Source organism: Ctenopharyngodon idella, chromosome 11, assembly GCF_019924925.1.
Source record: "Ctenopharyngodon idella isolate HZGC_01 chromosome 11, HZGC01, whole genome shotgun sequence".
Classification (NCBI taxonomy): Eukaryota; Metazoa; Chordata; class Actinopteri; order Cypriniformes; family Xenocyprididae; genus Ctenopharyngodon; species Ctenopharyngodon idella.
The window spans coordinates 3,892,270-4,109,682 of NC_067230.1; the positions used below are offsets into that span (position 1 = coordinate 3,892,270).

The 217,413-nt window shown below is 35.5% G+C and overlaps 10 protein-coding genes, 2 long non-coding RNA genes and 2 pseudogenes across 14 annotated transcripts; 8 read left to right on the plus strand and 6 right to left on the minus strand.

The window, feature by feature from the left end:
• The first annotated feature begins 3,858 nt into the window (after nt 1-3,858).
• abhd6a (abhydrolase domain containing 6, acylglycerol lipase a) lies at nt 3,859-14,261 on the plus strand. Its single transcript, XM_051912617.1, has 9 exons — nt 3,859-4,640; nt 5,326-5,445; nt 7,967-8,123; nt 8,390-8,503; nt 10,268-10,400; nt 11,688-11,845; nt 11,923-11,977; nt 12,071-12,171; nt 13,307-14,261. The coding sequence occupies exons 2-9, from the start codon at nt 5,327-5,329 to the stop codon at nt 13,481-13,483; spliced, it is 1,014 nt and encodes a 337-aa protein (XP_051768577.1). The 5' UTR covers nt 3,859-4,640; nt 5,326; the 3' UTR covers nt 13,484-14,261.
• Nucleotides 14,262-18,519: 4,258 nt separating this feature from the next.
• Nucleotides 18,520-28,348, plus strand: LOC127522534 (transcription factor HES-5-like; annotated as a pseudogene).
• A 2,166-nt stretch (nt 28,349-30,514) lies between these two features.
• On the minus strand, nt 30,515-39,074 carry LOC127522530 (outer dynein arm-docking complex subunit 1-like). The gene is given in 16 exon segments (XM_051912615.1): nt 30,515-30,992; nt 31,087-31,180; nt 31,316-31,419; nt 32,735-32,898; nt 33,066-33,234; nt 33,689-33,771; nt 33,850-33,978; nt 34,455-34,642; nt 35,427-35,494; nt 35,589-35,702; nt 36,885-37,010; nt 37,096-37,238; nt 37,241-37,275; nt 37,550-37,649; nt 37,736-37,837; nt 38,837-39,074. Coding segments are annotated over 15 exon segments (1,689 nt in total). The 5' UTR covers nt 37,803-37,837; nt 38,837-39,074; the 3' UTR covers nt 30,515-30,887.
• Nucleotides 39,075-51,508: 12,434 nt separating this feature from the next.
• Nucleotides 51,509-52,630, minus strand: LOC127522535 (uncharacterized). Its single transcript, XR_007932623.1, has 2 exons — nt 52,502-52,630; nt 51,509-52,395 (listed from the first exon to the last, which is right to left on the minus strand). It is a non-coding gene; the product is annotated as an uncharacterized LOC127522535 (long non-coding RNA).
• Nucleotides 52,345-55,355, plus strand: LOC127522536 (uncharacterized). Its single transcript, XR_007932624.1, has 4 exons — nt 52,345-52,477; nt 52,571-52,792; nt 53,031-53,283; nt 55,228-55,355. It is a non-coding gene; the product is annotated as an uncharacterized LOC127522536 (long non-coding RNA).
• Nucleotides 55,356-57,710: 2,355 nt separating this feature from the next.
• Nucleotides 57,711-59,110, plus strand: LOC127522533 (transcription factor HES-5-like; annotated as a pseudogene).
• A 668-nt stretch (nt 59,111-59,778) lies between these two features.
• On the plus strand, nt 59,779-62,679 carry LOC127522532 (transcription factor HES-5-like). The gene is made up of 2 exons (XM_051912618.1): nt 59,779-60,944; nt 61,051-62,679. The coding sequence occupies exons 1-2, from the start codon at nt 60,888-60,890 to the stop codon at nt 61,453-61,455; spliced, it is 462 nt and encodes a 153-aa protein (XP_051768578.1). The 5' UTR covers nt 59,779-60,887; the 3' UTR covers nt 61,456-62,679.
• A 2,584-nt stretch (nt 62,680-65,263) lies between these two features.
• LOC127522755 (transcription factor HES-5-like) lies at nt 65,264-73,196 on the minus strand. Its single transcript, XM_051913024.1, has 3 exons — nt 73,060-73,196; nt 66,203-66,610; nt 65,264-66,096 (listed from the first exon to the last, which is right to left on the minus strand). The coding sequence occupies exons 2-3, from the start codon at nt 66,257-66,259 to the stop codon at nt 65,692-65,694; spliced, it is 462 nt and encodes a 153-aa protein (XP_051768984.1). The 5' UTR covers nt 66,260-66,610; nt 73,060-73,196; the 3' UTR covers nt 65,264-65,691.
• On the plus strand, nt 72,460-75,634 carry her2 (hairy-related 2). The gene is made up of 2 exons (XM_051913023.1): nt 72,460-72,989; nt 73,098-75,634. The coding sequence occupies exons 1-2, from the start codon at nt 72,939-72,941 to the stop codon at nt 73,512-73,514; spliced, it is 468 nt and encodes a 155-aa protein (XP_051768983.1). The 5' UTR covers nt 72,460-72,938; the 3' UTR covers nt 73,515-75,634.
• On the minus strand, nt 75,070-85,570 carry aldh4a1 (aldehyde dehydrogenase 4 family, member A1). Its single transcript, XM_051913022.1, has 15 exons — nt 85,380-85,570; nt 83,746-83,839; nt 83,559-83,651; nt 82,041-82,088; nt 81,727-81,882; nt 81,435-81,584; nt 81,271-81,345; nt 80,716-80,903; nt 79,402-79,475; nt 79,099-79,295; nt 78,924-78,971; nt 78,667-78,819; nt 76,865-76,986; nt 76,567-76,685; nt 75,070-75,865 (listed from the first exon to the last, which is right to left on the minus strand). Exons 1-15 carry the CDS (start codon nt 85,418-85,420, stop codon nt 75,753-75,755), a joined length of 1,671 nt encoding a protein of 556 aa, XP_051768982.1. The 5' UTR covers nt 85,421-85,570; the 3' UTR covers nt 75,070-75,752.
• A 7,828-nt stretch (nt 85,571-93,398) lies between these two features.
• iffo2b (intermediate filament family orphan 2b) lies at nt 93,399-129,032 on the minus strand. 2 transcript variants are annotated; one of them, XM_051913073.1, is made up of 10 exons: nt 128,019-129,032; nt 108,205-108,265; nt 106,296-106,391; nt 104,624-104,683; nt 101,595-101,759; nt 101,334-101,473; nt 98,953-99,112; nt 98,624-98,713; nt 98,308-98,432; nt 93,399-96,627 (listed from the first exon to the last, which is right to left on the minus strand). In XM_051913073.1, the coding sequence occupies exons 1-10, from the start codon at nt 128,492-128,494 to the stop codon at nt 96,522-96,524; spliced, it is 1,479 nt and encodes a 492-aa protein (XP_051769033.1). In that variant the 5' UTR covers nt 128,495-129,032; the 3' UTR covers nt 93,399-96,521. The 2 variants fall into 2 exon arrangements, with proteins under 2 accessions (XP_051769033.1, XP_051769034.1); XM_051913074.1 differs by lacking the exon at nt 104,624-104,683 and having other exon boundaries at nt 128,019-129,028.
• A 2,108-nt stretch (nt 129,033-131,140) lies between these two features.
• Nucleotides 131,141-135,060, plus strand: mrto4 (MRT4 homolog, ribosome maturation factor). The gene is made up of 8 exons (XM_051912835.1): nt 131,141-131,248; nt 131,544-131,602; nt 131,901-132,004; nt 132,347-132,428; nt 132,558-132,625; nt 133,685-133,836; nt 134,100-134,176; nt 134,434-135,060. The coding sequence occupies exons 1-8, from the start codon at nt 131,221-131,223 to the stop codon at nt 134,590-134,592; spliced, it is 729 nt and encodes a 242-aa protein (XP_051768795.1). The 5' UTR covers nt 131,141-131,220; the 3' UTR covers nt 134,593-135,060.
• On the minus strand, nt 134,864-139,083 carry akr7a3 (aldo-keto reductase family 7, member A3 (aflatoxin aldehyde reductase)). The gene is made up of 7 exons (XM_051912834.1): nt 138,682-139,083; nt 137,651-137,838; nt 137,305-137,409; nt 137,057-137,153; nt 135,631-135,730; nt 135,358-135,487; nt 134,864-135,268 (listed from the first exon to the last, which is right to left on the minus strand). The coding sequence occupies exons 1-7, from the start codon at nt 138,965-138,967 to the stop codon at nt 135,107-135,109; spliced, it is 1,068 nt and encodes a 355-aa protein (XP_051768794.1). The 5' UTR covers nt 138,968-139,083; the 3' UTR covers nt 134,864-135,106.
• Nucleotides 139,084-141,243: 2,160 nt separating this feature from the next.
• megf6b (multiple EGF-like-domains 6b) lies at nt 141,244-215,834 on the plus strand. 2 transcript variants are annotated; one of them, XM_051912808.1, is made up of 38 exons: nt 141,244-141,498; nt 142,704-142,838; nt 144,955-145,064; nt 154,240-154,344; nt 180,772-180,894; nt 190,023-190,145; nt 191,807-191,932; nt 195,171-195,293; nt 195,438-195,560; nt 195,683-195,820; nt 195,911-196,033; nt 196,164-196,286; nt 198,721-198,885; nt 199,006-199,137; nt 199,239-199,367; nt 199,452-199,580; nt 199,764-199,898; nt 200,553-200,687; nt 200,830-200,955; nt 201,359-201,490; nt 201,573-201,701; nt 201,803-201,934; nt 202,689-202,817; nt 202,910-203,038; nt 203,296-203,424; nt 205,299-205,427; nt 206,307-206,435; nt 207,272-207,400; nt 208,502-208,630; nt 208,905-209,036; nt 210,376-210,504; nt 210,582-210,692; nt 210,761-210,889; nt 212,803-212,931; nt 213,012-213,140; nt 213,380-213,508; nt 213,583-213,711; nt 214,989-215,834. In XM_051912808.1, exons 1-38 carry the CDS (start codon nt 141,362-141,364, stop codon nt 215,039-215,041), a joined length of 4,806 nt encoding a protein of 1,601 aa, XP_051768768.1. In that variant the 5' UTR covers nt 141,244-141,361; the 3' UTR covers nt 215,042-215,834. The 2 variants fall into 2 exon arrangements, with proteins under 2 accessions (XP_051768768.1, XP_051768770.1); XM_051912810.1 differs by lacking the exons at nt 141,244-141,498; nt 142,704-142,838; nt 144,955-145,064; nt 154,240-154,344; nt 180,772-180,894 and adding an exon at nt 184,172-184,346.
• The last annotated feature ends 1,579 nt before the right edge of the window (nt 215,835-217,413 follow it).

Genomic DNA, 217,413 nt, shown 5'->3' on the forward strand with positions numbered 1-217,413 from the left:
TAGTTATCTCTTTCTCTCTTACACACACACAGTAAGCATAGCAAAGATACAAAGAAATAGAAGTTATATATATTAAATACAAATATAAAATAAATAAAATACAAAAAATTAATAAAAGTAGAAGATTCTGGTCAACTGGTAAAAAACGTACAAAAAACAAATCAACACACCTTGCAAGGCTCACACAAAAAACAGTAATATACAGTGTGTTATTTCTGTTATGTTAATTTTTTTTTAAATGCCAGACCTGTTATATGGGATGAATATTGATCAGTTACATCAACGAACTAATAGAACATGACTGAAGTATTTACACTATCTACACAGTATCAGACAAAGACAAACCAATCTATTTCTTATCTGCCCTCTTCCTCTGCATCTCCTCCATCCACTGGTCAAGTGGAATACTAGCATTTTGGGGACAGTATATGTACCCATAATACTGGCTGTGGCCACTTTCTTTGTTGCGGGGCTGTTGGCACAGACATTTATTTTTGTCCACTGTCCGATTCTAAGGCCTCCGGGCAGGTGGTGGGGAGGAAAGGGGGCCAGCAGGAGCAATCAATTTGGATGCATTGACTTGTGGGGTCACAAACACATACACAAGTGGTTCACTGGCAGGGCTGGGGCCGGAGACAGTAGGCAAAGGGGCAGGAGTAGGTGGAGATGTCTACTGAGAGAACAATTGCCTCTGAGCTGGCAACCGAGGGCAGACAGACTGCAGAGAATGTGTGTGTTGGGCTGGAGCTGCAGGCTTCCTCTTGACCACTGCTTGTCCCGCTGTACTTTGAGGCAAGTGGTACTGATGTTGAGGGCCAGGCTGTGGTGGTGTAGCAGTGGGGCATATGTGGGAGAGGTACAGGAGCAACAGGAATGGAGGCAGGCAAGTTGCCACCTTCCTATATTTCTTGGAAAAACCTTGAGTTATCAGTGTCATTTCCGTTGTTGTGTAATATTCGGTTCCTGTGAAAAACTGTTCCAGTGGGTGGGGTATACGTGAATATTCATGATATTTCCCCTGTTGTGGGCGTGGCCTTGAGACAATGCGCAGACGAATGGAACTGAAAATATTAGTGCTCAAATCGAACTCGTTTAATGGATTATTTCGAAACGTTAATGAAGATTCAATGTTAATGTCACGGAGTCAGTCACCGGTTCTCCACGCTCCGCCCACTCGTTCACAATCACCAGAGTACTGATCAGCGGCACCTGCACCTCATCACACCAGCACTATAAGAACACTCACTTCCCACACTTCAGTGTCTGGTCTTATTTATACATACCTGGACTCCTTACCGCTCCTCTGATGTCTCTGTGCTCCCACTCCTTCGTCAAGTCTTGTCTTCCCTCGTTGGTACTTCTGCAAAAGAGAAAGGACTCTGTTATTGCTCAGCTAAGTGACTATACTCAACGTGCTCATATCTGCAAACTACTCACCTGTGTTGTTCCTGTGTTCGTGCCTCTGTTTCTGAATAAACCACCTGTTGAATACTTACCCTCTTGTTCCCGTCTGTGTCTGACAGTTAAGCATTAACTGCAACAGTTAAAACAGTGAATATATTGTGTAATATGATAAATCGTCTGTGCTGTTTTGCCTGATTACAGACATTCCGATTTAGGTAAGGACACAGCAGAGCAAACAATGAGCGAATAATCTATTCTAAGGATAGTACAGTTTATTACTTGTGCCCTATTAAAATATTTATAAGCTAGCCTGTTGTGAGTCACTCTTAATTTCTTGTTTATTTCGCATATAGTCAGTATTTCTGTTAACTACATAATACCTGAGGAGAATGTTTTATTAATCTTGTAGTCATCATGAACATTGCATTTTGTGCTTCATTATATAATACAGTGCATAAACCTTTAAAGCATTGTTCTGATGGCCCAGTCTTTCTTATATAGGCCAGCAGTTACCTCAAGAATATTATTCTATTATTTTTCAGAAGCTTCATTTTGCTTTTGTGATGCTCATCATCATCATCATCATCATCATCATCATGTAAAGTTACTGTCTGTTTCAGACTGGATGTGAGTGCTGAAGTCACTGGTAGCGTGATCTGGACATACATGGAAGCTGTTCTCATTGAGTGCCAAGGCCCTTTTTTAATCATCTCAGACACCAGACATTCACTTAATATTGCTTTGTTAGAGTTGATGAAAAGCATACAACTGTAAAAATAATCCAAATAAAACACTAAAAAAGATGACATATTTAATTTATTTATATGCACGTCACCATTAACCAACATCAGAGAACAGTGAACATTAAAGTGTGTTGTTGAATTATTGAAATATTAACTTTATTAATCTCAGGGGGACTTCAAGTAAATATTTTAGGTCAACAGAGTCTGGCTGACAAAAATGTTTGGGAATCCCTGCCCTACAATGTTGAAGATCAGAAATGGTATAATTGTACGTATACTTGTAAAATAAGAAGAAATACTTTTGAATATTATTTTCAAATCTTAAACACGATTAACACAACGTTATGGATTATTAAATTTTGGATGATTTCACTTACCATTGTAAAACACATGACATGAAAGTAGGTTGTTTTTCAATGCAATGTATGGTCAAAGAACAGACACAATGTATGCTTTATATAAATATAAGTATGTGTGTGTAAGAAATACTTAGTAATGTAATATTTATTAGTAGTTATACCTCTAAAGGTATTTTACTCTTAGCTAAATACAACCTGTTTTTGTTAATGAAAACAGGATGTACTCTTTTGAGGGTCCATGTTAAAGGGATAGTTCATTAAAAATGAAAATTCTTATGCCTTCATCTTATTTCAAAGTTGTATGACTGATTTTTTTCGTGGGACATATTTTGAAAAACGTATCAGTGTATTTTTCAGACAGTGAAGTCAATGGGCACCAAAATTAGTTCTACTGGTTCCCAATGTTCTTCAGAATATCTTCTTCACAGAAGAAAAGAAAACATACTGGTTTCGAACGGGTGAGTAAATGATGACAAAATTTTCATTTTTGGATGGACTACACCTTTAATCTATTATAATCGATTAGTAGGCTACTAGGGATTCCCAAATAGGTGTGGAAAGATTTTGATGTTGCTTTGTTAAAGCCTTTAAAAAAAAAAAAAAAAAAAAAAAAAAAAAAAAAAAAGTGACAGATCCATAATACAAGTAAATGTACAATTGTGTTACTTTAATTACAATTTTACATTTCCAGTATAATATGAGAAAACAGGAAAAATGTGTAGTTTGGTGTTGATAAAGGAAATTTGAGCCTTACTGATGTGGCTGTGGAGGCTGGGAAACACTGGCTATAAAATAAATTAAGAATTACACAAATACTCACACCAGGCTATATTTTATTAGGGCACAGATACATAGAAGTTTATTTCAGGCATTGTTGTTAACACTCTGCTGTACTGTTGTCACCGAATGGCAAAAAGGTATAGTACAGGCTACTAACCAAAATATTCAAATAAATCGAAAACCTCACAAATGAAAAAAAAAAAAAAAAAAAAAAAGAGATAAAGACATCAAATAGTAATAAACTGTACACAAGCATGGGTTATTCGCTGATTGTTTGCTCTGTTGTGTCTGTAATCAATCAGGCAAAACAGCACAGACAGTTTATCATATTACACAATTCATAGTTTTGAAATGTCAGCTGTTGCAGTTAATGCTTAACATTGAAACTTCATTACCGTTTCGAAATAACCCATTAAACGAGTTGCGATTTGAGAACTAATATTTTCAGTCTTCGCGTTGTCTCAAGGCCACACCCACAACCGGGAAAATATCACGAATATTCACGTATACTCCACCCACTGGAACAGTTTTTCACAGGAACCGAATATTACGCAACACCGTTCTGAGACCCAGGATGTGCAGCTGAAGTTAACGGTTTATTTTACCGCTGTATATTCCCCTTTAAATGAGCGCGTTTTCAGTGAAACAGGATGAGCGGATAGAAGCGGATTAAAAAAAAAGATGTTGATATTTTTGATATTTTAACTTTTCAATGTGTATTATTAAAATCAATAATGATTACATTTAATCAGTATACTTATTCAGGAGTCCGCTTTTGAAAGTGATACGGTGTCAGTTGATATCTGTTACATTTCTCAACGCTGGTCATGATCTACCAACTACAGTCGTTTGTGGTTACGTGATAAGGGATTTTATTTTATCATTTCGTAGATATGACTGTTAGTCGATTTTCTTTAATATAATAGGCATACATCTGTGAATTACATTAATTTAATTAATTATACTTTTAATTGGACAAATGTATCCAGGTGACCAGACGTAATCCTAAAATCTGAACGCGCTTCAATGTGGGATTTGTATATATGAGCCTCCACGCGCCCCCTGACGGACATTTTCTCAGGAAACTCTTATTATTCAGCAACACTGACCACGAAATGGATTCGTTCTGATGTCAGATGTGCACCTGACAGATGTTCGCTGACAATTTTTATCGACTGAACATTATTTCCCGCCTCTATTCCCCTTTAATTCGAGCGAACTTCCCTGTTGACAGCGCAGTGAGCGCGCAGCAGTGAACGCGCTTCGCGTCTGCGTCTCCGTAGATAAAAGGGTGATATGACTGTCCTTTGATCGGCCTTTACTGGACACTATCACATTCTACGGACATTTAAAGGTATGCTTACTATACATAACGAGCATTTGCATATAATCTTGCGCTCAAATGCGTTTTAGTGTCATGGAAGTGTATTTAAGCTCAGATCTTTGATCACATATCTGATGTAGCAATAAGTTGCCAATGTAACAATATTTAATTGCGACAATGTCAATGTAACAAGTGTATCAGAGATCTGAGTGTCATTAATTCATGCTTCATTGTAGTAAAAATGAAAGTGTATCATGCTAGAATTCACGTGCTCTAAATGACGAATATTGTTTTGTTTTAGTTCCCTTCTCAGTTTTTATGTTCAAGATAGATATTTATTGATTGATCCATTGATGTATAATATTCAGGTCTATGAAAATAAATAAAGGCTAGCATTTCAGCATATGTATATGTATGTATGTGTATATATATATATATATATATATATATATATATATATATTATAATTTTGCTTCTCTTAATAAATCAGCACAATAATTCACTTTACATCGCTAATGGATTCTGTTGGTCTCAGCTGTATATTTCCACACTTCGCACTGTTGATTTATCATCTGTTTTTTCTCTTTCCTTGCTTAAAAATATCTTACAGTTATGGTTTGATAATATAGTTCGTTATACTTATTAGAAGCTATCTGACATGAGGTCAGGTCAAAGGCTGTCTTTTGTGACTCGTCAGTGTTGTGTTATTTAACAGGATGGATTTGGACGTGCTGAACATGTTCATCATTGCCGGAGGGACGCTGGCGATCCCCATACTGGCTTTTGTGGCCTCCTTCCTGCTCTGGCCTGCAGCTCTTATTAAAGTTTATCACTGGTAAGTGCTGGAGAGAATTGCACTTAAATTTAATTTCACGAGTCTATTAAAGCTCATTTGTACAGAGCTTCTGAAGAGGAGCATGTGCAAATGACCTGAATTTTCAGTATAGACATTCTAACACTTGTTATTTCTTACAGTGCTGCCGTTAAACGAGAAAAATGTACACTCTGTTTATTTTAAAAGCCTTATCACCACAATCAGTTACAGTTGGACAAACCACAGCGTCAAATTCACAAGATAACATTAAAACGTGTAATTTCTGTTTCATTAGCAGCACCAAACACAAAAAAGATTATAAAACTGAAGAAAATGATGCTTGCCAATGCAAACGTTGTCAGTAAAACACAACAGATGTTTCTAGGGCATTGCACTTACTTTATATTTTTTGTCTTATTTTGTTTTTGTCTTTTTCAGTACAAATATCTAAACATTCTTAAATCAAGATACATTTACTTGAGAAGCAAAATGACTTTAAGTCATTATTATATGGGTCAATGACTTGACGGATCTTTTTTTTTTTTTTGTCCAAAGGCCTTAATAATAATAATAATAAAAAACAAAGATATGACATCCAAAGTATATAAATAGTACAACTAGATCTCTTTTATTGATTCCAAAAGGTTTTAATTATATTTTGCTACATATAAAGGTATTTTAAAGATTTTGACGTGTCAAAAAGTCATTCGGTTTAACCGTCCAAAGGCCAAAACAGCCATTTCATTTGTGATTAAAATGTAATAAATGTTTATATTTTTTATTCTGGCATGATTTTATAACATCATATATCAACATAGTGCAAAATGGTGTTAAAATTATGTGTAGAAGTCGTTGCTTTAGTGTCCGGAAAAATTAATTTCATTGATGTCATTTGGAGTAACCAATATAAAGGGACCATTTTGGATCAAGTCATGCGGTCAATATCATGTGACAGGATGTGACATTATTCAGACACCTGCAAAGGACCACATGGTCGTGAAGCAAAGTAACTAACTCTCTCTTAACCATTTGAAAACTTCATTTTTTCACTTCCTCATACGCATGTCCCGAAACATCAGGTCATTTGGTGCAACCGCTATAAAACATGGAAAATGTTGTAATATTTTAAAAACTTTTGCTAAAAATAAATTGATTGTTCTTTTGCTAGCTAGCTAGATATCAGCCTGTTAGCATTGTTTGAAAATATCGTCATTCGGTATAACCAAAAAGTGTCATTCGATAAAACTAAAATTTTACATTTCTTGTAAAAAATGACAGAAGCAGTGTTAATTGATTATAAAAACCACATAATCTCATTGTTAACACTTAATAAAACTTCAAAAATAATTATATCTCCATTATGTTCTTTTAAAAACCTTATTTGTCAATGACCCATATATAAAAATATTAAGTCTTGTTTTCGATAAAATGAAAAAAATTATGCTTAAAACAAGAAAAAATATCTTTCCCTGGGGCAAGAAAAATAAACTTGTTTTCCCTTTGAATTAAGTTTATTTTTCTTACCCCATGGACTGATTTGTTTTTCTTGTTTTAAGCATTTTGATAATCTTAATCTTAATAAAGTCATTTTGCTCCTCAAGTAAATGTATCCTGATTTAAGCTGATAATGTTTGTATATTTCTATACTAGAAAACAACATAAGACAAAAATATTAAGTAAGAAAAGGATTTTTTGCACAGTGTGGGTGTTTTCTGGCATGATCTAAAGGCTGATTTTTCAGGCTTCGTGACTGTTTTTCAGGTTTGTATTATTTAACACTTCTCTTATCTAGAGACAGTGCTAAAGGTGGTTCGTTTAACCGGCCTCTTCTTTTTCTCATTCCACTAAACTGGGTGAAGGTTTATTCGTCATGATCCGTGCATATCTACAAGGTGCCAATGATTCAAATAGCTTTAGCTTTGAATAATGCATGATTTTTCTGTGGAAGCATCCAGGAAGCTAAATATGTGTGTATGCATTAGCCGTGCACATGCAGCGCTGCATTTGTTGCTGATGTCAGTCGAATCTTACGCAAGCTGCCCAGTAGACTTTGGTTCCCATAATATCTGGGAGGCAAACTTTGCTCTAAATGACACAGTCATCAAAACCGCTGTTTGCCTCTAGCTGGACAGACTGACTGCTTCCTTCAGTGTCACTTCTGGAGTGTTTATGTACAGTGTCCTCTGACTGTGAAAGCATCACTATTACTATTGCTGAAATATAGGCGTTTTGTGCTCCAGACATGATTGATTCCCCATGCAAGTCTTGTTACTTTACGGTAGATGTGTGATCGGTAGATGATAGCTGTACATTGGGTGGGATATTGTGACTTGGGCCGATAAGCAACAACCTCACATTTGCTTCAGAAGATGGTATGTAAGCATATTAGTACCATTGTATATATCAAATTACCACAAAAATACCATCTATTTTACATGCAGAACATGGGATTTGCATAATAGCATCAGCATTATTTTACAGGACTTTTATTTTCATGCTATTTTTATTTTAAATCAAGTCTTTTTGGTGATTTGTTCAACAGGTATTGGCGCAGAAGGCTGGGAATGCAGGTGAATTATGCAGAATATGAAGGATATCGCTTCTGTTACTCTCACAGAGGGAATCCAGGCACACGTCCGTCCGTCCTCATGTTACACGGATTCTCTGCACACAAGGACATGTGGCTCGGCGTGGTCAAGGCAAGAAACTGCAGCGAAAACTCAAACATGTTATTTTTGGTGTTTTAAAATGCAAACATTCATATAAAATGCTCAAAAGTAATGAACCCTTCCATATAATAATCAACAAATCACATGATCTAAAGAACAGTTTTGATATGATTTTGAAATCTGTCAAAAGTAAATTCTGATTATGATTGACATCAACACAGTCATTACTTTGTTCTTAATATATGGATCTGATCGTAAAGTATAAAGAGAAATGTTTGATTTCTTTGCTTTTGTAGTTTCTTCCTAAAAATATGCACTTGGTGTGTGTTGACATGCCGGGACATGAAGGAACGACACGCACCAGTGCTGTGGATTATTCCATAGAGGGACAAGTCAAACGGATACATCAGGTGGGAATTTTCAGGAAAAGAAAAGAAAAGAATATATATATATATATATATATGATAGTAATAATATACAATCACTTAATTAAATGTAATATTTAAAAAAAATTACATTTTTTAGATTTTGATTAATATGAATTAATATTTCATGCACACACACACACACACACACACACACATATATATATATATATATAAATCAATTAAATGTAATATTATAATAGTAAATTTATTAAATTTTAATTTAACAATTAAATTATATATTTAATGTCACACATGCATATATATAATCATTTATGGTAGTAATAATAATAACAATAACAATATATAATCACTTAATTAAATTTATATATAAATGTAAATTTATTACCTATTAATTTAGCAATTTTATATATATATATATATATATATATATATATAAAACACTAAAAAATAACTGTAAAAAAAACTCAACACATTTACAGTAATATACCATAAAAACAATGCATTCTGGGTAATATTTTTCATTTTAAGAAAAGATGCCTATAGGCTACTTTCTCGAAAACAACAAATAATATTACCCAGAATGCATTGTAATATACAGAAATAATATACTGTAAAAAAAAAAAAATAATAATGCATTCTGGGTAATATTTGTTGTTTTTGAGAAAGTATCCTATAGGTTACTGTCTCAAAAACGACAAATAATATTACCCAGAATCCATTGTTTTTACGGTATATATTACTGTTTGGGAATATTATTGTAATGGAAAACGGTATTTTACTGTGTAAATTTGTTGTTGTTTTTTTACAGTTATTTTTTTAGAGTGTATATTGTTTATATTTAATTTCACACACACACACATATACATATATATATATATATATATATATATATTAGTATTATTATATCCAAGAAGTATTTAAGAAGTATCAACAGTTATAATATTAATAATAATTTTATATTAACTTATTTCTTTCCTAATTCATAAAAAGATGATAAAGTCCCTTTTCTTAAAATCTGCTACTTGATAAATTCCCAGCCACTGACCCAGTTTTTCTGTTTGGCTGAACATCACACAGTATGTAGACTAATACGTTTCTCTTGATGACACAGTAGATTTATTAGGCTTACACATTGAGATTTCACTGAAGTATCTTGAGATCAGTGAAAAGCCCTTGTGTTTTCATTTTCTCTATTCTTGTCCCAGAGCTAATCAGCTTTCCTTCAACAACAGGGGCTTGTGCCTAAAATAGATGCCCTTCTTCAAACCTGGGGCACTTCACTGTGTTTCCCAGCCTGAAATACACAGCCTGTACCTGATTGATTTTGGCTCATTTAAGGTTGTCTATCATTAAAAGCAACTTCTGGTAATTACTGATGTGCACGGATGAGCAGACTTGAGCTGATTAAGCTGAAAGAGGCATTTTCTGGATGCTGAGAGAGTGCTCTGTTTCTAGATGAAGGGTGAAACTACTTGTTTTGATGGATTCAGATTAAAAATAACTCACTTTTTTCTCTGGAGCACATTTAATGAGGTCTCTGAATACAGCTTCATCACTCTTATGCAGCTAAGAAAAATCCCAGCAAACAGGGAATGTTCTCAGAACTTGCTAACGTTCTGAGAATGTTCAGAGAACATTCAAAAGTAACATTCCAATAATGTTTGCAAGATAATAAAATGGAATGTTTCGAATAACCAAGAAAAAACATTTCTAAAGCATTTAAAAAACTGGATGTTCCATTAATAACAACTGGCTGTATTTTCTCATGTTTTCCTATTTCTGTAGTTTGTGAAGAGCATCGGCTTGAACAGAAAGCCTTTCCATTTGATCGGCACATCTATGGGTGGAAACGTAGCAGGAGTTTATGCTTCCCGTCACCCGTCTGATCTCTGCGGCGTCACTCTCATCTGTCCAGCAGGTCTGTCCTATGTGTCTCTCTCTGTCTGGTTTGACTACATTATAAGGACCCAAAGTTTCAAGTTTTAGGCCCCCTGCTTTATAAGGACATGCCGTGTGTGTGTGTGTGTGTATGTGTGTGTGTGTGTGTGTGGTGTTATTGTTGTTGTTTCTGACCCAGAGTCAGTAATAGTTCATCAAGGGACATTTCAACATGGTCCATTCTTATCCAATCTTATTTTGCAACATCTGGCCCAAGTATCATAATAATATCGTATGACATGTACTTTGTCCCAAAACAAATTGTTGAAGAGGCCAATATACAGCAAGTGTAAACAATAAAATACTGAGAAACACTGTAAGAAAGGGGTTACTTCAGTTTGACATTTTTTACGATGTGTCCCCCTCAAATATGATGGCTAATAGATCAAACTGTTATTTTTAAAAACGTTTTTAGAAAAACATAAGTCAGTGTGAACAGAATGTGAGACAAATTCTGCATTTTTAAACATTTTAGAAAAATATGGATGACATGGTTTACATGACATTACAAAACTATATGACATTTAAACATCAATAAATTATGCTTTAAAATTAAATTGTTTTTATTCTATATAAGTTCAAGTTTCAAGTTTATCACATTTAAAACAGCAAACGTGGCTGACCAAAGTGCTGAACAAAACCGAAGGCGAAGAAACACAAAGCAAATCACACATTCATGACGGAAGCTCACAATATAACACGTTAACCCCCGGTTTCACAGATGAAGTTTAAGTGTTGTCCCAGACTAAAAACTGTTTTATATGAAAGCAACTTGCTCTGGCATATCTTAAAATATGTCAATGCTATTATTTTGTGTCAAGATAAGCACAATAAGTAATGTTTTTTTCCTAAGGCACATTTATAAAACCTACTTAAATGTCCTAATTGAGCTAACACCTACTAATCCTGGCTTAATCTAAGTCCTGTCTGTGAAACCTAAATGTGATGGTTCTGATTGAAGACATGCAGAATAACTAAAAAATAGCTATAAAAATAAATTATGTAATTTAAATTTGTCAAGTCAAATTTATTTATATAGCGCTTTTCACAATACTCATTGTTTCAAAACTGCTTTAAAAAGCAGAAATCATGACGTTAATGTTTATAATATCTTAACATCTTCATGCATTATTGTCACATTTATCAGATTATAACTGGCCGATAATATTGTTTACATTTTGCAACGATACATGCAATCAAGCATTTGAGATTTGCCATATAGTATCTGATTCCCTAAATGAAACTCAAGCATTTCTTGGTTTCGCAGGTCTTCAGTATCCCACTGAAAGTAAGTTTGTTGAGCGTTTGAGGGAACTGGAGAAAACTCAGGACAGTGACGGGATCCCGCTGATTCCCTCTACTCCAGAGGAGATGGAGGAGATGCTCAGACTGTGTTCCTTTGTGCGCTTTAAGATTCCTAAACAGGTTTGTTTATGATCTTGTGGATTAGAGTTTGAACACTGAATCAGTTGCTAATGTTTTTTCTTCCTCTGGTCTCCTAGATTCTTCAAGGTCTGGTTGACGTTCGCATTCCAAACAATGACTTCTACCGAGAGTGTGAGTATCGCTAGTGTCGTTTTAACTTGCTCTCTGTATTCAGACCCCAAAAAAGAACCATCTTATCAGGAACTCTCTCAATATTTTCTGCAGGTTTTATGGAGCTTGTTGGAGAAAAATCCAGACACTCTTTACATGAGAACATGCATCTCATCTCAACTCCTCTGCAAGTTATTTGGGGGAAAAATGACCAGGTAAGGACATACTTTATCTGGTCAGTAGAGCACAAAACTCAATTCTCCATAGGGAAAATGACTTTTAACATAACTTATAAATCTTTTTAAGACAGACATACTGTGAGCTACGAGGTTATTAATCGATGGTATAAGCTTTTGTTAAAGCCATCAGCCCACATAATTTCAACTTACTTAAATAATTGTTTAACAGCAGAATTCCTGGTGAAAAACTACATTACCCATGATTCTACAGAGAAATTTCCACCAATCAGAGAATCAAAACAAGCAAATCATGCCAATATAACTCCCTACGCTCTCAAACTACTTGTTTGTGTGTGTGTGTGTGTGTGTGTGTGTGTATATATATATATGCATATTTGGAATAAATGCAAAGTATATTGATACTATATACATAACCAACATCTTTAAATCAATAGTTTTATATTTATACATCATTTTTATTTTGATTATATCATTTGCAATGCTTCATGGGATTGTAGTTCTCTCAGCTCGTATTCAGCTGTTTGGTTTGGTTGGTTTGTGGCTTATAATGCTTAAATGAAGACTTTTTAAAAAAAAAAAAAAAATCCCTATGGGAAAAAATGAATGGGAAAAATACTTCTGGAACCAAAGCCACTGAAAATGTGGACGGATACTGTTGCACTCGATACTAGTACGTGCATTACTCAGAAAATCTCCAAAACAGTTAAAAAATTACAACAATATCTAATGGTGTAGTGCAATGAAATTTGCTATAGGTATAAGGCCAAAGTTATTAGATGTTTTGCTCTGACCTTCAACTCCATGACATTTTAAGGAAAGTGGGCAGAAAACATGTTGTGAAAAAGAAATGTTATGGGTTGTAATTTGCGTTATGTGTGATGCATTTACAAGCATACAGAAACGGATCTGATACTGCCAGAATTTACTCATTTGCCTATGTAAATTCCAAACTTACTGTGACGAAGTTAAAATAATGTGGTGTTTTTACGGTTAGTAATGTTAAATCACTATTGTTACTTTTCTTCTTTGCAATGTTTGTAGTCACATATGTAGGATTATAGGTGTTAGTTTAAAAATGCATTTCATTATCAATAATGATCATTAGAATTGTGACCTCATTAAAGATCAAGCTCTATACTGTATCCCACAGGTGTTAGACGTGTCCGGGGCTTCAGTTCTGGCCGAAGCCGTTCCAGGATCCCAGGTTCATTTGCTAGACAACTGTGGTCATTCTGTAGTGATGGAGCGGCCGAGGAAATCCGCCCAGCTCATCATGGACTTTATCATTGCACAACAGAACGCAGGAGTCAACAAGAAACTTTCCTAAATCTGAACTCTATATCTTTAATATGTGGCGTTGTGGTTGTGCTAAAGGTTAAGGATCTCAGCTACAAACATAAAGGTTGTTGAAGCAGAAACTGGAAAGTTTCAGACATCACAGTCCTGCTACTCAAAGTATAATTCATACAGTTTGTGCTCCTGAAAGATGCTTTGGATGAAAGGCTCTTTTAAAAGTAACAATATTTGATTTTACAGTGTGTAAATATCCAGTAAATGTTATTTTTGTAGTGAACGCTCAGGGTCGCACACTAACCGCTGAGTTGAAAAGCACTTCAGAAGCTATGCAGATATAGATCAGTGTCCTGCAGACAGTATCGATTTCTATTAAACTTAGATTAGACCAAAAACGGTTGTTTACTATTTTATATATATATATTTATATAATTATAATTTTCCTCTGACACCATTCCATATTTGAAGAGACCTACCTAAACAGCTTTTCTGTGCATCATAGGCACTTTCCTGAACTAACTGAATGCCCAGAAATGCTGTCTGTATACTTAAATTGAGACGCAGTGTATATGTCTATCCCTTTAGTTGTTTACCATGTTTTTTGCCATTTTAACATGATTTAATGTTGACTTTGAAACTTCTGTGACATTTACGTCACTTTCTTTCTACTATATAGAGTTCTTACAAATCAGTTCTTGCTGTTTTAACCTTGTACAAATCTTTTGAAAATGTAGTTTGGGAATTATGCAAACTATTTCATGACTTTAGCATAGTGTTAAAATCTGGTTAATAAAACTGTCTTAAACCATTCATATTTTGCGAATGCTTGTAGTATACTGTATTATTATTGGTGTTTTTGTCAGTGTAGGTTCAGTTTACATGGTCTTAAAACACAAGAAACATAGTGAAGCTTTTGTTTTATTTTCAGTGACTGATATCTGCATTCATTTAGTGATAATGTATCACAACATTTGATTTGAAGAATTCTCCAAATCACACAGGAACTTAGAACAGAACATGGTTCAGGTATGACTGCATTTCTTTATAAAAGAATGTTAAGTACATTTGCATCATATTGCAACTTGTGGCTTCATGGAAGACAAAGATGAAGATGTATCTAATGTAAGTCAATGTTGTCTAATATAGATGTCAGTATATATTCCCATCAAAAAAAAGAGATAAAATATAAATCATAAAGTCTCTATGAAGATCATCCCAATTTGAGCCACTTCATATAAACCGAACATAATTAAAATGGAGCTAAATTCTTGTCATCACATTAATATCAAGAAATTATAACATTTCATATAACATGTACTGTGTAAGTTGACTCTTTATCAGCTTATAGAACGAAGCTTGAGTATGCTATCAGATTATAAATGTCCTTTAAAATAATAAAGGGAAGGTTTCCTTCACATCTCATCAAGATGCATTTAATGTAAAAGTCAATGTTGTCTAATATAGACGTCAGTATAAGTATGAAGTCTTCATAGAAGATTGAATCATCAGAGCACTTTGCAGTACAAATATCTCTTTCAAACTGGAACTCTGGAACACTTTTTCTCAAAAAGAGAAACTTAAACGAGTCCACTGAGTCTAGTGTAGATGTTCAGTATGTGCTGCTGGTTGCTGTAAGGCCTCCAGATGGCGCTCTTGTTGACCTTCATCTCTTCGCTGAAGGTGTTCTGGTCTGGGCGGCTCAGCCAAGGCAGGACATTTTCCCTCCTGTTCTGATCACATGATGTCTGCAGCTTCTGGAAGAGCTTCAGCAGTCTCATCTCATCTTTGGACAGAAAGTGCATGGACACACTTGGAGAAGCCTTGATTGACAGCATGTCAACTAGAAGTTGAGCGTCATCATCTCCAGGATATCTGCTTTCTCCAGCTTGGAATCAGGCTGCTGCTGCTTGAGGAACTCTGGAGCCAGAAGACACTTGAGCTGCTCAATGCTGCTGTTGAGATCCTCCATGTTGTTGAGAGGGAGATGCTCCTTTGAGATGATTAGAGGTGTCATGTCTGGATCTCTGTGCTGTAGATCTCTCTGTGCAGAGCGAGTCTGATTTGCACTGGCTGCAGCTCCTCTATTTATACTCCCAAATCTCCATATGAATGCGTGAGGCTTGAGCTTGTTGCAGTTTCTCACAGTTTGGAGCCAATGGAAGAGCTCAAACAGACAATGAGGGATGTGGGCCGCCACATGCTCGACGCTCAATGAACACGCAGCTGCTTTCTAACAGATCTTTATTCTGGCTGCTGGAGTCACAGAGACACACGGATTCACACACTTCTGTATTCATCACATTAAATCACTCACACAATAGAAGTGTGTCGTTCCCACAGGAGGAACTTGGTTCCCAAAGACTGAATCGTCTGTGCTGTTTTTATAGCTAAACTGCTGTAATTGGGGGAAAAATACAATAAATAATAATATATAAAAGTTAAAAAGAAAAAAATCCTCCAAAATTTGAAAGAGAGACTGAATTTTCTTTTTTTTTCTTTTTTTTTTTTTTTTGCTAAAGTCCAAGATGTAAGGGTGCAAAAGTTTGTATAACTAACTACATTTTTCTTTAAATTGACACAGATTAAAGATGTTGATAAACTTTTTTGCACAGAAGTCATTTTGAAGTGAAGAGGAATGATGTGGGAAACACTTGCACATTAGAGTTTAAATCCCTGTGGTTTTATTAGTATTTGTCCGCCTCATTATCATATGAATAGACACACTTCTATTGTTGTGTTTGTGTCTCAGTGTGGGAAACTCTGGAGAACAGAGTCACAGTTCTAGTGTCATCAGCATCCTAAACCCCGACAAACCTCAATATTTGAAACACACAAGGGAGTCGACACACTTATGGATATTTACAAGCTTTATCCCGCAGTTTCACATGGAAATAGACTTTCTTAAAGCATGCGAGATGTTCAACAGTCCAACTCTCTTGTATTTTAAATTGACTCACTATAGAACTAAATTAAGCCTATGCCTAAATAAAATTGTAGCTTAACTTTTTTGCAGCTTTTTTTTTTGTAGCTTAACATTTATTTCCAATAGCTGTAACTGCAGAACTCTTGAGTTGAACATCTTGTGGGAACCTGAAATGTCCTGCATCCCCACATTCATAAAGATGAATATAAGTGACCTTACTGGCAGATGGCAGTGAGGAGAACATCCCACCGATTCACTCTTCAACACAGTATTGTTCAGAATCCTGAGGCTTCTGATTGGCTGAGGGGAGTAAGGTGTGAGTATAAATGAAAGATCAAGAGACAACATTTCACAGTGAAGACACTTCAGTCCAAACTGAGCTTGAACTTCAACACAGTCATGGCGACCTACATGGACGTGTCTTTCCAGAGCAGCATCAAGACTCAACATGTTCAACACGCAAGGTGAGAACTTCAGATACTCATGGATGCGATAAAAACTAAAGCCTTATCTAGTATTTTATTGAGTTTTACTTGAAATGCACATGAACTAAAGTGACTGTGTTGTTGTTTTCAGATGCGTTCTTACATGTTTGGAAAGAAAGTGTGGCAACAGTTTGGAGAAGCTCAAATCTGCTCTTGGAGAATATCTTCAGAACGGCATCCACACCTCAGATCTTCTGGAGAGGGCCGTGTCTTTCATCACCCTGAAACGAGTTTTACTTTCACATGACGGCTACTCCAAATATTCCCGTGACATCCTGCGTCTTTTCCCGGATCACACAGAGGATGTAGCAGCGTTGTGCTCTGAAGGATGAACATCACCTGAAAAACTCTTCACACAAACGATTCTTAGAAGAAAGACTGAACATAAAACCTAAAAAACCTTATAGATGTTTCAAAATTGAAAATCTCTCACAATAATGCCTTTAACTTTGTATATATAACTTTGTCTCTAAATGATTTTTACATTTGGATTTATATTTCTTGCTCAAAAGAATATTATATTTTTGTTTTACAAATGCTGTTTTATGCATTATATGCATTATTTCTGGCAGTTACACTGCAATCTTAATCTTTGTGTTTGTAAATGAATGACACTTTATGCTGTTTTCCTTTAAAACTCCATGAAGAGATTTTAACCCAAAACTCCATTAATGGAGTAAATGTTGTTCTATATAAGTATTGTGATTCAACAATGACCTCAAGCCGTGCAAATGGACAACTGCGTCCAAAAGACAGAAAATAAAAGTAGCTTTCTTTTTTTACAATTTACATTTCAGTCTCTTATTTGATGTGTATTATGAAGGTTTCCTGCTCCATAACAGGTCCGACTTCTATATATAAAATATGCTACATGTTTCTGCTGTCAGTACACAGAAATGCATCTGATCATTTTACTCATGCATTAAATGCATTAACTATCATAAGTGCATTTTAAGTCAGTGATTCATCAATCTGGAGTTTATGTATCCCAGGATTACTTAAACCTGTTCCAGAAGGCTACTTGGAATTTTTTTTTATGTTGCTTTGTAAAACCTATAAAACAGATATTGCGACTTAAAATATTAGGGCTGCCAATACATTCAAGTTCCCTATCAATCTATTAATAGGATAATCATGATTAATGTCCAGATTTTTTCAATTCTTTTTTAAGAAAAGAAAAATAAATAATGTTCAACTTTTATGCATTAGTACGGAGCCTCTTAAGTGACATGGAGATGGAAAAAATGTGAGATGGGTGAAAAAAATATATTTCGATGCTTTTGCATACCTCCGAGAAACACATCAGAGCCCCTAAAGGATGATGGTCAAAAAGTAAAATGGGAGGAAAATTATATTTCATAAATAATGAGTCAATACATCATCAATCCTACTTCCAAAACGTGTTTTTGTCTTACCCTGATTCACTAAGCATATTAAAAGCGTTTATATTTTAGACCTGTCGGGATGGTTTTCGCGGGAAATTGCGTACATACCTCACTCGCCCGTGCGTGTCTCGTCATATCTGTAAGGGAAAAGTTGCTCCAGCTACTTTGACGTGTGTCTGGTGTGTTGGTGGCAGAGGTTAGTTGTCACAATGAGCGAGAAAGGTTGACATGGAGCAGCTAAATCTCCAGCCTCCGGGAAATTACCCGTTTTAAACAAAGAGGAGAGTCTGCTGGTAAAAAGTTAACATAACAGAGCTCATAATAAAACAAGAATTAGTTTGGCTTTTCAGAGACAGCAGAACTGAGGGATTTCAAATGTTGTAAAAGCTAGGTGGAAATGGCGTCTTTACTCGGGTGAGTACGGTATTTTATTGAACGGATGAATTGAAGATGGCTGATACAGGTTACTGAGCCTTTAAAATCCTGATTTCTCAGACTGACTGTGATTGTTTACTGAGTTTGTCTATTAAGAGAGTATTTTGGGACGAGATTTTGTGGGTTAAGAAAAATGTGGAAAACATTTACTGGTTAGATATGTTTGAAGCATGGAAGCGGGTTTATGCTGGTCAAGTGCTGGTCCTAAGCAACTAGCTCCAGCTCAGGACCAGCACTTGACCAGCATAAACCAGCTCAAACCAGCTTCAATGCTTCAAAACATACCTAACCAGCATATGCTGTTTTTTCAACAAGGTTTGAGGAGGATGTTTGATATTTTGGCTTTTTTTTTTGGGATATTTTTCATTCAAGACAAAGAAGAGGCCTCCATTTAAGATATAATGACATTAATAATCACAGAAGATGTCAGGTGTTCAGTTGATTGTTTTATTTCACAGCAGAAATACATTCAGTGAGCTGCTTTAGTGTTTTAAATCTTCAGTTGCCTTTACAGAAAGACACAAATGATCACGTGATCAATTAAAATGACAAATGCCAATATGACAAAGTTTGTCATGAGAATATAAACCTTCACAGAAGGAACAATGACATCTGTATACAGTACAGGAGAAGATTCAGAGAACATTCAGAACCAATAAACGCTTACAAATCCTTAAAACAGGGTGAATTTGAATATGATCTGTTATAGACCAAAGAGGAAAAGATCAAATATGATTCATAAAGTATCTGTAAAATGGTCATCTCAGAGGGAGGCAAATATGAGCCCAATTTGAGCCACTTCATATAAACAGCACAGAATTTATAATGCATCACATTAATATCAAGAAATTATAACATTTCATATATCATGTTCTGTGTAAATTGATCAGCCTTTAGGATAAAAACTGATTATAAAAAATAATAAAGAAATGGTTTTCTTCACATCTCTTGAAAATGTATCTAATGTAAGTCAATGTCTAATATAGACGTCAGTATATATTCTCATCAGAGAAAGAGATAAAATATAAATCATAAAGTCTTTCTATGAAGATCATCCCAATTTGAGCCACTTCATATAAACCGCACATAATGGAGCAAGATTCTTGTCATCACATTAATATCAAGAAATTATAACATTTCATATAACATGTACTGTGTAAAATGACTCTTTATCAGCTTGTAGAACGAAGCTTGAGTATGCTATCAGATTATAAATGTCCTTTAAAATAATAAAGGGAAGGTTTCCTTCACATCTCATCAAGATGCATTTAATGTAAAAGTCAATGTTGTCTAATATAGATATCAGTATATGATCCCATCAGGAACTCTTGACATGAAGTCTTCATAGAAGATTGAATCATCAGAGCACTTTGCAGTACTAATATCTCTTCCAAACTGGAACTCATGAAACACTTTTTCTCAAAAAGAGAAGCTTAAACGAGTCCACTGAGTCTAGTGTAGACGTTCAGTATGTGCTGCTGGTTGCTGTAAGGCTCAAGGCCTCCAGATGGCGCTCTTGTTGACCTTCATCTTTTTGCTGAAGGTGTTCTGGTCTGGGCGGCTCAGCCGAGGCAGGACACTTTCCCTCCTGTTCTGATCACATGATGTCTGCAGCTTCTGGAAGTGCTTCAGCAGTCTCATCTCATCTTTGGACAGGAAGTGCACCATCTCACAGACACACCTGGAGAAGCCTTGATTGACAGCATGTCAACTAGAAGTTGAGCATCATCATCTCCAGAATATCTGCTTTCTCCAGTTTGGAATCAGGCTGCTGCTGCTTGACGAACTCTGGAGCCGGAAGACACTTGAGCTGTTGAGACCATCTCTGCGCATCTTCTCCACTATTGGCTTTCTCAGCTGCAAATTAAGACAGAAAAGCATGAGGAAAGTGGCCTTCAAATTGAGAAGAGGCGTGAAAGCTGCTGCAGTAATGTTGCTTTAAGTAGGATCATGTGAATGTACCTTGTTGATGAGAGGGAGATGCTCTTTTGAGATGATTGGAGGTGTCATGTCTGGATCTCTGTGCTGTAGATCTCTCTGTGCAGAGCGAGTCTGATTTGCACTGGCTGCAGCTCCTCTATTTATACTCCCAAATCTCCATATGAATGCGTGAGGCTTGAGCTTGTTGCAGTTTCTCACAGTTTGGAGCCAATGGAAGAGCTCAAACAGACAATGAGGGATGTGGGCCGCCACATGCTCGATGATCCTCTATCAGGAGCTCAAAGCCCGTGTCTCAGGGGAGAATGTGGGAAAGTGCTGACCTGTAGAGAGTTCATGTTCACATCAGTGTCACTGAAGCACACGCTCATCATTAGAAACACGTGGCGTCAGTGACACCTGCATCATCTCAGTACACATATGGTGATTTCAACATCACATCATTCCTGCACATCTCATCTGAATTACTGTGGTACATTGCATTCCGGAGTTTAATATCAAACTAGAGTATTATTATAATATATTCTGTGTATTAAACAGCATAATCAATTAGATCTAGTCAAATCATTTTAATGGAGCGCATTTAAAAACAGCAGAAGATGCAAAAGAAGAAAAATATTGAATACTGAAACACAATATTACATCAATAAAAACCAAACTGTTCAAATGCTTTCTTGTTGTTACAGCATTGTTAGACAAATGGATTTATATATGTGTATAAAGTTCAACATTTCAAGTCTTTCCACAGAAAAGTAAGTGCAGATATTTAATGTCCTAATTTATGATCTTCATCATTCTCATTGCTGCAGTGACGTCACACTCAAGTTGGACTCCAGATGAAGCAGATGTGTGTGTGTTTGTGCTGGTCAGTGTGAGTAGATCTCATGTGAGGTTCCCACACTGACTCTCTTCTTCACATCAATGGAGCACAAAAGCATCCAGAGTCCTGAATGGAGCATTAGTGACGCTGAAGACTCTGTGTTCTTCCTGACGTCACCAACCATCTGGAGGGAAACGCCGCACTGGATGGAGGAGTCAGTAAGTTATCAGACACTCTCTGTTTTTTATTCTCATGCAAATATGCAATTTTTCTGCACATTAAATTTATTATGGAATATGCAAACCAGCACCTTTTTGAGCATCAAATAAGATTTTAGTTGCATTTGTGAGACACGTTTGTGTTTAGATGATAAAAGTCTCTTAAGTTCCTGATGCAAAAGTTTAGTCATTGTAAAAGTTCATGATGCGTAAAGGAAAATAAATAGTGATAGTGCTGGATTCTGGTCACACTGCTGATGACATCATCAATGACATCATCAAACCATCTTGTCAAGCTCGAGCATGTTTAAATATCCATGTGTCGACTCCCTTGTGTGTGTCAAATATTGAGGTTTGTTGGGGTTTAGGATGCTGATGACACTAGAACTGTGACTCTGTTCTCCAGGGATTCCCACACTGAGACACAAACACAACAATAGAAGTGTGTCTATTCACATGATAATGAGTCTTAATGCAGGACAGATTCCCTACAAGCTTTCTCACACCTCTGATGATCAATACTTGTAACAATAATAAATATGCTTTTTATATGAATCTGAAGGCTAATTTCTCAAAATGAAGCATTTGATTTAGTTTGTTTCATTTTGGAACTTATATTATCAGTATCTGAAGTTGAAATAGTATAAAGTTATAGTCCAATCTATTCATGTTGACCTCTGACCTCTGGTCTCTTAGTTGAGTTCTATTGTCTCTGAGGGTCTTTGAGTGAGTTCTGTTTCTCACGCTCTCTTCATTCACTCAAAGTTATGACAAACATTCTTCCAGTAACGTTAAAAGAACGTTTTTTCAAAGTTATCTGGTCTTTAATGTTCTCGAAATATTAGCAAAAAAAGTTTATATATATATATATATATATATATATATATATATATATATATTATACAGTTTTCTGAAAATGTTTTTCAGAGAACATTCAAAACTAATGTTCCAAAAATGTTTGCAAAATTATCACATGGAATATTCCCATAAACCTTTGCATAATCAAGAAAAAATGTTTTTACTGACTGGATACTTGTAACATTCAGAGGACATTCAGAAATAACGTCGTCATAATTTTATGGGAAAGTTAGCACAATGTCATTAGAACATTTTTTTTTTTTTTTTTAGCTATGCAGGACAGGTATAGCCTACTGTATGCAATGGGGGATGTGGGCCGCCACATGCTCGACGCTCGACACGCAGCTGCTTTCTAACAGATCTTTATTCTGGCTGCTGGAGTCACAGAGACACACGGATTCACACACTTCTGTATTCATCACATTAAATCACTCACACAATAGAAGTGTGTCGTTCCCACAGGAGGAACTGGACTTGACAGGTTTCATGAGTTCAGAGACCATCAGAATGTAATACTGAGATTGTTTCATTTTGATATTTTAGACAACATATTCTATGGCAACCATAACAATTATTTATAACAGTAATTATATATAATTAGTGTTATGGTTGCCATATTTTGTATTTTTACATAAGTCTAATCCATTAATTTTGTCCTCTGACCCCCACAAAATTATGTATTTATATATATATTATAATAATTTTTATTTTATTTAATTTATTCAGTGTGTGTGTGTGTGTGTATTCTCTGTGCATTTATTTCCAGTAGCTGGAACTGAAGAACGCTTGTCATTCAGTAATCTAACAGTCGTCTCTGACTTTAATATTTTGAGTTGAACATCTTGTGGGAACCTGAAATGTCCTGCATCCCCACATTCACAAAGATGAATATAAGTGACCTTACTGGCAGATGGCAGTGAGGAGAACATCCCACCGATTCACTCTTCAACACAGTATTGTTCAAAGTTCTGAGGCTTCTGATTGGCTGCGAGGTGTGAGGTGTGAGTATAAATGAAAGATCAAGAGACGACATTTCACAGTGAAGACACTTCAGTCCAAACTGAGCTTGAACTTCAACACAGTCATGGCGACCTACATGGACGTGTCTTTCCAGAGCAGCATCAAGACTCAACATGTTCAACACGCAAGGTGAGAACTTCAGAAACTCATAGATGCGATAAAAACTAAAGCCTTATCTAGTATTTTATTGAGTTTTAATACTTGAAATGCACATGAACTAAAGTGACTGTGTTGTTGTTTTCAGATGCGTTCTTACATGTTTGGAAAGAAAGTGTGGCAACAGTTTGGAGAAGCTCAAATCTGCTCTTGGAGAATATCTTCAGAACGGCATCCACACCTCAGATCTTCTGGAGAGGGCCGTGTCTTTCATCACCCTGAAACGAGTTTTACTTTCACATGACGGCTACTCCAAATATTCCCGTGACATCCTGCGTCTTTTCCCGGATCACACAGAGGATGTAGCAGCGTTGTGCTCTGAAGGAATGAACATCACCTGAAAAACTCTTCACACAAACGACTCTTAGAAGAAAGACTGAACATAAACCTAGAGTTGAAAAACTCTCACTGTAATGCCTTAATGCAACTTTTATATCTTTATTTTTTATATTTCTTGCTCAAAAGAATATTTTTTTTATATTTTTGTTTTGCAAATGTTCAGTTTTATGCATTATATGCATTATTATTGGCAGTTACACTGCAATGTATTTTAATGTTTATCATTGTGAATGAATGTACTTTATGCTGCTTTTCATTTAAACTGCATGAAGAGATTTTAACCCAAAACTCCTTTAACGGAGTAAATGTTGTTCTATGTAAGTATTGTGATTCAGCAAAGATCTGATTATTCTGATGAGAACAGTAAAATGATGATGATATCAAGCCATATAAATTGGACAATTCTGTCCAAAATAAAAAAGAGATTTACTACACTTTACATTTCAGTCTCTTATTTGATTCATTCATTCTCTAATTACACATTTTAACACAACAACACACTTCAATGCAGTCTGTTTCTACAGAGTTCACAGTAGAGGTCAAGATAATCTTGACTCAAGATTGAGCTTTCAGTTACACCAAATATGTTCACCCCTTTTGCTCTGATTGAACTCATGAAATGTCACAGAAGATGTCACATGTTCATTTCATGTTTTGCTCTAGAGATCGAGTCTGAGAGCTAATGGAGTTCAAATGTTACAGATGAATCATGCAAATAAAGAAAAGGTAGATTCATGAAGAAAGACTCACAGTGGGTACATATTCTAATGTCTTCACAATACAAGTTTTAGTGTTTGATTACAGATTTGTATGATTTCAAAACCAAATGATTAATTTTTTTGAACTTGAATCGCTCGAAACATGCATAAAACACACCTCTTACAAACCAATTGCAAATGTTTTTATCTAATAAATGCAAACTACAAATCATAAATACCATTAAACGAGATTTATGTATGTGTTTTTTATTAATATGTAGGGCCATTTTATGTTTTATGGAGGGCTTAGCTGATCAGGTCAATAACTACTTCTCTTTATTTTATTATATAAATGTGACATTAAAAATATCTGTATTATAAAACTGATTGGAGCTCTGGTACTATAAAGAAATACACACCGGTTCATGGATTCACTGAGAACGGCTTTTAGTTTTTGTCATATAACAGCCTAATGATATAAAACAGAGATTTTGCAGTTTATATGAAAGGTCTGATTTCATAAAATGTTTATTTCTAGGTGTACATATAGATGAATGCATTTGAATCTAAAGCTTTAGAGTTGTTCACTGGAATTCAGATGTCTTTGTCTCCATTGTGTCAGACTCCAGGCCTCCAGATGTGTGTGTGTTTGTGCTGGTCAGTGTGAGTAGATCTCATGTGAGGTTCCCACACTGACTCTCTTCTGCACATCAATGGAGCACAAAAGCTTCCAGAGTCCTGAATGGAGCATTAGTGACGCTGAAGACTCTGTGTTCTTCCTGACGTCACCAACCATCTGGAGGGAAACGCCGCACTGGATGCAGGAGTTATCAGACACTTTCTGATCACAATTATTCTCATGCAAATATTGAATTTTTCTGCATTTTAAATTAATTATGGAATATGCAAACCAGCACCTTTTTTTTGCATCAAATAAGATTTTAGTTGCATTTGTGAGACAAGTTTGTGTTTAGATGACAAATGTCTCTTAAGTTCCTGATGCAAAAGTTTAGTCATTGTAAAAGTTCATGATGCATAAAGAAAATAAGTAGTGATAGTGCTGGATTCTGGTCACACTGCTGATGACATCATCAATGACATCATCAAACCATCTTGTCAAGCTCGAGCATGTGTGTAAATATCCATAAGTGTGTCGACTCCCTTGTGTGTGTCAAATATTGAGGTTTGTCGGGGTTTAGGATGCTGATGACACTAGAACTGTGACTCTGTTCTCCAGAGTTTCCCACACTGAGACACAAACACAACAATAGAAGTGTGTCTATTCACATGATAATGAGGCGGACAAATAGTAATAAAACCACAGGGATTTAAACTCAAAGTTTCAAACATCATTCCCGTTCACTTCAAGATTACTTCTGTGCAAAATGTTTTTCAAGTTTATCAACATTTTTAATGTGTAAATTTAAAGAAAAATAGACTGTTATACAAACTTTTGCACCCTTTAATCTTGGACTTCATAGAAAAAAAAAATTCAGTGTCTCTTTCAAATTTTGCACGATTTTTTATTTTAACTTTTATATATTCTTATATTATTATTTATTGTATGTTTTTCCCCCAATTACAGAAGTCTAGCTATAAAAACAGCACAGACGATTCAGTCTTTGGGAATCAAGTTCCTCCTGTGGGAACGACACACTTCTGTTGTGTGAGTGATTTAATGTGATGAATACAGAAGTGTGTGAATCCGTGTGTCTCTGTGACTCCAGCAGCCAGAATAAAGATCTGTTAGAAAGCAGCTGCGTGTTCATTGAGCGTCGAGCATGTGGCGGCCCACATCCCTCATTGTCTGTTTGAGCTCTTCCATTGGCTCCAAACTGTGAGAAACTCCAACAAGCTCAAGCCTCACGCATTCATATGGAGATTTGGGAGTATAAATAGAGGAGCTGCAGCCAGTGCAAATCAGACTCGATCTGCACAGAGAGATCTACAGCACAGAGATCCAGACATGACACCTCCAATCATCTCAAAGGAGCATCTCCCTCTCAACAACAAGGTACATTCACATGATCCTACTTACAGCAACATTACTGCAGCAGCTTTAACGCCTCTTGTCAATTTGAAGGCCACTTTCCTCATGCTTTTCTGTCTTGATTTGCAGCTAAGAAAGCCAATAGTGGAGAAGATGCGCAGAGATGGTCTCAACAGCTCAAGTGTCTTCTGGCTCCAGAGTTCCTCAAGCAGCAGCAGCCTGATTCCAAGCTGGAGAAAGCAAATATCCTGGAGATGATGATGCTCAACTTCCAGTTCACATGCTGTCAATCCTGTCCAAAGATGAGATGAAACTGCTGAAGCACTTCCAGAAGCTGCAGACATCATGTGATCAGAACAGGAGGGAAAGTGTCCTGCCTCGGCTGAGCCGCCCAGACCAGAAAGAGATGAAGGTCAACAAGAGCGCCATCTGGAGGCCTTGAGCCTTACAGCAACCAGCAACACATACTGAACGTCTACACTAGATTCAGTGGACTCGTTTAAGCTTCTCTTTTTGAGAAAAAGTGTTTCATGAGTTCCAGTTTGGAAGAGATATTTGTACTGCAAAGTGCTCTGATGATTCAATCTTCTATGAAGACTTCATGTCAAGAGTTCCTGATGGGATCATATACTGACGTCTATGTTAGACCACATTGATCTTTACATCTGATGAGATGTGAAGAAAAACTTCCCTTTATTATTTTAAAGGACATTTATAATCTGATAGCATACTCCAGCTTCGTTCTACAAGCTGATAAAGAGTCAACTTACACAGTACATGTTTTATGAAATTTTATAATTTCTTGATATTAATGTGATGACAAGAATCTTGCTCCATTATTAATTATGTGCTGTTTATATGAAGTGGCTCAAATTGGGATGATCTTCATAAAGAGACTTTATGATTTATATTTTATCTCTTTCTCTGATGGGATCATATACTGACATCTATATTAGACAACATTGACTTTTACATTCTTCATGTGATGTGACACTTTCTTTACTTTTATTATTGTCCTCTTTCAGGACTGAGGAACTAAATCAAATTTATCTAGCATTCTCTGAATGTCTTGGATTTTTATATATTAACTTTGAGATTTGACCACATCCAGTATATTTGAAATGGTGTTTTTCCTGTTTTGGGGAAACTCTTTAATGTATTGTTAAATACTCATTTTTGTCTTCAGTGAAGATTTTCTGTGAATGAATCTGTGATAAATCTCTTAATATTTTAAATCTGAATTTGCTTTTATAAAAGCATATTTTACTATTTTTATTTGACCTCTCAGAAATCTTTTTAATTATTTGAAAGATTCTGTGATTGTTAAAGTTCTGTCATGTTTGATATTGTACTTTTGATATTTTACAGTCACTGTGTGACTATTCAGAAAACAGTGATCTCTAATGATCTTTCTTCTCAAACTGAGAAATGTTTGGTTAATCATAAACGCTGCTTCAGTTCTGTGCTGTTGTGTCTTTTGAAAAGACTGTTTTATGATGTATAAACTCTGCTCTATTAAGAGCATAAATGTATCTTGGAGATTCTCCAAGCACAAGTTGTGATATATTATCACTCAGATGTCATTTCCTCAAGGACAAACCTAATATTCATGACAATAAAATCAGTTAACCTTATTTCTGTCTCTGCATTTTTTTTCTTATGTATATATGCAGACAAAACAGACATAAAAAGAACATAAAATATGAAACAAACACAAAACAATGATTATTATAAAAAGTTAATTCTTTTAACACATTTAACAAGTCTTGTTTGTAATTCTTACAATAATTACTGGAATACTTGATTCTGTTTGGTCAATAGCGCCATCCAGCGGTCTGATATTTCCTAAACCTGCATTCATTCAAATGCTCCCTACACAGTGTTCACTGCTCCCTACTAATCAAGAGTTATATAAAGTTCACTTCACTTGAAACTTTTTATGACACAATACAACCTCATCAAATGCAGACCAAACTTGAGTTTGGAGTATTAATACTCCATAATATGCTTGTCTAAATAAACTTTAATTTATATTAATGTGATGTGTATATAATTTAATACATCTATGTGTATTTCTATAAAATATTTATCATAAATATTAATTCATATATTTTGTCATATTTGGACGCCATAAATTGTGATTTAAATGTCTGTTGCGATGTTTAATATAAAAATGAATGTGATTTGGTTATTTTGGATGTGTCTTCTTACCGTATGTAACCAATAATCAGGATATTTTCATTGTAACTGTTGGAAATGACCTCAGGGATTTCACTAATATTATTGGAATATTGTTTTGAATCAACATTTCCTGTACATGTGTTTATATATCTGGTGTGTTCGCTCTGTGTTAGGGTTTATTTTGCCCACAAATGATATAAATGTATGTTCAAATTTACTGGTGTTGTTAATATTAATGCTTGATTCAGGGACGTGCACAGACATTTTGAGGGGCAGGGGCTCAAGTGGAAAAAGGGGCACTTCTCATAATTATGTATTTTAAAAAATAATAAACAAAATGTTAAATATATTAACACAACTCTTGACTTCCTTACCAATTTATTTTAATTCCCTCATTTGTTTCACACTCCACAGATTTCTACAAAATAATCAGTTCACACAGAGACCATGTTCTTTAGTATTCACTAGGTTTATCACAACAGCAAAGGAAATTATGCCACAATGTGCATGTTTTCTACACTACTGTTTTCAAGAAATGACTGCACCAAGAAGAGGGACATAGTTTCATTAATAATTTGTTTATTTTGCACAAATCAATAAATCGTTTTAATTCTTTTGGTGTTATTAGAATACTTCTTTCATGTAGTGGACATCAAGAGTTTTTTCCCCCTGAAATGTTATAAGAACATAATAAAAATTATAACAAATGCCTGCAGAGGGCGCCAAAAGCCAGGTGATTATTGTTTTTACACAGCACGATCAAATCCTTGTTTTTGGCCAACCAGCATAATTAAAAATATAATATTAGTTAAATTATAATAATAATATTCGGCCACTTCTTTATGACATAAATGCTACAGCCACTTTAATGTCTTGAACAAGAATATGTGGACATCAAAACATGCACACTCAGAGCGAGGGTTTAAACTTTTATTGACGTATTCTCCTGTGTAAGCGTAGATTTAAGAAAAATAGCATTATGCAATGCTGTATTATGATTTTTAAATGGTTTTAATACATCGTGCATCTTTAGAAAACTGTCTAAGAATGTGGTTCATGGATTCGCGTCCATGGAATGCTCCTCTTCCGGTATTGACAGCCCTACAGGTATCTTTCAAAATGCAATGCATATCACATTGAAATAATTGAAATTATAATATGACATAAATTGCATTATTATCAAATCAGGCAGATGCGTTGCTGGTAGTCAAATTATTAATGCGGCGTTAAACATATAAATAATCTCACCATAGGCGTAATTTGCGGGTGGGACGGTTGGGACATGTCCCCACCACTTTTTGCCAGGGTCGATATTGTCCCCACCACTTTTTGAAATATCTCGCGTCATGGATGCATCTAATACAAAAGAAACATCTCTAGTTGATTAGCAATTCGTTTGTTTCTGTTAAATAATAGGTGATCTGGCGCTGGGATGTGTTGTTTTTGAACGCTGAGTGCTCGTTGCCGCTGTTATCAGTGGCGCAAGTGTTCTCTTGGCGCTCGTGCTGCGTGCACAGTGAGCAGTCTTCACACGGACGAGCGCAGAGAGACTCTCTAATCGTTCTGGTGAAATCACAAAACAAAATGCACATAAACGTGTCCTTGCTCTTGATATACAATCACTGATGAACATTTTTGGTTTTAATGAGAAATAAATAAATAAATAAATGACACGAGGTTGGATTAGAACCCAGAGCCTCTAGTACGCTGAACAAAAATTCTACCACTAGTCCGTCTGGACAATAGCTGTAATTCTATGTATTTACTTAGTATTGTAAATACTCTCGAGACTGCTAATATATTGAATTATAGTAGGTGTAAGGATGAAACTATCATATTAAACATTTGCTCCTTAGAACAGCATATGGGGTGATGAGAAAATAATGACAGAATTTTAATCTTGTTATAAATTGTCTAGGTAGATAACTATTCAGCAAGAATTAGAGCCTACATTTCATATTCAACTTTTTTATTAGAACACCAGAGTGTGTCTTAAGCCTCCAGTGAACGCTGTCCGCTGCTAGACATGGTGCTGCTCTTTGGGGTTTTCACATCTTTGCCTCTTCCTGTACGCAGAGACTCGTCTTTACGCAGGACCTGTGACAGATAACCAACAAACACCTTGTAACTGCATAGCAACCGTAGTTAATGAATAAATCAGAATGGGAAAGAGCTATTCTGTGTGCCTTACACTGCTCATCATAACGTGCTGATGGAGTTCTTTGTGGGTCAAAGGTCGATCCTCCTCATCTGTGAGAGAAGAGTCCTCGGCCTCATAATCGTGCCTGAATCGTGCACAATAAGACCAAGAGGACATATTAACAAAATAAAGTCATTTTTTTCCCTCATATTATGTGTAAATTTGTTTTATCTCCATAGACTGTGCCTATACGGCTCAACATATGAGAAGCTGCTCTCACCTGGTAATGGGGGGCTGAACGATCGCTGTGTGTTTCTGCACGTCTGGCTTCTGACCCAGCAGGAACTGAGCGACCTCTTTCAGGTCGTCACTCTCCTCCACGTCCTATTTATTTACATTACAGTTACACTAATGGTCAACAGTTCGGAATAAGTCAGGTTTTTTTTTAATGTTTTTGAAGGAAGTCTCTTATACTAATCAAGGATGCATTTATTTGATCAAAAATACAGTAAAACTGATCTGATCTGGTCACATGATCTGATTTCTGATTATTATCAATGTTGAAAACGGTTTTTGTTGCTTAACATTTTTGGAAACTGTGATACTACCATTCAAGTTAATGCTTTTATTTAGCAAGGATGTTTTAAATTGATCAAAAGTGACAGTAAAGGCACAATTATAATGTTACAAAAGATTTCTATTTCAAATGAATGCTGTTCATTGATCCTTCCATTCATCAAAGAACCCTGAAAACAATGTATCATGGTTTCTACAAAAATACTAATCAGCAAAAACTAATTATTGATAATAATAAGAACCATTAATAATAATTAAGCACCAATAATAACTGATAATAATAATTGAGCATCAATGCTCTGGGGGTAAATACAAGTACAACGAATGCCCTTTAGACTATTTTAAGTGTATTCTACACTACTTTTACAAACTGAGGAATGAGTCAACATTTTTCTGGTGGTAATCGAATTGCATTTTACCTAAAATACTTCTTCGTTTTTTTACCGTAGTAAAACTGCTCTAACGCATGTCTTTGTATTACTTGTTTAATGTTGTTAAAGCAACAAAAACTATGGCTGTGTCTGAAATCACCCCTTCATTCACTATTCCCTACATTAGTCCACTAATATAGTTCACTTGAAGGAGTGAATAAAAATTAGTGAGTGAATTCTGACACTGAGTATGTCTTTTGCATAGTTTGTGCTTGTTGTTTAATAATTATTTGAAACTTAGCAAAACTGGCAGCTCCAGTAATAAGATGAAAAGATTTATCTTGAACTCTGTCATGTATAAACCTTAATTAAACAATTTAATAATCAATTAAATAGGAATTTATACCTGTATGATATTATGCTGTAGCCACATTGAACGAGCGGTTTGGAAAGCGGATGCTGCAGGCGCCATCTTCTGGTCAGACGTGGGAATTCCCTTGGCATGACCCTCACAGTGTATTATGGGTATTCTCTAGCTATGAGCGTACGTTGGTTGTACACTCGTGTCGGGTGCATTGTGGGATTGAATGAGTGCACTCGATAACATTCACTATGGTTTCGGGCACAACTACTACAAATGGCTGTCCCCTCAAATAGTGCCCCATTTAAGGGTATAGGGGGTGATTTCGGACACAGCTTATGAAATAACGTGTTGGTACCTTCTGGTACATGTGTGCCGCAGTTTTCTGTACCTTAGATTTAATGAAGGCTTGAATGGTGAGCAGTTCACTGGTCCTCTGCTCCAACAGGCTGAGGTACGCCATGATGTTACTGCCACTAATCCCAGAGGAAGAGCCCAGCATGTCTTCCACCAATGTTGGGTCGCAGTCAATCTTATTGAACACACTGTCTATCCCTAGAATGACATCAACATGTGCAACTGCTACTTTTGTGTATAAAAACACAAGTTTCATATAAGTGTAATTCTTCTTCTAAGACAATAATGTGGCAAGTTATCTTGATTCTTCTAGGGTTTCTCCATGTGGTTATGGTAAAGCATGTTGGGGTGATTTTTACTAGTACCTGTTTTGATCTGATCAAGGATCTTGTTGATGTCATTGGCCTGGGCTTCATACTGTTGGGCCTGTGTCTCACACTCTTGCTGTAGATCCTTCACCTGTTTTAATTCCACCTGATTTTCCTGTTCCTGTTGGACACCTTTCATGTGCAACTGCTCCATCTCTTCTCCAATCTGGAACAGCATCAACACAAAAAATGTTTTTCTACTGTTGTGTCTGTATTAAAATGTGAATGTGAATAACATTGTGCATGTTGCACGTTCCTTGGCAACTAACTCAAATAAAAAAGTACTAAAATTACTATAACTAAAACTGAAATAAAAATAAATTAAAGCTAAACAGAATAAATATAATAAAAATGACAAAATTACATAAAATATAGTAAATACTACACTATATAAATACTATAATAGTAAATAAATAATACTAAAATAAAGTAATTTTTTGCCTTTGCACCACTGCTAAGTGAAATAAACCTCATTAAACTTTGAAGCATTATCTCACAAAAAGGGGAGGGGGCTAAACTGTCCTTCCTCATCATGTTATGTATATTAAATGATAATGCCAACTTGTGAACAATATGTATGTTTTGGGTCTTATTCTACTAGCTCTGTGAATCGCACTGACCTGATGGATTTGCTCTCTCAGTTTCTCAGCTTCTATGTTCTGTTTATTCACATAGTTGAAAAGAGCAAAGTTCCTGTCCTCAACTGTTAAAAAACATAGAGAGTTGTAGCATAAAACATTGCAATCATTTGCTAGCACAAAACAGAAAACATAAAGCTCACCCTCAATGAATTTTATAACTAACATCTCCAAATTATCTTCCCCGGTCAATCTCTTAATCCGCTGGAAAACCTCCTCGAGAGTTTCAAATGTCTCCTCTCCAGCGTCTGCCCTCCTCTGCTGCTTCATCTCTGCCATCAGCACACATTGTTAACTTTTCAGCCAAAAAATAGTACTTTAAAAAGTAATTAATACTTATATTTAGAAAAGATGCATTAAATTAAATTCTGTCATGACAACTCTCGGAGAGTTTGGCATGGTAATGGATATGACAATGTTGATATGTTTGGTCTTGCTGGAATAGATCTGCTATGCTGCTGCTGCTGCTGCTGTTGGTTATTGATGGAGGGTTTCTGAAAGCGCGCTGCAACTGCTACAGCAAATGCTGACCAAGCATTTGAAGGCTGAGCAGCAAGCTTATTGGCTACTGATTCAGCAGGAACTAATCAGCGGTCCCCTATTTAGAATCAGCTATCAGCTGACCTATTAGCTTGCGCCATCTAGAGTTTCATGACAGAACTTTGATCTTACTGATCCCAAACTTCTGAACGGTAGTGTATATAATTTAACCAACAACAATTTTTGGTTACAATTATTGCTCTCTGACCTTGTCTGCGTCTCATTTCCTGTCCATCATCCATGGCGGTTCTCTCGTTACTCTTGGTGGCCATGAACTCTTTGAGTCGGTGTTCATGAACGATGACTCTCTCCTGCTCATTCCTCTCAGCTGAGTACTGCGCAAGATCCTTCATCGCCTTCTCCTTGATCATGGTCATTTCGGTCTGAGCCTCCTCTCTTAAATACACACATATAATTAGAACCGGCTACAAATGTCCACTTATTGAGGGTGGAGCAATTTGTAATACCATACAAAATGATAACTCTCTATTAAAAGTGATGTGTGCAATTTTTCTGCGTTGAAAGCGGTTGGGAAACCTTTTGCGCATTTCAGATTGGTGATGCTAGATGTGCAGCAATCAGTTTAATTAAAATGACATGCATTTGATTTAATCAAGACTGCGTGGAAGGAGGAGAATAATATATTAACCAATAATATTTCATTGAGGACTTTATGTTTACATTGATTCAAAACTAAAACTAAAACTATTAAAAAATAATAATAATTCTCCACTGAAATAAAGCTGAAATAACTAGCTAACTGAAATAAATTTAAACCGAAGCACTAAAATTACTAACTGGAAATAAACAAAAAACTAAAACTAAATAAAAAAAAAAATAAACAAAACAAAAACTAATAAAAATAACAAAAGCACATAAGCGAAAATTAAAATGAAAACTTCTAATAAAAACTAATTCAAGTATTAATTCAAAGCATTAACAAAAACTATAATAGCATATAAATAATAGTAAAATAACACTGCATGGAAGTTAAATGTCATGTTGTCCAAAATATCATTACCAATCAAAAATCAGCTAATGATATATATTAGCATTGAGCTAAAAAATATTATATGCATTATAGAAATTTCCTTGACTTTATTGGATTGTATTTCTTTTCAGGTTTTTCCTGATTTTGAGAACTCTGTATATTAGCGAAGCAAAAAAGTATCTCTCTCACCTTGCATCAGAAGCTGTGGTTGACATGTCGATAACTTCACCAATATCCTTACGAACATCTTGCTTTACCTGAAAGAAAGACAACAGCACTTGTTTTAACTGTGTTCAATAACTGCATCCCTCAAACTCATTATACACCCCAGAGCTGCCCAGAATGCCCAACCTTCTCCAGTCTGCGATGCAGCTGCTGGAATCGGACGCGCTCCATGCGGAGTGTCTCGAGCTCTTCTCTGAGCTGGCTGTTCTTCGTCAGCTGTTTGTTAAAGCGAATAAGAGCCTGCAGGGACAACAAGGGGAACAAATCACACACTAGGTATGTTTACATGCACTGATTTTCATTCATCCGAATGAATCCAATCAGCTTTCATATTCTGAAAGTTCTGTTTATATGAACCCTAAGCTTTGCAATCCAATTAACATATTCGCTTATGTGCATTACATATATTATAAACAAAAATGTATTCCGCGGCATTCAGAACCAGAGATAATAGACCTAAGTAAGGATTGCGTCATATTTATTTTTGACAGGAATGAAAACAAGGCTGTGAGGGATAGAAGTACAGTGTGTTCAATGGATTATATTGTTGTTTAACAACATACTGGTTGTACAGCCAACGAAACATCTATGCGAAAAAAAATTCAGTAGACCAAAACTCCATAAATGAATTTTGAAAGTTGTGAGTTATTAAAAAATTACATCATCTAGGACCTTTATTCAGTGCGCGCCATTGTAAAGTCCCTCACAGACTTATTTTCATCTGTGTTAAATTCAATATGGCGACTAAGGTTTATGGCTATGTTTATATGTGTACCAATAATGTGATTATTTCCAATAATCAGAGTAAGGACTTAATCACATTAAGATGATTGCATGACACAAGCAAACCTCTTCACTCCCGTTTACATGCAATTTTCATTATGATTATTTGCTAAGAACTGTGGTTATTTTTACTTATTTTTTTTACTTACGTCAAATGCAAAACATATTTCTATGGATGTTTTTTTTTTTTTTGGTGACACGCCTAAAAATGTCTTCATTTCAATGTTTTCAGCATCAATATTCTGCATTATATTCATGTTGCACAACATGTTTCTTCAACACTCCAAAAATTTGATCGGATTATTCCAGGTCTTCGCCACTCCTTCCAATCAAATCGAAATTTTATATGGATCTATTATATTGTGATTAAATGAAGGCTTTTCAGTCCGATTGAGTCATCAATTTGGTTACTAACAGATTATTTGGTTTCATATAAACGTAGCTACTCAAAACCAGTTCAGCATCATCTATGGAACAAAATAACATCTAGTTTTGTATGGCCAATTGTTTTGCTGGAGTCTGGTCCAGTCTGCAGTTTATTCTGGCCAAAGAACTACATAAATCGACTTGCATGTAAAGTGCCCACAATTGTGTGGTCAGTAAAACTGCATGCTGTGAAATGTTTGATTCTCTGTTTACCCGGTCTAGTTTGTTCTCCAGGGTGCGTGTGGCCTTCTGAGCGTGGCGGGCCTGAGACGTGTGACTCTGGGAAGCCGTGATCTCTCCTCTTCTCATTTCCACCAGCCTTTTCTCCATATTCGTGATCTGCAAACAGAATGCATGCAAATAAACATCTGTAGCACCAACAGTGTGAGATGTGTCATGTGGCAAAGTTTAATAATAGGCACACCTCCTGTTCCAGCTGTGTTTGGGTCTGTCTCTCATTCTCCAGTTGATCATCCAGTGTGTTTCGTTGCTCCAGCAGAGTTTTGATACACTCAATGTCCTGATTGTCGCTCTTTTTATTTGACTGGCACTCAAACACACACAACAACTCTCCTGTTCCTCACGCAGCTTAGAAATCTCCTGCCTGTGGACAAATTCACACACATCAAACTAAATATGCTCAAACACACATTGCACACAACACACAATGCAATACATGTACATAACGAGGACATTCGATAGGCTTCTACTGACAAATCCTAACCCTACTCCTAAGAGAAAAACAATGCATTTTTAGAATAAATATAATATTTACTTTATATATGATCAGGTTTGTCATTGTCAGTTAAAATAATTGACTTAATAAACAAAACAAAAAACTCCTGAAAGCGTTTAATGGCATTGACGGTGGTACTGACCGCTGTTTGCGAATTTTTTCCTGTGACTGGATGCTGTAAGCCTGTCGATCCCTCTCCATTATACGGAACTGTCTCTGCAGTTTTTCCAGCTCTGTCTCAACTGGACACAAACAGCTGGTTGCATAAGAATATTCATCTGCATGATAATAATTCTTAATTATCATTAACAATGTGTCATTTGCATACCAATTCCATCAAAGTCCAAGTCACTGCTGCCAGAGAGGACACTGGCTGCTGATCTTCCACGAGGCATGATGATGATGATGACTATAGTCACAAAACACTGGGCTAACAACAGGTGCAGATCAAAACAAAGCTTTGAATCATAAAGACAAAACATAAGTAACAAAAAACCCCAAGGTCACCAATTTCTTGATTTGTAAAAAAAAAAAAAAAAAAAAAAAACATTAAACATTTGATTCGTTGAGACTGAAAAATGATTTAATTTTCCCAGAAACGCGATAGCAACGGGTCATATACGGACATATGCGCACTGCCCATGTGGCGGGAGTAATTGATTCGTCAAATACAAAAATCCAGAGGCCTTTCAAGTAAATAAATATGAAATATGTTAAAAAAGAAAAAAAAAGGTGAAGAGTTTTGGATGAATATCTGAACAAAGATGAAGCAGAGGACAACGAAAAAGACGCTATATTCGACGGTGAACGCGGTGGTGACGTCTGATTTTCCCTCAAGACTTAATGTTATGTGAGTGACTAAAATGCATCGTTTCTAATTTTAACCATTATTTATACAGCTGTGTTCTGTTGACTAACTAAAATTACCATGGTATCACCATGCTTTTGGGTTTGTACTTTGGTAATACCACGGTCTTTTTGGAGTAACGTTAAGTTACCTTGGAGTAGCAGGTAAATACCATAGTACATGAATATTTAGGTAATTATTCAGTTCCAGGATGTATATATTCGAGTACCATGTTCTCACAATAATTTACGTTACCTATACCACGGTAGTACCACAGTAGTATTTGTTTACTATATATTTTTCTACACAGACAACCATAACATTTTTCGCGTCCATAACAAAAAAATGTTTTAACATTTATATTTATGAATTAATTAAAATATTAATTTGAAAGAATGGTGATGCTATATAATCGAGAACTTACGACTAGTCAAGCTATGCTCAAAAATATCAATTTTTTTTAAATAATGCTACTTAGTTTTTAGCTTCATTTTTTCAGCGACCGCTGCCTTTGATAACAGTAAAATATGGTGAGGTAAATAAAGGTAAATAATAAAGATAATAAATAAAGATAAATCTTACCTTACTGTTATCACTCTTCAGGTGGTTTTATCAGAGATCGCATTGGTTTTATTTGACACGTCTTCCTCCCTTTTAGACAAAGTTGTTAGCAACGGTCTCTAAGGAAAATAGTAGTAAACGATCTACAGGAAGAGACTTTCAATTCAGCTTTATTATTATTATTATTATTTAAATTAAAATTAAACATGTAAAATAGTAGTCATACAAGAGACTGGGGGTTCAATCTTCAACTGGCTGGCGGGAGCAGCCACTGACAGGTCACATGACCTGGTGGCAGCTGCCAGTCTGATTCTGGCAGGTCTGTCAGTGGTGGGCTGGTGGCTGGCAGAGTGTAACGCGTTCCCTATCGCTCTTGCTGCACGGAAATACACAATTTTATTATTATGAATATAATATTATGACTCTATTCTTTTGTATGATTGACGTTTTAGATGGGTTAATCTCAATTAAAGCAGTCAAATGACCGTGATCTCAACTGGTTGAAACTGACGCTCAGCCCAGCCAGCCACGCGTTCCCTATCACTCTCGCTGCATGGAAATACATAATTTTATTGTCATAAATATGATCTTAAGACTCTATTCTCTTGTATGATTGACGTTTTAGATGGGTTTATCTCAATTAAAGCAGTCAAATGACCGTGATCTCAATTGGTTGCAACTGACGCTTCGCTGGACCTAAAAGAGCCAGCCACTGTCTGAATAAATTTTGGTTTGACTGTATATAAAGCATAGCCTATATAATCATAAAATTATTCTAATTATCATTAAAGCTAGACAATTTCATCAAAAGAATAGAGTCATAAGAATATATTTTTAATAATAAAATAATGTATTTCCATGCAGCAATAGTGATAGAGAACGCGTTATACTCGCAGCTTCACCGCGGCTGGCTGGACTGACCGTCAGTAAGCAACCAGTATTTGACTGCTTTAATTGGAATAACTCACCTAAAACGTCAATTATACAAAAGAATAGAGTCATAACAATATATTTATAACAATAAAATAATGTATTTCCATGCAGCCAGAGTGATAGAGAACGCGTTATACTAGCAGCTTGACCGCGGCTGGCTAGGCTGAGCGTCAGTTTCAACCAGTTGAGATCACGGTCATTTGACTGCTTTAATTGAGATAAACTCACCTAAAACGTCAATCATACAAAAGAATAGAGTCTTAATATTATATTCATAATAATAAAATTATGTATTTCCATGCTGCGAGAGTGATAGAGAACGCGTTATACTCGCATCTCAGCAGTGGCTGGCTGGGCTGAGCGTCAGTTTCAACCAGTTGAGATCACGGTCATTTGACTGCTTTAATTGAGATAAACTCACCTAAAACGTCAATCATACAAAAGAATAGAGTCTTAAGATTATATTCATAATAATACAATTGTTTATTTCCGTGCAGCAAGAGTGATAGAGAACGCGTTACACTCTGCCAGCCACCAGCCCACCACTGACAGACCTGCCAGAATCAGACTGGTAGCTGCCACCAGCGCCACTGACAGGTCACGTGACCTGCCAGAATCAGACTGGCAGCTGCCACCAGGTCACGTGACCTGTCAGCGGCTGCTCCTGCCAGCCAGCTGAAGATTGAACCCCTACTGATACAATAAAGCACAAATAATTTGAACTATTTGACAATAATTATTTCCTATTTACTTTATTAAAAGTCACAGAATTGCAATATTGTATGAATGTCCAATATACAGTCAAACCAAAATTTATTCAGACACTTTAAACAATTAAATAATTAGAATTAGAATAATTAAAATGTGGTATTATTATTTTTTTTAAATTAAAGATAGGGATGCACCGATATTAGGGACAGAGCGACACGAGTCATAATCTGAAAACCACGCCCACCTGGGGGGGGGGGACAATCCAACCGTCTCCATTGACTTTGTTTTGCGTGAGGCTGCCTCCTTGTCATTTCTGACTTATAACAAAAAACAGAACAATGTCTAAAAGCTGCTATATGACAAGGTATACAGAAAACAAGCTAAAAAAAACCAGAACCAAAAACCCAGAAGTTTTTATAAGCTGTCGACCCAAAAAATGAGCATTTAAGGACTAAAAAGTGGAGACAGGCGATTGAGACAGAGCGCGATGTGTCATATTACTATGAGAACTACGCCCACTGGATGGTAATGTAATCAGCGACAGGAAATATAATATATAAAACTGACATTTGGATATTTGACTTAACAGTGACTAAATGTTTACTGCACACGTAGGCTTACTGAGGCATACTGAGTGTCAGGATCCCAAAATTTACCCATTCTTCCTGCTGATGCTTCACGTCTTATTGCCTTTATCCACTTTTGTCTCCTTAAAGGCTGGCTTTTACAGTTCGGTAGCTTATAAAAAGTTAGTTCTGGGTTTTTTAGCTTGTTTGCTGTACACCTTGTCACACAGCAGCTTTAAGGCATTGTTCTGTTTTTTGTTATAAGTCAGAAATGACAAGGAGGCAGCCTCACGCAATACAAAGTCAATGGAGATGGTTGGATTGTGATCAGAAAGTGTCTGATAACTTACTGATCCCTCCAGATGGTTGGTGACGTCAGGAAGAACACAGAGTCTTCAGCGTCACTAATGCTCCATTCAGGACTCTGGATGCTTTTGTGCTCCATTGATGTGAAGAAGAGAGTCAGTGTGGGAACCTCACATGAGATCTACTCACACTGACCAGCACAAACACACACACATCTGCTTCATCTGGAGTCCAACATGAGGCTGTGATGTTACTGCAGCAACGAGAATGATGAAAATCATAAATTAGGACTCTAAATATCTGCACTTACTTCTTTGGAAAGACTTTATGCACATATATAAGTCCATATGTGTCTAACAATGCTGTAACAACTTGAAGCAAGACAGCACAGTTTTTATTGATGTAATATTGCATTTCATTATTCAATATTCTTCGGCTGTTTTTAAATGCGCTCCATAAATAAAGTATGATTTTACTTGATCTAATTGGTTATGCTGTTTAATACACAGAATATATTATAATAATATTCTAGTTTGATATTAAACTTTGGACTGCAATGTACCACAGTAATTCAGATGAGATGTGCAGGAATGATGTGATGTTGAAATCACCATATGTGTACTGAGATGATGCAGGTGTCACTGACGCCACGTGTTTCTAATGATGAGCGTGTGCTTCAGTGACACTGATGTGAACATGAGCTCTCTACAGGTCAGCACTTTCCCAGATTCTCCCCTGAGACATGGGCTTTGAGCTCCTGATAGAGGATCATCGAGCATGTGGCAGCCCACATCCCTCATTGTCTGTTTGAGCTCTTCCATTGGCTCCAAACTGTGAGAAACTCCAACAAGCTCAATCCTCACACATTCATATGGAGATTTGGGAGTATAAATAGAGGAGCTGCAGCCAGTGCAAATCAGACTCGCTCTGCACAGAGAGATCTACAGCACAGAGATCCAGACATGACACCTCCAATCATCTCAAAGGAGCATCTCCCTCTCAACAACATGGAGGGTCTCAACAGCAGCATCGAGCAGCTCAAGTGTCTTCTGGCTCCAGAGTTCCTCAAGCAGCAGCAGCCTGATTCCAAGCTGGAGAAAGCAGATATCCTGGAGATGATGACGCTCAACTTCCAGTTCACATGCTGTCAATCAAGGCTTCTCCAGGTGTGTCCGTGAGATGGTCCACTTCCTGTCCAAAGATGAGATGAGACTGCTGAAGCACTTCCAGAAGCTGCAGACATCATGTGATCAGAACAGGAGGGAAAGTGTCCTGCCTCGGCTGAGCCGCCCAGACCAGAACACCTTCAGCAAAGAGATGAAGGTCAACAAGAGCACCATCTGGAGGCCTTGAGCCTTACAGCAACCAGTAGCACATACTGAACGTCTACACTAGACTCAGTGGACTCGTTTAAGCTTCTCTTTTTGAGAAAAAGTGTTTCATGAGTTCCAGTTTGGAAGAAAGTGCTCTGATGATTCAATCTTCTATGAAGACGTCTCTTTTCTCTTCTTGAGAACATTGACTATTTTAAATAACTATTTTAGTTTGAAAAAATAACTTGTATTGCAAAATACCATGATGCCACTATACTAATTAGTATAAAAGCATTTATACTAGATTATTAATGCATTAATCTGCATTTTTCATATCCTTCGGATATAATTTTCACCTTTGAGGTGATGCATTATGTGACTATAAAGTCAAATCAGCTTTATTTTGGTTTCATGTTGAAACTTTCTGTGAAACAGTTTTCATTTTTGCTCATATTTGATCATATTTGTTGTTTTGAACTGTATCAGTATGTTACTTTCCTCTATGAGGAGTTTTAATAAATGAAATTTCATTTTTGTAATTCTAAAAAGAATGTGCAATCCCTCCATGAGGGTTAATGTAAAACTCTCTAATGCATTGTTTAAGTATAGATCTTCATCTATACATGCACACTCTATATACTGATGTATATGTTAACTGTATTTACATTATTGTAAATCTTTACTATGACATTTGTGTTGTCCTCTAGAGAGCATCTCTCTGCTCAGAGCTTCAGTTTAATGAAACAGCTTGTATTGAAACAAATGCTTTCAACGGTGAAAGTCATGTGTATGAGAAATATTTTCCATATGGAAAGAAAAATAAACTCAACTCAACTCAGATATGTGGTTTCATTTCTTTTCTAAGATGTCTCAAAGTGTGTAAACACTGAAGTCACACTTAATGACATTGCAAAATATTGACGCCTGTATCTAACATTCATACTGTAAGTGTGACTTAAGTGTTCAAATACTTGTAGGAGCTACTAATACTTGATAAATACTGAAACAAACTTTAGTTAAAGTGCATATGAATGTGATGTCCAGTAGACTAACATCTATTGTTGTTTAATTCAATTGAGAGAATGAGTGGGTGAGAAACAAACCCCTAGAGAGACAATAGATCTCAACTAAGAGACCAGGGGTCAGAGGTCAAGGGAGGGACCAACCTTCATTCCATCATTGTGCTCTATTCCTCCAACTTTCACTCACATGCACCGAATACTGGCATTATTTTGGCATTATTAAAAAGATTGAAAAAAGAGCTTTGTTATTTATCAACACAAATACTGGTTTAAAACATATGAAACATAGAAATGATTTATATGGTTTGTTTGCAGTCTAATTTATTGTTTGATTAACATTTCATACAAGCAAAGTAAAACATTAAAATGTACTGGTGCCAGTTGTGCCTGAAAATGTAAAGTTTCCCCCTCCAAAAAGGTTTAATTTGAAAGGTTTGTAAGAAATTCCTACAAATTCCTGTAGCTTTGTAATTCGAAAGCAAAAGCAACAATCCCATAATGTTTGCAAAAATCCCTTAACATTCACATAACCAAGAAAAAACAATAAAAAAACATTCAGAGAACATTCAGAAATAATGCTTTAACTTAATCATAATGTTAGTAAAACATTCTTAATACATATTTTAATCTATAATTATATATTTTTTCTAACATAAAAATATATTTAAAATATTACATAATGTTATAGGTTGGCAGTCAGTGCAAAAAGTTAAAGCTTGATATTGTCATTTCAGTTATAAAGCACAATTGAGGTAAAAGAAAATCCATTAAAAAAAGTTCACCGTAATGAATTTATAAACTGATATTTCTAATGAAAATCTAATTTATATTGGTACAAGTTTTTTTTTAGCATTGCACACTAAACAGAGTTAAATTTACCGCAAAATGTGACAAAGTTCAGCTAACAGGGAATGTTCTCAGAACTTCTGAATGTTCTGGTAAGGTTCTCTCAAAGTTATGAACAGTAACATTAATAGAATGTTCATTCAAAGTTATCTGATCTTTAATAGTTTTCTCAAAATGTTAGCACAAAAACATTATTGACACATCGTATTTCTTTCTAAAAATGTTTTTAAATGTTACTACTTGTTTCGGAATGTTCAGAGAACATTCAAAAGTCACAATCCCATGATGTTTGCAAAATGGAATGTTCCCTTAATGTTCACATAACCAAGAAAAAAAACGTTTTTAAAACATTTAACAAATTTTGAAAATTCTGAAATAACGTTTTTACTCAATTAGAATGTTGGTAAAACGTTCTTAGACAATATTTTTGTTAGCTGGGATTTTTGTTAGCTGTTGTTTATATCAGTGGTAAATCATTCAAACACACAAGTTCCATTAATGTCAGCTGAAGATCCACAGCAGTGTTTAATGTCTCTGTACATGCACACACACACACAAACACATACACATCACATACACACGTCAACCTGCAGTCAATGGGGGTTTATCTGGTCATTAGATGACAAGCATTCAACAGTCTCCCGGGGGGATTTTTATTATAGGATCAAGCGGTCATTAGCATCTGAATAGGCACATGTCTATTGTTCAGTGTGGGAAAGCTCTGGTACCCAGAATCACAGCTCAGTGTCATTAGCATCCCAAAACCCTCAATAAAACTCAATATTTTGGGGACTCTGAAACAAGAAAAAACAGACTTGTTGTTGACCATATCAAAGGACCAGTCATTCTGAAACTAAAGTCCCCTTTGCATTAATAGAACAATATATTTAAAATGTCTATCAGTTTAAGAATAATTTAATTTTCTAGGACAGCACATCTGGAAATATCTTTTTGTCCAGTCAAAAAATGTATAGACAGAAAAATATACAAATACACTGCAAAAAAATTCTTTTCTTACTTAGATTTTTTGTCTTTTTCTTTCTAGTCCAAATATCTAAAAAATCTTAAATCAAGAAGCATTTTCTAGACAAGTAAAAATTATTATCTTGTATTAAGAATATTAAAAATAAGTCAAATTTAAGTGAGTTTTTGCTTAAAACAAGCAAAATAATCTGCCAATGGGAGCTCCATTTTGCAAAACAAACTTATATAAACATATAAGAAAACATAAGACATTTGCACAGGAATTTCACAATCAAATCACTAAATGCCATTTACATCACATTCCCTCCCAAAACTGAACATCCGAAGGGCTTTTAAAACCTTTCTACAGGTTCCAGTAATTGAGAGTAATAATAATTAAAGGCATTTTCACTAGTTTATGATGCTGGGATCTTTATAACCCACAGCATATCACTTTTCAACATGGCAACAGGCAATCAGTAATGTGAAAGATTGCTTATTTTATCTCTTCATCTCATTAAAAACAACTCAGGAATGCCATCATGAGCAGCCTGATAGATAATTAATGCTTTTGATCACTGAATCATTCATACATACTGAAAATACTTTGATAATTTAAATGAATAGACAAAAGTACAGATTTTTTTTTGATTGTTTTATTTCGCCACAGACTGATTGAAATACATTCAATGGCCTTTTCAATTTACAATATAAAAGGAATTCCTTCACAGAAGGAAACTTCATTTCACTTACACAGTGAAAAGGTTTTCACAATGGTTAAAGACAGAAAATGCCCTTATAAAAGGCAGTTCAGCAACACAGTACATGGTACAGATAGAAAGATGAGGTATAACCTCTTGAATCACAATTCAGATCTGATACAATCTGCATATTATTTCCTTAGAAACACAAGTATAAGCCCAGTTGGATTTCAAATAAATCTCAATACGATTGAAAACAATCATCAACGTTATATCCAAATATTGGATGCTGGCCAAATCTTGGCCACACTTAGAAAAACAAAACATGAGCAACATGTTCAGATTATAGAAGAATCTTTCACATTTGAAAGACATTTAAAAACTTATTATAAGCTGAAATTAAGATACATAAAATATGTTGTAAGAAAAATTAAAAATAAGCACAAGAGCTTTACAGGTATATGCATATTTATGACCAATGTGGTCCTTGAGTTGAGCTCCAGATCTACCAAGGCCTCCAGATGGCGCTCTTGTTGACCTTCATCTCTTTGCTGAAGGCGTTCTGGTCTGGGCGGCTCAGCCGAGGCAGGACATTTTCCCTCCTGTTCTGATCACATGATGTCTGCAGCTTCTTATCTTTGGACAGGAAGTGCACCATCTAACAGACACACCTGGAGAAGCCTTGATTGACAGCATGTGAACTGGAAGTTGAGCGTCATCATCTCCAGGATATCTGCTTTCTCCAGCTTGGAATCAGGCTGCTGCTGCTTGACGAACTCTGGAGCCAGAAGACACTTGAGCTGCTCGATGCTGCTATTGAGACCTTCATCTTCTCCACTATTGGCTTTCTCAGCTGCAAATCAAGACAGAAAAGCATGAGGAAAGTGGCCTTCAAATTGAGAAGAGGCGTGAAAGCTGCTTCAGTAATGTTGCTGTAAGTAGGATCATGTGAATGTACCTTGTTGTTGAGAGGGAGATGCTCCTTTGAGATGATTCGAGGTGTCATGTCTGGATCTCTGTGCTGTAGATCTCTCTGTGCAGAGCGAGTCTGATTTGCACTGGCTGCAGCTCCTCTATTTATGCTCCCAAATCTCCATATGAATGCGTGAGGCTTGAGCTTGTTGGAGTTTCTCACAGTTTGGAGCCAATGGAAGAGCTCAAACAGACAATGAGGGATGTGGGCCGCCACATGCTTGATGATCCTCTATCAGGAGCTCAAAGCCCGTGTCTCAGGGGAGAATCTGGGAAAGTGCTGACCTGTAGAGAGCTCATGTTTACATCAGTGTCACTAAAGCACACGCTCATCAAAACTGTACACATGTGCGAAGGAGTTTTTGCAGAGCATCCATAATAATAATAATAATAATGCATTTTTAACTGCGCCTTTCATAACACCCAAGGTCACCTTACAAGCAATCTGCAATCAGTAATATAAAAAGGAATTTTAAAAAATTAAAGACTCTTAACCTGCGTGGAAGGACAAATTGCATTATGATCAATATTCACAGAAAAACAATCAGATTTAGTTAGAGTAGATTTTGTGCCTACAAGCAGCCGAGGACAAATTTTGTCACTATTGAGTTTTAAAAAGTTAGCTTTTTTTAAAAGAGCCAGAGGGTTTGGAAGACAGTTAAAGCAGGGTGTCACCAGCGTAGCAGTGAAAATGAATACCATATTTCCTGAAAATGTGGCAAAGAGGGAGTAAGTAGATAATTAATAGAAGTGGGCCCAAAACAGAACCCTGAGGAACATCAATGGTAACTGTAGATGGAAATTTTTAAGTTGGACGAACCGAGAGCGACCAGAAGGATATGATATAAACCAGGACATATATATATATATATATGTACAGTTGTGGTCAGAATTATTGGCACCCTTGGTAAATATGATCAAAGATGACTATAAAAATAAATCTGCATTGTTTATCCTTTTGATCTTTAATTCATAAAATTAGCAAAAATCTAACCTTGCATTGAAGGAAAAGAATTGAAAGTGGGGGGAAAATCACATTATGAAATAAATGTTTTTCTCAAAAACACGTTGGCCACAATTATTGGCACCCTTTTATTCAATACTTTTTGCAACCTCCTTTTGCCAAGTTAACAGCTCTGAGTCTTCTCCTATAATGCCTGATGAGTTTGGAGAACACCTGACAAGAGATCAGAGACCATTCCTTCATGCAGAATCTCTACAGATCCTTCAGATTCCCAGCTCCATGTTGGTGCTTCTTCTCCTCAGTTCACTCTACTTATTTTCTTTAGGGTTCAGGTCAGGGGACTGGGATGGCCATGGCAGAAGCTTAATTTTGTGCTTAGTGACACATTTTTGTGTTGGTTTTGATGTTTGTTTTGGATCATTGTCCTGATGGAAGATCCAAGTACGGCCCATTATTGGATTTCTAGTAGAAGCGGTCAGGTTTTGATTTTTTATCTGTTGGTATTTGATAGAATCCATGATACCAAGTATCTGAACAAGATGTCCAGGACCTCCAGCAGAAAAATAGGCCCACAACATTAAAGATCCAGCAGTATATTTAACCGTGGGCATGGGGTACTTTTTATCCATGTGTGCACCAAACCCATCTGGTGGGTTTGCTGCCAAAAAGTTATTTTTTTAGTTTCATCTGACCATAGAAGCCGGTCCTGTTTGAAGTTCCAGTCTTGTCTGAATATGCTGGAAATTGTTTCTAGATGAGAGCAGAGGGTTTTTCTTGTAACCCTCCCAAACAACTTGTGGGGATGTAGGTGCTGTTTGATAATTTTCTTTAGGCTTTCTGAGACTCAAGACTGAACTAATCTATGCAATTCTCCAGCTGTGATCCTTGGAGAGTCTTTGGTCATTCAAACTTTCCTCCTTACCACTCATTAGGACGATTTAGACACACGTCCTCTTCCAGGCAGATTTGTAACATCTTTAGTTGATTGGAACTTCTTAATTATTGCCCTGATAGTGGAAATGGGGATTTCCAATGCTTTAACTATTTTCTTACAGCCATTTTCTATTTTGTGAAGCTCAACAATCTTTTGCTGCACATCAGAACTATATTCTTTGGTTTTTCTCATTGTGATGAATGATTAAGGGAATCTGGCCTTTGTGTTTCCTCATGTTTATACTCCTGTGGAGCAGGAAGTCATGGCTGGACAATTTCATGTTCGTGATCACTCTGGTGTGCTAAAAAAAAATTTAAATATGAATGGGAATATACTTCAGAGATATTTTACTCATAAAAAATTCTAGGGGTGCCAATAATTGTGGCCAACGTGTTTTGGAGAAAAACATTTATTTCATAATGTGATTTTCCCCCCACTTTCAATTCTTTTCCTTCAATGAAAGGTTAGATTTTTGCTAATTTTATGAATTAAAGATTAAAAGGATAAACAATGTAGATTTATTTTTATAGTCATCTTTGATCATATTTACCAAGGGTGCCAATAATTCTGACCACCACTGTATATATATATATATATATATATATATATATATATAAAATGTGTGTGTGTATTTATTTATTTATGGTCACCTTGTTTTAGTTGGCCATATGTGTTTTGTACTTACACTGACAATAAACAGTGGTCTAAATACTTAAATACAGCAGTTTAACAAAATGTGTTTTAAGTTGAATGCATTTCTAAAGCTTTAGAGTTGTGCACTGGAATTCAGACTTCATTGTCTCCATTGTCTCAGAATCCAGGCCTCCAGATGTGTGTGTGTTTGTGCTGGTCAGTGTGAGTAGATCTCATGTGAGGTTCCCACACTGACTCTCTGTCTTCACATCAATGGAGCACAAAAGCATCCAGAGTCCTGAATGGAGCATTAGTGACGCTGAAGACTCTGTGTTCTTCCTGACGTCACCAACCATCTGGAGGGAAACACCGCACTGAATGCAGGAGTCAGTAAGTTATCAGACACTTTCTGATCACAATGATTCACAATGTATTCTTATGTTCTGCATATTAAATTTATTATGGAATATGCAAAACATCACTTTTTAGTTCCTTCAAATAAGATTTTAGTTGTGAGACGTGTTTGTGTTTAGATGATAAAAGTCTCTTAAGTTCCTGATGCAAAAGTTTAGTCATTGTAAAAGTTCATGATGCATAAAGAAAATAAGTAGTGATAGTGCTGGATTCTGGTCACACTGCTGATGACATCATCAATGACATCATCAAACCATCTTGTCAAGCTCGAGCATGTGTGTAAATATCCATAAGTGTGTCGATTCCCTTGTGTGTGTCAAATATTGAGGTTTGTTGGGGTTTAGGATGCTGATGACACTAGAACTGTGACTCTGTTCTCCAGGGATTCCCACACTGAGACACAAACACAACAATAGAAGTGTGTCTATTCACATGATAATGAGTCTTAATGCAGGACAGATTCCCTACAAGCTTTCTCACGCCTCTGCTGCTCAGTACTTGTTATAATAAGCATATTTTTATATGAATCTGAAGACTAATTTCTCAAAATAAAGCATTTGATTTAGTTTGTTTCATTTTGAAACTTACATTATCAGTATCTGAAGTTGAAATAAGATAAATTTATAGTCCAATCTATTCATGCTGACCTCTGACCTCTGGTCTCTTAGTTGAGTTCTATTGTCTCTGAGGGTCTTTGAGTGAGTTCTGTTTCTCACGCTCTCTTCATTCACTCAATTCAATTACACTACAATAGACGTGTGTCCTACTGAAACCCACAGCAGACACACGTCTCCAAATGTTCACTGTCTTAAACTGATCAAACTGGCTGTTAGTTGGTTCCCTAACACAGGCAATATGAATCAATTACAGGTAGGAATCTGATACACTTGCAACGTGACTTAAATAGCCTACATTTCTATTATATTTTGAAGTTAAAAAAAAAAAAATCTGTATTTACTAATAATGAATATAAGTGAAATTAAAACATCAGGTTGTTTACAGTTTCCTTTCATAAAATGATTTATTATTATTAAAATTTGAGCACTAAGAAAAACACATTTGTCACTTCAAGTAGAATTAAATTTTCAAATGTTCAGAACTTAACTGGCCTAATCTCCCAGAGGGATCCTGATGAAAATTTTGTAAATTTTAAGCTATTTTGATGAGAATATTTACAAAAAGTCTGTGCAAGAGAGCATAATCTGAAAATGTAATTAAAACTAAAGGTTCAATATTTTAAGTTCTCGCTGTACATATACAATTCTATATATATATATATATATATATATATATATATATATATATACTCCTTTCTAATCAGGATCATTTTTAAATTTTATATTATTCTTCATTATAATTCCACTCTAAAGAAGACAACTGAATTCCATGACAGAACAGAATTCCACAGCAGAAAGCACATTTGACTTTTTTTATTTTTATTATTTAGTGATGTCATCATGAATGCAAATAAATAGGTGATAACATATCACAGCATTTGCATGAAGAGATCTCCAAAACACATTAAAAGCATATTGGAACTCACATCAAATATCAACAAACTTTACAAAAGTCATGTGACAAATGATTTACCACAAATCATTATTAACATTCCTCCACATGAGGGGTCATATTAAAGCATGACAGAAACTGTTAGTGCTTAAATGTGAAGATACTTAACAGTTAAGACATTCCACTAAAGGAAAATATATCATCCACAGGTGTCACACTCAACAGAAGTGAGTTTATATGGCAGAAAAACACACTGAACCACTTTTATATGTGATTCTATGATGTCCTATGAGGACAACAGATTGTTTATCATACTGATAAAATGTTCAAAAACAGTTCCCAATATGGGATATTTGTACTTCACATAAAGCAAAGATTTACCATTTCATGGTGAAAATGTAATTTGCCTTCATAGAAGGTGTATATGAATGTATTCAACAATACACAAAACATTTCCAGTGATGGAAACAAAATAAAATCAAATCCAGTAATATTGTTAATGACATCTAACATAGATGTGTATGATAAAATCTGACTCAGATTAACAGTCTTTGCATATCAGAAAGAACCAAAATGTGGTCCACATCCTTGGTGTCTAATATAGACTTGGCTTCCTCCAGAGGGCGCTACAGGATAAATCAATGCCTTTGCTGATGCAGCTGATGGATGGAGGAACCCCAGGATATCTGCTTTCTCCAGCTTGGAATCAGGCTGCTGCTGCTTGACGAACTCTGGAGCCAGAAGACACTTGAGCTGTTGAGACCTTCATCTTCTCCACTATTGGCTTTCTCAGCTGCAAATCAAGACAGAAAAGCATGAGGAAAGTGGCCTTCAAATTGAGAAGAGGCCGTGAAAGCTGCTGCAGTAATGTTGCTGTAAGTAGGATCATGTGAAAGTACCTTGTTGATGAGAGGGAGATGCTCCTTTGAGATGATTGGAGGTGTCATGTCTGGATCTCTGTGCTGTAGATCTCTCTGTGCAGAGCGAGTCTGATTTGCACTGGCTGCAGCTCCTCTATTTATACTCCCAAATCTCCATATGAATGTGTGAGGCTTGAGCTTGTTGGAGTTTCTCACAGTTTGGAGCCAATGGAAGAGCTCAAACAGACAATGAGGGATGTAGGCCGCCACATGCTCGATTATCCTCTATCAGGAGCTTAAAGCCCGTGTCTCAGGGGAGCAGGTGGAAGGGTGTGTATTGTTAGAATTATTAAAGCAGTTTTCTTGTTTTAATTGAGCAAGCTACTACAGCATTATTACTACAACTGGATTTACTGATGCAGTTGTGTGCAAAATTAAGTTCTTTAAAGAAAACTGCATGTCTTCTCACTGAAGTTGGTGCAAACATCTCTAGATATAGGACTTAACATTTTCTAATTCATAAATCATATTATAATTTATATGATCTTCATCATTCTCATTGCTGCAGTGACGTCACACTCATGTTGGACTCCAGATGAAGCAGATGTGTGTGTGTTTGTGCTGGTCAGTGTGAGTAGATCTCATGTGAGGTTCCCACACTGACTCTCTTCTTCACATCAATGGAGCACAAAAGCATCCAGAGTCCTGAATGGAGCATTAGTGACGCTGAAGACTCTGTGTTCTTCCTGACGTCACCAACCATCTGGAGGGAAACGGCCGGACTGGATGATGATGATGCAAAAAATGTCTATCATATAAAGGTAATGCCACTGCATAAACAGGTAAAATATTGGCAATACAGGAGAACTTAAATTGGAAAAAATGTTTTGATACAGTATTGAAAATATTATGAACAATTTTCATAAAATTGCAATAACTGATCATGTGATTGCATTGCATTTATGTGGCTTAATGACTTGACTGCCTTGACCAAATGTAAATCAGAAATAAAAAGGTATTATTCAGCTATAGCTGTTTCCAACCTTATATTTGAGAAGCTATTTTGCAAATAAAACCTGAAAGGCTTCTGCATGTGTACATCAAATCATTCAGCAGCTCATTACGTTTATAGAAATGCATTGAGAGCAGCAGCTACTGGGGTTTTCCCACACTCTGAACAATAGAAGTGTGTCCTCTTTATCAGCGTTTCATCCATTCACACACCTGTCCATCATGTCCTCAGGGCGTTTCACTCTGCTGATCATTAGTTAGCTGACCTTTTCAACCATGAAACAGTTTGACTTGCCACAAACTCACCTAAAACGTTTATGTCAGCTATATGTGAGTGTATTGTGTGTGTGTTGGATGGATGAATAATATGAAACATTACATTTTATAATGTCTAGGTATAAACTAGAAACCGGATTAACAATTAAAATAATTATATAGTTATTTAGTATTTGCATATATTGAATTCTGTGAGTTTTTCCATCTTTTTCCTTCATCCCATGGCATTTTGGAGTTTGGGCAGAAACATTTTGACAGAAACATTCCCAAAGTAAATGCTATAGCGATTAGAGAATATAAGGGAAGAAACTGTGGAGACATCACGTGAGTGGGGATTTAGGAGGAGAAATGTACAAAATCAGAAATGGCGGCGAATTTTAAAATGCAGTAGGCCTTTTTCTGAAAATGTGAATATTAATTCAGTGTAGCCTAATATAATTTAGACAAATGTATGCCTCAAATACTTTTAAAAGCTAATTTGTCTCACTGCAGGACATAAGCATGTTATCTGTCACCTACCTACCCACATTCTAAAAAATAACTGTAAAAATACGAAACAAATTTACACAGTAAAATACCGTTTTCCACTGAAACAGTAATATACGTTCTAGGTAATATTTGTAATTTTAAGAAAAAAGGGCTATAGGCTACTTTCTCAAAAACGACAAATATTATTACCTAGAATGCATTGTTTTTACGGTATATTATTGTTTCAGTGGAAAACTGTATTTTAATGTCACATTTTCGTATTTTTTTAGTGATTTTTTTTTAGAGTAATTTACCTATTGATTACATATACCCTACATGTAATCAATAGGTAAATTAGTGGTTTGGTCAACCTTTGACATTTATCATTACAGGTAACACAGACACACGAATACCGTAAAATTTGCAGACACCTGGACATTTGGATTCTGCAAAGAAAAAAAATAGCTGTTTATGGAGTTTGTTTTAGAAGCTTGTTAATGACAAGATTTTTTTTAACTGCCCCCATTCAAATAAACATTTGTCAGGTTCAGTACTGGATAACATTGATGCAATCAAAAACATTTATTTTATAGAAACATATTATGAGAGCTTTAAACAATTGATTAAAAAAATCATCACAAAAGTAATCAAATGATACACTGTATCTTTAAAAATGAAATAAAGTTCTTTTTTGCATGCATGTCCTCCAAAAGAGAGCATGGTCAAATGGTTCTAAAAAACATTCAGCACATTCCTCTTCAAGAGAAAAATACATTATATCTAAATGCACAAAATGCATGGTTCCCACAAGCTGACGTGTATCACAATCAATGCACAACTTGAGATGATATTCTCGCCTTTACAAAGTCTGCAATGACTTTATCAAAGTCCTTTAGGCGGGAAAAAGTCCAGAAAGAACAAGCAAACAAGTGCTATTTTCCTCCGAGGTAGATGTGCTAACACATAAGATCAGATCAAGTGCTTGACTTTTTGACCCTTTTCATTTGCAGGTCAGTCTGTGATGGACGTTCACTTCAGAACAATGGCGTCACGTCCTTTTCTGGAGAGGGAGAAAGACGCAGAAGTTCGCGAGAACACCTGGAGTAGCCGCTGGGGAAGATTAAGGCCTTTTTCGAGCTGAAGAAGGACACGGTCTTCTCCAAAATGTCGGATGCAGGAATACCATGATGGAGGTGGTCTTCGAAGGAAGATTTCAGTTTCTCTACTTTGCTGAAACATTTTCTCTCCAAGCTGTACAGTTTGCATCTGCAATCCGAAAGGGAGCATCTTTAGTGTCATTGTGAATGAGATCAAATGAAGAGCAGTAAAATTACACTGTTTCAAGTATTTCTATTCCTTTCTTACCTGGCATAGTGAGCGTTGTCTTGAGGGGTGATGTCCATGTAGGCAGGCATATTTGATGCTGATGTTGAGTTGCTTAGTGCTCAAGAGATTAAGTATCTGAAGCTTTCCTCTGAGATCGCTTCTTCAGTTGCAAAACCAAATGCCACACAAGAGCCTCAATCTAGCCTACTTTTATACCAAAGAATATCCGCAGCCAGCCAATCAGAGAGCAGAGGAAAATGGAACAATAGGCTTGTCATAATTTGCATTGGCCCGTGGGCTTTTAATTGAGCTCTTTAGTTGACAGGTGGGATTTTTCTTCTCTAGTGCCATCTGGAGGGTCAGCCGTGGGAGAATAATTGAGGGCATGAAGACTTGGGATTTTGATGTTCTCACACTCAGATAAAGCAATGGGGATTTGTGGAAAATATTTACTGTATGTGTATGATTCATTCACAGACTAAATTTATAGTTGCATGGGTGTAAAATGTTTTGACAAAAATAAGCCTTTTCATTTTTAATCCATGTTGATATAATAATAATAATAATAATTATAACTTCTTTTTTTTTAAAGTTATAGCTTCTGAAGGCATTTCACAAAAAAAGGGGAAAATAATTTAAAAATATATGTGAAATACATCACTAAAACACATTCATAGACAAATATGTAGCAAATGATGTATGCTGTATAAATCACAGACATGCAATGGATTTAAATAAATGTTATGCATAAAATATTTTTCTATAAATCAATATTCACTTGCACTTAAGAAAAATACATAAAAAATGACTGCTAGATTATTAGATTAAACTATTTAGAAATAGCGCTTTTGAAGGTAGCATCTCCAGATATTTTACGCAAAAAACATTAAAAAATCCAGCGTTAGCATCAGTTCTGGCAGGTCACGTCAGTCAAGCTCGCATCAGCTGACTCCCAGGTGACTTATGTCTACCTATAGGAATACGACGCCTATCACGGCATTCACATATAAGCTCCTCAGTATTATCAGCAGCTATTGCATTTCTCAGGAGCTAATTACCCTACTCCATCCCCAGCTCCACCTTTTTTCAGTCAGGATTGGCCTTATGATTCCCCTGAATCAGACTAATTCTTGAAATATGTGTACGTGTTAAATTATTGACATTAATTATATCTGCATATGTTGGTTCTGTTCTGTTTACCCTAGGGGAGTTATTGCTGCTCTCCCTGCTCTTGTCCATGCTAGTCTGCATGGATGCGCAGGGAGTTCTTGCCCAGAACAGAACCATACCACCAATACAAACTCTATGCATTATCAATTATATTTGACGATAGTGGTCCTGACAGAAATGCTTGTTTCTGCCACAGAATAATAAAAAAATATATAATTGCGACTTTTTATCTCACAGTTCTGACTTTTTTACCTTATTTGCTTGATATAAACTTACAATTGCGAGAAAAAAAGTCCGAATTGTGAGATAAAAAGTCGCAATTACCTTTTTTATTTTTTATTCAGTGGCGGAAACAAGCTTCAATAGAAATGCTCACATAACATTTAGTAAGTAAATATGCAATCAAAACAAAAATTTAATAGCGTCCATTAGGCTTCCCTCCAGAAGCCCAGTTAGTCGAGCCCTGTGGGAACAGACACACTTCTATTGTGTGAGTGATTTAATGTGATGAATATAGAAGTGTGGGAAGCCGTGTGTCTCTGTGGCTCCCACCAGCTCCAGGAGCGTTGGGGCGTGTGATCGGGGTCCATATTATGCCGTGAGCCAGCTGTGTGTGTGTGTGTGTGTGTGTGTGTGTGTGTGTGTGTGTGTGTGTGTGTGTGTGTGAAACACAAGCCTGAGAGCAGGTACAACCGCAGAATTCACAGAACACCTGCTTCACTAGAATATCCTGTTACATTGACCTAAAATACTGTATCATTGCAGCATTTCGACTGATTCTAAACTGCAGCAGCATGTGCTGATTTTATTTACTGATTACAAATAAATTATTTTTTAAAAATTCAGTGTGCATTGCACATTTTTATGGTTGATAACACTGTGTTATTGTTGTTCTAACATTAGAGAAAATGAAATCTTGGCACGTGTTTGGTTATGATGGGTGTGTGTTCATAAAGTGACATTAATGTGAACACAAGGTCAGGACTTTCCCAGATTCTCCCCTGAGACACGGGCTTTGAGCTCCTGATAGAGGATCATCGAGCATGTGGCTGCCCACATCCCTCATTGTCTGTTTGAGCTCTTCCATTGGCTCCAAACTGTGAGAAACTCCAACAAGCTCAATCCTCACACATTCATATGGAGATTTGGGAGTATAAATAGAGGAGCTGCAGCCAGTGCAAATCAGACTCGCTCTGCACAGAGAGATCTACAGCACAGAGATCCAGACATGACACCTCCAATCATCTCAAAGGAGCATCTCCCTCTCAACAACAAGGTACATTCACATGATCCTACTTACAGCAGCATTACTGCAGCAGCTCTTCTCAATTTCAAGGCCACTTTCCTCATGGTTTTCTGTCTTCATCTGCAGCTGAGAAAGCCAATAGTGGAGAAGATGAAGGTCTAAACAGCAGCATCGAGCAGCTCAAGTGTCTTCTGGCTCCAGAGTTCGTCAAGCAGCAGCAGCCTGATTCCAAGCTGGAGAAAGCAGATATCCTGGAGATGATGATGCTCAACTTCCAGTTGGCATGCTGTCAATCAAGGCTTCTCCAGGTGTGTCCGTGAGATGGTCCACTTCCTGTCCAAAGATGAGATGAGACTGCTGAAGCACTTCCAGAAGCTGCAGACATCATGTGATCAGAACAGGAGGGAAAGTGTCCTGCCTCGGCTGAGCCGCCCAGACCAGAACACCTTCAGCAAAGAGATGAAGGTCAACAAGAGCGCCATCTGGAGGCCTTGAGCCTTACAGCAACCAGCAGCACATACTGAACATCTACACTAGATGACTGTCATTTAAGCTTCTCTTTTTGAAAAAAAAAAAAAAAAAAATGTGTGTATAAAATTCCTTTTTGGATAAAATTGTATTTATAAAGTACGTTATGATACAGTGAAGACTTTGCTTCACTTTACTTTGCATTAGATGTAATGCTCCTGGATGTATAATATGCAAGACACTTATTCAGCTTTTTGAATGCTTCTAACTTTGTGTGTTTTAACATGAATAAGTTTAAAATCATTTCTGTTTATAGAAAGAATTAAATTTCCCTTCTATTTTCATGGGTTCTATTAGGCTACTTATTTCAAGTAATCTCAATTTGTGCTTCACATTGAAGCTAGATTTAATTTTAACCTCATAATGAGTCATTTGAGTAAATTGTTATTTCTCATTTTTTGAGCATGTTTGGACAAATCTTGTCAATTTATGTTGTAAACAGTTCCTTTTTGGAACAAGTTTGCTTAATGAACACATTCCTTTCATAAAGGCATGTATTGTTGTGATGAAAGCTTTGTGAAGTTTTCAACTACTGACTTGTATTGTATCAATATACGTGTGTATTTGAGTGTGTGCAAAACATCTGCTTTCTCATTGATCTAATAAATCAAATTGCTCTTCAATCATTTTTTGCTTTTCACTGGTATATAAGCACAAACATTTTAAATGCAAGGAATGTTTAATAAGTGATCAGTTACAACATGATTTGATTAAATAACAAAAACACACCTTTACAAAAGGCACTGATTGAGACTAAAACTCAAATTACAGGATTTTCTCATTACGTTATGCTTGTCGTACACTGTAGACAATTCTCAAACTAGATTAAATCCAAAAGAGCATGCAAATGTTGCATTAAAAAGCAACAAATCTTACAAATAAGTGAATACGCCAAAACAAACGTTTTGTCAAAGCAGACATTCACTGATAAAGCTCTAAATTATTTGTTCTTCCACGGTCTCCATAATGGCACTCTTGACGATGATCGTTTTGCTGATCTGTGCACCAATCCACGCTGCGTGGAGGCCATTAAGTGCATCTGATTGGTCCTTTGCAGCACGTAGAATCGTTTGATCGATTCTCTGTCGTCGTGCGTCAGGTCTGCGTGGAGTGACACGTGACGCAGCGTCTCCTGCAAGCACTGCGAGAATCCGCGAGCGTAGCTGGAATTGGCGCGTTGTTTTAAAAAACCAACGGTCATCTCCAGAATATCGGCGTTGTCGAGTCTAACAAACTGCTGCTTGGGCATCTGTGTAGTTTCGTGAAATAACTCTCTCAGATGTACGAGGGGGGGGATCTGTTATAAACAGAAGATTTGTCATATACACACGTAGTGCAGCAGTTCGCTGTATTTATATCTGAGGTAACGGGTATTTCACGCACTTCCCTTGCTTTCCCACACCATCAGCCAATCAGAGAGGAGCAGGAGCTACGAGCTTTAAAATCCGAAGGTGAGATGGTTGTTTATAGCACGCGAGTTTCCTTCCTCTCCCGCTGTGGGAAAACACTGTCACGAGCCACTAAAAGTGTGCCTGACACCTGCTTAGAAGTCCAGTGGTGTTGACACGACCAATAAGTCGGTGTGAGGCAATAAAACGAGTCCGACACGCTTCAGACATCGAGACTTTGATCTTTGCAGAGGTGTTATTGCTCCAATGAAAACGGACTTTCCCAGCCTCAGGTCCCAGTTTATTGCATTGATGTACGTTACAGAGGGTCTCCAAAGAAATGAAAAGAAATTGCTAACGTGTGATTTTAACAAATGTAATCTGCACGTGCGTGAGTTAAATTAAATGTTTACCATTCATTTTATCAGAGGTGAAAAAGTTTGAACCTTTTAATTCACAAGCCCCACTTTAATTTGACTTAAAGAGAGTGTGGTATTCCAGATAGAAATCAGTAAAATAATCAACATTAATACAGATATTATCAACAAACATTATTATTATTTTTTAGAAACATCTTAGTTTCAATAAAAATTAAATTTTATGACTATATACAACATATTAAAACTCCCAGCACTGGATTTTGTTAGTCAAAATAATGTTTGCATCAAGTTTAGATTATATATATAAAAAAAAAAAAAAAAAGTAAAGATGCAGTTTAATCACATATTTAGTGCATGAAACGCTAAATTTAATTATTGAAAGAGTGATTGACCTATTGATTAATTGGAACCAGATAAGGTAAATGTAAGTCCTGTGGGATTTGTACAGCCAATGTTTGATTTGATTTGTTGAGGACGCCTCACCCACTGGCCTCAGAGTGTGGGAAAGCTAATCCTGACTGGGACTCATGGCTTTGTAATGCTAATGAGCTCCTATAAATAGAGGAGCACGACCCTCATTCCCAACACAACCAACTTGCTCTCCTCAGAGAAACATCTCTCCATCTGAAAGAATGGCTCCAACTTACATGACTGACTACTCCAAACTTTCCAACAAGGAGAAACATAAAGTGAGTATTTTTTTACTCTTAAAAATCAGTTGTTTCTCTTTTATTCTGCTACAGATTTCAATCAAAATGAAGCAAAGAACTAACCAAATGTCTCTTTCCTCAACAGTTAAGAAAACCTGTGGTGGAAAAGATGCGCAGAGATCGCATCAACAACTGCATCGAGCAGCTCAAATCCATGCTGGAGAAGGAATTCCACCAGCAGGACCCAAACGCCAAGCTGGAGAAAGCCGACATCCTGGAGATGACGGTGGTCTTCCTGAAACAGCAGCTGCAGCCCAAGACTTCAGCTCCACAGAAAGCCCACTTGGATGGCTATTCCCAGTGCTGGAGGGAGACCATGAACTTCCTATCTGTCAACTCCAAGGTGGACGCTGTACGTCAGCATCTGAACCACTGCCAAGAATCCCAGAGATCAGCTAAAGTCCTCACTCACATGTCTCCGGCTTCCCATCAGCCCACGAAGGTGAAGGAGGAACCATGTGCTCACAGTCCGCTCTGGAGACCCTGGTAGAGACCCCAAGATGACAGACTTTCACATTCAAACTAGATGGTGGTTTTACCATCTCTTATGTTGTAGGAGATAATTCCTTTTCTATGTTAATTTCTTTTGAAAGAATGTCTTCACGTTGTGAAGTTTGTGGATGGAAATGGGTTTCACAATGTGAAAGTCTGATCTTCCACAGATGATTGTATTATGATCAGAGGTTTATTGCCTCTATAGTTTTCCTCATGGATGGACAGTAATATACGTATAAATAATCTTCATGATGAAGAGTCGAGGTTTAACTCCTGTGGAGTTGATAATTATTTGCAATGCAAATGTTATTGTTTCTTCTTATGAAGGATGTGATTTTTCACTTATGTCTAATATATGGTGACATATGTTACTTGTGCAAACATACTGTCACAAAAATAAACACATTTGAATATAAACAATCCTGCTTTCCTCTATGTATGATTAATAGACTTTTGAAATTTAAACAGTGTTTTTTTTTTTTTTTTTAACAAACCATCTCACGTCAGTTGTCAAGTGGTCTTATTTTCAGATAATGGGGGTCCATTTACACTTTTACCTTAATGTAAACTCCTTCAGAGTTGGGGTATGGATCAATCTATCTGGGTTTATTTTGCAATAATGACCCTTACAATAATAATCCCTTACATTCTGAATATTAAATGAGTTTAAAACCATGTATAGACCCCCAACCCCAATGATGAATGTGATTTCACCATGTTCCTACATCAACATTTTTGATGTTCCTGGAACAACATTCCAATCAACCAATCAAATTTGAGGGACAAGTTTACTGTTTATGTCAAGTTTTGGCTTACAACCAGGGTTAGGTGCTTCTACATCAGTGTTATTCACCTGTCTTTCCCCTCTCATTTTAGGGATAAGTTATGGGTAGGATTAGGTTTAGGGGTAGGAATAGGGTTAAGGACAGGAATGTTGTTCCAGGATCAACAAAATTTGTTGGTCCAGTAACATTTATTACTTGGCAAAATCATGGTGACCATATTTTAAAATCTGTCCTATGCCCTTTAAGCATTTTTTTTTTTTTTTAAATAATGTAATCATTGGCATGTATTAGTTGAGTGTGTACCAGGAGCATGACTACAGAGTTCAGTGTGTGAGAAAGAACGCAGGGGCTTAATGTTCGTGTTTGTACTTTGAAACCCTTGATAATAGGCACTGTGTGCTGTCAGCTCTGGTTTCATCAGACAGCTGGTGTGGCTGATGGAGGAGGAGGAGGAGGAGGAGGAGGAGGGGGGGGGGGGGGGGGGCACGTCTCCCATCATGTGTGGGGCCGGCTTCTCCCAGGATTTCCCACACCCGCGACTCTGGCTCCCGTTTCAGATCCGACATTAAGGAAGTGTGCCGTACTAAATCATCCATTAGGTATGGTGGTGTGAATCCTGACCCTTCCCTTCTATTGCCCCTAATTCAAATCTGAGCCCCCTGGGAAACAGCCAGTCACTTGTTGTTTGAATCTACTTGTTGCAAACTTGAAGTGATGTATTGTTACAGGTCATGCAAGTTTTAAAGATCTTTATACTTCAGAAACTTTATTTTCTACAAATGTGGATTCAGAACAATTAACATTCTGAACACAAAGACAAACATTAAAAAGAATATATAACTAAACAAACAGGAATTAAAAAAATACAACGAAATATATAACCATGACAGGTTAGCTATGCATTTTATATTCCAGCTGAAGTATTTGATTTAAATAAAATCTTTTGGATGTAAATTAAATGCAAGTATAACACACAAATATATATACTGTATATATTTAAATAAAATGTTATACAACTAATTTGGATGCAATTAAATTGTATAAAATACTGTTGTTATGAACTGTTGGTGTGATTTACTTGTACATCATTTGATCATTTTTACACTTGCATGCAGGTGTATGGTTTAATGATCTTGACAAAAATATTATTTGACCAAATAATTTCAGAACAGTATTGTGACCCTGGACCACAAAACCAGTCATAAGGGTCACTTTTTTGAAAATTGAGATTTATATATCTTCTGAAAGCTGAATAAATAAGCTTTCTTACAAAGGCCGAGATACAACTATTAATGAAAATCTGGAATCTGAGGGTGCAAAAAAATCAAAATATTGAGAATCGCCTTTAAAGTTGTCCAAATGAAGTCCTTAGCAATGCATATCTACTCACAAAAATACATTTTCGATGTATTTACGGTAGGAACATGATCTTTACTTAATATCCTAATGATTTTTGGCATAAAAGAAAAATCGATAATTTGACCCATACAATGTATTGTTGGCTATTACTACAAATATACACGTGCGATTTATGACTGGTTTTGTGGTCCAGGGTCACATTTACTGAGATTTGAGAATGGGTAGAAGTATTTAAAGTGCTGACACACTTTTCTCACCGCATACACTGAAGGTGAGACGCATTTTATGGGACTGTAAGGCAAATACAGTAGATGTCAGGATGGCCATGTGCCACTGTTGAATTTACAGGATCAGGAAGCCTTTGGTTTCTGAGGGTGTCAGGCAGTGTAATCAGGTGACGGCACACCTCAAGTGAACACACACACGTACAGACACAAATAATGGCTGTTAGATCCCCTTTCAGGATCGCCCTCCTCCTCCTCCTGTCCTCTTCAGGTCCAAGCTGCTGATGTTATCAAGTGTTACAGACAGCCTTGTGATTGGCTTGTGAGTGTGGGAAAGCGTCAGACGCTTCAGACCCATGCAGACAAAGGATTGTAAATGGAACATGCCTGTGTGTCATCAGTCCGAACTCCAACATAGTGTTGTTTATAGGTGATAAAATCATGTTAGGAGAAAAGAATCCTGTGGTGGCTACCCTAGAATATTTTAACACAAAAATGTTATAATAAAACAATATGTTGAATAAAGAAACGCATCAGTCTTGCATAATTAAAAAAGTTTCACTTTGTTAAACTTAACATATACTGAAATTGTGTTTCTAAGGTTGGAGGTCAGCAACTCAAAATAGTGTTAACAATAGCACTCAATTATTTAGTATTTAATCCTCAATGCAACTGTGTAAGTTAATGTCAGTGTTATTTTATTAATTTTTGTATTTTTCATTTTAACTGTAGTTAAATTGTAGTTTTATTCATTTTAATTTGTTTTAGTTTTACTTATTTTAGTACATGAAGTTAAGCTAAATGAAAATGAGAAATGTGTTAGTTTTTATATCGTTTTAGTTAACATTTTTTCCTTATTTCAAGTAACAAATATGTTTTTTATGGTTTTAGTTAACTATAATAACCCTGATTAATGATATGCAATGATTTTCATATTAAATATTTTTGCTACAACATGTCACTTCACACTAAGAAATGATTTTCATGATTTGTTATCACAACATTTTTGCTTTTGTCAAATCAACTTAGATAATTAATGTGGTTCAGATAACATAATATTTTGAGTTTCTGTTGATTGAATAAATCGCCTTCATTGGATTAACTCAAATTTTTAATTTCAGTGAACTCAGAATTTTAAGGCAACCAGGTAACTTAATTTTTTAAGTAAAACCAACAATTCTTTTTTACAGTGTAGTTTTGTAAACTTACCTGAACATATTGAAGTGATTAAATCATTCAGATGTGAGACTGATTATTATTCTGCATAATTATTTAGCTGTGTGCAATAAATATATCTAATGCATCCAAATATTTCTATTCTTACCATTTGGTCAGTGCTGAACAGAACTGTACACTGTTTTTAGCATAATGTCTTGTTTATGGTGACTTAAAGACAATATATATGCACATGTCATGAATGAATCAATTCAAAGGATTTTTAGTAATAAGTTGCTTTTATTAAATGCAATGTTAGACACACAGTGTCCACAATGTTTCAATGCACTGGAGTGCCATCACAAGAACAAATATTGTTTTTCCGTAGCCTTCACAAAAGGCTGTATCAAATGAATGTCCATCAGGACCTTACAAAGAGCTCAGATTCTGAGCTATATCACTGTTTGCAAGACAAACAACATTAGAACTGGAGCCTTTAGACACAATCAAGGCAAATGTCATACTAATAATAGCAACAATTTGCAAAGGAAATCTTATTAAGAATAAAACAATCAAAACTTCAATATGAAGCAGCTGAATGTATGTTTGAAATGAACATAGAAATATGGAAATGTTTATCTCCTACAACATAAGAGATGGTAAAACCACCATCTAGTTTGAATGTGAAAGTCTTTCATCTTGGGGTCTCTACCAGGGTCTCCAGAGCGGACTGTGAGCACACGGTTCCTCCTTCACCTTCGTGGGCTGATGGGAAGCCGGAGACATGTGAGTGAGGTCTTTAGCTGATCTCTGGGATGCTTGGCAGTGGTTCAGATGCTGACGTACAGCGTCCACCTTGGAGTTGACAGATAGGAAGTTCATGGTCTCCCTCCAGCACTGGGAATAGCCGTCCAAGTGGGCTTTCTGTGGAGCTGAAGTCTTGGGCTGCAGCTGCTGTTTCAGGAAGACCACTGTCATCTCCAGGATGTCGGCTTTCTCCAGCTTGGTGTTTGGGTCCTGCTGGTGGAATTCCTTCTCCAGCATGGATTTGAGCTGCTCGATGCAGTTGTTTATGCGATCTCTGCGCATCTTTTCCACCACAGGTTTTCTTAACTGTTGAGGAAAGAGACGTTTGGTTAGTTCTTTGCTTCATTTTGATTGAAATTTGTAGCAGAATAAAAGAGAAACAACTGATTTTTAAGAGTAAAAAAATACTCACTTTATGTTTCTCCTTGTTGGAAAGTTTGGAGTAGTCAGTCATGTAAGTTGGAGCCATTCTTTCAGATGGAGAGATGTTTCTCTGAGGAGAGCAAGTTGGTTGTGTTGGGAATGAGGGTCATGCTCCTCTATTTATAGGAGCTCATTAGCATTACAAAGCCATGAGTCCCAGTCAGGATTAGCTTTCCCACACTCTGAGGCCAGTGGGTGAGGCGTCCTCAACAATAGAAGAGGCATCAATTATTTCATGGTTAACTGGCCTCAGGGCTCCCACGGAGGGAATAGTCTTCCACACACCGAACACAACACAGGCAGGTTGCTGTACTTTTATTACCTGGGAACATCGCCACTCACTGATAAGGCTTCTGCAGATGGGGACTGTAGACATATGATAATTTCCCAAGGGATGCTAAGGACATATAGATAAGACGTCACACACCTTATCGGGCAAAGACAGATCCTGTACAGCTGGCTGGATGATAAATCATTATTTGCACAAATGCTGTAAATTAGATTAAAAAATTCTAAAAGAAAATACTATTTCAGTTTTTCTAATTCAAAAATATAAGTAAAATGCAATTAAGAGAAAATGTTGATGTGATGTTCTTAAAGTGTTTCTTCAGTCTTCACACACGCTGACCGGAATGCATTCACTGTGAATGTCAATTAAGCGCAATTATCCCGTGCTCTCAAGGATGGCACACTTCTATTGTTCTGGGCCCCCCTCCCGCCCTGAGAGAATTTTGGGTAATAAATGGACAGATAGTGTGGGAAACCCAGGCTGGCTCCTGCTCACACGTTCTCGAGTCAATAGATTGAGCCCCTCCTCTGTCCCTCCACAAACACCCTTTGAACCTGCTGCTCAGATCAGAGGCACCACTGGGCTGCGGGACGCGTGTGTGTTCTCACCGGCCTCGGCTCACATCACCTGCTCCTCATACTCGCCCTCATTACGCCGCCCCTCCCGCACGCTTATACATCATCGCTAGAGCATGTGCTGCAACATCTGCGGCAGAGGTGCAACCCTGACAGTGAAGGTTCAAATGTGGAATTTCCTAAAAAAATATATAGTGTATAGTCTCTGTGTGTGTGTGTGTGTGTGTGTATATATATATATATATATATATATATATATGATATAATGAAAATATGAAATAAAAGAATAACTCCTATTTGGAAAAAAAAATCTTTATTTTTTATAATTATTATGAAGCAAAAGGAATGATAAATAATTTGTAATTTAATTAAATGAAATAATGATAATAAAAAGCATAAAAATCCTTGCTTTATACATATATATATATATATATATATATATATATATATATACACACAAAGCAAAAAAAATATGCTTTTTATTAAATATAGTGTATGTATGTGTATATAATATATATAAACACCCAATATATTATATAATAAAAATATGAATATTAATAATAATTAATAATTATTAATAATCTTATTATTGTGAAGCAAAAGGAATAATAAATCATTTTTATTATAATTATTGTAATTTATTTAAATGAAAAAGTAATAATAAAAAGCATAAAATTCCTCGCTTTTTATATATATATATATATATATATATCAATGATTTTTATGCTTTTTATGAAATATAGTTTATGTGTGTGTTATTTATATGTGTGTTATATAAAATCTAATAAAAATATGAAATAAAAGAATAACTACTATTTGGGGGAAAAAAATCTTATTATTGTAAAGCAAAAGGAATAATAAATATAATTTTTATAATAATTGTAATTTAATTAAATGTATAAAAAGCATAAAAATCCTTGCTTTATAAATATATACTGTATGTATGTATATATGTGTGTGTATGTGTGTGTGTATATATATATATATATATATATATATATATATAATATGAAATAAAAGAATAACTCCTATTTGGAAAAAAAAAACTTTATTTAGCAAAAGGAATAAAAATAATTTTATAATAATTATTGTGATTTAATTAAATGAAAAAAAGAACAATGATAAATGTAATAAAAAATAAAATTTAATTAAAAATCATTGTAAATAATACTAAAATAAAGGTACTGCTGGTACTACTGCTTACAGTCTCTTCAATTTCGTATTTTGCGTAATGTTGTAATTGAATTTCTCATATTTTGGACCAATATATAAATATTTTCTCTATACTCAAATCATCAACAATATCAATGAGCACCATATGCCAGATGTTTTTTGGAGGGAAACTTGCTGTTTTCTTCAGCCTCTTGACTCACATTTCTCAACAGTGACTCATCCTGACAGATGACACTGATAGTTTAGAGAATGACTGGCCTTCATTCCACCACAGACCCTCTCATCATTCAGAGGAATAAAGGCTCTGGTGCCATAATAAGACTCCTCTCTCTCTCTCTGTGAGTGTCACACACAAACAGTCGTTGTGTCCAGCTGCAGGGCCGATGCAGGTCTCTCCAGTGTGGAATGTGTGAGAGCTGTGGTCTGTGTCTGCTTCCCACACTTCAGTCCCATTCAGCGAGCCGCCCCACCCTGCTGCCACTGATCCAGCGCGCCTCATTATTCCCCTCTCTCAATAGACCATCTGGTCCTCTGCTTGTGCACACAAAGCCTCCCGCTCTCCCACACACACCTCAAAGCTGCAGGTACGCGCTCCTGAGTAGAGATTGATCTGCGCACAATCCCACGACCACAAACAAACATGGAGGCGTGTGTGCAAAACACGTTTCTGCATGTCGCAGTATATTTATACTTGCAGACATTCACTGTAAACCTCTCATACACAACAGGTTGCAATTCATATGCAGAAAAACTACAGATGTTTTCAGTTTATATGAATAGATAGATAGATAGATAGATAGATAGATAGATAGATAGATAGATACATAGATACATACACACATACATAAAAATAATTATATATAAATGCAAATGCAAAGCATCTTTTTTTCATGTCCAGTATGCATTCATGCAACAGGTTTCAATGCATAAAAACAACAATTTAGATTCAATGCAGATTAATATAAATTATATATTCAATTTATTATAAGCTGGTCAAATTATTTATTTTTAATATATAAAATAATTATATATTATTTTCATTTTATATATGCATTACATATGCATTACATTTTTATTATATTTATTATAATAATAAAAAATATTCAATTAATTAAAACACTTCAAATTAGTTCTTTTAATGCATAAAAATAATTGTGTGTGTGTAATTAAATAATAATATAATTAAAAATCATTAAATTCATTAAAAGCTGGTCAAGTTATGTATTTTTAATACATAAAATAATTATATATTATTTTAATTTTATATATGCATTACATATGCATTACATGCATATACAAATATTCAATTAATTAAAAATGCTTCAAATTAGTTCTTTTAATGCATAAAAATAATTTTATATATATATATAAATTCAATTTAATTTAACTTTTTATATATTTATAATAATTTGAATAGTGTCTTACTGTGCAAAAGGAGAATTCACAATTCAACAATTGTTTTCCGGTAGAAAAAAAAAGGACTTCTTTCCTTTTTTCACCTCTTTTTTGTTTTGTTTTAATGACCACAAACACCCTGGCAAGACTTTCAGGGGGTTTCAGTGGGGCAGAAGGTATCGGACAATGTCACAGTTTCCCGCTCTAACTGCATCTTTTCATGCGTCTGTGCTGTGAATGCCAGAGCATGTGATGCTGGAATGTCATTGAGCTTCTCTCACATCACGACCCGAATTCCTCTCTGGCGAGGGGAGGTCAGGGGCTTCCCAGGTCCCCGTTTTTATGAAGAGAGGGACACTTCACACTGGGCACACAGCGCTGAGCATCTGCTTCCCTCGCTCTGTGTGTGTGTGTGAGAATGAGAAGAGTGTTGGACAAGGGGGCGCCCACATTCAAAGAGCCTTTTGCAGAGTGGGATGGAATGTATTGTGGCTTTACCAGTCAATTTTGGCGGGAGATGGGAATTGGTGTGGGAACGGAATTTGGGGTTAACTAAACCACAGCACCTCCTGATAGACACAGAGAACAAGAGATGCACTTGTTCACAGATCAGAATAAAGAATAATATCTTTCTCCGCATAACAACTCAAGTGGCATTTTGCAATTTAATTTTTTTTTTCTTTAATTTTGCAGGTAATCCGAGTAAAACAGCTGATTCACAACACGCCTGTTCATTAATGAATTTACTGCAGTATGTCAACAGATTGCATCCCCAACTAATTGGTTTAAAATAACATTATAGTTACCCCAAGCAATTTACAACTGCATAAGTGAGCCAAGTGAACTGAGCATGAACCTCGCATGTGAAAAGCTCGACAAAACGCCTGTCAGCGCTGGGCTTTGCTGACCACACTTTCCCGCGCACAGGAGCCAGCTGCGCTTTTGAGCTCTTCAAAGTCTAATCCTGGAGCCCGTGTTGTCCCAACTTTCCCACAGCAGCTCTTCAATGGGGCCAATAGAAGTGTGCCGCACTCCCCACTGCATTAGTAATGGTCTCTCAATGAGGCAACCAGCCCCCCTGCAGATATATTGAGCAATGATTAACAGAATAATTAATCCTAAAGGGGCACACTTAACTGTCCTAAAACACTTCTTGATCTGAAATAAGGGGACTACAGAACAGGTGTGGTGTAAAATATATAATATAAATATATAGTTGACATTAATTCACTCATGTAAACTGTCAATACAGCATAAAACAAAAGATATACTACAAACTGAAACAAATGCATACTTTGAATGACTAAACATTTGGTCAGTGTCAACCTAAAATGAGTTAATATATGTTATAAATAAATAATATATATTTAGCCAGCTTTAATATACATAAATATAAAATGACATTCCAACACATAAATTAAAAAAATTATAAAATGTATGCAACACAAAGCATGTGGTAAATAAGTATAGCAAGCCTTCTATTTAAGATATGCAAACTAACAAAACATATATATATATATATATATATATATATATATATATATATATAAACACAAAACTATATATAAACTACATTTTGTTATTTTGCATATCATATAAGTGTATGTATGCTATATTTATATTTATAATGCTTGTAATTTACCACGTTTTGTTAAATACAATTTTTAATTTTTGCATATTATCTTTTATTTTATGTGTTGCAATGTCATTTTACATATAAGTATATACATATATGTGTGTGTATATGTATGTAATATATATATATATATATATATATATATATATATATATATATGTATATGTATATATGTATGTATATATGTAAACACAAAACTATATATAAACTGTTTTGTTATTTTGCATATCATATAAGTAAAACGCTTGCTATATTTATTTACCACATGCTTTGTGTTACATACAATTTTTAATTTCTGTATTTTATTTTTTATTTTATGTTGGAATGTCATTTTACATATAAGTATATATATATATAGTGTGTGTGTGTGTGTGTATAATACAGTATATATATATATATAGATATATATATATATATATATATATATACACTGTATTATACACACACACGTTCATACATACACACAAACATACACTGCCCCCCAAAAGTTTGGAAACACCCCTGGCAAAGTGTGGTTTTGGACGATATCAGCATAAATCCTTATCATTTTTTGGTGCAAATACATTAAAGTAACTTGACATTATCATTGAAGACCAGCAATAATAATTTTCATTTTGATTACATAATAATGGCAATATATAAATGTCAAAGTCAGACATGCCCCTTTGCCAGCTGTGATGCCTGGTTACTGGTTTAAACTTGGCCCAAGTTTGTAAAAGATTTTTGGGTCAGCACACCTTAATAGCTTCAACAATTGATTGCCAATTAAGTTTAGAATACAATGAACCAATTGGAACCCAGTTTAGGTCAGATAGCTGCTAATGATGGATATTTTGATGAATCAAAAATGTAAGTTTTTTTCTATGTATAAACTGTTTATGTAATAAAATATGTTTTCGTAGTTTGTGTTGTCCCTTATCAGTGCAAAATTATCACAAATTAAAAAGGATTCATGCCAATATTGTCCAAAACCCCACTTTTCTAGGGCGTTTCCAAACTTTTGGAGGGCAATGTATATATATATATATATATATATATATATATATATATATATATATATATATATATATATATGTAAACACAAAACTATATATAAACTGTTTTGTTATTTTGCATATACAAGTATAATGCTTGCTATATTTATTTACCACATGCTATATATATATATGTGTGTGTGTGTGTGTGTGTGTTAATTAAGGGCTAAAAATCTACTCATTGTTAGGTTTTCAAATAATTGTTCAGAATCTTTTCTGAAGGAGATTTTGAGCGGGAAGCGTTTGAAAGTTCTCATAATCTCTATTCACTGCATTGATCATCTACTTTCCCGCCGGAACAGCCAAGCTTGCTGTCAAAGGCTCGTGCACGCCTGCAATTTCACGCTTCCCTTTTACCGCATGCACTCACACACACACAACACACACACACGCACGCACGCACGCACGCTCCAGCTGTTTGAGCGCGCACCTCTATTGTTTTCCAGCAAAGGAGGATCAGGCTAATTGAAACTTTTCCTATTGAACCTTCAGCCGCGTTCTGATTGGCTCAAAAGTGTGGAAAGCAGGAGAGCCGCGCCATCAGGGCGTATATAACGGGACTGTTGTTTACCAGAAGAAACACACACGACCAAGTGACAGACAGCACTCAAACTGAAGAAAGAATGGCTCCAACTGTTTGCAAAGTGACACAGACGGGAAAGGATAAAACTAAAGTAAGTATTTACTCTTTTAGGAATTACTTTCCATTCCAAATTAACGCTTTTCACAAGAGTGTTTACTTACAATCAGTGGTCTGACCAAACTTTTAACTTCTTTTCCAGTTGAGGAAACCAGTGGTGGAGAAGATGCGCAGAGATCGCATCAACAGATGCATCGAACAGCTGAAAGTTCTTCTAAAAGCCGAGATAAAAGCCAGCCAGCCTTGTTCTAAACTAGAGAAGGCTGATGTCCTGGAAATGGCTGTCATTTACCTGAAGAACAACACATGGCCACTAACAGCGTCGCCGAATGCAGACGCGCACGCGCAGAGCTACGCGGACGGCTTCTCCATGTGCGTAGAGGAGACTGCGCGATTCCTGTCGCAACAACAGACCACCAAACCAGTTTTAATGGGACGCTTTGACAGAACCCAGCAACCCAAATTGAGCGCTAAATCTGTCTGTGCGCCTGCGCACAAAGACAGCTGTCAGATCACGTCTAAGAACGCCGGAGAGCACGCGCTCTGGAGACCCTGGTGATCTGCATTCATAAAGACATGTCTAATATAGAGAATGGGCTGTTTTCTCTAAGTAAAACTTTGTTTTTATAAAATGTTGATGTAGGCAGCAGCTGTCATGACGCATAGAATGTACAAGTCTACCCCATGCCTGAATCTGAGAGCACAAATCTATTGCTTTACTTAACCTCTGTGGAGATTAACTTAATTTACATATTGTAAAAAAGAGGCCTCTGTCACCTCTGTACGTTTCTGTTGAAATAATCTTTTTAATGAGATTTGTAACCTTTATAGGTGTTAAATCTGTCATATTGATGGAATGTGTAAAATTGTCTCATGTTGAGTTCGATTGAAAAAATAAACTAAATTACACGTATTTCGGTTTGTGGTTTATTATTATTATTGGGTTTTATTTTTTTTCAAAAATGTTCATAACTTGATGGTGTTTTTTTTTTTTTTTTTTTTTTTTTATGCCAGATATTTCATAATATAGAAAACAAATTAATATTAAGTGCACTTAATTTCTTCTGACACATACTTACAGCTATAAGTCACTCTAACATGAAATTAGCATCCTAAATAGGTTTATTAAATATATCTGTGATATCTACAATGTAATGTCAGTGTCCTGAGGAGCAAATTGCATATATAAAAAGACAATCATTCAGTTAAGTTAAAATAATAAAACATTCCAATGCAAATTAATGCCTGTAATGAGGAATCCAGCAATTCAGATTCTGGAAACGGCACACTTCATTCTCCAGTGTGGCTTTTTCACACTTAGGTTTTCTCATCATAAAGTGTGGAAACAGGAACTGGCTGCATGAGAGAGGAAAGAGACTGCGTTCTCAGGCCCTCACATCGTCCTCTTGATTTTACTGTGTAAAGAAGTGTGCCTCCACAGCCATATCTCCATAAAGCGTCTGTCTGAAGTGTGCCACACTGCTTTGAAGACCCTAGAATGTGTTACTGTGGGAGCCAGGAACCAGAGGTGACCGAACACAGATAAAACACTTTGTTTGCTTGGTAGTTGATTCTATAACACAAATAAGTAGAAGCAGAGGCACTACTACTTTTATATAAGTGTAACTTGATGACATGGAATGATTTCATCCCCCGCAATGTTTTCAGCTTCTTGTGCATATGACACTTCAGGTTATAAAGCACTGAGGTGTGTAGAAGTGTGTCTGAGAACCATGCAAGGAAGACCTACAATACGCAAAATATTAATAAGCATTATAATATTAGAGAGCTATTTTGTTTGTAAACAGCATTGACAGCTTATATCTCACAATTCTTAGAAGGAAAACTTAGAAGGTAACTGTGACGTCTGCTCCAAATTGGTCTATAATATTACTAAAATAACACCTTTAAATCAAATTTTTGACTGGTTTTGTAGTCTGTTTGGAAGTCTAAACATGATGACTTCTTTGTGATTTGTTAGAGGTAAATATCTTCACTCAAGCCTTATTCTGTAAGGTGTGAATGTGTCATAAATCTGAGGTCTATGTGAAGAGCAGATCTGTAAAACAATATAGTGATATAACACTTCGTTAATATGCAAAATCACACATAAATCCATCATCCACACCATGTGTTTATTGAGGCAAAGTGAGTTCTCAGATTGGACTGCCAGTGAAGGATATTTTGACCAGGCAAGTTTAGAATACCTTGCTGGCTTGGTCATTTTCACAAAACTGAAAACACTCCCTCATGTTTGCCTTCACACTCACATGTAAATGATATTAGAATGCTACAGATTTAAATTAGAACAGCACATATAATTTGCATCAGTTAAATGTAAAAGAACAAATGACATGGAAACTTTCAGCTGCAGTGTTTCCTTCCACTTATTCGACAATTATAAAACCATAGTTTACTCTCTGGATATAGTGAATTTTGAAAGAAAATCACAGTGAAATAACACATTAAAGTGAAAACATTTCAGTGCATTTACCCAGGTTTGTTTGAATCCAGTATCTCTTCATATTAATAATGCAGTGATGTTTGAAGTGGACACCAGAGATAGCAGAAATCTGCAATGACGTGCAGTTCCTTGAGTACATTCACACCAGCTGGTGTCCCGGAGGTTTTCATGTTAAAGGCTGCACCAGCAGAGGGCGTTTTTTTTTTTTTTTTTTTGTTCTAACAGTCTAACGGCCCTCTCAATGGCATTTTCAGCACAATGGGATGATTAAGAAGGGGTTTGTTTGCTTTATGAGTCATGATGGAGGGACTCAGGGTGGTCGGTCATGATCTCTTATCCCATGTAGGGATATTTCCATTCTGTAAGCGGCACGTGGGTCTGCTTGACAACCTGTGGGGACGTCCATCGGAGGACGTAGTGCTGGCCACCGGGCTTGTCGTTGGTGCCTGAAAACATTATCCAAAAGCATTATATTTTAGTTAAAACACTTTAATCATTCAGCAAAACCTGTTTATTATTTGAGTTAGAACTACTTTTTAAGCTGAATTAACTTCTAGTTAAGCAATTGATGTATTTCCTTTCTGGTATCATTGTATGTCTTGTGCAAAAGTTACAGGGTTTACTTGGAATAAGTGGTTATGTATAGAAGCTTGTCTCCACCACAGAATAAAAAATAAAGTAATTTGGACTTTTTAAATCTCACAATTCTGACTTTTTTTTCTTGCAACTGTGAGTTTACATCTTTCAAAAGTCAGAATTGCAAGTTTATATCTCACAATTCTATGAAAAAAAGTCAGAATTGCGAAATGTAAACTTGCAATTGAGAGGAAAAAAAGGTCATACTTTTGAGATTAAAAAGTTGCGATTACCTTTTTTTTATTTTATGGCGAATACAAGCTGAGATTGAAGTTGAAAAACTGCATATAAATTTGCACAGATAAGGGCAATAAGGGATTTTAATCACACTAGTCTTTTGGCCATACTTTTTAAAGAGTGAGTTTTTGATGCTTATTGCCTGGTCTTATGGACTTTAGGTTTTTGAAATTAATTATTTTGACTTTAAATTATACCACTGAGTCTGTCTATAGAGCTTAACTTGATTGAATCTGGATCATTCCTTCACTCTGTCAATGATATCTGATTTTACCTGATGCTCTGGCGCCACCAAATGGCTGCTGGGCCACAATGGATCCTGTAGATTTATCATTGATATAATAGTTTCCAGCAGCGTTTCTCAAGACCTTTCCTGCCTCATCAATAACAGCCCTGAAACAACAAGCAATTAGATTATAAATGTATGTTAAAGATATACAAGTCTAGTACAGATATATGAGTGTCTGGACATCCTCTAAAACGTTTTTTTAACTGGGAATGTGCTGATCTGGGTTGGTTAATGGATATAATTTGCATACTAACTCAATCTAATGACATGGTGCAGCACTCACTTGTCTTGGGCAAAGACGGCTCCTGTCAGGGCATACGGAGAAGTGTTGTCTATTAAGTGCAGGACCTTCTTGTAGTCAGATTCAGGGTAAACGTAAACTGTCAGGACGGGCCCGAAGATCTCCTGAAAAAGCAAAGAATAAATATTATGAGATGTTTTATATTCACTGTTTTTGACTTGCACTTATATTTCTTTTCTTTTCTTTTCTTTCAGGTCTTGATGTTATTTATAGGCTCTACTAGAATATATTTTCACGTTAGAATGTTCAAAAACACATTATTTTCCTCATATTCTCCATTGTTGCAACTCCTCGCTTCCCAGTCTGTCAGCAACGGTCTGTTTAGTTCCTGTTTCTATGAAGCCCCTCCTTCTGAAAAGCACAATGTTCTCTGATTGGTCGGCTGGACCAGTGTGTTGTGATTGGTTAAGCGCTTTGAGCGTGTTTGGGAAATGTCCCGCCCCTTACCATAACCACCAGTTTCAACACACTACTAACTAACTCAACCAGGCCCCACCCCTTTATTTTGCATATATGCCTTGGGCGGGAATTATTTAAATGAGGAATATTGTGATGTGTTTGTTCCCGGAAGAAAACTCAAGACTACAATGGAGGCATTTCAGGGAGTTCAGAAACTGTGCGCACTGATATAGAGAATAACTATATTATATATAGAATAAATTCTGTTTGCACATCTTGACAACAAGGACAACATGCTAAAACATCCTAGCTACATGCTAATTCATGCTAGCATAATGCTAAAACATGCTAGCAACATCTTAAAAATGGTAACAGGTTAAATCATGCTAGCGACATGCTAATTCAAGCTAGCAACATGCTAGCAATGTGTTAAAACATGCTAACAACATGCTAATTCATGCCAGCAACGTTCTAAAAACATGTTAGAAACATGATAATTCATGCTAGCAGCATGTTAAAACATGTTAGCAGCATCCCAAATAATGCTAGCAACATAATTAATGCTATCAACATGCTAAAACATGCTAGCAACATCTTAAAAAAATGCTAGTAACATGATAAATCATGTTAACAACATGTTAATTCATGATAACAACATGTTAAATTAAAACATTCTAACAACATGTTAATTTGTAGTAGCAACATGCTAAAACATGCTAGCAATGTGATAAAACATGCCAATTCATGCTAGCAAAGTTCTAAATCATGTTAACAACATGGTAAAACATGCTAGCAACATGCTAATTCATGCTAGCAACGAGCTAAAACATGTTAATAACATACTATTCATGTTAGCAATGCGTTAAAACATGTTAATTCATGTTAGCAAAGTGTTAAATCATAGTTAGTAACATGTTAAAACATGCTAGCAACGTGTTAATCCATGCTAGCAATGGGATAAAACACGTAAATTCATGTTAGCAATGTGTTAAAACATGTTAATTCATGCTAGCAATGTCTGTCTGAAAACTTTCAAACTTTCTTACGGATTTGTCAAGCCAACATCAAAGTTTGTCTACAAACTTTTCAATCTAGTTTAACCTGTAATATTCCTTAAGATCAACTTGATTATAATGTTAAGTAGTCAATTAAAGCAATAGGTGACATAAATGTTCTTAATATATAGATCTGGTTGGCTGTTGGTGGCAACTGGAACAGCTGAGACCATCCGTTTGTGAAGATAAGCGTTAAATGAGGTTAAATGGAAGAGATCGCTTTATCTAAACAAACCAAAGTCCACCCATTCACCGCTCTGAGCCTGTGTGTGTGAGTGCAATCCAGGTCTGAGCCCTTGAGCCTTCACTGAAACACAACAATTTTTGTACCTCATTCATGATTTTCTCCTGTGGGTCGGTGGTTTCAATGATGGTGGGTTCAACGAAATATCCTTTTTTGTCATCACAATTTCCTCCAGCAATGACTTTCAGATGTGGAGAGGATTTGGCATGTTCCAGCCATCCCTTGATCCTGGAGAAGGACTTAGGAATAAAAGACATTGTGTTTAATACTTTGACAAGAAGCAAATCAAAACGTCATGTATTAACTTTCTTTGTTATTGGATAAATAGGTAGCTGGTTTGTACCTTGTCATCGATAACTGCTGAGAAGAAAGTGCCGAAATCTTCGACTGGCTGTGAAGTGAAACAACAGAAAAATGTCACATGAACACTTTTGGATTATAGTGAGCAGCCATAAAAACACTCAACCTTGATCTGCTGAAACTTCAGTGGTCACCAGTACTCAAACTCTTCTACTTACGTCTCCTAATTTGATCTGTTTGTGCACATCCAGGAGTCCCTGTTTGATCTGAGGCCACAGGGAGTCTGGAACGTACATCCTGGAACAGGCCGAACACTTCTGTCCTCCATACTCAAACGCCGAGCGGATGGTGCCAGTCACCACACTGTTAACATCTGCGGACTTGTGCACGAAGTGGAAGTTCTTGCCACCGCATTCTGAAACATACATGAGAAACAGGAAATTAAAAAATATTCAAATTTTTTGTTTTAAAGATTTTTTTAAGTCTTAAACATCATTAGAATTAGAACGGAAAACACAAACCTCCAGCGACACGAGGGAAATTCCTGTAGATATCCAGATTCTGGGCGACCTGCTTCCACAACCGTTTAAAGGTTCTGGAGATGATACAGGAAAGTCAGATTGGAGCGATATAAAAGTCACCACTGTCAGGACATTTTTAACTAGGCTTGGTCTACATCTGGAAAAATCATTTACATCTTAAATGGTTTTCTACATCAAGTCTTATTTGTGTCGTCAAGTTATCAATCACCCTTCATTACACAACTGTTAAAAAGCTTTTAAAAAAAATAATAGAGTAATTTAGAGTAATTTTATTCAACAAGGACGCATTAAATAAATTCTGTTCTTTTGAACTTTCAATTCATCAATGAGTCCTAAAAAAAAATATATATATATATATATATCATGGTTTCCACAAAAATACAACTGTTTTCAACATTGATAATAATCAGAAATGTTTCTTGAGCAGCAAATCAGCATATTAGAATGATTTCTGAAGGATCATGTGACACTGAAAATTCAGCTTTGATCACAGGAATAAATAAGATTTGAAAATATATATTTAAATAGAAAACAGTTCTTTTAAATTGTAAAAATATTTCACAATATTACTGTTCTTACAGTATTTTGATCAAATAGATGCATCCTTGATGAGCAGAAGACGCCACGGTGCACTCATATTATTATGAATGGGAGAAAGTGCAACGCGTAATATGGCGGAATAAGCCCCGCCTTCTAAATAAGAGCCGATCGCCGATTGGCAAAGTCATCGCGTCACTGCAGCAGCCGTTAGAAGCTCCGGTTCCAGTCAGACGCGAACTTACGACTTACGACTGTGCACGCGCATGAGCTTGATACAGCCTGAAAAATGCAGTTTTTTGTCATGATTCGAGCGTTTAGAAACAAAATTTATGAGACCGTTGTTTTCAGATTTCACTGGTGATTTCAAATATAAAATTTAATCGAACAGCTTTGGAGAATTTGATGTTTCCCCATTCAAAGAGATAGAAACTGCACTTGCATGCCAGAGAGGCATTTCTAAGATGGCCGCCGAGTGAAATGACTTGTCTTTAAGGGACGTTGAAGACGCTTCTTTCAAAAACAATAAAAATCTTACAGAACACAAACTTTTGAACCATTGTGCCAGTTAAAATCCTTCAGATTTTAGGTTTCAACCATGCAAAACATCCAAGGGGTTTAAACATTCCCTCTGCACTGCAAGACCACAAAATCTGACAAACTTTAACCCAGACAGAAGGTTATACTAAAGATAAGAGTAACGCAATCACATTGCATACTGTATGACCAAGTCAACAAGCATTCAAAGAGACGTACGGGACGCTGCCAGTGAAGTTAATGCCAGCCAGGTGCTCAGAGGACGTGATGGCATCTCCAAACACTGGACCGTCAGCTGGGACAAACTGGATGATATTGGGTGGCAATCCAGACTCTCTCATGATCTTATAGACAGTGTAGCTGGCCGACATGGCCGTGTCACTGGGTTTCCACAACACCACGTTACCCTGAACGCATATTTGTGACAAAGTCAGTGTTAGAAATGAACCAAAACACTCAAATGTCAGTGAACGTCACTGCAAATTCATTTTAACACAGGTAATTTTAAAACACAAGTTAAAAAGATGATTCATATTTAGTAATATTATCGATTTGACTGTCTTTATTCTGTTATTAAACTGAACTGAATCAACATTGAGCTGAATAATGACACTATTATCTTTTTAGAGCTGCTTTACAGCTGAAATTGAGTTTCATATTGGAAGAATTTTGCAACATTAACACTATTATTTTCCTGTTTATTACTGTGAAGCTGCTTTAAAACAATCTGTATTGTTTAAACCACTATATAAATGAATAAACTTGACATCGAACCATGATTGCAGGGGTGCCGGAAAGGTTTCCACCAATCGCTGTGAAGTTGAATGGCGCAACAGCAGCTACAAATCCCTAAAACAAGCACAATTCAACTCAATACCCAATCATGGCTTGCGCAAATAAATGTATTATGTCATTATCTGATTATTTAGAAAACTCACCTCCAGTCCACGGTACAGCATGGTGTTGGTACTTCCATCGCTGTCCAATGGCTGCTGGTGTTCCAGCTCCACCGCATGTTTGGCATTGAACCTGAAGAAGTCAATGAGTTCTGCAGCAGCATCAATCTCAGCCTGGACCACAGTCTTACCCTGAGCATCAAGAATGGATTCTCAAAGGTTAATGGAAAGCCAGCAAACATAACCTTATGTCTAACAGACTAGTTGACATCAGACAACTCATGATCAAGTATTAACAGGCTCCAAATGTGCAAAGGTCTTTGTGAATACGCACCTGTCCGATCATAGTCTTGGCCAGAACTTCTGCTCTCTTGGGTCCGCTGATGATGTCAGCAGCTTTGAAGAAGATCTGGGCTCGGTCCGCCACCGGTTTAAGATCCCATTCCCTCCGAGCGGCTACCGAGGCCTCAATGGCTTTATTTATCAGCTCCTAAAGACCAGACCAAATAATGATCATTTCATGCTAAATAAAACCTTTGAAATGGTTTCATTATACTGACGAGTTCAAGTGAGGTGACTCTCTCATATACATTTGCAGTATTTCCTCATTTTGATGTTATAATTTACACTAAACAACACATACTGTACCTTATCAGCATAGCAGAACTTGGACACTTTATGAGAGTGGTTGAAGGGCTATGAAGAAAAAAGAACTAATTAATATAATATCACTGACTAAACCAATATCACTGAACATGATTTAACAGAACAATAACTTTACGAAATATCTATATATGTTTATCAATGTAACATAATATAAACTGTAAGGAAAACCATTGCAAAAAACTGTCCTGTGATTGTTTAGAGGCATGTTTATTTAAAGTACAACACTGAAAAAAAATATTATAATGACAACAACAACAACAATAAAAGAGATGTTAAATATTGATTTAAGTTGAAATTATTTTATTTCAAGTGCAACATAGAAAACATATAATAATAATAATAATAATAATAAAAAAATGGACCTTAAATATTTATTTAAGTTGAAATTATTTTATTTCAAGTGCAACATAGAAAAAATATATTAATAATAATAATAAATGGACTTTAAATATTGATTTAAGTTGAAATCATTTTATTTCAAGTACAACATATAATAATAATAATAATAATAATAATAATAATAATAAATGGACCTTAAATATTTAAGTTGAAATTATTTTATTTCAAGTGCAACTTAGAAAAAATATTAATAATAATAAATGGACTTTAAATATTGATTTAAGTTGAAATTATTTTATTTCAAGTACAACATAGCAAAAATATATTATTAATAATAATAAATGGACTTTAAATATTGATTTAAGTTGAAATTATTTTATTTCAAGTACAACATAGAAAAAATATATTATTAATAATAATAAATGGACTTTAAATATTGATTTAAGTTGAAATCATTTTATTTCAAGTACAACACAGAATAATAATAATAATAATAATAAAAAATGGACCTTAAATATTTAAGTTGAAATTATTTTATTTCAAGTGCAACATAGAAAAAAATATAACAATAATAATATTAATAATAATAATAATAATAATAAACAGACCTTAAATATTTAAGTTGAAATAATTTTATTTCAAGTGCAACATAGAAAAAAATATAACAATAATAATAATAATAATAATAATAATAATAATAATAGTAATAATAAACATACCCTAAATATTTAAGTTGAAATTATTTTATTTCAAGTGCAACATAGAAAAAATATATTAATAATAATAATAAAAAATGGACTTTAAATATTGATGTAAGTAGAAATTATTTTATTTCAAGTACAACATAGAATAATAATAATAATAATAATAAAAATAAATGGACCTTAAATATTGTTTTAAGAAAACATTTACATTTATGCATTTAGCAGATATGTTTATCAAAATGACTTACAAAAGAGAAACGAAAAAAAGACTGGTTGGAAACATGCAGCTATCATGGCTATGTATGTCATGAATGGCACAATATTAATAATTATAATAATAATAATATTTCATGCTGCGATGAACAATCAATTATTCCAGAGGTACTGATGACTATTTCACTGTAAAAGAGCAACAGATCACATGTTCGTACAGAAACCAGAGAAATGATTAACTCACAGACAGCTGGTATCTGATATCTTTAGTCCACACTTCTTCATTTCCAATCACACATGGAATCTCTTCTGTCTTTCCCTTCAGGTTTTGTAATGCCTGATGAACAAAGTAAAACAAAGACGGTCAATCAGATACGCAGCTTCAGTGTATCAGGACATCTGAGTCAGTGTGTGTGACGTGTGTGTTTCACCTTCTCCAGGTCTGATCTCTCTTTACTGCCCTCTTTAAACCCAAGCACGGGCTCATTCTTCACCTCCACAGCTGCACACGGGAAGGTCTTGAACCTGCACAGAAACAACAAGCTTGTTGTTACTCTTCAATACTTCTTAATGAATCAGTGGGCTTTTTCTTTAGTCTCGTTTAGTCACGCAAAACACAAGCCTCTCAATCAGTAACTTGTATAAAATCATCTAGACAGAATGTCTGCAAGAATAACCTGCTGTAAATCCATAACAGGAGACAATTGGGTCACTTTAGTCTTTAATGCACAGCTGCTAATATCACTACGTTAAAAAATTATTAAAACCCTCCTAAACAGCTTGAAATAAACAAAATTATATATATATATATATATATATATATATATATATATATATATATATATATACATACACACACTACCAGTCAAAAGTTTAGAAACAGGCTGCATTTATTTCATAATAAATACAGAAAAAACAATAATATTGTGAACTATTATTACAATTTAAAATTATGGTTTTCTATTTTAATATACTTTATAATTTATTTCTGTGATGCAAAGCTGAATTTTCAGCATCATTACTCCAGTCTTCAGTGTCACATGATCCTTCAGAAATCATTGTAATATGCTGATAAATTATCAATGTTGGAAACAGTTGTGCTGATTAACATTATTTTATAACCTGTGATACTTTTTCAAGATTCTTTGATGAATAAAAAGTAAAAAAAAAAAAAAAAAATCAGCATTTATTTAAATTAGAAATCTTTTGTAACAATATACACTACCATTCAAAAGTTCGGGGTCAGTAATTTTTTTTCTTTCTTTTTTTTGAAAGAAATTAATACTTTTATTCAGCACAGATGCTGTTCTTTTTAACCTTTTATTCATCAATGAATCCTGAAAAAAGTATCACAGGTTCCAAAAAAATATTGTTTTCAACATTGATAATAACTGCGTATCAAATCAGCATATTAGAATGATTTCTGAAGGATCATGTGACACTGAAGACTGGAGTAATGATGCTGAAAATTCAGCTTTGCATCACAGAAATAAATTATATTTTAAAGTATATTAAAATAGAAAACCATAATTTTAAATTGTAATAATATTTCACAATATTATTGTTTTTTTCTGTATTTATTATGAAATAAATGCAGCCTTAATGAGCATAAGAGACTTCGTTCAAAAACATTAAAAACAGTAATGTTTCCAAACTTTTGACTGGTAGTGTATATATAAAATATTAAAAACTATATTGAAATGAACCTAACACCTGTAAAAACATGCATACTCAGTGAGGCAATGCTTCCTTTGTACAGTGTCTCAGTATGTGTATTATGCTTATGAATAGATTGAGCTACAGTAAAAACAATGAGAAACACTTGTGCAAACAGATCTCACCAACCTAACAGTGGGAGGACAAGTTTCCTCAGCCATTGCATAACACAGTCTGCCTGCCTACTTGCATGTAAAATGCATACTTCTAGAGCTTCCTCACATCATATAGTAATGCACAAGCATACGATTATTATTTGCCAATGCACAAGGTGACACATCAAATTTGCTTCAGAAGACTGTCTCAAAGTGAAAGTCATGTGTGAGTCCATGTGCAAGCAGATACTTACCCCTTCCAAGACTGACAGATGACAGATCTCACTCGTAGCATGATTAATTTACAGGGGAAGGAGAGAATATATATATATTTATATTTATTTAAAATAAAAAACGATATGTATCCTCCTGCTGAGGAACTATAGCGCTAAAGTGGTATTTTAATGCTTGTATTCTCCAAGATCACATGAATGGAGAACTACCACTTCCGGTGAAGGTGGGAATGTCATTACAGGCAAGATGTGTTGATGATTTTACATTTAATACAGCTTTCATACAACACTTTTCTCAATACTAGTGATTAAATGTTGTAATTAACATTCTCTCTGTACGTTTACATGCTCATTATATAGAAAAAAAATAAATTCAAGTTAAGCGGCGCCCCTGTTGTGCATAAATGGAACAGACAAGAGGGCGAGTCTCTCACTGGCCAATCAGCTTTCGAGACGTTCTGCTCTCTGTCAAACATAAGAGTCGTTTCTATTTATAAAACATGAAACTGTTAAGCTCATTTGCTAATGGTGTTTTTTTCCGCTGTAACATTTTGGAGTTTAATCAGCACACCACTAAATGTGTAATGTCTTAATATTTTACACAGAGTTGGTGTTAAATATATATTTTAAATAGCAACTCTACCTTAACCACGCCCCCAGATACGTCCTCAAATAAGCGTCAGATTTGGCGAAATTGGCGCGAGTTTTGCGTTTGTGGAGAGCAAGAACATGTGTGTTTGGAAATTCTTTTTTATGTAATGAAATTTACTGCTGCAATTCAAATTAACAAAAGATAGACACATTATAATAAACAAACCACGGCTTTGGTTTCAAGACCATCCAGGTGCTAGTTGAGTAATCAAGGTCACACAGCAGGATATTTAATTAAGTCTGATAAAATACAAAATGTTTTATTCTGAATAAGTACTCCTAAAACATCTTTTAATCTGGTTAATATCTTTTTCTAAAGTAATAAGCCCCAAAAAGCTGTGTTTTACACTGAATTTAGAACAGCTAAGTTAGGCTTTACTGAGTTTATTGCTATTATAAAACGGTTTGTCCATAAAAATATATTTTTTAATGAGGTCACGTGTTTGTGGAGTAATTTACAACTGATTCGAACGTGGCACAACCAATCAGAGTCAAGAGATGAGTGTGTATGCATTGAGAAGATGTTGTAATGAGAGTGAGACTATGAGAGAACGTCTCTGTTTTGTTATTGGTATTAGTGATATGGAAAGATGTATATAGCCTAGTTCTTTGTCATCCGTATGAGTTATACCTTCAAAGACCACGCAAACACCTAATTGTCCAGCATCTGCAATAAAATCGTGCTATTCCAACTGTTCTCAGGAAAAACACTTCAAAGTTTGTAAAACAGGAGTTTTACAGATAAACTAAAAAACTGAGCACTTCTCATCTATTTTTGAACTCTGTAGAGATTGAGACAACACTGGTTTTGTGTTAACTAAAACTGCCAATTTAAGCTTATAGTTAGTAGTTCACAAATAACATGACCATGATCTTTTTTATTTTTATGTTTTTAATCTAATGACTAAGGAAAATCCATATTTTTCTACCCATATTTTTATACAGTGTAACTGGTCATGATTACATTAGTTTGTACAATTTGTAATGAATTTGAAAATATATTTTTTAACAGCTCACTGAAATAGTCTTATGATGAATCTCAGTGGAAAGTGTGTAGGCTATATGTGTATAAATGTATATTTTTATTTATATGCAAAAAAATATGTATAGGCTTTTAATGTTTATAGTAGTATGCACGATATATATATATATATATATATATATATATATATGTGTGTGTGTGTGTGTGTGTGTGTGTGTGTGTGTGTGTGTGTATGTATGTATGTATTAAATAAATTGGCTTTTTGTTGGAATTGAGTAAAACTTTTCCCGCGCAGCAAGTGAAATGAAGTGATTTGCCCAATTACGAAATAAAATCACTGGCATTCATAGCACTGCACTCGTTTTAAATTAATTATTATTAATACGGTATTAAATAAAGCATAATAAATACAATAAAACATAATAATGTAAAAATAAACTAAAAGAGAAGGGTACATGCTATGATCGAGGACTTTATTTGTAAAATAATAATGAAAAACCTTTCGTTCCGTGTTTTTTCCCATCTTGACTGGTTTTTAAAACTAATACTATACTGGAAAATTGTTTTAATATCGTGTTCTGCTGCTGTCCAAGAAGAGTCTAATTCAAATGAAAACATTCCGCACGGTAGTCTTATGATGTCATAGAACACAGTCACACAGTCAATGGCTTTAAAAGAGCGCGAACAACTGCACTCAGGCGTAGTGATGATCAGGAGTAAGGTGAGTCACATCGAGCACAATTATTAAACTACTTCTGCCTATTTGGAAAAACAACTGGGGCTAGTGGTCACACTTTACTCCAGTTAATATTTAGTCGGGGTATTTTTAAAAGTCTTTTTGTCGCTCTTTACTGTAATTTGGCGCGACAAATCGCTGCAGTCAGTTCATGCGGCAAATGAACCGACCGTCTCTTCCTCTTTACTACTAGTTAAAGTACCAAATAAACATGAAATAACATCAGTAGCTTAGCTGAAAGATACAGTACCTAAAGCTTACCGAAATCAATTTAATGTGTCATGTAATCGCTCAATCAGTGTTTCAAATGCAGAAAAACGTCAATAAAACAGCTGTAAACAATGTCACCTAACTCGACTTTTACCTCAGTCAAAAGTCAGTGAAAATAAACTTTGTCAGCTTGAAAAAATGAACTCTAGTGAGGACAATATGCACTATATCACATATTCATTATATTTTTACTGCTCTTAAATATTTAATGTATGTTTGAATAAATCTGTCATGTAAAAGGTTTTTATGTTTAAATGTTTATACTTCAAAAATGAAACAAAATAGAAACATAATTATAAAATAATCATAAACGGCCTTTAAGTGCAATTTAAATGTTTGCGTGCAAATCAGTTGTTATTTTTTAACCTTTAATTGTAATGTATAAGAGTGTTCCCTGTATAGTTTACAACATTAACTGAGATATTGGACATGTACTGTACGTTATATACATCCAAATGAATCAAAACCGAATCGTGAAATTTGTCTCAATACCCATTCCATACTGTTAACTATGGTGAGTGTGGTTTTTCATTCTGAATTATGTTTATCTCTCTAGAAAATGGTTAGCGACATTTTTGGTGACAAAATGGAGCGAAAAACCAAAAAGGAGCAGAAGAAAAAGAAGAAGCGGGATAAGATTATGTCATCTTCTCCAGATGTGGTGGTTTCGGCCGCTGCACCTGTTGACGGTGCCAAATCTTCCTCCTCTTCTTTTTCCCGGAAACACAATTTTCCGTCTCTGCGCCGGGCTTTCCGCAGAATTCTCTCTCTGATTCTGCCGTGTGTGTCCTCCTCTGAGGTGGATGAGTCCATTGAGACTCAGACAACCAGCGTCGACACACACACAGATGCTTCTTCCTCACCTGCGGTCAGTGGATCCTCTGATCCAGAGCTTGATCTGCAGCCTGCGATCCATGAGGAAGAAGCAATCAGAGGTTAGGGAATGTTTTACATGCTTAACACTCATCCATCTTTTCAATTTTACATTAAAGTTTGAGTGCGCACAATAAAAACTAAATTATTATCTTCTCACAGATGTAGCTGGAGAGCAGAGCTCCACTTCCAGCCCTGAGGAAACTTCCACATCCACAGACAGCAGACCTTCAGATCTGCTGGATGCATCCCTGGAAATGGAAGTTATCGGAGGTTAGCACTGGCATAATTTTGTCTTAAAAAGTGGTGTGGACTGTAGTGCTTTTTTATATAACTGTACATTAAAATATCTATGGTTCTTTCACAGAGTCGAGCACCTCCAGCAGCGCTGATGGTTCTTCCTCATCTGCTGAAAGCAAACCATCAGATCTGGAGACCAGCGCTGTGGGTGTTTCCTCCTCCGAAGAGAGCGAGATTGATCTGCTGGCTGAACTTCAGGCCGCAGCGGTTCTTGAAGGTTAGAGAAGTTTATTACTTTTACTGTATTATTTAAAGCACTATATAATTCATTAGCCTAATATGTGATGCATAATAATTCAAACTGCATTATTAATCTCTTCACAGATGCAGCCGGAGATCAAGCCATCTCTAATGTGGATCTTGACTGGTGGGTGAATGAATGTTGTGTGTTGATCTCTATATCACCACATAATGAATTAATAACCCAGCTCTTTATATAAAGTTGGATATATATGCCTAACCTTATATTATCTTAACATATTGCTGATGTTTTCCCAGCGTTCTCAGTGTGCTGGCCAGTATGACGGCGCAGTCCAACGGTCTGTCCCAGACTGAAATACTCCAGCTCATCCAGGGCAATTCACAACGGGAGCAGATCGAGCAGCAGAGCAGCCGGAGCGACACGGAGGATGATGTAGAGCCTGTTGATGTTGTGTCGATAGCATTGCCAGCCAAAATCAAGCACTTGGGGTAAATGTTGGATATGCACAACTAGTTAAAAGTTTGAACACATGATGTGCTTTTCACAGACACCCTCTAACTGAATGCCTCCTGTCACAGTTTTCCCAATTTAGGAAACACTTGCTACATGAACTCTGTGCTGCAGTGCCTCCTCACCACTTCCCCCTTCCGGGACGATGTACTTTCCCAGCGGGAGCAGTGGAATGAGGGAAGCACAATGCTCAGGTCAGCGTTATTTTCATATCATTGGGATATTATTAATTTTTTTTTCTTTTATTAATTTTTCTTTTTGTATTTTTCATTTTTATTTTAATTTTTGTTTAAATGTTTTTGTGTGATTTTGTAATTTTTATATATATATTTTTTTAATGTTTATTTGTTTTATTTTTAGTTATTTATATATAAATATATATATATATGTATATAAACTAAATGAAAAATATTATTAATTATTGTTATTAATAATTATTATTTTTAGGGATTTATTTAATTATACTATTAATTTAATTATTGTTTTATTGAATATTTTAAATATATTCATATTTAATTTTTATAAATATATTATTTTATTTCAGTTAACATTTACTTTATTTCAAATAAGAAAAATGTAATAAACCCTGGTTCAGGTAGCAACACTGAATTTATGCAACATTATATTGCAATCTAAATAGAAAATTGCAATTTCAAAGCAGCAAAACCAAAGCAGTTCTGTACGATTTTCTCTCCAGGGCACTTACTGACCTGCATATGACCAGACTGACAGGAAATGACAAGAAGCTGAAGGCGAAGCTCCTGTCTAAAGTAAAGGCCTGCATTGAAACTCGCCATCCAGATTTCTGGGGAGACCATCAGCAGGTGAGTGAAACGATGAACTGGATATTATTATTCATAAAATAATTTAAGATTATCCTTATCATCATTCACTCTTTCTCCTCTCAGGACGCCCATGAGTTCCTGATGGTTTGTCTGTCCCATCTGAAGGAGGAGGGCGAGGTTCTCCAGAGCTACTGGCCTAAATACACCTGCCCAGTAGTCAATATGGAGTTCCAGCTCAACCGCCTGCGCACCTGCGACAGGTAATGACATCTCACATCCACACCTGCGCTTGTTTCAGACTCTCAAACTTATTTATGTGACTCTGATGTTCTGTGGTTTTAGCTGTGGCTTCCAGAAGACCTTCAGAGAGGATTGCAACTACCTCTCGCTGGTCATCAGCCCTCGAGGATGCCTCATAGACAGCCTGCAGCAGTATTTCAAAGTGAGTGACAGCACTGATTACATATCAGCAGGAGGATGTAGTTTCTGATTGGCTGATGTCTGTGTCTTTTTTTTTTTTCTCCAGACATCTTCACTAGACTGCTCATGCAACGAGTGTGCCGGCACTACGGCCTCGGAGGCGCTGGAATTAATCACCTTTCCACGGTACGACACTTTAGTATCCTGCAGAATAACTAAACCTGAGCTTGTCTATAACTTCTGATCATTTGAATCTCTCTACAGGGTTCTGGTACTTCTCATAATGCGCTTTGACATTAGATCCTCAATGCGCAAAGTCAAGGATCGACTGGAAGTTCCAGAAGAGTTTTCACTGTCCTTCAGTACAGGTGCGTGTCAGTTCATCAAACATCTGCCCTCTGCTGGACACTTACGGATCGATCGCTCACCTGAATTACTCTAAAAGACAGCATTAGGAAGACATTTGCTTTGAAAAGACAACATTTGAATGATCTTTAAGCATTGAATATGTTCTGAAATGTTTTCTTATTTTATGCGTGATGTTTAACAGAGAGCAGGGAGATCACAGTGACAAAAAGAAAGAGCCCAAATCATCAGCAAAAGAGAAGGAAGAAGAATAGCATTGAGCCTGCAGGACCACAGGAAAGATAGACAGCAATTAATAGATAGTTAGATAAATAGAATGACAGACAGACAGACAGACAGACAGACAAACTGATAGATTGATAGATAGATAGATAGATAGATAGATAGATAGGTAGATAGGTAGATAGATCATCTAATAATCTGTGTTTGTGTTCAACAGGTGGAAGCATCACAGTACAAACTAGCTGGAGTCGTGTCACATCTGGGCAGCAGTTTGTATTGTGGTAAGAGTTTCTTCTATATTTCCAGTCATCTTATTCACTCATTAAGCTTCATACTAAAGTTCCTCTGTCTTGTAGGGCACTACATCAGTCACATCCGTGACTTCAGTGGGTCTGGATGGCTGGAATGTAGTGACACCAGCATCACAAGATCCAGCTGGACAAAGGCGTCAGATAACATCGGGAAGAACGGATACATGCTCTTCTACATGAAAAGGTAAATAGTAGCACAATACTAGTGCTCAACTAATGTTCAGTGCTCAGGTCACTTATATTAAGCCACTGTTGTTTTGTACCTGTAGCTGAGCAGTGGCTTCTCAGCCTCTAAACACCAGCTCATCCGTCTTCCCGATCCCTCCTGGGAATCGCATCTCTCTACCAGAGAATCCGTTTGCAAGGCCAATTTCTGAAGGCTTTTCAGTCAAATGATGGCACTAACCATTACACAATGGAGCCTGTCCAGGATTCTTCTCATGTGCCCATCCAGGATTTGAACCCAGGACCTTTTGCACCTTAAGCGAGAATCATACCTCTAGACCAACGAGCCACCATGTGCTGGTCACACAAGGTCAGCCGGCCACAGAATTCACTCTGTGTATGGCTTTGACAGTGTTCACCTCATGGCGTTCTTCATTGGAGAGATGTAAAGTGTCAACACAGATGCGAAGATTTAAAGTGTTGACACAACACGATGTCACAAATATGCTAATTGGCGCATGACATCATCTAGCGACATTTAGCTACTTTTCGATTGAAAATAGTTGGTAATGCTGTTCTTTTTATAGTGAACTTAAATGAAATATTTCCTAATATACAATTAAACTCCACTCAAATACTATATATAGCTGAAACTTCACTGTATCCTAAATTTAACTGTATCCTGAAAAATTTAATAAATTGGACTTATAGTGCATGAAAAGCATTATGTGCTTAATACATTTGGCACTTCATGAAAAATAAATAAATAACAATAATTAAAAAATACACAGCTGCAGTGAAATCAGACAAATTACATATAATGAACTTAAAATTTAATAAATAAATAATTTATAATCTTATTTATGTCTCATTCTCTTGTATTCTTATTTGTTTTTAATACATTTCAAAAACATTTGTAATCAGTTTTATTTTTGTCGTTGTTTAATTTCTTATGCATGTTATTATTTTACGAATATTTTAAATACTTTTTATGTAAAGCACTTTGAATTACCAATTAAATAAACTTGCCTTGCCAAAAAAATTAAATAATAAATTAAAATGTAAGCTAATAAATTATTATGAATACATTTATTAATGAAAATTAAAAGAATTTAATTAAAAGAAAACTTTTTCTGCTTCCCTAGTGAGTTTATTATCGAAATGAACACACACTCTACATGTATGGCCATAAACACTAAATAAATAGTGTTTCCTTAAACTGAACAAAAGGACCTCAACAAAGCAAATAAATCAATTACGTTTATTTTTTGACCCCAGCACCAGTTACATTCAATATTTTGAAACATACACCAGTTGCTCACACACCAGGAAAACTCATTTGCAGCATAACCAAATAACAAAGACAACCTATAAATGTTCTAATGTACGTATACTGATAATTTCAGATGTCAAAGTAATTATAATAAAAATAAAAAGATAAGAAACAGTGCTATGAGAAGGACGCAGGCCACAGATGTTGCTAAAGCCATTATCATCTTTCATATAGGCTTTCTGTAAAACTCGCTGATGCTGGTACGATGACTAAAGCGTCACTTGCTGAAGGGGGTCTAATGAACTGGTGTTTTATGCTCTATTACAAATTTCATATTAAATTCAAAAGTAATTGTGCAACATCATTGTATATTCAGCCTCATTTAACCTCATACGGTCAAAGGTTTGTAATGTACTGTGAGGTAAAATAATGCTAACATGACCCAACAGAGCGATAACATCAAAAATGTTTTATCTTGTGTCTGATGAACTAAATAACATGTTGATGAGCTAATGATGAGCTCATCTGATATTCTGTACATTCAGTGATAAAGGCAAATCTTGATGTGATAAGCTAATACATTTACATACAAAAACTTGATAACTTGAACTTGCAAAATTGATGTGCAGACAAAACAAATGCCCGAAACATACTCTATGCAAGTACGTGAACGCTACACAAACTTGATTGTGTGTTGTGTACACTTATGAAAGTTCACACAATATGACTCCATCACTACAGCCTACATTTGCTGCCATTTTGTGCTTTTCTTAAAATGAGCAAACATCATGACAGCATCACTTTCTCATCCAGTTTCAATTAGAAAGTTCCTTCCGAATACCGCATTCAAGCTCAAGCACAAAGATATTTTCCAAATCATATTTTTGTTTTGGAAACTTACAGAGATGATTCCCATTTTTCCTCAATAAACACCATGAACAATGGAATTAAATCAGAAAACACGTAACATGCACTTTTTCCATTTAACCTTGTGATGCTGCCATTTCCCCATTTCTTCGTTCATAAATCATAAAAAGATTTTGACAAGGCATCTGACCAATGTTATGATTTCAGAAAAGACAAAAAATAGCTTGATTCTCACCATAAACAATAAAAAATAGACCAACAGTGTTTCAGGTTAAAAGGCGAGAACTCTTAGTGCGTTTCATTTTCCAGGCAAAAGCATCCAAATTAGCCCTGGATACCCTGAATAATATAAAAACATGAATTTTATATATTCATAAAATTCAAAAGCCAGGCTTTATCTAATCTTTGATAGGTTTGTAAATCAAATGCACAAACTAAATTGCAAAACTTACAGATGATTTTATAAAATATGATATCAGCTCTTTAGCTAACTTGAACAAAACGAATAAACAAAAACAATGCCCACCAACTTATTTACTACAAAATATATATTTTTAAAAACCCTCTGCAACCATATTTTGATCTTATAATTACATCTTTGAGCTTATAATTAAATCACTGATCAGTTTAATAAACCCATCAAATTTTCCCGTATTTCAGATTAATATAATTAAAATAATATACAATTTTTAACCCAGGAACGTACAAGATTAAAATGCAAAATATAAAGAGCCAAAAGACACCAAGCAAGACAAACACAAAGGCCATTAAACCTCATAGATACAGAAACTTTATAAGCCATATCCATGAAAACAGACTCTGAATCTGTACGGAACAGCAGCCATCATGAGGGCTTCAATGCAACTTGACATAATCCTATGCTTTTGTAACTTTTGAATCTACGTAATATTTATTGACATGGCATGGGTATAATTTTAGATAAACCCAACCCCAGCTAACAAAAATATGTTCTCTGAACATTCTAAATGTCCCGTTTTTTTTAAATGTTTTAAAAACGTTAAAGGAACATTCCATTACGCAAACGTGTGCTCTGAACATTCTGAGACAATTCGTAACATTTAAAAGTGTTAGATGAACGTCCAATTAAAATGTTTCAGAATGAACAATGTATAAATAATGTTTTTGTGCTAAAGTTTTGAGAACATTATTAAAGACCATATAACTTTAAATGAAAGTTCTATTAATGCGACCTTAAGAACATTTGTTTATAACTTTGAGAGAACGTTCCCTGTTAGCTGGGACATGGTCTATATATGGTACAATCAACCCCCCACCTTGACTATTTAGCCTTGCAAAGAAATGGCTAAATAGTCAAATAGTCAAGAAAGTCCCCATACAATCAACAAAGCATATTTAATAATGTTCCCCATGATATATAATGAGTGCAACTATAAAAAGTAGTGGAAATGCAGTAAGGCCATCCAAAATGAACCTGCAATATATACAGTATTTAGGCACATAGCTCTTTAATATTTGAGATATTAAACGTGTAACCCTTGGAATAGCTTCAATCATCATTGGCAGCTGCTCAAAATGATGGGACACTGTTCCACAGATTCTGGCATTAAGTGCGTAAACATTGTGAGCCACCAAGGCCTGGGCAACACTTTAAAACACATGAACAGATGAAATCGCCTGCACTGCAAACTAAGGCAAATCATAAACACAGATCACGAAGTAAGGCTGATTGCATAGAACGTGAGCTTGTTCTGTGTTCCACATTCGTGACTGGGTTCGGGGCTTAAAAGGCCGAAATGTTTCTGCAGTAAACCGTTGATTTCTGAAATCGTTTTTTAGAAAAATAAAAAGCCACAAATGTTAAGGGAGTGTTTTCAGTTTTGGTCTGATTGGCTTTCAGTCTTATTTATCATTCACGTTGCGTGAACGTTTTCCAGTTTCTAATCAAGATATGGATTTGGGTTTGATCAGGTGTATTGTGTGATGTATTTTGGCTGGGACTGATCCGATTCATAGTTGTCCAGCAGAGCTGTGGCACCGTGTGACGCATCAATATTGATGTCGAAGCACAAAAACAACCCTCATCAACTCCGCCCCACTCTGACACGGAGACGTTAAAGCACCTACAGGATTTTGGGTTTGTGGGGTGGGCTCTGTCCCTTAGTATAACACCATTGGACGATTACTGGGTGGCCCGAGAGCTGATTGGAGCTTGGTGGGGGGAAGAGGGTGGGGCCAGGCTGGGCAGGTATCAGCTGATTGGCCCCTCCGTCTCTCCATCCTTGTCTGACTCGTCTTGTATCTCGTCAGTGTTCCCTGAGTCACTGCTTGCGGATGAGCTGATGGAAGGAGAATTTCTGAAGGGATGAGAAACGAAAGGAAAGAGAAGATGATTTATTAAAATCCTCACCAAAAAAATAGTGCAATTTGTGTCTGCATGACTAACTAGTAATAAAATTAATAGGGGGAAGTCTGAGCTATTGTACTTAGTCACATTATATGATAGATTTGACTTTTTTTGGTGTCTAATGGTTAATACTGTATATAATATAATATAATATAATACTACCTGAATTTTCCTGTTAATTTGACATTAAAGGGGTCCTGAACTGAGAATTCAAATTTTCCTTGATCTTTTGACTGTTAAGAGGTCATTATGCTATAAAAATATCCTGTAAGTTACAAACCTCAAAACTTCCAAAGTTCTATTCCAAAACCAGCTTTTATTGAAACCAAGGCAGGATCTGAAAAATGTGGAATTATGATGTCATAGTGCAGCGAAAGACCGCCTTTGCAGAAGAAGATTAACGCCTACTTCTACATCATCACGTCTTTGGCGCCGCCCACTGGCGCGTTAGTGAATAGTGACATGACATGCAGGAAAAAAAGTAAATTGTGCGCACAATTTACTAATTCGTTCCCTCGATTTACTATTTCATTCCCTCGATTTGCTAATTTGTGCGCACGATTTACTAATTCGTTCCCTCGATTTGCTAAATCGTGCGCACAATTTACTATTTCATTGCCTCAATTTGTTAAATCGTGTGCACGATTTACTATTTTGTTCCCTCGATTTGCTAAATCGTGCGCACGATTTACTATTCCGTTCCCTTGATTTGCTAATTCGTTTGCACGATTTACTATTTCGTTCCCTCGATTTGCTAAATTGTGCGAACGATTTACTATTTCATTCCCTCGATTTGCTAATTCATGCGCATGATTTACTACTCCGTTCCCTTGATTTGCTAATTCATGCGCATGATTTACTACTCTGTTCCCTTGACTTGCTAATTCGCGTGCACAATTTACTATTTCATTCCCTCAATTTGCTAATTCATGCGCATGATTTACTACTCCGTTCCCTTGATTTGCTAATTCATGCGCAGGATTTACTACTCTGTTCCCTTGACTTGCTAATTCGCGCGCACAATTTACTATTTCATTCCCTCGATTTGCTAATTCTTACGCACGATTTACTAATTCGTTCCCTCGATTTGCTAAATCGCGTGATTTACTATTTAATTCCCTCGATTTGCTAATTCGCACGCACGATTTACTATTTCGTTCCCTCGATTTATAATTCGAGTGTTCAAATCAGAGGGCTAAAACCAGGATATAAAATGGCCATTTCTAAATTATGACAGTTTTTTATATAAAATATTAACATCATAAGTGCACCTCAGGAAACATTATAAAATAATAAAAAAATTCCAGTTCATGACCCCTTTAAAATGTGCTTTCATTGCCTATGCTTTATGACACTGACACCACAAATATGCACCTTATGAATACCCAGGATTAATTGTTAACCCTGGATAAATTATGAGCAATGTGAAACGTGAAGCAAGATAACCCAGAATTCCGTTTCCCAGGGTTTACAATGACCCAGGGTTAACTAGTTCAAGTGTGAAAAGCCCTTCTGTTGAGCTTTGTCTTCAGTACTTTTGAATGCTACAAACAATAGGCATTTCCGATCTTAAATTAACACTATAAGCTGTTATTAGCACAGCATCTGAGAAGTTGTGGCTGTGAATCACCTTCCACCCTTGATCATTCTCCTGCATGTCTCCATCTGCACGTCCAGCCCTCGCTTCATGCTGCACATCTCCATGTACTCATGCAGGTGTCTGTTCATGTCACTCTTAGCTGTGGCCAACTCCATCTGTGTGAGAGAGAATGATATAAATATGTCTGTCATCAAGTTCCAGGGCTGGTGAAGAAAAACATTTCATCCCAGATACCTTCAACTGCATCATATATGAGGTTCAGTACAAGTACACAGAGACAAACACAATCACAACAAATCACAGTTTGGTTTGAAAGGACAATAAAGAAAAACAGGCACATTCAAACCTCAATTTGTCCAATAGTCTTCTGATATTCCTGCTCTCTGGTCTTGATAAGAGACTCTGTCTCATCGATGAGACTACCAAGACTGCCGTCCTGAGACACACAACAGAGAAACAGGCTCATTTCACTCATATTTCCCCATATTTCACACATATTTAAACAAATGCCAAACAAAGGAGAGTCTGCTGGCAAAAAGAGAACGTGACAGAGCTCGTAATAAAACAGGAACCAACATCAGCTTGGGCCAAAAGTTACGTAATGTATCTTTAAGAAATCTTACCGATCCCAAACTTGTGAACGGTAGTGTATAATGATGATATATGTAAACTCACCGCTTCATGAGCGTCTCCGTTGCAGTCGAGAGCGCCGGTGCTGTTGGTAAGGGCGCAGGGTACATTGTAGTTGGTGAAATCTTCCCATAGCAGCAGCGTATCGTCGTTCTCTTCCCACGTCAGACTGTCACAGTCATCATCGATCTCAAACGTCTCCCGCCTAGCAACAAATGAGTTATCTGAACAATGTCTGCACGTGAGGAAAAAGAAAGGGGCAGAAAGAAAGCACAGAGAAAGAGCAGGCAGTGAAGACAATCACGGACAAGACGAGAGAGAAGACAAGCACAAAACAGGACGGATACATACAAAGACATATAAAGACATACACCACTTTCACACTGCAGCTGAATGAGGCCCAAATCTGATTTATCCCTCACTGTGAATGGCAAAATTTGCATTGAATCTTACCTTTTCAATTTGGATCTGGGTCGCATTCTTAAGTCGAAATAAAAAGTTAATAAAATGTTTGTTTGAAAGTTATCTGGTCCTTAATAATGTTCTCTAAACGTTCACATAACCATGAAAAAAAGTTTTTAAAATATTTAAAAACCTGGTTGTTTTGAACATTCAGAAAAAAAATGTTTTCCTACGTTAATGGTAGAACATATTGTTAGAACATATTGTTAGCTGGGTCTATGGAAGCTTGTTTCCGCCAATAAAAAAATAAATAAAAAAGTAATTGCGACTTTTTATCTCACATTTCTAACTTTTTTCTTGCAATTGCCAGTTTGAATCCCGCAATTCTGTCTTTTATTCTCAGAATTGTGAGATTTAAACTCGCAATTCTGACTTTTTTCTTGCAATTGCGAGTTTTTATCTCACAATTCGGACTTTATGACTCGCAATTCTGACTTTATGACTCACAATTCTGACTTTATATCTCGCAATTCAGACTTTATGACTCACAATTCTGACTTTATATCTCGCAATTCTGACTTTATGACTCGCAATTCTGACTTTATATCTCGCAATTCTGGCTTTATAACTCGCAATTCTGACTTAAAATCTCGCAATTCAGACTTTATGACTCACAATTCAGACTTTATGACTCACAATTCTGACTTTATATCTCGCAATTCTGACTTTATAACTCAATTCTGACTTTATAACTCACAATTCTGACTTTATGACTCGCAATTCTGACTTTATATCTCGCAATTCTGGCTTTATAACTCGCAATTCTGACTTTATATCTTGCAATTCTGACTATAACTCGCAATTCAGACTTTATGACTCGCAATTCTGACTTTATATCTCGCAATTCTGACTTTATAACTCGCAATTCTGACTTTATATCTCACAATTCTGACTTTTTGAGATATAAACTCGTAATAGCAAGAAAAAAAGTGAGAATTGTGAGATAAAAAGTCGCAATTACCTTTTTTATTTTTTATTTCATGGCAGAAACAAGCTTCCATGGTTTTGCAATGTGACTTCAGTGTGAACAGGTCAATTTAAAGAAGTACTCCACCTGAACATGAATTGATTTGATTTCTTTAGTCATTTGTAATTAAATTAATCATTAATTTGAGTCTCAGACAAGCTTTTGTCTGAGAAAAAAAACTAGGTGCAATTAATGCCATTATTGCAAAAATCTAATTCAGCAATTAAAGGAATTTCTCCACCTAAATATAATTTGACTTTAATTCATTTTTCTTTATAAAGATATTTCAATTATAAATATATTAACAACTAACATAGTTTAGTTTGGTTGGCACTGTTTTTGAAGAAAATGACAATTTTGTGTTTTGAATGGAATATTTCTCTATGGCAGTAACGTTCTTTAAACAATTATTGGTAACACTTTACAATAAAGTCTCTTTTGTTAACATAATATTAATAACAATTAATTATTCTTAACTATAAATAGTTAATGCATTACCTAACTTGAACTAACAATGAGTTTTCACAGTATTTATAAGTCTTTGTTAATATTACTTAATAAAATACAACTGTTCATTGTTTGTTCATGTTAGTTCACAGTGCATTAACGAATGTTAACAGACACAACTTTTGATTTTAATAATGTATTAGTAAATGTTAAAATTAACATCAGGTAAAATTACTAAAATGCTGTAGAAAATTGCTGCAAAAGTAGATAAAGCTCTTAGCAGAAGTGAGAATCAGAGAAACACAGAGATACAAGCTTTACAAGGTCATGACATTGAAGTCTACAGATTAAAAACTCAGTTGTAAATGCATGGAAAAAGAACAACCTGCACAATTCCCCCCCAAATAGCTTTTGTCTGTCTGCAATTCTTAGAATCACCACTTGATGGTGACAGAGTACAGACATGAAGCAATCTCAATCCAGCATATCTGACTGCAGTCTGAACCCTAAATCTGTCCCTCTGCTCTGTTAGTTTTTTGTGAGGACTCACAGATGGTTGAGCATGCGTTTCATCTCGTCTGTGATGTTGAAGGGAACGTCTTCCTCTGAAGTGCTAGGATCAGCATCCATCTCGGAGCTTTCCTCATCCGATAACGGCTTCTTCTCCTTCTTTCTGCATGCAACAGCTGCCTGAGATGAAAAATATTACAGGCATATATTAAAATCAAGCCATGCATTGGAACTATAGCGTGGGTTTGGCAGCACTGCAATGTGATCACCTTGTGTGCACTGCAGTAAAGGTTTTACCCACCCTGTCTGCTGGTGCTCTGGAAGGGCTGAACATTTTTGACATGTCCTCTGAGTTCCTCTGCTGAGCCACGTCACACAGTTTGGCTGTGATGTCGATTCTCCTGCAGATGTCCATGTCCACCTTCATGGCTTTCTCCTGGATCTTGGTGTCGAGGTCGGACATTTGCTAAACAAAGATTCAAGCAGTGTTGAGAAAATGAGAAGGAAACTACTGGATTATGATGCTGGAGAAGATTGACAATTGCAATGTCATTAGATTTGTGCTTAGTCACTTTATTCTCACTCCCATGCCTCTATATTTACACACAGGCCACGTGCACACTGCAAAGTTTTGCAATGGTTGACATGGGCTAAATACAGTCAGTATTTGATCTGACAGCTGTATTTATTAACAGCTGTGACTCTCCAGTTGTCCATATAGTGAACCATATACTGCCTGTATGAACAAGTAAGCAAAATCAATCCACTTTTCTGTTGTAACCATAATAACAATGGCCTAATTTAAATATCAAAGATGTCCGATTGATGAGCAAATTAATCTGCTGAAATATTTATACTTTTTTAAAAAATGGTAACATTTTTAAAAATTAAAATAACTGTTAATATATATATATATGAAAAAATAAATGTTTAAAATAAAAAATAAATTTTAATACTTTTAAAAAATAAATAAAAACATTTTTAAATAAAAATAAATATTATTTAATTATATATATATATATATATATAAATAATTTTCATACCTTTAAAAAATAAATAAAATGTTATAAAATTATTATTTTAAAATAAAATCTAATATTAATAATTGTTAATATTTAAAAAAAAAATATATATATATATTAATTAATAAAAAATAAATGTTATTATTTTTAAAGAAAATCTAATATTTTTAAATTAAAATATTTCAACATTTATTAAAATAAGTGTGGAGCACTTTAATATTACATACACATTAACAAAACTATGCAAAATACACATTGCTGTCATATATTCCCTGTGTGTTTGTGGACTTTTATGCTATTTCCTGTTGTGTGCTTTGCTTTGTAGTTCTTTGTAGTTTTTCATGTTTATTAAAGTGTTAGTTCACCCAAAAATGAAAATTCTGTCATTTATTACTCACCCTCATGCCGTTCCACACCCGTAAGACCTTCGTTAATCTTCGGAACACAAATGAAGATATTTTTGTTGAAATCCGATGGCTCAGTGAGGCCTGCATAGCCAGCAATGACATTTCCTCTCTCAAGATCCATTAATGTACTAAAAACATATTTAAATCAGTTCATGTGAGTACAGTGGTTCAATATTAATATTATAAAGCGAAGAGAATATTTTTGGTGCGCCAAAAAAACAAAATAATGACTTATATAGTGATGGCCGATTTCAAAACACTGCTTCAGGAAGCTTCGGAGCATTATGAATCAGCGTGTCGAATCAGCGGTCGGCGCGCCAAAGTCACGTGATTTCAGCAGTTTGGCGGTTTGACACGTGATCCGAATCATGATTCAATACGCTAATTCATAACGCTCTGAAGCTTCCTGAAGCAATGTTTTGAAATCGGCCATCACTATATAAGTCGTTATTTTGTTTTTTTGGCGCAACAAAAATATTCTCTTCACTTTATAATATTAATATTGAACCACTGTACTCAGATGAACTATTTTAAATATGTTTTTAGTACATTAATGGATCTTGAGAGAGGAAATGTCATTGCTGGCTATGAAGGCCTCACTGAGCCATTGGTTTTCAACAAAAATATCTTAATTTGTGTTCCGAAGATGAACGAAGGTCTTATGGGTGTGGAACGGCATAAGGGTGAGTAATAAATAACAGAATTTTCATTTTTGGGTGAACTAACACTTTAAGTTCCCCAGGTGTTTCCCATTAACCACGCCCCCTTGCTATCTTGTTTAGCACGGTTGTATATGTATATATATATAGTATATATATAGTACTTATGTTTCACTCGTGGTTTGTCCGTCGTTGTACAAGTTTCCTTGTGTTTTTATTAAACTTCCTAGCATTTAGATCCTCTCTCTGTTCACAAAGACCCGTCCCCTTTTGTTAGTTGCTACATCCGAAACGCTGAGCAAAGAAGACCACTGACAACACATTAACAGTCAAGACAAAGCAGGTTACTTTTGATATGAAACAAAGTCTCAAATTTTGCAATTTTTTAAAGAAATTTAAACAATAAATACCATTTTGTAGCTCTTTAATGTGTCGTGACAGATCGCTGTAGCGACTCAGTCCAACATCTCTTCCTACTAGTTAATTTATAGCATCAAAAAACATGAGTGAACATCAGAAGGAATGTTGTTTCAACTGCTGAACGATGTCAGTACACACCATTTTTCAAGCTCACCTACATTAATCTACTAACTCCCCTGACTGCTTTGTCAGACAAAATGGCGGATTCTGCGTTATGATTGGTTAGATCACCTGTCAATCCACACTGACCGCACACATGAAAACTCGAAAGAAAATTCAGATGTCACTAACATTGTTTTTCGGAAGGGAATTGGGTTGAAAAATGCAGTCGTCAAATGTAATTTAGAGTGAAAGAAACAGTATTAAGTGATAATTACATTTAGCTGCAGTGTGTATGTGTCAATATGCTTATTCAAACTGAGAAACTCATTCTTATGAAAACTCATTATGCCACTTCAAATCACTGTGATCTCATGCTGAATGTCAATTATAAGCTAAACACATCAGTCATAAATCAATGTCATTTCACACAGATGCTAAGACCAGCAAGTTAGTCTTCTGGTGAATCCACAGGCACACAACAAACTTGAGCAATTAATTTCACCTAAAGGCCTCATGGGAAACAATTGTTCTGACTCATTTATTCTGTATATAAGGAGGCTGCAGATGGTTAACTAATGCTGTTTAGACACCAGTCTCCTCCGCGTGTGGTCTGTTAGTTAAAAACGCAACACACAGAGTGCAAGAAACAGATGCAAATTAAACAAATCAAAGCAATTGTTTTCCTTTATTAACTACAGATGATGTCTTGCATTCTCTTACTTTTAGGTCCAGGATTTTCCTCTGGTTCTCTACGTCTCTAGAGCAGCGTCGCCCGCCAGCCTTTATTATAAATACCAAATTCAGTTCACAGTTTTATTGGCCCAAATCTGTTTATGATATTTATTGGCACACCGTGACATTCGTGTGAATGACTAGCTGACAGAAGAGGCAATGCGAAAGTGAACTAACGTTAACCCGTAAATCCAGGTGACATCTGAATAAACGGTTTATTAATTCCTCACTATCCAGATCAGCTGGTATAAATGGAAGGTGTGTGTGTGAATATGAAACAATGACAATATGGCTCAAAGCAGAAGTCAGTGTGTATGTGTGTGTTTGTCTCAGCTCTGTGTTTCTGCTGCAGGGGAAAAGAGCCAAATAAGGCCGAGGGTGTTTCTCTGCTGTCGTGAAACAGAAGTCATGGAAAACAACCAGCGGGGTTTACTTTAGAAATAAAGTTAATAAAGAGATTATTATCAAATGTAGTAAAAACAACATCCACATGAATTATTGAGTTTTATTTGGACTGCAAACACATTCTTATGTAGTGATCTGATGATGTGATAAAACAAAACAATTATACTGTACTTCATGAACTTGAAATATGTTCTAAAAAATGTTTGAAGAACATTTCTCATGAAAGGTTTAGTTGACTTCATAATTCAAATTTCCCGATAATTTACTCATCACCATGTCATCCAAGATGTTTATGTCTTTCTTTCTTCAGTCGAAAAGAAATTAAGATTTTGAGGAAAACATTCCAGGATTTTTCTCCATATAGTGGACTTCACTGGGGTTCAACGGGTTGGAGGTCCAAATGTCAGTTTTAGTGCAGCTTCAAAGGGCTCTACACGATCCCAGACGAGGAATAAGGGTCTTATCTAGAGAAACGATCGGTCATTTTCTAAAAAAATAAAAATGATATACTTTTTAACCACAAATGCTCATCTTGCACTGTTCTGTGATGTGCCACGCATTACGTAATCATGTTGGAAAGGTCACGTGACGTAGGTGGAAGTACCGATCCAGTGTCTACAAAGCGAATGTGCAAGTCAAACGGCCTTTACAAAAAAGGTAAAACAATGATGTCAGACGATTTCGATTACGTAATATGATTACGTAATCTTGCATCACAGAGCAGTGCAAGACGAGCATTTGTGGTTAAAAAGTATATACAATTTTATTTTTTAAGAAAATGACAGATCGTTTCGTTAGATAAGACCCTTATTCCTCGTCTGGGATCGTGTAGAGCCCTTTGAAGCTGCACTAAAACTGACATTTGGACCTTCAACCCGTTGGTAACTGTTGAAGTCCACTATATGGACAAAAATCCTGGAATGTTTTCCTCAAAAACCTTAATTTCTTTTCGACTGAAGAAAGAAAGACATGAACATCTTGGATGACATGGGGGTGAGTAAATTTTCAGGAAATTTGAATTCTGAAGTGAACTAATCCTTTAAACTAAAACATATCAGAAAAAAAACTTTCCATCTGATGTTTTGAGAACGTTATTATAGAACAGATAACTTTGAATGAACATTCTATTAACATTACTGGATGAATGTTTGTTCATAACCTGTTAGATGGGTATAATGAATAGAAATAGATTACTTTTCTCTGAAGAAACTGTCAGTGATACAGTATATTGGTCTCTAGATATGGAAATACTCACATCGCTCATGAGGCTCTTAAAGACCACTAGTTCAGCTTTCAGTCTTTCAACCTTCTCGTTCAACTCGTCCTGGATGGCTTCGGACTCATTTACGTTCTGAACACACACAGACACAAAAGAAAAGCAACATAAGAATACATTAAACAGCCTGTTTGTGATGACATTACACTCTGGATCTGGGTTTAGCTGGTTAGTTGGGTTTTAATAGGTCGAAATAGCATGAAACAGACATGTTTTGTTATTGGGTAGCTTTCTCCTGGTATTACAGACCTTCACTTCCCTTTATTAATACAGCTTAAAGATCTTCATGTTAAATGGCATAAAGCACACACAGCCTGTCCTCTGTTGCCTGAACACAACACACACTCTCCAGTCTAATGAAATCCCCACAGAGGCGATGCTGAAGGTTGGAGAGGAAATCCATACGGCTCAGGACAGAATTGAAAAGGCAGGTCCTGGGCATGTTTGGGCTCTCTGGGGACGGTTCTCTCCTCGGCGGTTTTGCTGACCCATAATCCAACACAAACACAGATGCAGCCGTTTATTGATTTTCCTGCTGCATCAGCAGAAGATGGATCTCACACCTGCAGTGTGATTCTGGGGAATGTTGGGCGTTTGAGACATGGGATGCAGCACTGCTGTTGAGGTGGTGGTCCGGTACAAACGGGTCTGTCGTCATGTTTAAACACCGACAGTTAAATGCATCCTGACCCAGATTGTTGGAGGTCACACACACACAGTTTATATTTGCTCAGATCACATGTGTGGGAACTTTTACTCATCGTGTATTTTAGCATGATGGTATAAATACTCACTTTTAAAGGGTTGCATCATGAAATGCCTGATTTAATTTTCTTGTTTAAAATAAAAGAGCTCAATGTTGTTACTATGTGGTCACTAAGGAGTGTTTACTACACAGTAAAACCTCCAGTGTTAAATGAACACTGTTAGTGTTAAATTAACATTGCCAGTGTTTATATAATCCACACCGGATTATATAAACACCGGCTGACACTGGAAGTGTTAATTTAACACTGGATGTTTTGCTGTGTATTCATACTTTAAAATATTCAAATTGTTTGAAATCTCTGACTTTTGATTGCACTACATTTGCAGATACATTTTAAAAAATACATTTTGCAAATGTATTTTAAGATGGGAAACATACTGTATTTTCTTGCCCCTTGAAGTATGATTTCTAAAAATGTTCTTCATATATTTTCTGGCCATTTTTATATATATATATATTTTTTTTTTTATGTAAATATATTTATATTGTCCAAAATATATTTAAATAAAATACATTTTGCATTCACTTAAAATGTATTTAAAGACCGGAAATGTATTTTTTCTTAATACTTGAAGTATACTGAAGTGTCCAATATATTTCTTCAATATATTTCCTATATATTAAATTGACTGAAAATGTATTTTGAGATTGGAAATGTTTTTGTTGTTGTCGTTGTTTTTGTTGTTTTTCCCCCTGGAAGTGAAGTATGTTTTCTAATAAAGGTTTTAAATTAAATATATTTAAAATTGGAAAAATATTTGTTAAGCTGTGCTGTTTACAACACATATCAAGCATATATTCTACATATATGTTGGTCAGAAAAAAAAAAAATTGGGGGGAAAAAGGAGGAAAAGTCCATTTGTTGTTTATAGGGGAAACACTTCATTAGTGGTGCTCTGTTTATTTGTGCTTTGTATTTCCAATTGGGCTATAAAATCATGTTAAATATGTCTCCTTTAGCTGTATAATACCATTATGTTACCCTGCATCATGATATCTGGATGTGTGCACTCATGCTAGATTTCAGGGTCATAAAGTGACACACACACGTCATATAACGGCAAATGTAATTATATCACAGCGAGAGTGTCTAGACGGCTCCTGCGCAGGTCAGCTCACCTCCTGTAGCGTCTGCACCATCGATTCCATCTGTTCTCTTCTCGACAGCTCCTCCTCCCACCTGCGACACATAGACACACCTTACATGAGTATAACGGGGCTGGACCGTATGAATCAAATCTTATCACACATTGAGTCATTTTATATCATGGAAACGGTGTGCATCACAATATAATTATTTTATATTATGACAACTTTCCTGTTGTGGCAACAGTATCAAAGCTTTATTTTGTGGAGAAGCCAATGAATTAAAAGCTAATCTCAACTTTTTTATGGAGCTTGATGGGCTCAAACCAGAAGATCAGATGATTCATAACAATTAAAAAGGTCTGACATCAGTGCAGAAACAGATTCACATGATGTAATGCTTGCAGGAAAACAAAAGAGTCAAAGCAGTGAATCATTTTCAAAGTCTTGATTTTTGTTTTTGTGCTCTAGAACAGGTTTTCATGTTTGAATGTTCATTATTTTCCTCATATTCTCCATTGTTGCAGCTCCTCTGTTCCCAGTCTGTCAGTAACGCTCTGTTTAGGTCCTGTCTCTATGAAGCCCCTCCTTCTGAAAAGCACAATGTGCTCTGATTAGTCGGCTGGGCCACTGTGTTGTGATTAGGAAATGTCCCGCCCCCTACCATAACTGCAAGTTCCAACACACTACTAACTAACTCAACCAGGCCCTGCCCCTTTATTTAAATTTTTTATTTGAATTATGAATATTGTGACATGTTTGTACCCCAAAGAAAACTCCAGGCTAAAATGGGGGCGCTTTGTGTTTTTTGCAATAGTGCAAGTATCTTTGTTGCATTCAAGTGTAAATAACATAAAGCAGCCCTGCCCTGTCCTGCAGTTGCTCATCATCTCCATTTCAGTTCCATTTCAGTCTGATTGATCCTTGAGCTCAGAAATCCTCCTGTAAACTCCTCGGTTGTGGTCTGCTGGCGTCTGTGGTCTGTGCGCCCACCCCAAGGTGTCTGGGACAGGGCAGCTCTGTAACCTAATACCAACAGTGGAAAACCAGCAGAACCAGACCAAAGGGTGGACGTATGTGAACTTATAAAGAACCGATTGGTCCTTTACATGCAATCTTCAAGCAATCACATGACTACAAGTTGACTACAATGAGATTGCTTGCTCAACTTTTAAATAGTCTGGTCTGTGTGTCTATTTATGCAGCAGCAGCATATCTTACATGCTCACAATAGTGTGTCTGTGTATCTATAAGCAGTAGCAAGTCCATACTTGTTCAACAGCAGCGTAGCAGATCTAGGGCCCTATCATACACCAAAAATATGAGTTTTCTACATTGATGATAATCAGAAATGTTTCTTGAGCAGCAAATCAGCACATTAGAATGATTTCTGAAGGATCATGTGACACTGAAGACTGGAGTAATGATGCTGAAAATTCAGCTTTGATCACAGGAATAAATTACAGTTTACTATATATTCACATAGAAAACAGTTATTTTAAATTGTAATAATATTTCAGAATATTACTGTTTTTACTGTATTTTTGATCAGAAAAGAAATGCAGCCGTGGTGAGCAAAAGAGACTTCTTTCAAAAGCACTAAAAAATGGTACCCAAACTTTTGATCGGTTATATAAATACAACCCGAATTCCGGAAATGTTGGGACGTTTTTTAAATTTGAATAAAATGAAAACTAAAAGACTTTCAATATTTTATTTACAATAGAACATAGATAACATAACAAATGTTTAAACAGAGATATTTTACACTTTTATCCACTAAATGAGCTCATTTCAAATTCAATGCCTGCTACAGGTCTCAAAAAAGTTGGCACAGGGGCAACAAATGGTTAAAAAAGAAAGAAATTTTGAAAAGATTCAGCTGGGAGAACATCTAGCAACTAATTAAGTTAATTGATATCTGGTCTGTAACATGATTAGCTATAAAAGGGATGTCTTAGAGAGGCAGAGTCTCAGAAGTAAAGATGGGCAATCTGTGAAAGAGTGCGTAAAAAGATTGTGGAATACTTTAAAAACAATGTTATTCAACGTCAAATTGCAAAGGCTTTGCAAATCTCATCATCTACAGTGCATAACATCATCAAAACATTCAGAGAAACTGGAGAAATCTCTGTGCATAAGGGACAAGGCCGAAGACCTTTATTGGATGCCTGTGGTCTTCGGGCCCTCAGACGACACTGCATCACTCATCAGCATGATTGTGTCAATGACATTACTAAATGGACGCAGGAATACTTCCAGAAACCACTGTCGGTAAACACAATCCGCCGTGCCATCTGCAGATGCCAACTCTATCATGCAGAAAGGAAGCCATATGTGAACATGGTCCAGAAGCGTTGTCGTGCCCTGTGGGCCAATGCTGATTTAAAATGGACTGTACAAAAGTGTTCTATGGTCAGACAAGTCCAAATTTGACATTCTTGTTGGAAACCACGGACGCCGTGTCCTCCGGGCTAAAGAGGAGGGAGACCTTCCAGTGTGTTATCAGTGTTCAGTTCAAAAGCCAGCATCTCTGATGGTATGGGTGTGCATAAGTGCATACAGTAAGGGCAGCTTGCATGTTTTGGGAGGCACTATGAATGCTGAAAGGTATATAAAAATTTTAGAGCAACTTAAGCTCCCCTCCAGACGACGTCTATTTCAGGGAAGGCCTTGTGTATTTTAGCAGGACAATGCAAAACCACATACTGCAGCTATTACAACAGCATGGCTTCATCGTAGAAGAGTCCGGGTGCTGATTTGGCCTGCCTGCAGTCCAGATCTTTCACCTATAGAGAAAAATACGTCAAAGACGACCACGAACTCTTCAGCAGCTGGAAACCTATATCAGGCAAGAATGGGACCACCAAATTCCAACACCAAAACTCCAGAAACTCATAACCTCAATGCCCAGACGTCTTCAAACTGTTTTGAAAAGAAGAGGAGATGCTACACCATGGTAAACATGCCCCCGTCCCAACTATTTTGAGACCTGTAGCAGGCATCAAATTTGAAATGAGCTCATTTAGTGGATAAAAGTGTAAAATTTCTCAGTTTAAACATTTATGTTATCTATGTTCCATTATGAATAAAATATTGGCTCATGTGATTTGAAAGTCTTTTAGTTTTCTTTTTTTTTTCAAATTTACAAAACGTCCCGACATTTCCGGAATTCGGGTTGCACATACATTTTTTAATAATTGCATATTCAATATTATTAATATTATTAATAAAGATATTTGTTTTCCATATATATTCAGATGCATGTTTAAAGCAGGCACAGTACAGAACAAAACATCACATTATGTTATTATGTGGTCCCTGTTTGGTTTATAGCAGCCTGTGAAGTCAAATAAAACCAGGAAACAAGAAACCACAATGAGAGAACAGCCTCTGAAAGCACTAAAACCATTACTTACATGCATGCGTCTGCTGCGTACAGCCTGAAAACTATGATTGACAGCTGTAAAAGGGCAGTTAATTAAACTTGTAAACAAAATGTAGAACGCCGGAGGGCTTCTTTCTACAGGGAATCAAATCATCTCAGAGGCATCACTCCCTGTTGCTACAGCAACGCTCGAGATCACCACAGAAATAGAGCATTGAGTGGATATCAAACCCTTGATCACATTTACGGCCTGCTGTGAGGGTTAACGCTCTGACCGGCAACATGGTTACTACGGGGAAGTAAACAGAACACATCCGTCCTCATGGAATGTGACGCTGGAGTGCAGCTGAATGAGCCACATGTCTATAAAGGACACAGACCGACATGATGTCAGCATACTAACTAGGGCACTTGATCATCTCAAGAGACTGAACAGGAAACTGCCCTTAAGAAACACACACACACACACACACACACGCTCTAACACACATAAAACACAAACAAACACACTTCAGCTAAACACATGCCATCCCAAACACACACCGCCGACCTTTGCTTTCCTGTTGCCACAGAAATTGTGGCAGAAAATACACACTTAAAACCAAGGAAACCCGTGTTGTTTGTCTTCTAAAAAGTTCACACACATTCAGCGCTGCAAACTACAAACACTGTAGTGAAATATTACTTACAATAGCATTCAAAAGTTTGGGTCAGTGTCAGTAACATTGATCTATCTATCTATCTATCTATTGTTCTGTCATTCTATCCAGCTATCTATCTACATTTATCTATCCATCTATCTATCTATCTATCTATCTATCTGTAGTTCTATTGTTCTGTCATTTTATCCATCCATCCATTCATCCATTTACCTATCTATTTACATTTATCCATCCATCCATCCATCTGTGGTTCTATCTATTGTTCTGTCATTCTATCCATCCATCCATCCATCCATCCATCCATTTATCATCCATCCATCCAATGTAGTTCTATCTATTGTTCTGTCATTGTATCCATCCATCCATCCATCCATCCATTTACCTATCTATCTATTTACATTTATCCATCCATCCATCCATCCATCCATCTATCTGTGGGTCTATCTATTGTTCTGTCATTCTATCCATCCATCCATCTATCTGTGGTTCTATCTATTGTTCTGTCATTCTATCCATCCATCCATCCATCCATCGTAGTTCTATCATTCTATCCATCCATCCATCCATCCATCATCCATCCATCTGTAGTTCTATATATTGTTCTGTCATTCTATCATCCATCCATCCATTTACATTTATCCATCCATCCATCTATCTATCCATGTACATTTATCCATCCATTTACATTTATCCATCCATCCATCCATCCATCCATCTATCCATTTATCATCCATCCATCCATCCATCCATCTGTGGTTCTATCTATTGTTCTGTCATTCTATCCATCCATCTATCCATCCATCTATCTATCCACCTATCTATCTATCTATCCATTTACATTTATCCATCCATCCATCCATCTGTGGTTCTATCTATTGATCTGTCATTCTATCCATCCATCCATCCATCCATGTGTCTGTCTATCTATCTATCTATCTATCTATCTATCTACATTTATCCATCCATCCATCCATCCATCCACCCATCTGTGGTTCTATCTATTGATCTGTCATTCTATCCATCCATCCATCCATCCATATTTATCCATCCATCCATCCATCCACCCATCTGTGGTTCTATCTATTGATCTGTCATTCCATCCATCCATCCATCCATCCATCTATCCATCTATCTATCTATCTATCTATCTATGGTTCTATCTATTGTTCTGTCATTCTATACATCCATCCATCCATCTATCTATCTATCTATCTATCTATCTATCTATCTATCTATCTATCTATCTATCTATCTATCTATCAATCAGTCAGTTCTATGTAACCCAATAACCTGCTAACCTTCTGTACAGTAAGATATTTGATGCTCCCGCTGGTCACTGTATTTTCTCTCTCTCTCTCTCTGTGTGTGTGTGATTGAGACAGTGGCTGGAGTCTGGACTGATGGTGATTGAACACTGTTCCTAAAGTGCTGGTGTGTGAATCACGCTGCTGCTGCAGAGCTCTGCAGGTCACTGGAGTTCATTACCTGCATCAGCCAATCACAGTGCAGCGCATCACTTCCTGCTGGACGCAGGGTGGCCACTGATGCAGAGGACAGAAGGACACAATCTGATCACAATGGACAGTCTGGACATTTGTACAGGGTAAAGAGAGTCTTACTGTGATTAGAATACATGATCACATTTCAACAATATATACTATATGAAGAGATATTAAAGCATGCACTGTGAGATGCTACGAGATATTGGATATTAATATCAGTTTACATTCATACAAAGCTTTATTTTTCCCCACGGGCAGAAACTGCAGTGTTGCAGCAGCAAAAATAGTCTGTCATCAGGTTCGAGATATTACTCATGATATGAGGTATTTGATCTTCATACATTATTTTTGTGGTTTTTAGTCCATGTCTGTTGACTTTGAAGTCGTCTATATGATATGTACATTTAACAAAATTAAGCTGATATACAATACGTTTTTTAAATAATACTTTTATTCAGCAAGAGCACATTACACTGATCAAAAGTGACAGTAAAGACATTTATAATGTCACATAAGATTTATATTTCAAATAAATGCTGTTCTTTTGAACTTTCTATTCATCAAAGAATCCTGAAAAAATGATTTCTGAAGGATCATGTGACACTGAAGACTGGAGTAATGATGCTGAAAATTCAGCTTTGCATCACAGAAATAAATAACATTTTAAAATATATTCAAATAGAAAACAGCTATTTTGAATTGTAATAATATTTCACAATTTTACTGTTTTTACTGTATTTTTGATCAAATAAATGCAGCCGTGGTGGGCAGAAGAGACTTCTTTTAAAAACATTTAAAAATCTTACAGACCCCAAACTTTTGTACATTTAAAATGTGCGGTCTTTAACGTCCAATCACAGTCAAAAAACACTGATGACATGCACATGTGTAAATGCACATGTCCCGCCACCTAATGCCTCAGTCCAACAGCAGCAAGTAGCAAATTATGGTTTTGCCAGGCATTTATATAAGCTAAAGGTTCGACTTAACATAAAGGAGCAACAATCAACCAGCATCTATAACACAATGTTTGATCACTTTCACTTCACATAAACCCACAATTATAATGAGGAATGAATTTAATCCAATCAACACTGAACCTAATCTCATCTGGATAGAGTCAGACAGGAATGACAGCATTGAGAGAACTGGTTCATTCCCAAACCCCATAAGGACAGCTTTCCTGTTTGTTTGAGAAGCTAATATAAACCTTACAAGGGCAGACAGCAACAGATGAGAAACCTCGTGTGACAAAGTCATCGCACAGACATCTGGCTACTGACCGCATGCCTTATAAATGAGTCCCATCATGCACTGCGCAAATGATTCAGTGTCACAAAAACACCTCACTGCTGTTTAAACATCGTCAGTTACTGATTGAGGACCTTGTTGGGGAATAAAGTTATAGGCCTACTACAAATGAATGAAATTTGTAAATGTGAATGTTGTCAGAGCCAAAACCTGTCAGAAAATACAACTCATTTAGCCAGTTTATGAGAAGACAGACCAAACATTTCCCATCATTCTCTATGGCAGCTCAAGAATGATAAAATACACAGATAAAGCAGAAACTGCACACATGATGTGCATCTTTTGGTCTTTATTTTGGTGCATTAGCTCTACAAAGCTTCTTGTCTTTGTTGGGAAGTGAAAATAAAGGGAAAAATATGCAATTGCCAAACTCATAAATACTCACATCCCAGGAGGACTTGCCACGTCCAGAGGTATATGCTAATATAAGAGGGAAAATGTTTATGGCCTGCTGTTTGAATCTACAGTAATGAAGGTTTGCTGGCTATAAAAGTTATGGGTCTCTGTTGTTTATTAGCCCTCTTGAACCATCTTGCATGTGAGCACATCACGTGCAGCTTAAAGGCTTAAAAGACTGCAACCTGTTTCCTGACAATTTTTTTTTCTGTGACACAAATTATTCTACTTGTCTCAATCTATTCAAGGGTGTGTTGACCAGTGATACATCTTAGCTAAAAATACTGCTGCATGTGCAGAAATAAAATGCAGCAATTGCAGGAAATCAGCGTTTGTTTGTCTATGAATAACATGAGATCCACAGGATAGAGAGAACACATCCTTCTGTGCTCATTCACTGTGTGTGTGTGTATGTGTGTGTGTGTGTGTGCAGACAGCAGCTTGACCATAATAAAACTGATAAATCACACACACACACACACACACACACACACACACACCATGATTTATCACTAATACTCTTTCCCTGACACATTCATTGGCCCCTCCATTCACAGCCTGCGACGTCTTCACCATGTGAGTTTATAGCATGTCGTGAGCAAATATTTCACACTGATCATATTGTCCTCCAGAAAAGACGTGCACGAGAGAGCGAGTAAATCTATATCATATATAGGGCTTGATGAAATCCATTTCCCAAAATGGAATCCCAAATTCCATGCTTTTCATTTCCATTTTTCTGGATTCCATTTAAAAGATTTTTTTAAATTTTAAGAATCAAAAAGGATGTCTTTCCAGAAGAGGGCGGGGCTTTAACAGCTCACGCTTCGGTTGCTCAACAACAACAAAGCTGGAAAATCTCACGCAGCCAAAATGAGGATTGTCAGTAACGGTGTTCAGCCTTACATTGTTCAAACCGGAGTCAGACACTGATAGAGAGACTCAGGAAGAAATTACAAATTTTAGACGTTTCTGAATGATTAGTGGATAAATTTATGTAGTTGCTGTGGAGTTGAGTCAACTCATCAACTAGCATGTGCCGTAATGTTAATCTTTTGTGCAAATCCAGCATTGAATTGACCCTCGTTTGTAAAGCAGTCCAGGGTAAAATGACAGCATGGCAACAACACTCTACTAAAACTCTTCCTCTTCACTAAAGCAGCCCAACATGGCCTCACCCCCTTTGTTGTGTGTTCTTGGGGGTGGGGTTCATGTACATTTTGGGGTTTGTGATGTCACCAACCCAGGAAGTAGCTTGTCGTAGTCCCTACCAGCCGTTTGTTGGAGCAATTTCTGTAAAAGAAAATATCTCCCTTTGCATTGAACTTTGAGTGTCGTAACTTTGCAGATGTTGTTTATGCGCAAACAGCAACATTACACACTAACTAAAGTTAAAAAGGTGAATCATAATCAACCACCCCTTTAAAATGTATGTTTTGATAAAATGTATTATTATTAGTAATTGTTGTTTTTACTTTGTGAAGTATGACAGTAATATATGTCTGTCACAATTTCTTCAAGTTAAACTGAACTTTCATTTTGGCGGGATGTAGTGAAGACCTTTCTGAGTGTATCTGATGATAGTTTTCTCAAATGAAATGATGAAATGCTGCTGAAGTGACTAAAATCTGTGTCGCATTTTATCATCTGCCAGAAGAAAATCAGTAAAAGCCGCGTGATTTTTTAATTATGTCCGAGTTACGTGGCAAAGTTTAATACTTAGGATTAAAAGGGTTTAACAAACAACATGACCGATTGCAATTTTGAAGCTTGCTTTAACAAGCACAATAATTATTTGTACAAGAAAAAAAAAGTGCTAGTTAGGGCAGGTCGAGACAGAAACCTGGAGAATTCCCTGGCTGCGACAAACATGTTCCTTGAAGTGCATCCAAATAATAATGGCAAGTTATTAAAAAGGGAAATGCAGTTGCAATGCCAAAGAACACTTACATAATTGTGCAGAATATAAAAATAATACAGGTTGCAGTTTATTCTATGTTTCATTAAATTGCAATGGAATAAGAAACAACAATACAGTAGGTTCATTTTCATAGATTCACAGATTTTCATAGAAAAATTAATGAATACATACATATATACACACACACACACACACACACACATATATATATATATATACATATATATTTTCCCATGAGGCCTCTCTCCTTCCTGAATACAGCACTACAAATAGAGTGAGAGAAAATAACCTCAAAATGATCTCTGTGTGTATCAGTAACTGTTGACCAGAGGTCATACAGAGGACAGACCAGGGTCTGAACAAGCATTTTTTGGTTCCCATGAGGAAAATAGCTTATAAATCATACAGAATGAAAAATATACACTACAAATGCAGAAAGTTTTCTGTGATGGGTAGGTTTAGGGTTAGGGGATAGAATATACAGTTTGTACAGTATAAAAATCATTATTTCTATGAAAAGTCCCCATAAAACATGAAAACCCAACGTGTGTGTGTGTATTGTGCTGTTGCAAATATTTAAAAAAACTAATTAAATCCTGGGAAACCATGCATAACAGCGATTTCACACACATTTAATAAGGTTTCCACTTTTTTATAACACCTCTTATCTGTGGTAAAATCACTATTACACAGGCCTCTTGTGGTTGATTGTTTTATTGACATGGGATTTAAAAAAGACATTAACCCAGGGTTAACTGCAGTGTGAAAGCCTCAAGAGAGCTTAGAAGACGCCCAACACAAGCTCAGCCCAAAAACTAGGGTGTGATTAAAAAAAAAAAAAGATGTGGCATGAGGCACAAAATGAGGAGGGATTTGGAGGCTCACGTGTGGATTCAGTGATGAAACTGAGGTAAGTACACATGTGTGAAACAGGTGTGAACATTTAATACAACAACTGACACAGTCATAAAGTATCTGAGCAGCTGGAGAAGCAGAAGTGGAAAACAAGTAACGGTTCACAGGAAAACAAACAAACACAGAAAACAAAAATAATCATGCATAATTAACACTTTAAGAAAAAAGGTACAAAGCTGTCACTGGGTCAGTATTCTAATGTACAAAAGTGAAAAGGTACTAATATGTAGCATTCAGGGGTAAATAATGTACAAAGATGACACAGTGACAGCTTGCATCTTTTTTTCTGAGAGTATAGGATATTATTAATAAAATTAAATCTTAATCAAATGCTCAATGCAATTCATTCCATGTTGGCATACTTCCTACAGAAAGCTGAAGCATGACTTATTGAAGAACTTGTCCTTTTTTAACCCTCTGGTGCTGTTCAGTCTTTTTCAACCGAAAAATTTTACGTTTTGCTTTGTTATAATTTTTTACTTCTTCGGAATGGTATGAAACTTGATAAAGGTTTTGGCACTTGCTATGTGAACACACACACTCACAAAAATCATGGAGATGATTCGAAAAGGTTAAATGGTCCTGAAAAAAAGTCACACTTGTATTGTTTGTGGTCAAAAATTACCACATTGGAAATGAATGCGAGACAAATCTCCTTGTGGGAACGTTTGGTACTGCGCCCAAACAAAATCTTACTGAAAGCTCATTTTTCGAGATGTCAAGCTCAAATTTGGAACACAACTTGTTTAGATTTATGGCTTTGGTTTTCAAGCAGTTTTAGAGCAAAACATGTTTTGGAAAATATATATTTCATATAAAAATTTATTTAAATGGTTAGTTCACTCAAAAATGAAAATTCTGTCATTAATTACTCACCCTCATAATGTTCCACACCCGTAAGACCTTCGTTCATCTTTGGAACACAAATGAAGATATTTTTGATGAAATCCGAGAAGTATATGGCTCGTCCATAGACAGCAATATAATCAACACTTTCAAGCTCCAGAAAGGTACTAAAGACATGGTTAAAACAGTCGACGTGACTGCAGTGGTTCAACCTTAATGTTATGAAGAGACAAGAATACTTTTTGTGCGCAAAAACAAAACAAACATAATGGCTTTATTCAACAATATCTTCTCTTCTGTGTCATTCTCATACGTTGTTTACGTCCAGCGCTTCCAGGTTCTACGTCAGAACGCCGACTCATTATTGGCCAGCATCTGCGTCAGCATTACATGCATGCACCGTGCTGATCACGTGATCAGCTTTGGCCCATACTGAGCCGGCATTCGGATGTAAACACGGAAGCCTTCGCTGTGCTTCTCACATCAACTGTGCTTCATAAAATTAAGGCTGAACCACTGCAGTCACGTCGACTGTTTTAACGATGTCTTTAGTACCTTTCTGGACCTTGAAAGTGTTGATTATATTGGACGAGTCATATAACTCTCGGATTTCATCAAAAATATCTTAATTTGTGTTCTGAAGATGAACAAAGATGACATGAGGGTGATTAATTAATGACAGAAATTTCATTTTTGGGTGAACTAACCCTTTAACTTTTTTTATATAATCTGCCAAGTGTCTTCTTTAAAAAGAGACCAAACTTAAGTCTGTGCTCCAAAGCGTTCAAGATTTAAGTTGGAATTGTCTTTTTCAGGTCTATACTCAAAAAGTGGTTAAGAGGCAATAAATGATAATAATATTAATACATATTAATAATTAAGTTTAAGGATATTGTGGTCTAATGATCGAGCCGGATGACAGGCCTGTCACGGTTAATCCAGCCTCCTGCCGGGCCCCCAATATAGCCTCATCACACCCAGCGTGTTCAGCAATGTGCCGGGATGTCCCGCTAAACAAACTCATTATCTCATATCTCTGTCATCTCATGTGCCCGGCGGCCGCGAGCTGTCACTTTCACATCTGAACGCACGCCCAACCGGAGCACATCCCTACCCAAAATACACCTCAACGGCTTCAACATAAACAAGGTGTGGGCAGAAAATACTTTGCATGTTAAGTCCTATCAAACTTTCTCGAGAAAGAACACCTAATTGAGTTAATAGCTTGTTACTGCGGCCAAGAACAGTTAAATTCAAGTCGTTCCTGTGTGATAACTTGCTGATGCTCGGGGCATTATTATTCATTGCAAAACCACTCCTCACCATAGGTGGAAAAACGTTTAGAGTTTTGATCCAAAAATCACAAGGCTTGTTAGGACTGATTTTATCTTATAGGACTGTGATATAACAGGTGTGATACAAGGGTTTGTTTTGTTTAGCAACACCCAAAATACAAGACGACTTCATCCTCTAGTTGACCCACGGTTTCTCAATTGTGCCAAAAAACGGTCATCAGTGCAAGAGTAACAGTGCTAATAACGAATTCTCTTTGTAGAAGTGAAGTAAAGGGTCGATAATGCATTAAAGCTCACAAATAGATCTTTAAATCACAGAATTTAGCAAAAGGCTTTGAACTAAAGTGTTGGTGCAGCAAAAGATTTGATATTTGCACAGAAAACGTTAATTTCAAACCCTGATTATATGCATAAAATGTTATAAAATTGAAATGTATGTTCTTGGATAATATTTATAAGTTACCATCCAGTCTGTTTCAATAAGCCATTTTCAAAGCCATTGCATAATAGAGTAAATGTGCACAAATCTTTCAATTATATATTAATGTGGTAATACCTTCCGCAAAAGTATGAGATCAGAATCATTAATTTCATTACAAAGCACATCTCTAAGCATCTCTAAGTCAGAAAATCCACAGGATGCCCATAAACGATGAGACATGCCCTGTGCCGTCATGCTAACACTCAAATTGGACGTGTGCAAGCCTGGCAGAGATCAGCCAGTCTGAATCAGCGTGCGGCCCACCCTAAAGGTCATCCACACCCCCATTCCATCAGCATGAGAAGGACATGCATCAAGATATCTAACCACTGACTGAAATATTATGAGAAGCCGTCTGTCAAACAGTAATGCTCTTTTAATCTGTCCGACCATCCCTGAAACATGACTACATCTCATACTGTCCACGGATGGATGGATGGATGGATATATAGATAGATAGGTAGATACCTCTCTATTTTATCAATTCACTAAACACTAATATTTGCAATTACCAGGCAGATTGGTTGTGTGATAGTTTATAGTCATAACGTCCCTCAGGAGAAGCTGCTTGCTGCATTCTGCTAATTACAGCTTTAATTTTTAAACCAGCAGAGGAGGAAGAGAACTCTCCAAAAATGAAACCTCAGGCCTCCTGCATTGATCCACGGCAATGAAGCTAAATTCAGCTGTGATTCAATTATTCATGGGGGAGAAAGTGTCCTGGGGTCTGAGCTGATGGAGGCTGAGGCTCTGAGCTGATCAAACTTTGATTTTGTCAGATTTGATAAATGGTGATTGGGGTGCAATATTTAATATTATTATATTTAATATTTTCTTAATATTTTTGCGGAAACCGTGAATAGAAAGTTCAAAAGAGAAGCATTTATTTGAAACATTAGAAATGTCTTCACTGTCACTTTTGATCAATTTAATGCGCCCTCGCTGAATAAATGAATTAAATTCTTCAAAAACAATCATACTGACCCCAAAGTTTTGAATGGTAGCATATATACCCAGTTAAAAATGTAAATCATTTATCACACTGGAAGTGAAAGGTCAAGAGAATTGCTTTGTGGGATACAGTATGTCAAACAGTGGATCTATACTGCACATTGCAGCAAATGTAGTAGGTCAGTGGGGATTTCATGCTATACAGCATATCTGCATAATGTCCACAGTAAGACTAGAGAGAGAGAGTAACATGCTTTACCAAACATTTATATCTCTCTTAAAGGATTAGTTCACCTCAGAATAAAAATTTACTCACCCCCATTGTCATCCAAGATGTTCATGTCTTTCTTTCTTCAGTCGAAAAGAAATTAAGGTTTTTGAGGAAAACATTCTAGGATTTTTCTCCATATAGTGGACTTCAGTGGGGACCAACAGGTTGAAGGTCCAAATGTCAGTTCCAGTGCAGCTTCAAAGAGCTCTACACGATCCCAGACGAGGAATAAGGGTCTTATCTAGCAAAACGATCAGTCATTTTCTAAAAAAAAAAAAAAAATTATATACATTTTAACCACAAATGCTCATCTTGCACTGCTCTGCCACACATTACGTAATCATGTTGGAAAGGTCACACGTGACGTAGGCGGAAGTACCGCAGTAGGGCGAAAAACTCATTTTCTCCTCCAACTTTAAAATCGTCAGACAACATTGTTTTACCTTTTTTTGTAAAGGGCGTTTGACTTAGTCTTTGCATGTTCGCTTTGTAAACACTGAATCGGTACTTCCGTCTATGTCACGCGTGACCTTTCCAACGTGATTACGTAATGCGTGGCGCAGTGCAAGACGAGCATTTATGGTTAAAATGTATATAATTTTTTTTTTTTTAGAAAATGACAGATCGTTTCATTAGATAAGACCCTTATTCCTTGTCTGGGATCGTGTAGAGCTCTTTGAAGCTGCACTGAAACTTACATTTGGACCTTCAACCCGTTGGTCCCTGTTTAAGTCCACTATATGGAGAAAAATCCTGGAATGTTTTTCTCAAAAACCTTCATTTCTGCTAGTAAATTATCAGGAAATTTAAATTCTGAAGTGAACTAATCCTTTAAGAGGTTAATGTATGTTTTCTTAAAGAAGTTGTGGCAGCATGTTGCACCAGACTGCAATAGATCATCATATACATAGGGAAACCAGTGTCCCGACTGCAGTTTATCACAGCCTCTTCCTCAGACACACACACAGCACTGAGTGCGGCAGGGAGACACAAAACCCATCAATCTCTGCTGTCGCTCCAGCAGGCTGTTGACCATTCAGAGCACAAGAGAGGCATCTGTAGATATAGTTAAAGTCACAGATACTACAACACTACAGTCAGTTCACTTTCTAAATGATTTCTTCATTGCTGCACTGATGATAAAGAACAGGCTGTTTTAGTGAAGGAGCAGCGGAAGAGCAATATCATTGAAGTCTAGGAAATCAATAAACTTCACAAACTCAGCGGGTTTGACCAATCATTGCACATGGATTTTCACGCAGTGCAAAGACATTAACGTCTTCTTTTTCTGAATGGTGCAAGATTGTGAATGTCTCATCCAACAAGCACATTCTTTTCATTTTATGAGAAATGTATATAAATACCAAAATATTTAGAAGCGTTTCACTTATATTCCAGCAAAAGACAAATAAGACAACTAAAACATTGTTGATTAGTAGCAAAGATTATAGATATAGAAAGACTGTTCACTCCTATTAGTTATGAATGGGAGAAAATGCAATGCGCAATATGGCGGAATATGTCCCGCCTTCTAAGTAAAAGAGCCAATCGCTGATTGATAAAGTCATTGCATCAATGCAGATGCCGTTAGTCTCCGCTTCCTATAGAAACCTGAGACTCGCACTTAGGACTACACATGCGCATTGTCTCGTCTAGTCTGAAAAATACGCTTTTTTAACGCTATTTGAGCATAAGAAACAACATTTATGAAACAGGTCATGTCAGATTTTGTTGCTGATTTGAAAGATGCTATTTAATTGTGAGTTCGCCAAGCAGTTTTTGAGATTTCAGGATTCCCCCATTTAAATAGATAGGACTTAGGCTTGGATGCCTGAAATAGCTGCCCGGAGGCGTTGCAAACATGGCTGCCGAATGAACAGACTTTCCTTGAAAGGGACTTTGTTAGTAGCAGTGTTTACAGTCAAGCATCATTAATACTATTGTATTAGTGTACTCATACTAAGTATTCAACTTCAGCGGGAAATATAGCTTAAATTATGCGTGTGCTATTGCTTTTCTAAGTGCACAATCATAATAGTATTACATAACCAGAAGCACTACTATTTAAATGAGACAGACAACCAAGAGGAAACTAATTTCAAAGAATATGTTTCTATTCAAACATGATTCTCTGGAATGGGGATATCAATTGATTACATTTTTAAATCAAATTTACTTCATAATATGCCAATAGTTAATCAAATTAGATGCAAATAGTTGCATGCATCACTATTTGCTGAGAAAAATCCCTATATATAGATTCAGAATGCAAAGATATTATTGTAGCATTTAACAGAATACAAAAAGTGGCCTTTTATATGATATATAGTGATATATTTTAGTGATGCATTAAAAACATTGAGTCCACATTCTAAACTTAGACTCACTAGATAACATGCATATACTCAATACATGTTCAGATTTGGGAGTTGGTTTATGCATATTTGATCATTATAGCTAAGCTTATTAATTGTTTGTTAATAAGCCTTCAAACGTTAATCACCGGTTAAGACTTAAACATAATGAATTTGTTGGAGCCTGTTGGAGCAAATAGACATGTAGGATCTGCACTTCCCAATCACACGAGCGAATGATATGTGTGTGGTGTAATGTACACCAGTGATGATTCACATGCAGTAAACTTCAGTCAGCAGTAAAGAGCAGTGTGGGGGTTAGATATCTCAAGCAGGAAGAACTACAGACACCGAAGGAAGGCTTACATGCACAATGTGAATCCTGAAATCGAAATAAACACACACGTGCATCGCCATCTGTTAGCGAATGCATCATCATTCACAGTTATCATTTAACGTGTTATTAAGCATATTCTGCTTGTTGCCAAATTGCCAATTATACAGTATATCCTAATTTTGCACTTAGAGGAACAATTATTTTAATTCTACTAATTCACATGGAATGTACTGATCAAACTAACAATTCTCTGAGCGTCATTAACTAACATTCCTTTGGGTGTTATAGAAATGAAGCCACTGAAGTGGTTTGCTATAATGGACATGTAATCTGAGAGCATTTACAATCATTATGTCTCAAGTCAGACTGGGCTGTCTGACCAATCAGAGCAGAGTAGACCAATCACAGCAGACTGGGCCATCTGACCAGTCTGATGTATATTATGAGAAAATGAAAGTGTTTTTTGACCTTTAATGCATGTAAATCTATTGTAGGAGACTCCAAAACAAAATGAGGAGCCTTTAAAATAACATAATAGTGGCACTTTAAGTTTCATTTAACTTCACTTATGGACTAAATGGTTGGTAAACTTCCTGTAGAACACACAAAAGAATCTCTATCAAAGAAAACAAAGATATTGTCCTATTTCATATCCGAACTTGTCTGACCCTATTTGAAGTTCCTGTGTGATGTCATGATGTCATAATTGATGCCAATCACAGACAAAGACAAGCCCACAACACCCACAGTGTTAAAAGGGTCTTCTGAATCACTCACAGGATGACCAGGATGTGATACATACACCCGCCTGTTTCCTCTTTGCTTGCCTTCGTTTTGTGCTCATTGTTGTGGCTTTTCTGAAGGGTAAGGCAGCAGTATTTACTAGTGAGTCAGCACATGCCTGGGCAGAAAGGGCAGCTTGATCAAACGCACACACACACACACACACACACACACACACACACACACACACACACACACACTCGTATTCGCGCGGCTCCTCTGAGGTCACAGTGTTTGAAGTCATTCAGAAGTCATGCATTAATAAAACCCATTCAACAGCCAAATGTAATCTCATTCATAAAGGCTGGAAATCATGAAATCTGTCATCATGTCTGTGTCATATTACACTCCAAAATCATTAGAACGACAGAAAAATTATATTTTGCAAAGGAAAATTTAATAATTTAATAAAATAATATTTTAGCAGCATTGTTTTCAGCACATTTTACCTTCAACTTTTCATTACTGTAATGCAAAAAATGAACATCATTACTGTAATGCATCCTATTGTTTTACTTTTACTATTCCATTTATTTCAATTATGATTTTCATTACCATACAGTATTTTTTCTGTATTATCTTAAATCAATACTGTTACACAAAGACTTTTTGAGTATTATTTAAAATTAGCATATTAAAAGTACCACAAATAATACCATAAAACCAACAATACTTTTAATCCTAAATAAAGTGTAATCATAAATACTTTTTGTATGCAATGGGTAATTTTTTTGTCCAAAGGCCTTAATAATAATATCAAAGATATGACATTCAAAGTATGTAAGGCAGTATAACTAGATCTATTTTATTAAATCCAAAAGGTTTTAATTATATTTTGCTACATATAAAGGTATTTTAAAGATTTTGAAGTGTCAAACAGTCATTCGGTTTAACCGTCCAAAGACTAATACAGCCATTTCATTTGTGATTAAAATGTCTTAAAATGTAATAAATGTATATATTTTTATTCTGGCATGATTTTATAACATCATATATCAACATAGTGAAAAATGGTATTTAAATTATGTGTAGAAGCCGTTGCTTTGTTATGAGAAAGAATGTCCGGAAAAATGAATTTCATTGATGTCATTCGGAGTAACCAATATAAAGGGACCATTTTGGATCAAGTCATGCGGTCAGTATCATGTGACAGGATGTGACATCATTCAGACACCTGCAAAGGACCACATGGTCGTGAAGCAAAGTAATTAACTTTCTTTTAACTATTTGAAAAAAATCATGTTTTCACTTGCGCATGTCCCGAAACATCAGGTCATTCGGTACAACCGCTATAAAACATGGAAAATGTTGCAATATTTTAAAAACTTGTGCTAAATATAAAATGTTTGATTGTTTTTTTGCTAGCTAGCTAGATATCAGCCTGTTAGCATTGTTTGAAAATATCGTCATTCGGTATAACCAAAAGTGTCATTCAGTAAAACCGAAATTTTGGTTAAACCGAATGACTTTTTTGGTGATAAATTTTGTCCATCTTGTAAAAAATGACAAAAGCAGTGTTATTTGATCATAAAAACCACATAATCTCATTGTTAACACTTAATAAAACTTCAAAATTAATTACATCTCCATTATGTTTTTTTACACTTTTAAAAACCTTATTCGTCAATGACCCATGCACACACATATATATATGTACACATATACACATACATATATATACATACATTTTGAAATGTTTTGAGAGATCCACCACCTATTAAGTCTCTGAATTTCTGTGCACCCATTTTATCAATAATGTAATGAACGAAACAAATGAACTAAATCACTGGGCAGCTGTGATAAAGAGGTTCTCATATCATATTTCTGAAGACAGCTGCAAAATTTGCAGGAGGACTTTAGCTGCCAGAAAAAAAGGTATATTTAGAGGTGACTCTATATAATAGTAATAATCACTGCTGCCAGAACAGATGGAAAAACAAATGTGGCCCAAGAAAGACAACTGCTGAACCTCACCAGAGCGGTCAAGTCTCAGTCTGACTTCTTGACAATGTCATCTTAATAATCACATGCAAAAAAGGATGTGATTACATATTTAATGAACTCATAGTTCCCGTCTTGACTGTCCAAATTAAGTCATTTAATCATGAATTCAGGTTGATTGGGGAAAAGTGTTCCAATCAACCTGAATTCACAATGAAAGTGCTAATGAATCATTTCTCAGAAATATTTCCCATGTAAGCACACCAACATACCCACAGAAGTGTTCATTTGGCCTGTTTGGACTCAGCTGTCCTGCATGCAAAACTGGGCCCTTCAATATATGCTGTTCACCTGCCAAGAAATTCTGCTGCAATGAATCAGTCCCCCTCAGCAGGCTCATATTCAGGCCTACAGAACTGTCCCACAACCACAACAACTGCACGTCCAACGAATCAAAGCATCAGTAAATGATCAAACAACAGTAAATACTCACTTTCTCTTGTACTCATCCCTCTCCCGTTTGACTTTGGCCAGAACGTTATACAAAGCTCTTAGTTCTGGGGTGATGGTGTCGATTTGGACCCCAACCCCGTCCGGATGGGTCCAGGTGACTCCGGGCCCCTGGACAGTCTTTACGCGCTCCCCGTGTCTCAAAATATGCGTAAAACTCCAGATGGTGCCTGGAAGTCTGGATTCCAGAGAGTCAGTCTGGACGGCCACTTCACGCGTGAAGGAGAAGCCCGGATACCTCGGCTGACTGGAGGCTTGCTTAAGCTGGCTCTCCAGAAGTTTGTTCCTTCTCTCCAGCTCATGGACTTTGGCGAGGAAGCAGCGGAACCTCAGGTTGAGGGTCTTAAGGACATGGATGTTGGATCCCAGGTCGTTGCGCAGCGCTCTGGGCACCGCGTCTGATGGCGCAGCGCTCACCGCGCCGCCCAAAAAACCCTCTCCAAACAACAGCGAGCTCATGCTTTCATTAAGAATATACAGGCCTATCAGTGAGCTTTACTTCAATACAAATCATTCAGATTCTCTCTGAAGCTGGTGTCCATGCAGTCTTCTTCTCATGCGTTAAAAAAACCCTCAAGTATCATCGATTGAGCAGAAACAAGCAATGCAGTCACTATCTGTCTATCCTTCCAGGACGCATCATGTTCTCCATGGAAACGTGCAGGAATAACGGAGCACACCGTCTGTATGTCAGTTCATTTCTGAAACTCCGGGACATCTGGAGATCTGCGACTCATCTCAGTGAGAATAGCGCAAGAATGAACTCCAAACTCTCCGATCACACTGATATTATTCTCACGGTCTCTTTCGTCTAACTCCGTAATCGCACGACTGTTTTATATGGGACCCTACCGGCGCGACGGGATGATCCGGGATCGAGTTTCATACTCCTAAAAGAGGGAGATCCGCAGCGAACTCTCCGCCCCCACAAGTGCCGCGCGCGCGCACGCCACCCCAGGACGCGGAGACGCGCATTCGTGCACACAGGAGGGAGTGCAGGACTTTGGCAACATCGCCCCCTCAACAAACTCCAGCACTTTTTATTTCTTAATACTGTAGGTGTGGATTATTATAATAGGATTTCAAAGATGCACAATTTTAAAAGACCCACAAAAGCACTTAAGCCAAATGACAACCATACTAGAGGTGCCAGGATATTGGCGATCTGTCCTATCTATCCATGGGCCCATATGTATATATATATATATATATATATATATATATATACATACATATTTACACACACATATGTATATGTATATATATATATATATATATATATATATATGCGTGTGTGTGTGTGTGTAGGCCTATATGAATCGATTAATCGTGATTAATCACATCTAACTAAAATGATCACATCTAACAAAATTATGTACATATGCACACATATTATACATATACAAACTTTTGACAAAAGTTTATATACACACACACACACACACACACACACACACACACACACACAAACACAAACTTATGTTAGATGTAATTAATCGTGATTAATCGATTTATATATGCCTATATAGTGCTGTCAAATCAATTAATCGTGATTAATTACATCTAACATAAAAGTTTGTATATATGTAATATATGTGCAGGAATATATATACAGGAATGTAAATATAGGCCTATATAAGTTGATTAATCGCGATTAATTGCATCTAACATAAAAGTTTGTATATATGTAATATATGTGCATATATATATATATATGCATATATATATATATATATATATATATAGAAACATTTTCAAGTCTTGCTTATCGCAACAACATAATCAGTTCACTGAATGTAAATTTGTGATTAATTCAGACTTATTAGTCAGAGTTGAAAAGTTCATACCCCTATTAATATTAATGACAATAAATGAACAAGCCGATTAATTAAATTCATAAATTAACACTATCAGCAGAAAGTTTTAAGTTCAAGCACACTGAAGAAGGCGTTGAGTTGATTACTTTTTCACTTTTGCATGTTGTGGCAACACAGAGATTGAGTGTTTTCATTTCACTAAATGACTGATTGATGAATAGAATCAGATATTATTATTACACAAGCATCTACACCTTAAACCTGCCCTGGCTTGAAGGCCGTTTATAAGCGTTCTGCACAAATGCAGAAAACACACCCATGGATTTCTGAGGATCATGTGCAATTTTTGCTATTGTTTTGAACAGGCAGTCCAAGAATGCGAAATCAAAGTTTTTGGGAATGCAGTCATGTCTGCAACAAATCCTTTCATTCAAGTGTTAAGTGCCCATGTAAATCCATCTTATCTCATATAAATCTATAACAAAAACAGGCAGTTCTTAATGAGTTTTAGGCGTCTAGGGAAAAGGTGTCTTGTTGGGAGACTTGATGATGTGTTGAAATAATCTGTTCCTTTTATGCCCCATTTAAGCAGCTGTTTTGTGACCAGGGATGAGAAAAATACAAAAAAAGTTCAAGTATGGGTACAGTGCCAGCATTTTACATATTTAAGTAGTCAAAACCATGCTTAAATTAAAAGTGAAATTAAAAGGTTTATATTTCATTTAATTAACTTAAAGAGACAGAGGATATTGCCCTATAAAAATGCTTAAGTACAAAATACTCAAAATAATATTTAAGTATAGTAATTAAGTTCAATTACTTTAGAACACCTTTGACTGTGTGTTTAATTTGTTTATTTATTGATAGTTACTGTGTAGTTTCTATATGTAGTTTACTTTTTGACTTATATTTTATGTCTAGTAACATATATTTATTGACAAAATGTCTCAAATTGACAAAATAAGGTGTTTTCTACTGTACATAATGTTAAATACTGTAAAAACTATGAGCTTAAAAGTGTAAAAACCTTTATAAAAATCAATGTATAAACTTAGTTTACACAGTGTAGACTATCTTCATAGACTAATAAGCCATTTCCCTAAAGTCATCATTAGAAATAAATCTGCTCTATGTCATGCAGTGCATGTCTTCTAATAATATCACAGTTGTGCTGCGCCTCCTGCTGGTTTACTATAGAAAGTTTTTCCTCTTGAGAAATGTACAAATCCAACTCTGGAGAGTTCCTCCGATGATCTAATTAATATTCATAAGTGTACCAGCGAACGCCACTAGGCGGCGGTGTGATTCCTCACTGTTTCTCAAGCGCCCTGAGTTCATCAGGCGAAGAAGAACAACAACGTGAGAGCCATGCCGAAATCCAAGAGAGACAAGAAAGGTATTAATTTAATGTTTTAGTATGTTTTATCATTTACTGTTACTCAACTTTACACGCCATACATTAAAATTACTCGAGCTTTAGTTCGTGGTGTGGTGAAAGAACGAATTTACATTTAAATGGGCACAGTGCTAAAATAAAATCTTGTTTGTTACTTGTTGCTCAAATACGTCAGTGTATGTGTATTAAACTGTAATATATTTTAGTGTCATTTATTGAGGGTATTGAAGCAGTTGGTTGTTGGAGTGTGTTAATGTTACTATCGTTAATAATTGCTTTGTCTCACTTTTAACAGTTTCTTTAACCAAAACAACCAAAAAGGGGTTGGAATCCAAACAAAACCTGATTGAAGAGGTTAGTATGACTTTTTATTGCTATTTTGGGTGATACTACTAACACTACAAGCATGTACCATGGTAATACCGTGGTATTCGTTGAAGTACTTGGGAGTACTGGAGCTGACACGAACAAAACCAGATGATCATGTTCTCCAGCATGATTTGATATGTTTCAGCTTTAATGGGAACAAGAAAATCTGACTGTTAAGAGTCACATCAATAATGCCGCTCATTTGCTTCCAGTTTGTATTAGTGTTATAAAGCTATAGCTTTATGATTGATTGAAAATCATTTTTTATTTTTCACTTTATCAGCTGCGGAAATGTGCAGACATCTACAGATACGTGTTTGTGTTCTCAGTAGAGAACATGAGAAACAACAAACTGAAAGACATCAGGACGGCCTGGAAACACAGCCGGTACACACACACACACACGCTTGTTTCACTATGTTAGTAAGACTTCCACTGATTTTATATCAGGTTAATGATGTTTTCTATGGCCTAACCCAACACCTGCTCATCACAGAAACATGTGCAAAACACTAGACTGAAATAAAAAAATGTTTGGCCAATTTATAAGCCTTTTTAACTAGTGAGGACCAGTAAAATGTCCTCACTAGTTGGTTATCATAATAATTCACTATATAATTGAGGACATTTGACCCTCAGAAGTATAGCTAAACCTGAACACACACAAACACACACTCTTTGTGCTTTATTTTAAAGAGATTAAAGTTGAATTTGTGTTTTGCGTTTCAGGTTCTTCTTTGGTAAGAACAAAGTCATGATGATTGCGCTGGGTAAAGGACCGACTGACGAATACAAAGATAACCTGCATAAAGTACGTCAGTGCATGTCATCAATGATTTAATTGATACATGATGAATGTTTAATGAAACTTTTATCAGTTACACTGGCTTACTCTTTCTAATATACATAATATAATCCAATGTTCTGGTTTGTTTTACAGCTGAGCAGGTTTCTCAGAGGTGAAGTCGGTGTTTTGTTCACAAACAAAACCAAAGACGAAGTGCAAGAGTAAGTAATGAACTTCGGACACCAGTTAATATGCTTTGATAATCTTAAATGAAACTTAGTGTTTTGTCATAATTCAAGAGACTTGTGCATTAACTGCTCCTTAAAGGATTAGTTCAGTTCAGAATTCAAATTTCCTGATAATTTACTCACCCCCATGTCATCCAAGATGTTCATGTCTTTCTTTCTTCAGTCGAAAAGAAATTATGGTTTTTGAGAAAAACATTCCAGGATTTTTCTCCATATAGTGGACTTCAACAGGGACCAACGGGTTGAAGGTCCAAATGTCAGTTTCAGTGCAGCTTCAAAGAGCTCTACACGATCCCAGACGAGGAATAAGGGTCTTATCTAGCAAAACAATCAGTCATTTTCTAAAATAAATAAAATTTATATACCACATTTTAACCACAAATGCTCTTCTTGCACTGCTCTGCAATGCGCCACGCATTACGGAATCACGTTGGAAAGGTCACATGTGACGTAGGCGGAAGTACCGCAGTAGGGTGAAAATTTTCTCCTCCAACTTCAAAATCGTCCGAAATCATTTTACATTTTTTTTGTAAAGGGCATTTGCCTTAGTCTTTGCACGTTTGCTTTGTAAAGACTGAATCGGTACTTTCACCTACGTCACGCGTGACCTTTCCAACATGATTACTTAATGCGTGGCAGAGCAGTGCAAGATGAGCATTTGTGGTTAAAAAGTATATAATTTATTTATTTTTTTAGAAAATGACCGATAGCTTTGCTAGATAAGACCCTTATTCCTCATCTGGGAGCGCTTCAACCAGTTGGTCCCTGTTGAAGTCCACTATATGGAGAAAAATCCTGGAATGTGTTCCTCAGAAACCTTAATTTCTTTTCAACTGAAGAAAGAAAGACATAAACATCTTGAGATGACATGGGGGTGAGAAAATTATCAGGAAATTTTAATTCTTAAGTGAACTAATCCTTTAATGAATTTAAAACTAGATGGACTGATATACTAGCTAGTGTGATTATCAATAACTTTGCACGCTTGGTAGTTTCCAAAATCTACCAACATCCTGTTTTTCTTCCGGACAGATATTTCAGTAACTTTAAAGAGATGGATTACGCTCGAGCCGGAAACGTAGCAACCATGGCAGTGACGCTGGATGAGGGTCCGTTGGAGCAGTTTCCACACTCAATGGAACCTCAGCTCAGACAGCTGGGCCTCCCTACGGCTCTGAAGAAAGGTAAACCATTCATTAACACGAAGACTAGTACACAAACGAGTTTTTAAGCTGATTGTTGGAGTGTGTATGGTAAAAAGGCATTCATATGAGGTATTCTTTGACAAATTCATACTCATTATTGCAATGTTTTTTGTATAACAAGACAGAATGCATTAATATAAAATATCTGCATCTTAAATGGTCTATTTTCAGTAGAGTGTAAGTGTACTTGAAATTACATTGGACAAAAAGTAGTGTGCACTAACATATCAATCCATCTGCAGGTGTGGTGACACTGATAAAGGATTTTGAAGTGTGTAAAGACGGAGACACACTCACACCCGAACAGGCTCGAATTCTGGTGAGTTTGCATCACTAATACACTCCAGAAAATCCTATTCTTAAAGGTGCACTGTTATTTATTTATTTTTTTGGTTCAAAATTAATACATTAGAATTGTGAGATATAAACGGAATTGCAAGAAAAAGTCACAATTACCTTATTTTTCATGGCGGAAACAAGCTTCCATATGTCATAAACTAATTGGGATTTTCAAAGGGGTTCAGTCTTGAATTCTTAATATTATTCTAAAACTATATTTTTGGCCTTTCAAATCAGAAACTCTTTGGAATCGAGATGGCGGAGTTCAAATTGTCGATTAAGTGCATGTGGAATTCTGAATCCGGGGACTTTGAGAAGCTAACGGATGGTGATGAGGATGCGGCCAGGAAAGAGGAAGCAGATGAAGACTCAGAGGAAGGAGAAGGGAGCGAATAAAACCTGGACTCACACAATGGACTTTTTTTCCATGAACATTTGTTTGTGTTGATCCAACATAAACCTGTAAACCCTTTTTATTAAGTGTTCTTTCAGTCAGCTGCTACAGTCATCTGCACATGGTATAGTTGTATTGTCATCATCTAGTGTTCAAAAATACATTATGACTGTACTGTACTGAACAGAGAGAACAGGTGATCTGTGTTATTCTTACTGTTAAATATAAGTTATTTTAGCAAATGTCTGGCAAGAAGAAAACAAAACACAGTGATCCATCAAGATGCCTTTATTGCATTCTCATGTAAACGTGGGGAAAATGTAATACATTAAGTGTTGGTGAGCTCAGAAAGAGGTTTGATTTTGTCATTGTGTTTATTAGGAAGCTGAAGGCTGGTCCAACTCAATTTATCACTGTTTTGTCACTTGACCATAGAAAAATAAAGCAATCTCTGTATTGGTTCTTATAAATCAGGCTTCATATTATTATCTTTTCTCTCTAATTGTCATGGGCTGTCTAGCGGAAGTAATTGGGACACTCGTGGGCCACTAAATCCCAGGCGTGTTTGAAAGCGTCCACGACTTCCTGTTTCAGTGGACCTTCTGCTGCTGCCGTCAGGTTCTCACGCAGCTGCTCCATGGTGGACATCCCGATAATGACCCCGTCACCCTGGTCTCCCTGTAGCCACACACATCAAACATTCGCCAAACATCCTCAACAATGCAAGTATCAAAATGTGCATTATATCTTTTCAAGATGTCTCCCACCTTCAGATGAGAGTGATGATACATCCAGCGGATAGCAGCTGATGTGAGGGTGGGTTTCTCTGAGCCGTACGCTGCTTCTAGAGCTTTCTGTACACCATCTATGCCTTGGAAGTTACTCTCCTTCCAGTATCTGAAATACACGTCATGCCACATTGATCGCATTTAATAATTGTAAAGTCTTTATCTCCAACTAATTACATCTAGAGATTGAGCTCATACAGGATTGAAAAAAGGAATCACTGATGTGAGTACTGAATTATGATATTAATGCACCTGTCCCTGTAAGCACCAGCCCAACTGTTCCCGAAGAATCGACCCGCGGGCTGAGCGCCGTCTTTATCTTCATAGTGATATTTCCCAGTGAGGAGCCCACCTGTGAGAGGAGCACATTCAAAAGTGCTTGAGATAAAATATGAGACATGCAACGTGTGAAGAAAATATTTTCATTGTACATCATTTCCAATCAAACAAATGTTATCAAATTATGCAAAAAGTGCAAAAACCATAAAAAGCTTGTTAAGAAAATCTAAATAAAACTAAAGAGTTGATTTAATCTCATTCCAAAAATGTTTAAAATGTCATTTACATTTCAGAATATATGGTGATTTTAGAGCTTAGTGATAGAAATGAAATTTGCTGGTTCAAAAAAATAAAATAAAAATAAATAAATAAATAAATACTGTTTACCAAGGCTGCATTTATTTGATTAAAAACAAAAACAAAAACAGTAATATTGTGATATATTATTACAATTTAAAATAACTGTTTTATATTTTAAAATATTTTAAAATCTTATTTATTCCTGTGATGCAAAGCAGAATTTTGAGTGTCACATGATCCTTCAGAAATCATTCTAATATGCTGATTTGGTGCTCAAGAAACATTTATTATTATTATCAATGTTGAAAACTGTTGTGTACATTTTTTTTCAGGATTCTTTAATGAATATAAAGTTCAAAATAACAACATTTATCTAAAATAGAAAGCTTTTGTAATATCACACTACCGTTCAAAGGTTTGGGGTCATTAAGAATTTTTTTTTTTTTTTAAGGAAATTAAAGAAATTAATACTTTTATTCATCAAGGATGCATTAAATTGATCAAAAGTGACAATAAAGACATTTATAATGTTACAAAATATTTCTATTTCAAATAAACGCTGTTCTTTTGAACTTTATATTCATCAAAGAATCCTGAAAAAAAAAGTTACATAATGGTTTTCAACATTAATAATAATAATAAATGTTTCTTGAGCAGCAAATCATCATATTAGAATGATTTCTGAAGGATCATGTGACACTGAAGACTGGAGTAATGATGCTGAAAATTCAGATTTGATCACAGGAATAAATTACACTTTACTATATATTCACATAGAAAACAGCTCTTAAATTGTAATAATATTTCACAATATCACAGTTTTTTATTGGTATTTTTAATCAAATAAATGCAGCCTTGGTGAGCAGAAGAGACTTCTTTTAAAAACATTAAAAATCTTACCAATCCCAAACTTTTGAACGGCAGTGTATAGACACATACACAGTATATAGACAGATATACTGTATATATACACATATACACAGTATATCTAAGATAGATAGACAGATAGATAGATGCGTGTTGACTTTTGGTCTATTATTCATTAGGAACTGATTTATGGTGTTTTCATGTACATTTAAAACAATATTGAACACATTACCTGCCAGGGGATTGTATGCATAGAAGCGGATGCCAAAGTATCTTAAACATGGCAGTAGCTCAGTCTCCACTTGTCGTGTGGTTGCATTATACATGCCCTTCAGGAGAAAACATCAACGCTGATCAAAACTCTCCCATTAATCCTTAAGTAATACAGCTATTGAGTAAGTAGTACTTCATTTAAGATCTTAAATTGGTTTTATACTAGTCCTTATATATAGACTGACATAAATCCATCTATCCACTTACTTGATATACAGTAGGAAGCACCCAGTTATTGTGTTTGCAGATGCTGCAGATTTCTGCCACTTCCCATGATGCATAGTTTGATAAGCCCAGCTCCTTGAATTTGCCCTAAACATCAACAGACAGCTTAGTTTAGTAAAGACAGTAAGGCCTCTGTTTGTGTGATGTTGAGTTGCGTAATTCTGACGGCTTTTGTTTTCTAAAAACAAAAAATCTAGGTCAGATAGCCAAACTATCAATAACTCACCTGACTGTCAGACATTTATCAAAGTACACGTCTGACGGACAAAGTCTAGAGCTCTTTAATTATAATGTAAAAGCCTTTGTGTATCTGCAGCTGCTAACCCACCTGCTGATGGAGCTCGTTGCAGGCCTCTAGTGTGTGTTGAACGGGGTTCTGGTGGTCCGGCGCGTGCAGGTAGAAGATGTCCACACACTGTCTGCGCAGCCTCTTCAGGGACGTTTCCAGCTGACTCCGCACACTTTCTGGTTTGAGTGTTTTTCCCTCCCAGGGGTTTGCTTTAGTCGCGATTCGAACTGATAAACACACATTGAACATTAATAAATATACTCCCCTTTTAGACTTTAATGTGATTATACAGGAAAAATTATATATAATTTCATATATTATTAATATTATTAAATTACCTTATTTTGCATTTTCTTGTTATTTTTAATCCCTCCAGCATGTTTTTTCTTGTTTGTTACTGTTTGACATGCTGTTTAATATTATTTGTCTCTGAATTAAAATAATAATAATAATAATAATACAGAAAAATATAATAATAAATTAAAATACTAAATAGTTAAATAAATAATTAAACAATTAATTATCAAAATAAACAACAATAATAATACATACAAATAAATAAAATAATAAGTTAATAACAAATGATAAATATAATTAAATTAAATATTTGATCATTAAAATAAACAATATATTAAAATAATAATACATTATTTTTGGTCATCCACGTATTCAATCCATAATTAAAAAGACTATTAATCCTTTATTTTGGGAGTATCCTAAGGTGCAATTTTTGGACCCTTTTTTGGAAATGAATTTAAAAAAAATTTCATGTTAAATGGAATGAAAGAGTGCCAATTTGAACAATTTAAAATTGATATTAAAACATATTTGAAAACAATATCTAAAAGTAAAAATTTAAAAGCTATAAAAACTAAATATCTTTTTACTTTGGACAGTATATTTATGTCAATATTTACCATATATATATATATATATATATATATACATATATATATTGTTCTATAAAAACCTCTTTGATCTTACAAATAAACATGTCACGTGCATTATCATGTGATCTACCCACCAGTACACTTATATCTGCAGTGCTACATACTAAGGAAGGACTGTACCTGTTTTAGGAAGTTGCATGTCTCCTATGATGGTCTCTGCCTGCCCATCATTGTACATGTATGCAGTGTCCAGCTCATCGTGCCCGCGTTCTAAGAACACCTGCACCAGCTTCGCGCTCATGTGCGCGTCCGCGCGTCCACCAAATGCCATGGAACCCAGCAGAGTGACGGGGAGTTTGGACTGAGACATTTTGCGGAGTTGTTGAAAGTGTAATGTCTGTTTTTGTATTGTACGAATACTGTGGTGAGCTCCACTCAAGCCTCTTATGGCAGCAAAGTTCATCATAGTAAATTTCCTGTAATCTAGATAGTACTACCAGGGCGAAGGACATGCGTGGACTGAGGGACCGTGGGGAAAGTGCCCGACTTGTGCCTAAACGTAGGGCAGTTCAGAGGAATGCCATTGGTTAGCAAAAGAAGGTATACATTTGAAAGTTCAAAGTTCGTTTGCATCATCCCTTTGGTCAAAATAACGATGTTGTTTTCCAAAATCACTTATCATGCTTTTAAGCACATTAAAGTCCCATTATAACCTGAAGATGTCAGCAGGATACAAATAACTGGTCAAATGGGTAGTGGACCAAAAACACGAACGAACATTTTCTTTATTGGCTAAACTTGTTATGATTGGGAAAACTATATATAATTGTTGTAACTAGTTTTTCACTACTAAAAGGTCACATTTTGGCTTTCATTAGTTCATTTTTATAGTCCCCCATGGTGAAAATCAAGTTTTTAATGTTGTTTATATGTCTATGTGGTGTTTTTAATGTTTTAAGACAAACCATGTGCAAATTCATAAGTCAACACCATTGCTGAGTTAGTTTTTCTCTTTAAAACGGCAGTGATTTAAAGACAGTTTCAAAAACGCGGTTTGAAATCGCTGGTGTTTCATGACGTCACGAACTATCTTGTAACCAATCACGTCAACATGCTGGCGGGCTTTTGCATATCATTAACTATGACCGCTCTGAAGCAGGAGAGTCTCAAGAGAAGCAGTTTATCCTGGTATATTTTTGAAAAATTGTTTAGATTTAGCTATATATAGCGCGTGTATGATGTATATTACGATGTTATGGTGATTGTGCCTTTCTCCACTGAGGTTCTGAGTTGTTCAAAGTGTTTCTACTGATTTTTAGAAGGCAGCTGTCTGACTCGCGAAAGGGAACAACGTGGTTTGTGTAACATTAGCAAGACATTATTAGCTGTTTGATAAAGTAGCAAGCAAAAGGCTAAACATATTAATTACCGTTATATGTCCGACGTTGTAAAGCGCGATACTATTGTGCATCGTTTACCTCAGTATGTTAACCAAGTGAATCTCTGAGCTCCTGCGAGTAAGTGGAGGCGGGGCTAATTAGCATATTCATAGATCCGAGTAAACTAAATGAAGTAAGGGTGTAGAGTTACATTCAAGCTATTTTAAGGCATGAAAAAAAAATTACAGGAAAAAACGTTAAAATATGTCATTTTGGTGATCAAACATGAGTTTTAAGGGATAAAATGACTGACTACAGTCCTGTTGTGCAGTGATTCTCCACCAGGGGGCCTCAGCAAACTTTCACAGTCATTCATTTTACTGGCTCAAAAAATTTAGGAACATTTCTACATTCATGAAGTTAAGTCTGACAGTTGTGTGAGAAATGTTATGGAAGTATAATATTAGGATATATTCTTTCTTGACAATAAGGAAGGTTAATGTTTTGTTCCACAGTGTTCCAAGTATTTATCCCACTTTTAATGAATTCTGTTAAACATTCCCACATAATATTCCTGGAGTGACACGTCTTCAAAATACCAGCAGATGTTTTTATAGGTGTGTTTCACATTCTGATCATGGCAGAGGTGTTGAACCCTGGTTGGCATTGACCCTTAGAGGAGGATCAGTTCAGTGCTGCTAGGGAATGTTTTCCGGGTTCTGTTCCCCCATATTCCCTGATCCCAGCGGTGACCTCTGGAACCTGCCCCCACATCTGTGACCCTGACCCATCATCCTCTGCTCTCAGATGTGGCTCGGTGACCCCTCGGCAGTTCCGTCCTGTAAGAGAATAACTTCTGATGTCACATGGAGAAGGTTCTGTTTCAGTGTAAGATAAATATATAAAGTGGCATCCAAAAAACTGATACAGCAATGGATTTACTGTTTTAGAATAGATTTATATTTACAGTAATCATTTTATTATTATAACTTTATTTGCAGGTTTAAATAAAAAAAAAAAAAAAAAAATATATATATATATATATATATATATTTTTTTTTTTTTTTAAATATGCTCTCAGACTTAATCCATCTCCATTGCAGGTACATTAGAAGGTGTCTGGCTGTTCCTCAGTGGTGTAAACATTACAAAGTGACCTTCATTTGACTCGAAATCTGTCTAATGAAGTGATTCCCTTTGAATTAGGCACTTTAAAGTGACGCAGTAAATCAAGCTGAAGTAACGAGCATCCTGAAGGAGGTCAGTCAGCTCTTCAGCCGCTTTAGGTTGTTCCTGTATTTGTCTCGTTCCTCTAAAAGGACATTCCCTTCACTTCTCCTACAGGAAGACAGAGTGTCCTGAGGGCATTTGGATCTCAGCTGGTGTCTGAGGTGGATCTGAGAGTCTTGTCATCTGCTGCTGCGCTTTCAGTCCGCTCCAGACCTCGGATTAATATGGACTCAGATTAGTTTGTTTTTATCATGTTAAGTGTGTTATTTAGGTGCAGGACTCATTCAGAACAGCGTATGAGGATGGATATGATATTTTATTCTTTAATCATTCTAATTCATGCAATTAATGCAGCATCCCGTTCTGGAAAAGACCTGATGCCCCACATGTGAGTAACTAATGCGAGTTAGATGAGTTGCGCGCGCTTCTAGATTATTATTTTGCTACTTTACTTTGAATGCCACAATAAATAATGTATTTAATGAACGAATGTACTTATCATATACGTGCTTATATTATATAAAGTCTAAGTTATTGTAATTAATACAAATTTTTATTTCAATTGGAGACTCGCTTTGACGCGTATTTACGCGTATTAATTGGCGAACACGTGAGACACTGGATGAGTGACAATCCAGGAAACGTTCTCAGAACTTTGGCCAACGTTCTGGTAAGGTTCAAAAGTTCTTCCAGTAACATTAATAGAACCTTCGATTAAAGTTATTTACGTTCTATAATAATAAAAACGCAATACATTTCTATGTTCGCTCATGGATCTCTTATTTTCTGAAGCATTTTTACTTGTAACGTTATTACTTGCTACTTGTTTCAGAACGTTCTGAGAACATTCAAAAGTAACGTTTCCGTATTATTTACAAAAATGGAACGTTTTGGTTGTTCAGAGAATATAATGGCAATTTAATGGCAGTGATAGCAAAACATTCTTGGAACAAAGTATTTTTTGTTAGCTGGGAAAACCTATTGAGCTGCCTACCAAGACAGCAAAGGAAGCGTAGCTAAGATTACTCAGAACGTGCTTATAATGCCCAAAAATGCTGTCTAGGCAGCTTATTAGGTTTTGATGCACATGAGCTGGTGCGCATTATACAGATATCCAGCGTCCAACTTTTTAGTGCCGGTTTAGTGCATTCTGTCCCTTTAATTGCGACATGCTGCATTAACATGAGCGATCAACAAAAAATAACACAGGCAAACAGTTTCACTTCTCTATAACAAAAACTAGTGCCAATAATCCCAGACATGAAAATAATCGCCTGGAGGTTCAGACTCGTATAGATCAGTCTATGTTTGAGGATATAGAACATTTTTTACAGAGTGACTAATATATCAGTCTGGGAACTTCAGATGTAAATCTTGTGTATCTTGTCATCTGTTAGTGCAGAGATGAATAAAATGATTTATTGGCATTTTCTTATTATTTTAATGATCACTATTGCTCAATTTGACATGGAGTGTCTAAGTCACTGACAGTCTTACAACTTGTTCCCCTGTCAAATTCATTACAGTTTATTAAAACTGCATGAACGGATGACTGAACCTGCAGGTTTACTGAGGTGTGTGTTTTATCTCCAGGCCAAATGTGTGTGCTGAGCAGGAGGTGAAGCTTGTGGCCCAGATGCAGCCGTGTGTCCAGGCCTTCACACGGATGGTTAAAGCATGGAAACAAGGATGCCAGGGACAATCCTGGTGCATGGGCTATGAGAGGAGGTGGGACTGATATTCACACACCAAAAACACATACAGCAATTTGCTCGACTTTGTGTTTTCATTATGAACCAGAAGCTTCAACCACATTTTTATGCAAAAAGTGTTTTTTTTTTAATGCAAAACCTGATTTAAAAATGTGAAATAAGCATTTCTAACAATAATTAAACATGCACTTGCAATGTTTATTGTTGCACACTGTTTCACATGCTTTCAAAAAATAGTATGCAGTATGAACTACACGCTGTACAATATGCATTTGTTCAAATACTTTTCTCTTGTTATGCAATAGTAATGGTGATGCTGCCTTACCAAGCATGACTAACTGTGCTCCACACTGTTCCCTTCTGAAGCATATTTAGTTCTCATGCTTTATCTTTGTTCTCTAATCAGGGTTTTTTAAGTGTAAGGTGTAGTTTCGCTCTTGACAAAAGCAGCAATTTGAAAGGCATCTCCAGAGGGTCTCTCATACCTACAAGATAGAAGGAAAACGCCCTGAACTCGCGCTTTGACAGCCCTCTGTACCTCGCACTGGCTCGTATACTTAGCAAGTAAGAGACCCGGGCCCTGCAATTAGGCGCTATAAACAAAGAGCGCAGGGTTATGATTCTGGAGCCGAGAAGCAGGACTCTAAACTACAGGGAGCGAGAATCCCTGGATCTCACGTTTGCAGAAAGCATCATTAAAGGGTCGCGGCACTGATTACAGTGCTCATATGTTTGTGTTTTCACACATCGGAGCTCATCCACAAGCATTAGTCATGACCTGATCTCTCTCATTCACTGACTAACCACAAAGACACAACGAAAGGCCTTTATTAGCTCAGAGAGAATGCAGATAAACACTAAAAGTGGCTGATGACAGACTAACAGAACACGTATACTCATGAAGAATGTTTAAGGGTCTTAATTTTTTCTTGTTTGCTAAATGGAAAAATAAATGAAAAAAATGATAGGCTGGTTTCTTTTATAGTGCATATATTGTACAACAAATACTTTTGTGCTCTTCAATTTACTTTTTTTGTGCAACTTGAAGATGATTGCCGCTCTAGTTTATCTGTTCCATTTACATATATGGTGTGCAACCTAAGATATCCATTTTGTTTATATATGTGTATTAGTGTTTATTGACTTTTTGACCATTTTTAAAGGGGACATATTATGCCCCTTTTCACAAGTCTCTGGTGTCTCCAGAATGTGACTGTGAAGTTTCAGCTCCAAATACCCCACAGATAATTTATTATAGCTTGTCAAATTTGCTCCTATTTAGGTGTGAGCAAAAACACGCTGTTTTTGTGTGTGTCCCTTTAAATGCAAATTAGCTGCTGCTCCCGACCCCCTTTTCAGAAGAGGGCGGAGCTTTAACAGCTCACGCTTCAGTTGCTCAGCAACAACAAAGCTGGAGAATCTCACGCAGCCAAAATGACGATTGTCAGTAATGGTGTTCAGCCTTACATTGTTCAAACCGGAGTCGGACACTGATGGAGAGACTCAGGAAGAAGTTACAACTTTTAGAATGAAACTGGACGTTTCTGAATGGTTAGTGGAATAATTTATGTAGTTGCTGTGGTGTTAATTCAACTTATCGACTAGCATGTGCCGTCATGTTAATCTTTTGTGCAAATCCAGCATTGAATTGACCCTCGTTTGTGAAGCAGTCTGGTGTAAAATGACGGCATGGTAACAACACTTTTCCTCTTCTCTAAAGCAGCCCATCATGGCCTCACCCCCTTTGTTGCGTGTTCTCTGGGCGGGGTTTATGTAAATTTTGGGGTTTGTGATGTCACCAACCCGGGAAGAAGCTTGTTGTAGTCCCTACCAGCCATTTGTTGTAGCGATTTCTTTAAAAGAAAATATCTCTCTTTGCATTGAACTTTGAGCGTCGTAACTTTGCAGATGTTGTTTATGCTCAAACAGCAACATTACACACTAACTAAAGTTAAAAAAGTGAAATCATAATCAACCGCCCCTTTAAATATTCTTAAAGTGTGTTTTGTACAGTTCATTGTACCATCCAGTCTGTCTGTCTTTTTGCAGTAGAAGAGTGTGTGTGTTAGACAATATAAAACAATAAAGATGCTAAAGGTTTCTTCATTTCTCCTCCCCCCCTCCCCCCACAGAACTGCTTACTACACTGCATATAGACAAGTGTATCGACAGGAATACCAGACGGTTTACAAGTGCTGCTCAGGATGGTCACAGCTCAACGGGGAAGCCGGATGCCTGTATCGTAAGTCTCCTTTAAATGTAATGTGATGAATCACAGTATTTACTGAAAAATGAAGCATGTGCCTGTGAGCATCAATGACAGAAATCCATATTTATGATGATTTTTTTGAGGCCTTCCTAAGTATGCAGCTATAGAGATTTTTAAAAGTCAAGTGATGTTGGTAGAATAACAGGTGGAGTTGGTCATAGTGATTTAGAGTTTTAGGCCCCAGGTAATTAATGTTACAGTGGTGTAAATGTCCAGATTATAGATTAGAGAATGCTTGAACTCTGACATGAAGGTCTATGTATCTTTCTGAAAGTTTGTAGCTGTTAAACCACATGAAGGAAGTAGTCACGCACTCCATTGTCTCCTTTTATAACTCTAATAAAAGCACAGTGGAATTAGGAAATTAGTGTCAAGATTTGCTCTAATCCTCTTGGCTGTGGATTCTGTGTTTTATGGATTTAAGTAGAGTCAATATATTATGGTGTAATTTGCCCAGAAATTTCCTCAAACCGCATGATTTGAGGTATCATCATGTAGTTCAAATGGTGCGGTACAAATTACACACCACATTTTAACACTTAGGGTTGGAGGTTTGTTCAAACGATTGTAATAGTCATGCTGGCCTCAGCAACAAAGCACTGATCTCACTTTGTCTGAATTTGTTTCACTTTCTAAAGCCAGAAGACCCGGTCAGTAATTGGATTTCAGCAGCTCATCCCGTCTGCTGTCTGGTCTGGGTGGGGTCTCGTAATTTTCATTGTTCTGGTAACAAGAGAGCTCCTCTAATAGTTTGGCAACAAGAGACTCTGGTTTGTCTTTTTTGTGCCTAAATGGATCAGATGGGAATCCTTTGATAGGATTTTATAGGACTGTCATAGTCTGCTTACCCTGACGAAGAGTAGCCTATAGCTGTGGACACTTAAGGCCCTGATATACTCACAACAAAGTTATTTTTCATTCTTCACTTAGGGGTAAAAAGAAGTTATAAATTCCTTTGCAGTGGAATACTGTTAATGAACATTCGGGACAGGTGTTTTGATGAAGATGTTAATATGCATCTTATCATAAAGACGTGGATATGTCTGCACGAGCTCTGCAATTCGACACTCCAGTCAAGTCATGATATTTTTATTTATATAGTATGTAATACAATAGATTGCTTTAAAGCAAGCAGCTTTACAGTATTACACATGAAATAGTCAGTAGCCGGGTTTCCATTATAGATTTGCACAAAACTTTTGCAATATTTTCTAAATGTTGATAAAAAACTATTGTGAAATGACGGCGTTTCCATTAACCGATGTTATGCGACTAAAACCTAATTTTTTGCTCTAGCGATAAGTCATTCCAAAAACCATGGCAATGGATGTTTATATAGGTTTAAGTAGGTTTTAATATATCACAGCCGCTGCACTAGGCATTATTTTTAATCGAAAGAGATCTATTTACAACATGTTTTTGAAGCGTTGATCATTGTAGCCAATCACAGACATATCTGTTGAGTGCGTGAACACAACGGCCAATCAGAGGTGTTTAAGAATCCGCTCAACAGCACTCAAAATGCTAGGGGGAAATGCTGGTTAGGGCGTGAGCACCGATGGTGTGAGGACCCTATTGTAATTGCTCGGTCAATTATTATTCTTCTCCGAAATGAATTGCATTTTTGAGGGCCTAAACATGCTCAAACTCATGAAACTTTGCACACGTGTCAGAAGTGGTGAAAATTTACATCTGATATGGCTTTCAGAATTAGGCTCATTTTCAGAAAATGGCTCAATAGCTCCACCTACAAAATTTCAATTAAGTGCCCTTCACGAAGTATGACATTCGGTAGACACATGTAACAGCCCAATACCTACAAAAAAGTCTCTGGGTGCAAAATCTGAAAACCAACAGGAAGCCTTTGCGACGTTAAATTGTGAGTTTTCGCTGAAGGGCGTGTCCGTGGCGGCCTGACAAAGTTTGATGTTTCGCCATGAAGAAGTTGTTGTAACTCGGGCATACAATGTCTGATCTGCTTCAAACTTCACATGTTTTATTAGAGTCCTGGCCTGAAGACATCTACATGCCAATATTCAGTTACAGTCATAGCGCCACCTGTGGGCAACAAGAAATGGCATGTTTTACATTGTGATTAACTCCTTGTAGAGATTTAACCAGATCAACATCATATTTGGTAAGTCTAATCTAAAGGCCTTAATGATGTTAAATATCAAAGATCTTGAGTTTTCGTTGAAGGGTGTGTCTGCGGTGGCCTGACAAAATATGATGTTTCGCCATGAAAGAGGAAGCTGTTGTAACTCAGGCATACAGTGTCCGATCTGCCCCAAACTTCACGTGTGATAAGAGTCCTGGCCGAAATACATCTATATGCCAATATTCAGTTAGTCATAGCACCACCTGCTGGCAACAGGAAATGGCACTCTGCACTGTAATTCACTCCCAGAAAGACATTTAAATATGCCATGAAGTACCAAACATTCTAGAAAATAGGGATGCACCGATACCGATACCAGCATCGGCATCGAGCCGATACTAATCTCATGTACTTGTACTCATACTCGTAAAAATACCCTCGATACCAAAGACCGATACCTCACGTGACGTAACTGACAGAATTTTCCGTGCACAGAGACTCTGGCGGCAGCAGCATAAACAATGTCAGCCTCAGAGGTGTGGAAATGCTTCAAAATTAATGATGACAACACACACATTGCGAACTGCATGCTTTCAATCACAATTCGTTATCGATTAGTGAAAGTAGGATAGGCGGAATCGTGCTGAATGACACAGACCAGAAGCGCGTTCTCTCTTTCTTGCGTGCGATCCCAGTTCTCTCAGACAGTGCGCGATCAGTTGTCCTTGCGCCTGAATGGTCAAATGCACACATAGTTGTCAAAATGTCCATCGTGTGGGAGTATCTCACGTATACAGTCGGTTATGGCTTAAGTGGACGTAAACATTTGGGTGAAAACAGGATATGTGTCAGTATCCATGGATTCGGTCTTAAAGGGACCGTAGCCTACATTTGTCATTAATGTTAATAAAACAACAAAATATGTTAAATAAATGTATACTTGGTAAATAAACCTACTGTATCTGAAAAACAAGTTTATTTTATTTGTATCTCTATAGTATTTATTGTATTGTTATTTGTTTGTAAATTTCTTTTTATATAACAATTATTATTATAATTATTATTATAATTATAATTATATTGGTAATTATGCCCTTTGAAGGTTATTGGACACTGTGAAATTTTTGTTCTTTAAGTTTGTGACAAGCACATAAAAATTATTACTTTTTTCATTAGAGTAATAATGAAGAAGCAGTCCTACATTCATTAGTCTCACTGTGTTGTGCTTGGAAAACTGCAACATCACCAAAAAAAAAAAAAGAGAGAAAGAGAGAGAGAAATTAATAAATGTATAGGCATCGGTATCGGTATCGGCGAATACTAGAAAAAAAGTATCGGTACTCGTACTCGGTCTTTAAAAAATGGTATCAGTGCATCCCTACTAGAAACACGTTAACTCATGCAACACTTGGCTAAGTGCTAATGTTTGCAATTAACGCCACGAAACAGGAAGTTGTTGTAACTCAGGCATACAATGTCCGATCTGCTCCAAACTTCATGTTTGATAATAGTCCTGGCCCGAAGACATCTACATGGCAATATTCAGTTATAGTGAAAGCACCACCTGTTGGCAGCAGGAAGTGTGGCACTTCGTAATGACTTTGCCATATTTCTCCTGTATTTACTCAGTTACATGCATGTCGCCCACTGTTCACAGTTTTCCTAAGGCCAACGGGTGGCGGTGGCCCCAGGTGCGAGGGCCCTTTAATCGCTGCTTGCAGCTTTAATTTTCCTTATATTTGATGAAGTTTGCATCATTGATTGTTATTTTCCTGTTTTTTATTACTGTTTGAAACTGTATTGCAAGCACTTTATAAATAAAGATGACTTCACTATTCAATTTGACACGCATGAATATGTGGTTGTGAGAGGCAGAAGTACAGTCCGTTCAACAGCTTGTATTGTCTAAAAGACTTAGAGTTTTGTGCATGACATTTTCAATGTTTTGTCGACTTGATGATCCTTGTTTTCATTGTCAAATCAAACCTGGCATCTGTCCTGACTAAGGTCCATTGAGTCTGTTGTTCTCTTTTGGATGGAGAATTAAGCAGGACTCTACAGTTCCCAGAAGTGGTTTTGAAACAGGGTCACATTCGGTCACAACAGTTCCTTGTACCCAAAACCCCCTGAACTAAATCCTTCTCTAAGTTAATCAAGTTAACGTCCGCTGATCGTTTTCATGCTGGACTCGTGGTGGCTTGAGTGGTCTCATGCCAGAATGACTGACAGTTGCATAACAGTTTATCCCGCAAGTTGTGATTTTCTCCGGGGTTTCATTACTAGAGCCAACACAATCCTCAAAGACCTCTTTGTCTGTCTGAGAAGGTGAAACTACTCATTATACCTGCAAGATTTAGGCCTCGTCGCTGATCCAGCTTTGGTTTGTTTTTAAACACGCTCAGCATGCATTCCTGTACACCGCTTAACGTCTTTTAAACCGCACGCTTGGCTTTTATCTCTGCAACTTGAGACCTGGAAGCACTTTAAGAAATGGGACAAACTAATCACTCCTTTTTCTGAGCCGCTGAACATGGACAAAACATGAGTTGATGCTCACACCAGAAATCCCGCCGTCTGACTGGCACACGTTCAGAGCGTCTGTCTTCACAACCTTTTTGTTCAGCGTGATTCTCTGGCCAGCTGGGATGGACAATCCAGAGACTGTTAGATTTGTAGTGGCAGTAAAGCGTGTGGCAGTTTAGGTCTCGTTGAGGAGTTGAAAGGTCGTCTCCGAGGTGTTGCCGTCATTCAGTGATCTGTTTTGACAAAAGGAAGCATGCAGTGATGGCTTTTCTTCACTTAAATGCTAATTATTCTAATGTAGCGGTTAGGGTTAGAGTTATCTTTTTGACTCAGAGGCCCCCGATCATCCAAGACAGTATTTGAAGGTCTCAAAGATGTTTCTGGTTCTTTGACTGTAATGACAAAGCTGCCCCTTTTCCTTTTCAAACCTTTTTATTTACTGAAACTAAGTGGCGATTTAAATAAGTTTAATTAAATATTTGAATATTTATAGAAATATTATAAATTATATTTACAACAATGTTTATTTAAAATAAGTAAATAAAATAATTATAAATAAAATAAATAAATAAATTAATTAATTAAAATAATTTAAAAAATAAATTAAAATAAATAAATTCCATAATTACAGAAATTTAAATAACTGAATGTCCTTAAGGGTTTAGACTTTTAATTACCAATGAATTTACAGGAACTAGAAATGGTCATTTAAATTTGTTTAATTAAATATTTACTGAAACTAAGTGGTGATTTAAATTAGTTTAATTAAATATTTAAATATTTATAGAAATATTATAAATTATATTTACAACAATATGTATTTAAAATAAGTTAATAAAATAATTATAAATAAAATAAATAGATAAATGAATTTAAATCATTTTAAAAAAGAAATAAAAATAAGTTCCATAATTAAAGAAGTTTAAATAACTGAATGTTCTTTAGGGTTTACACTTTTAATTACCAATGAATTTACAAAAACTAGAAGTTGTCATTTAAATTTGTTTAATTAAATATTTAAATATTTACTGAAACTAAGTGGTGATTTAAATTAGTTTATTTAAATATTGAAATATTTATATAAATATTATAAATTATATTTATAACAATATTTATTTTAAAATAAGTAAATAAAATAATTATAAATAAATAAATAAATTAATGAATTAAATTAATTTAAAAATAAATAAAAATAAATAAATTCCACAATTAAAGAAGTTTAAATAACTGAATGTTCTTTAAGGTTTACACATTTAATTACCAATGAATTTACAAAAACTAGAAGTGGTCATTTAAATGAGTTTAATTAAACATTTAAATATTTACTGAAACTAAGTGGCGATTTAAATGAGTTTAATTAAATATTTGAATATTTATAGAAATATTATAAATTATATTAACAATAATATTTATTTAAAATAAGTGAATAAAATAATTATGAATAAAATAAATAAATAAATTAATTAATTAAAATGAATTTTAAAAATAAATTAAAATAAATAAATTCCATAATTAAAGAAGTTTAAGTAACTGAATGTTCTTTAGGGTTTACACATTTAATTACCAATGAATTTACAAAAATTCTCAGTTTAATCTCAGTGAGTTTTTCCTGGTTAAATAAAGGTTAAATAAAAAAAATAAATAAATAAAAAAAACTAGAAGTGGTCATTCAGATTAGTTTAATTTAAATATTTGTATAAATATTAGTAATTATATTTATGACAATATTTATTGAAAATAAGTAAATAAAATAATTATAAATAATTAAAATAACTACATTTAAGTTTCAATAAGTGAATGTTCTTTAGGGTTTACACTTTTTATTACCAACGCATTTACAACTTTTGTAGTTGTTCATTTTTAAGCATTGTCTATCCAATAAAATATTGTAAAGCATGACATAACTAGAAACGTCTACTTTTATTCATTTCCATTTTCTAGGTCTAGAAATCACACTTTTAAAAATTCCTTGATATATCCAGGTTTTCCAAGGCTGTGGAAACTCTGGTTCTTAAATAAAAATAGCAGTTGTTGAGGGAACTAATTAAAATAAGAAAAATGACGTACATTTACCCCCTTTTTTCTGCTGTTTTAGCTTATTTTAAAGATCATTTTAAGCCATCTTACCCTTTTAGAGCCATTGGTCTACTGGACACTTCTTCTCCTGAGCGTCCTGGAATGAAACTACTGGTTCTCAAATGTTTGGGAATGAGTTTTTATTGAAGTGTAATGAAGATTTTACATTGTGGTGACCCAGTACAGATCTGAAAATTGTTTATTGTACAAAAGTAAACACAGATGCCTTTAAAATCAAACACTGAAATTTGTTAATATAACCATGAACTGCACAGGCACAACAATATGCAAAATGATTAACCTGACATTGGCTGAGTAGGAAAATTAACAATTTAGTACAACATAAACAGCAGTAAATGCGTGTTTTACAGTATTTATAGTTTGAGTGTCTGTTTTCGAAATGTCAGTTGAATTTTGATGGTTTGATGCTCTTGGGAGCCGATAATTCACTGCGTGAAACAAACTGTGGTCAGCATACAAACCACATTGTTTATTCTTGTTACAAATGAGCATGTGTTTAAAGTAGTCTGCATACTTGTCAAGGATAAGTGCATGTCACGCAATCTGTCAATGTCTGAATAACTCGTACCAAGTGATAATGAATTTGCGCCACGTTTGATTGGACACATGATCTTTGGCTTCGACAACAAAATAGGTGTAATTTCTCCTCTCTCTTAAAAGTTAATAACATAACTAATTCTGCTATCCAAACTATGCACAATTATGGATAGTTGCATTTTATTATTGACCTGATTGTGTGCATTGCTTTGGTTTAATTTGGGAAGCGGGAAGACAAAGAAATTCTCATTCTAGTCTAAGTGTGTGCAAAACTTAATCCCGAAGCTGTTTACAAGTGGGGTCTTTTGGGGTACGCTAACCCTGTTTACTTCTTTGTTTCTCAAGTATACCAATTGACTCAATGACTTTTGATTGTAGAAGTGCCCTTGGTGCTTGAAGCGTGCTTCGTGAGACTTCCTTCCACTTTAACAAAATGTGCACTTGAAAATCCTCTTCTTTTCATTAGGGAGCAAAAGTCAGGAGCAGAAAGTGGCCATTTATTTTGACTGATGCTGACAAGGTGATTCAAAACAGAACTGACCACCAATGTAATAGCGGCTATAAGCAGTGAATGGAAGCAGGTCTTTGTTGCTGTAGACGGGAATGTCCTGAACAAGGACCAGGAATGTGCAACTAATAACTAATGTCCTGGGTGGTCTGTCCACATGACCAACAATGCCTGTTGTTACAAACACAGTTAATTGTCCATCCCTGAGGCAGAAATGCTGTTTCATTAACCTACTCTTTCAGATGTTTTGAGAGGGAATGTGTACTTGAATGAGTTCATTTAAGGTGAGTGAAGATCAGCTAATCGCTCACAAAAGCTCGTCTATCCATGTGAATTTCATTTATCAGACTCGGGCTGAAGGTATTTCAATGTTTCAGTGTTTTTTGCCTTGATGAACATGAGTTCCAGCACATTGTAAATATATTTTATATAATGATACAACTAGCATGTTGGTCTGCTGGGATTCATCCCCATGTACTTTCCCCTCACATGCTTGTATTATGTAATATAATGCACTTGTGCTTTGCCAAAGGTTTATTCATGTTAAGATATTTACAGTGGAAATGCTAATGCTGCTCAATGTTTTGATCCTAACTTGTGTTATTTGCTTTGGGTCATTAAATCCCTTTTTCGCAATCTTTAGATTGTACATTTTTTATTGACATATGCATGATAATTTTGTATGCATGATGACAATGACTTTGAACAACTGGTTTTTGCTTTTTTGAAAATAAAAAGGTTTAAAATTTGATATATAATTTCCACACTATCATATAACAACCTCAATTTACATAACATGTTATGGTGGTGGTGTCATTTCATGTGTTAACATGTTAGTTCATGTACTTCAGTGTTATTTTGGTATTATTTATATACTATTATAGTATTATTAATATTTTGAATGAGCTTTTATTTTTATATTTTCAGTTTTAATTTTAATTTTGTAATTTTGATTAGTTTTAGTTTTTTTTTTAAACATTTCTATATAGCTTTGATTTAATTTTTATTTCAGTTTTAGTAGTAGTTTTATTTATTAACTTCAACTTCATTTATTTTATTTAATATTGTAATATTATTTTATTTTATTTTATTTTGTTTTATTTCATTTTATTTTAACAACAGTAATGTACTTGTGTTGGTGATGTGGGTTTGAAACTGTCCCTGATAGTTAATCCAAGATTTTCAGACAGCTGGCAGATGTGATGTACTCTCTGTTTATTTTCAAGTGTTTGGTGTTATGATCTCAGTTTTGTACACTTCAGGTGTGTGTTTTCTTCGGGTGTTAACAGGCTAATAGTACAGCAGAAACACTTGATGAAACAGCATGTTCTAATATCTTGTGTCAGCGTCCATGTGATTACCATCTCTCTCTCTGTCTCTTACAGCTGTTTGCAGTTATGGCGTGTGCTTTAATGGAGGTCAGTGTAGAGAAGGTTCTGCTCAACTCTGTGACTGTCCGACCGGCTTCAGTGGTCCGAGCTGCCAGTACGGTGAGTCCAAACAGACTGAACAGTTTCCATGCTTTGTTTCTGAATCTCATTTAGAGCTCAGAGACGCGTTTAGCTGTATACATAAAAATTTTGTATCGTATCGCCGTTTTGTCCAGACGGATCCGGCGTTTTGGGAGCCTGAAACTGCTATTTTTATTTTTTTTAAACTGGGTCCCAGAGTGGATAAATCTAAAAACGACAACCTTGTGTTTTCGTGTGTACATCCAATCCGTATATTTTGTGAAATGATGATGTCATCACCCCACGTCTCGACCCTATTCAGACACTGCTACGTCACGTAACAGCAACAACAACAACAATAGCGGACTACATGCTTGTGTTCTTGCCGCAGAAGCTACTGAGCCTATTAGCTTTACTAAAGTAAAACTTTATTACTAAGCTTTACTAAAGTTTTTATACAGCGCACAAGGTTTATGTGCATACTCCAAGTCTTATTCTCCGTTTTTAGTATATCTCTGTGGCAGAATTACAGCGCCACATACTGATCTGGCATGTATACTACATCGTTTTGAGTCGGTTGCAGTGGTTTTGTTTGTTCACAGATATTTCTTGAGACGACGCCGTGTTTACGGAATTTTTTTTTAGAACAAGTGAAAAAAGATTGGATAGGGAAAGCTCTGGCTTCGTGTGGATGTGGCCTTATATTCCCAAGAAGACTTGAGAATATTAAATGGGGTCAGCTGATATTAAAGGGGTAATTCACCGCTGGCAAAATGGGCTTTCACTAAAACCTGGCTGTCTATGCGGTGGAAAGTTGAAAAAAATTTTAAAATCAGTGCGACCTGACTAGAGAATACAGAGGAAAAAGTGCTGTCTTCTGTTTTGCTGAAAAGGTAAGAACTTCAACACCCATAATGCACTGGGCTTGTTGTCGTCCAAGGCCACGCCCAGTCTGCTCCTATTGGATTGGCTTGGCCAATTGCTTGAGTAGGAAATACTTCTTAGCAAACTTTTAGTCAAAATGGCATCCACTTGTAAGAATTCAAAGAGTAAACGTTTAGAAGGAGTGATTTATTTTCTGTTTCCAGTGAAGGCTCCAGCGCTGTCTGATTTGACTGTCTGTGGGCAGGGATAGAAAAATGTGGAAGTACAATCTGTAGTTTTCACGAAAGCCCTGGAGCTGTCAAAACCTTTTCGTTTTGCGTTGTCTGACAACCTTGCTTTTGCTGACAAATAAACAATAATTTCTCTGTCCAGGTTACACAGAGAAAGAGTAAAGATTGTTTGTTTGCATTTACTACTGACATTATAGCAATACAAAGCGGGTTGAAATTCTGCAAACTGACTTTTTAATAAAAACAAGCTGTTTAGATAGCTCTCATGTGAATAAGAAAAGGCCATGAAGCATTCTTTCAAAGTCTGTTATTAGTAGTTCTTGCATGTGCAAGTGTAGTTATAATGATTTTGATAGCATTTCCTTTTGAATAAATGCAAGTTTCCCCCCAACAGAGAGTTTTCTCGGGCTGTTTGAGTCTCTAACATACTGAAAGCCAAGAATTTTATCTGTAATGGGCATTTGTAGCCAGTGAGAGAGGATGCTAATAATGGAGGATGTTGTTTTTTGGTGATAATCTACACACGACAGGAAATTCTTCACAAATCTTGCCCTACTTTTTCATTTACTGTGGTCTCCTCTTTGTCTCGTGGAGTGATAACAGACATTGGTTTTGAGTAATCTGAGAGCCGCTTGTGTCTCAAAGTGTTGCAGACAGATTTAATTAATTGCACAGCTTTCAGCATCATTGTAAGTGTCTAAGATGTTGCAGCTTGCATGTTGATGTAGCATGACCTGATGGCTTTCGTCTGCTGTTTTCTGTTTCGTTTAAGTCTGTTTGCCTCAACCATATCTTCAAGACAGAGACTCAGATGTGCACAGCTGGTAACCATTGGTCATTTATTTTGGACAGTTCCTTATGTGTGTCATTAAGAGTGATGCTGATTGATTCGGTCGGCATACACAAACACATACGAAACACTAACAGCCACAATCTATTACAGGAAAGCGTAATGGAGACTGCGGCCTAGTTTACCCCATATATCTTCTATAATGCCAGGCTGGCACTGGAAAATAGAGACAATCAGGGTGAAAATAGGGGTGAATCTCACGAAACTTGTCAAGAACATGTCCTGGTCATATTTCACCACAAAATGTAAATAAAAAAAGTTTTGCTTAAAGAAAATAAAGCCTGTTTTTCTTCTTTAAGGCCAAGCAGCTGACTAGTTGTTCAGAGAACTGACTGGTTGAAAAGAAGCTATTGTTAGAAGAATCAACTGAAGTAATTGTTATAGATTGAAGGGGGGGTATCACACACAGTTTCTGCCAATCTCATGTTAATCTTGAGTACATCTAGAGTAACAATGCATCCTTCATATCTCCAAAAAGTCTTTAGTTTTATCATAACAGATACAAAAGATAGATACACTAAACCGAGTCTTTCCGAAAAAAGCAGAGCTCCCGGAGGCGTGCCTGCCGTCAGTGCCGTGGGCGGAGCTAAAGAGTCACGAGCGTGCGCAGCTTTTGCGTAGAGATCGTCTGCTAGCTGCGTCATCATTATAAATACAAAGGGAGCAAAAACATTTGTGGTGTTTACATTTTATGCGCTTGCGGCGCCGATTGCCAACAAAACACAGACATCTGATGCAGCTTTACTCACCACCCGCAATCTGCAAATCCAGCGCAGAACTGGGACTTGTTTACGAAGTATTCATCACCGAAATCCCGGGAACAAACAAACAAACTTCATCCACTGTTCCCTTAACGCTGGGTTCTTTGGGAAGCTAAAAAAAGGTTATCTTTCCCTCACAACCAAAAACACACTTCTTTGGTGACAGGAGCTGCGTCTCATTTCGGAGGCTGTGTCCTTCGGAGATCGCATTTGAAGGCTGAATACTTCACCAATGATGTCATATTTAAGAAAAGTAACCATAATGAAATTGACTGATATTAATTGTGAGGTGTAAAATACTGTAAGTTCTTTCTTATGTTGCAATCTAACGCTTAATTTTCTTAAATGAAACTGTCTCGATGATGTATACAGCCTTCAAAGGGTGCAGCCCCTGAACTGACACAGCCGTTGTTGAAAAATCTCTCGGCTTCCGTATCCTGAATGAAACGCGTTGATAGGCGTGCTCTTGCTCTTGGTGATGTGTGTGTGTGGTGCATGCTTATTAGGGAGAAGTGCCTATACAAGGAATTCTGCTCTCTTTTGACGTCATAGAGGCCATACTCGAAAAAAACTCTCCAAAACATGGTCCAAAACCGGAAATAGTGTATTTGGCACAGAAATACTTCGTCATACATCCAATTCGTGTTTTGAAACTTTGGCCATGTTTAGCATGAGAATGCAACTCTTTAACAGTGTAAATAAGTCAGAATGCATGAAATAGCATTATACCACCCCTTTAAGAATATAATCAAAAAAGTCAATAACTTGACAGTGTTTAACCATTAAAAAAAAAATATATATATATATATATTAGTATTAATAATGCATGAAATATATGTTATTGTATAAAAATTATGCAACACTATATGTTGTATAATATTTTTAAACTATCTTTCATGCATTAGTATGATATTTCTGCACATTCATGGATATTTATTTATTTATTGTTTTTTATTTTTATGTTTTCGTATTAATAATAATAATGCATGAAAGATATGTTATTGTATAAAATTATACAACCTTATATATTGTATAATATTTTTAAACTATTTCTTCGATGCATTATTATTTTTATTATTATTATCATCATTATATTTCTTCACTTTTAATGCATGCATATTTATTTATTATTTTTTTTATTTTTTTAAATGTATTTTATTGTTGCATTAATAAAAATAATGCATGAAAGATGTTTTTGTATAAAAAATATAGAATCCAATATTTTGTATATTATTTCTAAACAATATGTAATGTAATATTATATTAATATTATATATTACTATTTATACTACTGTATACACACATATTCATATACAGTATATTAAAATTATACAACCTTATATATTGTATAATATTTTTAAACAATTTCTTTCATGCATTATCATTATTATCATTATTATATTTCTTCACTTTTAATGCATGCATATTTATTTTATTTATTTATTTATTTATTTATTATATTGTTGCATTAATAACAATAATGCATGAAATATGTTTCTGTATAATAAATATACAACCCTATATATTGTATATTATTTCTAAGCAATATCTTGCATGTTTTGTTATTATTCATAATGTAATAATAATGTAATATTATAATAATATTAAATATAACTATTTATATTACTAAATACACACATATACAGTATACTATCTATTATTATTACTATAATTACTTATAATTACTATTACGACAACAGAATACCCAGCATATTCCCTATAAAGAGCTGCGCATCCAAACAATATGCGAGGTGTCATGATACGACTTGCTATCATTATACTTCAGCTGTTGTACCGTAAAACATGCTTAAAGTATCAGGACAACCATATAACACAAACATCTGTATGAGCCTCTGAGAAACATCTGCGCTTTCATCAGTGAATCTGTTCAAATGTCACTCTAAGAATATCTGTTTGCAGTCCATCTGCCTCGTGGATGAAAGTCTCTGTGAATTGCTAAAGGAAAATCATTCTCTGGTTTGACTTGTACTTAAAATCCACAGCTGCCAGATGATTTCTGTCAGTTCAATTCAGTTATTTCCATTCCCTGACAGCGACCCTTGATGCCTCAGATGAAGCAGGTGATGATGTTTGACGTGTTGTGGTTTCAGCACATAATGAATTTCAGCAGCGAGAACAAACGTGGAGAATCTGTACCTCTGTTTGAGATTCCCCTGTGGCGAGTATCACTGTATTCTGTTTCACCTGTCATCACCTGAGAAAAAACAGATTTTGGAAACTCTTCAAGCTCTCAGAGACCTATTAATATGAGTTAAACACCTCAGATGTGAAGCTAAAGTTCAGTAGCTTTAAAAAGAGACTAATACAACACAGTTCATCTCTTTTTAAAGCTACTGAACTTGGCACATGCAAAGGCCACTAATCAAAACATGTCAAAATTATATTTTTTTTGCATATGGAAAACATGCAATTTCTGTATGGCTAGAATGACATGAGACAGCTCGGATAAAGAAGTAAAAGTTTGCATGTGCAGGTCAATCTCAAATTTCAGGAAAATCAGATAAACATTGATGCACACAATTCTGTCGTGGTCACATGTTTGTCATATTCCTGTCAGTTTAGCGTTTCATGGTCCAGACTGAAAGGTCTCTTTCATTGTGGAATAATTGTGGCTCTTTTAATAAAAACAATGATTTCTGGGCCGTGAGCTCATGTCTTGGCGCAGCCGGAGGTCAGAACATGCCAAACTGCTCAGTCATGCTTCTCATGGGGAACTTCTGTTGTGACTGCACACAATTATCAAACCTTTTGGACATGAATCCTTGATGGAATGCAGAATCTGTCGTCACAGAACATACTATTCTGTGTGTGTGTGTGTGTGTGTATGTATGTATATATATATATATATATATATGCATTAATGCATTAACATGAACTATATGCATTTGTTACAGTATTTATTAATCTTTGTTAATGTTAGTTAATAAAAATCCAGCTGTTCATTGTTTGTTCACTGTTTGTTCACAGTGCATTAACTAATGTTAACAAATACTTTTTTTTTAAAATATTAATGTATCAATAAATGTTGAAATTAACATTAAGATTAATAAATGCTGTTGAAGTTTTGTTAATTTTTAGTTCATGTTAATAGTAGTTAACTAATGAAACCTTATTGTAAAGTGTTACCTAATAATTTATATTTAGAATTTTATTTAGAATAATAATAATTATTAGATGATCAATTTAATTCATATATACAAGTAAAATATATAGGATAAATATCATAAATTATAATTAACATTACTAGTTTCTTAGATGATTAATTAATAAAATTATTAAAATATAATTTAAATTATTATAATTTATATGTGCTAATAATATATTATTAACGATCTATACTAATAGTTTATATTTATAATTTTATTTAGAATAATAATAATTATTAGATGATTAATTTCATTCATATATGCAAGTAAAATATTTAAATATCACACATTATAATTAACATTAATATATACAATTATTAAATGATTTATTAATATAATTATTAAAATATAATTTAAATTATTATAATTATTTATATGTACTAATAATGCCTATTAAACTAATTATTATATGATTAATTTAGAATAGAATAGAAATTCTATTATATTAATTATACTATATATAACAGAAAATATTATAATTATTATATTTATATTAATGTAAATTACTACTACTACTGATAATAATTTAATTATAATTAATAATAATAATTTTTATTAATAATAATATGACAACAAAATTCCAAAATTACTACTACTTGATATCCTGATACTTCAGCTGGTGTTTTGTATTGTATTAATTATACTAATTATTGTATGATTGATTTAATTAATATATACTCGTGCAAATTAAATTATTATAAATAAAATGATTAGATTATTAATTATTATTATTAATTATAATTATATAAATTAAAATGTAAAAATAATAATAAAATGAAGTATATATAAATACATAAGAGTGATATAGTATATTAAATAATGTTTAATAATAAATTATTAATAATTACTAATATAAAAGTAAAAAATATACATACTAATACAAATTATTTTAAAACATGAGTCACTTCTTTTGAGTCCTTATATCTATGTTTGGGGAGAGGTCAGCGGGTCAGACGCTGTGGATCTCCTGAGGTTTCTAGCTGAAGGTCGTGGTGTTGAACTCGTATAGTGAGGGTCTGTTGATGCTAATGGAGGGGGACGTCTAGAGCTATTGCCGGAGCGTCAGTTTTATAGCAGGTCATGCAAGTCATCAAATGGACACCTGACAACTAAGACCTTCCGCTATTAATACAGACCTGTCAGAGCGCTTTCAGCTTCTGCTGGACACAGTTGAGCTGAGCTTGAGCTGACATTGACTCCTAGTGCACTCCTAGAGACCTCATTTTTAGGCCAAATTTTAATGTTCCCTTCTTGATTAAGGCAATCTCAGAATGCATTGTGGGTGAAAAGTGCCAGATGGATCTGAGGGAAATGTTGATTATAAATATACGCAGCAGTATTTTTTGTCATACAGCTGAGTCTGCAATACTGAGGTCATTTTGGGCTCAAAAAGAAATAACTAAAAGTTAATTAGATCAGTTTTTAGACTGAAATAAATTAGGTTTTCCTCAGTTTATGGAATGTATGAGTTGCCAATTTTCTAATTTCTTTAATTCTACAGTGTACATGGAGAGATATGTCTCAGTTTTTAGTTCTGATCAGAGAAGGCTTCATCCTTGGCTTGTGTTTCCTGATGGAATCCAAACTTTGGCTGTTGTAAGAAGAAACAAGCTACTTGCTTATGGAGACTGGATTGACCGGATTAGACAAGGAAACCCCAGGGACTCAGTGGAAAGGCTTTTATCAAGAGTTTAGCACATAGTTATCAAGAGTTTAGCACATAGTACGGAGAAGAAAATATGCGGGAATGATAAATATTTGTTAGTAGTTTCTCGGAATGCAACGGTGACGACGGCTTGTTTGTGGAAATGAAGCTAAACCGTTTGAGAAGAGAGTTGATATACAGTGTAAAGTCTGGAGGAGTCAGTCGCTTATCTGAGGTAATGACCAAAGCAGGTGTTGCGAAAGTTCATGAATGATAAAGACGGTATGTATTGTGTCATGTTATGTATATTTTTATTAGATGATTAATTAATTGAATTATTAAAATATCATTTAAATTACTATATATATAAACAAGAAATATAACATAATTATTATATAAATGTATATTTATAATAATAATAATTATTAATAATACTATGACAACAAAATACCCAACATATTCCTCATGATGCTGGAATCATGTTTTTTTGTCTTAGCATGTTTTTCATTTTTATTTATTTAATGCATATTCATGGATCATGAGTTATTGCAGTTGACTGAAACTAAAGCTATAAAGAAACTTGAAATGAAATAAAACTGAAATAAAACCTTAAAATTAGTTTATTCAGCTATATTTCTCATTTTCATTTAGTTTAACTTGATGTAATAAAAATAACAAAGTAAAACTGAAATTAAAATTAAATTGATTTTTAAATAATTTTATATAAAGATATATTAAAAAATGAATAAAAATAGGAAAATCACACAAAATTACTAAAACTTAAAAAATGAAAAGGAAAATATAACAATAAAAATTAACAAAATATTAATACAAATTTTTTAAATATATTTTAATTTTAATGACAGTGAGCTCTGATTACGTTTTTTCTATTTTTCTATTAAATTTTTAAATTTGAAATTAAATTGTGTTACACTGGTAAAACTTTCACGAAGAGCAAACTTTAAACTATATTATTGTGTTTGTTTATTTACAGCCAATTAGATCATTAAGTTGTTTAATAATTTGACAATAATTTGACGTGGTGAATGATTCTCACATATTTGAGTTGTAAGATTGAGAAGGTGAAGTGTAAGTTAAAACATGTATCAAATTAATTCATTTCTGGGTAAATTACGACTTAAATTAAATTATAGCTTGTTGAATGCAACAATTTGATTTACATAGTAATTTCTTCTGCTAATGTTTCATGAATGAATCCTGTTGACTCACTGAATCTTTTGTGAATTGGTTCATTTGCACCATCTAAATGAACTGAATCACAAAAATGAACTGGACTTCCCAAAGTTACATATGACTAAGAAGGCATTTAATGAGAGCAAAGCTGCATGCACCGCAGAAATCTGTAGTTAAGTTAGTAGTTTTACTATGTTTACTCTCCAGTACTGCTTACTAATATTCTGCAGGAATGACAGAGTTTGGCCTCTCTGACCCGACTCCAGTAACAACACATTACTGTTCAACTTTACGGTTCACAGCCGCTTTGTATGCTTCATTTATCAGCCTGTCTTAAGGCTATTAAAGTGGACATAAATTATATCTATGTTCCAAGTGAATTGCTCAGGTAATTTCTTCTCACGTCTTGTGTGCTGAGCTTTATTTAAGTTCGTTTAATGAGCCATTAGCTCAAGGACACCGAGGCAAACACCTCGAACCTTTTCTCCAGCTGAAAATGTCCTGAGGCACCTCCTGGTTTCATGGAATGTAAAACACGATGGTGAAGTTGTACATCTGTGGCCGCAGGACTTTTTTACGCAGAGGTTTTTTAAAGACTGAATGAAGACTAGAAGTTTACACACATCATGTTTAAGCTTTCATTTTTGATGTTCCTGCCCACATAGTGTGAAACAATTTCATGGTTCAAATGCATTTTAAATGGTTTTGGTTGTGTAGTAGTTTAACTGCTAAAACTCACCTTGACCTGATCCTAGTTATCAGGCCTGCATGGGAAACTCTGTAGTTGTAGTAGTAACTCATCCACACGGCTTTACGATAATTGAGCTAAAGTTTATCCATGGTCACGTGTCTATGTTTTACGACACTGTGGTAGCTGTAAAACTTGTGTTTACATTGCACATGTTCTATTTCATCACGATTGGTGTGTAATTTGGCCGATGGACCTGTGAAATATCACTCGACAGAGTGATGGTTAAAAAACAACAATCTGAAAATCATTGCCTGAAACTTTAAAGGTGACCTACAATGCCCCTTTTCACAAGATGTAATATAAGTCTCTGGTGTCCCCAGAATGTGACTGTGAAGTTTCAGCTCAAAATACCCCACAGATCATTTATTATACCTTGTCAAATTTGCCCCTATTTGGGTGTGAGCAAAAACATGCCGTTTTTGTGTGTGTCGGAGTCGGACACTGATGGAGAGACTCAGGAAGAAGTTACAACTTTTAGACGTTTCTGAATGGTTAGTGGATAAATTTATGTAGTTGCTCTGGAGTTGATTCAACTCATCGACTAGCATGTGCCGTCATGTTAATCTTTTGTGCAAATCCAGCATTGAATTGACCCTCGTTTGTGAAGCAGTCCGGCGTAAAATGACGGCATGGCAACAACGCTCTACTACAACAACTCTTCCTCTTCTCTAAAGCAGCCCAACATGGCCTCACCCCCTTTGTTGTGTGTACTCGGGGGCGGGGTTTATGTAAATTTTAGGGTTAGTGATGTCACAACCCGGGAAGAAGCTTGTTGTAGTCCCTACCAGCCGTTTGTTGTAGCGATTTCTTTAAAAGAAAATATCTCCCTTTGCATTGAACTTTTGGATAACTTTGCAGATGTTGTTTATGCTCAAACAGCAACATTACACACTAAAGTTAAAAAAGTGAAGTCAACCACCCCTTTAAGTAAATCTGCTTTACATTTTGATGTTCATCATCGTCAGCTTGACAGTTCATTAGAAACATTCATCTGCCTTTTGCTGTCACACGTTTTATTCTTTTTTGCAGTTTTTCCAGTCATCTGTTTGAACTGTCTTTTCCGGAGATCTGGGAACATTTGAACGCTTCCCCAAGTCCTTTTCAGCATGTGTAATGTGATGATGTCACAGTACATAATTCCAATGGAAAATCCACCTTTAAGCAGACTGACTCATTGATATTCCCGTCGCATTTGCCACATTGTGTGTTGCAAGGAATTAATCAGTTATTAAAAAGTCTGTTTAGTGCGGTGTTCCATGACCCGGAAAATTCTCCACGGGTGAAACGGCCACAGCAGGACAATAGAGGGTGAGCGTGAATAGATCGTCCTGATTCGACACACAGTTTTCTCACAGTCTGTCATATAAATCTCACTGTCTCCCTCCTCCACTTTTTTGTTTATCTTTCTCATTCTTAAGGTCTGTTCACACCAAGGACTATAACTATAAAGATAACGATAAATATATAGTTCTAAAAATCGTTATCAATATTAAAGAATAGCAGAGTTCACATCACTGCTATAACCATATTGTTGGAATCACTTTCAGAATTATTTTTTCCAGCTCATGAATGATAAAAACATTGACAGCCAATCAGAATCCATCCTGCTGTAACAAGCTTGAGCATTTGAAGTGACAGACGTGCGTGCGCTAAGAATAAACAATATCGCTAATATAGTTATCTTTATAGTTTTCGTTCTTGGTGTAAACGGGCCTTTAAACTAAGAGTTTACCTTAAAATGAAAATTATCATTATCATTTACTCATCCTTATGTCACTTTTTCAGTTTTTTTATTTTTGGGTGACTTTAAGGGTGAATTTCATGAAACCTGTCAAATTCAGGTCTTATTTCACCCCAAAATCAAAGTATACATGGGAAAAGAAATATAAAGTATAAATTATAATTTGCCTTGTTAATTTTCCAAGACATTTAAAAACTTTTTTTTTTTTCAGAATTGTGATAACTATAAAGCAAATCATCTTTAAAAAAGTTTTTATAAATGTTGTAATGTGGAAAAATAATATTGAAAATAATTAAACGTAGCATTTTTTGACAGTTAAATTGTTGTATTACAAAGATAATGTATTAAGAATCACTTTTGAGAAAAATTGTAATTAATAATAATGGAAAATGAGAAAATAAGTAAGTAAATAAATTTTCATTAAAATAATGTAATGAATAAAAAAATCTTGAAAATGCTTAATTTTCTTCATCTAACGTTTTCTGATTTTAGGCTGAAATAAGACTTGGCCATGTTTTCATGTGATTTATGTTTATATATATATATATATATATATATATATATATATATTTTTTTTTTTTTTACTGTTTCTGTCTGTTTTTTGGTTCATTAATTTGTCCCCCTTCGTTTCATCACACTTTTTTTTCTTGTTTCTATTTGTGTTTTTTTTAAACCTAGATAAGCAGTTTTAGTGTTTTAAAGAAAAAAGTATTTTTCAAAGTGTTGATTTTGTTTTTGGCACATTATTTTCCCCATATTCTCCATTGTTCAGCTCCTCTCTTCCCAGTCTGTCAGTAACGCTCTGTTTAGTTCCTGTCTCTATGAAGCCCCTCCTTCTGAAAAGCACACTGTGCTCTGATTGGTCGGCTGGAGGAGTGTGATGTGATTGGTCGAACGCTTCAAGCGTGTTTGGGAAATGCCCCACCCTTACCATAACCGCCAGTTTCAACACACTACTAACTAACTCAACCAGGCCCCGCCCCTTTTATTTGCGTATGCCTTGGGCGGGAATTATTTAAATGAGGAATGTTGTGACATGTTCGTTCCCGGAAGAAAAACTCAAGACTACAATGGAGGTGTTTCAGGGAGTTCAGAAACAGTGACACTGATATAGAGAAGAACTCCCGCTGGAGGGTCTTTGCAGAACGTTTTCATGCTCAAACAGAAACATTACACACTAAAGAAGGTTGAAAATGTATCAAAGCATAATAGGACCCCTTTAAAATAACTCAGGAATGGCTGCTCTTGGTATCAGAGAGGCCAGTGTGACTCTCTCATTACTGCCACAGTAAACCTGCCTCTGGATAAACCCACAATCCCTGTTTCCTGTCTGGCTTCTTCCTGTTTGTTTTCTTATTTTGCTGCCAGGAGAGAATATGTAGCCTGGGTCTTTAAAGTTTCCTGGTGCTGAAAACCTCCAGTCAGAATGAGTTTTCGTCACGTGTTTGTGCATTTCTCTTTCTGGAGTTTGATTCCTTAATCTTTCCTAATTGAGCTGAAATTCCAGCCCTGCGTTTGACCTGATGAAGGGTCCATCATGGTCACTCTGGGTTCCGGACATCATGTGCATGAAGACTTGAAGTTGACAGATGTTTGCGAAACACAATCAGTGTCATCATCTAAGTGAGACTCCAGCTGTCTTTACTGCGCTGATAGACAGAGAGCGCATTCATTCTGTCATGTATTATGCTAGGTTTCTTTTTTTGAGTGCAGTTTCTCATTTTAAACACAAAATGATATTCGCAACCCATTTTACCTCTTTAATCGGATGTTATGAAGTGAGACAGGATGTTCAAAAAGAAAAAAATGTAGGATTGGGTTTGGTTTTATGCATCAGGAATAGACTGGATTGTGAAAAGTTTCTTTTCCTTGAATGTTTGTTTATGTAAATAATGCCTGAATAGCGATGGCTTTTGGTGAACATGTGTGGACTAAATGACATTATTTGCAGGGAAATAATGTGCACTGATGAATCATTCACAATAAGACTAGACACATGTATTAACATATTAATGTAAATAGAGTCCATTTTGATTTCGTGTTAACCTAAAGTATATGCAGTTAATATGTTTAATATCTGATCACAGTTTATGTTCTGTGCGAGACATGACATTTGATGTTTTATGTCTGTTTGAGCAGTGTGTCGTGATGACTGCGGTACCCTGAGGCAGCTCTGACAGGTTGAGATGTGATCAAAGTGAGTCAGCAGCACTTCTTACTCATGCAGTGACCTTGATCTGCACCTGCTTTACCCTCCTGAGTGAAGTCAAAGCCATTTATTACAGTTTTTCATGGAAAAAATATGGTTATATTGAAAATGTAAGTGTCTCGTCACGCTCAGGAATTACATGAATCACGTAAATGCATGTTTTCAATTCAAAATGGCCATATTTGAGAAAAAATTCTCATAGTTTGAATCACTGGATGTTAATGTGTGTCTTTTAACATTTGTATCGCAAAACATGTTGCACTGGAATTTATGCTTTGCTTCTGTGAACAGTAAACTCCGCCTACTTTGATTTGATTGGCCACCGCAATCATTTTGACATTGACGAGCACTGTTAGATCGCTGAGGCAGACCAGTCACCAGATATATATACAGTATATATATATTATAAAAAATGAGTGTATTTATAATTATTAATTTTGAATTATGGTGGGGGGTCTGGTCTTTTTATTTAAAGGAATTAAATAATTTGAGGATTAAAAGGGATTTAAGGGAATAAAGAAATGAGAACAGTAAAATAAGTTCTAGGTCTAATTGTGAAGTAATCGATTTAAACTATTTGCAAATAATAATATTTTAAAATATGCACACATTCACTCTTATTCATATGTCTAATATGTCAAAAATGCCAAACGTTTCTTGTCTGGTCACATTCAGTTATGAATTACATGAATCATGTAAATTATAGCATATTTTCCATTCAAACTGTGAAAATTCATAGAAGAGTTGAGTATTTGGATTTTTCAGATATTTCTGTCGGTCGTAAAACAGCTGTTCAATATTAAATGTTAAGCTACTTACATTTTACCACACATATATATAATATTACCATATTAATTTACACATTATTGTGTGTATTTATAATTATTATTTATTATGATTTATATTATCTATAATGTATTATCTATTTATACATTTATTTGTAATGAATATTTGTCATTTATTTTAAATTTATTATTTACTTATTATTCCCAAATTATATTTATAATATTTAAGAAAATATTTATTATACATAAATGTATAAATTATTTGTACATAGTAATTAGTAAATTATATATAATTTTTAATTAAAATATATAAATAATTTATAAATCAGTTTATACATGTATTTATAATAAATATAATATGTACCTATTTTTATTTTTTGAATTTATTTATTTATCAGAAATTATTAAATAATTAAAAATTACATATTTGATGCAAATGTAAATTAAATTAATTTAGGAATTTTCTAGCAAAGTGAACAGTGGGTCACTTTGCACATTCCCTAGTCACATTTACCTCACATAATGCACGTACACCGAGTAGCTCATGCAGAAATTAGGCAGTAATTTGGACATTCCTTGTGGAGTCCTCAGATCCCTGCAGGCTCCAACTCAACATTCCCAAGTCCGTCAGGCCCAAACAGGTAGCCCTCAGATACAGAGTGCAGGTTAAAGATCAGCCCTGCGGGGTTTGGAAAACATATTTTGTCTCTTGTTAACACCGGGTGCTTTGTAAACCAGACGGGAATGAGAGCAAACGAAAACAAATCTTTTGTCTGGATGTCAACGTGTTACTGAGCTGTTTGGGAAAGGCAGCATCCCAGAGACCATTAGAGACCCAGAGAAAGAAGTGCAGGGATGTGTGGCGTCTGGTTGAGCTTAGTCTTTTCAAACCATCCTCGGTGCAGATCTGCTCAGCTGTTAAGTCTCTCACAAATGCGGTGGGCATCCAACTGAGACGAGGCTGTCGGGAAATTCGCTCTCTTGCGCAAGTGTGTGTATATACAGTGCTGATTTGACCACACATTTCACACAAACACACACGCATCAATGCACAAAGCCAGATCCACCGGGTTGACAGGGGGCCGGGAGGTCGTCTAATTAAGTTTGAAAAATGTCAAAGCATCATTAACGGAACTGACACAAATTCTGAGAGTCATAATCAAAGATTCCTTAACCAAAAAACAAGGAACATTTCCATAGATGTGCTCAGAGGGCAGTATACCCTCTATAAAGGGTATTTGGTCTTCTTAAAAGGTCATTTTTATTATTATTTTCAGTCTTTTGGACACATTTGAGCAACTATAAGTGTGTTTAGATCCCTGAAACATCACGTTGAAAGCATTTCAGAGGTCTAAACAGCCCTTATATTTGCTCAAATGTGTCCGAAAATAATCTGAAAAGGACTTTTTCTGTCAAATTCTGTCTGTCTTCGAAGCGTCTGTTCAGAAAAAACTCAGCTGAACGTGTCTTGTCAACACACAACTTGGGAAGAAGAATTGTGTAAAAACAAAACACAGCTGTTCCCAAAGACAGATATGTGAGGAATTTGAATGGTTTTTGTGAGAAATTCTCTGGAAAGGTTTTGTGATTTTCGGAGTTTATAGAACAATCGCTCAGAGATAGTATTTGTGTAATCCGTCATTCTTTGTATGGATAGACGATGTGCTCTGCCAAGTTTCTTTTGCCAAGGGCATGATGGTAAATATTTAATATTGGAATTAAATATTGTACTGGAATCTTTGTCTGAGATGTTTCTTTTAAAATTCCTTTGGAGAAACAAAAATAGACACAAATGAGATGAGTGCTGACATACAGTAAGAGTTATAAAATGAATGAGCGGCTCAGTTCATTTGCTCTTGGAGGAAGTTTGATGAAAAATGTTTGAGTTCATGTCAAGATCTGTTTGCAGACATTGGTATCTTGGCAAATCTGAGCACAGTTTGAGACATTATTGGGATTTCTTCTGAAACTCTAGAGAAGACACGTGAGATTACTAGGGTCTTTTTCTTAGGAGAAACATCTGAGAAGCATAAGATGTAAGAAAAAGGGTTTTTTTTGCTCTCCATTTAATCTGTTTGCTGTATTTATTCTTTTTTATTAATTTTATTAATTTATTTTTCTATTTATTTGTTTTATAATTTTATTATTTATTCTTTTTTATTAAGTTAATTAATTAATTAATTTTAATTTTATTGTTATTTATATATTCTTATTTACTTTTTATTTATTTATTTTTATTCTTATTTACTTTTATGTATTTTTATTTATTTATTATTTTTATTAACTTTATTTTTCTATTTATTTATTTATTTTTGTATGTATTTATTTTCATTGTCTATTATTATTTAATTTTAAAATGTTCTATTTATTAATATATTCTTTTTTTACTTTTTATTTATTTTTTTCTATTTATTTATTCTTTTATTATTTTAATTATTTATTTATTCTTTTATTTATTTATTTATTTATTTATTATTTTTATTAATTTATTCTTGTTTACTTTTTATGTATTTTTCTATTTTTCTGTTTATTATTTTATTAACTATTTATTTCTCTATTTGTTTATTTTCATTGTCTATTTATTTCTTATTATTTAATTTAACATTTTTTTTCTATTTATTTATTTATAATTTTTATTAATATATTCTTATTTACTTTTTATTAAATTGTTCTATTTATTATTCTTTTATTTATTCATTCATTTATTATTTTTTATTAATTTATTCTTATTTATTTTTATGTATTTATTTATTTTTTTATTTATTTTTGTATTTATTTGTTTTCATTGTCTATTTATTTTATTAATTTAATGTATTTATTTTTCTATTTACCAGTTTATTTGTTTATTATTTTTATCTATTTTTATTTATTAATTTATTTTATTAATTTATTCTTGTTAATTTATTGATTGATTTATTTTTCTATTTCTTCATTCATTGATTCATTTTATTATGTTTCCTTTCTATAGTAACACCTCATTTCACCCACATCCTGCTAAAGCAGAACTGCTAAAAAAAACTTTTAATTAAAGCATCATAAAGTTGATAATAGTTGGTCCTACATACACGGCTGTCTGTCAGATGTTAGTCATCCATGTGCGTGTGTATGTGTGATGTGTGTGTCTGTGAGTCTGTGTACAGATGTGGTCACATTAAAACCAGAAATATATTTTATACAAGTACACAGACACGAATACTTGGCCTACGCTTTGCATGTTTGCGAGATTCTGTGTACTTGTACCACAAATCAAATGACACTATCAACTATAGATTCATTTACACAACCACATACATTTATTTAAAAGTCTCAGCGAGCAGCTGCAGATGTTTGAGGATAAACACAAATGATTAGCTGTAAAAGTCTCTGATATAGATTCACAGCAGGACTTGAGTTTTATGTGGTCGAGAGAGCAGAGATGCTCTCGTTTATTCGCTCTCTGCGGTCGGCGCTGGAGGCCGTCTGCCCCGATCTGTTATTAGTTAAAAATGGTAAGTTATGCTTTGATATCTGAATGCCATGAATATGTTTTGTTGTTGTTATCCGAAGGAGCTGAATCAAAAGTAATGCATGCACAGGTTTAACTCCGACTGTTGTTTTGACTTCATTCAGAGGCTCGTTTTACGAATCTGCTCTACAGGTGAAGAAAACAGCTGTATATCGTCCCATAACTCATGTTAGAAATCCTTTGCATGGTTTTTAAATGTGCCGTTGGACTGTACGCTTCAGTTACATGAAGTGTTTATACAGTTTTGACTTGCTTTGTCTAAAGAGATCCATCTTAAAATGAACATTAGATAAGTGAGACTCTCTCTTATTCATGCAGTGAACAGATGTGGTTGATAGTTTTGTTTGGAGTAGTTGGTTATGACAGTGGCGGTTGTTATGGATTATGTGTGGCTGCAGTATTTCATATGTCTCACTGTGACCCTCTTTGTCTGCAGGCTTCTTTTAAGTGCACTATGTAGGCAGCAGGGGGCAGTGTGTACTCTCCAGTGCACAGTGGCTACAGTGTCAATGATGATGGATGAGGCGTGCGATTTTTCTTCTTACCTTTTTGTTTGTTCATCAGTTTGTCGGTGAAAGACATAAATCAGGACTGCAGAGCTCTTTATTGCTGAGTCAGGAAACGGTTATTGCACAGATGCGGAACACTAGTCTAGTCTTTATGATGGCATCTGATAAGGCGAATATCATTCTTGCTGTTGCTCATATTTGGGGTTAGCAATATAACAAACTTGCATAACTTTTTCAGCACTGATTGCGCTCTAGACATGAATGATTTGTCTTGATTTTGTTTTTGGGCTCTACTAGAACAGGTTTTCATGCTTGAATGTTCATTATTTTCCTCATATTCTCCATTGTTGCAGCTCTTCTCTCCCAGTCTGTCAGTAACGCTCTGTTTAGTTCCTGTCTCTATGAAGCCCCTCATTCTGAAAAGCACAATGTGCTCTGATTGGACAGCTAGATCAGTGTGTTGTGATTGGTCAAGTGCTTTGAGCGTGTTTGGCAAATGTCCGGCCTCATACCATAATGCCCCGCCCCTAACTCAACCAGGCCTCTCCCCTTTGTTTTGCGCATGCCTTGGGCAGGAATCTTGTTTCCGTCACTGAATAAAAAGTTAAAAAATGTATAATTGCGGCTTTTTATCTCGCAATTCTGACTTTATTTCTCGCAATTGTGACTTTATAACTCACAGTTATGACTTTATAACTCATAATTCTGACTTTATAACTCACAATTCTGACTTTATAACTCACAATTGCGACTTTATATCACACAATTCTGACTTTATAACTCACAGTTCTGACTTTATAACTCATAATTCTGACTTTATAACTCACAGTTCTGACTTTATAACTCGTAATTGTGACTTTATATCACACAATTCTGACTTTATAACTCACAATTGCGACTTTATATCACACAATTCTGACTTTATAACTCACAGTTCTGACTTTATAACTCGTAATTGCGACTTGATATCAAGTCAAGTCAAGTCACCTTTATTTATATAGCGCTTTTTACAATGTAGATTGTGTCAAAGCAGCTTTACATTGATAACTGGTACATTGTTTGGCTGCACAGCAGCTCTTAAAGAATAGTGTCAATGCAGGCAGATCAAAGCACTGTTGAATATCAAATGTCAAGTCAAGTGTCCCCAACTAAGCAAGCCAGAGGCGACAGCGGCAAGGAACCCAAACTCCATCAGGTGACATTAGGTGGCAGACAAGTGGCAAATTGGTGTTAAAATGGAGAAAAAAACCTTGGGAGAAACCAGGCTTAGTCGGGGTGCCAGTTCTCCTCTGGCCAACAGTGCTTTGTTACAATTCAGGTTGCTATCATAAGTCCAATAGGATCGCAACATTAAAAGTATTTATTTCAGTTCCATCCTATTGAGGATCACGCCGGTATGGACGGTTGTTGAGGAACTGTGTCGTGGCTGTCGTGTCGATGAGGCCCTTACAGTGGATGATCTAGTTGACTCAATCTCTGCTGATCCGTCAGGGCTGCGTTGTGGTCGTGTCAAGGTGCAGGTCCTTGGTCTCACCTGGATACGGCCCGGATCCGGTTGACTACGGTGAACCTCGGGATAAACAGAAAGACTAATATTAGCGTAGATGCCATTCTTCTTCTGATGTAACGAGTACATCAGGTGTTATAGGAAGTGTTCCCGGTTCCGGCTGACCTAATTTATGCAGCCTAATAATCCTTTAACGGATTTGAAAATATAAATTGGTAATGTGTTATGTGTATGCCAGGTTAAAGAGATGCGTTTTTAGTCTAGATTTAAACTGACAGAGTGTGTCTGCTTCCCGAACAATGCTAGGAAGATTGTTCCAGAGTTTAGGTGCCAAATAGGAGAAGGATCTACCGCCTGCGGTTGATTTTGATATTCTAGGTATTATCAGCTGGCCTGAATTCTGAGATCGCAATAGACGTGAAGGACTATAATGAATTAGGAGCTCGCTCAGGTACTGGGGAGCTAAACCATTTAGTGCTTTGTAAGTAATTAGTAAGATTTTAAAATCTATACGATGTTTAACAGGAAGCCAATGCAGTGTTGACAGAACTGGGCTAATATGGTCATACTTCCTGGTTCTAGTAAGAACTCTAGCTGCTGCATTTTGTACGAGCTGTAGTTTATTTATCAGGCGAGCAGATATCACAAAAGTCTGACTTTATAACTCACAATTCTGACTTTATAACTCACAATTCTGACTTTATTCCTCACAATTGTGAGTAAAAAAGTCGCAATTACCTTTTTTAGTTTTTATTTAGCGGCAGAAACAAGCTTCCATACTTTACACACTAAAGAAAACTGAACATGGAAAAAAGCATAATAGATCCTCTTTTATGCATCACTGCTGAACAAAAGTATGAATTTCTTTATAAAAAAAAAAAAAACATACTAACCTCAAACTTTTAAAAGGTATTGTATGAAAAATTTAGAATAATTCAGAGTAATACAGAATAAAAATTAAATACGCTGAAAATAAATGATTCTTCTCACCTTTTTGTTTGATCAGCAGTTTCTAAGTATAAGTAATACATTAAAATTGCAGAGCTTTTTTACTGCTGAATCATTTTTAATTATAAATTAGTGCTGTCAAATCAAGTAATCGGGATTAATCACATCTAACAAAACTTTGTGTTTACATAACGTTTTATAAAATATATATAAATATAATACACTGCTCAAAAAAATTAAAGGAACACTTTGAAAACACATCAGATCTCAATGGGGAAAAATATCATGCTGGATATTTATACTGATATGGACTGGGTAATGTGTTAGGAATGAAAGGATGTCACATCGTTTGATGGAAATGAAAATTATCAACCTACAGAGGACTGAATTCAAAGACACCCTGAAAATCAAAGTGAAAAAATGATGCAGCAGGCTAGTCTATTTAGCTGAAATTTCATTGCAGCAACTAAAAATGGTACTCAGTAGTTTGTATGGCCCCCACGTGCTTGTATGCATGCCTGACAACGTTGGGACATGTTCCTAATGAGATGATGGATGGTGTCCTGGGGTATTTCATCCTAGATCTGGACCAGGGCATCACTGAGCTCCTGGACAGTCTGAGGTGCAACCTGGTGCGTCGAAAGGACCAAAACATAATGTCCCAGAGATGTTCTATTGGATTTAGGTCAGGCGAGCGTGGAGGCCATTCAATGGTATCAATTCCTTCATCCTCCAGGAACTGCCTGCATACTCTCGCCACATGAGGCCGGGCATTGTCGTGCACCAGGAGGAACCCAGGACCCACTGCACCAGCGTAGGGTCTGACAATGGGTCCAAGGATTTCATCCCGATACCTAATGGCAGTCAGGGTGCCATTGTCTAGCCTGTAGAGGTCTGTACGTCCCTCCTTGGATAAGCCCCCAACAGACCATCACTGACCCAGTACTAAACCAGTCATGCTGAACGATGTTACAGGCAGCATAACGTTCTCCACGGCTTCTCCAGACCCTTCCACGTCTGTCACGTGCTCAGGGAGAACCTGCTCTCATCTGTGAAAAGCACAGGGCGCCAGTGGCGGACCTCCCAATTCTGGTGTTCAGAGGCAAATACCAATCGAGCTCCACGGTGCCGGGCAGTGAGCACAGGGCCCACTAGAGGACGTTGGGCCCTCAGGCCACTCTCATGAAGTCTGTTTCTGATTGTTTGGTCAGAGACATTCACACCAGTGGCCTGCTGGAAGTCATTTTGTAGGGCTCTGGCAGTGCTCATCTTGTTCCTCCTTGCACAAAGGAGCAGATACCGGTCCTGCTGATGAGTTAAGAACCTTCTACGGCCCTGTCCAGCTCTCCTAGAGTAACTGCCTGTCTCCTGGAATCTCCTCCATGCTCTTGAGACTGTGCTGGGAGACACAGCAAACCTTCTGACAATGGCATGTATTGATGTGGCATCCTGGAGGAGTTGGACTGCCTGTGCAACCTTTATGTTTATGTAATTAATCACGATTAATCAATTTGACAGCACTACTATAAATGCATTAAACAATGGAAGACAGTCCTGCCTTTCCAGAGATGATTTATAGCCAGAAGCTTCATGCCTTTGTCTTCCCTGATGAGTGTATTTATATGCTGGACGGCTGTATCTTTGTGTTGTTGGTGACCCTGGTGATGCTATCTGGACCAACAGCTGGATCCAACAGCTGTGGCAAGCTACGGTACGGACCCCCGTCTACACAGAAACACACTTTGAGAGGAAGCCACACAATGCACGTCTGGAATGCAAACACACAAATCTCTCAGTTCGACACATAAAAGGCTCTGAACGATGGCTGGTGGTCTGATGGAATGTCAAAAATAAATGAAAAACTTCCTGTTGCGTAGTTTTTATTTAGATGTAGTTCGATCTTCAGTGTATAAGTTTATGCATGTTTGAAAACACAAATGGAGAAGATATGATATACTTTTGGCATAGATTTGGCAGTTCTGACAGGTGGTTTGTGTGCATTAGATTCACATAGATCTGAACATATGGCAAGGCACCGACCAGAAGTTGAACAGATTTTCTCAAGCAGTGGATGTTAGGGGCTGTAAAACATATATCATGTTTTATGTGTGTGTTATCTGTGCATATCTGCACATCTGTGTGTGTTCGGGGATAATAGATTTATAACTTACAGAACCAGAAACATTCCGTAGGAATTCTTTTCCTGCAGACGTTGCAAATGTTGTATGTATGACTTTCCTTTCTTTTGTGGATCACTTTCAGCTTGGCTTCAATGTAATGTTTTTTGCTTAGAAACACACATCTCAACAGTCTGTAGCTATGAAAAACATCAGCTGGTTCTTTTGTGTTTGTGATGCCAGGTCTCTGTGTTCTTTTTGTGTGTTGTAACACAAAGAAACCGTGTCTGAACCCGCCAACATCATTGACTCCATGACAACAAATTCCAGACAGTTTTCTGTCAACATATATCGCATTGTGCAAAACCGTGAACAAAATTTAAACATCACATTGTCTCAACACAAACTGCATCTGAAAGTTATGCTCTAGAAGAACGGAAGGATGAAATTTAATTTCTAAGATAAAATTGTGTCTCTCACAATAACAATGGTTCAGTTATAGGATTTAAACAGAATGAGCATGTTTATCTGTACATGTTTATCTGCACCAGACGACCCGCTTGAAAATTCAGAGGTTAGAGGTCAGAAAGAAACACATTTCTCTTGTGTTGCTCAATAAACTTATAAGGCAAGTTATACATTTCAGGTATACCTTGGTAATTTTACATAATAAAGGTAATTAAGAAAATACATAAGAAATAATCAGACATATTTAGTTTAGTTAATAAAAGAATTATTGAAAAATGAATGGGCAAAGGAATGGAAAAAATTGATAAAGGATTTAAAATACAACAGAGAAAAGTATAAATGACAGGAAATACATTTAAATGTAATGCAATGAAAATGCAGAATGTGAGAATTCACAAGTTACAATTAAAATGCAATTTAAAAAAAAAATTATAAATGAAAAATAAATTCACTTTATTAATAATGTAACTAAAAATGTAATGTGAGTCAATATTTCTTGTCATGGTTTAGTTTTTCATGAGCATTTTCACCCTCTCTGAGCCTTAGAATTAGGCTAGCAAGTATATTTAATATGTAAATGATGTCTGTTGTGATTGGCTAACCTCTTTACATGTGGGATAGAGTGGAACAGATGGCTTCCGGAAGTAAAAACTCCATTCATTTTCTCCATAGGGAAATTGATTTTGAACAATAACTTATAAACCTTTAAAGACAGTCCTACTGTGAGCTACTTACTTGCTTATTTTTAAAAATAATCGAATTTAACAGCAGAATTTCTGGTGAAAAACTACATTACCCATGATGCTGTACAGAAAATTACACCAATCAGAGAGTTGAAACAAGTGACAAGTGCCTAAAGAGCTCTTTAGCTCCGCCCACTCCCATGAAGCCTTGCAAATGACGCAATCGAGTCGATCTCCCTACACTCTCAAAATACATAAATGTTTGTATATATATGCATATTTGGCAATAAACTTAAAATATATTGTTTTTATATATAATCACCATTTGTAAATGAGTAGTTTTATATTTCTCAATCATTTTTAATTCGATTATGCTGTTCGCATTGCTACATGGGATTGTAGTTCTTTCCCTCATTAAAGCCGATAAGCTCACAGTCTTGTTCCTTTTTTTTTTTTTTTTTTTTTTTTTTTTTTTTGCTTCTAATCAAAGTTTGTAGTGTTGTGATTTATCTCGTAACTGCTTGGTTTGGTACACACTTAACAAAGACTTTTTAAAAATCTCTATTCAAAAAATGAATGGAAAAAATACTAAAGCGTGCTTTTAGGAGCAATAGTGTTAATGGAAGAGATTTTGATGTATAAAAGTTGTCAATCATATGATTATGAAGTGAATATACTGAGATAAACACTATGATGGTTTCTAAATGAGCTGTTTTAGAACTTTAGTTTCTGTAAATGTTCAGTTTTTTGGGATTGATTAGTTCATTGTCAGTGTAAGTTACACAGTGCACCTAATACTTGCCAGACTTCATTATGTGGACATGACCCCTGACCTCACTGACCCTGAACACTGCCGGGTACACCCTTCAGACCCCACGTGTGGCCTAACGCAGGATCCCCTGATGAAAGAAAGCGCTGCTGTTCCTCCAGGGTGTCTCTTTCATGTCCTTGACCAGCAGGTTGGCCTCGGGTCATGAAAGGGGTTATGACCTCTCAGTGAAGGAACGTGGTTCATCTCCATTTCCTTGTTGATGTTACAGTCTGGATGAAGACAACTGTATGTGAAGGTTGACATTATGAATTACTAATCTGTCACTCATGTTATTCTGAATATAATGGAAAGTATTGGACATCATTTATGCTTTGCAGGATTGACTTAAACATCATTAACACTTTACAATATTGGTTGTAAACATTAGCCATTAGTTAATGCAGTCGTTAACATGAACAATGAACAAAACTGATATTCTCATATTAGAGGTGTGGTTTGAACCTAGTCTTTATTTCCATAATGCATTAACTTCCATTTTGAATTCTATGCATTGTATTTCTATCTTTGCATGTCAAACTATTACATATTGAGCAGATTTTCCTTCTTGCATCTTTCTCGAAGATTTATGAACCCCCAAAGTTGTCTACATGTGTAATGGTGTGATCACGTCCGGCAGGAATTCCATTCACTGATTCATTATGTTTAATTCCCTCCTCCTGCACACATCGCTCGGCTCTTTAGGGGCCAATTTGTTGTGGTGAGGATTTTATTGAAATAATGTTTTGGGAAACCGACAAACCGATTTTCTAATAAACATCTCCATGTGTTTGAATGTGAGAGCTGGATGTGCGTTGAAACCTGAATGAATGGTGAAACTTCTCACTGTGAGGCTGCTTGGCCTGTTGAAGGACACAATTTTCCAGCTATTTAATTTTTTTTCCCCCTTTTTGATGAACTTAAAGTGGTTTGAGGTCAGTGATTGTGCCAATTAAATGCTGAAACATCTCTCGCCATCCCATTGAGATGATTTGTGTCCACTGGAAAAAAGAAGCGGTTTTGTTGAACATGGAGAGAATCACTAACTGCTCTTCCTACTTCTTTTTGACCACATTTTGAAGGAGAAACTTTGTCTTTAATAATTGTATAGTACTTGTATTTTCTCATACCCAAAATGCATCAAACCTTCTGACATTACAAGCATCAATATGCTCATAAAGCTGAAAGATATGGAAACTAAAACTCTCCAAGTGACGGGTTTCTCATGAGCGCTTTCCAGTAAAAACTCAACCGACGGTCCAGTTTTCAGTAGCTTCAACTAAATAATCAAAAAAACATTATTGTCAAATTCAGTTAAAGTGAAGAACAGCTAAACGTGTCTTTAATTACACACATGATTTACTCATTGGCAGCAGACTGTCATGGGCAAAATCTCTTTTATTCCGACTATATTAGATTGTTTTTGAGATGGAAAGACTGCATGGAAACAAAATATTATGTTTTAGCTTGGCAATGAATTTCCACCAATAAGCGCTTGTTGAGACCTCAGATGACCTATGCAGTTGTGTCTTTTATGCATCTGATCTCTCTATATAAAAAATTTCATAACTGATCTGTATAAATATGTTCATATGTCTCCAAATCATAAACATCTGGAAGCACATGGAGGCGATTGTCCAAATCTGTAAAGAATCTGTATCTGTATTTCAGACTGTAATATGTTTGTTCTCTCTCACTGTCAGATGTGAACGAGTGTGAAGAGACCAATGGAGGGTGTGAAGCTCTGTGCTGTAACACTATTGGCAGTTTCTACTGCAAGTGTCCCGCAGGTCAGGAGCTCAAGGAGGACGGCAAGACCTGCCAGGGTGAGTCCTGTCTGTTCTCTGTTAGGGCTGCACGATTATGACAAAAATCATAATTGTCGATTATTCCCTTGAAATTGTAACTGCGATTATTAATTACGATTATCACAATTTACATCGAATGATGTATTGAATAGCTTTATACCACTCTTTGAAGCAACTGCATGCCATATTTTTGTATATATATGTATATATGTGTGTATATATAAACAATCTGAAAACACAAATTTTTATTGTTTTTCTATAGCATTAAACCTTAAATGTCAACTATATATTGGTTTGGTTTCTTCTTTAAATAATAATAATAAAAAAAGTCAACATATGTATTGTATAATAATAGGGGCTTTTGCCACCAGTGTGGTTCCCCGAGAACTAGTGTTCCCCTAGGGCCTGAAGTGACGTTAACTGCGCTTGTTGTTGTTACTTTTATTTTGACGGCACTGAGAACAGTTCAGACAGATCCTGAGCACACAGTGCTCACATTCTCCGTCTTCATTAGTTTATGATTTGTTTAACAGTCCTGTCTAATACGTTATTAGATAGAACTGTTATACAAAGAAAGTAGACAGTATATGAAAAAGTATTAGCTTTTGCCGTGTGTGGTTTATGCCCAGTGTCGCTAGCTTAGCACAAATACATAATCATGTTTCGCTTGGTCTGCTTAAAGTCGCCCTGGATTTTCTCCTTAGTGTACGGTTCAGAGGTCCATCTATCACTGTTTTCCATGTTTGTAGAGTTAGTTCGTGGAGTAAATATATAAGCTGTGTACACAGCTTTTTAAAAATGGCGGGTGCTGGTGTTTTGCGTGTGTTCGACATATCAGCGTACACCTACGTCACTAGTAGCGCCTTTTATGCTGGGTTAGACCTTTTACATTGTGAAGTAGTCGTGATTCACCTCTCACAACGTGACATGCTCATAACACACGTCTTAAACACACAGAATAGTGTAAGTGGAAATTTTTCTTTGTAATTGCGCCTTTGAATGATTACGAAATCATGGCATCCGTAATCCTAATCGTGATTAGAAATTCGATTAATTGTGCAGTCCTACTCTCGGTTTCTCTGTGCAGTTCATGCTTTTTCAACAAACAGAGGCTGTTAGCAAAGCTGCTTTATCTAAAGCTGTTCTTGTGATTCCAGCTCTATCATCAGAACTTTATTTCCTGTTTGTTCCATTCAGCTAGGAAATTCTGAATTTACAATTTCCTGTTGGAAAAGTGGAATAAAATGTTACTTGGAGTCAGAATTCCAATTTGGAATCTCATGCAGAAATCTACAGTAGAACTCTGATTTTACCAAAATGCTGGACATTCACTATTATTATAAATGATGCATAATAATAAGCCTATTTAGCAAATGTTTGTGCAGAAGACAGATGTGCAAAGTACAAAGATCCTCTCTGTTGATCATTGCAAAACTTTATTTATTGGACATGTCCTTTGTCAGATTTTCTTGAAAAAAATGTATTAATTATATATGGGTTGTACTCTTGTATCGGATGGATGGATGGATGGATGGATGGATGGATGGAACGATGGATGAATGGATGATGGTTTGATGGATGGATGGATGGATTATGGTTGAATGGATGATGGATGGATTGATCATGGTTTGATGGATGATGGATGGATTGATCATGGTTTGATGGATGAAGGATGCATGGATGATGGTTGGTTGGATGATGGATGGATGGATGGATGAAGGATGGATGGAAGATGGATGAATGGATGGATGATGGTTGGATGGATTGATGGATGGATGGATGATGGATGATGGATGATGGATGGATGGATGATGGTTGGATGGATGGGTGATGGATGGATGATGTTTGGATGGATTGATTGATGGATGGATGATGGATGATGGTGTGTTAAATGGATGGATGGATGGATGATGGATGGATGGATGATTAATGATTGATGATAGATGAATGGATGATGGATGGATGGATGGATGATGGTTTGATGGATGGATGATGGTTGGATGGATGGATGGATGGATGGATGATGGTTGGATGGATGGATGGATGGATGATGAACACTCAGAATTGCAGTTGTAACACAAACAAGACTTCACAATGAATGAGTGAGCTAAACAAGGTAATCAAAGACTGCTGAACATAATCACACATGAGTCAGGCAATGGCTGCTGGGAAATGGAGTTCATGATGAGGTAGCAAAGGAGACGGAAGGAGTGCCCTCTGGTGGCGTTCAGCGTGACAAACAGAAGATGTTATTATTTATTCTGTTAATTTATGCCACAGTCTAATCACTGGTTAAATCACGTGGCTCTGAAAATCATCAAATACACTGGAATTTGTTCAAACTTTAACCCAGTTTCTCTGCTTGTACAAACGCCTTTCACTGTGTGTGTTCTTGTATACATGGTTTATGAGGACATGTATAAGGTATGAGGTTTATGTATAATAACATGGGTATTACAACGTAAACATGGTTCACACTTCCTGTGTCCTCATAAACCAAATGTCTTAAAAAACATACTAAACTGTGTTTTTTTTCGAAATTCCAAAAATGCAGACAGTTTTCTGTGATGGGTAGGTTTAGGTGTAGGGGGATAGAATATACAGTTTGTACAGCATAAAAACCATTACGCCTATGGAGAGTCCCCGTAAACCACATATACAAGTGTATGTGTGTGTGATTATTACTGTAATGTGTTTGGCCTCAGGAGATAGTTTCTCTTTCTGGTTCTTCATATACATCTGAAACATGCCACTTAGAGATTTATTCATCTTTCTGATGTTTCAGATATTTGTATTCATCCTACAGATGGTTTAGATCTTAGAACTCTTTCATATTAAACCAGTTCCTGCTTCACATATTTTATATGCATTTGAATGCCAGAATATACAGGCTGCAGGCTTCATGCACAGGTATATATGACAACACATTGTTTATGTGTTAAGATGATCCCGTAATTAACCAGTTTTAAATTTTGTAAAGGAACAGGATGATCATGAAAATATAGGACCACAGAATAAACAGATTGACCAATCTGAATCAAGCCGGACAATCAGAATCCTTATGAATAACCTCATGTTAGACAAAATGAGAACAGCAGAATTAATTCCACTTAAAATAATAAACTGTGCAAAAGGGATGTGAAATAATTGAGGGAGAAGGAGGAGAGAGAGTGTCAGATTAAGGGTATTTCACAGGCAGGGAGGGAATAAAACCTTGTGTTTCAGTCCTTCCCTCTCAGACTGCTTGAACTTTCATGAGACATTTGCTGCTTTTTCAATCAGATATTTATGATTAAATATCTTGTAAATCATGAAAGGCTGGTTAATGTTTTGTCTCATGTGTATTGGGGTTAATTTTCATCCAGTTGATGTGGCCTATTATTCTGGCCATTGGCATCATTTGAGAAACTGCCATAGGCCGCACTGTTTCTATGGATACAACCGATTCATTATGGGATACCAGATACCAGGTGAGAACATTTATTGGTCCATTTAAACTCGCAGAGCAATCTTCATCTTAAGAAATATAATGGAAAAGGTGTTCTGATATGTCTAGAAATATTTATATTTGTTAATTATATTAAAACTTATTTACTTGAGATAGTTGCCTAGAGGTAACATTTTTAATTTTTTAATTTTTATCTAATATATATTTTTCATTATATATATATTTCAGATTTATTTAAATTAATGATTTTTTTATAGTTTTAATTATATTTAACAATAACAAAACTGATATACATATTATGTTTGACTTTTGTGAAATTCAAACACATATAAAATTCCTATAAAATACAAATCAGTTCTGGTTTTTAAGATGTTGTGAGTGTTGCCATGTTGTTTCTAGGGTATTCTGAGTTATCTCCTTTAATACAAGTCTATTTATTTATTTATTTTTTATTTTTTGCTGGTTTTATTATCATCTCACAGGTGTAAATCTTGATCGCTAAAATGATTAGCAGACATCAGTGATTATTTACATGTTTAAAATGTCACAGACTTTCACAGTTGTCATTATAGAATATTTTGTTTACAGTATAAGGTCATTTGTCACCAGTATTTTAGAGGCAATGCAGAACACAGTCGGGAACTTCCTCCACTGACTCAGCGTGCCTCGAGGTACATCTATAAACACTATTTAAGTGTTCCAGAGTATTCAATAGAAGCCAAACCAAATGCTTTCACCAATGTGGGGAAACATTTCTTGGTAATTTAATTCAAACCCAAACCAAACAGCAGTGTGGATGGAAAATCAGTGCTCGTCTGCCAGCTTTTCTTTTCTGGCACACGTATGAATCAGTGGCTCACAATCAGCACGCATATTACTACTGCGTGTGGGTTACCCTGATTCCAGTGACAGATGAACCAGAACTAACCTTTGAAGAGCTAAGCCAGATATTGGAGTTAAGTGGGCTGAAGTAATCAGAAAAATTGGTGAATATTGTGTTTTGGCTACTGCAATAGCAATTGGCAACATCACATGTGCTTTCCAGGCTGATATTATAACCAGAATCTGGGGTGATTTGCTGAAAGATGCCACATCAGTGGGAAATTAAATATTAAAGAGACTGTTCAAAAAGTCAAATTAGTTTGAGGTTCGTTTGAAGTTCTTACCATTGGAAAGAAAATCACAAATTAATTAAGCAAAGAGAACAAATGGAGACTTTTGCAATGTCTCCTCTAGAGTTTCAGAAGAGAATGCGAGTTTGTCTCAAACTAGAGCTGCACAATTAATCAGTAAAAGATTGGGATCTCAAATCAAACATCCGCGCGATCATATTCCTAAATGACATTGATTCGGCTATGTCTATTAAAAATTTGGCAAGTATGATCACAGCAAACATTCAGATCTGCGTTTTGATCCAGAGAGAGCAGTTGTCATGTTTAGGTATGAAACAGCTTCACAAACAGTCTTTTCAACCACACAGTATCATCATTTCTGTCTTACAATAATTAAAATTATCACAGAAGTACTGGGATAAAAGTTTATGGTTCGGATATAAAATAGGGTAAATCACCTTTTGAAAGTAAATTGATGCTTTAAATAAATATTGAATCATTGATACGGAGCCCCGCAAATGACGATGGGAATTCGAGGGAATGAAATAGTAAATCGTGGGAATGAATTAGTAAGTTGTGCGCACGATTTAGCAAATCGAGGGAACGAATTAGTAAGTTGTGCGCACGATTTAGCAAATCGAGGGAACGAATTAGTAAGTCCTGCGCACGATTTCCAAGTCGAGGGAACAAAATAGTAAATCGTGCATACGATTTAGCAAATTGAGGAATGAATTATTAAATCGTGTGCATGATTTAGCAAATCGAGGGAACGAATTAGTAAATTGTGTGCACGATTTAGCAAATTGAGGGAACAAATTAGTAAGTCGTGAGCACGATTTAGCAAATCGAGGGAATGAATTAGTAAGTTGTGCGCACGATTTAGCAAATCGAGGGAATGAATTAGTAAGTTGTGCGCACGATTTAGCAAATCGAGGGAACGAATTAGTCCTGCGCACGATTTCCAAGTCGAGGGAACAAAATAGTAAATCGTGCATACGATTTAGCAAATCGAGGGAATGAATTATTAAATCGTGTGCATGATTTAGCAAATCGAGGGAACGAATTAGTAAATTGTGTGCACGATTTAGCAAATCGAGGGAACAAATTAGTAAATAGTGTGCATGATTTAGCAAATCGAGGGAAGGAATTAGTAAGTCGTGTGCACAATTTAGCAAATCGAGGGAACGAATTAGTAAATCATGCACACGATATAGCAAATCGAGGGAACGAAATAGTAAATCTTGCCATTTTAGCAAATTGAGGGAATGAATTAGTAAATCTTGCTGACGTTTTAGCAAATCAAGGGAATGATTTAGTAAATTGTGCGCACAATTTAGTAAGTCAAAGGGAAAAAAATAGTAAATCGTGCGCATTATTTAGCAAATTGAGGGAACGAAATAGTAAATGTTGCCATTGTTTTAGCAAATTGAGGGAACGATTTAGTAAATCGTGCACACAATTTAGGAAGTCAAGGGAACAAAATATTAAATTGTGCACACGATTTAGCAAATCGAGGGAACTAAAATAGTAAATCGTGCGCACGATTTAGTAAATCGAGGGAATGAATTAGTAAATCTTTACTTTTTTTCTTGCATGTCATGTACGGGGCTCCACACATTCATTCAAGAGATTTGTTTAATAGCACTGATTCATCTAGTAATGAAACAATCATTGAATCATTCATTCAAACCTTTTTTAAAAAAATAATTCATTCAAATTAATAAATATTTTTAAAAAGACAATTAACATTTTGTCAGAACCTCTAGTAAATGACGTTATTTTGTTTAGTTGTCTATTCAGAATTGTGATCTCTGTTTCAAACAAAAAGATTGTGATTATCAGTTTATCCAGATTCGTGTATATAGACATCCTATTTTTAGGACTAATGTTTTTTTTTCATGACAATTAAACGCCATATTTTCCTCTCAAATTCTCATTAAAAGATTAATAATTTTTTTTTTTTATAAAGTTTTTATTTAAATCAAATTAAAGGCAGTATAACAAATACCACCTTGATGTATAATTACTCACAAAATAAATGAGAAAATGTGCTTAATATTCAAAATGCAAAAAAAAGTGTATATGTATTATTTAACCTATTTTTATATATTTGCAGCAAAAAACAAACATCTTCATGCTTTGCAGGAAGCCTGTGATTATTTTGGCCTCCTGGCGTCCCAGTCAGTAATTAAGATTCCACGTAGGTGAACAACCGGCTGGTTCCCATTACCAGACGAGTTTATGTACTGTTTAGTGCCAGCTATCCTATAGTGCCATGAGAGTCAAAATTGAGCTCGGCTGGTGAAGTGTATCAAAAGATTGTTACCACATTTAAATAACTTCAACTAAAGAAGTTTTGTCCAAACCCTGATTTGGATTAAACGCACACATGAATCTTTGTGAAGGAAAATTGTATATTCCATTTGGCTCCTATTACAGGATTGCAGCTATTAATGGAAAACTGGCCAATGAAAACATCTCCTGTGGTGATGTCATGAGGTGACAGTAACACAAAGCTGGTCATTAGTTTATTATAGGTCAAAGGTCACTTTAACACGAACCTCATTTGTTCTTTTTGGAGTCAGTGGCGCTTGCATTGGCGGCGTCTCTCAGGTTTTGTTTGCAGAGTAAGCAGCGCACACGCTAAAGAGACCTGCAGGGGAATCGTATGGATCTAGAGAGTTGTGATTTTTTTAGGATTTTTCCTCTTAGAAGGAGAGGACACCCTCAGGAGCGCCTGCCAATCTGGTCTTGATTTTTATGGTCAAATCAACAAAAGTCGACTGGTTGTGTTTGATTCATGGTTCATGTTTATTTATTCTGAATCAAGCAGCAAGAATGTGGCATAAAAATTTATTCTAGAACTGTTCTGAGCTGTGACTTACAGTGTTGGGAAGCTTCTTCACAAAAAAAAAAAAAAAAAAAAAAAATTGTATTTAAATGTAGTATGTTTACAATTTAAAAATCAACAATATAGTTGGAGTTACAACAATGTAGTTATGATGAACAATATAGTTGGAACAATATAGTTATGATGAATCACAGCATCTAATTCAATTTTTTGACATATATGACAGTAAAGATGTAATATATATATATATATATATAATATATATATATATATATATATATACACATATACACACACACACACACAAACAGTGCCAGTCAAAAGTTTGGAAACATTAAGGTTTTTAAATGTTTTTGAAAGTAGTCTCTTAATCTCACCAAGGCTGCATTTATTTGAGCAAAAATACAGTAAAAACAGTAAAAATGTGAAATATTATTACAATTTAAATTAACTGGTTTCGGTTGTAATATATTTTAAAATGTAATTTATTTCTGTGATGCAAAGCTGAATTTTCAGCAGCCATTACTTCAGTCTTCAGTGTCACATGATCCTTCAGAAATCATTCTAAGATAATTTCTTATTATTATCAATGTTTTTTTTTTTTGTTTTTTTTGAATGATCATCAATCATAAAATCATGATACACTGCCATTCAAAAGTTTGGGGTTAGTAAGTTTTAAAAAATAATAATAATACTTTTATTTAGCAAAGGCACATTAAATTGATCAAAAAAGGACATTTATGAAATTTATAAAATTTTATAAAAAGTTCTGTTTAAAATAAATGCTGTTTTTGAACTTTCTTTTCATTAAAGAATCCTGAAAAAAAAAAAAAAAAGTTTCTACAAAAATATTAAGCAGCACAACTGTGTTTAACATTAATAATAAGAAATGTTTCATATTAGAATGATTTCTGAAGGATCATGTGACACTGAAGACTGGAGTAATGATGCTGAAAATTCAGCTTTGATCACAGGTATAAATTACATTTTAAAATATATTCAAATAGAAAACAGTTCTTTAAAATCGTAATAATATTTCACATTTTTACTGTTTTTACTGTATTTTTGACCATATAAGTGCAGCCTTGGCTTGGTGAGATTAAGAGACTTCTTTCAAAAACATTAAAAAAAACCTTAATGTTTCCAAACTTTTGACCGGTATTGTATATGACCAACTGTTACCGTCACTGAACCAATTTCCCTTGTAATTTAAATGAGTTTACACTCATGAAGTCAGGCGACATGGGAAAGACACTGTAGTAGCTGTGGCAGTGGAGCGTGTCAGTCTGAACACTGATCTCAGTGCAGTAACAGTGTCTTTCTCAACAGGCCGTGACTCTATTAGCTCTGGTCTCAGTGGGCAGCGCAGCTTTCAAAGCCACAAAACTGTTTGAGAACCTACATTTCAGTGAACCATGAATGTACTTGTTTTCTCTTTTTTGTAGTTTGTCGCTCTTAATCTTCATGGCAAGCAAATGAAACAAATGGCCACTTCTCTCTGTTTGTTTGTAGTCTCACAGCTTGAGTTTATACAAAAGGAGTTTGGATTTTTATTTACTCACGATGTCAGATGTTTTTTCCCAGGCCAGCAGATTCTGTTTTGAATTTGGACCAACTGCAATTGTGTGCATGAATCAGGGGTGAATTAAAGCCGTACTGGTACCGGAACCTAACTGAATCTGATAAATGTTTCATAACACAATAGTTAAATTGTGTGTTTATATGTTCCCTGAAGATATTGACGAATGCCAGGTGCATAACGGTGGCTGCCAGCACAAGTGTGTGAACACCAGGGGTTCGTATCACTGCCAGTGTAACGCTGGATCTCGACTGCATGTGGACGGACGCACCTGCATTGGTAAGACACGCTGTCAGCCAAACGAACCGCAACCTGCACAGTTTCATATTTCATCCCAAAATCATATATATTTGTTATAACCTATCTATCTATCTATCTATCTATCTATCTATCTATCTATCTATCTATCGTTCTATCGTTCTATCGTACTATCGTTCTATCGTTCTATCTATTGTTCCATCCATCCATCCATTCATCCATCCATCCATCTATCGTTCTGTTTGTCTGTCTGTCTGTCTATTGTTCTAACATTCTATCATTCTAACGTTCCATCCATCCATCCATCGTTCTATCATCTATCTATCTATCTATCTATCTATCTATCTATCTATTGTTCTGTTGTTCTATCTATGGTTCTATCGTTCTATCTATCATTCCATCCATCCATCCATCCATCCATCCATCCATCGTTCTGTCTGTCTGTCAATCTATCTATTGTTCTAACATTCTATCTATCATTCTATCTAATGTTCCATCCATCCATTGTTCTATCTATCTATCTATCTATCTATCTATCTATCTATCTATCTATCCATCCATCCATTCTGTCTGTCTGTCTGTCTGTCTGTCTATCTATCTATTGTTCTAACATTCTATCTATCGTTCTATCTATCGTTCCATCCATCCATCCATCCATTCATCGTTCTATCTATCTATCGTTCTGTCTGTCTGTCCGTTTCTCTATCTATCGTTCTATCTATCATTCTATCTATCGTTCTATCTATCGTTCTATCTGTTGTTCCATCCATCCATCCATCCATCCATCCATCCATCATTCTATCTATCGTTCTGTCTGTCTATCTATCTGTTGTTCTATCGTTCTATCTATTGCTCTATCTATCGTTCCATCCATCCATCCATCCATCGTTCTATCTATCTATCTATCTATCTATCTATCTATCTATCTATCTATCTATCTATCTATCATTCTATCATTCTATTGTTCTATCTCTCCATCCGTCCATCTATCTATCTATCTATCTATCTATCTATCTATCTATCTATCTATCGTTCTATCTATCGCTCTATCGTTCCATCCATCCATCCATGCATCCATCCGTCTGTCTATCTATCTATCGTTCTGTCTGTCTGTCTATCATTCTATCGTTCTATCTATTGAAAGAAATATTTTAAAGAAACCTGAGGGTAATTGATGTCAGATTTTTTCATTTTTCTGTGAATTATTCCTTTAAATAATTGCATTGACTTGAATAAAACAAGTTCATTTAGATGTTATCATAAGAAAAACATTTTAATCTAACTGATGTATTTTAGTCCTCTAAAGACAAAATGAAAGAAACAGAAAGAAAGAGATAATCAGACACACTGAGGACAGAGGAAGGAAGCAATTTGATTATGAAATAAATTGTGTTTCTGGCACAAATCTGTCTGCTGTTTGTGTGCTGATTGAGAAGTTTAAAGTGATTTTCAATGAGTTCCTTCATTCATGTTTTAGTTGGTTCAGTCATTGATGTTTCTGAGAGTCGTTTGAACTCAGTGTTGAATCGGGGACTGATAGAGTCATGCTGACAGGACATTGAAACACTTAACGAAGAGTCTTTCCTTTATTATGACACGTTTGATCTTGAAATTGAACAATAACAGCCCAGTGTTATCTTCTCAAAGCATCTCCACCTGTCTCTCTGTCTGCATGTTTTCAGCCGTCCACTCCTGCGGCGTTGGGAACGGAGGCTGCGAGCATTTCTGCGTCCAGAAGACGGTGGGTCATTTCCAGTGCCGCTGTCGACCCGATTACAGACTCGATGCGGACGGGAAACACTGCAAATGTGAGTCTGACCACACTGATGTTGGACCTTCCCATGAGTATTACAGATTTCTGACCTTGAAGACACATTTATGATCACAGTTTTACAGCTCTTGTTGACAGTGGGATTTAAGCAGAAGTGCACAGGTGGAGACGGACTGAATATGTTACAATCAAATGCGACATAAAAATGTGCCATTTTATGTTTAGTTTATGCCATTTTGTTATTATAGAATCTGTCTCAGCTACAAAAAAAGAATAAGATGTGCATTCCTTTAAAAAGCATTTATTTGTCATGTTCAAAACCCATATGTTTTTTTATTCTGTGAGACACAAAAGTAGAAGTTTTCATGCATCTCTTTCCATATAACTAGGGGTTGTAAAGCTCCAAAATGGACAAAAACACCAAGTGCAAGTTTTGGAAAGCCATGCTATAGCTTTCAATGAATAGAATTTAAAGGGGACCTATTATGCCCCTTTTCACAAGATGTAATATAAGTCCCCAGAATGTGTCTGTGAAGTTTCAGCTCAAAATACCCTACAGATCATTTATTATAGCTTGTCAAATTTTCCCCTATTATGGTGTGAGCAAAAACACGCCATTTTTGTGTGTGTCCCTTTAAATGCAAATGAGCTGCTGCTCCCGGCACCCTTTCCAGAAGAGGGCGGAGCTTTAACAGCTCACACTTTGGTTGCTCAACAACAACAAAGCTGGAGAATCTCACGCAGCCAAAATGATGATTGTCAGTAATGGTGTTCAGCCTTACATTGTTCAAACCAGAGTCGGACACTGATGGAGAGACTCAGGAAGAAGTTACAACTTTTAGAATGAAACTGGATGTTTCTGAATGGTTAGTGGATAAATTTATGTAGTTGCAGTGGAGTTGATTCAACTCATGGACTAGCATGTGCCGTCATGTTAATCTTTTGTGCAAATCCAGCGTTGAATTGACCCTCATTTGTGAAGCAGTCCGGCGTAAAATGACAGCATGGCAACAACACTCTACTACAACAACCTTTCCTCTTCTCTAAAGAAAACAAAATGGAGGTGCCGTGGGTGGAAACATGCAGATTAAGGGGTGGTAATATTGCAGTATAATAAGTTCCCCTCCCTACGTCACTAGAGAAATCTGAGCGCCTTGTTTTTTTACATGCTTGCAGAGAAAGGCTTACCAAATCAAAGTTACTGGGTTGTCCTTTTTCATGTTTTCTGGGTTGGTAGATGCACCAGGCAACCGATTATAGCACTTAAACATGGAAAAAGTCAGATCTTCATGATATGTCCCCTTTAAGTTGTTACTCACTGAAAATGCTTCAAGTGTAACATTATTGATGCCAAACCCCATTTCATAGGATTAGGAGGATATTTGCACTTACAAACAACTTTGTGTGAGAAATTTTGGTGAGAACAAAGTTATCATATGACTTCTGGAGAACCGCAAGTCATATGGAGTACTTTTACGAACCATCTATGGTGCTTTTCATGAATTTCATGAATAAAGTAAGTCCTACAGGTTTGTATCAATGTAATGGTAAGTAAAAGATGACAGAACTTTTTTGTTTGTTTTAATAGTTTTAAACAATCTCCACACACAGATCCTTGAAGAGCTTGATTAACAGGTCATTAACAGATGAAGCTGTTTGCAGAAGCTTTTGTTAAACACCATTGACATGTAATGCAGGAAAAGTTCTATTCCCAAATGCCTGAAAATACTGATAAGTGTCTTAATGACAGAGAATGAACCGGAGGTATAACTGTGCAAGTAATTTAAAACATTATTTTTAATGTTTTATTGTTCAAATGTATTTGAAGCCAAGCGCTCTCATCCTTTGAAGTTCCCAAAGAATCACAAGAACTGCTCAAAGAGATTTAGTGAAAATATAATTTTGGTCTTTGGGATGAAGTTGCCTTTGATTTACTGGATGACATAATATCACAAACTGGTGACTTCAGCCCGGACATGTCTTTGTCTCGTTCTCACCCCGTCTCTGAGGTCATGTTGAGTTGAACACAGACGTCTCTTGCTCTGATGAAGGATCATGATTGCAGAATAATTTCTGCCATTCTGTAAAAGTGTAATTGTTGGCTGTGGACAGATTGTTTCACTGCAGCTGGACAGACACAAGTTAAACACACTAAATATGAGAGAGGAGTTAGTCAGAGCAGCTGGATGAAGATGATGTGAAATTCGTTGTACAAATATGATAAATTACCTCACAAAATGTCACATTTCACCTCAAATCATTTGTATGACAATTAAAAGGCACGTTTTCTTCTCATATCCTCACTAAAATATTTTTTTCATGTTTTTTTTAATTTAAATCAGTATAAATTAAAGGCGGTACAACAAATAAAGCCTACTACCATGATGTATAAATACTTATAAATGATTTAAATACAATGTAAATAATATATATTTTGCATTGTCTTGCTATTACAACAAGGATAATTGTGCTTAACTGTCTTTAAAATAATTACACAATGCAAAAAATATATTATGTATTTATGCGAAATGTAATTTTTAAGGCAAAACACTACAAGCAAAACCACTGGTCAGTTTTGAGATTTTGGGCTATTTAGATTTTCATAACGTATATTTTTACTTAGTGGAAAGTAAACATCCAAAATACACTTTTAAGTGTTTATTTTATTACACATTATCTATTTGCATCTGTAGATTTCAATTACAATAAATATTTCTAAAGGTTTTAACAGAGAGGTTTGTTCATATAACATATTCACATTTTATACAAAATTTTATTCCTAAAACTTGGTGAAAATGTTTTTTCTGATTTATGGAGTGAAAAAAAGAGATATTCAAAATTCTCTCTGTGAAAACCTGCTGATATTTCAACAAAATGAAACAAGAATTTTGAATTTTGGATTTATCCAGTGATCAGATTTCTGTGCTGGAAATGTATGCAAATTTTAAAATGCATGCATATTTAATTAGATAATACATCATTTGCATATTTAAACATAAAACTTGTAATACAAAAAATGTGTGTAGTTCTTAATGTAATCAATCATTTGGGAAATTATGGTGATAGTTAATGTTTTAAAATTAGTTATTAGTTTTTTAAATGTATTAAATGTATTTTTTACCCTAATCACTCGGTGCGTCTTGCCTTAATTTGTCTTTTTTGATTTTGGGGTGAAATATGTCAAGTTTTTACAGGTTCTGTGAGATTCTCCCACGTAAACTCAACATCCTAATAACTGAATGAATGGTAATAACACGATCTGCTCCTGTCATCAGTGGAGAATCCGTGTGCGGAGCAGAATGGCGGTTGTTCTCAGGAGTGCCGCATGCATGGAGATCAGGCTCGCTGTGAGTGTCGTCCAGGATATCAGCTGGCTGAAGATGCCAAGACCTGTGAAGGTAACTTATATTTAGTGTAGACTGTAGAGTTTGTGTCACATGCTTATAGAATATACTATATATACTATATACTTCATACTCCAGAGATCATACTAAGTTATGTCTTTGTGTTCATGTGTTTACACTGTGTTTTCTTTGCATCAGACATTGACGAGTGCCAGACGGGCCAGGCGGACTGCGCTCACGGCTGCCATAACACTAGAGGATCTTTTATGTGTGTGTGTCCTGCTGCCTATGAGCTGGGTGTTGATGGCAAGCAGTGCTATCGTGAGTATGATCTGATGTCAGAAAACACACATCTCTCACATATGTGGTAAAAATGAGAAAAAGTATACGGTGCACTTTTAAGCAATGTCTTGTCTGTATTTTTATCTGTTTTTCTCTGTTAGGTATCGAGATGGAGATCATAAACAGCTGTGATCATAATAACGGCGGTTGTTCTCATCACTGCGAACATTCAACCAATGGACCCGTGTGCAGCTGTAACCAAGGATACCAGCTGGACGATGACCACAAGACCTGCATCGGTACAGGAAACTAGATATGGCCATTTCCTGTTTTACATGGTACCAAGCATGGTAATCGTGTACGGTAAAGGTGTGTGTTCTGTCTGTCAGATATAAACGAGTGTGTCGATGGCAGCTCGTGTTGTGAACATGACTGCACAAACTATCCTGGAGGTTACGAGTGTTACTGTACAGCCGGATATCGTCTGAATGCTGATGGATGCAGTTGTGACGGTATGACGCTCAAACATTTCCACAGATTTCCAGTGATTTAAGTATGTATATAAATACTTTACAAATATCCACTGCGGTGCTTAAAGTGTGGAAATATCAGACATATGTTCACTAAATTGACTGATTACAGATATAGATGAGTGCTTGGCTGCCAGCGGAGGATGTGATCACACGTGTCAGAACAGCGCCGGCTCCTTCCAGTGTTCCTGTAGACGTGGGTATCGTCTCGATGAAGACAGACACTCCTGTATATGTGAGTTTTCAGCATGTCATGAACCTGTTTTCTTTTTATAATCATTTTCAAATCAGAACACTAAATGAATTGTGAGGTAACTGATATAACCTAATACACAGAAAACTCTGCTAGAATTATTTTAAAGAAGAAATGCTTCAAAAAAGTCATTCTAGTTTTAAAAGATATATTTGTTATATTATATTATGTAGTGAATTAACTCAAAGGGAAAATATTAATAATTATTCATAACTCATTATGATTATTAATTATGAATATGTGAATCAGTTAATCAGATTAACTTGATGTAGCTACATTAAAATTAATATTACAATCAATTAACCTGTTCGTCCAGTGAAAACTCAGTGTTAATTGTTTATTAATTTTAAGAAATGTTCATTTCCAGGTTATGGAAAAACAACATTCTTATTGTACAGTACTACTCAGAGCATGTAGTCAAGATCTAAATCATTTAAGAGGCAATTTATTAGCAGACGGAGTCAGAACCAAACCTGTATTGTGCACAATCTTTATTAACTATCTCACAAACACATAACTAAACTAACAAACACATAACATACACGCAGGTCACACACATACGTAGGTAAAAATGAGCAATGATAGAGTTGAACCGGAAGTGGGACTGAAAATGGAGCTATGGGAAAAAGTCAAGGACAATCTGGAAAAGAATCATCAGTTTCCTCAGTAATAAAACACCTTTGCTGACACAGGTGGTTTACGAATTAATACTAAATCGCTGTTTAGTGTTCAAATGTACGATACTTGCAAGATGTCTTTAGGTCGAGGAGCTTCGGATTTGCAGGCTGAGGAGTCCTTGATGATTCGGTCCGAAGTTGTAGTCAGTATCTTCTGCGTTGGATGAAGTAATATGAAACAGCTTAAGCTGTTAATTTGACTCTTAGTGGGGAAAGAGTTCTTTCTCTCTCTCATAGATGAGCACATGGCTGGATTGCAGGCCTAGGCCTACAGGCCCACAGGCCTTGGCCTGAAGAGGCCTGGAGCAAAAGGGGGTCTCTTCAGTCGTCCAAGAAGCAAGAAGGAGAGAGGGAGGGGCGTTGTGCACTGGCTTTTAACCTCTGGTCAAAGTCACACCTCTTAGGGTTGACCTGACCAATGAAGATGTTGTATTTCCGGGCGACAACACGCCTCCTGTCAGGGCTTTTACGACCAAGCAAGATTAACTGGCTGAGTTTTTGAAGAAGAACTATTAAAGATTCTTGTAATACTGATGTGTTGCATGAGGTATCGACATATCGCATACACAAGCATTTAAATCTTCTCGATACGAACCCATAGACACTAAACATGGCATAATTGAGGTTACCTTAAATGTATCATAAAACATGTGAATACAATACTGAGTACAGTACAACAAACAGTAATAATGGATACCATTTCCTGGGGATGTGCATGTTCATTTATAGAACAGTTTGTCTATTAATAAATAGTAAATTAATGCAGGAAAGATGCAGGTTTTCTGTATGTCTCTTTGTCTCTGCTCTTCTTTGCTCTTCCATGTGGCAATTAACATTCTTTAGTGCAATAAAACTTGTAACTGAGAACTCGGGGGATGGGGGACAGACCCCAGAGTGAGCTTTAAACCATTACTGGTTAACTATAACAAATAATTGTGCTGGATTTGTCTTAGTCGTTACAATTATATTATATTATATTATATTATATTATATTATATTATATTATATTATATTATATTATATTATATTATATTATATTATATTATTTTATATTATATTACACGATGTGCCTATTAATTAATCAAATGAATCACACATCAATTTTGGCATATTATATTATATTGCATTATATTATATTATATTATATTTAATCTAATTAATTACTCGATGTGCCTATTAATTAATCAAATGAAACGTACATCAATTTTGGCTTAGAAAGCATTAATAATTTGAATACATAATTTTTTCCATAATTAATCACACCAAATTAAAACGCAAAATCGACACAGCTTATTTTTATTTTATTTTATTTTATTTTATTTTTTTATTACATTTATCTTTAAATGGTTTTGCATTACTTTTTCCTGATTTATTTTTTGTTTCTAAATAAGACTTATAAAAAAGACTTTCCAACTTTTCTTCTATAATGTTTTTGATGAAAATGTTTGTCCTGACTCATTGTGCTGAAGTGACTGAATGTAAAAACCTAAGTTAGGGTTAGTTGTGATGTTACGGCATGACTTGAAGGTTGATCAAGGCCGCGGTGAGATCTTTATTCGTGGACATCTGATAAATATTCTAACATAGATAACATAGTTTGATGACAATTTTCAGGATTTTAAGTAAAAAATAGAAGATTTTTCACTCAAATTACAACATTTCAAGTATAGTTTATGCAATGTAGTGTTATTTAGGTCCACATATGGAGCATTTAAAGCATTTGTGTGTTTGTGTGTCAGTGCTGGAGGAGTCGGTCGAGGCGTTGAGCAGCGGTCAGACAGTGAAGAAACCCCGACCTCAACTCACCATCCTGCAGGACTATGAGCAGATCCTGGAGCGATACAACGACTATGAAGATGACACGGGAGAACTGCGCGCTGAGAACACCTTAACTGAGAAATTCAGTAAGATACCTAGTGATTCTCTACTGTACCATTGCTGTGATTTTATATATTGTAGGATAATATTTATCATAATGTAATATCCCTTTTTATCGCAAACATCTTTTCATCTGGTGTGCGCAGTATGTTTGAATGACTCGTTCGGCTTCGACTGCAGTCTGTCATGTGAGGACTGTGCTAACGGAGGAGTTTGTAACAAACACAGGAACGGCTGTGACTGTCCTGACGGATGGACGGGAATTGTTTGTAATGAAAGTGAGTTTTTACAGTAACATAATTGGATGTTTCTCAGTGTTACTGTTCTGCATGTCTTTAAAAGGTCATGACCTCTTTCTTTCGGTGTGTTTGTTGTCCAGCGTGTCCGGAGGGCTGGTTCGGCGGGAATTGCTCGTTGAGCTGCAAGTGTAAGAACGGCGGTGTGTGTGATCCGGTCACTGGGAGCTGCCGCTGTCCACCAGGGGTCAGTGGAGAGCTGTGTCAGGACGGTCAGTTCACATCATATAACAGACAAAATATATTAATATATATCATTGTCATGATTATAGAGTTTATTGATGCACTCAATTCAGGTTGTCCTAAGGGCCTCTATGGGAAGTTCTGTAATAAGAAGTGTAACTGTGCTAATAATGGACGGTGTCATCGTACTTATGGGGCGTGTTTGTGTGACCCGGGACTGTACGGAAGGTTCTGCCACCTATGTGAGTCGTAATTTGCCATTTTAACTACACTTTGCTTTTAAAACTACACTTTGTGGAGTAATTAAAACAGGGTCCAGTTGCATTAAATGGCTTGAATTAAATTCAACACTAACACATACCTTATGAGTGTGACTTCCATCTTTATAACAACTTGCACTCTTTGTTTCTTCCGTGTTCATGCAGCGTGTCCTAAGTGGATGTTCGGTCCAGGCTGTTCTGAAGAGTGTCAGTGTGTCCAGCAGAACACTGTAGAGTGTAACCGTCGCCATGGAGCCTGCATCTGCAAGCCCGGTTATCGGGGAGACAGCTGTAAAGACGGTCCGTCTGACAAGCGTCTGAAGTGTTGTTGATGCAAGATTGCATTGCACTGAAAAATTTGCATTGAAATGCTTTAATGAAATATAAGGAAATGAACTAGAAAACATGCAATCCAAAAACCTAATAAAATCAAATAAAATATATTTTTTAATTTGTATGTGTTGAAATACTTTAAAGAAATACAAGGAAAATAATTGGAAAAGTATGCAATCCTAAAATAAATAAAACAAAATAAATTAAAATAATATATATATATATATATATATATATATTTTTTTTTTGCATTGAAAGGCTTTAAAGAAATACAAGTAAAAGAAATGGAAAATATGCAATCCTAAAATAAAATAAAATATTTTTATTTTTATTTTTTTATAATAGAAATACAAGAAAAATAATTGGAAAACATGCAATCCTAAAATAAAATAAAATAGATATGTTAAAACAGCATTTTAATATAAAAATATATTTTTAATTTTTAATTTGCATTAAAATGCTAAAGCATTTTCAACTTTTAAGAAATACAAGGAAAAGAATTGAAAAAAATGCAATCCAAAATAAAAATAAAAAATAATATAATGGATAGTTAAAAAAAGGTTGAAAAAAGATGGCGATATATGATCTGATCTGATCAATATTGATTGTTTTTCCTTGTAGAGTGTGAATCGGGCTTCTTTGGCTCTGGCTGTGAGAGGAAATGCTCCTGTCCGGATGGAGTGACCTGTGATCATGTGACTGGAGCCTGTCAACCACAATGTCCTGCTGGAAAGAGAGGAGACAAATGTGACCAAGGTATGTTAAGTCAGATTATAGGTATATAATATGTCTGTATGCCAATAAGGTCATAAGGTGCTAAATCATACACTGCAATAAAACTGCATGTGGAAATTGAATGTGATGCAAGACTTTGATTAGTGTGTCATTTCTGTGATAGATTGTGTTGGTGGAAGATTTGGGATTGGCTGCTCTCAGTCATGTGACTGTTCAGGGGCACCATGTGACAGGATCACTGGCCAATGCATGTGTCCTGCTGGAACGTTTGGAAAACGTTGTGAAAAAGGTGAAATTGTCATACTGACATAAACATGTCATGCTTATATTAAGCCAAATTGTTTTTACATCTGTAAGCGAAACCTTTGGCTTATGATAAAAATGAATGCACTATTCACTGTATTTTGTAAATATATAAGTAAGCATTAGTTGCTCATAGGTAAAATAATCCTTTAAGAAAATTCTGCATGTTCGCATGATATTGTTTAACCCTTGTATTATGTAATTCATGATTACATAATTATTAATGTAATAATAATAATGATTACATGTATTTCCATTATTTCTGACATCTCAAAAATGTGTTGCGGGTCAAACTGACCCGTAGCATAAAGGTCAAATGATATGATTATCTTAATTATAAATGAACATGTTCATAAATATAGTTCAAACACAGTATGTTTGTGCATCAGAGTGTGCGGAGGGTCGCTGGGGTGTTGAATGTCGGGAAACGTGTCCGGCTTGTGAGAACGGAGGCCGATGTGACCGGCGTAATGGCACGTGTGTTTGTGCTCCTGGATTCATCGGCAGATTGTGTCAGAACAGTGAGTAAATCTGGACGATCTGTTTCTCAAATACTGACACATTTCAGCTGTATCTGGTGTTTCTGAATCGCTCTGTGTTTAGTGTGTCCCGCGGGCCGTTTTGGTATGGGCTGTCAGCTCAGATGTACGTGTGATAATGGAGGACGCTGTCATCCTGTTACTGGCCGTTGCTCGTGTCCTCCCGGCTGGATGGGCCACAGCTGCAGGAAGGGTATGTTTTATGTTTTTTTATTATGTAATTATAAAAAAATACATAAAATGTAGTTATTTGTCATTATTTTAATAGTGAGATAATGTGTGTGTGTGTTGTAGCCTGTAACGCGGGCCGCTGGGGTCTGGACTGTGCGAGTGTGTGTGACTGTGGAAACAGTGACGGAGGGTGTGACGCTCAGACCGGGCGCTGTCAGTGTGAGGCGGGTTTTACTGGACCACGATGTGACCAGAGTGAGTGTCACATATACACACATTACTTTAACCACACACATGAATGTACAACAACATAAAAGTGTGCTAAAGAAACATGTGATAGTTTCTGGGTGCAGTTTACGGTGTCCTATCAATATCAAAATTGTTCAATTATATTGTGTATTTAATATTTGATTATGGTTTAACATTAAATATGTGGTGACATGTCTACATTTACTGTTTTATTTTAGATTTAATGGTGCTTTTATATTCCATGTTTACCTAATAATCTGTTGTAAATGATAACATTTTTAGTAAAAAAATAATTGGAAAACATGCAATCTAAAATAAAATAATAAAATAAAATTAAATAAAATAAAGGATAAAAATAAAGTGGATATTTGATAGATAACATTTTTATCAACACCATTTTAGGTTAAAATATATACAAATATATTATGGAAAATGTATATCTAAGATCCCGTTACTGCAACATTTTTAAAGCCTTTTTGACTTCACTTGTTCATTTTAATGGTTTTGCATTTTGACAATTTAATTTATATATGTACAGATATTCCATGTAGCCTCTCAATTCATATGTGCTCATAAAAGTGCCATGTATAATAAATATAAAAAAAATAGATGGAGATATGATACATGATATATGATAAAAATTATTTTTCCTTGTAGAGTGGGACTATTTTAGATTTGACAGTCCTTCTATATTTCATTTTATAAATGTTACAGTATTTATCAAGTATCTGATGTGATCTATGTCACACGTCTGTCCCAGAATGCCCTGCTGGTTCATTTGGACCGGGCTGTAAGCATCGTTGCCAGTGTGAAAACCAGGCATCATGTGACCATGTGGGCGGAGCTTGTACCTGTAAGATTGGCTGGACTGGAACATTCTGTGAAAAATGTACAGTATGATTGTTCCACTTAACATCAGTCACGTTATGGGATACTGATGATCAGATTTTTGACTGTATGCGTGTGTGTGTGTGTGTTCAGCTTGTCCGCAGGGTTTCTATGGTCTGGATTGTCAGCAGAAGTGTGCGTGTATGAACGGGGGTCTCTGTGATCATGTCAGTGGTGAATGCTCCTGTCGGCCTGGCTGGATCGGTCCACACTGTAACCAATGTGAGCTTATTTTTTAGCTTTTGTAGCATTTTATCTTCACGCTTTGCTACTGTACCTTTAAGACTTCTGTGTGTAAAAGATGTGTGATGTTTGGCTAACTTCTTCACTTGTGAAATTGATAAACAAAAAGGATTTTAATCTTTCTCATCTATGCAAAACCTTGTATGATTATATATTTTTTTCTTTTATTAGCACATCTGTCTCTTTTTTTCACAAAATGACCCCATGAGTAATGTTTGTGTCGGTTTCGTTTGTAGCGTGTTCCGCTGGATTGTATGGAGCGAGCTGTTCTCAGACGTGTGTTTGTCACAATAACAGCAGCTGTGATGCTGTAAGCGGTCAGTGCGAGTGCAGCGCAGGGTGGACGGGAGAGTCCTGCTCACAGCGTAAGATTCTGACACTTCATTCATTAAAAAGCTGTACTAGCTGACTATATACGTGTACAATGCTGTTAGATCAGTCATAAAACCCTTCCAAGCAGCTGATTGGTTCTCCTAAAGCTGATCTTTTTGGCCAATTTATTTCCGTCCTAAACTGGATCAACTCAGTGCAGCGCGCCATGGGAATTTTCCTAGCCCACCTCCCTCCCCAGCACCACCTGCCTAGATCTTCCTACTTTCCTTGCAGCAGCTCAAATTCTATTCACCGAGTTCATGAGCGTTTTTCGGCAGTGTCCTTCATTCATGGATCTAATCTGACAAGACTAAGCCTATGTACATTCTATGCTTATCAATGAATGCAGAGAGTTGATTTAAATATATTTAAACAATACTGTTTGAAACTTTTTTAATGTTTTAGAAAGAAGTCTCTTCTGCTCACCAAAACTGCATTTATTTGCATTTACAATTTAAAAAACTTTCATATTTGAATATATTTTAAAATATAATATATTCCTGTGATGCAAAGCTGATTTTCAGCATCATTACTCCAGTTTTCAGAGTCACATGATCCTTCTGAGATCATTCTAATATGATGATTTGCTGCTCAAGAATTTTTTTTCTGATTATTATTATTATTAGTGTTGGAAACAGTTGTGCTGCTAACGTGATACATATTTACACACACACACACACACACACACACACACATATATATATATATATATATATATATATATATTATTATTTTATTTTATTTTTTTGAGGGGGGGGGGGGATTTTTTGATTAATAGAAAGTTTAAAAGAACAGAGTTTATTTGAAATAGAAATATTTTGCAACATTATAAATGTCTTTACCATCATATTAGATCAATTTAATGCATCCATGCTGAATAAAAGTATTAATTTCTTTAAAAAATGTTTCTGACCCCAAACATTTAATCAGTATTCATGAATTAATTAATTAATTTATGCAACTTTAAGTTGGGCAATACACTAAAATAATAACAAAATGTGAAACTATGTACCTAGAAGTGATGAATAATACATATAAAATGTACTTGCATAAAGTAAATATGGTCACACTTTAGTTTAGGGTCCAGTTTTCACTATTAACTAACTATTAACTATTACTTTTGCCTCAATAAACTACTAATTACTGCTTATTAATAGTTAGTAAGGTAGTTAATTTAGGTATTGGGTAGGATTATGGGAATATGTAGAATATAGTCATGTAGAATAAGGCATTAATATCTTAGAACTAATAAGTAATATTACTAATAAGGTACTAATAAATAGTACTAATAAGGCATTAATATCTTAGTACTAATAAACAGCCAATATCCTAGTAATATACATGCTAATAAGCAACTAGTTCATAGTAAGAATTGGACCCTAAAGTGTTACTGAAAATATTTATTTATTTATTTGCATAAAAATTAACGGTAACACTTTAGTATAGGGAACACAGATAAACTATTAACTATGACTTTTCCCTCAATAAACTCCTAATTTACTGCTTATTAATAGTTAGTAAGGTAGTTGTTAAGTTTAGGTATTGGGTAGGATTAAGAATGTAGAATATGGTCATGTAGAATAAGGCATTAATATGTGCTTAATAAGTACTAATAAACAGCCAATATTCTAGTAATATGCAAGCTAATAAGCAACTAGTTAAAAGACCCTAAAATAAAGTGTAACCAAATTAACTAGTAACAAAGACTCATAATGTTCACTGATGATAACAATAAGGAAATCCTAATGTTTACATAAGCGAGTGTTTTTCATGTCATGATGTGGCCTGTATACTGTACAATATTTCTTTGAGTATCTGAATTATTGGATGGTGTTCTAGTTGAAGTGTTTGGTTGCTGTTTTTGCAGGATGTTCTCCAGGTTTCTTTGGGGTGGGCTGTTCTCAGAGCTGTCTGTGTCAGAACGGGGGCTCGTGTGACCCTGTGAGCGGCCGCTGCTTCTGTCCCAGCGGCTGGACGGGATCGGCCTGTCAACTGGGTGAGTGACTGTGATCTTTACACTTCATTTACTTTGAGGGAAACACCTGGAATATTCAGCCGGTCTGTTCGTGGTCTGAGATTTGATACAAGTAAACACTCAATGCAATATGTTATCCACTTTATTTTAATTGACAGTAGGAAGTGCTGACGAGGCAGCTGACCGCACCGAATACATTTACTGGAGAGGAAACCATTATTGCCAGTGTGGAAGCTCTGGATTTGTTTTTACATGTTATTTTTGGCCTTTTGCCTCGTTGGGAAAGAGGACTGGAAATGATGAGGATACAGTATGTCGCAAGCCAGATTTGAACTTGCATCATCTGCAACAGCACTAAAGCTCAATGTGTTGAATGTAATGGATCTCATATGCTGACCGTTACTGGTCACTGTAAGTCGGGAAGGAAAATAGCTGCCAATTTCCAGGCATTACATCATATATTTAGTGTCGTGCTGGTCTTTCAGTGTGTCAGACGTTACTGCAGACACGTTCGTCACATGGAAGATCTTGGTTTCTTCTCCTCACACCTCATAATAATGATGGCCGCCGCTCCAGGGTAAAAGTTTACTCATGTTTCAGAAGAGCAAATGGACACAGTGAACTCTTGCTAGGCGTGACTGATCACATGCAGCTTCATTTAGCCTCAATGCAAAGCAAAAATTCATGATGTGTGTTATGCAGATGATTTATCACATTTAAAGTCACAACACAAAGAAAAAAATGCGTCAACAGCAAAATATATGCAATTATTGCTACAATTATTTTTTGAATACGGATCATCCAATCAGATTTTGAAGCAAGACAATATCTGTTCTATAATTTCTTTTTGTGATAATATGCATATGTTTTATATTTGCATATGTGTGTTTGTGGTCTCAGAATGCCCAGTGGGTCAGTTCGGGTCAGACTGTCAGGACAGATGTGACTGTCAGAACAGCGGTCAGTGTGACAGACAGACGGGTCAGTGTGTTTGTCAGCCGGGCTGGACGGGAGAGCGGTGTGAGAATGGTAAGGTCATCTAGAGCTCTGCTGAAGTGTGTGTGATGAACACTAAAGGCTATTGGCTATTTAAGTAAATGTAGCTCTTCAATATGTCGACAAAGGACATAAACTGTCAAACCGTCAAAAGTTTAAAATAATTAAACATTTTTAAATGTCTCTTATACTCACCAAGGATTAATTTATTTGACTATTGACTATTGTGAAAAAACATTCAGAAATCATTGATAATAATTAAGCAGCAAATCAGCATATTAGAATGATTTCTGAAGGGTCATGTGACACTGAAGACTGGAGTAATGATACTGAAAATTCAGCTTTGATCACAGGAATAAATTAGTTTACTATATATTCACATAGAAAATGGTTATTCAAATTGTAATAATATTTTACATTTTTTACTGTATTTTTGATCAAATAAATGCAGCCTTGATGAGCAGAAGAGACTTTCATAAACATTTAAAAAAATCTTAATTATTTCCAAACTGCAGTGTTGATACAGAGTATTTGGCTCCTACTAGTGGTCAGATATAAATGTTTTCTGAATATTTAATAGAAGTATTTTAATAAAGACTGACTGTCAGGATATTAGTGTATACTCCTGGCCTGATTTCACTGGTCATCTTCACACTGAGAGATGATTGAACATGCCTATAAAAGCAGCCTGTGTGTGTGTTTTGTATTTGTCTATCCATGTGGAGACCAAATGTGATGATTGTAAAACTAAAGGAACTAAATAAAGTCTTATTTCACTTATAAAAAGATCAGTAGGTGTCTGTAAGGACGGGTGAGGGTGTAATGATCATGATTAGATCAACATAACATCACCTGTGTGTGTGTGTCAGCGTGTGTATCTGGGCGGTTTGGAGTCGGCTGCGAGGGCCACTGTCAGTGTGACCACAGTGCCCCCTGTCATCATGTGAGCGGACAGTGTTTCTGTCCCGCAGGATGGAGAGGAAGACACTGTGAGAAAGGTCAGTTCATCAGCTCTGTGACGGTCACAGAACAGGAGCTAATGCTGCTCATTAAATCTCAAGACTGAATGCATAATACACATATGCATGCCGTCACCGTTTTCACAAATTCACACTTTTGTAGTTTACACAGAGATGATAATGGTATTGTTTTCAAAAACTTGCACTTTTAAACTCATTTTCAAAAGTTTTCAGGCCGTTGTCGTGTAAATGAACAGCCAAAATGAATAAAAAGTTTCTTGTTTTTAGCTGAAAATGGTGCTATGTAAATGGCCCTTTAGTCATAATAGTTGTCACCTATAAAAAATAAATATTAAATATTTAATTAAATGCTTATTTAATAATTATTAATTAATTAATAATTAATAATGATTTAATATATATTACATTTTACCTTCAGATATTTTTACTTGAAAAAGGAATTAATTTATAAATATTATTACTTGTATATTATTAGTCATATTGGTTATCACCCATAATAAATATGAAATATTTCATTAAATGTTTATCTAATAATTATTATTTAATTAATAAAAAATATTAAATAATTGTTAATTCATTATTTAATAATTCTAAAATTATATATATATATATATATATATATATATAATTAAATGTATATATAAATCATTAAATGTTTATCTAATAATTATTTAATAATTTTATAATTGTTAATTTATTATTTAATAATTCTAAAATTATTTCACTTGAAAAGGAATTTATTTATAAATATTATTACTTGTATAATATTTGTCATATCAGTTATCACCCTTAATTATAAATATTTAATTAAATGTTTATTCATTTTTTAAATAATAATTATTCAGTAATTATTCATTTATTATTTAATAATTTTTAAATAATTAATATATATTACATTTTACCTCCAGATATTTTCACTTGAAAAGGAAGTTAATTTATAAATATTATTATGTATATAATATTTGTGATATCAGTATCACCCATAGTGCATAATAATTAAATTATTTAATAAATAATAATTATTTATTAATGATTCAATATTTATTATATATTAAATTTGCGCGTCATTTGAAGTGTGTGTCTAGTCTATGTGTGTGTAACACTGGTTGTGTGTGTCAGCGTGTCTGCCGGGCTCATATGGTCAGGACTGTCTCCAGCGCTGCTCCTGCCTGCCGGGCACATCATGTCATCACGTCACGGGAGACTGCGGCTGTCCTCCTGGGTACACGGGCAACGGCTGCGAGCACAGTGAGTGTCTGACCCCAGAGTCATCTCAGCATCACATGACAAATTACTGCATTAAAGGGTTATGCCAACAATATTTTTATTTAGATATAATGCAATACCAGTGCAATAATATAGTAGTCACAATACATGACATAATCGGCATGAAACGGAAATTGTGACTTTATTACAGTATTGTGATGTAATTAAATATTACGAATTAAAAAAAAAAGTACACTATGCCTACTGTTCAGAGGTTTGGTTAGTATAATGAGTAGAATAATGCATGTCTCAACAGTCTGTCTGTCCGGCACGTTTGGCATCAACTGTAATCAGGTGTGTCAGTGTTCAGAGAGAAACCAGCTGTGCCACCCGGTGTCTGGAGTGTGTTACTGCGCGCCCGGATTCACTGGACCCAAGTGTGAACTGGGTGAGTGATGCATTTAACAGACTGTAACTTCTGGATTGATATCGCTACTGTGAGAAAGTTTTACGTTTGTTCCTCTGCTTAGATCAGGGTTTACAAAACTGCAGGTAAGCTGATGAAAAGCTAATAATTAATAAAATCATAAACATGTAAAATTAAAAAAAAAAATAAACATTTTAAAATGAAAAACTAAAACACTAACTGAAAGTTTATCATTTTTATAATTTTAACCATTTTAGTTATTGTTTTAGGTGGATTTTTTTAATTTTTAAAAAGTGTATTTTAATTTGACATTTTTATGATTTTATTGTTTTATTTTTGTTTTTATTTTAAAATGTATTTATTTAGTTTTATGTTTATTATATTATTAATTTTTAATAAGTGTTTTAGATTGTTTTTATTTTAAAAGTATGTATTTTAGTTTTACATTTTATGATTTTAACAATAAAATAAATAATTATAAAATAAAAACAGTCTAAAAAAAATAAATAAAAATTACTAAAATGGAAAAAAAGTAAAATTATAACAATACATTTTAAAATGAAAACAAACTAAAACACTTAGTAAAACTCAATAAAATCACACAAATCTAAAATAAATAAATAATTGTAAAATAAAAACAAAATAAAACACTTACTAAAGATTAAATATTTTATTGGTTTACCTGCATGTCATGTGATCATAAACCAACATTAGAGAAGCATGAACACAGAAATGTGTTGTTAAATTGTTAAAATATTAAATGGAGTTCTTCAGTGTTATTTTAATATCATTGAGATACTATTATAGTTTTTATGAATAAATTGATTTAGTTTTTTATTTTTATATTTTCTGTTGTCATTTTGATTTTAGCTAAAGTTTTAGTGAGTTTGTTGGGTGTTTTTGTCATTTTTATTAGGTTTTGTTATTCTTTAATATCTCTATATAGTTTTTATTATAGTTTTATTAATTTTTATTAATATTATTAATTTTAATTTCATTTTTATTTTTTACATTTTATTTTATTTCAGTTAACATTTAGCTTATTTCAAGCAACAAAAATGTTTTTTTTTTTTTTTTTTTTGTAATGGTTTTAGTTTTAGTTAACTACAATAACCCTGCTTTCAAGTAAATATTTCAGGTCAAAGGGGTTTGTTTTACAACGTTTGGTAATCCCTGCTCTATATGAAGGTTATTTCTCTATAATAAGCTTTAGTTTTCTCTCTGTCTGAAGAGAAAGAAGTGTGTATCTCTCAACAGAAGTTTTCATTTCGAGAATGTGCCGTCTTTAGCATGCAGCTGGATGTTTATAATGTGATGCTGCTGTTGTTTTGTACGTTTTTGCCTCATTCTCGGTGTGTAGCGTGTGCTGATGGATTCTACGGTCCCGGCTGTGAGCATCAGTGTCAGTGTTTGAACGCTGGAGTTTGTCTTTCCGTCTCGGGTGCCTGTGAATGTCCGGCCGGATTCATTGGGGCTCGCTGCAATCTCAGTGAGTCACTGCACAGCAAACATACACTTCATCTCATAGACAGCACCCTTTCAGCAGCACAATCCTCTCCTCTTCAGCGTGTCCAGCCGGACGGTACGGGCAGGACTGTTCCCATGTGGCCATCTGTGGAAAGGGGGCGAGAAACGATCCAATCACAGGCAGATGTGTCAGAGATGACCGTGAGCAAGGTGAGCTGGTGTTTCGTCTGTTGTTTGACGTGTCTGAGGGTTTCTCTGATGGATGTGTGTGTCTGTAGTCTGTCCTCCGGGCTGGTTTGGATCCGGGTGTTCTCAGCGCTGTGACTGCAGTGACAGAGGCATGTGTGACGCCGGCTCTGGAAACTGCTCCTGTGGCCTCGGCTGGACTGGCTCACGCTGTGAGAAAGGTGACGTGTGTGTTTATCGTTTTCTATAGAGATTAGGGCTGCCTCTAATAGTCGACTCTACAGGAATTGGCAAAGTCATGCAGTCCGATGGACAGATCGTAAACACGGCTGGTCCATGTCGTAATTATGTCGGAGGAAATCCAAATGTTCGCATTAATGTTAACCTAGATAAATGTGCATTGTTAGGTGCATATCCAAGTGTGCTGAAGCTTAATTAGTGCTGCGTTTACCGAACGACGTTTAACTTAACATGCATTTCTCTCTATAGACGCATCCACAATACTGTGGAGATGATGAGTCAGAAAACACTAGTTCATCAATAAATTATTAAAATGTTCAGAAAGTCTCCTTGCTGCTTTTCAGACACATTCATAATCATTGTGTTTGCCGGTGTTGCTGCAGCAAGCTTTATGCATGTGCTTGAGCGCTGAATTTATATATTAAAGGCTCATTATTATGGTTTAGTATTAGTATGGTTTAGTAATAATATGCTTTTGTTTTAGTATGGCTTAGTATTAGTATTAGTATAGTTTATTATTAGTATGGTATACTAATTAGTATGGTTTAGTATTTGTATGGTTTAGTATTAGTATGGTTTAGCGTTAGTATGGTTTAGTGTTACTATAGTGTAGTATTAGTATGGTGTATTATTAGTATGGTTTAGTTTTAGTATAGTTTAATATTAGTATGGTTTAGTAATAGTATGGTTTTGTTTAGTATGGTTTAGTATTAGTATAGTTTAGTATTAGTATGGTTTAGTATTAGTATGGTTTACAGTAAATTTAATATGGTTTAGTATTAGTATGGTTTACAGTAGTTTTAATATTGTTTAGTATTAGTATGGGTTAGTATTATTATGGTTTACAGTAGTTTTAATGTGGTTTAGTATTAGTATGGTTTATTATTAGTATGGTTTACAGTAGTTTTCATATGGTTTACTATTAGTATGGTTTATTATTAGTATGGTTTACAGCAGTTTTCATATGGTTTAGTATTAGTATGGTTTAGTATTAGTGTGGTTTACAGTAGTTTTCATATGGTTTAGTATTAGTATGGTTTAGTATTAGTGTGGTTTACAGTAGTTTTCATATGGTTTAGTATTAGTATGGTTTAGTATTAGTGTGGTTTACAGTAGTTTTCATATGGTTTAGTATTAGTATGGTTTAGTATTAGTGTGGTTTACAGTAGTTTTCATATGGTTTAGTATTAGTATGGTTTAGTATTAGTGTGGTTTACAGTAGTTTTCATATGGTTTAGTATTAGTATGGTTTAGTGTTAGTATGGTATACTAAAAAGTATGGTTTAGTGTTAGTATAGTTTGGTATTAGTATGGTTTAGTGTTAGTATAGTTTATATTAGTATGTTTTAGTATTAGTATGGTATACTAAGTATGGTTTAATGTGGTTTAGTTTTTAGTATGGTTTAGTATTATTATGGTTTATAGTAGTTTTCATATGGTTTACTATTAGTATGGTTTATTATTAGTATGGTTTACAGCAGTTTTCATATGGGTTAGTATTAGTATGTTTTAGTATTAGTATGCTAATAAGTATGGTTTAGTGTTAGTGTAGTTTAGTGTTAGTATGGTTTAGTGTTAGTATGGTACACTAAAAAGTATGGTTTAGTATTAGTATAGTTTAGTATTAGTGTGGTTTAGTATTAGTATGGTTTAGTTTTAGTATGGTTTATATTTTTATATATATATATATATATATAAAGTAAATCATACTGTTATATTGTTTTGATATTGTCTCTGCACATGTCCTTATTGTGCCGAGATTCTCCAACTCCAGATCTGTCTGATTTTTGTTAACGTTGGCAAATTCATCTCTGTGTGTGTCTGGGTTTAAGTTTCCTGTCATTTGTTAATATCTGGTGCAACAGCCTGTAATCGTGTGTGTGTGTGATGGCAGAATGTCCCGAGGGTCGGTACGGTCCTGACTGTGCTCTTCAGTGTTTGTGTCTGAACAACAGCACGTGTGACCGAGTAACAGGAACCTGCCAGTGTGAAGCAGGATATTACGGACATCTGTGTGAACATGGTGAGATCCAGAAGAACACACACTTACAGCTCTTACACCACAGACAGTCTGAATGCTCTCTGACAGTGAGTGTGTTTCAGCGTGTCCTGCCGGTCTGTTTGGGCCTCGCTGTCAGCAGCAGTGTGACTGTATGAACGGGGCGTCCTGCCATCCGAGAACCGGACAGTGTCTCTGTCCCACTGGATTTCATGGCTCTCGTTGTGAGAGAGGTGAGACGCTCGTCCTGTACATCGGTCAAGTTAGTAAAAGGAACCTCAGGATCTAATCTTCTACTGAACTCTTTTTAGTGTAAAAATGACAAAAGCACGTAACAAAATGACTAAAACTTCAACTAAAATATTAAACTTGAAAACATTAAAATCAAATCTCATTTAATATATGAACAAAAACTATAATAGTATCAGTGATACTAAAACAACACTGTCTAAACTCTCGTTTTCTCCCTCAGAATGTGAGCAGGGCACGTTCGGTCTGAACTGCTCTCGGTCATGTGACTGTGCGGATGACACACCATGTGACCCGGTGAGCGGCAGGTGTATCTGCTCCTCAGGAAAGACAGGAGTCAGGTGTGACAGCGGTGAGTCCAGTGAACTGTGCGCTTTGATTATGATATGTGAATATGCTCTGATGTTGGGCGATGTGTTCAAACAGACTGCAGTGTGAACCGGTACGGGCCGGACTGTGCTCTCACCTGTGAATGTGAAAACGGAGCTCAGTGCGACAGCAGAAACGGACGCTGCGTGTGTCTAAACGGCTGGATTGGTCTCACGTGTTCAGAACGTAAAGTAGTGCTTGTTTTTTGGCTGTATATAGTATAATATCATGTAATATAATCAAGGTTTGATTTGAACATTTTCACACTCACCAGTCCATTTGGCTGCCATAATTTTTAAGTTATCGCCTAAAACAAAAATGCAAATTTTTCAAATCTTTTTATATTCTTATAAATATTATTTTTAAAAATGTTTTATATATATATATATATATATATATATATATATGTGAAAACAGAAAATATAAAAATAAGAATATATATATATATATATATATATATATACACTAATATAATATAATATATATACTAATAGTTTGATATGTTCTTTTTTCAGTAATTTAAATTTAATTATTTTTATTTCAGTTTTAGTTATTTTGGTATTTTTGTTGTGTGTTTTTTTTAATTTTTTATTTCTACAGATATTTTTATTTAGTAATTTTAGTCATTTAAATTTAGTCATTTTTATTTCGATTTTAGTTATTTTGGTAATTTTGTTGTGTATTTTTGTAAAATTTTTATATCTTTTTTTATTTCTATAGTTATTTTTATTTAGTAATTTAAATGTAATAATTTTTATTTCAGTTTGAGTTATTTTGGTAATTTTGCGGTGTCATTTTGTATTATTTTTTTTCTATAGTTATTTTTATTTAGTAATTTTAGTCATTTAAATGTTTTTTTTCAGTTTTAGATATTTTGGTCATTTGTTGTGTTTTTGTACTTTTTTTCTAGTTATTTTTATTTAGTAATTTAAATTGAGTAATTTTTATTTCAGTTTTAGTTATTTCTAACACTTCAGTAAGGTTTCATTTGCTAACATTAGTTAACTAAGAATGTACAATACTTCTGCAGCATTTATTAATCTTAGCTAATATTCATTTCAACATTTGATAATACATTTTTAAAATCAAAAGTTGTATTTGTTAACGTTAGTTTATGCTCTGTGAACTAACATGAACAACTGTATTTTTATTAATAACAAATATTAATAAATGTAAAAATATATTGTTCACTGTTAGTTAATACATTACAATAAGGTCTCATTTCTTAACGTTAGTTAAAGTGTTACCTAGTTATTTTAGTACGTCAAGTTAAACTAAATTAAAATGTTTCCTTGACAGCTATCTGAAATAAAACGTTTTTAAAAATATTTTAATTAACATTTACTTTATTTCAAGTAACAAAAAAAGTTGTTTTATGGTTTTAGTTGATTATAATAACCCTGATATAACACAAAATAATGCAATATACTGTCATTTTAATGGTTGTAATTGTATTTTTGTAGGTGGCCATCCAGAGCTCGACTCCAGAAGTTCAGAAGAGAGTCGGTCATCATAGCACTAACACACACACTCAATAAAGACAGGGAAGCACGAGTGTTTAAGAACTGTGTGATGAATCCTCGTATCAAACAGACGACAGGAGGTTGTGTTGGCCGCGCTGTTTCAGAAGAGCTGCGGTCCTGCTGTGCTTCTGATGGGTGATGGACAGCAGACTCGATCAATGATCATGTTCACACACACACATGCACTTTACTTCTGTCGGCCAGAGTTCATACTTGATCATTCACTGCTCTTTCAGGGTATTTTAATGTTGTGTGTTGAAATACTGTTGTGATATAGGATTCACATTTGATAGAGATCTACAGTAAACAGCAGAAAAGTGCCTATTACATTTTTCAAAACATTTAAAGTCCCAGATTGTCACTCATTGTTTACTACATTTGATAAAAACGTTGTGGATGTCAAGATCTTGAACTGAACATGAAGTGACGTTTCATGGTGCTGATGCCCTTTTATAAAAGGAGGGTCTGTATGTGAAATATGTTTATATTAGAAAACATTGGGAACTGCTGCATTTTTCAAGCATTTGTTCCATTGCTTAATTTTCTTTGATTATGTTTTGTATAAAGTTTGAGTTATTTATATATTTTGTACAATATACAATTGTAAATGTTAAGCAAACTCTTTAATGTGTGACCCTCTTACAGAAAAATAGTTTTTACTCATGCCCCAAAAAGTTAATTCTGGAATACTAGACTTTTATTTTTTTGAAAAAGCATGTATTATACATAAATGTTTCAAACAGTTGTGCACTCTAGTTTCAATTAAAGTGCTGTCAAGTTTTTAAATCCAGGGGCCAGATTTGTGAAACATTCTTCAGAATAAAAGTCTTTTTAACTACTTTTATCTTCTTACTTTAAAAAAAAAAGAAAAGGTAATGATGTATTCCCCCAAATACTTGACTGATAGCTTATTTTCTTGAGAATGTTCATAAGACAAAACTTAACTTAAAAAAAAAATGTTTTTAAAAATCTTTTTTTTTTTTCACTCAGAAATTGCAAATAAATTTCACAATATAATCACAAAGAAACGGCAGGTAGTGTACAGTTGAAACACGATAAATAACTTGTGCGCGCATCACACCTGACCTGTCCTCTTCAATTGGGAAAAATTTAACGGATTTCTAATCTGAAGATATTGAGTATATATTTAGGGGTAAGATTTTCACTTCACCATCTCCCTTTAACATATAGCTTCTTGTCCTTTTATGACCGTAACACTGAACTTTGAGGTTTGTGATCTTTAGTTTGTCTATATTTCATGTTGTCGTGCAATTCAGAGAACTGTTCAGGGTGGTCAGCGGGGTATGGATGAAATGCACTGATTCAACTATAAAATCCTATTGTCTCGGATGCTGTTAAGACCTAAGAACTTCTGACAGCGCTGAATAATTAGTAACTGAATAAGAGTAAGTTGATTAACGAGTATGTTAATGAGTGAGTTACTCCATTACTGAGTGAATGTGGTTTTGTTTTCACAGTTGTACAATGAGCTGGTTTTTCTTATTTAAAACGTTTTTTTGAGATTTACTTATTTCTATTTTGAACCATTATTCTTAATTGTTCTGTGATTTAATGACAAACTGTGGGCTTTTAACTGTTAAATGTTCTGCTATTGAGTAGCAAATGATCAGTTTTATATAATAAAGAACAGGAATAAAGTACAGACTTAAGGCCACTTTAGCGCTTTAAAGATTAGTTTCTTGGGTGACATGGGTGTAACTGGAAAATATGAATGATTTAATGGTATTACTGATCATCATTTTGGCAGACAAATAAAATAAATATCACATAAAAATATATGTTTTTAATCACAGGTCTACCCTACACACTGAATTAAATGAGAAATTTCAAGTAGAAAGACTGAAATAGGATTTTCTTGGAAAATGTACTCCTGTAATCTTTGCTTTATTTACAACATCAAAAAATTATTTTTTACAGTCTAAGTTCTTAAAACTCCCAAGTGCAAGTCTTAAATTCTTAAAACATTCTACAATATTTTCTTAAAAAACATCTTAACTCTTTCCCCGCCAGCGTGTTTTTATAATTGCCAGCCACCGCCAGCATTTTTCATCATTTTCACAAAACTTTCATGATTGTATGAATATCTGAACATGCAATATTATCAAAAGAAAGAACAGAATCTGCTTTTAAAAACACTTGAATGTGGGTAAGTTTCTTTAAAAAACAAAACAAAATCACAAAAGTATTAAAATACTTTTTGCTTCCAATATCTGTTTTCAGTTTGTTTTATTATGCAATACATCGGCATTCATTTTATATTTCAAGCATGTTGTTTGTGCACTTAATGTAATAAACATCATACAATAGTGAAATAGGCATTAGTCAAGACATCACAATAATAACT

Bases quoted from the DNA above. Each gene is read 5' to 3' on its own strand.
- aldh4a1 (XM_051913022.1), bottom strand. From the start codon at position 85,420: ATGCTACGAGTGAGATCTGTCATCTGTCAGTCTTGGAAGGG. The intron at 83,840-85,379 runs GTAAGTATCTGC...GTTTCTGTGCAG, and splicing joins ATCTGTCAGTCTTGGAAGGG to GTTCAAGACCTTCCCGTGTG. The intron at 81,585-81,726 runs GTGCGTATTCAC...CTTGATGCTCAG, and splicing joins CCAAGACTATGATCGGACAG to GGTAAGACTGTGGTCCAGGC.
- LOC127522532 (XM_051912618.1), top strand. From the start codon at position 60,888: ATGGCTCCAACTTACATGACTGACTACTCCAAACTTTCCAACAAGGAG. The intron at 60,945-61,050 runs GTGAGTATTTTT...TTTCCTCAACAG, and splicing joins CCAACAAGGAGAAACATAAA to TTAAGAAAACCTGTGGTGGA.
- iffo2b (XM_051913073.1), bottom strand. From the start codon at position 128,494: ATGAGCTCGCTGTTGTTTGGAGAGGGTTTTTTGGGCGGCGCGGTGAGC. The intron at 101,760-104,623 runs GTAAGAGAATGC...ATCTTTGTTTAG, and splicing joins GGAAAATCCTGGACCTAAAA to CAAATGTCCGACCTCGACAC. The intron at 99,113-101,333 runs GTGAGTCCTCAC...ATTTGTTGCTAG, and splicing joins AAACGCATGCTCAACCATCT to GCGGGAGACGTTTGAGATCG.
- megf6b (XM_051912808.1), top strand. From the start codon at position 141,362: ATGTTAAGTGTGTTATTTAGGTGCAGGACTCATTCAGAACAGCGTATG. The intron at 203,425-205,298 runs GTAAGATTCTGA...CTGTTTTTGCAG, and splicing joins GGGAGAGTCCTGCTCACAGC to GATGTTCTCCAGGTTTCTTT. The intron at 206,436-207,271 runs GTAAGGTCATCT...TGTGTGTGTCAG, and splicing joins GGGAGAGCGGTGTGAGAATG to CGTGTGTATCTGGGCGGTTT.
- akr7a3 (XM_051912834.1), bottom strand. From the start codon at position 138,967: ATGATGAACTTTGCTGCCATAAGAGGCTTGAGTGGAGCTCACCACAGT. The intron at 137,410-137,650 runs GTGGGTTAGCAG...GTTGATGTTTAG, and splicing joins GCAACGAGCTCCATCAGCAG to GGCAAATTCAAGGAGCTGGG. The intron at 135,731-137,056 runs GTAATGTGTTCA...CTCCTCTCACAG, and splicing joins TGCATACAATCCCCTGGCAG to GTGGGCTCCTCACTGGGAAA.
- abhd6a (XM_051912617.1), top strand. From the start codon at position 5,327: ATGGATTTGGACGTGCTGAACATGTTCATCATTGCCGGAGGGACGCTG. The intron at 8,124-8,389 runs GCAAGAAACTGC...TTGCTTTTGTAG, and splicing joins TGTGGCTCGGCGTGGTCAAG to TTTCTTCCTAAAAATATGCA. The intron at 8,504-10,267 runs GTGGGAATTTTC...CTATTTCTGTAG, and splicing joins AAGTCAAACGGATACATCAG to TTTGTGAAGAGCATCGGCTT.
- LOC127522755 (XM_051913024.1), bottom strand. From the start codon at position 66,259: ATGGCTCCAACTTACATGACTGACTACTCCAAACTTTCCAACAAGGAG. The intron at 66,097-66,202 runs GTGAGTATTTTT...TTTCCTCAACAG, and splicing joins CCAACAAGGAGAAACATAAA to TTAAGAAAACCTGTGGTGGA.
- her2 (XM_051913023.1), top strand. From the start codon at position 72,939: ATGGCTCCAACTGTTTGCAAAGTGACACAGACGGGAAAGGATAAAACT. The intron at 72,990-73,097 runs GTAAGTATTTAC...CTTCTTTTCCAG, and splicing joins CGGGAAAGGATAAAACTAAA to TTGAGGAAACCAGTGGTGGA.
- mrto4 (XM_051912835.1), top strand. From the start codon at position 131,221: ATGCCGAAATCCAAGAGAGACAAGAAAG. The intron at 131,249-131,543 runs GTATTAATTTAA...CACTTTTAACAG, and splicing joins ATCCAAGAGAGACAAGAAAG to TTTCTTTAACCAAAACAACC. The intron at 131,603-131,900 runs GTTAGTATGACT...TCACTTTATCAG, and splicing joins AACAAAACCTGATTGAAGAG to CTGCGGAAATGTGCAGACAT.